The 257,082-nt window shown below is 47.4% G+C and overlaps 1 pseudogene; it reads right to left on the reverse strand.

The window, feature by feature from the left end:
* Positions 1-80,446: 80,446 nt before the first annotated feature.
* LOC138821882 (death domain-associated protein 6-like) lies at positions 80,447-241,278 on the reverse strand (annotated as a pseudogene).
* Between the last annotated feature and the right edge of the window lie 15,804 nt (positions 241,279-257,082).

The raw sequence follows: 257,082 nt of genomic DNA on the forward strand, positions 1-257,082 counted from the left end.
AGCGGGTGAGAGTCAGAATGTTTTTAGCCTGCTGCTTGGGAGGATGCGTGGTCTGCCTATGGTTGGTCTGTCGCCTTCGAGCCCAAACCAGAAGGGACAAGGTTGTTATCTTGCAAGCATTAGCCGCTTTGGAGAGTGGATCCTCACCCCAGATTTGGCTGTCGGCCCTAAGAGGCAGTTAAGCCTTACCATTCTGCATAGCCTTAGCACCCTGAGGGATCAGGGGATCCCATTGCACCGGGACAGGTATGCAACTTGCAATTTGGGACAGGGTGCAAGGCAAGTGCACTGCACTTGAGGAGATGGTTCTCATCTCCTCAAGAAGAGCATGCTGGGTTGCAAGTGGGTTGATGCCCAAGATCCCACCTCTGCAAAAAAGGCATGGGACGGGCCTGGTCATCACTGGGGAAGGCGCGCCCCTCAGGCGAAGGCCAGTGCAAGGTCCTAATGTTTTAGACAGAGGCCCAACCTCTACTCTTACCTGTTGCCATAAAACAAAGAAGGGGGAACTGTAGGGAGCCGAGGCAAGACTCCGCCCACTCCCTTGCAGCTTTGAGGTAACCACCCCAGACGGTGCTTGGCGGGACGCCTGGGCTGTGCGCGTGCGCGAGCCAGGTAGAGTCCCCAGCCAATCCCATGACACCTGGTGACGGTGAAAGGCAGGCGACCAACAATAGAAAGACCCGCGTTCCGATTCTCCTATATAAGCGGCTGTGTTTCGGGTGCACGCTCTCTCGCGCCCAAGCTCTCCTACAACTAAAAGGCTCTCCAATAAAGCGTGATCTGAGAAGACTCCTGGTGTGGTGGTCGTTTTTCCTCGCTGGTCGAGTAGACGGTTGCTACAGGATTCGGCTGAGGGTGAGGGTGTGGGTTAGGGTTAGGGTTAGTGTTAGGGTGAGTTTTCGTTTTTGGGTTAGGGTTAGATTTAGAGTTAGGGTGAGGGTGAGATTTAGGGTGAGAGTTAGGTTTAGTGTGAGGTTTAGGTTGAGGATTATGGTGAGGGTTAGTTTTAGGGTTAGGGTTAGGATGAGAGTTAGTGGGAGGGTTAGGGTTAGGGTTAGGGTTAGGCTGAGGGTGAGGGTGAGGGTGAGGGTTAGGGTTAGGTGGAGGGTTAGGGTTAGGCTTAGGGTGAGAGTTATGGTTCGGTTATGTTTAGGGTTAGTGTGAGGGTTAGGTTTAAGGTGAGCATGAGGTTTAGGTTTTGGTTGAGGGTTAGGGTTAGGGTTAGGGTTAGGGTGAGAGTTAAGGTTAGGGTTAGGGTGAGGGTAAGGATGAGGATTAGGGTTAGGGTTACGGTTAGGGTGAGGGCTAGGTTGAGGGTGAGGGTTAGGGTTAGTGTTAGATTAAGGTTTAGGTTTAGGGTTAGGGTTACGGTGAGGGTTAGATTGAGGGTTAGGGTTACAGTGAGGGTGAGTTGTAGCATTAGGGATAGGGTTAGGGATAGGTTTTGGGTTAGGATTAGTGTTATTGTTAGGGTTAGGGTTAGAGTTGTGGTGAGGGTGAGGGTGAGGGTGAGGGTTAGGGTTTGGGTGAGGTTTAGGGTTAGTGTTAGGTTTAGGGTTCGGGTGTGAGTGAGGTTTAGGGTTAGAGTTAGGGTTAGTTTGAGGGTTAGGTCGAGTGTTAAGGTTAGGGTTAGTTTTAAGGTTAACGTTAGGGTGAGGGATAGGTTGAGGTTTAGGGTTATTGTTAGGGTTAGGGTTAGGATTAGGTTGAGGGTGAGGGTTAGGGTGAGGGTTAGGTTTATGCTTAAGCTTAGGTTTAGAGTAAGGGTGAGGGTGGGGGTGAAGATTCGGTTTAGGGTGATGGTTAGGGTTAGGGCTAGGGTGAGGGTTTGGATGAGGGTTAGGATTAGGAGTAGAGTTATGGTGAGGGATAGGTTGAGGGTGAGGGTGAGGGTTAGGGTTAGTTTAGATTAAGGTTTAGGATTAGGGTTAGTGTTAGCATGAGGGTTAGGTTGAGGGTTAGTGTTACGTTGAGGGTGAGGATTAGGGTTAGGTTGAGGGTTAGGGATAGGATGAGGGTGAGCCTGAGGGTGTTAGGATTACTTTTAGGGTTAGGGTTAGGTTTAGGGTTAGGGTTAGGATTAGTGTTATTGTTAGGGTTAGGGTTAGACTTGTGGTGAGGGTGACGGTGAGGGTGAGGGTTAGGGTTAGGGTTAGGGTGAGGTTTTGGGTTAGGGTTAGGATTAGCGTTAGGGTGAGGTTGAAGTTAAGGGTTAGATTTAGGGTTAGGGTGAGGGTGAACGTGGGGGTGAAGCTTAGGTTTAGTGTGGTGGTTAAGGTTAGGGCTAGGGTGAGGGTTTGGATGAGGGTTAGGATTAGGAGTAGAGTTAGGGTGAGGTCTAGGGTGAGGGTGAGGGTTAGGGGAACGGTTAGGCTTAGGTTTAGGGTTAGGCTGAGTATGATGTTGAGGGTGAGCGTTAGGGTTAGGGTGGTGGTTAGGTTTACGGTTAGGGTGAGGGTTAGGATGAGGTTTAGGGTTAGGGTGAAGATTAGGGTGAGGATAATGGTAAGGGTAAAGGTGAGGTCTAGGCTGAGGGTGAGGGTTAAGGTAAGGGTGAGGGATAGGGTTAGGTTTAGGGTTAGGGTAAGGTTTAGGGTTAGGATGAGGGTTAGATTGAAGATTAGGGTTAGGGTTAGTATGAGGTTTAGGGTGAGGATGAGGGTTAGAATTAGGGTTAGGGTGAGGGGTAGGGTTAGAGTGAGGATTAGGGTTAGGGTTAGGTTTAGGGTGAGGTTTAGGAAGAGTGTGAGGGTTAGGGTTTGTGTGAGGGTTAGTTTTAGGGTTAGTGTTAGGGTGAGGTTAAGTGTTAGGGTGAGGGTTATGGTTAGGGTGAGGTTTAGGGTTAGGGTTAGGAGTCCATTAGGGTTAGTGTTAGGGTGAGTGTGGGGGTTAGGCTTATGGTTAGGGATAGGCTTAGGGTTAGGCTGAGGTTGAGGGTGAGGTTTAGGGTTAGGGTGAGGTTTAGGGTTAGGGTTAGGGTGAGTGTGAGGGTTAGGGTTAGGGTTAGGGTTAGGCTTAGTATTAGGCAGAGGGTGAGGGTGTGGGTTAGGGTTAGGGTTAGTGTTAGGGTGAGGTTTATGGTTTGGGTTAGGGTTAGATTTAGGTTTAGGATGAGGGTAAGGCTTAAGGTTAGATTTAGTGTTAGGGTGAGGTTTAGGTTGAGGGTTAGGGTAATGGTTAGTGTTTGGGTTAGGGTTAGGTTGAGAGTTAGAGGGAGTGTTAGGGATAGGGTTAGGGTTAGGGACAGGATTAAGGTTAGAGTGAGGGTGAGTGTGTGTGTTAGGTTTAGGTTTAGGTTTAGGGTCAGGCTGAGGGTGAGGTTGAGGGTAAGGGTTAGAGTTAAGGGGACGGTTAGGATGAGGGTTAGTGTTAGGATTAGGGTTAGGGTAAGTGCTACAGTGAGTTTGCCGGTGAGGTTTAAGGTTAGGGTTAGGGTTAGGGTTAGGGTGATGTTTAGGGTTAGAGTTAATGTAGGGTGAGGCTTAGGGTGAGGATGAGGGTTAGGGTTAGTGTTAGGTTTAGGGTTAGGTTTAGGGTGAGGGTTAGGGTGAGGGTGAGGTTTAGGATTATGGTTAGGATTAGGATTAGGGTTAGGGTTAGTGTGAGTGTGAGGGTTAGGTTTAGGGTTAGGGTTGGGCTTAGGGTTAGGCTGAGGGTGAAGGTGAGTGTGAGGATTAGGGTTAGGGTTAGGGTTAGAGTTAGGGATATGGGGAGGGTTATGATGGGGGTTAGGGTTAGAATTAGGGTTAGTGTGAAGGATAGGGAGAGGTTGAAATTTAGGGTTAGTGTTAGGGTGAGTTTTAGGGTTAGGGTTATGGTGAGTGTGAGGTATAGGGTTAGAGTTAGGGTTAAGGTGAGGCTGAGGGTGAGGCTTAGGGTTAGGGATAGGATTAGGAATAGGTTAAGTGTGAGGGTGAGTGTGTGGGTTAGGGTTAGGGTTCGCTTAGGGTTACACTGAGGGTGAGGGTGAGGGTGAGGTTTAGGGTTAGGATTTGGGTTTGGGTGAGGGTGACTGAGTGTGTTAGGGTGAGGTTTACGTTTAGGCTAAGGGTTAGGCTAAGGGTGAGGGATAGGGTTAGTGGGAGATTTAGTGTAAGGGTTATGGGGAGGGTTAGGATTAGGGTTAGGGTGAGACTGAGGGTGAAGGTTAGGTTTAGTGTTAGGGTGAGGGTTAGGATGTGTGTTAGGATTAGGGTTAGGCTTAGAGTTAGGATGAGGGTTAGGGTTAGGGTTTGGGATAGGGTGAGGGTGAGGCTGAAGATTAGGGTTAGGTTTAGGGTTAGGTTTAGGGTTAGGTTTATGGTGAGTGTTAGTGTTAGTGTTAGTGTTAGGGTTAGAGTGAGGGTTGGGGTTAGGGTTAGGGTTAGGTTTAGTCTTAGAGTTAGGGTGAGGGTTAGGATGAGGATTAGGTTTACGATTAGGTTTAGGGTGAGGACTAGGGTGAAGGTGAGGATTAGGGTTAGTGTTCGGGTAAGGTTTAGGGTTAGGGTTATGGTTAGGGTGAGGGTTAGGATGAGGGCTAGGGTTAGGGTGAGGTTTAGGGTTAGGATTAGTTTTAGGCTGAGGTTGAGTGTTAGCATTAGGGTTAGGGTTAGTGTTAGGCTTAGGTTTAGGGTTAGGATTACTGTTATTTTTAGGGTTAGGTTTAGAGTTATGGTGAGGGTGAGGGTGAGGGTGAATGTTAGGGTTATAGTTAGGGTAAGGGTGAGGCTGAGGTTGAGGTTTATATTTAGGTTTAGTGTTAGAGTTACGGTTAGCATGGGGTTTAGGGTGAGGGTGAGGATTACAGTTAAGGTTAGGATTAGGATTAGAGTCATGGTTAGGGTGAGTGTGAGGGTTAGGGTTAGGGTGAGGGTTAGGGTTAGGGTTAGGGTGAGAGTTAGGATTCGGTTAATTTTAGGGTTAGGGTGAGGGTTAGGGTTAGGGTAAGGATGAGGTTTAGGGTTAGGGTTAGCGTGACGGTTAGGATGAGGTTTAGGGTTATGATTAGGGTTAGGGTGAGGGCTAGGGTGAGGGTGAGAATTAGGGTTTGTGTTAGGGTAAGGTTTAGGTTTAGGGTTAGAATTAGGGTGAGGATTTGGATGAGGGTTAGGGTTACGGTGAGGGTGAGGGTTAGGTTTGGGGTGAGGGTTAGGGTTAGGATTAGTGTTAGGGTGAGGTTGAGTTTTAGCATTAGGGTTAGGGTTAGGGTTAGCTTTAGGTTTAGGAGTAGTGTTATTGTTAGGTTTAGGGTTAGAGTTATGGTGAGGGTGAGGTTTAGGGTGACAGTTAGGGTTAGTGTTAGGTTGAGGTTTAGGGTTAGGGTTAGGATTAGGGTTAAGCTGGGGTTGAGGTTTAGGGTTAGAGTTATGGTTAGGTTGAGGTTTAGGGTTAGGCTTATTGTTAGGTTTAGGGTGAGGGATAGGGTCAGGGTGAGGGTTAGTGTTAGGGTTAGGATTAGGATTAGTGTTAGGGTTAGGGTGAGTGTGAGGCTTAGGGTTGGGTTTAGGGTTAGGCTTAGGGTTAGGCTGAAGGTGAGGGTGAGTGTGAGGGTTAGGGTTAGTGTGAGAGTTAGGGTTAAGGTTATGGGGAGGGTTAGGATGAGGGTTAGGGTTAGGATTAGGGTTAGGGTGAGGGCTAGGGTGAGGTTGAGGTTTAGGGTTAGTGTTAGGGTGAGGTTTAGGGTTAGGGTTAGGTTTAGTGTTAGGGTGAGTGTGAGGTATAGGGTTAGAGTTAGGGTTAAGGTGAGGCTGAGGATGAGGCTTAGGGTTAAGGTTAGGATTAGGATTAGGGTAAAGGTTAGAGTGAGTGTGAGTGTTAGGGTTAGGGTTAGGCTTAGGTTTAGACTGAGGGTGAGCGTGAGGGTGAGTTTTAGGGTTAGGATGTAGGTTAGGGTGAGGGTGAGTGAGTGTGTAAGGGTTAGGTTTAGGTTTAGGCTAAGGGTTAGTCTAAGGGTGAGGTTGAGTTTGAGGTTTAGGTTTAGGGTGAGGTTTGGGGTAAGGATTAGGGGGAGGGTTAGAATGAGGGTTAGGGTTAGGATTAGGGTTAGGGTGAGAGTTAGGGTGAGGGTTAGGGTTAGTGTTAGGTTGAGGGTTAGGATGAGGGTTAGTGTTACAGTGAGGGTGAGGGTTAGGGTTAGGTTGAGGGTTATCATGAGGATTCGGGTTACGATTAGGATTAGGGTAGGGCTAGGGTGAGGGTGAGGATTAGGGTTAGTGTTTGGGTAAGGTTTAGGGTTAGGGTTAGATTTAGGGTTAGGGTTAGTGTTAGGTTTAGGGTTAGTGTTAGGGTTATGGTGAGGGTGAGGGTTAGGGTGAGGTTTAGGATGAGTGTTAGTGTTACAGTGAGGGTGAGAATTGGGGTTAGGGTGAGGGTTAGGTTTAGGATAAGGGTAAGGGTGAGGTTGAATGTTAGCATTAGGGTTAGGGTTAGGGTTAGGTTTAGTGTTAGGATTAGTGTTATTGATAGGTTTAGGGTTAGAGTTATGGTGAGGGTGAGGTTTAGGGTTAGGGTTAGGGTGAGGTTAAGGTTTAGGGTTAGGATTAGGGTTAGGGTGAGGGTGAGGTTTACGGTTAGGGTTAGGTTTAGTTGGAGGGTTAGGTTGAGGGTTAAGGTTAGGGTTAGTGTTAGGTTTAACGTTCAGGTCAGGGATAGGTTGAGGTTTAGGGTTAAGGTTAGGTTTAGGTTTAGGGTGAGGGTGAATGTGAGGTTTAGGGGTAGGGTTAGGCATAGGCTTAGGGTTATGCTGAGGGTGAGGGTGGGGGTGAGGATTAGGGTTAGGGTGATGGTTAGGGTTAGGGTTATGGTGAGGGTTAGTGTTAGGGTTAGGGTTAGATTTAGGGTTAAGGTGAGGGTAAGGTTTAGGGGTAGAGTTAGGGTTAGGGTGAGGGTTCGCCTTAGAGTGAGGGTTAGAGTGGAGTTGATGGTAAGGGTAAAGGTGAGGGTTAGGCTGAGGGTGAGGGTTACATTAAGGGTGAGAGTTAGGGCTAGGGTGAGGGTTAGGGTGAGGGTTAGGGTGAGGATGAGGGTTAAGTTGAGGATTAGTGTTAGGTTTAGTGTGAAGTTTAGGGTGAGGATGAGGGTTAGGGTTAGGGTGAGGGCTAGGGAGAGGGTGAGGTTTAGGGTTAGGGTTAGGGTGAGGTTTAGGGTTAGGGTGATGGTTAGGGTTAAGTGTTATGGTTAGTGTAAGTGTTAGGGTGAGGGTAAGTGTTAGGGTGAGGGTTAGGGTTATGGTGCGGGTAAGTTTTAAGGTGAGGGTTAGGGTTACGGTGAGGGTTATCTTTAGGGTGAGGGTGAGGGTTAGGGTTAGGGCTAGGATGAGGTTTAGGGATAGGGTTAGGTTTAGGGTTAGGGTCAGGGTGAGATTTAGTGTTAGAGTTAGGGTTAGGGTGAAGCTGAGGGTGAGGATTAGCGTTAAGATTAATGTTAGGGTTAGGCTTAAGGTGAGGGTTAGGTTGAGGGTGAGGGTTAGGGTTAGGTTTAGAAGTAGGATTAGGGTTAGTGTTATGGTGAGTGTGAGGGTTAGGGTTAGGGTAAGGGATAGGGTGAGTGTGAGGGTGAGTTTTAAGGTTAGGGTTAGGGTTAGGATTAGGATGAGGGTAAGGTTTAGGGTTAGAGTTAGTTTTAGGGTGAAGCTGAGTGTGAGGGTTAGGGTTAATGTTAGTGTTAGGTATAGGGTGAGGTTTAGGGTGAGGATTAGGGTGAGGTTGAGGCTTAGGTTTAGGGTTAGGATTAGGAATAGGTTTAGGGTTTGACGGTGGGGGTGAGGATTAAGGTTAGGGTGATGGTTTGGGTTAGGGTTAGTGTTATTATTAGGGTTCGGGTTTGAATTAGGGTGAGGGTGAGTGTGCGGGTGAGGGTTAGGGTTAGGGTTAGGGTGCGATTTAGGGTTAGGGTTAGGGCTAGTGTGAGGGTGAGGTTTAGGGATAGATATAGGGTTAGAGGGAGGGTTAGGGTGAGAGTTAGGCATAGGGTTAGTGTTAGGGTGTGGGTGAGGGTTAGGGTTAGGGTGAGGGTTATGGTTAGGGTGAGGGTTAGGGTTAGGATTAGGGTTATTGTTAGGGTTAGGGTTAGGGTTACAGTTAAGGTGAGGGTGAGTGTTAGGGTTAGGGTGAGGGTGAGGTTTATTGTTAGGTTTAGGGTTAGAGTTAGGGTTAGGGTGAGGGTGAGGTTTAGGGGTACATTTAGGGTTAGGGTGATGGTTAGGATTAAGGTGCGGGTTAGCGTGGGTGTGATGGTAAGGGTAAAGTTGCGGGTTAGGCTGAGGGTGAGGGTTACGGTAAGGGTGAGGGTTAGGGTTAGAGTGAGCGTTAGGGTTAGCATTGGGTGAGGAGGAGGGTTAGATTGAGGATTAGTGTTAGGGTTAGTGTGAGGTTTATGGTGAGGATGAGGGTTAGGGTTAGGGTGAAGGCTAGGGTGAGGGTGACGGTTAGGATTAGTGTTAGGGTGAAGTTTAGGTTTAGGGTGATGTTTAGGGTTAGTGTGAGGGTTAGTGTTAGTGTTAGGGTTTGTGTTAGGTTGAGGGTATGTGTTAGGGTTAGGCTGAAGGTTATGGTTAGGGTGAGGATTAGGGTTAGGATAAGTGTAAGGGTGAGGGCTAGGCTGAGGGTTAGGGTGAGGGTTAGGGTTAGGGATAGGGTTAGGTTTAGGATTAGGGTTAGGGTGAGGGTGAATGTGAGGGTTAGGATCAGGGTTAGGGTTAGGCTTAGAGTTAGGATGAGGTTTAGGTTTAGGGTTTGGGATAGGGTGAGGATGAGGCTGAGGATTAGGGTTAGGTTTAGCTTTAGTTTTATGGTTAGTTTTAGTGTTAGGGTTAGTGTTAGGTTTACAGTGAGTGTTGGGGTTAGGGTTAAGGTTAGGGTTAGGCTTAGAGTTAGGGTGAGGGTTAGGATGAGGATTAGGTTTACGATTAGGGTTAGGGTGAGGGCTAAGGTGAAGGTGAGGATTAGGGTTAATGTTTGGGTAAGGTTTAGGGTTAGGGTTAGGGTTAGGGTGAGGGTTAGGATGAGGGTTAGGTTTATGGTGAGGGTGAGGGTTAGGTTTAGGGTGAGGGTGAGGGTTAGGTTTAGGGTGAGGGTTAGGGTTAGGATTGGGGTGAGGGTGAGTGTGTGTGTTAGGGTTAGGGTGAGGATTAGGGTTAGGGCTAGGATTAGGGTTAGGGTTAGTGTGAGGTTTATGTTTAGATTTAGTTTTAGTTGGAGGGTTAGGTCGAGGGTTATGGTTAGGCTAAGTATTAGGGTTAAGGTTAGGTGGAGGGTTAGGTTGAGGTTTAGGGTTATGGTTATGGTTAGATTTAGGATTAGGGTTAGGGTGAGGGTCAGGATGAGGGTTAGTGTTATGGTGAGGGTGAGGGTTAGGGTTAGCATGAGTGTTAGGGTTAGGATTAGGGTTAGGATTAGGTTGACTGTTAGCACTATGGTTAGGGTTAGGGTTAGGTTTACGCTTAAGATTACTGTTATTGTTAGGGTTAGGGTTAGAGTTATGGTGAGGGTGAGGGTGAGGGTGAGTGTTAGGGTTAGGGTGAGGTTTAGGGTTAGGGTTAGTATTAGGGTTAGGGTGAGGGTGAAGTTTATGGTTAGATTTAGTTTTAGTTGGAGGGTTAGGTCGAGGGTTAGGGTGAGGCTAAGTGTTAGGGTTAAGGTTAGGTTGAGGGTTAGGTTGAGGTTTAGGGTTAGGGTTAGGGATATGTTTAGGATTAGGGGTAGGGTTAGGGTTAGGGTTTGGGTTAGGGTTAGGGTTAGGATTAGGATTAGGGTTAGGGTTAGTTTGAGTGTGAGGGTTAGTGTTAGGTTTAGGGTTAGGCTTAGGGTTAGGCTGAGGGTGAGGGTGAGGGTTAGGGTGAGTGTTAGGTTTAGGGATATGGGGAGGGTTAGGATGAGGATTAGGGTTAGGATTAGGGTTAGGGTGAGGGCGAGGGAGAGGTTGAGGTTTAAGGTTATTGTTAGGGTGAGGTTTAGGTTAGGTTTATGTTTAGGGTTAGGGTGAGTTTGAGGTATAGGGTTAGAATAAGGTTTAAGGTGAGGGTGAGGGTGATTGTTAGGGTCAGGATTTGGGTTAAGGTGAGGGTGAGTGACTATGCTAGGGTTAGGTTTATGTTTAGGCTAAGGGTTAGGCTAATGGTGAGTTTGAAGTTGAGGGTTAGGGTTAGTGTGATGTTTAGGGTCAGGGTTAGAGGGAGGGTTAGGATGAGGGTTAGGGTTAGGATTAGGGTTAGGGAGAGAGTGAGGGTGAGGGTTAGGGTTAGTGTTAGGGTGAGGGATAGGATGTGTGTTAGGATTAGTGTTAGTGTGAGGGCTAGGCTGAGGCTGAGGTTGAGGGTTAGGGTTAGGGTTAGTGTTAGATTTAGTGTTAGGGTGAGGGTTAGGGTGAGGGTGAGGGTTAGGGTTAGGTTTATGATTAAGTTTAGAGTGAGTGTTAGGGTGAGTGTGAGGCTTAGGGTTATGGTTAGGTTTAGGATTAGGGTAAGGCTGAGGATGAGGTTTAGTGTGAGGGTTAGGGTTAGGGTGAGGGTTAGAGTTAGGGTGAGAGTTAAGGTTCGGTTAAGTTTAGGGTTAGGGTGAGGGTTAGGGTTAGGGTGAGTTTTAGGGTTAAGGTTAGGTTGGGGTTTAGTCTTAGGGTAAGGATGAGGGTTAGGGTTAGTGTGAGGTTTACGATGAGGATTAGGGTTATGATTAAGGTTAGGGTGAGGGCTAGGATGAGGGTGAGTATTAGGGTTACTGTTAGGGTAAGGTTTAGTGTTAGGGTTATTTTTAGGGCGAGGGTTAGAATGAGGGTTAGGGTTACGGTGAAGGTAAGCTTTAGGGTTAGTTTTAGGGTTAAAGTGAGGTTGAGTTTTAGCATTAGGGTTAGTGTTAGGGTTACTTTTAGCGTTAGGATTAGTGTTATTGTTAGGGTTAGGGATAGAGTTATGGTGAAGGTTTGGTTTAGGGTGAAGGTTAGGATTAGGGTTAGGGGGAGGTTTATGGTTAGGGTTAGGATTAGGGTTAGGGTGAGGTTGAGGTTAAGGGTTAGAGTAAGGGTTAGGGTGATGCTGAGGGTGAGGATTAGGGTTAAGTTTAATATTAGGATTAGGGTTAGTTTTAGGGTGAGTGTGAGGGTTACGGGAGGTTTAATGATAGGCTTAGGGTTAGGCTGAGGGTGAGGGTGAGGGTGAGGGTTAGGGTTAGGGTGAGGGTTAGGATTAGGGTTAGGGTGATGTTGAGTGAGTGTGTTAGGTTTAGGTTTAGGTTTAGGCTAAGGGTTAGGCTAAGGGTGAGGTTGAGGGTGGGGGTTAGGGTTAGGGTGAGGTTTAGGGTAAAGGTTAGGGGGAGGGTTAGGATGAGGGTTAGGGTTAGGATGAGGGTTAGGGTGAGAGTGACTGTGAGTGTTAGGGTTAGTGTTAGGTTGAGGATTAGGATGAGGGTTAGAATTAGGGTTAGGGTGAGGGTTAGGATGAGGGTTAGGGTTACGGTGAGGGTGAGGGTTAGGGTTACAGTGAGGGTGAAGGTTAGGGTTAGGATGAGGGATAGTGTTAGAATTAGGGTTAGGATGAGGTTGAGTTTTAGCATTAGGATTAGTGTTAGGGTTAGCGTTAGGTTTAGGGTTAGGATTAGTGTTATTGTTAGGGTTAGGGTTAGAGTTATGGTGAGGGTGAGGGTTAGGGTTAGGGTTAGGATGAGTTTTAGGTTTAGGTTTAGGGTTAGGATTAGGGTTAGGGTGAGGGTGAGGTTTATTGTTAGATTTAGGTTTAGTTGGAGGGTTAGGTTTAGGGTTAGGTTTGGGGTTAGTGTTATGTTTAAGGTTCGGTTCAGGGATAGGTTGAGGTTTGGGTTAAGGTTAGGTTTAGGGTTAGGATTAGGGTTAGGGTGATGGTGAGTTTGAGTCTTAGGGTTATGGTTAGGCTTAGGCTTAGGGTTTGACTGAGGGTGAGGGTGGGGTTGGGGATTAGTGTTAGGGTGATGGTTAGGGTTAGGGTTATGGTGAGGGTTAGTGTTAGGGTTAGGGTTAGAGTTAGGGTTAGGGTGAGGGTGAGGTTTAGGGCTAGAGTTAGGGTTAGGGTGAGGGTTAGCCTTAGAGTGAGGGTTAGGGTGGGGGTGACGGTAAGGGTAAAGGTGAGGGTTAGGCTGAGGGTCAGGATTACGTTAAGGGTTAGGGTTAGGTTTAGGGTGAGGGTTAGGTTGAGGTTTAGGGTGAGGGTCAGGGTTTGATTGAGGATTAGTGTTATGGTTAGTGTGAAGTTTAGGGTGAGGATGAGGGTTAGGGTTAGGGTGAGGGCTAGGGAGAGTGTGAGGTTTAGGGTTAGGGTTAGGGTGAGGTTTAGGCTTAGTGTGATGGTTAGGGTTAGTGTTAGACTTAGGCTTAGCGTTAGGGTGAGGATAAGTGTTAGGTTGAGAGTTAGGGTTAAGGTGAGGGTAAGTGGTAGTGTGAGGTTTAGGGTTAGGGTTATGGTTAGTTTGAGGGTTAGGTTAAGGGTTAGGATTATTGTTAGCATTAGGGTTAGGGTTACAGTTATGGTGAGGGTTAAGGTTAGGGCTAGGATGAGGTTTAGGGATAGGGTTATGGTTAGGATTAGGGTCAGGGTGAGGTTTAGTGTTAGAGTTATGGTTAGGGTGAAGCTGAGGGTGAGGTTCAGGGTTAGGATTAATGTTATTGTTAGGCTTAAGGTGAGGGATAGGTTGAGGGTGAGGGTTAGGGTTACGGTTAGCAGTAGGATTAGGGTTAGTGTTAGGGTGAGTGTGAGGGTTAGGGTTAGGGTTATGGTTAGGGATAGGCTTAGGTTTAGGCTGAGGTAGAGGGTTAGAATTCGGGTTAGGGATAGGTTTAGCTTATGGTTAGGGTGAGTGTGAAGGGCAGGGTTAGTGTTAGGCTCAGGATTAGGCTGAGGGTGAGGGTGTGGGTTAGGGTTAAGGTGAATGTTAGGGTTACGGTGAAGGTGAGGGTTAGGGTGACAGTTAGGGTTAGGGTTAGGGTGAGGTTTTGGGTTAGGGTTAGGATTAGGGTTAGGGTGAGGGTGAGGTTTATGGTTAGATTTAGGTTTAGTTGTAGGGTTACTTCGAGGGTTAGGGTTAGGGTTAGTGTCAGGGTGAGGTTTAGGTTTTGGGTTAGGGTTAGAGTCAGGGTTAGGGTTAGGGTGAGGTTTAGGGTTAGATTTAGGGTTAGGGTGAGGTTTTGGTTGAAGGTTATGGTAAGGGTTAGTTGTAGGGTTAGGGTTACGGTGAGAGTTAGGGGGAGGTTTAGGGTTAGGTTTAGGGTTAGGGATAGGATCAGGGTTAGAGTGAGGGTGAGTGTGTGTGTTAGGTTTAGGTTAAGGTTTAAGCTATTGGTTAGACTGAGGGTGAGGTTGAGGGTGAGGGTTAGGGTTAGGGGTGGGTTAGGATGAGGGTTAGGGTTAGAATTAGGGTTAGGGTAAGGGCTAGGGTGAGTGTGAGCATTAGGGTGAGGATGATGGTAAGGGTAAAGATTAGGTTTAGGCTGAGGCTTACGGTTAAGATAAGGGTGAGGGTTAGGGTTAGGTTTAGGTTTAGGGTAAGGGTTAGGGTTAGGGTTATGATTAATGTGAGGGTTATATTGAGGATTAGGGTTAGGGTTAGTGTCAGGATTAGGGTGAGGATGAGGGTTAAGGTTAGGGTGAGGGTGAGGGTTGGAATTAGGGTTAGAGGGAGGGCTAGAGTGAGGGTAAGGATTAGGGTTAGGGTTAGGGTTAGGGTGAGGTTTAGGATTAGGGTGAGGGTTAGGGTTAGTGTGAGGTTTAGTGTTAGGGTTAGGGTTAGTTTTAGGCTGAGGGTAAGAGTTAGGGTGAGAGTTAGGTTTAGGGTTAGGGTAAGGGTTAGGGTGAGGGTGATGGTTAGGGTTAGGTTTAGGGTGAGGTTTAGTGTTAGTGTTAGGGTAAGGGTTAGTGTGAGGGTTACAGTTAGGGTGAGGATTCGTGTTAGGGTAAGAGTTAGGGTGAGGTTTAGGGTTAGGGTGAGGGTCATGGTTAGGGTGAGTTTGAGGTTTAGGGTTAGAGTTAGGGTTAGGGTGAAGCTGAGGGTGAGGGTTAGGGTTACAGATAGTTTTAGGTTTAAGGTTGGGGTAAGGGTGAGGGATATGGAGAGAGTGAGGGTTAGGGTTAGGTTTAGGGTTAGTGTTAGGGTGAGGGTAAGTGTTAGGGTGAGGGTAAGGGTTAGGTTGAGGGTTATGGTTAGGTTGAGGATAAGGGTTAGTGTTGGGATTATTGTTAGGTTTAGGATTAGGTTTACAGTTACGGTGAGGGTGAGGGTTAGGGTTAGGGTTAGGGTGAGGTTTAGTGTTAGGGTTAGAGTTAGTGTTAGGTTGAGGGTGAGGGTGAGGGTGAGGTTTAGGGTTAGGGTTAGGGTTAGGGTTAGGATTAGGGTGGGGGTTAGCGTAGGGGTGACGGTAAGGGTAAAGGTGAGGGTTAGGCTGGGGGTGAGGGTTAAGGTAACGTTGAGGGTTAGGGTTAGGGTGAGGGTTAGTGTTAGCGTTAGGGTGAGGTGGAGGGTTAGATTGAGGATTAGTGTTAGGGTTAGTGTGAGGTTTTTGGTGAGGATGAGGGTTAGGGTTAGGGTGAAGCCTAGGGTGAGGGTGAGGGTGATGGTTAGTGTTAGGGTGAGGTTTAGGTTTAGGGTGATGTTTAGGGTTAGTGTGAGAGTTAGTGTTAGGGTTAGGTTTAGTGTTAGGGTGAGGGTAAGTGTTAGGTTGAGGGTTAGGGTTAGGGTGACGGTTATGGTTAGGGTGAGGGTTAGGTTTAGGATAAGTGTAAGGGTGAGGGCTAGGCTGAGGTTTAGGTTGAGGGTCAGGGTTAGGGATAGGGTTAGGTTTAGGATCAGGGTTAGGGTGAGGGTGAATGTGAGGGTTAGGATCAGGGTTAGGGTTAGGCTTAGAGTTAGAATGAGGGTTAGGCTTAGGGTTTGGGTTGGGGTGAGGGTGAGGCTGAGGATTAGGGTTAGGTTTGGTTTAGGTTTACGGTTAGGTTTAGGGTTAGTGTTAGTGTTAGTGTTAGTGTTAGGGTTACAGTGAGGTTTGGGGTTAGGGTTAAGGTAAGGGTTAGGCTTAGATTTAGTGTGAGGGTTAGGATGAGGCATAGGTTTACGATTAGGGTTATGGTGAAGGTGATGATTAAGGTTAGTGTTAGGGTAAGGTTTAGGGTTAGATTTAGCGTTAGGGTGATGGTCAGGATGAGGGTTAGTGTTATGTTGAGGGTGAGGGATAGGGTTAGGTTGAGGGTTAGGGTTAGGATTAGGGTTAGGGTGATGTTGAGTGTTAGCATTAGGGTTAGGGTTAGGGTTAGGTTTACGGTTAGGATTACTGTTATTGTTAGGTTTAGAGTTAGAGTTATGGTTATGGTGAAGGTGAGTGTTAGGGTTAGGGTGAGGTTTAGGGTTAGGGTTAGGATTAGGGTTAGGGTGAGGGTGAGTGTGAGGTTTATGGTTAGATTTAGTTTTAGTCGGAGGGTTTGTTCAAGGGTAAGGGTTAGGATAAGTGTAAGGGTTAAGGTTAGGTTGAGGGTTAGGTTGAGGTTTAGGGTTAGGGTTAGGGTTAGGGTTAGGATTAGGGTTAGGGTGATTGTGAGTGTGAGGTTTAGGGTTAGGGTTAGGCTTAGGCTTAGGGTTAGGCTGAGGGTGAGTGTGGGGGTGAGGATTAGGTTTAGGGTGATGTTTAGGGTTAGGGTTAGGGTAAGGGTTAGTGTTAGAGTTAGGGTTAGAGTGAGGGTTAGGGTGAGGGTGAGGTTTAGTGGTAGAGTTAGGGTTAGGGTGAGGGTTGGGTTTAGAGTGAGGTTTAGGGTGGGGGTGATGGTAAGGGTAAATGTGAGGTTTAGGCTGATCGTGTGGGTTAAGGTAAGGGTGAGGGTTAGGGTTAGGGTGAGGGTTAGGTTTAGGTTTAGGGTGAGGTTGAGGGTTAGATTGAGGATTAGTATTAGGGTTAGTGTGAAGTTTAGAGTGAGGATTGAGGGTTAGGTTTAGGGCGAAGTCTAGGGAGAGTGTGAGGTTTATCGTTAGTGTTAGGGTGAGGTTAAGGGTTAGGATTAGGATGAGTGTGACTGTTAGGGTTAAGCTTAGGCTTAGGATTAGGCTGAGGGTGAGGGTGTGGGTTAAGGTTATGGTTAGTGTTAGGGTGAGGTTTAGGGTTTGGTTTAGGGTTAGAGTTAGGTTTAGGGTGAGGGTGAGGTTTAAGGTTAGATTTAGGGTTAGGGTGAGGTTTAGTTTGAGGGTTAGGGTAAGGGTTAATGTTTGGGTTAGGGTTAGAGGTTTAGGGTTAGGGTTAGGGACAGGATCAGGGTTAGATTGAGGGTGAGTGTGTGTGTTAGTTTTAGGTTTAGGGTTAGGGTTAGGGTTAGGCTTAGGGTGAGGTTGAGGGTGAGGGTTAGGTTTAGGGGGAGGGTTAGGATGAGGGTTAGGGTTAGGATTAGGGTTAATGTAAGGGCTAGGGTGAGTTTCAGGGTGAGGTTTAAGGTTAGGGTTAGGGTTAGGTTTAGGGTGAGGTTTAGGGTTAGAGTTAGGGTTATGGTGAGGATGAGGGTTAGGGTTAGGGTTAGGTTTAGTGTTAGGTTTAGGGTGCGTTTTAGGGTGAGTGTGAGGGTTAGGCTTAGGTTTGGGATTAGGATTAGGGTTAGGGTTAGGGTGAGTGTGAGGGTTAGGGTTAGGGTTAGGGTTAGGCTTAGGCTTAGGCTCAGGGTGAGTGTGTGGGTTAGGGTGAGTGTTAGGTTTAGGGATATGGGGAGGGTTAGGATGAGGGTTAGGGTTATGATTAGGATTAGGTTTAGGGCAAGGGAGAGGTTGAGGTTTAGGGTTAGTGTTAGGGTGAGTTTTAGGGTTAGGGTGAATGTGAGATATAGGTTTAAAGTTAGGGTTAAGTTGAGGCTGAGGGTGAGGCTTAGGGTTAGGGTTAGGATTAGGATTAGGTTATTTGTTAGGGTGAGTGTGAGGTTTTGGGTTAGGGTTCACTTAGGTTTATACTGAGGGTGAGGGTGAGGGTGAGGGTTAGGTTTAGGATTTGGGTTAGGGTGAGGGTGAGTGGATGTGTTAGGTTTAGGGGTAGGGTTAGGATGAGGGTTAGGGTTAGGATTAGGGTTAGGGTAAGGGCTAGGGTGAGTTTGAGGGTGAGGTTTAAGGTTAGGGTTAGGGTTAGGGTTAGGGTGAGCTTTAGGGTTAGGTTTAGGGTGAGGGTTAGGGTGAGGGTGAGGGTTAGGGTTAGGTTTAGTATTAGGATTACGGTTAGGGCTAGGGTGAGTGTGAGGTTTAGGGTTAGGTTTAGGGTTAGGCTTAGGTTTAGACTGAGGGTGAGTGTGAGGGTTAGGGTGAGTGTTAGCTTTAGGGATATGGGGAGGGTTAGGATGAGGATTAGGGTTATGATTAGGGTTAGGGTGAGGCCGAGGGAGAGGTTGAGGTTTAGGGTTAGTGTTAGGGTGATGTTTAGGGTTAGGGTTAGGGTTAGGTTTAGGGTGAGTGTGAGGTTTAGGGTCAGATTTAGGGTTAAGGTGAGGTTGAGTGTGAGGCTTTGGGTTAGGGTTAGGATTACGATTATGGAAAATGTTAGTGTGAGTGTGTGGGTTAGGGTTAGGGTTCGCTTAGGTTTACACTGAGGGTGAGGGTGAGGGTGTGGGTTAGGGTTAGGATTTGGGTTAGGGTGAGGGTGAGTGGGTGTGTTAGGGTTAGGTTTAGGTTTAGGCTAAGGTTTAGGCTAATGGTGAGGTTGAAGTTGAGGGTTAATGTTAGTGTGAGGTTTAGGGTAAGGGTTAGGGGGTGTGTTAGGATGAGGGTTAGGGTTAGGATTAGGGTTAGGATGAGAGTGAGGGTGAGGGTTAGGGATGGTGTTAGGGTGAGGTTTAGGATGTGGGTTAGGATTAGTGTTAGGGTGAGGGCTCGGGTGAGGGTGAGGTTTAGGGTTAGGGTTAGTGTTCATTTTAGGGTTAGGGTTAGGTTGAGGATGAGTTTTAGGGTTAGAGTTAGGGTAAGGGTGAGGCTGAGATTGAGGGTTAGGTTTAGGGTTAGTGTTAGAGTTAGTGTTACGGTGATTGTTAGGGTGAGCATGAGGATTAGCATTAGTGTTAGGATTAGGATTAGAGTCACGGTTAGAGTGAGTGTGAGGTTTAGGGAAAGGGTTAGGTTTAGGTTTAGGGTTAGGATGAGGATGAGGGTGAGTGTGAGGGTTAGGGTTAGGGTGAGGGTTAGGGTTAGGGTTAGGGTGAGAGTTAGGGTTCGGTTAAGTTTAGGGTTAGTGTGAGGGTTAGGGTTAGGGTTAGGGTGAGCTTTAGGGTTAGGGTTAGGTTGAGGTTTAGGCTTAGGGTAAGGATGAGGGTTAGGGTTAGGGTTACTGTGAGGGTTAGGATGAGGATTAGGGTTATGATTAGGGTTAGGGTGAGGGCTAGGATGAGGGTGAGGATAAGGGTTATTGTTAGGGTAAGGTTTAGGGTTAGGGTTAGGTTTAGGGTGAGGGTTAGGATGAGGGTTAGTGTTACGGTGAGGGTGAGGGTTGGGGTTGGCGTGAGTGTTAGGGTTAGGATTAGGGTTCATGTTAGGTTGAGGTTAAGGGTTAGAGTTAGGGTTAGGTGAGGCTTAGGGTGAGGGTTAGGGTTAGGGTTAGTGTTAGTGTTAGGTTTAGGGTTAGGTTTAGGGTGAGGGTTAGGGTGAGGCTGAGGATTGGGGTTAGGGATAGAATTAGGATTAGGGTTAGGGTTAGGGTGAGAGTGAGGGTTAGGGTTAGGTTTATGGTTAGGCTTAGGTTTAGGCTGAGGGTGAGGGTGAGGGTGAGTGTTAGTGTTAGGTTGCGGGTTAGGGTTAGGGTTATGTGGAGGGTTAGAATGAGGGTTAGGGTTAGGATTAGGGTTAGGCTGATGGTTAGGGTGAGTTTGAGGTTTAGGGTTAGTGTTAGGGTGAGGTTTAGGGTTAGGGTTTTGTTTAGGGTGAGTGTTAGGTATAGGGTTAGAGTTAGAGTTAACATGAGGCTGAGGGTGAGGCTTAGGGTTAGGGTTAGGATTAGGATTAGGGTAAGGGTTAGGGTGAGAGTGAGGGTTAGTGTTAGGGTTAGGCTTATGGTTACACTGAGGGTAAGGGTGAGGATTAGGTTTAGGATTAGGTTTAGGGTGACTGTGAGTGTGTGTGTTAGGGTTAGGTTTATGTTTAGGCTAAGAGTTAGGCTAAGGGTGAGTTTGAGGGTGAGGGTTAGGTTTAGGGTGAGGTTTAGGGTTAGGGTGATGTTTAGGGTTAGTGTGAGTGTTAGTATTAGGGTTAGGTTTATGATGAGGGTTATGGTTAGGGTGAGGTTTAGGGTTAGGATAATGTAAGGGTGAGGGCTAGGCTGAGGGTTAGGGTGAGGGTTAGGGTTAGGCTTAGAGTTAGGATGAGGGTTAGTGTTAGGGTTTGGGTTAGGGTGAGGGTGAGGTTGAGGATTAGGGTTATGTTTAGGTTTAGGTTTAGGGTTAGGTTTATGGTGAGTGTTAGTGTTAGGGTCAGTGTTAGGGTTACAATGAGGGTTGGGGTTAGGCTTAGGGTTAGGTTTAGGCTTAGCGTTAGGGTGAGGGTTAGGATGAGAATTACGTTTACGATTAGGGTTAGGGTGAGGGCTAGGGTGAAGGTGAGGATTAGGGTTAGTGTTAGGGTAAGGTTTAGGGTTAGGGATAGGGTTAGGTTTAGGGTGAGGTTTAGGGTTAGGATTAGGCTGAGTTTGAGTTTTAGCATTAGGGTTAGGGTTAGTGTTAGGCTTAGGTTTAGGATTAGGATTACTTTTATTGTTAGGGTTAGGGTTAGAATTATGGTGAGGGTGAGGGTGAGGGTGAGTGTTAGGGTTAGTGTGAAGTTTAGGTTTAGGGTTAGGATTAGTGTTAGGGTGAGAGTGAGCTTTATGATGAGATTTAGATTTAGTTGGAAGATTAGGTAGAGGGTTAGGTTTAGGGTAAGTGTTAGGGCTAAGTTTAGGTTGAGGGTTAGATTGAGGTTTAGGGTTAGGGTTAGGGTTAGGATTAGAGTTAGGGTGAGGGTGAGTGTGAGGTTTAGGGTTAGGATTAGGCTTAGGCTTACGGTTAGGCTAAGGGTGAGGGTGGTGTTGAGGATTAGGGTTAGGGTTATGGTTAGGTTTAGGGTTAGGGTGAGGGTTAGAATTAGGGTTAGGGTTAGAGTTAGGGTTAGGGTGAGGGTGACGTTTAGGGGTCGAGTTAGGGTTAGGGTGAGTGTTAGGTTTAGAGTGAGGGTTAGGGTGGGGTTGAGGTTAAGGGTAAATTTTAGGGTTAGGCTCAGCGTGAGGGTTACGGTAAGGGTGAGGGTTAAGGTAAGGTTGAGGGTTAGGGTTAGGGTGAGGGTTAGAGTAAGGTTTAGGGTGAGGGTGAGGGTTAGATTGAGGATTAGTGTTAGGTTTAGTGTGAAGTTTAGGGTGAGGATGACGGTTAGGGTTAGGGCGACGTCTAGGGAGAGGGTGAGGTTTAGGGTTAGTGTTAGGGTGCGGTGTAGGGTTAAGTAGATGGTTAGGGTTAGTGTGAGGTTTAGTGTTAAGGTTAGGGTTAGTGTTAGGGAAAGGGGAAGTGTTAGGGTGAGGGTTAGGGTTAGGTTGAGGGTTATGTTTAGGGTGAGGATGAGGGTTAGGGATACGGTTATTGTTAGCGTTAGGGTTAGGGTTAAGGTTATGGTGGGGTGAGTGTGAGGGATAGGTTTAGGGCTAGTATGAGGGTTAGGGATAGGGTTATGTTTAGGGTTAGGGTCAGGTTGAGGTTTAGTGTTAGAGTTAGGGTTAGGGTGATGCTGAGTGTGAGGGTTAGGGTTAGGATTAATGTTAGGGGTAGGCTTAAGATGATGGTTAGGTTGAGGGAGAGGGTTAGGGTTAGGTTTAGGCTTAGGGTTTGATTTAGGTTTAGATTTAGCGTTAGGGTGATGGTGAAGGTTAGGGTTAGTTAGGTTATGGTGAGGTTTAGGTTGAGGGTTAGGGTAAGGGTCAGTGTTAGGGTTATGGTTAGGGTGAGAGTTAGGGGGAGGGTTAGGCTTAGGGTTAGGGTTAGGGATAGGATTAGGGTTAGCGTGAGGGTGAGTGTGTTTGTTAGGTTTAGGTTTAGTGTTAGTCTTAGGTTTAGGCTCATGGTGAGGTTGAGGTTGAGGGTTTAGGTTACGGGGAGGGTTTCGATGAGGATTAGATTTAGGATTAGTGTTAGGGTAAGGGCTACGGTGAGTGTGAGGGTGAGGTTTAAGTTTAGGGTTAGGGTTAGGGTGAGGGTAAGGTTTAGGGTTAGAGTTTAGGGTGAGGGTTAGGGTGAGGGTGAGGGTTAGGGTTAGGTTTAGGATTAGGATTAGGGTTTTGGTTAGTGTGAGTGTGAGGGTTAGGTTTAGGTTTAGGGTTAAACTTAGGGTTCGGCTGAGGGTTAGGGTGAGGATTAGGGTTAGGATTAGGGTTAGGTTGAGATTGAGTGTTAGCATTAGGGTTAGTGTTAGGGTTAGGTTTACCGTTCGGATTACTGTTATTGTTAGGGTTAGGGTTAGAGTTATGGTGAGGGTGAGGGTGAGGGTGAGTGTTAGGGTTAGGGTGAGGTTTAGGTTTAGGGTTAGGATTGGGGTTAGGGTGAGGTTGAGTTTTATGGTTAGATTTAGTTTTAGTTGGAGTGTTAGGTCGAGGGTTAGAGTTAGGCTAAGTGTTAGGGTTAAGTTTAGGTTGAGGGTTAGGTTGAGATTTAGGGTTAGGGTTAGGGTTAGGGTTAGGATTAGGGATAGGGTGATTGTGAGTGTGAGGTTTAGGGTTAGAGTTAGGCTTAGGCTTAGGGTTAGGCTGAGGGTATGGTTGGGGGTGAGGATTAGGTTTAGAGTGATGGTTAGGGTTAGGGTTAGGGTAAGGGATTGTGTTAGGGTGAGGGTTAGGATGAGGGTTAGGATTAGGGTTAGGGTGAGGGCTAGGGTGAGGGTGAGGTTTAGGGTTAGGGTTAGGGTGAGCTTTAGGGTTGGGGTGATGGTTAGGGTTAGTGTGAGGGTTAGTGTTAGGGTTAGGGTTAGGTTAGGGTGAGGGTAAATGTTAGGGTGAGGGTTAGAGTTAGGGTGAGGGTTATGGATACGTTGAGGGTTAGGGTTAGGTTTAGGGTTATTGTTAGGGTTAGGGTTACGGTTACGGTGAGGGTGAGGGTGAGGTTTAGGGATAGGGTTAGGATGAGGTTTAGGGTTAGGGTTAGAGTTTGGGTTAGGGTGAGAGTGAGGTTTAAGTTTAGAGTTAGGGTTAGTGTTAGTGTTAGGGTTAGGGTGATGGTTAGGGTAAGGGTTAGGCTTAGGCTTAGGCTCAGGCTTAGGCTGAGCATGAGGGTGAGGGTTAGGGTTAGGGTTAGGATTAGGATTCGGTTAAGGGTTAGGGTGAGTGTGAGGGTTAGGGTTAGGGTTAGGGTTAGGCGTAGGGTTACACTGAGTTTGAGGGTGAAGGTGAGGGTTAGGGTTAGGATTAAGGTTAGGGTAAGGGTGAGTGTGTGTGTTAGGGATAGGTTTATGGATAGGTTTAGGGTTATGCTGAGGTTGAGGTTGAGAGTGAGGGTTAGGGTTAGGGTGAGGGTTAGGGTAAGGGTTAGGGGGAGGTTTAGGAAGAGGGTTAGGTTTAGGATTAGTGTTAGGACAAGGGCTCAGTTGAGGGTGAGGTTTAGGGTTAGGATTAGGGTGAGGGTTAGGGTTAGGTTTAGGGTGAGAGTTATGGTTTGGGTTAAGTTTAGGGTTAGGGTGTGTGTTAGGGTAAGGGTTATGGTGAGGGTGAGTGTTAGGGTTAGGTTGAGGGTTAGGTTTCGTATTGGGTTAGGGTTAGGGTGTGGGTTAGGGTTAGTAGTATATTGAGGGTTAGGATGAGGGTTATGATTAGTGTTAGGGTGAGGGCTAGGGTGAGGTGATGTTTACAGTTAGGTTTAGGGTGAGGTTTAGCTTTTGGGTTAGGGTTAGATTTAGGGTTAGAGTTAGGGTTAGTGTTAGCGTTAGGGTTAGGGTGAGGGTTAGGGTTAGGCTTAGGCTTAGGCTTAGGCTTAGGCTTAGGCCGAGCATGCCTGTGAGTGTTAGGGATAGTGTTAGGGTGAGGTTAGGCTTAGATGTAGGCTTAGGCTTATTCTTAGGCCGAACAAGCATGTGAGTGTTAGGGTTAGGGTTAGGGTGAGGGTTAGGAGGAGCTTTAGGGTTAGGATTAGTGTTAGTGTGAGGGCTAGGATGAGGGTTATGGTGAGGGGTAGGGTTAAGGATAGGGTGAGGTTTAGGATTAGGTTTAGGGTGAGGGTGAGTGTGAATTTTAGGGTTAGTGTTAGGCTTAGAGTTAGGGTGAGGGTTAGGGTTAGGGTTTGGGTTAATATAAGGGTGAGGCTGAGGTTTAGGGTTAGTTTTAGGGTTAGGTTTACGGTTAGTTTTAGTGTTAGGATTAGGGTTAGGTTTAGGGTGAGGGTTAGGGTGAGTGTGAGGTTTAGGGTTAAGCTTAGGCTTAGGCTTAGGGTTAGGCTAAAGGTTAGGGTGGGGGTGAGGATTAGGGCTAGGGTGGTGTTTTGGGTTAGGGTTAGGGTGAGGGTTAGTGTTAGGGTTAGGGTTAGGGTTAGGGTTAGTAAGGGTGAGGGTGAGGTTGAGGGTTAGGGTTATGGTTAGGCAGAGGATTAGGCTGAGATTTAGGGATAGGTTTAGTGTTAGGGTTAAGGTGAGGGTGAGGGTTAGGTTGAGGTTTAGGGATAGGGTTAGGTTTAGGATTATGGTTAGGGTGAGTGTGAGTATGAGGTTTAGTGTGAGGGTTAGGCTTAGGCTTAGGGTAAGGCTGAGGGTGAGCGTGGGTGTGAGGATTAGGCTTAGGGTAATGGTTCGAATTAGGTTTAGTGTTCTTGTTAGGGTTATGGTTAGAGTTACGGTGAGGGTGAGGGTGTGGGTGAGGGTCATGGTTATTGTTAGGGTGGGTTTCAGGGTTAGGGTTAGGGTTAGGGTGAGGGTGAGGGTGAGGTTTAGGGTTAGATATAGGGTTAGGGTTAGGGTTAGGGTTAGTGTTAGACTTAGGTTGAGGATGAGGGTGAGGCTGAGGGTGAGGGTTAGGGTTAGGGTTAGGGTTAGTGTTATTGTTAGGGTTACGGTTAGAGTAATGGTGAGGTTGAATGTGAGGGTTAGGTTTAGGGTGAGGTTTAGGTTGAGGTTTAGGGTAAGGGTTAGGGTTAGGGTGAGGGTGAGGTTTAGTGTTAGGTTTAGGGTTAGGCGGATGATTAGGCTGAGGTTTAGATATAGGTTTAGTGTTAGGGTTAGGGTGAGGGTGAGGGTTAGGTTGAGGTTTAGGGATAGGGTTAGGTTTAGGATTAGGGTTAGGGTGAGGGTGAGTATGAGAGTTAGTGTGAGGGTTAGGCATAGGCTTAAGTTTAGGCTGAGGGTGAGGGTGGGGGTGAGGATTAGGCTTAGGGTAATTGTTCGAGTTAGGTTTAGTGTTCTTGTTAGGCTTAGGGTTAGAGTTACAGTGAGGGTGAGGGTGCGGGTGAGGGTTATGGTTATGGTTAGGGTGGGGTTTAGGGTTAGGGTTAGGGTGAGGGTGAGGGTGAGGGTGAGGTTTAGGGTTCGATATAGAGTTAGGGGGAGGGGTAGGGTTTTGGTTAGGGTTAGTGTGAGGTTCAGTGTTAGGGTTAGGGTTAGAGTTAGGGTGAGGGTTATGGTTACTGTGAGGGTGAGGGTGAGGGTTAGTGTTAGGGTTAGGGATAGGGTGAGGTTTAGGGTTTGGGTTAGTGTCAAAGTTAGGGTTAGGCTGAGGGTGAGTTTTAGGTTTAGAGTTAGGGTTAGGGTGAGGGTTATGTTGAGGGTTATGGTAAGGGTTACTTTTAGGGGTAGGGATAGGGTGAGCATTAGGGGGAGGGTTAGGTTTAGAGATAGGATTAGGGGTAGAATGAGGGTGAGTGTGTGTCTTAGGTTTAGGTTTAGGGTTAGGCTTAGGGTTAGGCTGAGTTTGAGGTTAGGGTGAGGGTTAGGATTAGGGGGAGGGTTAGCATGAGGATTAGGTTTAGGTTTAGGGTGAGGTTTAATGTTGGGGTTAGGGTTAGGATTAGGGTGAGGGTGAGGTTTAGGGATAGATTTAGGGTTAGGGTGAGGCTGAGGATGAGGATTAGGGTTAGGGTTAGTGTTAGGCTTAGGTTTAGGGTTAGGATTAGGGTTAGGCTGAGGGTTTGGTTTAGGGGGAGGGTTAGAATGAGGGTTAGGATTAGGGTTAGGGTGAGGGTGAGTGTGTGTGTTAGGGTTAGGTTTAGGTTTATGTTAATTGTTAGGCTAAAGGTGAGGTTGAGGTGAAAGTTTGGTTTTGGGTGAGGGTTAAGGTAAGGGTTATGGTGAGGGCTAGGATGAGGGTTAGCGTTAGGATAAGGGTTCGGGTAAGAGTGAGGGTGAGGGTTAGGGTTAGTGTTAGGGTGAGGGTTAGGATGAGGGTTAGGATTAGTGTTAGGGTGAGGGCTAGGGTGAGGGTGAGGTTTAGGGTTAGGGTGATGGTTAGGGTTAGTGTGAGGGTTAGTGGTAGGGTTAGCTTTAGGTTAGGGTGAGGGTAAATGTTAGGGTGAGGGTTAGAGTTAGGGTGAGGGTTATGGTTAGGTTGAGGGTTAGGATTAGGTTTAGGGTTATTGTTAGGGTTAGGGTTAGGGTTACGGTTACGGTGAGGGTGAGGTTGAGGGTTAGGATTAGGGTTAGGATGATGTTTAGGGTTAGGGTTAGATTTAATGTTAGTGTGAGAATGAGGTTTTCGTTTAGCGTTAGGATTAGTGTTAGTGTTAGGGTTATGGTGATGGTTAGGTTTAGGCTTAGGCTTATGCTTAGGCTTAGGCTGAGCATGAGGGTGAGGGTTAGGGTTAGGGTTAGGGTGAGGGTATGGGTTAGCGTTAGGGTGAGGGTTAGAATGAGGTTTTGGGTTAGTATTAGGGTTAGGGTGAGGACTATGGTATGGGATAGGGTGTGGGTTAGGTTTAGGGAAAGCGTTAGGTTTAGTATTAGGGTTAGGGAGAGGGTGAGTGTGAGGGTTAGATTTGGGGTTAGGCTTAGGGTTAGGGTGAGGGTTAGAGTTAGGGTTTGGTTTAGGGTGAGGGTGAGGCTGAGGATTAGTGTTAGCTTTAGGTTTAATGTTAGGGTTAGATTTAGGGTTATGGTTAGGGTTACAGTGAGGGTTAGGGTTAGGCTTAGGGTTAGGTATAGGCTTAGGGTTAGGCTGAGGGTGAGGGTGGGGATGAGGATTGGGGTTAGGGTTAGGGTCAAATTTGCATTGAGGGTGTGGCTGAGAGTGACGGTTATTGTTAGGGTTGGGATTAGGGTTAGGGTTAGGGTTAGTGTTATTGTTAGGGTTAGGGTTAGAGTTACGCTGAGGTTGAGGGTAATGGTGAGGATTATGGTTAGGGTGAGGTTTACTGTGAGATTTAGGGTTAGATTTAGGTTTAGTGTGAGAGAGAGGTTTAGGGTTGGAGTTAGGGTTAGGGAGAGGTTGAGGGTTAGGGTTAGTGGTAAGGTTAGGGTGAGGGTGAGGGTTAGGTTGAGGTTTAGGGATAGGGTTATGTTTAGGATTAGGGTTAGGGTGAGGGTGAGTATGAAATTTAGGGTGAGGGTTAGGCTTAGGGTTAGGCTGAGGGTGACTGTGGGGGTGAGGATTAGGGTGAGGGTGATGGTTCGGTTTAGGGTTAGTGTTATTTTTAGGGTTAGGGTTAGATTTACGGTGAGGGTGAGGGTGCGGGTGAAGATTACGGTTACAGTTAGGGTGGGCTTTAGGGTTAGGGTTAGGGTTAGGTTGAGGGTGAGTTTTAGGGTTAGAAATAGGGTTAGGGTGAGGGTTAGGGATAGGGTTAGTGTTAGGGTTAGGGTGAGGGTAAGGGTTAAGTTGAGGTTTAGGTTTAGGGTTAGGGTAAGGGTTAGTGTGAGGGTTTGTGTTAGGGTTAGGGTTAGGGTTAGGTTGAGGGTAAGTGTTAGTGTGAGGGTTTGGTTTAGGGTGAGGGTTACGGTTAGGGTAAGGGTTAGGATTAGGGTTAGGTTTATTGATAGGGTTAGGTTTACGGTTACAGTTTTGGTGAGGGTGAGGGTGAGTGTTAGTGTTAGGTTTAGGTTTTGGGTTAGGTTGAGGGTTAGGTTTAGGGTTAGTGTAAGTGTTAGGGTTAGGTTGAGAGTTAGGCGGAGGGTTAGGGTTAGGGTTAGGTTTAAGGATAGGATTAGGGTTAGGTTGAGGGTGAGTGTGTGTGTTAGGGTTAGGTTTAGGGTTAGGCTTAGGGTTAGGCTGATGGTTTGGTTTAGGGGGAGGGTTAGAATGAGGGTTAGGATTAGGGTTCGGGTAAGGGCTAGGGTGAGGGTGAGGTTTAGGGTTAGGGTTAGGCTGAGGTTAAGGGTTAGGGTTAGGGTTATGGTGAGGGTGAGGTTTAGGGTTAGAGGTAAGGTTAGGGTGAAGCTGAGGGTGAGTGTTAGGGTAACAGTTAGTGTTGGGTTTAAGGTTGGGGTAAGGGTGAGGGTTAGGGTGAGGGTAAGGGTTTCGGTTAAGATTAGGATTAGAATTAGTGTTAGGGTTAGGGTGAGTGTGAGGGTTAGGGTTAGGATTACGCTTAGGGTTAGGCTGAGGTTGAGGGTGAAGTTGAGGGTTAGGGTTAGGGTGAGGGTTAGGCTTAGGGTTATGGGGAGTGTTAAGCTGACGGTTAGGGTTACGATTAGTGTTAGGGTGAGGGCTAGGGTGAGAGTGATGTTTAGCCTTAGGGTTAGGGTGAGGTTTAGGGTTAGGGTTAGGATGAGGGTGAGGTTTAGAGTTAGAGTTAGGGTTAAGGTGAGTCTGAGGGTGAGGGTTAGGGTTAGGGTTAGGATTAGGATTTGGGTAAGGGTTAGGGTGAGTGTGAGGGTTAGCTTTAGGGTTAGGGTTGAGTGTTAGGGTTAGGATTAAGGTTAGGGTAAGGGTGAGTGTGTGTGTTAGGGATAGGTTTAGGGTTAGTTTTAGGGTTATGCTGAGGGTGAGGTTGAAGGTGAGGGTTAGGGTGAGGGTGAGGGTTAGGGTAAGGGTTAGGGGGTGGTTTAGGAACAGGGTTAGGTTTAGGATTATGGTTAGGGAAAGGGCTCGTATGAGGGAGAGGTTTAGGGTTAGGATTAGGGTGAGGGCTAGGGTTAGGGTTAGGGTGAGAGTCAGTGTTTGGGTTAAGTTTAGGCTTAGGGTGAGTTTTAATATAAGGGTTATGGTGAGGGTGAGGGTTAGGGTTAGGTTGAGGGTTAGGTTTCGTATTAGGTTTAGGGTGAGGGTGAGGATGAGGGTTATGGTTATTGTTATGTTGAGGGTTAGGATGAGGGTTATGATTAGTGTTAGGGTGAGGGCTAGGGTGAGGTGAGGTTTAGGGTTAGGTTTAGGGTGAGGTTTAGCTTTAGGGTTAGGGTTAGGGTTAGCGTGAGATTTATGGTTAGAATTAGGGTTAGTGTTAACGTTAGGGTTAGGGTGAGGGTTAGGGTTAGGCTTAGGCTTAGGCTTAGGACGAGCATGCGTGTGAGGGTTAGGGTTAGGGTTAGGGTGAGGGTTAGGATGAGGTTTAGGGTTAGGATTAGTGTTAGGGTGAGGTCTAGGATGAGGGTTATGGTAAGGGGTAGGGTTAGGGATAGGGTAAGGTTTAGGATTAGGGTTAGGGTGAGGGTGAGTGTGAAGGTTAGGGATAGGGTTAGGCTTAGTGTTAGGTTGAGGGTTAGGGGTAGGGTTTGGGTTAAGGTGAGGGTGAGGCTGAGGATTAGGGTTAGGTTTAGTGTTAGGTTTAGGGTTAGTTTTAGTGTTAGGGTTAGGGTTAGTGTTAGAGTGAGGGTGATGGTGAATGTGAGATTTAGGGTTAGGGTTAGGCTTAGGCTTAGGGTTAGGCTAAGGGCGAGGTTGGGGGTGAGGATTAGGGTTTGGGTGGTGGTTAGGGTTAGCGTTAGGGTGACGGTTAGTGTTAGGGTTAGGGTTAGAGTTAGGGTGAGTTTTAGGGTTAGGTTTTCGGTTAGTGTGAAGTTGAGGCTGAGGATTAGGGTTAGGTTTACAGTTAGGTTTAGGTTTAGGGATAGTATTAGGATTAGGGTTAGCGTTAGGGTTATGGTGAGGTTTAGGGTTACTAACCGTAGGGTTAGGCTGAGGGTGAGCTTGGGGGTGAGGGTTAGAGTTAGGGTTAGGGTTAGGCTTAGGGTTATGGTTATTGTTCGTGTTTTGGTTAGTGTTAAGTTTGCGGTGAGGGTGAGGCTGAGGTTTAGGATTATGTTTAGGGTTAGGGTTAGGGTGAGGTTTAGGTTTAGGATTCTGGGGAGGAGGGTTAGGATGAGGTTTAGGGTTAGGAATAGGGTTAGAGTGATTTGTAGGGTGAGGGTGAGGTTTAGGATTAGGTTTATGGTTATTGTTTGTGTTAGTGTTAGGGTTAGGGTTAAGGTTATGCTGAGGGTTAGGGTTAGGGTTAGGCTTAGGGTTAGGCTGAGGGTGAGGGTGGGGGTGAGGATTAGAGTTAGGGTTAGGGTTCGGCTTAGGGTTAGGGTTGTTGTTAGTGTTATGGTTAGGATTAAGTTTGCTGTGAGGTTGAGGCTGAGGGTGAGGGTTATGGTTAGGGTTAAGGATAGGGTTAGTGTTATTGTTAGGGTAAGGTTTAGAGTAATGGTGAGGTTGAAGGTGAGGTTCAGGTTTAGGTTGAGGTTTAGGGTGAGGTTTAGGGTGAGGGTTAGAGTTAGGTTGAGGGTGAGGTTTAGGGTTAGGGTTAGGGTTAGGTGGAGGATTAGGCTGAGGTTTAGGGACAGGTTTAGTGTTAGGGTTAGGTTGAGGGTGATTGTTAGATTGAGGTTTAGGGATAGGGTTTGGTTTAGGATTAGGTTTAGGGTGAAGGTGAGTATGAGGGTTAGTGTGAGGGTTAGGCTTAGGCTTAGGGTTAGGCTGAGGGTGAGGGTGGTGGTGAGGATTAGGCTTAGGGTAATGGTTCGAGTTAGGTTTAGTGTTCTTGTTAGGCTTAGGGTTAGAGTTACGGTGAGGGTGAGGGTGCGGGTGAGGGTTATGGTTATGGTTAGCGTGGGGTTTAGGGTTAGGGTTAGGGTTAGGGTGAGGGTGAGGGTGAGGGTGAGGTTTAGGGTTAGATATAGAGTTAGGGGGAGGGTTAGGGTTAGGGTTAGGGATAGGATTAGGGTTAGAATGAGGGTGAGTGTGTGTGTCAGTTTTAGGTTTAGGGTTAGGCTTAGGGTTAGGCTGAGGGTGAGGTTGGGGGTGAGGATTAGGGTTAGGGTGATGGTTAGGGTTAGGGTAAGTGTAAGGGTTAGTGTTAGGATTAGGGTTAGAGTTAGTGTTAGGGTGGGGGTGACGTTAAGGGTAAATGTGAGGGTTAGGCTGAGCATGAGGGTTAAGGTAAGGGTGAGGGTTAGGGTTAGGGTGAGGTTTAGGGTTATGTTTAGGGTGAGGGTGAGGGTTAAATTGAGGATTAGTTTTATTGTTCATGTGAATTTTAGGGTGAGGATGAGGATTAGGTTTAGGGTGAGGTCTAGGGATAGGGTCAGGTTTAGGGTTAGTGTTAGGGTGAGGTTTAGGATTACATTGATGCTTAGGGTTAGTGTGAGGTTTAGTGTTAGGGTTAGGGTTAGTTTTAAGGTGAGGGTAAGTGTTAGGGTGAGGGTTAGGGTTAGGGTGAGGGTTATGTTTAGTGTGAGGGTTAGGGTTAGGGTTAGGGTTTTTGTTAGCATTAGGGTTAGGGTTAAGTTTATGGTGAGGGTGAGGGTGAGGTTTAGGGTTAGGTCTAGGATGAGGTTTAGGATAGGGTTGGGGTTAGGTTTAGGTTCAGGGTGAGGTTTAATGTTAGAGTTAGGGTTAGGGTGAGGCTGAGGGTGAGGGTTAGGGTTAGTATTAATGTTAGGGTTATAATTAAGTTGAGGGTTAGGTTGAGGGTGAGGGTTAGGGTTTGGGTTAGGAGTATATTAGGGTTATTGTTAGGGTAAGTGTGAGTGTTAGAGTTAAGGTTAGGGATACGCTTAGGGTTAGGCTGAAGTTGAGGGTGAGGGTTAGGTTTAGGGTTAGGCTGAGGGTGAGTGTGAGGGTTAGGTTTAGGGTTAGGCTTAGGATTAGGCTGAGGGTGAGTGTGTGGGTTAGGGTTAGGGCTAGTGTTATGGTGAGGTTTAGGGGTTGGGTTAGGGTTAGTTTTAGGGTGAGGGTGAGGGTGAGGTTTAGGGTTAGATTTAGGGTTATGGTGAGCTTTAGGTTGAGGGTTATGGTAATGAATAGGGTTTGGGTTATTGTTAGGGTGAGAGTTAGAGGGAGGGTTAGGGTTAGGGTTAGGGTTAGGGACAGGAGTAGGGTTGGAGTGAGGGTGAGTGTGTGTGTTAGGTTTAGGTTTAGGGTTAGGCTTAGGGTTAGGCTGAGAGTGAGCTTGAGGGTGAGGGTTAGGGTTAGGGGGAGGGTTAAGATGAGGGTTAGGGTTAGGGTTAGGGTTAGGGTAAGGGCTAGGCTGAGTTTGAGGGTGAGGTTTAAGGTTAGGGTTAGGGTTAGGGTTAGGGTGAGGTTTAGGGTTAGAGTTAGGTTTAGGGTGAGGCTGAGCGTGAAGGTTAGGGTTAGGGTTAGTGTTAGGTTTAGGGCTAGGTTTAGGGTGAGGTTTAGGGTTAGGGTGAGGGTTAGGGTTAGGTTTAGGATTAGGATTAGGGTTAGGGTTATGGTGAGGTGAGTGTGAGGGTTAGGTTTAGGTTTTGGGTTAGGCTTAGGTTTAGGCTGAGAGTGAGTGTGAGGGTTAGGGTGAGTGTTAGGTTTAGGGATATGGGGAGGGTTAGGATGAGGGTTAGGGTTAGGATTAGGGTTAGGGTGAGAGCAAGGGAGAGGTTGAGGTTTAGGTTTAGTGTTAGGGTGAGGTTTAGGGTTAGGTTTAGGGTTAGGTTGAGTGTGAGGTATAGGGTTACAGTTAGGGTTAAGGTGAGGGTGAGGATGAGGGTTAGGGTTAGGTTTTGGGTTATGGTGAGGGTGAGTGAGTGTGTTAGGGTGAGGTTTAGGTTTAGGCAAAGGGTTAGGCTAATGGTGAGGTTGAAGTTGAGGGTTAGGGTTAGTGTGAGGTTTACGGTAAGGGTTAGGGGGAGGGTTAGGATGAATATTAGGGTTAGGACTAGGGTTAGTTTGAGAGTGAGGGTGAGGGTTAGGGTTAGTCTTAGGGTGAGGGTTAGGATGAGGGTTAGGATTAGTGTTTGGGTGAAGGCTAAGGTGAGGGTGAGGTTTAGGGTTAGGATTAGGGTTAGGTTTAGGTTTAGGTTTAGGTTGAGGGTGAGTTTTAGGTTTAGAGTTAGGGTAAGGGTGAGGCTGAGGTTGAGGGTTAGGTTTAGGGTTAGTGTTAGATTTAGTGTTAGGGTGAGGGTTAGGGTGAGGTTGAGGATTAGGGTTAGGGTTAGGATTAGGATTAGAGTCAGGGTTAGGGTGAGTGTGAGGGTTAGGGTTAGGGTTAGGTTTAGCATTAGGGTTAGGCCGAGGATGAGGGTGAGTTTGGGGGTTAGGGTTAGGGTGAGGGTTAGGGTTAATGTTAGGGTGAGAGTTAGGGTTCGGTTAAGTTTAGGGTTAGGGTAAGGGTTAAGGTTAGGTTTAGGGTGAGCTTTAGGGTTAGGGTTAGGTTGAGGGTTAGCGTTAGGGTAAAGATGAAGGTTCTGGTTATTGTTAGTGTGAGGGTTAGGATGAGGATTAGGGTTATGATTAGGGTTAGGGTGAGGGCTAGGGTGAGGGTGAGGATTAGGGTTAGTGTTAGGGTAAGGTTTAGTTTTAGAGTTAGGGTTAGGGTGAGGGTTAGGATGAGGGATAGGGTTATGGTGAGGGTGACGGTTAGGGTTGGGATTAAGATTAGGGTGAGGTTGAGTTTTAGAATTAGGTTTAGGGTTCGGGTTAGGTTTAGGGTTAGGATTAGTGTTATTGTTAGGGTTATGGTTAGAGTTTTGGTGAAGGTGAGGTTTGGGGTGATGGTTAGGGTTAGGGTAGGGTGAGGTTTAGGGTTAGGGTTAGGATTAGGGTTTGGGTGAGTTTGTGGTTAAGTGTTAGAGTTAAAGTTAGGGTGAGGCTGAGTTTGAGGGTGAGGGTTAGGGTTAGGGTTAGGTTTAGGGTTATTGATAGTATTAGGGTTAGGGTTACAGTTATTGTGAGGGTGAGGGTGAGTTTTAGGGTTAGGGCTAGGATGAGGTTTAGGGATAGGGTTAGGGTTAGGGTTAGGGTCAGGGTGAGGTTTAGTGTTAGAGTTAGGGTTAGGGTGAAGCTGAGGGTGAGGGTTAGGGTTCCGATTAATGTTAGGTTTAGGCTTAAGGAGAGGGTCAGGTTGAGGTTAGGGTTAGGGGTAGGATTAGGGTTAGTATTAGTTTGAGTGTGAAGGTTTGGGTTAGGGTTAGGTTTAGGGATAGGCTTAGGGTTAGGCTGACTTTGAGGGTGATGGATAGGGTTAGGGTGAGTTTTAGGCCTAAGGTTAGGGTGAGTGTGAGGGTTAGGTTTAGGGTTAGGGTCCGGATTAGGTTGAGGGTGAGGGTGTGGGTAAGGGTTAGAGTGAGGGTTAGGGTTAGGGTGAAGGTGAGGGTTAGGGTGACAGGGTTAGGGTTAGGGTTAGGTTTAGGGTTAGGGTTATGATTAGTGTTAGGGTAAAAGTGATATTCATGGTTAGATTTAGGTTTATTTGGAGGGTAAATTCGGAGTTTAGGGTTAGGCTTAGTGTTAGGGTGAGTTTTAGAGTTTGGGTTAGTTCTAGAGTCAAGGTTAGGGTGACGGTGACTTTTAGGGTTAGAGTTAGGGTTAGGGTGAGGTTTAGGTTGAGAGTTATGGTAAGTGTTAGTTTTATGGTTAGGGTGAGAGTCAGGGGGAGGTTTAGGTTTAGGGTCAGGTTTAGGGATAGTATTAGGTTTAGAGTGAGGGTGTGTGTGTTAGGTTTAGGTTTAGGTTTAGGCTAATGGTTAGGCTGAGAATGAGGTTGAGGGTGATGGTTATTGTTAGGGGGAGGGTTCGGGTTAGGGTTAGGGTGAGAGTTAGATTTCGGTTAAGTTTAGGGTTAGGGTGAGGGTTAGGGATAGTGTTAGGGTGAGGGTTAGGTTTCTTGTTAGGTTGAGGATTAAGGTTAGGGTAAGGATGAGGGTTAGGGTTAGGGTTAGTGTGAGGGTTAGGATGAGGTTTAGGGTTATAAATAGGGTTAGGATGAGGGCTAGGGTGAGGGTAAGGATTAGGGTTAGTGTTAGGGTAAGGCTTAGGTTTAGGGTTAGGGTTAGGGTGAGTTTTAGGTTGAGGGTTATGGTAAGGGTTAGTTTTAGGGTTAGGGTCAGAGTTAGGGGAAGGTTTATTGTTAGGGTTAGGGTTAGGGATAGTATTAGGGTTAGAGTGAGGGTGAGTGTGTGTGTTAGGTTTAGGTTTAGGTTTAGGCTAATGGTTCGGCTGAGGGTGAGGTTGAGGGTGAGGGTTAGGTTTAGGGGTAGGGTTAGGATGAGGGTTAGGGTTAGGATTAGAGTTAGTTAAGGGCTAGGGTGAGTGTGAGGTTTAGGGTGAGGATGATGGTAAGGGTAAAGGTAAGGTTTAGGCTGAGGGTTAGGGTTAAGATAAGGGTGAGGGTTAGGGTTAGGTTTAGGGTTAGGGTAAGGGATAGGGTTAGGGTTAGGGTGAGGGTTAGATTGAGGATTAGAGTTAGGGTTAGTGTGAGGTTTAGGGTGAGGATGAGGGTTAGGGATAGGGTGAGGGTGAGGGTTAGATTAGGGTTAGAGTGAGGGCTAGGGTGAGGGTGAGGATTAGGGTTAGTGTTAGGGATAGGGTGAGGTTTAGGATTAGTGTGAGGGTTTGGGTTAGTGTGAGTGTTAGTGTTAATGTTAGGGTTAGTGTTGGGGTGAGGGTAAGCGTTAGGTTGTGGGTTAGGGTTAGTGTGAGGTTTATGGTTAGGGTGAGGGTGAGGGTTAGGGTTAGGGTGAGGTTTAGTGTTAGGGTTAGGCTTAGAGTTAGGGTTAGGGAGAGGGTGAGGTTTCGGGGTACATTTAGGGTTATCGTGAGGGTTAGGGTTAGTGTGCGGGTTAGCGTGGTTGTGATTGTAAGGGTAAAGGTGAGCTTTAGGCTGAGGGTGAGGTTTATGGTAAGGGTGAGTGTTAGGGTTATGGTGAGGGTTAGTTTTAGCGGTAGGGTGAAGTTGAGGGTTAGATTGAGGATTAGTGTTAGGGTTAGTGTGAGGTTTATGGTGAGGATGAGGGTTAGGGTTAGGGTGAAGGCTAAGGTGAGGGTGAGGGTTAGGGTTAGTGTTAGGGTGAGGTTTAGGGTTAGGGTGATGTTTAGGGTTAGTGTGAGGGTTAGTATTAGGGTTAGTGTTAGGGTGAGGGTAAGTTTTAGTGTGAGGGTTAGTTTTAGGGCGAGTGTTATGCTTAGGTTGAGGGTGAGGGTTAGGATAAGTGCAAGGGTGAGGGCTAGGCTGAGGGTTAGGATGAGGGTTAGGGTTAGGTATGGGGTTAGTTTTAGGATTAGGGTTAGGTTGAGGGTGAATATGAGGGTTAGGATTACGGTTCGGTTAGGCTTAGAGTTAGGATGAGGGTTAGGGTTAGGGTTTGGGTTAGGGTGAGGGTGAGGCTGAGGTTTAGGGTTAGGTTTATGGTTAGTGTTAGTGTTAGGGTCAGTGTTATGGTTACAGTGAGAGTTGGGTTTAGGGTTAAGTTTAGACTTAGAGTTAGGGTGAGGGTTAGGATAAGGATTAGGTTTGTGATTAGGGTTAGGGTGAGGGCTAGGGTGAAGGTGAGGTTTAGTGTTAGTGTTAGGGTAAGGTTTAGGGTTAGGGTTAGGGTTACTGTGATGGTTAGGATGAGGGTGAGGGTTACGGTGAGGGTGAGGGTTAGGGTTAGGGTTAGGGTGAGGGTTAGGGTTAGGGTTAGGGTTAGGGTGAGGTTGAGTTTTATCATTAGGGTTAGGGTAAGGTTTAGGGTTAGGATTATTCTTATTGTTGGTCTTAGAGTTAGAGTTATGGTGAGGGTGAGGGAGAGGGTGAGTGTTAGGGTTAGGGTGAGGTTTAGTGTTAGGGTTATCATTAGGGTTAGGGTGAGGGTGAGGTTTATGGTTAGATTTATGTTCAGTTGAAGTGTTAGGTCGAGGGTTAGGCTTAGGTTAAGTGTTAGGGTTAAGGTTAGGTTGAGGGTTAGGTTGAGTTTTAGGGTTAGAGTTAGGGTTACGGTTAGGATTAGGGTTAGGGTGAGGGTGAGTGTGAGGTTTAGGGTTAGGGTTAGGCTTAGGCTTAGTGTTAGGCTAAGGGTGAGGTTGGGGGCGAGGATTAGGGTTAGGGTGAGGGTTAGTGTTAGGGTTAGGGTGAGGGTGAGGGTTAGATTGAGGATTAGTGTTAGGGTTAGTGGGAAGTTTCTGGTGAGGATGAGGGTTAGGGTTACGGCGCGGTCTAGGGATAGGGTGAGGTTTACGGTTAGTGTTAGGGTGAGGTTTAGGGTAAAGGTGATGGTAAGGGTTAGTGTGATGTTTAGTGTCAGGGTTAGGGTTAGTGTTCGGGTAAGGGTAAGTGTTAGGGTGAGGGTTAGGGTTAGGGTGAGGGTTATGTTTAGGGTGAGATTCGGGTTGGGGTTAGGGTTATTGTTAGCGTTAGGGTTAGGGTTAAGTTTATGGTGAGGGTGAGGGTGAGGGTTCGTGTTAGGGCTACGATGAGGTTTAGGCATAGGTTTAGGGTTAGGGTTAGGTTCAGGGTGAGGTTTAGTGTTAGAGTTAGTGTTAGGGTGAGGCTGAGGGTGAGGGTTAGGGTTAGGATTAATATTAGGGTTAAGCTTAAGATGAGGGTTAGGTTGAGGGTGAGGGTTAGGGTTAGGGTTATGAGTAGGATTAGGTTGGTGTTAGGGTGAGTGTGAGGGTTAGGTTTAGGGTTAGGGATAGGCTTAGGGTTAGGCTGTGTTTGAGGGTTAGGGTTACGGTTAGGGTGAGGTTTAGGTTTAGGGTTAGGGTGAGTGTGAGCATTAGGGTTAGGGTTAGGCTTAGGATTCGGCTGAGGGTGAGGGTATGGGTTAGGGTTAGGGTTAGGGTTTGGGTTAGGGTTTGGGATAGGGTTAGATTTACGGTTAGGGTGAGGGTGAGGTTTAGGGTTAGATTTAGGGTTAGGGTGTGGTTTAGGTTGAGGGTTAGTTTAAGGGTTAGTGTTAGGGTTAGGGTTAGGGTGAGAGTTAGGGGGAGGGTTAGGATTAGGGTTAGGGTTAAGGATAGGATTAGGGTTAGAGTCTGGGTGAGTTTGTGTGTTAGGTTTAGGTTTAGGGTTAGGCTTAGTGTTAGGATGAGTGTGAGGTTGAGGTTAAGGGTTTGGGTTAGGGTTAGGGTTAGGATGAGTGTTAGGTATAGGATTAGGGTAAGAGTAAGGTCTAGGGTGAGTGTGAAGGTGAGCTTTAACGTTAGGGTTATGGTTAAGGTTATTGTGAGGGTGAGGTTTAGTGTTAGAGTTAGGGTTAGGGTGAGGCTGAGGGTGAGGTTTAGGGTTAGGGTTAGTGTTAGGTTTAGGGTTAGGTTTAGGGTGAGAGTTAGGGTGAGGGTGAGGGTTAGGGTTTGGATTAGGATTAGGGTAAGGTTTTGGGTGAGTGTGAGGGTTAGGGTTAGGTTTAGGGTTAGGCTTAGGGTTAGGGTGAGGTTGAGGGTGGGGGTGAGGATTAGGGTTAGGGTGATGGCTTGGGTTAGTGTTAGTGTTATTGTTAGGGTTAGGGTTTGAATTACTGTGAGGGTGATGGTTCGGGTGAGGGTTAGGGTTAGGGTTAGGGTTTAGGTTAGGTTGAGGGTTCGGTTTAGGTTTAGTGTAAGGGTTAGGGTTAGGGTGAGAGTTAGGGGGAGGGTTAGTATTAGGGTTAGGTTTAGGGATAGGATTAGGTTTAGGTTGAGGGTGAGTGTGTGTGTTAGGGTTAGGTTTATTGTTAGGCTTAGGTTTAGGCTGAGGATTCAGTTTAGGGGGAGGGTTTGAATGAAGTATAGGGTTAGGATTAGGGTTAGGGTAAGGGCTAGGGTGAGGGTTAGGTTTAGGGTTAGGGTTAGGGTGAGGTTTAAGTTAGGGTTAGGGTGAGGGTGAGGGTGAGGTTTAGGGTTAGATTTAAGGTAAGGGTGAAGCAGAGGGTGAGTGGTAGGGTTACAGTTAGTGATAGGTTTAGGGTTGGGGTAAGTGTGAGGGTTAGGGTGAGGGTGAGGGTTAGGGTTAGGATTAGGATAAGGATTAGGGTTAGGGTGAGTATGAGGGTTAGGGTTAGAGTTAGGGTTAGGCTTAGGTTTAGGCTGAGGGTGAGGGTGAGGATTAGGGTTTGGGTGAGGTTGAGGGTTAGGTTTAGGGTTATGGGGAGGTTTAGGATGAGGGTTAGGTTTACGCGTAGGGTTAGGGTGAGGTCTAGGGTGAGAGTGTTGTTTAGAGTTAGGGTTAGGGTGAGGTTTAGGGTTAGGGTTAGGGTGAGGGTGAGTTGTGAGGTTTAGGGTTAGAGTTAGGGTTAAGGTGAGGCTGAGGGTGAGGGTTAGGGTTAGGGTTAAGATTAGGATTAGGGTAAGGGTTAGGGTGAGTAGGAGGGTTAAGGTTAGGGTTAGACTTAGGCTTAGAGTTACACTGAGTGTGAGGGTGAGGGTGAGGTTAGGGTTAGGATTAGGGTTAGGGTAAGGGTGAGTGTGTGTGTTAAGGTTAGGTTTAGGGTTAGAATTAGGTATAGGCTGAGGGTGAGGTTGAGGGTGAGGGTTAGGGTGAGGGTTAGTTTAGGGTAAGGGTTACGAAGAGGTTTAGGAAGAGGGTAAGGGAAAGGATTAGGGTTAGGGCAAGGGCTAGGTTGAGGGTGAGGTTTAGGATTAGAATTAGGGTGAGGTTTAGGGTTAGGTTTAGGGTGAGTGTTAGGGTTCGGGTTAAGTTTAGGGTTAGGGTGAGTTGTAGGGTGAGGGTTATGGTTAATGTTATGGTGAGGGTTAGGAGGAGGGTTATGATTAGTGTTAGTGTGAGGGCTAGGGTGATGGTCAGGTTTAGGGTTAGATTTAGGTTTAGGGTGAGAGTTAGGCTTCGGGTTAATTTTAGGGTTAGGGTTAGGGTTAGCGTTAGGGTTAGGGTGAGGGTTAGGGTTAGGCTTAGGCTTAGGCTTAGGCTTAGGCCGAGCATGAGTGTGAGGGTTAGGGTTAGGGTTAGGATGAGGTTTAGGGTTAGGATTAGGGTTAGGGTGAGGGCTAGGATGAGGGTTATGGTGAGTGGTAGGGTTAAGGATAGGGTTAGGTTTGGGATTAGGGTTAGGGTGATGGTGAGTGTGAAGGTTAGGGTTAGGTTTAGGCTTAGAGTTAGGGTGAGGTTGTGGGTTAAGGTTTGGGTTAATGTGAGGGTGAGGCTGAAGTTTAGGGTTAGGTTTAGGGTCAAGTTTAGCGTTAGGGTTAGGGTTAGGGTTAGGGTTAGGTTTATTACAGTGTGGGTTAGGTTTAGGGTTAGGCTTAGGGTTAAGCTGAGGGTAAGGGTGAGTGTGAGGATTAGAGTTAGGTTTAGGGTTAGGGTTAGGGTTTCAGTTATTGTTAATGTTATGGTTAGGGTTAAGTTTGCGTTGAGGGTGAGGGTGAGGGTTAAGGTTAGGATTAGGGTGGGGTTTAGGGTTAGGTTTAGGGTTATAGGGAGGTTTAGGATGTGGGTTTGTGTTAGGATTAGGGTTAAGATGAGGGCTAGGGTGAGATTTAGGTTTAGGGTTAGGGTTAGGGTGAGGTTTAGGGTTAGGGTTAGGATTAGGGTGAGTGTGAGGTATAGGTTTAGATTTAGGTTTAATAAGAGGCTGCGGGTGAGGCTTACGGTTAGGGTTAGGATTAATATTAGGGTAAGGGTTAGTTTTAGGATGAGGGTTAGGGTGAGGGTTAGGGTTAGGCTTAGGGTTAAGGTTAGGGTGAGGGTGAGGTTTAGGGTTAGATTTAGTGTTAGGGTGAAGCTGAGGATCAGGGTTAGGGTTACAGCTAGTATTAGCTTTATGGTTAGGGTAAGGGTGAGGTTTAGGGTGAGGGTGAGGGTGAGGGTGAGGGTTAGGGATAGGGTTAGGGGGAGGGTTAAGATGAGGGATAGGGTTAGGATTAGAGTTAGGGTGAGAGCTAGGGTGAGGGTAAGGTTTCGGGTTAGGGTTAGGGTGAGGTTTAGGGTTATGGTTACTTTTAGGGTTAGGGTGAGGTTTAGGTTTAGGTTTAGAGTTAGGGTTAAGGTGAGGCTGAGGTTGAGGGGTAGGGTTAGGGTTAGGATTAGGATTAGTGTAAGGGTTAGGGTGAGTGTGAGGGTTAAGGTTAGGTTAGGCTTAAGGTTACACAGAGGGTGAGGGTGAGTGTGAGGGTTAGGGTTAGTCTTAGGGTTATGGTGAGGGTGAATGTGTGGGTTAGAGTTAGTTTTAGGGTTAGGCTTAGGGTTAGGCTTAGGGAGAGGTTGATGGTGAGGTTTAGGGTTAGAATGAGGCTTAGGGTAAGGGTCAGGGGGAGGGTTTGGATGAGGGATAGGGTTAGTATTAGGGTTAGGGTGAGGGCTAGGGTGAGGGTGAGGTTTAGGTTTAGGGTCAGGGTGAGGTTTAGTGTTAGAGTTAGGTTTAGGGTGAGGCTGAGGGTGAGGGTTATGTTTAGGATTAATGTTAGGCTTAGGCTTAAGGTGAGGGTTAGGATTAGGGTTAGGAGTAGGATTAGGGTTAGGGTGAGGGTGAGGGTTAGTGTTAGAGTTAGGAAAAGGGATAGGCTTAGGGTTAGGCTGAGGTTGAGGGTGAGGGTTAGGTTTAGGGTGATGTTTTGGGTTAGGGTAAAGGTGAGATTGGTGGTTAGGGTTAGGCTTAGGCTTAGGATTAGGCTGAGGGTGAGGGTGTGGGTTAGGGTTAGGGTGAGGTTTAGGGATATGGGGAGGGTTAGGATGAGGGTTAGGGTTAGGGTGAGGTTTAGGGTGAGGGTGAGTGTGTGTGTTAGGGTTAGTTTTATGGTTAGGCTTAGGGTTAGGCTGAGGGTGAGGTTGACGGTGAGGGTTAGGGTTAGGGTGAGGGTAGGGTAAGGGTTAGGGGGAGAGTTAAGAAGAGGGTAAGGATTAGGGTTAGGGTTGGGTATGCTAGGGTGAGGATGAGGTTTAGTGTTAGGGTTAGGTTGAGGGTAACGTTTAGGGTAAGGGTAAGAGTTAGGGTTCTGGTTTTGTTTAGGGGTAGGTTGTGGATTAGTGTAAGGGTTAGTGTGAGGGTGAGGGTTAGTGTTAGGGTCAGATTAAGGTTTAGGGTTAGGGTTAGGGTTAGGGTGAGGGTAAGGTTGCGGGTTAGGGTTACAGTGAGGGTGAGGATTAGGGTTAGGGCTAATTATAGATTTAGGATTAGGGTTAGCTTGAGGGTGAGTGTCAGGATTAGGGTTAGGGTTCAGGTTAGGTTTATTGTTAGAATTAATGTTATTGTTAGTGTTAGGGTTAGAGTTATGGTAAGGGTGATGGTGAGGGTTAGGGTTAGGGTTAGTGTGAGGTTTAGGGTTAGGATTAGGATTAGGGTTAGTGTGAGGGTGAGGATTAGGGTAAGATTTATGGTTAGTTGGAGGGTTAGGTCGAGAATTAGGTTTAGGGTAAGTTTTAGGGTTAAGGTTAGGGTGAGGGTTAGGTTGAGGTTTAGGGATAGGGTTAGGGTTAGGTTGAGGGCTAGGGTGAGGGTGAGGGTTAGGTTTAGGATGATGGTTACGTTTATGCTTAGGGCGAGGGTTAGGATGAGGTATAGGGTTAGGGTGAGGATGAAGGTAAGGGTAAAGGTGAGGTTTAGGCTGACGGTGAGGGTTAAGATAAGGGTGAGGGTTAGGGTTAGTTTTAGGGTGAGGGTTAAGGTTAGGGTACGTGTTATGTTTAGGGTGAGGGTTAGGGTTAGGGTTAGGGTTATTGTTAGGTTTAGGGTTAGGGTTACGTTTAAAGTGAGGGTAAGGGTTCGGTTTAGGGTTACAATGAGGTTTAGTGTTAGGGTTAGGGTTAGAGTTAGGGTTAGGGTGAGGGTGAGGTTTAGGGGTACATTTAGGGTTAGGGTGAGGGTTAGGGTTAGGGAGAGGTTGAGTGTTGGCTTTAGAGTTAGGGTTCAGGTTAGGTTTAGGGTTAGGATTAGTGTTATTGTTAGGGGTAGAGTTAGGGTTAGTGTGAGGGTTAGGTTTAGAGTGAGGTTTATGGTGAGGATGAGGGTTAGGTTTAGGGTGAAGGATAGGGTGAGGGTGAGGGTGAGTGTTAGGGTTAGGGTGAGGTTTAGGGTTAGATTTAGGTTTGGTTGGAGGATTAGGTCGAGGGTTTGGGTTAGGGTAAGTGTTAGGGTTAAGGTTCTGTTGAGGGTTAGGTTGAGGTTTAGGGTTATGGTTATGGTTAGGATTAGGGTTAAGTTGAGGGTGAGTGTGAGCATTAGGTTTAGGGTTAGGCTTAGGCTTAGGGTTCAGCTGAGGGTGAGGCTGGGGGTGAGGATTAGGGTTAAGGTGATGGTTAGGGTTAGGGTTAGTGTGAGTGTTAGTGTTAGGGTTAGGGTTAGAATTAGGGTTAGGGTTAGAAATAGGGTTAGGGTGAGGGTTAGGGTGGGGGTGACGGTAATGGTAAAGGTGAGAGTTAGGCTGAGGGTGAGGGTTACGTTAAGGGTGAGAGTTAGGGTTAGGGTTAGGGTGAGTCTGAGGGTTAGATTGAGGATTAGTGTTAGTGTTAGTGTGAAGTTTAGGGTGAGAATGAGGGTTAGGGTTAGGGCGAGGTCTAGGGTGAGGGTGAGGTTTAGGGTTATTGTTAGGGTGATGTTTAGGGTTAGGGTGATGTTTAGGGTTAGTGTGAGGTTTAGTGTTAGGGTTAGGGTTATTGTTAGAGTGAGGGTAAGTGTTAGGGTGAGGGTTACGGTTAGGGTGAGGGTTATGGTTAGGGTGAGGGTTAGGGTTAGGTTTAGGATTATTGTTAGCATTATGTTTAGGGTTACATTTATGGTGAGGGTGAGGGTGAGGATTATGCTTAGGGCTAGGATGTTGTTTAGGGATAGGGTTAGGGTTAGGGTTTGGGTCAGGGTGAGGTTTAGTGTTAGATTAGGGTTAGGGTGGTGCTGAGGGTGAAGGTTAGGTTTAGGATTAAAATTAGGTTTAGGCTTAAGGTGAGTGTTAGTTTGAGGGTGAGGGTTAGAGTTAGGGTTAGGAGTAGGATTAGGGTTTTTGTTAGGGTGAGTGTGAGGGTTAGGGTTAGGGTTAGGTATAGGCTTAGTGTTAGGCTGAGGTTGAGAGTGAGGGTTAAGGTTAGGGTGAGGTTTAGGTTTCGGGTTAGGGTTAGTGTTAGGCTTACGATTAGACTGATGTTGAAGGTTGTGGGTTATGGTTAGTGTGAGGGTTAGGGTTATGGAGAGGGTTAGGATGAGGGCTAGGGTTAGGATTAGGGTTAGGTTGAGGGTGAGTGTGTGTGTTAGTTTTAGGTTTAGGGTTAGGCTTAGGGTTAGGCTGAGAGTGAGGTTGAGGGTGAGGGCTAGGGTGAGGGTGAGGTTTATTATTAGGGTTAGGGTGAGGTTTATGGTTAGGGTAAGGGTGAGAGTTAGGGTTCAGTTTAAGTTTAGGGTTAGGTTGAGTGTTAGTGTAAGGGTTATGGTGAGGGTGAGTGTTAGGTTTAGGTTGAGGGTTAGGGTTCGGATTAGGGTTAGGATGAGGGTGAGTGTGAAGGTTAGGTTTAGTGTTAGGGTGAGGGTTAGGTGGAGGGTTAGGGTTAGGGTTAGGGTTAGTGTGAGGTTTAGGGTTAGGATGAGGGTGAGGGTGAAGTTTAGGGTTAGAGTTAGGGTTAGCGTGAGTCTTAGGTTGTTGGTTAGGGTTAGGGTTAGTGTTAGATTTAGGGTTAGGTTGACGGTGAGCTGTAGGCTTAGGGTTAGGATTAGTTTTAGGGTAAGGTTTAGGGTGATTGTGAGCATTAGGGTTAGTGTTAGGCTTAGGGTTAGGCTGAGAGTGAGAGTGAGGGTGAATGTTAGGGTTAGGGTGAGGGCTAGGGTTAGGTTAAGGTTGAGACTTAGTGTTAGGGTTTGGGTAAGGGTTAAGTTTAGGTTTAGGGTGATAGTAACGATGTGGATTAGGGTTATGATTAGGGTTAGGGTGAGGTCTAGGGTGAGGGTGAGGGTTAGGGTTAGTGTTACATTAAGGTTTAGGTTTTGGGTTAGGGTTAGGGTGAGGCTTAGGTTGAGGCTTAGGGTTACAGTGAGGGTGAGGATTAGGTTTAGGGTGAGGGTTAGTGTTAGGATTAGGGTTAGCATGAGGGTGAATGTTAGGATTAAGGTTAGGGTTAGGGTTATGGTTAGGTTTAGGGTTAGGATTAATGTTATTGTTAGGGTTGGGGTTAGAGTTATGATGAGGGTGAGGGTGAGGTGAGGGTTCGGGTTAGAGTTAGAGTTAGGTTGAGGTTTAGGCTTAGGGTTAGGGTGAGGGTGAGTTTTAAGGTTATATTTAGGGTTAGTTGGAGGGTTAGGTCGAGGGTTAGGGTTCGGGTTACTTTTAGGGTTAAGGATACGGTGAGGTTTAGGTTGAGGTTTAGGGTTATGGTTAGGGTTAGGGTTAGGATTAGAGTGAGGGTGAGTGTGAGCGTTTGGGTTAGGGTTAGTCTTAGGCTTAGGTTTAGGCTGAGGGTGGGGGTGGGGGTGAGGATTAGGTTTAGGGTGATGGTTAGGGATTGGGTTAGGGTGAGGGTTAGGATGAGGGTTAGGATTAGGATTAGTTTTAGGGTGAGGGTTAGGGTGAGGGTGAGTGTTAGGATTAGGGTGATGGTTAGTTTTACGGATAGTGTGAGGGTTAGGATGAGGTTTAGGGTTACGGTGAGGGTTAGGGTGGGGATTGTGGTAAGGGTAAAGTTGAGGTTTAGGCTGAGGCTGAGGGTTAAGATAAGGGTGAGTGTTAGGGTTAGGTTTAGGTTTAGGGTAAGGGTTAGGGTTAGGTTTAGAGTGAGGGTTAGATTGAGGATTAGTGTTAGGGTTAGTGTGAGGTTTAGGGTGAGGATGAGGGTTAGGGTTAGTGTTAAGGTGAGAGTAAGTGTTAAGGTGAGGGATAGGGTTCGAGTGAAGTTTTTGTTTAGGGTGAGGCTGAGGGTTAGTGTTAGGGTTATTGTTAGGGTTAAGGTTAGGTTTACCGTTACGGGGAGGGTTAGGGTTGGGGTTATGGTGAGGTTTAGGCTTAGAGTTAGGGTGAGGGTTAGGATGAGGTTTAGGGTTAGGGTTAGGGTGAGGTTTAGGGTTAAGGTTAGGATTAGGGTTAGGGTGAGTTTCACGTTTATGGTTAGATTTAGGTTTAGTTGGAGGGTTAGGTTGAGGTTTAGGGTTAGTTTTAGTGTTAGGGTGAGTTTTATGTTTTGGGTTAGGGTTAGAGTTAGGGTTAGGGTGAGGGTGAGGTTTAGGGTTAGAGTTAGTGTTAGGGTGAGGTTTAGGTTGAGGTTTATGGTAATGGTTAGGTTTAGGGTTACGATTAGGGTGAGAGTTAGGGGGAGGGTTAGGGTTAGGGTTAGGGATAGCATTAAGGTGAGAGTGAGGGTGAGTGTGTGTGTTAGGTTTATTTTTCTGGTTAGGCTTAGGGTTATGCTGAGGGTGAGGTTGAGGGTGAGAGTTAGGGTTGGGGGAGGGTTAGGATGAGGGTTAGGGTTAGGATTAGGGTTAGGGTAAGTGCTAGGGTGAGTGTGAGGGTGAGGTTTAAGGTTATGGTTATTGTTAGGGTTAGGTAGAGGGTGAGGTTTAGGGTTCGATTTAGGGTTAGTGTGAGGCTGAAGGTGAGGGTTAGGGTTAGGGTTAGGATTAGGATTAGGGTAAGGGTTAGGGTGAGTGTGAGGGTTATAGTTAGGCTAAGGGTTAGGCTGAGGGTGAGGGTGAGGGTGAGGGTTAGGGTTAGGTGGAGGGTTAGGGATAGGGTTAGGGTGAGAGTTAAGGTTCGGTTATGTTTAGGGTTAGGGTGAGGTTTAGGGTTATGGCGAGCGTGAGGTTTAGGGTTAGGTTGAGTTTTAGGGTTAACGTTAGCGTTAGGGTGAGGGTTAAGGTTAGGGTTACGGTGAGGGCTAGGTTGAGGGTGATTGTTAGGGTTAGTGTTAGATTAAGGTTTAGGGTTAGGGTTAGGGTTAAGGTGAAGGTTAGGTTGAGGGTTAGGGTTACAGTGAGGGTGAGGATTAGGGTTAGGATGAGGTTTAGGATTAGGATTAGGGTTAGGGTGAGGGTGAGTATTAGGATTACGGTTAGGGTTAAGGTTAGGTTTAGAGTTAGGATTAGTGTTATTGTTAGGGTTAGGGTTAGAGTTATAGTGAGGGTGAGGTTAAGGGTGAGGGTTAGGGTTTGGGTTAGGGTGAGGTTGAGGGTTAGGGTTAGGAATAGGGTTAGGGTGAGGTTGAGGTTGAGGTTTAGGGTTAGATTTAGGGTTAGTTGGAGGATTAGGTCAAGGGTTAGAGTTAGGGTTATTTTTAGGGTGAGGGTTATGTTGAGGTTTAGGGTTATTCTTAGGGTTAGGGTTAGGAGTAGTGTGAAGTTGAGGGTGAGTGTGAGGGTTCAGCTTAGGCTTAGGCTTAGGGTTAGGCTGAGGCGAGAGTGGGGGTGAAGATAAGGTTTAGGGTGATGGTTAGGGATAGGGCTAGGGTGAGTTTTAGGATGAGGGTTAGCATTAGGATTAGGGTTAGGGTGAGGGTTAGGGTGAGGGTAAGGGTTAGATTAAGGTTTAGGCTTAGGCTTAGGTTTAGGCTGAGTGTGAGGCTGAGGGAGAGGGTTAGAGTTAGTGTGATGGTTAGGTTTACAGTTACGGTGAGGGTTAGGAGGAGGTTTAGGATTACAGTGAGGGTTAGGGTGAGGATGATGTTAAGGGCAAAGGTGAGGTTTAGGCTGAGGGTGAGGGTTAAGGTAAGGGTGAGTGTTAGGGTTAGGTTTAGGTTTAGGGTAAGGGTTAGTGTTAGGTTTAGGGTTAGGGTGAGGGTTAGATTTAGGATTAGGGTTAGGGTTACTGTGAGGTTTAGGGTGAGGATGAGGGTTAGGGTTAGGGTGAAGGTGAGAGTTAGAATTAGGGTTAGGGTGAGGGCTAGGGTGAGGGTTAGGATTAGGGATAGGGTTAGGGTTAGGGAGAGGTTTAGGATTAGGGTGAGGGTTAGGGTTAGTGTGAGGGTTAGTGTTAGGTTTAGGGTTAGTGTTAGGGTGAGGGTAAGTGTTAGCGTGAGGGTTAGGGTTAGGCTGAGGGTTATGGTTAGGATGAGGGTGAGGTTTAGGGTTAGGGTTAGGGTGAGGTTTAGTGTTAGGGTTAGGGTTAGAGTTAGGGTTAGGGAGAAGGTGAGGTTTAGGGTTACATTAAGGGTTAGTGGGAGGCTTAGGGTTAGGGTCCGTGTTAGCGTGGGGGTGAAGGAAAGGGTAAAGGTGAGGGTTAGGCTGAGGGTGAGGTTTACGGTAAGGGTGAGGGTTAGGGTTAGGGTGAGGGTTAGTGTTAGTGTTAGGGTGAGGTGGAGTGTTAGATTGAGTATTATTGTTAGGGTTAGTGTGAGGTTTATGGTGAGGATGAGTTTTAGGGTTAGGATGAAGTCTAGGGTGAGGGTGAGGGTTAGGGTTAGTGTTAGTGTGAGGTTTGGGGTTAGGGTGATGTTTAGGGTTAGTGTGAGGGTTACTGTTATGGTTAGGGTTAGTGTTAGGGTGAGGGTAAATGTTAGGGTGAGGGTTACGGTTATGATGAGGGTTATGGTTAGTGTGAGGGTTAGAGTTAGGATAAGTGTAAGGGTGAGGGCTAGGCTGAGGGTTAGGGTGAGGGTTAGGGTTAGGGATAGGGTTAGTTTTAGGATTAGGGTTAGGGTGAGGGTGAATGTGAGGGATAGGATTAGGTTAGGTTTAAGCTTGGCTTTAGGATGAGGGTTAGGGTTAGGGTTTGGGTTAGGGTGAGGGTGAGGCTGAGGGTTAGGGTTAGGTTTATGTTTAGGTTTAGTGTTAGGTTTAGGGTTAGTGTTACGGTTAGTGTTAGGGTTACAGTGAGGGTTGGGGTTAGGTTTAGGGTTAGGTTTAGGCTTAGAGTTAGGGTGAGGGTTAGGATAAGGATTAGGTTTACGATTAGGGTTAGGGTGAGGGCTAGGGTGAATGTGAGGGTGACGGTTAGTGAGATGGTAATGTTTAGGTTTAGGGTTAGGGTTAGGGTGAGCATTAGGATGAGGGTTAATGTTATGATGAGGGTGCGGATTAGGCTTAGGGTGAGGCTTAGGTTTAGGATTAGGGTTAGGGTGAGGTTGAGAGTTAGCATTAGGGTTAGGGTTAGGGTTAGGGTTAGGTTTAGGGTTTGGATTACTGTTATTGTTACGGTTAGGATTAGAGTTATCGTAGGGTGAGGGTGAGAGTGAGTGTTAGGGTTAGGGTGAGGTTTAGGTTTAGGGGTAGGATAAGGGTTAGGGTGAGGGTTAGATTTAGGTTTAGTTGGAGGGTTAGGTCGAGGGTTATGGTTAGCTTAATTGTTAGGGTTAAGGTTAGGTTGAGAGTTAGGTTGAGGTTTAGGGTTAGGGTAAGGTTTAGGGTTAGGATTATGGTTAGGGTGAGGGTGACTGTGAAGTTTAGGGTTAGGGTTAGGCTTAGGCTTAGGTTTAGGCTGAGGGTAAGTGTGGGGGTGAGAATTAGGATTAGGGTGATGGTTAGGGTTAGGGTTAGTGTGAGGTTTAATGTTAGGGTTAGTGTTAGTGTTAGGGTGAGGGTAAGTGTTAGGGTGAGGGTTCAGGTTAGGGTGATGGTTATGTTTAGGGTGAGGTTTAGGGTTAGGGTTAGGGTTATTGTTATTGTTAGGGTTAGGGTTAAGGTTATGGTGAGGGTGAGGGTGAGGTATAGGGTTAGGGCTAGGATGAGGTTTAGGGATACGGTTAGGGTTAGTAACCCTAGTGTTAGATTTAGGGTTCGGGTGAGGCAGACGGTGAGGGTTAGGCTTAGGATTAATGTTAGGGTTAGGCTTAAGGTGAGGGTTAAGTTGAGGATGAGGGTTATGGTGAGGGTTAAGAGTAGAATTAGGGTTAGTGTTAGGGTGAGAGTGAGGGTTAGGTTTAGGATTAGGGTTAGGCTTATGCTTAGGCTGAGGTTGAGGGTGAGGTTTAGGGTTAGGGTGAGGTTTAGGGTTAGGGTTAGGTTGAGTGTGAGTGTTGGGGTTTGGGATAGGCTTAGGATTAGTCTGAGGGTGAGGATGTGGGTTAGGGTTAGGGTTAGTGTTAGGGTGAGATTTAGGGTTTGGGTTAGTGTTATAGTTAGGTTTAGGGTGAGGGTGAGGTTTAGTGTTAGTTTGCGTTAGGGTGAGGTTTAGGTTTAGGGTTAGGGTAAGGGTTAGTGTTAGGGTTAGGGTTAGGTTGAGAGTTAGGGGGAGTTTTAAGTTTAGGGTTAGGGTTAGGGATAGGATTAGGGTTAGAGTGAGGGTGAGTGTGTGTCTTAGGTTTAGGTTTAGGGTTTGGCTTAGGGTTAAGCTGAGGGTGAGTTTGTCAGTGAGGGTTAGGGTTAGGGGGAGGGTTAGGATGAGGGTTAGGTTTAGGATATGGGTTAGGGTAAGGGCTAAGGTGAGTGTGACGGTGAGGTTTAACGTTAGGGTTAGAGTTAGGGTTAGGGTTAGGGTGAGGGAGAGGTTTAGGTTTAGAGTTAGGTTTAGGGTGAGGCTGAGTGTGAGGGTTAGTGTTAGCATTAGTGTTAGGTTTAGGGTTAGGTTTAGGGGGAGGGTTAGTGTGAGGGTGAGGGTTAAGATTAGGATTAGGGTTAGGGTTAGGGTGAGTGTGAGGGTTAGGGTTAGGGTTAGGTTTAGGGTTAGGCTTAGGGTTAAGCTGAGGATGAGGGCGAGGGTCAGGTTTAGGGTTAGGGTGAGGGTTAGGGTTAGGGTTATGGGGAGGGTTAGGATGAGGGTTAGGGTTAGGTTTAGGGTTAGGGTGAGGGCTGGGGTGAGGTTGAGTTTTAGGGTTAGCGTTAGGGTGAGGTTTAGGGTTAGGGATAGGGTTAGGGTCAGGGTGAGTGTGAAGTACAGGTTTAGAGTTAAGGTTAAGGTGCTGTTGAGGATGAGATTTAGGATTAGGGTTAGTTGGAGGGTGAGTGTGAGGTTTAGGTTTAGGGTTAGGCTTAGGCTTAGGATTAGGCTGAAGGTGAGGATGGGGTGAGGATTAGGGTTAGGGTGAGGTTAGGGTTAGGGTTAGGAGTAGGATTAGGATTAGTGTTAGGGTGAATGTGAGGGTTAAGTTTAGGGTGAGGATTAGGGTTAGGATTAGGGTGAGTGTGAGGGTTAGGGTTAGGGTTAGGCTTAGAATTAGGCTGAGGGTGAAGGTGTGGGTTAGGGTTAAGGTTAGTGTTAGGGTGAAGTTTAAGGTTTGGGTTAGGGTTAGAGTTTGGGTTTGGGTGAGGGTGAGGTTTAGGGTTAGTGTTAGGGTTAGGGTGAGGCTGAGAATGAGGGTTAGGGTTAGGGTTAGTGTTATGTTTAGGGTTAAGTTTAGGGGGAGGGTTAGGGTGAGGGTGAGGGTTAAGATTAGGATTAGGGTTAAGGTTAGAGTGAGTGTGAGGGTTAGGGTTAGGTTTAGGGTAGGCTTAGGTTTAGGCTGAGGGTGAGGTTGAGGGTGAGGTTTAGGGTTAGGGTGAGGTTTAGGGTTAGGGTTATGGGGAGGGTTGGGATGAGTTTTAGGGTTAGGATTTGGGTTACGGTGAGGGCTAGGGTGAGGTTGAGGTTTAGGGTTAGTGTTAGGGTGAGGTTTCGGGTTAGGTTTAGGGTTAGGGTGAGTGTGAGGTACAGGGTTAGAGTGAAAGTTAAGCTGAGGCTGAGGGTGAGGCTTAGGTTTAAGGTTAGGATTAGGATTAGGTTAAGGGTTAGGGTGAGTGTGAGTGTTTGGGTTAGGTTTAGGCTTAGGGTTACACTGAGGATGAGGGTTAGGATGAGGGTTAGGGTTAGGATGAGAATTAGAGTGAGGGTTAGGATTAGTGTGAGGGTTTGTTTTAGGGTTAGGGTTAGTACTTGGATTGGTGTTAGGGTGAGGGTGAGGTTTATGGTTAGATTTAGGTTTAGCTGGAGGGTTACGTCGAGGGTTAGGGTTAGGGTTAATGTTAGGTTTAAGGTTAGGGTCAGGGTTAGGTTGAGGTTTTGGGTTTAGGTTAGGTTTAGGGTTAGGGTTAGGATTAGGCTGAGGGTGAGTGTGAGGTTTAGGGTTTGGGTTAGGCTTAGGTTCAGGATTAGGCTGAGGGTGAGTGTGGGGGTGAGGATTAGGGTTAGGGTGATGGTTATGGTTAGGGTTATGGTGAGGGTAGTGTTAGGGTTAGGGTTAGAGTTAGGGTTAGGGTGAGGGTGAGGTTTAGGGATAGAGTTATGGTTAGGGTGAGGGTTAGCGTTAGAGTGAGGGTTAGGGTGAGGGTGACGGTAAGGGTAAAGTTGAGGGTTAGGCTGAGGTTGAGGGTTACAGTAAGGGTAAGGGTTAGGGTTAGGGTGAGAGTTAGGGTGAGGGTGAGAGTTAGATTGAGTATTAGTGTTATGGTTAGTGTGAAGTTAGGGTGAGGATGAGGGTTAGGGTTAGGGTGAGTTCTAGGGAGAGGTTGAGGTTTAGGGTTAGGGTTAGGGTGAGGTTTAGGTATAGTTTGATGTTTAGGGTTAGTGTTAGGGTTAGGGTTAGTGTTAAGGTGAGGGTCAATGTTAGGGTGAGGGTTAGGGTTAGGGTTAGGGTAAATGTTAGGGTGAGGGTTAGGGTTAGGGTGATGGTTATTGTTAGGGTGAGGGTTTGGGTTAGGTTTAGGATTATTGTTAGCATTAGGGTTAGGGTTCCGGTTATTGTGAGGGTGAGGGTGAGGGTTAGGTTTAGGGCTAGGATGTGGTTTAGGGATAGGGTTAGGTTGAGTGTGAGGGTTAGGGTTAGGGTTAGGCTTACGATTAGGCTGAGGGTGAGGGTTAGGGTTAGGTTGAGGGTTAGGGTTATTGGGAGGGTAAGGATGAGTGTTAGGGTTAGGATTAGGTTTAGGGTGAGGGTGAGTGTGTGTGTTAGCGTTAGGTTTAGGTTTAGGGTTAGGGTTAGGCTGAGGGTGAGGTTGAGAGTGTGGGCTAGGGTGAGGGTGAAGTTTAGGGTTAGGGTTAGGGTGAGGGTTATGGTTAGGGTAAGGGTGAGAGTTATTGTAAGGGTGAGATTTAGGGTTTGGTTTAATTTTAGGGTTAGGTTGAGTGTTAGGGTAAGGGTTATGGTGAGGGTGATGGTTAGGGTGAGATTGAGGGTTAGGGTTCGGATTAGGGTTAGGGTGAGGGTGAGTTTGAGTTTAAGGTTTAGTGTTTGGGTGAGGGATAGGTTGAGGGTTAGGGTAAGGATTAGGGTGAGGGTGAGGGCTAGGGTGAGGGTGAGGTTTAGGGTTAGGTTTAGGGTTAGGCTTAGGCTTAGGGTTAGGCTGAGGGTGAGGGTGGGGGTGAGGATTATATTTAGGTTTGATCGTTATGGTTAGGGTTAAGGTGAGGGTTAGGATGAGGGTTAGGATTAGGATTAGGGTTAGGTTGAGGGCTAGGGTGAGGGGGAGGGTTAGGTTTAGGATGATGGTTAGGTTTATGCTTAGGGCGAGGGTTAGGATGAGGTATAGGGTTAGGGTGAGGATGAAGGTAAGGGTAAAGGTGAGGTTTAGGCTGACGGTGAGGGTTAAGATAAGGGTGAGGGTTAGGGTTAGTTTTAGGGTGAGGGTTAAGGTTAGGGTACGTGTTATGTTTAGGGTGAGGGTTAGGGTTAGGGTTAGGGTTATTGTTAGGTTTAGGGTTAGGGTTACGTTTAAAGTGAGGGTAAGGGTTCGGTTTAGGGTTACAATGAGGTTTAGTGTTAGGGTTAGGGTTAGAGTTAGGGTTAGGGTGAGGGTGAGGTTTAGGGGAACATTTAGGGTTAGGGTGAGGTTTAGGGTTAAGGAGAGGTTGAGTGTTGGCTTTAGGGTTAGGGTTCAGGTTAGGTTTAGGGTTAGGATTAGTGTTATTGTTAGGGGTAGAGTTAGGGTTAGTGTGAGGGTTAGGTTTAGAGTGAGGTTTATGGTGAGGATGAGGGTTAGGTTTAGGGTGAAGGATAGGGTGAGGGTGAGGGTTAGGGTTAGACTTAGGGTGAGTGTTAGTGTTAGGGTGATGTTTAGGGTTAGTGTGAGTGTTAGTGTTACGGTTAGGGTTAGTGTTAGGGTGAGGGTAAATCTTAGGGAGAGGGTTAGGGTTAGGGTGAGGGTTATGGTTAGGGTGAGGATTAGGGTTAGGATAAGTGTAAGGTTGAGGACTAGGCTGAGGGTTAGGGTGAGGGTTAGGGTTAGGGATAGGGTTAGGTTTAGGATTAGGGTTAGGGTGAGGGTGAGTGTGAGGGTTAGGATTAGGGTTAGGGTTAGGCTTAGAGTTAGGATGACGGTTAAGGTTAGGGTTTGGTTTAGGGTGTCGGTGAGGCTGAGGATTAGGGTTAGGTTTAGGGTTAGGTTTACGGTTAGGTTTAGGGTTAGTGTTAGTGGTAAGGTTAGTGTTAGGGTTAGAGTGAGTTTTGGGGTTACGGTTAGGGTTAGAGTTAGGCTAAGAGTTAGGGTGAGGGTTAGGATGAGGATTAGGTTTATGAGTAGGTTTAGGGTCAGGGCTAGGGTGAAGGTGAGGATTAGGGTTAGTTTTATGGTAATGTTTAGGGTTAGGGTTAGGGTGAGGGTAAGGATGAGGGTAAGGGTTACGGTGAGGGTGAGGGTAAGGTTTAGGGTGAGGGTTAGGGTTAGGATTGGGGTGAGGTGAGGGTGAGTGTTAGGGTTAGTGTGAGGTTTAGGTTTAGGCCTAGGATTAGTGTTATGGTGAGTATTAGGTTTATGGTTAGACTTATTTTTAGTTGGAGGGTTAGGTGGAGGGTTAGGTTTAGGGTAAGTGTTAGGGTTAAGGTTAGGTTGAGGGTTAGGTTGAGGTTTAGGATTAGGGTTAGGGTTAGGGTTAGGGTGAGGGTGAGTGTGAGGTGTAGGGTTAGGGTTAGGCTTAGGCTTATGGTTAGGCTTAGGGTGTGGGTGGTGGTGAGGATTAGGGTTAGGGTGATGGTTAGTGTTAGGGTTAGGGTGAGGGTTAGTGTTAGGTTTAGTGTTAGAGTTAGGGTTAGGGTGAGTGTGAGGTTTCAGGGTAGAGTTAGGGTTAGGGTGAGTGTTAGAGTTAGAGTGAGGGTTAGGGTGGGATTGACGATAAGTGTAAAGTTCAGGGTTAGGCTGAGGTTGAGGGTAATGGTAAGGTTGAGGGTTAGGGTGAGGGTGAGGTTTAGGGCTAGTGTTAGATTTAGGGTTAGGCTGAAGGTGAGGGTTAGGCTTAGGGTTAGGCTTAGGTTTAGGGTAAGGGTTAGGGTTAGTGTGAGCGTTAGGGTTAGGGTTAGGCTTAGGGTAAGGCTGAGGTTTAGGGTGAGGATGAGGGTTAGGGTTAGGGTTAGATTTAGGGTTAGGTTGAAGGTGAGGGTTAGGCTTAGGTTTAGGGTAAGGGTTAGGGTTAGTGTGAGCGTTAGGGTTAGGGTTAGGCTTAGGGTAAGCCTGAGGGTGAGGGTGAGGTTGAGGGTTAGGGTTAGGGTGAGGGTTAGGGTTAGGGTGAGGGTGAGAGTTAGGGATAGGTTGAGGGTGATGGTTAGATTGAGGATTAGTGTTTGGGTTAGTGTGCAGTTTAGAGTGAGAATTAGGGTTAGGGTTAGGGCGAGGTCTAGGGAGAGGGTGAGGTTTAGGGTTAGTGTTAGGGTGAGGTTTAGGGTTAGGGTGATGGTTAGGGTTAGTGTGAGGTTTAGTGTTAAGGTTAGGGTTAGTGTTAGGTTAGGTTAAGCGTTATGGTGAGGGTTAGGGTTAGGGTGAGGGTTATGTTTAGGGTGAGGTTTAGGGTTAGGGTTAGGGTTATTTTAGCTTTAGGGTTAGGGTTAAAGTTATGGTGAGGGTTAGTGTTAGGGTTAGGGCTAGGATGAGGTTTAGGGATAGGGTTAGGGTTAGGGTTAGGGTCAGGGTGAGGTTTAGTGTTAGATTTAGATTTAGGGTGAGGCTGAGGGTGAGGGTTAGGGTTAGGATTAATGTTAGGGTTAGGCTTAAGGTGAGGGTTAGTTTGAGGGTGAGGCTTGTGGTTAGGGTTAGGAGTAGGATTAGTGTTAGGCTGAGGTTGAGGGTGAGGGTGAGGGTTAGGTTGAGGTTTAGGGTTAGGTTTAGGGTGACTGTGAGGGATAGGGTTAGGGTTAGGCTTGAATTAGAATGAGGGTGAGAGTGTGTGTTAGTTTTAGGGTTAGTGTTAGGGTGAGGTTTAGGGTTTGGGTTAGGGTTAGAGTTAGTGTTAGAATGAGGGTGAGGTTTAGGGTTAGAGTTAGGGTTAGGGTGAGGTTTAGGTTGAGGGTTAGGGTAAGGTTTAGTTTTAGTGTTAGGTTTAGGGTGATAGTTAGGGGGAGGGTTAGGGTTAGGGTTATTGTTAGGGACAGGATCAGGGTTAGAGTGAGGGTGAGTGTGTGTGTTAGGTATAGGTTTAGGTTTAGGCTTAGGGTTAGGCTGAGGTTCAGGGTGAGTTTGAGGGTTAGGGTTAGGGTGAGGGTTAGGGTTAGGGTTATTGGGAGGGTTAGGATGAGGGTTAGGGTTAGGATTAGGGTTAGGGTTAGGGCTAGGCTGAGGTTGAGATTTAGGGTTAGTGTTAGGGTGAGGTTTAGGGTTAGGGTTAGGGTTATGGTTATGGTGAGTATGAGGTATAGAGTTAGAGTTAAGGTAAAGGTGAGGCTGAGGGTGAGGCTTAGGGTTAGGTTTAGGATTAGGATTAAAGTAATGGTTAGGTTGAGTGTGATGGTTAGGGTTAGGGTTAGACTTAGGTTTATACTGAGGGTGAGGTTGAGGGTGAATGTTAGGGTTAAGATTAGGGTTAAGTTGAGGGTGAGTGAGTGTGTTAGGTTTAGTTTTAGGTTTAGACTTAGGTTTAGGCTGAGGTTGAAGGTGAGTTTCAGGGTTAGGGTTAGGTTGAGGGTTAGGGTTAGGGTTATAGGGAGGGTTAGGATGAGGTTTAGGGTTAGGGTTAGGGTTAGGGTTAAGGTGAGTGTGAAATATAGGGTTAGAGTTAGGGTAAAGGTGAGGCTGAGGGTGAGGCTTAGGGTTAGGGTTAGGATTAGGATTTGGGTAAGGGTTAGGTTTGTGTTATGTTTAGGGTTAGGCTTAGGTTTACACTGACGGTGAGGGTGAGGGGGAAGGTTAGGGTTAGGATTAGGGTTAGGGTGAGGTTGAGTGTGTGTGTTAGGTTTAGTTTTAGGTTTAGGCTAATGTTTAGGCTAAGGGTGAGGTTGAGTTTGAGGGTTAGGGTTAGGGTGAGTTTTAGTGTAAGGGTTAGGGGGAGGATTAGGATGAGGGTTAGGATTAGGGTTAGGGTGAGAGTGAGGCTGAGGGTTAGGGTTAGTGTTAGGGTTAGGGTTAGGGTGAGAGTTACGGGGAGTGTAAGGGTTAGGGTTAGGGTTAGGATTAGGGTCAGGTTGAGGGTGCGTTTGTGTGTTAGGGTTAGGTTTAGGGTTAGGCTTAGGGTTAGGCTGAGGGTGAGGTTGAGGTTGAGGGTTATGGTTATGGTGAGGGTTACTTTTACTGTTAGGGTGAGGGTTAGGATGAGGTTTAGGGTTAGGGTGAGGGTTAAGGTGAGGATGATGGTAAGGGTAAAGGTGAGGTTTAGGCTAAGGTTGAGGGTTAAGATAAGGGTGAGGGTTAGGGTTAGTTTTAGGGTTAGGGTGAGGGTAGATTGAGGATAAGGGTTAGCGTTAGTGTGAGGTTTAGGGTGAGGGTGAGGGTTAGAGTTAGGGTTAGGTTGAGGTTTAGGGTTTGGGTTAGGGTTAGAGTTAGGTTTAAGATTAGGGTGAGGTTGAGGGTTAGGGTTAGGGTTAGTGTTAGGGTTAGGGTTAGGTTGAGAGTTACTGGTAGGGTTAGGGTTATGGTTACAGTTAGGATTAGTGTCAAGGTGATTGTGCGTGTATATGTTAGGGTTAGGTTTATGGTTAGGCTTAGGTTTAGGCTGAGGGTGTGTTTGAGGGTGAGGGTTAGGGTTACGGTGAGCGTTAGAGTAAGGGTTAGGGGGAGGATTAGGATGAGTGTTAGGGTTAGGATTAGGGTTAGGGTGAGAGCTAGGGTGAGGGTGAGGTTTAGGTTTAGGTTTAGGGTGAGGGTTATGGTTAGGGTGAGGGTTAAGATTAGGGTTAGAGTTATTGTTAGGGTTCGGTTTAAGGTTACGGTTATGGTGCGGGTTGAGGGTGAGTGTTAGGGTTAAGGTTAGGGTGAGGTTTAGATTGAGGGTGAGGTTTAGAGTTAGAGTTAGGGTTAGGGTGAGGGTTAGGTGGAGGGTTAGGGTTAGGGTTAGTGTTAGTGTTAGGGTTAGGGTGAGAGTTAGGGGGAGGTTTAGGGTTAGGGTTAGGGTGAGGATTAGGATTAGTGTTAGGGTGAGGGTGAAGTTTAGGGTAAGGGATAAGCTTAGGCTTAGGTTTAGGTTTAGGTTTGGGATAAGTGTCTGGGTTAGGGTTAGGTTTAGGGTTAGGCTTAGGGTTAGGCTGAGGGTGAGGTTTAGGGTGAGTGTTAGGGTTAGGGTGAGGGTTAGGTTTAGGGTTAGGAGGATGGTTAGGATGAGGGTTAGGTTTAGGCTTATGGTTAGGGTGAGTGCTAGGGTGAGGATGAAGTTTAGGGTTAGGGTTAGGGTGAGGGTTAGTGTTAGGTTTAGGGTGAGAATTAGGTTTCGGGTTAAGTTTAGGGTTACGGTGAGTGTCAGGAAAAGAGTTACTCTGAGGGTGAGGGTTATGATTAGGTTGAGGCTTAGGGTTAGGATGAGGGTTAGGGTGAGGTTGATGATGAGGGTTAGGATTAGGTTTAGAATGTGGGTTAGGATGAGGGTTAGGGTTTGGATTAGGGTTAGAGTGAGGGCTAGGATGAGGGTGACGATTATGGTAAGGTTTAGGCTTAGGCTTAGGGTTAGGATGAGGGTGAGGTTGCGGTTGAGGGTTAGCGTTAGGGTGATGGTTGGTTTTATGGCTAGGGTGAGGGTTACAATGAGGTTTAGGGTTAGGGGGAGGTTTAGGGTGAGGATGATAGTAAGGGTAAAGGTGAGGTTTAGGCTGAGGGTGAGGATTAAGATAATGGTGAGTGTTAGGGTTAGGTTTAGGGTTAGGGTTAGGGTTAGGATTAGGGTCAGGGTGAGAGTTAAATTGAGGTTTAGGGTTAGGGTTAGTGTGAGGTTTAGGGTTAGGATGAGGATTAGGGTTAGGGTTAGGGTTAGGGTTAGAGTTAGGGTGAGCATGAGGTTTTGGGGTGGAATTAGGCTTATGGTGAGGATTAGGGTGAGGGTTATGTTTAGGGTAAGTGTTAGCATGGGGGTGATGGTAAGGGTAAACTTGAGGTTTAGGCTGAGGGTGAGGGTTACAGTGGGGTGAGGGTTAGGGTTAGAGTGATGGTTAGGGTTAGGGGAAGGGTGTGGGTGAGGGTTAGCTTGAGGATTAGTGTTAGAGTTAGTGTGAGGTTTAGGGTGAGGATGAGGATTAGGGTTATTGTGAGGGCTAGGATGAAGGTGAGGGTTAGGTTTAGGTTTAGGGTGAGGATTAGAGTCAGGGTGATGGTTAGGGTTAGTGTGAGGGTTAGTGTTAGAGTTAGTGTTAGTGTTAGGGTGAGGATAAGTGTTAGGGTGAGGGTTAGGGTTAGGGTTAGGGTTAGGTTGAGGGGTAGGGTTAGGATTAGGGTTATTGGTAGTGTTAGGGTTTGGGTTACGGTTACAGTGAGGGTGAGGGTGAGGTTTAGGATTAGTGTTAGGATGAGATTTAGGATTAGGGTAAGGGTTAGAGTTAGGGTTAGTGTGAGAGTGAGGTTTAAGCTTAGAGTTAGGGTTAGCGTTATGTTGAATGTTTGGGTTAGATTTAGGCTTAGGCTTAGGCTTAGGCCAAGATTGAGGTTAAGGGTTAGGTTTAGGGTTAGGGTGAGGGTTAGGGTTAGGGTTAGGGTGAGTGTTAGGATGAGGTTTAGGGTTAGGATTAGTGTTAGGGTGAGGGTTAGGGTGAGGGTTAAGTTAAGGGATATGGTTAGGTTTAGGTTTAGGGTTAGGTTGAGGGTGAGTGTGAGGGTCAGGGTTATGGTTAGGCTTAGGGTTAGGGTGAAGGTTAGGGTTAGGGTGTTGGTTAGGGTGAGGGTGAGGCTGAGGATTAGGGTTAGGTTTATGGTTACAATTAGGGTTAGGGTTAGGTTTAGGCTTAGGATTAGGCTTAGGATTCGGCTGAGGGTGAGGGTGGGGTTGAGGATTAGTGTTAGGTTTAGGATTAAGGTTATTGTTAGTGTTATGGTTAGGGTTAAGTTGGAGCTGAGGGTGATTCTGAAGGTGAGGGTTATGGTTATGTTTATGGTTAGGGTTAGGGTTAGTGTTAGATTTAGGGTTAGATTTAGAGTTATGGTGAGATTGAGGGTGAGGGTGAGGGTGAGATTTAGGTTGAGGTTTAATGTTAGGGTTACGGGGAGGGTGAGGGTTAGGTTGAGGTTTAGGGATATGGTTAGATTTAGTATTAGGGGTAGGGTGAGGGTGAGTGTGACAGGGTGAGGTTGAGGCTTAGGCTTAGGGTTAGGCTGAGGGTGAGGGTGGAGGTGAGGATTAGGGTTAGGGTGATGGTTTGGGTTAGGGTTAGTTTTACTGTTAAGGTTAGGGTTAGAGTTACGGTGAGGGTGAGGGTGCGGGTGAGGGGTAGGGTTAGGGTTAGGGTATGGTTTAGGGTTAGGGTTAGGGTTAGTGTGAGGGTGAGGTTTAGGGTTAGATATAGGGTTAGGAGGAGGGTTAGGGATAGGGTTAGTGTTAGAGTTAGGCTGAGGGTGAGGGTTAGTTTGAGGTTTAGGGTTAGGGTTATGGTTGGGGTTAGAGTGAGGGTTAGTTTTAGGGTTAGGGTTAGTGTTAGGGTGAGGGTAAGTTTTAGGGTGAGTGTTTGGGTTAGGATGAGGGTTATGGTTAGGGGGAGGGTTAGGATTAGTGTTAGGGTTATTGATAGGTTTAGGTTTAGGGTTTTGGTTACGGTGAGGTGAGGGTGACTTTTAGGGTTAGGGTTAGGGTAAGGTTTAGTGTTTGTGTTAGGGTTAGAGTGATGGTTAGGATGATGGTGAGGTTTACAGTTAGTGTTAGAGTTAGGGGTAGGGTTAGGGCTAGGGTTAGGGATAAGTTTAGGGTTAGGTTTAGGGTTTCGGTTACGGTGAGGGTCAGTTTTAGGATTAGGGTTAGGGTCAGTGTGAGGTTTAGGGTTATAATTAGGGTTAGGGTGAGGCTGAGCGTGAGGGTTCGGGTTAGGTTTAGGGTTAGGATTAGGATTATGGTTCTGTTTAGCGTGAGTGTGAGTCTTATGGTTATGGTTAGGGTTAGCCTTAGGTTTAGGCTGAGGGTTTGCGTGAGGTTGAGGGTTAGGGTTATTCTGAGGGGTAGGGTTACAGTTAGGGTGAGGTTTAGTGTTAGGGTTAGGGTTAGAGTTATGGTTAGGGTGAGGGTGAGGTTTAGGGGTAGAGTTAGTTTTAGGGTGAGGGTTAGGGTGAGTGTGAGGGTTATGGTGAGGGTTAGGGTAGGGGTGAGGGTAAGGGCAAACATGAGGGTGAGGGTTACGGTAAGGTTGATGGTTAGGGTTAGGGTGAGTGTTAGGGTTAGGGTTAGGGTGAGAGTTAGGGTTTGAGTTAAGTTTAGGGTTAGAGTGAGGGTTAGGGTAATGGTTAAGGTGAGGGTGAGTGTTAGGTTTAGGTTTAGGGTGAGCGCTAGGGTGAGGGTTAGGGTGAGGGTTAGGGTCAGGGATTGGGTTAGGTTTAGGATTAGGGTTAGTTTGAGGGTGAGTGTGAGGGTTAGGGTTAGGGTTAGGCTTAGAGTTAGGGTGAGTGTTAGGTTTAGGGTTTGGGTTAGGTTGAGGCTGAGGCTGAGGATTAGGTTTAGGTTTAAGGTTAGGTTTAGGCTTAGTGTTAGGCTGAGGCTGAGGGTGGGGGTTAGGATTAGATTTAGAGTTAGGTTAGGCTTAGGGTTAGGGTAATTTTTAGTGTTATAATTAGGGTTAAGTTTGCAGTGAGGGTGAGGCTGAATGTGAGGGTTATGGTTAGAGTTAGGGTTAGGGTTAGGGTTAGTGTTATTGTTAGGGTTAGGGTTAGAGTTACGGTGAGTTTGAAGGTGAGGGTGAAGTTAGGATTAGGGTGAGGTTTAGGCTGAGGGTTTTGGTTAGGGTTAGGGTGAGGGTGATATTTAGGGTTAGAGTTAGGGTTAGGGGGAGGGTTAGGGTGAGGTTTAGAGTTAGGGTTAGTGTTAGGGTTAGGGTGAGGTTGAGGGTTAGTTTGAAGTTTAGGGACAGGGTTAGGTTTAGGATTAGGGTTAGGGTGAGGGGGAGTGTGAGGGTTTGGGTGAGGGTTTGGCTTAGGCTTATGGTTAGGCTTAGGGTGAGGGTGGGGGTGAGGATTAGGGTTAGGGTGACTGTTCGGGTTATTGTTAGGGGGAGGGTTCGGGTGAGGGTTAGGGTTAGGTTTAGTGTTAGGGTTTGGGATAGGGTTAGGGTTAGGGTAGGGGTGAGGTTTAGGGTTTAGGTAAGGGTTAGGGTTAGAGTTACGGTGAGGTTGAGGGTGCAGATGAGTGTGAGGTTTAGGGTTAGGTTTAGGGTTAGGCTTACGTTTAGGCATAGGGTTAGGCTAAGGGTGAGGTTGAGGTTTAGGGTTAGGGTGACTGTTAGAGTTAGGGTTATGTGGAGGGATAGGATGAGGGTTAATGTTTGGATTAGGGTTAGGGTGATGGCTAGTGTGAGGGTGAGGTTTAGGGTTAGGTTAGGGTGAGGTTTAGGGTTAGGGTTAGGGTTAGGATTAAGGTGAGGTTAAGGTTTAGGGTTAGAGTTAGGGTTAAGTTGAGGCTGAGGGTGAGGGTTAGGGTTAGGGTTAGGATTAGGATTAGGGTGTTAGGGTGAGTGTGAGTGTTAGGGTTAGGGTTAGGTTTAGGCTTAGGGATACACTGAGGGTGAGGGTGAGGGTGAGGTTTAGGTTTAGGATGAGAGTTAGGGTTCAGGTTAAGTTTAGGGTTAGGTTGAGGGTTAGGGTTAGGTTTACGTTGAGTGTGAGGGTTAGAGTTAGGTTGAGGGTTAGGGTTAGGGTGAGGGTTAGGATGAGGATTAGGATTAGAGTTAGGGTGAGGGTTAGGATGAGGGTAAGGGTTAAACTAAGGGTGAGGGTTAGGGTTAGGTTCAGGTTTAGGGTTATGTTTAGGGTTAGGGTGATGGTTATGGTCAAGGTTAGGGTGAGGGTTAGGATTAGGATTAGGGTTAGGATTAGGGTTAGGGTGAGGGCCAGTGTCAGGGTGAGGGTTAGGGTTAGTGTTAGGGTGAGGTTTAGGGTTAGGGTTACGTTTAGGTTGAAGGTTAGGATGAGGGTTAGGTTTACTGTAAGGGTGAGGGTTAGGGTTAGGGTGAGGGTTAGGGTTAGGTTTAGGGTTAGGGTGAGGGTTAGGGTTAGGTTTAGGGTTAGGGTGAGGGTGAGGGGTAGGATTAGGGTTAGGGTTAGGGTTATTTTTAGGGTTACAGTTACGGTGAGGGTGAGGGTGAGGGTTAGGTTTAGGGTTAGGTTGAGGTTTTTTGTGTTAGGTTTAGGGTTAGAGTTAGGGTTAGGGTGAGGGTAGGGTTAGTGTTACTGTGAGGGTTAGTTTTTGGGTTAGGATATGGGTTACGGTGAGTGCTGTGGTTAGGGTGAGGGTTAGGATAAGGGTTAGGGTTATTGTTAGGGTTAGGTTTTGGGTTAAGGTAACGTTGAGAGTAAGGGTGAGCATTAGGGTTTAGGGTTAGGGTCAGGTTTAGGTTTTGGGTTAGGGTTAGAGTTAGGGTTAGGGTGAGGGTGAGGTTTAGAGTTAGAGTTAGGGTTAGGGTGAGAGTTAGGTTGAGGGTGAGGTTTAGTTTTAGGGTTTTGGGAAGGTTTAGTGTGAGGGTTAGGGATAGGGTTTGGGTAAGGTTGAGGTTTAGGTTTAGAGTTAGGTTAAGGGTGAGGCTGAGGTTGAGGGTTAGGGTTAGTGTTAGAGTTAGGTTTAGGGTGAGGGTTAGGATTAGGGCGAGGGTGAGGGTGAGGGTTAGGCTTAGGTTTAGGATTCAGATTAGGGTAAGGGTTAGGGTCAGTGTGATTGTTAGGGTTAGGGTTAGGCTTAGGCTTAGGGTTAAGCTGAGAGTGAGGGTGAGGGTGATGGTTAGGTTTAGGGTGAAAGTTAGGGTTAGGTTTAGGGTGAGAGTTAGGGTTCGATTATGGTTAGGGTTAGGGTGAGTGTTAGGGTTAGGATTACGGTTAGAATGAGGCCTAGGGTGAGGGTGATGGTTAGGGTTAGTGTTAGGGTAAGGTTTAGGTTTAGGGTTAGGATTTGTGTTAGGGTTAGGATGAGGGTTAGGGTTACTGTGAGGGTGAGGGTTAGGGTTTGGTTGAGGGTTAGGGTTAAGATTATGTTTAGGGTGAGGGTGAGTGTTAGGTTTAGGGTTAGGGTTAGGGTTAGCTTTAGGGTTAGGATTAGTGTTATTGTTAGGGTTAGGGTTAGAGTTATGGTGAGGGTGAGGGTGAGGTTGAGGGTGAGGTTTAGGGTTAGAGTGATTTTTAGGGCTGGGGTTAGGATTAGGGTTATGATGAGGGGGCGGTTTAGGGTTAGATTTAGGGTTGGTTGTAGGGTTAGGTCGAGTGTTAATGTTAAGGTTAGTGTTAGGGTTAAGTTTAGGGTGAGGTTTCGGTTGAGGATTAGTGTGAGGGTTAGTGTGAGGTTTAGGGTTTAGGATGAGGTTTAGCGCTAGGGTAAGTGTTAGGATTAATGTTAGTGTTAGGCTTAAGTTGAGGGTTAGGGTGAGGGTGAGGTTTAGGGTTAGTGTTACGATTAGGATTAGGGTTAGGGTTAGGGTGAGGGATAGGATGAGGGTTAGGGTTAAGGATAGGCTTAGGCTTAGGTTTAGGCTGAGGGTGATGGTGAGGTTGAGGGTTAGGGTTAGGGTGACGTTAGGGTCAGGGTTAGGGTGAGAGTTAGAGCTCGGGTTATGTTTAGGGTTAGCGTGAGGGTTAGGGTAATGTTTACAGTGAGAGTGAGGGTTAGGGTTAGGTTGAGGGTTAGGGTTATGGTTAGTGTGAGGGTGAGGGTGAGAGTTAGGGTTAGGGTTAGTCTGAGGGTTAGGATGAGTATTAGGTTTAGGATTAGGTTTAGGGTGAGGGCTAGGTTGAAGGTGAGGTTTAGGGTTAAGGTTATGGGGAGGGTTAGGATGAGGGTTAGTGTTAGGATTAGGGTTAGGGTAATGGCTAGGGTGTGGGTGAGGTTTAGGGTTAGTTTAGGGTGAGGTTTAGGGTTAGGTTTAGGGTTAGGGTTAGGGTGAGGTTGAGGTTTAGGGTTAGAGTTAGGGTTAAGGTGAGGCTGAGGGTGAGGGTTAGGGTTAGGGTTAGGATTAGCATTAGGGTAAGGGTTAGGGTGAGTGTGAGTGTTAGGGTTAGGGTTACGGTTAGGCTTGGGGTTACACTGAGGGTGAGGGTGAGGGTTAGGGTTATGGTGAGAGTTAGGGTTCAGTTTAAGTTTAGGGTTAAGTTGAGGGTTAGGGTTAGGTTTACATTGAGTGTGAGGGTTAGACTTAGCTTGAGGGTTAGGGTTAGGGTTAGGCTTAGGGTGAGGTTTAGCTTTAGGGTTAGGGTGAGGGTTAGGATGAGGATTAGGGTTAGGATTAGGGTTAGGTTGAGGGCTAGGTTGAGGGTGAGGGTGTGGGTTAGTGTTAGGGTTAGGTTTAGGTTTATGGTAAGATATAGAGTGAGGGTTAGGGTGAGGGTAAGGGTTACGGTAAGGGTGAGGGTTAGTGTTAGGGTGAGGTTTAGGGTTAGGTTTAAGGTTAGGATGAGGGTGAGTGTTAGGATTAGGGTTAGGGTTAGGGTTATTGTTAGGGTTATGGTTATGGTGAGGGTGAGGGTGAGAATGAGGGTTAGGGTTACGTTGAGGTTTTTAATGTTAGCGTTAGGGTTAGAGTTAGGGTTAGGGTGAGGTTAGTGATAGGGTTAGTGTGAGGGTTAGTTTTGGGGATAGGTTATGTGTTACGGTGAGGGTTGTGGTTAGGGTGAGGGTTAGCATGAGGGTTAGGGTTACAGTAAGTGTGAGGGTTAGGTTAGGGTGAGGGTTTAGTTTCGGTTTAGGGTTAGGGTGACAGTGAGGGTTAGTTTTAGGTTTAGGGTTAGGGTTATTGTTAGGGTTACGGTTATGGTGAGGTTGAGGGTGAGGATTAGGGTTAGGGTTAGGTTGAGGTTTTTAGTGTTAGGGTTAAGGTTAGAGTTATGGTTAGGGTGAGGTTAGGGTTAGGGTTAGTGTGAGGGTTAGTGTTTGGGTTAGGGTATGGGTTACGGTGAGGGTTGTGGTTAGGGTGAGGGTTAGGATTAGGGTTATGGTTATTGTTAGGGTTAGGTTTAGGGTTACGGTTATAGTGAAGGTAAGGGTGAGGGTTAGCGTTTAGGGTTAAAGTGAGGTTTAGGGTTTGGGTAAGGGTTAGAGTTAGGGTTAGGGTGAGGGTGAGGTTTAGGGTTATAGTTAGGGTTAGGGTGATGGTTAGGTTGAGGGTTAGGATTACGGTTAGTGTTAGGGTTAGGGTTAGGGTTAGGGTGAGGGTGAGGGTTAGGTTGAGGGTAAGGGTTAGGTTTAGGGTTATGGGGAGTGTTAGGATGAGGGTTAGGGTTAGGATTAGGGTTAGGGTGAGGGCTAGGTTGAGGGTGAGGTTTATGGTTAGGGTTAGGGTGAGGTTTAGGTTTAGGGTTAGTGTTAGTGTTAGGGTTAGGGTTAGGTTTAGGCTGAGGGTGCGTGTGGGGTTGAGGATTAGGGTTAGGGTTAGGTTTAGCGTTAGGGTTAGTTTTATTGTTAGGGTTAGAGTTAGTGTTACGGTGAGGTTGAGGTTGAGGGTTTGGGTTAGGGTTAGGGTGAGGTTTAGTGTAAGGGTTAGGGTTAGGTTTATGGTGAGGTTGAGCTTTAGGGTTAGATTTAGGGTGAGCGGGAGGGTTAGGGTGAGGTTTAGGTTTAGGGTTAGTGTTAGTTTTAGGGTGAGGGTGAGGGTTAGGTTGAGGTTTAGGGATATGGATAGGTTTAGGATTAGGGTTAGGGTGAGCATGAGTGTGAGGGTTAGGGTAAAGGTTAGGCTTAGGCTTAGGGATAGGCTGAGGGTGAGGGTGGGGTGAGGATTAGGGTTCGGGTGATGGTTAGGGTTGGGGTAGTGTTATTTTTAGGGTTAGCATTAGTGTTAGGGTGAGGGTGAGGTTGCGGGTGAGGTTTAGGTTTATGGTTAGGGTGGGGTTTAGGGTTAGGGTTAGGGTTAGGATGAGGGTGAGGGTGAGGTTTAGGGTTAGATATAAGGTAGGGTGACGGTTAGGGTGAGGGTTAGGGTTAGGTTTAGTGTAAGGGTTAGGGTGAGGATGAGGGTTAGGGTTAGGGTTAGGTATAGGGTAAGGGTGTGGTTTAGGGTTAGGGTTAGTGTTTGGGTTCGAGTAACGGTGAGGGTTAGGGTGCAGAATGAGTGTGAGGGTTGTGGTTACTTTTAGGGTTATGCTTAGGGTTAGGCTTAGGTTTTGGCCAAGGGTGAGCTTGAGCTTTAGGGTTATTGTTTGGGTTAGGGTTAGGGTTATGGAGTGGGTTAGGATGAGGGTTAATGTTAGGATTAGGTTTAGGGTCATGGCTAGGGTTCGGGTGATGTTTAGGGTTAAGTTAAGGTGAGGTTTATGGTTAGGGTTAGGGTTAGGGTTAGGGTGAGTGTGAGGGTTATGGTTAGGGTTAGCGTTAGGCTTAGGGTTACATTGAGTGTGAGCGTGAGGGTGAGGATTAGGGTGGGAGTTAGGGTTCAGGATAAGTTTCGAGTTAGGGTGAGGGTTAGGGTTAGGTTTACGTTGAGTGTGAGGGTTAGAGTTAGGTTGAGGGTTAGAGGTAGGTTTACGGTTAGGGTGAGATTTAGGGTTAGGGTGAGGGTGAGTGTTCAGATGAGGGTTAGGGTTACATTAAGGGTGAGGGTTAGGGTTAGGGTGAGTGTTAGGTTTAGGGTGAGAGTGAGGGTTAGGATTAGGGTTAGGGTTAGGTTTTTTTTAGGGTTACGGTTATGTTGAAGTTGAGGGTGAGGGTTAGGGTTAGGGTTAGGTTGAGGTTTTTTGTGTTAGGCTTAGGGTTAGAGTTAAGAATAGGGTGAGGTTAGGGTTAGGGTTACTGTGAGGGTTAGTGTTTGGGTTAGGGTATGGGTTACGGTGAGGTTTTTGGTTAGGGTGAGGGTTAGGATTAGGGTTAGGGTTATTGTTAGGGTTAGGTTTTGGGTTAAGGTAACGTTGAGAGTAAGGGTGAGCGTTATTGTTTAGGATTAGGGTCAGGTTTCGGTTTTGGGTTAGGGTTAGAGTTAGGGTTAGGGTGAGCGTGAGGTTTAGAGTTAGGGTTAGGGTGAGGGTTATGTGGAGGGTTAGGGTTAGGGTTAGGGTTAGTGTTAGGGGTAGGGTGAAGTTTAGGGTGAGGGTTAGGATGAGGGTGAGGTTTAGGATTAGGGTTATGAGGAGGGTTAGGATGAGGGTTAGTGTTAGGATTAGGGTTAGAGTGACTGCTTGGTTGAGAGTGAGGTTTAGTGTTAGGGTTAGGGTCAAGTTTAGGGTTAGGTTTAGAGTTAGGGTGAGGGTGAGGTTTAGGTTTAGAGTTAGGGTAAGGGTGGGGACGAGTTTGAGGGTTAGGGTTAGGGTTAGTGTTTGAGTTAAAGTTAGGGTGAGGGTTAGGATTAGGGTGAGTTTGAGCATGAAGGTTAGGCTTAGGCTTAGTGTTAGGATTCGGATTAGGGTAAGGGTTAGGTTGAGTGTGATGTTTAGGGTTAGAGTTAGGCTTAGGCTTAGGGTTAGACTGAGAGTGAGGGTGAGGGTGAGGGTTAGGGTTACGGTGAAGGTTAGGGTTAGTGTTAGGGTGAGAGTTAAAATTTTATTATGTTTAGGGTTAGGATGAGGGTTAGGGTTTGGATTAGTGTTAGAGTGAGGGCCAGGGTGAGGTTGAGGGTTAGGGTTAGCGTTAGGGTAAGGTTTATCGTTAGGGTTAGGGTTTAGGTTAGGGTTAGGATAAGGGTTAGGGTTAAGGTGAGAGTGAGGTTTAGGGTTAGGTTGAGGGTTAGGGTTAAGATTATGGTTAGGTAGAGGGTGAGTGTTAGGATTAGGGTTAGGGTAAGTGTTAGGTTTAGGGTTAGGATTTGTGTTATTGTTAAGGTTAGGGTTAGAGTTATGGTGAGGGTGAGGGTGAGGGTGAGGTTTAGGGTTAGGGGGAGGTTTAGTGTTAAGTTTAGGATTAGGGTTAGTGTGAGGGGGAGGTTTAGGTTTACATTTAGGGTTAGTTGAAGGGTTAGGTCGAGCGTTAATGTTAGGGTTAGTGTTAGGGTTAATGTTAGGTTGAGGGTTAGGTTGAGGATTAGTGTGAGGGTTAGTGTGATTTTTAGGGTTTAGGCTGAGGTTTAGGGTTAGGGTTAGGGTTAGGATTAATGTTAGGATTAGGCTTAAGTTGAGGGTTAGGTGAGGGTGAGGTTTAGGGTTAGGGTTAGCATTAGGATTAGGGTTAGGGTTAGGGTGAGCGATACGATGAGGGTTAGGGTTAGAGATTGAGTTAGGCTTAGTGTTAGGCTGAGGGTGAGGGTGAGGGTTAGGGTGAGGATTAGGTTCAGGGTTAGGTTGAGAGTTAGGTTTCGGGTTAAGTTTTGGGTTAGGGTTAGGGTTAGGGTAACGGTTATAGTGAGGGTGAGGGTTAGGGTTAGGTTGAGGTTTAGTGTTAGGTTTAGGGTTAGTGTGAGTGTGAGGGTGAGGGTTAGGGTTAGGGTTAGTGTTAGTGTGAGGGTTAGGATAAGGGTTAGGGTTAGGATTAGGGTTAGGGTGATGGCTAGGGTGAGGATGAGGTTTAGGGTTAGGGTTAGGGTGAGGTTTAGGGTTAGGTTTTGGGTTAGGGTAAGGCTTAAGGTGAGGGTTAGATTGATGATTAGGTTTAGGGTTAGGGTTTGTGTGAGGTATAGGGTGAGGATGAGGGTTAGGGTTAGGATGAGACTGAGGGTTAGAATTAGGTTTAGGGTGAAGGCTAGGGTCAGGGTGAGGGTTAGAGTTAGGTTTAGCATTAGGGTGAGGTTTAGGATTAGGGTGAGGGTTAGGGTTAGTGGGAGATTTAGTGTTAGGGTTAGGGTTAGTGTTAGGTTGAGGGTAAGTGTTAGAGTGAGGGTTAATGTTAGGGTGAGGGCTATGGTTAGGGTGAGGGTTAGTATTAGGGTTAGGGTTACTGTTATGGTTAGGGTTAGGGTTACCGCTAGTGTGAGGGTGAGGTTTAGGGTTAGGGTTAGGGTGAGGTTTAGTGTTAGGGTTAGGGTTAGAGTTAGGGTTAGGGTGAGGTTGAGGTTTAGGGTTAGAGTTAGGGTAAGGGTGAGGCTGAGGTTGAGGGTTAAGTTTAGGGTTAGTGTTAGAGTTAGGGTTTGGGTGAGGGTTGGGGTGAGGGTGAGAGTGAGTGTGAGGATTAGGTTTAGGGTTAGGATTAGGTTTAGTGTAATGGTTCGGGTGAGTGTGAGGGTTAGTGTTACCCTTAGGCTTAGGGTTAGTCTGAGAGTGAGGGTGAGTGTGAGGGTTAGGGTTAAGGTGAGGGTTAGGTTTAGGGTTAGGTTGAGATTTAGGGTTCGGTAATGTTTATGGTTAGGGTGAGGTTTAGGGTTAGGATTAGGGTTAGGGTGAGAGCTAGGGTGATGGTGAGGATTAGAGTTAGTGTTAGGGTAAGGTTTAGGGTTAGGGTTAGGGTTTCGGTTAGGGTTAAGTTGAGGGATAGGGTAATAGTGAGGCTGAGGGTTAGGGTTAGGTTTAGGATTTGGGTTAGGGTGAGGGTGAGTTTTAGGGTTAGGTTTAGGGTTAGGGGGAGGGTTAGGTCGAGGGTTAGTGTTAGGTTCAGTGTTAGGTTTAAGGTTTTGGTGATGGTTAGGTTGAGGTTTAGGTTAGGCTTAGGCTTAGGGTTAGGCTGAGGGTGAGGTTGGTTGTGAGGATTAGGGTTAGGGTGATGGTTAGGATTAGGGTTAGGGTAAGGGTTAGGATGAGGAAAATGTTTAGGATTAGGTTTACGGTGAGGGCTATGGTGAGGTTGAGGGTTAGAGTAAGGGTTAGGCTTAGGCTTAGGTTTAGGTTGAGCGTGAGTGTGAGGGTTCGGGTTAGGATTAGGGTGAGGTTTAGTGTTAGGGTCACAGAGTTAGGGATAGGGTGAAAGTGAGGTTTAGGGTTAGAGTTAGGGTAAGGTTGAGGCTGAGGTTGAGGGTTAGGTTTAGGGTTAGTCTTAGAATTAGGGTTGGGGTGAGTGTTAGAGTGAGGGTGAGGGAGTGGGTGAGGTTTAGGCTTAGGTTTGGGATTAGGATTAGTGTAAGGGTTTGGGTGAGTGTGAGGGTTGCGTTAGGGTTAGGCTTAGGCTTAGGGTTAGGCTGAGAGTGAGGGTGAGGGTGAAGGTTAGTGTTAGGGTGAGAGTTAGGGTTAGGGTTAGGGTGAGAGTTAGGGTTCGGGTTAAGTTTAGGGTTACTGTGAGGGTTAGGGTAACGGTTACAGTGAGGGTGAGGGTTAGGGTTAGGTGGAGTGTTCGGGTTAGGTTTAGGGTTAGGGTGAGTGTGAGGATGAGTGTTATGGTTAGTGTTAGGGTGAGGGTTAGGATGAGGGTTAGGTTTAGCATTAGGTTTAGGGTGAGGGCTAGGGTGAGGGGGAGGTTTAGGGTTTGGGTTAGGTTGAGGTTTAGGGTTAGGTTTAGGGTTGGGGTTAGGATGAGGGTGAGGTTTAGGGTTAGAGGTAGGGTTAGGTTGAGGCTGAGGGTGAGGGTTAGTGTTAGGGTTAGTGTTAGAGTTAGGGTTACGGTGAGGGTTATTGTGAGGGTGAGGGTTACGCTTAGTGTTAGGATTAGGATTCGAGTAAGGATTAGGGTGAGTGTGAGGGTTAGGGTTAGGGGCAGGCTTAGGCTTAGGTTTATGCTGAGAAAGAGGTTGAGGGTGAGTTTTAGGGTTAGGGTGATGGTTAGGATTACGTTTAGGGTGAGGGTTAGGATGAGGTTTAGGGTTAGGGTGAGGGTTAGGGGGAGGATGTTGGTAAGGGTAAAGTTGAGGTTTAGGCTGAGGGTGAGGGTTAAGATAAGGGTGAGGGTTAGGGTTAGGTTTAGGGTTAGGTTTAGGGTTAGGGTGAGGGTTAGATTGAGGATTAGGGTTAGGGTTAGGGTTAGTGTGAGGTTTAGGGTGAGGATGAGGGTTAGGGTTACGGTGAGGGTGAGGGTTAGTGTTAGGTCAGTGTTACTGTAAGTTTTAAGGTGTGGGTAAGGGTTAGCCTTAGTGTTAGGATTAGGTTTAGGGTAAGGGTTAGGGTGAGTGTGAGGTTAGGTTTAGGTTTAGGCTTAGGATTTAGGTTAGGCTGAGTGTGAGGGTGAGTGTGAGTGTTAGTGTTAGGGTGAGAGTTTGGGGTAGGGTTAGGGTGAGAGTTAGGGTTCAGGTTATGTTTAAGGTTATGATGAGGGTTAGGGTTAGGGTTACGGTGAGCGTGAGGTTAGGGTTAGGTTGAGGGTTAGGGTTAGGCTTAAGATTAGGGTGAAAGTTAGGGTTAGGGTTAGGGTGGGGGTTAGGATGAGGATTAGGGTCAGAATTAGGGTTAGGGTGAGGGCTAGGGTGAGGGTGAGGGTTAGGCTTAGTGTTTGGGTGAGATTTAGGTTTAGGGTTAGGGTTAGGGTGAGGGTTAGGATAAGGGTTAGGTTTAGAGTGAGGGTGAGGGTTAGGGTGAGCGTAGGGTTAGGATTAGGGTTAAGGTGATGGTGAGTTTAGGATTAGATTTAGGGTTGGGGAGGGTTAGGTCAAGGGTTAGGGTTAGGATTAGTGTTAGGTTTAAGGTTAGGGTGAGGGTTAGGTTGATGTTTAGCGTTAGGGTTAAGGTTAGGATTAGGATTAGATTTATGGTGATGGTATGTGAGAATTAGGGTTTCAAGTTAGAGTTAGGGTTAGGGTTATGCTGAGGGTGAGGTTGGGGGTGAGGATTAGGGTTAGGTGATGGTTAGGGTTAGGGTTAGGGAAGGGTTAGTATGAGGGATCGGGTTAGGATTAGGGTTAGGGTGAGGGCTAGGGTGAGGATGAGGGTTAGAATGAGCGTTAGGCTTAGGCTTAGGGTTAGGCTGAGCATGAGGTTGACGGTGAGGGTTAGGGTTAGGGTGATGGTTAGGTTTAAGTTTAAGTTGAGGGTTAGGATGAGGTTTAGGGTTAGGGTGACGGTTAGGGTGAGGATGATGGTACGGGTAAAGGTGAGTTTTAGGCTGAGGTTGAGAGTTAAGAAAAGGGTGAGAGTGAGGGTTAGAATTAGGGTTAGGGTGAGGGCTAGGGTGAGGGTGAGGGTTAGAGTTAAGGTTAGGGTTATTGTTAAGGTTAGGTTACGGTTACTGTGATGGTGAGGGATAGGGTTAGGGTTAGGGTGAGTTTTAGTGTTAGGGTTAGTGTTAGAGTTAGGGTAAAGTTGAGGGTTACGTTTAGGGTTAGTGCTAGAGTTAGGGTTACGGTGAGGGTTAGGGTGAGGGTGAGCTTTAGAATAAGGGTTAGGATTAGGATTAGTGTAAGGGTTCGGATGAGTGTGAAGGTTAGGGTTAGGGTTAGGCTTAGGCTTAGGGTTAGGCTGAGGGTGAGGATGAGGGTGAGGGTTAGGGTTAGGGTGACGGTTAGGGTTAGGGTTAGGGTGAGATTTAAGTTTCGGTTAAGTATGGTGTTAGGGTGAGGGTGAGGGTTAGGGTTAGGGATAGGGTTACGTTTAGGATGAGGCTGAGATTTAGTGTTAGAATTAGGGTTAGGGTGAGGCTGAGGATGAGGGTTAGGTTTAGGGATAATCTTAGAGTTAGGGTTATGGTGAGGGTGAGGGTGAGGGTGAGGGTAAGGCTTAGTGTTAGGATTAGATATAGGGAACGGGTTAGGTTGAGTGTGAGGGTTAGAGTTAGGTTTAGGGTTCGGCTTAGGTTTAGGCTTACTGTGAGGGTGAGGGTGATCGTTAGGGTTAGGGTGAGAGGGGTAGGGTTAGGGTGAGATTTAGGGTTCGGGTAAGTTTAGGGTTAGGGTGATGGTTAGGGTTAGGGTTACAGTGTGGGTTAGGGTTAGGGTTAGGATGAGGGTTAGTATGAGGATTAGGGTTAGTATTAGGGTTACGGTGAGGGCTAGTGTGAGGGTGAGAGTTAGGGTTAGGGTTAGGGTGAGGGTTAGGGTTATGGTTAGGGTGTGGTTTAGGATGAGGGTTAGGGTTAAGGTGAGGGTGAGAATTAGGGTTAGGGTGAGGGTTAGGTTTAGGTTTAGGGTTAAAGTGAGGGTGAGGGTTATTGTTAGGGTTAGGGCTAGGGTTATGGTTATGGTGAGGGTGAGGGTTAGGGTTAAGTTTAGGGTGATGTTTAGTGTTAGGGTTGGGGTTAGAGTTAGGCTTAGGGTGAGTGTGAGGTTTAGGTTTAGAGTTAGGGTAAGGGTGAGGCTGAGGTTGAGGGTTGGGTTTAGGTTCAGTGTTAGAATTAGGGTTAGGGTGAGGATTAGGGTGAGGGTGAGGGTGAGGGTGAGGGTTAGGCTTAGGGTTAGGATTAGGATTAGGGTAAGGGTTAGGGTGAGTCTTAAGGTTAGGGTTAGGGTTAGGCTTAGGCTTAGGGTTAGGCTGAGAATGAGGGTGAGTTTGAGGTTAAGGGTTAAGTTGAGGGTTATGGTTAGGGTTAGGGTGAGAGTTAGGGTTCGTTTAAGTTCAGGGTTACAGTAAGGGTTTGGGTTAGAATTAGAGTTAGGGTGAGGGCTATGGTGAGGGTGAGGGTTAGGGTTAGTTTTACGTAAGGTTTAGGGTTAGGGTTAGGGTTTGGGTTAGGGTTAGGTTGAGGGTTATGTTTAAGATTATGGTTAGGGTGAGGGTGAGTGTTAGAATTAGGGTTAGGGTTAGGGTTACGTTTAGGGTTAGGATTAGTGTTATTAGGGTTAGGGTTAGAGTTATGGTGAGGGTGAGGGTGAGTGTGAGGGTGTGGGTTAGGGTTAGGGTTAGGATTAGGTTTAGGGTTAGGGTTAGGATTAGAGTTAGTGTGAGCGTGAGGTTTAGGGTTAGATTTAGGGTTAGTTGGAGGGTTAGGTCAAGCGTTAATGTTAGGTTTAGTGTTAGGGTTAAGGTTAAGATGAGGTTTAGGTTGATGTTCAGGATTAGGGTTAGGATTAGGGTTAGGATTAGGGTGAGGGTGAGGGTGAGTGTGAGGCTTAGGTTTAGGGTTTGGCTTAGGCTTAGGGTTAGGGTGAGGGTGAGGGTGGAGGTGAGGATTAGGGTTAGGTTGATGGTTAGGTTTAGGGTTAGGGTGAGGTTTAGGATGGGGATTAGCGTTAGGATTAGTTTTAGGGTGAGGGCTAGGGTGAGTGTGTGGATTAGAGTAAGGGTTAGGCTAGGCTTAGGGTTAGGCTGAGCATGAGGTTGAGGGTGAGGTTTAGGGTTAGGGATAGGGTGAGTTTTAGTGTTAGGGTTATGGTTAGGGATAGGATTAGGGTGAGGGTGAGGTTTAGGAGTAGGTTTAGGGTCAGGGTGAGGGGTAGGGTTAGGGTGAGTGTTAGGGTAGGGTTGAGTGTCAGGGTAAAGGTGAGGGTTATGCTGAGGGTGAGGGTTATGGTAAGGGTGAGAGTTAGGTTTAGGGTGAGGGTTAGGGTTAGGGTTAGGGTGAGAGTGAGGGTTAGATTGAGGATTAGTGTTAGGGTTAGTGTGAGTTTTAGGGTGAGGATGAGGGTTAGGGTTGGGGTGATTGCTAGGCTGAGGGTGAGGTTGAGGGTTAGATTGAGGATTTGTGTTAGGGTTAGTGTGAGTTTTAGGGTGAGGATGAGGTTTAGGGTTAGGGTTTGGGTTAAGTTTAGGGTTAGGGTTAGGTTTAGGATTAGGGTTACGGTGAGGGTTAGGGTTACTGTTAGGTTTAGGGTTTGGCTTTGGTTTTGGCTGAGGGTGAGGGTGGGGGTGAGGATTAGGGTTAGTGTTAGGGTTAGGGTTATTGTTAGTGTTATGGTTAGGGTTAAGTTTCGGGTGTGGGTGAGGCTGAGAGTGAGGTTTATGGTTAGGGTTAGGGTTAGATTTAGTGTTATTGTTAGGTTTAGAGTTAGAGTTACTTTGAGGTTTTGGGTGATGGTGAGGGTTAGGGTTAGGGTGAGGTTTAGGGTTAGGGTTAGGATTAGGGTGAGGGTGAGGTTTAGGGTGAGAGTTAGGGTTAGGGGGACAGTTAGGATGAGGTTCAGGGTTAGGGTTAGGGTTAGGTTTAGGGTGAGGGGGAGGTTTAGTTTGAGGTTTAGGGATAGGGTTAGCTTTAGGATTAGTGTTAGGGAGAGGTTGAGTGTGAGGGTTATGGTGAGGGTTAGGTTTAGGCTTAGGGTTAGGCTGAGGGTGAGGGAGATTTTGAGGGTTAGGGTTAGGGCTAGATTTAGGGTTATGGGGAGGGTTTGGATGAGTGTTAGGGTTAGGATTAGGGTTAGGGTGAGGGCTAGGGTGAGGGTGAGTTTTAGGGTTAAGGTTAGGGTGAGGTTTAGCGTTAGGTTTAGGGTTAGAGTTTTAGGGTTAGGGTTAGGGTGAGGTTTAGCGTTAGGTTTAGGGTTAGGGTTAGGTTGAGGTTGAGGTTTAGGGTTAGAGTTAGGGTTAGAGTGAAGCTGAGGGTGAGGGTTAGGGTTAGGGTTAGTTTTAGAGTTAGGGTTAGTGTGAGAGTTAGGGTGTGGGTGAGGGTTAGGCTTAGTGAAATTATTAGGATTAGGGTAAGGTTTAGCGTGTGTGTGAGGGTTAGGTTTAGGATGAGGTTTAGGTTCAGGGTTAGGGTTAGAGTTAGGTTTATTGTGAAGGTGAGGTTATGGGTTAGAGTTAGGTTTAAGGTTAGGGTTAGGGTGAAGGTGAGGGTTCGTGTTAGGGTTAGGCTTAGCTTTAGGCTTAGAAGTAGGCTTTGGCTGAGCATGAGGGTGAGGGTTATGGTTAGGGTTAGGGTGAGGGTTAGGGTTAGGGTTATTGTGAAGGTTATGATGAGGTTTAGGGTTAGAATTAGGGTTAGGGTGAGGGGTAGATTGAGGCTGAATGTGAGTGTTGGGGTTAGGGATAGGTTTAGGTTTATGATTAGGGTTAGGGTGAGGGTGAGTGTGAGGTTTAGGGTTAGGGTTAGGGTTTGGCTTAGGGTTAGGGTGAGGGTTAGGGTTAGGGTATGGGTTAGGGTGAGAGTGAGGCTGAGGATTAGGGTTAGGTTTAGTGTTAGGGTTAGGGTTAGGGTTAGAGTTACAGTGAGGGCTATGATTAGGGTAAGGTTAAGGTTAGGGTTAGGTTTAGGGTTAGGGTTAGGGTTAGGGTTAGAGTTACAATGAGGGTTATGATTATGGTTATGGTTAGTTTTAGGTTTAGGGTTAGGGTGGGGGTTAGGGTTAGGGTTTGGTTTAAGTTGAGGGTGAGGCTGAGGATTAGGGTTAGGTTTAGGGTTAGGGTTTGGGTTAGGTTTAGGGTTAGGGTTAGGTTTAGGGTTAGGGTTAGGGTGAGGGTTAGGTTTAGGATTAGGGGTAGGGAGGGGGTGAGTGTGAGGGTTAAGTTTAGGGTTAGGTTTAGGATTAGGTTTAGGGTGAGGGTTAGGGTTAGGTTTTGGGGTAGGGTGAGGGTGAGGCTGAGGATTAGGGTTAGGTTTATTGTTAGTGTTAGGGTTAGGGTTAGAGTTACAGTGACGGCTATGGTTAGGGTTAGGGTTAGGGTTAGGTTTAGGTTTAGGGTTAGGGTTAGGGTTAGAGTTACAATGAGGGTTATGATTATGGTTATGGTTAGGTTTAGGTTTAGGGTTAGGTGGGGGTTAGGGTTAGGGTTTGGTTTAAGTTGAGGGTGTGGCTGAGGATTAGGGTTAGGTTTAGGTTTAGGGTTTTGGTTAGGTTTAGGGTTAGGGTTAGGTTTAGGGTTAGGGTTAGGGTGAGGGTTAGGTTTAGGATTAGGGTTAGGGAGAGGGTGAGTGTAAGGGTTAGGTTTAGGGTTAGGTTTAGGATTAGGTTTAGGGTGAGGGTTAGGGTTAGGTTTTGGGGTAGGGTGAGGGTGAGGCTGAGGATTAGGGTTAGGTTTAGTGTTAGTGTTTGGGTTAGGGTTAGAGTTACAGTGAGGGTTATGGTTAGGTTTAGGGTTAGGTTTAGGGTTAGGCTGAGGGTGAGTTTGGGTGTGTGTATTAGGGTTAGTGTTAGGGTTAGGTTTATTGTTTGTGGTATGGTTAGCGTTAAGTTAGTGGTGAGGGTGAGGCTGAGGGTCAGGGTTATGGTTATGGTTAGGGTTAGGATTAGTGTTATTGTTAGGGTTAGGGTTAGAGTTACGGTGAGGTTGAGGATGGGGGTGAGGGTTACGGTTAGGGTGAGGTTTAGGGAGAGGCTTAGAGTTAGGGTTAGGGTTAGGATGAGGGTCAGTGTGACGTTTATGGTTAGAGTTATCATTAAGGGGAGAGTTAGGGTGAGGTTTAGGGTTAGGGTTAGTGTTAGGGTTAGGGTGAGGGTGAAGTTTAGCTTGAGGTTTCTGGATAGGGCTAGGTTTAGGATTAGGGTTAGGGTGAGGGTGAATGTGGGGGTGAGCATTAGGGTTAGGGTGATGGTTGGGGTTAGGGTTAGTGTTATTGTTAGGGTTAGGGTTAGAGTTATGGTGAGGGTGAGGGTGCGGGTGAGGTTTAAATTTAGGGTTAGTATGGGGTTTAGTGTTAGGGTTAGGGTTAGGATGAGGGTGAGGTTTAGGGTTAGATATATGGTTAGGGGGAGGGTAGGGGGAGGGTGAATGTGAGGGTTAGGGTTAGGGTTACGGTTAGGCTTAGGGTTAGGCTGAGGGTTAGGGTTAGTGTGAGGGTTAGGGTTAGGGTTAGGGTGAGAGTTAGGATTCGGGTTAAGTTTATGGTTAGGGTGAGGGATAGGGTTAGGGTTAGGGGGAGGGTGAGAGTTAGGCTTAGGGTTAGGGTTAGGGTTAGGATTAGGGTTATTGTTAGTGTTATGGTTATGGTTAAGTTTGTTGTGAGGGTGAGGATGATGGTGAGGTTTATGGTTTTAGAGTTAGAGTTACTTTGAGGTTGAGGGTGAGGGTGAGGTTTAGGGTTAGAGTTAGGTTTAGGGGGACAGTTAGGGTATGGTTAAGGGTTAGGGTTAGTGTTAGGTTTAGGGTGAGGGTGTGGTTTAGGTTGAGATTTAGGGATAGGGTTAGGTTTAGGATCAGGTTTACTGTTAGGGTGAATGTGAGGGTTAGGGCGAAGGTTAGTGTTAGGCTGAGGGTGAGATTGATGGTGAGGGTTAGGTTTAGGGTGAGGGCTAGGGTTAGGGTTATGTGGAGGGTTTGGATGAGCTTTAAGGTTAGGATTAGGGTTAGTGTGAGGGCTAGGATGAGGGTGAGTTCTAGGGTTAGGTTTAGGGTGAGGGTTAGGATGAGGGTTAGGGTTAGGATTAGGGTTAGGATTAGGGCTAGTGTGAGGGTTAGGGTGAGGGTTAGGGTTAGGGTTAGGGTGAGGGTTAGTGTGAGGCTTAGGGTGAGGATTAGGCTTAGGGTTAGGGTGAGGGTTAAGTTTAGGGATTGTGCTAGGGTGAGTGTGAGGATGAGGATTAGGGTTAGGTTTAGGGTTAGGGTTATGTTTAGGTTTAAGTTTAGGTTTAGGGTTAGGGTTAGGGTGAGAGTGAGTGTAAGGGTTAGGTTGAGGGTTAAGCTTAGGCTTATAGTTAGGCTGAGGGTGAGGGTGGGGGTGAGGATTAGTGGTAGGGTGATTGTTCTGGTTAGGGTTAGTGTTATTGTTATGGTTAGGTTTAGAGTTACAGTGAGGGTGCAGGTGCGGGTGAGGGTTAGTGTTAGGGTGAGGTTTAGGTTTGGGTTAGGGTTAGAGTTAGGTTTAGGGTGAGGGTGAGGTTCAGGGTTAGAATTACGGTTCGGGTGAGGGTTAGGTTGAGGTTTAGGGTTAGTGTTAGTGTTAAGGTTAGGTTTACGGTGAGAGTTAGGGGGAGGGTTAGGGTTAGGATTAGAGTTAGGGTGAGGGTGAGTGTGTGTGTTAGGGTTAGGTTTAGGGTTAGGCTTAGGTTTAGGCTGAGGGTGAGGTTGAGGGTGAGGGTTAGGATTAGGTTGAGGGTTAGGGTTTGGGTTAAGTTTAGGGTTAGGGTGAGGGTTACGGTAAGGGTTATGTTGAGGGTGAGGGTTAGGATTAGGTTGACATTTAGGATTAGGTTTAGGGTGAGGGTGAGGATGAGTGTTAGGCTTATGGTGAGGGTTAGGATGAGGGTTAGTTTTAGGATTAGGGTTAGGGTGAGGGTTATAGTGAGGTTGAGGTTTAGGGTTAGGGTTAGGGTTAGGGTTAGGATGAGTGTGAGGTTTAGGGTTAGAGTTAGGGTTAGGGTGAGGCTGAGGATGAGGGTTAGGTTTAGGGTTAGTGTTAGATTAAGGGTTAGGGTGAGGGTGAGGGTTAGACTAAGGGTTAGGATTAGGATTAGGGTAAGTGTTAGGGTGAGTCTGAGGGTTAGGGTTAGGCTTAGGTTTAGGCCGAGGGTGAGGGTGAGTGTGAAGGTTAGGGTTAGGTTGAGGTTTAGGGTTAGGGTTAGGGTGAGATTTAGGGTTCAGCTTAAGTTTAGGGTTAGGGTGAGGGTTACGGTTAGTCTTACAGTGAGCATGAGAGTTAGGGTTAGTTTGAGGGTTAGGATTAGGGTTAGGGTTAGGGTGAGGGTTAGGGTTAGAGTTAGGGTGAGGGTTAGGGTGAAGATTAGGGTTAGGATTAGTGTTAGGGTGAGGATTAGGATTAGGGTTAGGGTTAGGGTGAGGGTTAGGATGAGGGTTAGGTTAATGGTGACATGAGGGTTAGGGTTAGGGTTTAGGTTAGGGTTAGAATTAGTGTTAGGGTGAGGGTGAGTGTTAGGATTAAGGTTAGGGTTAGGGTTAGGTTTAGGTTTAGGGTTAGGATTAGTGTTAATTTTAGTGTTAGAGTTACAGTTAGGGTGAGGCTGAGGGTGAGGTTGAGGGTTAGGTTTGGGGTGACGTTTATGGTTATGGTTAGGATTATGGTTATGTTGAGGGTGAGGTTTAGGTTTAGATTTAGGGTTAGGGTGCGGGTTATGTGGAGGGTTAGGATTAGGGTTAGTGTGAGGGTTATGGTTAGGGTGAGGGTTAGGTTGAGTTTTAGGGTTAGGGTTAGGTTTAGGGTTTGGATTTGGGTTAGGGTGAGGGTGAGTGTGAGGGTTACGGTTAGGTTTAGGCTGAGGCTGAGGGTGAGGGTGGGGTGAAGGATTAGGTTTAGGGTGATGGTTAGGATTAGGGTTAGTGTTGGATAGGGTGAGGGTGAGGATTAGGGAAAGGCTTAGGATTAGGCTTAGTGTTAGACTGAGTGTGAGGTTTAGTGTGAGGGTTAGGGTTAGGGTGATGTTTAGGTTTACGGTTACGGTGAGGGTTAGGATGAGTTTTAGGGTTACAGTAAGTGTTAGGGTGAGGATGACAGTAAGGGTTAAGGTGAGGTTGAGACTGAGGGTGAGGGTTAAGATAAGGGTGAGGGTTAGTGTTAGGATTCGGGTGGGGTTTAGGGTTAGGGTTAAGGATAGGGTTAGGTGGAGGGGGAAGTTTAGGGTTAGATACAGGGTTAGGCGGAGGGTTAGTGGGAGGGTTAGGGTTTGTGTTAGGGTTAGGGTGAGGGTGAGGGTTAGTGTTAGGGTTAGGGTTAGGGTGAGGTTTAGGGTTAGGGTTAGGGTTTGGTTTAGAGTTATGGTGAGGGTGAGGGTGCGGTTGAGTGTGAGGGTTAATGTTAGGTTTCAGGTAAGGCTTGTGGTTAGGCTTAGGGTTAGGCTGAGTGTTAGGGTGGGTTTGAGGGTTAGGGTTAGGTTGAGGTTTTTTTTTTCCCTTCCTCAAATTTATTTGCTTTCCACCATCCTCCAAATGCTATCCAAATCATTCTGGAAGGCAGGGAGAGTGGGAGGGAACCAATCAGAGTCTGAGAACACGATGATTTCTTCTGGATCACACTGTGTGGCCACACTCATCTTATAAGAACTGGGTTGAAGAGCTTGTGATTGGGGAACTTGGGACATCTGGGCTGGAAAAGGGCTGCAGAGGGAGCTGGTCACCAGGCCATGGCTAGGAGAGTCCACCCTTGTAGAAGAATCAGCAACTGGAACCATAGAAGCCAAGGGGGAAGGTGGACTAGGCAGGGTACATACTGTCTTCTTCCCATTCTTCTCCTGTAATGCCTTTTGCTCTTCCACAAAGCTGTTTCTTAATGGTCCTATTCCTGTTGGCTTCTCCTTGCGAGATTTCTTGCAGGGAGGACTGGAATCTCCCCTAGCATGAGGAGAGACACCTCCATTGAAGGATGTGGAGGAGACCATGGCTGCCCCATTCTCCAAAACAGTACTGAGGACATCCTCTGATTGCTTTCTAGAAGAGGAAATATCCTTTTCCACAGGGGAGGGGGTGGTATCCACTGGTAAAGCTTCAATTTCTAACTCAAAGAGCTGAGACTTAGGACTCTCTTCCTCTAGGGGAAGCTTTTCATACTGTTCTCCACTGCTTTCAGCATCTATGCTGGAAGGATTCAGGGGTTCTTCCAACAGTGAAGCAGGTGACGCTGCGAGTTCTTTATTTTGCAGTTCTTCTGAAGACCTGTTGTTCTCTTTGCTGGGTTCCACGTTTTCAGTGGAGGTCTGTGATGGTGACATTGGGCTTTTGTCTCTACTATTACCTCCTCTTTCCTCCTCCTCCTCTTCTTCTTCCTCCTCTTCTTCTTCTTCCTCTTCCTCCTCCTCTTCATCTTCCTGACATTCCTGTATCTGTTCTAGATCATCCTCTTCTTCGGAATCTGTGGCTTCTTCCTCTTCCTCTTCTTCTTCCTCATCACTTTCTTCATCTTCCTCATCATCAGTGTCAGCCTTGGAGGTAGGAGGGCATTCTTGGGATGCCATTCCACTAGGGCCCTCACCAGAATCCAAGGAGGCTTTGGGGGAGTCTGGAGATTGGGAGGAAGTGCCTTGGGAAAGCCGAGCTCTTCGCTTCTGTCTCTCCCCCTCCTCACTTTTGTCTTGCATCACTGCATATTTGGAGATGACTTCATCCAGTCGGTTCATTGCTAAGTTTCGGTTTTCTCGAAGGCGCCTGGCCAAAGCAGGATCTGAAAGTGCTGGGTCAATACCTGGCCTATAGTCATCTGTGAGGTGACAACCAAAGTTGTAGATGAGATCAAGGTGGCGGCGCTCTTGTAACCCAACACCAACATCCCGGAAGGCATCCTGAGCCAAGAGCTGAAGCTGCTGTCAAGGAAGGCCAAGGCTGTGCCGAGCAGCTGCCTTCTCTACTGCTCGAAGCACATCTCTATAGTCAGGGAAAGTATCCAGCCCTGGCTTGTTGATGAGCCCTTCGATGCGCCTATTAACCTCTGGATAGCGGGTACCCCGGTAGGGTATTCGCTGCACAATGACACGGCCAGTCAGAGAAGAGCAGTCTTTCAGCTCACACAGGCGGCCAAAGAGGCGGATAAGCTTCCGCTTCAATCTGGCCTCTTGCAGGTATGTGGAAACTGGATCATCCAATTCTGACAGATCCAACTCCTTTTCCTGTAGCCGCTTGATCTCTGCCACATAGAGTGCCAGCAACTGCTCCAAGCGCTGGATCTGCCGTCGGGAACCACGGGACCTTGGGGCCTCAGAGGCAGAGGCTTCAGCATGTGTGAGGTTTGAGGAGTCTGTGGGAGGGTTATTCTCAAAGGGCTCACTGGAAGTGGTAGCAGGAGGGGCCAGATTCAGCTTCTTCTTGGCAGAATGGGCCTTAAGAACAGTGCAGAGTTCATTGATATACACATACAAATTAGCTGGCCGACTCCTGGCCCGGGAGAGGACCCGGGAGAGGATGTTGCAGAACTCTGCTGAGGGTTATAGGGAGGGTTAGGATGAGGGTTAGGGTTAGGATTAGGGTTAGGGTGAGGGCTAGCGTGAAGGTAAGTTTTAGGGTTAGGGTCAGGTTTAGGATTAGGGTTAGGCTAAGGGTTATGGTGAGGGTGAGGTTTAGGGTTTGAGTTAGGGTTAAGGTGAGGCTGAGGGTGAGGTTTAGGGTTAGGCTTAGTGTTAGGGTTAGGGTTAGGGTTAGGGTGAGGGTTAAGGTGAGATTGAGGGTTAAGGTTAGTGTTAGGGTTAGGCTTAGGATTAGGCTGAGTGTGAGGTTGAAGCTGAGTGTTAGGGTTAGGGTGAGGGTTAGGGTTAGGGTTATGGGGAGGGTTAGGATCAGGGTTAGGGTTAGGATTAGGGCTAGGGTGAGGGTGTGGTTTAGGGTTAGGTTTAGGTTGAGGTTTAGTGTTAGGGATAGAGTGAGGGTTAGGATGAGTGTTAGGTTTAGGATTAGGGTTAGCCTGAGGTCTAGGGTGAGGTTCATGGTTAGGGTAAGCGTTAGGCTTTGGCTTAGGTTTAGGCTGAGCATGTGGTTGAGGGTGAGGATTAGCTTTAGGGTTGGGTTGAGGTTTAGTGTTAGGGTTAGGGATAGAGTTCAGGTTAGGGTGAGGGTGAGGTTTAGGAGTAGAGTTAGGGTTACGATGAGGGATAGGTTTAGGGTGAAGGTTAGTGTGGGGGTCACGGTAAGGGTAAATGTGAAGTTTAGGCTGAGGGTGAGGGTTACGGTAAGGGTGAGGGTTAGGTTTAGGGTGAGGGTTAGGGTTAGGTTTAGGGTGAGGTTTAGGGTTAAGGTGATGGTTAGGGTTAGTGTTAGTGTGAGGTTTAGGGTTAGGGTTAGGGTTAGTATTAATGTTAGGGTTAGGCTTAAGGTGAGGCTTAGGGTGAGGGTGAGAGTCAGGGTTAGGGTTTGATTGGGATTTGGGATAGGATGAATGTGAGGGTTAGGGTTAGGGATAGGGATAGGCTTAGGTTTAGGCTGAGGGCGAGGGTGAGTGTGAGGATTAGAGTTAGGGTGAGGGATAGGGTTAGGGTGGAGTTAGGGTTTGGGTTAAGTTTAGTGTTAGGGTGAGTGTTAGAGTAGGGGTTACAGTGAGGGTGAGGGTTAGGTATAGGCTTAGGTTTAGGCTGAGGGTGAGGGTGAGTGTGAGGATTAGTGTTAGGGTGAGGGATAGGGTTAGGGTGAGAGTTAGGGTTTGGGTTAAGTTTAGGGTTAGGGTGAGTGTTAGAGTAGGGGTTACAGTGAGGGTGAGGGTTAGGTTTAGGTTGAGGTTTAGGGTTAGGGTTAGGGTTAGGGTGAGGGTGAGGGTTAGGTTTGGGGTTATTTTTAGGATGAGGGTTAGGTGAGTGTTAAGGTTAGGATTAGGGTTAGGGTGAGGGCTAGCTTGAGGGTGAGTTTTAGAGTTAAGGTTAGGGTGAGGTTTAGGGTTAGGATTAGGGTTAGGGTTAGGGTGAGGGTGAGGTTTAGGGTTAGAGGTAGGGTTAGGGTGAGGCTGAGAGTGAGGGTTGGGTTAGGGTTAGGGTTAGGTTGACGGTGAGTGTTAGGATTAGGATTAGGATTAGGGTTAGGTTTAGGGTTAGGATTACTGTTATTGTTAGGGTTAGAATTAAGGTGAGTTTGAGGGTGAGGGTGAGGGTGAGGGGTAGGTTTATTGTTAGGGTGAGTTTTAGGGTTAGGGTTAGTGTTAGGGTGAGGGTTAAGATGAGGGTTAGGGTTACGGTAAGTGTGAGGGTTAGGGTTAGAGTGAGGGTTAGGGTAAGGATTAGGGTTAATGTCAGGTTGAGGGTTAGGATTAGGGTTAGTGTTAGGGTTATTGTTAGGGTTAGGGTTACGGTTTCAATGAGGTTGAGGGTTAGAGTTAGAGTTAGGGTGAGGTTTTTAGTGTTAGGGTTAGGGTTAGAGACAGGGTTAGGGTGAGTGTGAGGTTTAGGGGTAGAGTTAGAGTTAGGGTGAAGATTAAGGTGAGGGTTAGGGTTAGGGTGAGGGTTAAGGTGAGCGTGACGGTAAGGGTAAAGTTGAGGGTTAGGCCTAGGGTGAGGGTTACAGTAGGGTGAGGGTTAGGTTTACGGTGAGGGTTAGGGTTAGGTTGAGGGTGAGGGTGACGGTTAGATTGAGGATTTGTGTTAGGGTTTGTGTGAGTTTGAGGGTGAGGATGAGGGTTAGGCTTAGGGTGAGGGCTAGGGTGAGGGTGAGGATTAGGTTTAGTGTTAGGGTGAGTTTAGGGTTAGGGTGAGGGTTATGGTTAGGGTTATTGCTAGGTTTAGGTGTAGGTTTAGTGTTAGGGTTAGGGTTTGGGTTAGGGTAGGGTTAGGGTAAGGGTTTTTGTTAGGGTTATTATTAGGGTTAGGGTTAGGATGAGGTTTAAGTTTAGGTTTCGCTTTAGAGTTAGGGTTAGTGTGAGGGTGAGGTTTAGGGTTAGAGTTAGGGTGAGTGTTAGGGTTAGAGTTAGGGTGAGCGTTAGGGTTAGGGTTAGGCTTAGGCTTTGGCTTAGACTTAGGCCCAGCATGTGTGTGAGTGTTAGGGTTAGGGTTAGGGTGAGGGTTAAGGTTAGGGTTAGGTTGAGGATTAGGATGAGGTTTAGGTTTAGGATTAGGGTTAGGCTGAGGGCTAGGGTGAGGTTTAGGGTGAGGGTTAGGCTTAGGGATAGGTTTAGGTTTAGGATTAGGTTTAGGGTGAGGGTGAATGTGAGGGTTAGAATTAGGGTTAGGTTTAGGCTTACAGTTAGGGTGAAGGTTAGGGTTAGGGTTTTGTTAGGGTGAGGATTAGGGTTAGGTTGAGGGTTAGGTTTAGGTTTAGGGTTAGTGTTAGTGTTAGGGTTAAGGTTTCAGTGATGGTTAGGGTTAGGGTTAGGGTTATTGTTAAGGTTAGGGTTAGGGTTACAGTTACAATGAGGGTGAGGGTGAGGATTAGCATTAGCATTATGGTTAGGTTTAGTGTTAGGGTTAGGTTTAGAGTTAGGGTTAGGGTGAGGGTGAGGTTTAGGGGTAGAGTCAGGGTTAGGGTGAGTGTTAGTTTGAGGGTTAGAGTTAGGGTGAGGGTTAGGGAGGGAGTGACGGTACGGGTAAACGTGAGGGTTAGGCTGAGGGTGTGGGTTATTTTAAGAGTGAGGGTTAGTGTTACCGTGAGAGTTAGGGTTGGAGGTAGTGTGAGGGTGAGGGTTAGATTGAGGATTATTGTTAGGGTTAATGTGAGGTTTAGGGTGAGGATGGGTGTTAGGGTTAGGGTGAGGGCTAGGGTGAGGGTGAGGGCTAGGGTTAGGTTTAGGGTGAGGTTTAGAGTTAGGGTGATTGTTAGATTTAGTGTGAGGGTTAGTGTTAGGGTTAGGGTGAGTGTTCGGTTGAGGGTAAATGTTAGGGTGAGGCTTAAGGTAAGAGTGAGGGTTAGGGTTAGGGTATTTTTAGGGTTAGGTTTAGGGTTATGGTTAAGTTGAGGGTGAGGGTGAAGTGTAGGTTTAGGGTTGAGGATGAGGTTTAGGTTTAGGGTTAGGTTTAGAGTTAGGGTTAGGGTGAGAGTGATGATTAGGGTTAGAGTTAGTGTTAGGGTTAGTGTTAGGGTCAGGGTGAGGGTTAGGGTTAGGGCTAGGCTTAGGCTTAGGCTTAGGCTTAGGCCAAGCATGAGGGTGAGGGTTAGGGTTAGGGTTAGAGTGAGGGTTAGGGTGAGGGTTAGGATGAGGTTTAGGGTTAGGATTAGGTTTAGGCTGAGGGCTAGGGTGAGGGTTAGGGTAAGGTATAGGGTTACATTTAGGATTAGGGTTAGGTTGAGGGTGAGGGTGAATGTGAGGGTTAGGGTTAGGGTTAGTGTTATTGTTAGGGTTAGGGTTAGCGCTATGGAGAGGGTGAGGGTGCTGGTGAGGGTTAGGTTTAGGTTTAGGGTGGGGTTTAGGGTTAGGGTTAGGGTTAGGGTTAGTGTGAGGGTGAGGTTTAGGGTTAGATATAGGGTTAGGGGGAGGGTTAGGGTGAGGGTTAGGGTGAGGCTTAGTGTTAGGGTTAGGGTGAGGGTGAGGGTTAGGTTAAGGTTTAGGGTTAGGGTTAGGGTTAGTGTGAGGGTTAGTGTTAAGGTTAGGGTTAGTGTTTGAGTGAGGTTAAATTTTAGGGTGAGAGGTTGGGTTAGGGTGAGGGTTATGCTTTTGGTGAGGTTTAGTGTTAGATTTAGGGTTAGGGTTACGGTGAGGCTGAGGCTTAGGGTTAAAGTTAGGGTTAGAGTGAGGATGAGGGTGAGGGTGAGGGTTAGGGTTAGGGTTATTGTTAGGGTTAAGGTTAAAGTGATGGTTAGGTTGACGGTTAGGTTTACTGTTAGGGTTAGGATTAGGATTAGGCTTAGGGTTAGAATGAGTGTGAGGACTTAAAGAGAAGCTTCTCTGAAGAAGAAAGAAGGATGGCCAATAGACACATGAAGAAATGTTCAACATCCCTAGCCATAAAAGAAATGCAAATCAAAACAACATTGAGATATCACCTCACTCCAGTTAGAACAGCAAAAATCAAGAACTCTAACAACAACAGATGCTGGAGGGGATGTGGACAGAAAGGAACCTTACTTCATTGTTGGTGGGAATGTAAACTTGTTCAACCACTTTGGAAAGCAGTATGGAGGGTTAGGGTAAGGGGTAGGGTTACGGTTAGGGTAAGGGTTAGGTTTATTGTGAGAGTTAGGTTTAGGGTTAGGGTTAGGATTAGTGTGAGGGTAAGAATTAGTTGACTGTTAGGGTGAGGGTGAGGTTTAGGGTTAGGAATAGTGATAGGATTAGTGTAAAGCTGAGGGTGATGGTGAGGTTTAGGGTTAGTGTTAGGGTGAGTGCTTGGGTGAGCGTTAGGTTAAGGTTGAGGGTTAGGGTGAGAGTGATGGTAAGGGTAAAGGTGAGGGTTAGGCTCAGGGTGAGGGTTAAGATAAGGGTGAGGGTTAGGGTTAAGGTGAGCATTAGGTTAAGTGTTCGGGATACGGTTAGAGTGAGGGTTAGATTGAGGATTAGGGTTAGGGGCAGTGTGAGGTTTAGGGTGAGGTTGAGGGTTAGGTTTAGGTTGAGGGTTAGGGTTAGAATTAGGGTTAGGGTGAGGGCTAGGGTGAGGGTGAGGTTTAGGTTAGGGTTAGGGTTAATGTTAGGGTGAGGTTTAGGTTTACTGTGAGAGTTGGGGTTAGTGTGAGGGTTAGTGTTAGGGTGAGGGGAAGTGTTAGGGTGGGGCTTTGGGTTAGGGTTAGGGTTATGTTTAGTTTGAGGGTTAGGTTTAGGGTTTGGGTGAGGGCTAGGGTGAAGGTGAGGTTTAGGGTTATGTTTAGGGTGAGGTATAGGTTTAGGGTTATGTTTAGGTTAGGGTTAAGGTGAGGGTGAGGTTTAGGTTTAGAGTTAGGGTTAGGGTGAGGGTTACGGTTAGGGTTAGTGTTATGTTTAGGGTTAGGGTGAGGGTTAGGGTTAGGGTGAGGGTTAGGGTTAGGGCTGGGATTAGGATAAGTGTTTTTGTGAGGGTGAGTGTGAGTTTGAGGGTTAGTGTTAGGGTTAGGTTTAGGGTTAGGCTTAGGTTTACGCTGAGGTTGAGGGTGAGGTTTAAGATGAGGGTGAGGGTGAGGTTTAGGGTTAGAGTTAGGGTTAGTGTGAGGGTTAGCGTTAGGGTTGGTGTTAATGTTAGTGTTAGGGTGAGGGTTAGGGTGAGCGTTATGTTTAGGGATAGGATTAGATTTAGGATTAAGGTAAGCGTGAGTGTGAGTGTTAGGGTTAGTGTTAGGGTTAGGTTTAGGGTTAGGCTTAGGGTTAGGCTGAGGGTTAGGGTGAGCGTGTAGGTTAGGGTGAGGGTTTGGTTTAGGGTTAAGGTGAGGGTTAGAATGAGGGTTAGGTTTAGGATTGGGGTTAGGGTGAGGGATAGAGTGAGGTTGAGGTTTAGTGTTAGGGTGTGTTTTTGGGTTAGGTTTAGGGTTAGGGTCAGGGTGAGTTTGAGGTTTAGGGTTAGAGATAGGTTTAGGAGGAGGGTTAGGGTGTGGGTTAGGTTTAGGGTTAGTGTTAGGGTTAGGGTTAGGGTTCACGTTAGGGTGAGGGTTAGGGTTAGGGATAGTGTTAGGTTTAGGATTATGGTTAGGTTGAGGGTGAGTGTGAGGGTTAGAATTAGGGTTTGGTTTAGGTTTAGGGTTAGGCTGAGGTAGAGTGTATGTGTGAGAGTTAGGGTGCGGTTCAGGGTTAGGGTTAGGTTTAGAGTTAGCCTTAAGGTGAGGTTTATTGTTATGGTTAGGGTTAGGGTGAGGGTTAGGTTTAGGGTTATGGTGAGGCTTAGGGTTAGGTTTAGGATTAGGCTTATGGTTAGGCTGAGGGTGGGGGTGGGGGTGAGGATTGGGGTTAAGGTTAGGGTTAGGGTTAGGGTTATTGGTATTTTTATGGTTAGGGTAAAGTTTGCAGTGAGGTTGAGGTTGAGGGTGAGTGTTAGGTTTAGGGTGAGGTTTAGGGTTAGGTTTATTGTTAGGTTGAGGTTGAGTTTGAGAGGGTTAGGCTTAGGGTTAGGATGACCTTTAATGTTAGTGTTTGGGTTAGGGTGAGGCTGAGGATTAAGGTGAGGTTTAGTGTTAGGTTTAGGTTTAGGGTTAGGGTTAGGGTTAGGCTGAGGGTGAGGGTGGGGGTGAGGATTAAGGTTAGGGTTTCGGTTAAAATTAGGGTTATTGTTAGTGTTATGGTTTCGGTTTAGTTTGCGGTGAGGATGAGCCTGAGTTTGAGGGTTATGGTTAGGGTTAGGCTGAGGGTGAGTATGGGGGTGAGGAATAGGTTTTGGGTGATGGTTAGGGTTAGGGTTAGGTTGAGGGTGAGGATGAGGCTTAGCGTTAGGATTAGGTTTAGGGTGAGGGCTAGGGTGAGGGTGAGGGTTAGGGTTAGGAATAGGCTTAGGCTTAGGCTTAAGGTTAGGCTTAGGGTGAGGGTGAGTTTGAGGGTTTGGGTTAGGATGATGGATAGGGTTATGGTTAGGGTGAGTGTTAGGATGAGGGTTAGGTTTAGGGTGAGGGTTAGCCTGAATGTGACGGTAAGAATAAAGGTGAGGGTTAGGCTGAGTGTGAGTGTTCCCCTAAGGGTGAGGGTTAGGATTAGGTTGAGGTTTAGGGTAAGGATTAGGATGAGGGTTAGGTTGAGGGTGAGGGTTAGATTGAGGATCAGTATTGGGGTTTGTGTGAGGTTTAGGTTGAGGATGAGGGTTAGGGTTAGGCTGAGGGTTAGGGTTAGAATTAAGGTTAGGGTGAGGGCTAGGGTGAGGCTGAGGGTTAGAGTTAGGGTTTAGGTGAGGTTTAGGGTTCGGGTGAGAGTTAGGGTTACTGTGAGGGTTAGTGTTAGAGTTAGGGTTAGTGTTAGGGTGAGGGTAAGTGTTAGGGTGAGGGTTAGGGTTAGGGTGAGGGTTATGGTTAGGGTGAGGGTTAGTGTTAGGTTTAGGGTGATTTTTAAGTTTAGAGTTAGGGTTACGTTGAGGGTGAGGGTGAGTGTTAGGGTTAGGGTGAGGTTTAGGTTTAGTGTTAGAGTTACGGTGAGGGTGTGGGTGAGGTTTAGGGTTACAGTTAGGGTTCAATTGAGGGTTAGGATGAGGGTTAGGGTTAGGGTTAGTTTTAGGTTTAGGGTTAGGGTGAGGTTTAGGGTTAGGATTATGGTTAGGATTAGGGTTATGGTGAGGGTTAGGGTTAGGTTTAGGGTTAGGATGAGGGTTAAGATGAGGGTTAGTTTTAGGATTATGGTTATGGTGAGGGCTAGGGTGAGGGTGAGGTTTAGGGGTAGGTTTAGGTTGAGGTTTAGGTTTAGGGTTAAATTTAGGGTCAGTGTGAGTTTGACGTTTAGTGTTAGAGATAGGGTTAGGGTGACGGTTAGGGTGAGGGTTAGGTTTAGGTTTAGTGTTACAGGTAGGGTGAGGGTTAGGGTGAGGGGTAGGGTGATGGTGTGTGTTAGGGTTAGGGTTAGGATTCGGATTAGGGTTAGGAAGAGGGTGAGTGTGAGGGTTAGAGTTAGGGTTAGGGTTAGGCTTTGGGTTAGGCTGAGGGTGAGGGTGAGGGTGAGTATTAGGGTTAGGGTGAGTGTTAGGGTTAGGGTGAGGTTTAGGGTTAGAGTTAGGGTGAGAATTAAGGTTCGGCTTTAGGGTTATGGTGAGGGTTAGGTTGAGGTTGTCTGTAAGGTTAAAGGTGAGGGTTAGGCTGAGGGTGAGGTTTTCGTTATGGGGGAGTGTTAGGGTTAGGGTGAGGTATAGATTAAGGGTAAGGTTTAGGGTTAGGGTGAGGGTGAGGGTAAGGGTAAGGGTTAGGGTTAGGGTGAGGGTGAGGATTAGATTGAGGATTAGGGTTAGGTTTAGTGTGAGGTTTAGGGCTTCGGTGAGGGGTAGGCTTAGTGTGAGGGTTAATGTTAGGGTGAGGGTAAGTGTTAGGTTGAGGTTGAGGGTTAGGGTGAGGGTTATGTTTATGGTGAGGCTTAGGATTATGGTTAGTGTTATTGTTAGGGTTAGGGTTATGGTTACGGTGAGGGTGAGGGTGAGGTTTAATGCTAGGGTTAGGGTGAGATTTAGGGTTAGGGTTAGGGTTAGAGTTAGGGTTAGGGTGAAGGTCAGTTTTAGGGTTAGTGTTAGGGTTAGGGTGAGGTTTAGGTTGAGGGTTAGGGTTAGGGTTAGTGTTAGGGTTAGGGTTAGGGTGAGTGTTAGGTTGAGGGTAAGTGTTAGGGCTTGGGTTAGGTTTAGGTTTATGGTTAGGGTGAGGGTGAGTGTGAGGGTTAGGCTTACAGTTAGGCTTAGGTTTAGGCTGAGGGTGAGGGTTTAGGTGAGGATTAGTGTTAGGGTGCCGGTTAGGGTTAGGGTTAGGGTTAGAATTAGCCTTAAGGTGAGGTTTAGGGTTAGGGTTAGGTTTATGGTTCTGGTGAGGGTGAGGGTTAGAGTTAGCTTGAGGGTCAGGATGAGGGGTATGTTTTGGGTTAGGATTAATGTGAGGTTTAGGGTTAGGGTTAGGGTTAGGGTTAGGTTGAGTTTTAGGTTGAGGGTTAGGTTTTTTGTTAGGGTTAAGGGGAGGGGGAGGTTTAGGGGGAGGTTTAGGTCAGGCTTAGTGTTAGGATTAGGGTGAGGTAAAGGGTTAGGGTGAGTGTTAAGGTTAGGTTAGGTTGAGGGTTAAGATGAGGGTTAGGGTTTCAGTGAGAGTCAGGGTTAAGGTTAGGGCGAGGGTTAGGGTTAGGATTATGGTTATGGTGAGGGTGATGGTTAGGATTAGGGTTTGGGTTATTGTAAATGTTATGGTTAGGGTTACATTTCCCATGAGGGTGAGGCTGAGAGTGAAGCTTTGGGTTAGAGTAAGGGTTAGTTTTAGGGTTATGATTATGGATAGGGTGTCGGTGAGGTTTAGGGTTAGACTTAGGTTGAGGGGGAGTTTTAGGGTGAGGGGTAGGGTTAGGTTTGTGTTACGGTTAGCTTTAGGTTTAGAGTGAGGTTAAGGTTGAGGTTTAGGGTTTAGGCTAGGTTTAGGGTTAGGATTAGGGTTAGGGTGAGGTAGAGTGTGAGGGTTAGGGTTAGGATTAGGCTTAGGCTTAGGGTTTGGCTGAGGGTGAGGGTGGGTGTGAGGATTAGGCTTAGGGTGATGGATAACCTTAGGGTTAGGTGAGGGTTAGGATGAGGGTTAGGGTTAGGATTAGGGTTAGGGTGAGGGCTATGGTGAGGGGAGGGTTAAGGTTAGGGTTAGGCTTAGGCATAGGTTTAAGCTGAGGGTGATGGTGAGGGTGAGGGTTAGGGTTATGTGGATGGATAGTGTTAGGGTTAGGGTGAGGGTTAGGATGAGGGTTCGGGTTAGGGTGAGGGTTACGATGAGCGTGATGGTAAGAGTAAAGTTGAGGGTAAGGCTAAGTGTGAGAGTTACGGTAAGGTTGAGGGTTAGGGTTAGGGTGAGGGTTAGGGTTAGGATTAGGGTTAGGGTTAGATTGGGGATTAGGGTTAGGGTTAGTGTGATTTTTAGGGTGAGGATGAGGGTTAGGGTGAGGGTTAGGGTTAGAATTAGGGTTAGGGTGAGGGCTAGCGTGAGGGTGAGGGTTAGGGTTAGCGTGAAGTTTATGGTGAGGTTTATGGTGAGGGGTAGGTTTAGGTTTAGGGTGAGGTTTAGGTTTAGTGTGAGGGTTACAGTAAGGGTGAGAGTGAGGGTGAGGGTAAGTGTTATGGTGAGGGTTAGGATGAGGGTGAGGGTTAGGGTTAGGATTAGGGATATGATTAGGGATATGCTGAGGTTGAGGGTGAGGGTGAGGGTGAGGTTTAGGGTTATGGTTATGGTTAGGGTGAGGTCTAGGGTGAGGGTGAGGGTTAGGGTGAAGGTGAGGGTGAAGGTGAGAGTCTTGGTTAGGTAATGGTTAGGGTTAGGGTGAGGATTAGTTGAGGGTTAGGGTAAGGGTGAGCTTGAGGTTTAGGGTGTGAGTGAGCGTTAGGATTATGGTGAGGGTTCGGGTGATGGTGAGGGTTAGGGTGAGGTAGAGGGTTAGTTTTAGGGTTAGGTGAGGGTTAGTGTTAGGGTTTGGATTAGGGTGAGGGTTAGGATTAGGTTTAGGTTTTGGGTGAGGTTTAGGGTGAGGGTGAGGGTGAGGGTTAAGGTTAGGGTTAGGTTTGTGGTGTGGATAAGTGATAGCATGAGGTTTAGGGTGAGTGTTAGACTTAGCATTAGGGTTAGGGTGAGGGTTAGGGTGAGGATTAGGGTGAGTTTTAGGGTTAGGGTGAGGGTTAGGTTTAGGCTTAGCGTGAGGGTGACGGTGAGGTTGACGGTTAGGTTTAGAGTTACGTTGAGTATTCGGTTAAGTGTGAGGTTTAGGGTGAGGATGAGGTTAAGTGTTAGGATGAGGGTTAGGGTGAGGGTGAGGGTTAGGGTTAAGGTTCGGGTTAGGGTGAGGTTTAGGGTGAGGGTTAGGGTTATGATTAGGGTGAGGGTTAGGGTGAGGGTGAGGGTTAGGGTTGTTATAAGGGTTAGGGTCAGAATTAGCGTGACGGTGAGGTTTTGGGTGAGGGTTAGGTTGAGGGTTAGAGTTAGGGTTAAGGTGAGGGTTAGGGTAAGGGGTAGGGTTACGGTTAGGGTGAGGGTTAGGTTTATTGTGAGAGTTAGGGTTAGGGTTAGGGTTAGGATTAGTTTGAGAGTAAGAATTAGCTGACTGTTAGGGTGAGGGTGAGGTTTAGGGTTAGGAATAGTGATAGGATTAGTGTAAATCTGAGGGTGAGGGTGAGGTTTAGGGTTACGGTTAGGGTGAGTTCATGGGTGAGCGTTAGGTTAAGGTTGAGGGTTAGGGTGAGAGTGATGGTAAGGGTAAAGGTGAGGGTTAGGCTGAGGGTGAGGGTTAAGATAAGGGTGAGGGTTAGGGTTAGGGTGAGTGTTAGGCTAAGGGTTTGGGTTACGGTTAGGGTGAGTGTTAGATTGAGGATTAGGGTTAGGGTTAGTGTGAGGTTTAGGGTGAGGTTGAGGGTTAGGGTTAGGGTTAGGGTTAGTGATAGAATTAGGGTTAGGGTGAGGACTAGGATGAGGGTGAGGTTTAGGTAAGGGTTAGGGTTAAGGTTAGGGTGAAGTTTATGGTTACTGTGAGGGTTAGGATTAGTATGAGGGTTAGGGTTAGAGTTAAGGTTAGTGTTAGGGTGAGGGTAAGTGTTAGGGTGAGGGTTTGGGTTAGGGTGAGGGTTATGTTTCGGTTGAGGGTTAGGTTTAGGGTTAGGGTTATTGTTAGGGCTAGGATTAGGATTAGGGTTAGGGTGAGGGTGAGTGTGTGGGTTAGGGTTAGGTTTAGGTTTAGGCTTAAGGTTAGGCTGAGGGTGAGGTTGAGGCTGAGGATTAGGGTTAGGGTGATGGTTAGGGTTTGGGTTAGGGTGAGGGTTAGGATAAGGGTTAGGGTTAGGATTAAGGTTTGGGTGAGGGCTAGGGTGAAGGTGAGGTTTAGGGTTATATTTAGCGTGAGGTTTAGGGTTAGAGTTAGGGTTAGGGTTAAGGTGAGGCTGAGGTTTAGGTTTAGAGTTAGGGTTAGGGTGAGGGTTAGGTTTAGGGTTAATGTTCGGTTTAGGTTTAGGGTGAGGGTTAGGGTTAGGGTGAGGGATAGGGTTAGGGCTGGGAGTAGGATTAGTGTTAGTGTGAGGGTGAGGGTGAGTGTAAGGGTTAGGGTTAGGGTTAGGGTGAGCCTTAGGTTTAGGCTGAGGTTGAGGGTGAGGCTTAAGGTGAGGGTGAGGGTGAGGTTAGAGTTAGGGTTAGTGTGAGGTTTAGTGTAAGGATTGCTGTTAGGATTAGGGTTAGGATGATGGTTAGGGTGAGGGTTATGTTTTGGGATCGGGTTAGATTTAGGATTAGGTTTAGCGTGAGTATGAGTGTGAGGATTAGGGTTAGGGTTGGGCTGAGGGTGAGGGTGAGGGTTAGGGTTAGGGTGAGGGTTAGGGTTAGGTTTAGGATGAGGGATAGGATGAGGTTTAGGGTTAGGATTATGGTTACGGTGAGGGCTAGGGTGAGGGTTGAGGTTAGGTTTAGGTTTAGGATTAGGATTAGTGTTCGGGTTAGGTTAGGGTTAGGATTAGGGTGCGGGCTAGGGTGAGGGTGAGGGTTAGGGTTAGGGTTAGTCTTAGACTTAGGGTTAGGCTGAGGGTGGGGTGAGGAATAGGGTTTGAGTGATGGTTAGGGTTAGGGTTATGGTGAGGTTTAGGATGAAGTTTCGGGTTAGGATTAGGTTTAGGGTGAGGGCTAGGGTGAATGTGAGGGTTATGGTTAGGCTTAGGCTTAGGGTTAGGCTGAGGATAAGGGTGGGGGTGAGGAATAGGTTTTGGGTGATGGTTAAGGTTAGGGTTAGGTGAGGGTTAGGATGAGGGTTGGGGTTAGGATAAGTTTTAGGGTGAGGGCTTGGGTGAGGGTGAGGTTTAGGGTTAGGGTTCGGCTTAGGCATAGGTTTAGGCTGAGGGTGAGGGTGAGTGTGATTGATAGGGTTAGGGTGATAGATAGGGTTAGGGTTAGGGTGAGGGTTAGGATGAGTGTAAGTTTTAGGGTGAGGGTTAGGGTGAGCATGATGGTAACAGTAAAGGTGAGGTTTAGGCTGAGGGTGAGTGTTCCATTAAGAGTGAGGGTAAGGATTAATGTGAGGGTTAGCATAAGGGATAGGGTGAGGGTTAGGGTGAGGGTGAGGGTTAGGGTGAGGGTGAGGGTTAGATTGAGGATTAGGGTTAGGGTTAGTGTGAGGTTTACGGTGAGGATGATGTTTAGGGTTAGGTTGAGGGTTATGGTTAAAATTAGGGTGAGAGTGAGGGCTAGGGTTTGGGTGAGGGTTAGGTTTAGGGTTAGGGTTAGGGTGAGGTTTAGGATTAGGGTGAGAGTTAGGGTTACTGTGAGGGTTAGTGTTAGAGTTAGGGTTAGGGTAAGGGTTAGGGTAAGTGTTAGGGTGAGGGTTAGGGTTAGGGTGAGTGCTATGTTTAGGGTGAGTTTTAGGGTTAGGTTTAGGGTTATTGTTAAGTTTAGGGTTAGGGTTACAGTGAGGATGAGGGTGAAGGTTAGGGTTAGGGTGAGGTTTAGTGTTAGGGTTAGGGGTTTAGTTAGGGTTAGGGTTAGGGTGAGTTTTAGGGTTAGAGTTAGGGTTAGGGTGAGGGTTAGGATGAGGATTAGGGTTATGATTAGGGTTAGGGTGAGGGCTAGGGTGACGGTGAGGTTTAGGGTTAGTGTTAGGGTGAGTTTTAGGGTTAGGGTTAGGGTTAGGGTGAGCTTTTGGATGAGGTTTAGGGTTACAGTGAGGGTGAGGGTTAGGGTTAGGTTGCGGGTTAGGGTTAGGATTAGGATTAGGGTGAGGGTGAGTGTTAGCACTAGCGTTAGGCTTAGGGTTAGGGTTAGTTTTAGGGTTAGGATTAGTGATAATATTATGGTTAGGGTTAGACTTACGGTTTGGGTGAGGGTGAGGGTGAGGGTGAGGGTTAGAGTTACGGTGAGGATTAGAGTTAGGGTTAGTATTAGGTATAAGGTGAGGGAGAGGTTTAGGGTTAGAGTTAGGTTGAGGGGGAGGGTAAGGGTGAGTGTTAGGGTTAGGGTTAGTGTTAGGGTTAGCATTAGGTTTAGGGTGAGGGTAAGGTTGATGTTTAGGGCTAGGGTTAGATTTTGGGTTAGGATTAGGGTTAGAGTGAGGGTGAGTGTGAGGGTTAGGGTTAGGATTAGGCTTAGGCTTAGGGATAGGCTGAGGGTGAGGGTGTGTGTGAGGATTAGGCTTAGGGTTATGGTTAACCTTAGGGTTAGGGTGAGGGTTAGGATGAGGGTTAGGGTTAGGATTAGGGTTAGGGTTAGGGTTAGGGTTAGGATTAGGGTTAGGTTTGTGCTGTGGATAAGTGATAGCGTGAGGGTTAGGGTGAGTGTTAGACTTAGCATTAGAGTTAGGGTAAGGTTTAGGGTGAGGATTAGGGTGGGTTTTAGGATTAGGGTGAGGGTTAGGGTTAGGCTTAGTATGGGGGTGACGGTGAGGGTGACTGTTAGGGTTAGAGTTACGGTGAGGATTCGGTTAAATGTGAGGTTTAGGGTGAGTATGAGGTTAAGTGTTAGGATGAGGGTAAGGGTGAGGGTGAGGGTTAGGGTTAAGGTTTGGGTTAGCGTGAGGGTTAGGGTGAGGGTTAGGGTTAGGGTTATGATTAGGGTTAGGATGAGGGTTAGGCTGATGGTTAGGGTTACGATTAGGGTGATGGTTAGGGTGAGGGTTCGGTTCAGGGTTACGGTTAGGGTTCGGGTGACGGTTAGGGTTGTTCTTAGGGTTAGGGTCAGATTTAGGGTGATGTTGAGGTTTTGGGTTAGGGTTAGGGTGAGGGTTAGAGTTAGGGTTAAGATGAGGTTTAGGGTAAGGTGTAGGGTTATGGTTAGGTTGAGGTTTAGGTTTAGTGTGAGAGTGATGGTAAGGGTAAAGGTGAGGGTTAGGCTGAGGGTGAGTGTTAAAATAAGGGTGAGGGTTAGGGTTAGGGTGAGGGTTAGATTGAGGATTAGGGTTAGGGTTAGTGTGAGGTTTAGGGTGAGGATGAGGGTTAGGGTTAGGGTTAGAATTAGGGTTAGGGTGAGGGCTATGATGAGGTTGAGGTTTAGGTTAGGGTTAGGGTTAAGGTTAGGATGAGGTTTAGGGTTACTGTGGGGATTAGGGTTAGTGTGAACGTTGGGGTGATGCTTAAGGCTAGTGTTCGGGTCCGGGTAAGTGTTAGAGTGAGGGTTTGGGTTAGGGTGAGGGTTATATTTAAGGTGAGGGTTAGCTTTAGGGTTAGGGTTCTTGTTAGGTTTAGGATTAGGATTAGGGTTAGGGTGAGGGTGAGTGTGTGGGTTAGGGTTAGGTTTAGGTTTAGGCTTAATGTTAGCCTGCGGCTGAGGGTAAGGTTAAGGCTGAGTGTTAGGGTTAGGGTGATGGTTAGGGTTAGGGTTAGGGTTAGGGTTCGGATGAGGGTTAGATTTAGGATTAGGGTTTGAGTGAGGGCTAGGGTGAAGGTGAGGTTTAGGGTTATGTTTAGGGTGAGGTTTAGGGTTAGGGTTAGGGTTAGGGTTAGGGTTAAGTTGAGGGTGAGGTTTAGGTTTAGATTTATGGTTAGGGTGAGCATTAGCGTTAGGGTTAGTTTTAGGTTTAGGGTTATTGTGAGGGTTAGCGTTAGGGTGACGGTTAGGGTTAGGGCTGAGATTAGGATTAGTGTTAGGGTGAGGGTGAGTGTGAGTGTGATGATTCAGGTTAGGGTCGGGCTTAGGTTTAGGCTGAGGTTGAGGGTCAGGATTAAGGTGAGGGTGAGGGTGAGGTTTAGGGTTAGAGTTAGGGTTAGTGTGAAGGTTAGTGTTAGGATTGGTGTTAGGGTTAAGGTTAGGGTGTGGGTTAGGTTGAGGGTTATGGTTAGGGATCGTGTTAGATTTAGGATTAGGGTTAGCTTGAGTGTGAGTGTGAGGGTTAGTGTTAAGGTTAGGTTTAGGGTTAGGCTGAGTGTGAGGGTGAGGTTTAGGGTTAGGTTGAGGTTTAGTGTTAGGGTTAGGGTGAGGGTTAGGATGAGGTATAGGGTTAGGATTAGGGTTAGGGTTAGGGTTAAGGTGAGGGTTAATGTTAGGGTTAGGGTGATGGTTAGGGTTATTGTTAGTGTTATGGTTAGGGTTAAGTTTGTGGTGAGGGTGAGGCTGAGGGTGGGTATTAGGGTTAGGATTAGGATTAGGGTTAGGATTAGTGTTATTGTTAAGGTTAGGGTTAGAGTTATGGTGAGGGTGAAGGTGAGGGGGAGAGTGAGGGTGAGGGTTAGGGTTAGGGCTAGGGTGAGGTTTAGGGTTAGAGTTAGGGTAGGGTGAGGGTTAGGGTTAGTGTGAGGTTTAGTGTTTGGGTTAGGGTTAGTGTTAGGGTAAGGTAAGTGTTAGGGTGTGGGTAAGGGTTAGGGTGAGGGTTAGGGTTAGAATGAGTGTTAGGGGTAGGGTTAGGGTTATTGTTAGCGTAAGGTGTTTGGGTGAGGATCAGGGTTAGGGTGAGGTTTAGGGTTAGAATGAGGTTTAGGGTTAGGGTTAGTGTTATTTTTAGGGTTAGGGTTAGGATTATGGTTAGGGTGAGGACTAGGGTGAGGGTGAGGTTTAGGGTTAGGGTTAGGCTTATGCTTAGGTTTAGACTGAGGCTGAGTGTGAGGTTGAGGGTTACGGTTAGCGTGATGGTTAGGGTTATGTTTAGGGTGAGGGTTAGAATGAGGGTTAGGGTTAGGGTGAGGGTTAGGGTGAGTGTGACAGTAAGGGTAAAGGTGAGGGTTAAGGTTAGGGTGAGAGTTAGGATGAGGATTAGGGTTAGGGTTAGGGTGAGGGTGAGGTTAAATTGAGTAACAGTGTTAGGGTCAGTGTGAGGTTTAGGGTGAGGATGAGGGTTATGGTTAGTGTGAGTGCTATGGTGAGGGTGAGGGTTAGGTTTAGGGTTATGTTGAAGTTTAGGGTTAAGGTGATGGTTAGGGTTAGTGTGACGGTTAGTGTTAGTATTAGGGTTAGTTTTAGGGTGAGGGTTAGCATTAGGGTGAGGTTTATGTTTAGGGTTAGTGTTAACGTTAGGGTTAGGGTTATTGTTAGGGTTAGGGTTACTGTTACGGTGAGGGTGAAGCTTAGGGTTAGGGTTAGGGTGAGGTTTAGGTTTAGGTTCAGTGTTAGAGTTAGGGTTAGGGTGAGGGTGAGGTTTAGGTTTAGGGTTAGGATTAGTGGGAGGGTTAGGTTGAGGATTAGGGTGAGTGTTAGTGTTTGGATTAGGGTTAAGGTGAGGGTGAGTGTGAGGGTTAGGATTAGGCTTAGGTTTAGGGTTAGGCTGAGGCTGAGTGTGAGCGAGAGTGTGAGTGTTAGGGTTAGCTTCAAGGTTAGGGTTAGGGTTAGGTTGAGGGTTAGGGTTATGGTTAGAATCAGGGTTAGGATGAGGTTTAGGTTTAGGATTAGGGTTAGTATGAGGGCAAGGGTGAGGGTGAGGGTTAGGGTTACCATTATGGCGAGGTTTAGGATTAGGGTTAGGTTTAGGGTTAGGGTGAGGGTAAGGTTAGGGTTACGGTGAGAGTGAGGGTTAGTGTTAGGGTGAGGCTGAGGGTTAGGATTAGTGTTATGGTTAGGGTTATTGTTAGTGTTATCATGAAGGTTAAGTTTACAGTGAGGTTGAGGCTGAGGGTTAGGATTAGGGTTAGGTTAGGGTAAATTTTAGGGTTAGGATTAGTGTTAGTGTTAGGGTGAGGGCTTGGTTTAGGTTGAGGTTTACTGTCAAGGTGAGGGTAAGGATTAGGGTTAAGGTTCGGGTTAGTGTTATTGTTAGGGGTAAGGTTAGAGTTACTGTGAGGATGAGGGTGAGGGTGAGTGTGAAAGTTAGGGTTAGGGTTAGCCTTAGTCGTAGGTTTAGTCCTAGCGTGAGGGTGAGGTTAAGGGTTAGGATTAGGGTGATTGTTAGGGTTTTAGGGTTAGGGTGAAGGTTAGGGTGAGGTTTAGGTTTAGGATTAGGGCTAAGGTGAGGGCTAGGGTGAGGGTGAGGGTTAGTGTTAGCATTAGGGTGACGTTTAGGGTTAGGATTAAGTTTAGGGTTAGGGTGAGTGTTAGTGTGAGGGTTACGGTGAGGGTGAGGGTTAGGGTTAGGGTGAAGGTTAGGGTTAGGGTGAGGGTGAGGGTGAGGGTTAGATTAGGGTTAGGGTTAGGGTTATTGTTAGTGTTATGGTTAGGTTTAAGTTTATCGTGAGGTTGAGGCTCAGGGTGAGGGTTAGGGTTAGGGTTAGGTGAGGTTTAGGTTAAGGTTAAGGTTAGGGTTAGGGTGAGGGTTTGGGTTAGGGTTAGGGTTACGTTGAGGGTGAGGGTGAGGGTTAGGGTTAGGTTTAGTGTCATTGTTAGGGTTATGGTTAGAGTTACAGTGAGGGTGAGGGTAAGGGTTAGGGTTAGGGTGAGGTTTAGGGTTAGGATTAGGGTTAGGGTGAAGTTGAGGGTGAGGTTTAGGGTTAGAATTAGGGTTGGGTTGAGTATTAGGGTTAGTGTTAGGGTTAGGGTTAGGCTGAGGGTTAGGATGAGTGTTAGGGTTAGGATTAGGATTAGGATTAGGGTAAATGTTAGGGTGAGTGATTATGTTAGGCTTAGGGATAGGGTTAGGCTTAGCCTTAACCTGAGGGTGAGGGTTAGGGTGAGGGTTAGAGTTAGGCTTACGGTGAGTGTGAGGGTTAGGCTTAGGGTGAGGATCAGTGTTAGGATTAGGGTTAGGGTTATTGTTAGTGTTATGGTTAAGGTTAAGTTTACGGTTAGGGTGAGGCTGACGTTGAGGTTTTGGGTTAGGCTTAGGGTGAGGTTTAGGGTTAGGGTTAGGGTTAGGGTGATGCTTAGGGTTAGTGTTATTGTGAGAGTTAGGGTTAGAGTTACGGTGAGGGTGAGGGTGAGTGTTAGATTTAGGTTTAGGGTGAGGGTTAGGGTGAGGGTGAAGTTTAGGGTTAGAGTTGGAGTTAGGGGGAGGGTTAGGGGGAGGGATAGGTTGAGGTTTAGGGTTAGTGTTACGGTTGGATTTAGGATTAGGGTTATGGTGAGGCTGAATGTGAGGGTTAGGATTAGGATTAGGCTTAGGCTTAGGCTTAGGCTGAGGGTGAGGGTGGGGTTGAGGATTAGGTTAAAGGTGATGGTTAGGGTTAGGGTTAGGTTTAGGGTTAGGATTAGGGTTAGGATGATGTCTAGGGTGAGGGTGAGGGTTAGGGTTAGGGTTAGGCTTAGGGTTACGGTCAGGGTGAGTGTTAGGATGAGGGTTAGGCTTAGGGTGAGGTTTAGGGTGAGGGTGCAGGTAAGGGTAAAAGTGAGAGGCTGAGAGTGAGGATTAAGTTAAGGGTGAGGGTTAGGTTTAGGGTGAGGGTTAGGGTTCGGGTTAAGGTGAGCGTGAGGTTTATATTGAGGATTAGTTTTAGGGTTAGTGTGAGGTTTAAGATGAGGATGAGGGTTAGGGTTAGGGTGAGGGCTAGGGTGAGGGTGAGGGTGAGGGTTAGTGTGAGTGCTACTGTTAGGGTTAGGTTTAGTGTTAGGGTGAATTTAAGTGTTAGGGTGAGGGTTAGGTTTAGAGTGAGTGTTATGTTTAGAATGAGGGTTAGGGTTAGGGTTAGGGTTAGGATTAGGTTTACTGTTAAGTTGAGTGTGAGGTTTAGGGTTAGGTTGAGGGTTAGGTTTATGTTTAGTGTTAGGGTTAGAGTTAGGGTTAGGGTGAGGGTGAGGTTTAGGGTTACAGTTAGCTTTTGTGTTAGGGTTAGGGTTAGGTTGAGTGTTAGTGTGAGGGTTAGGTTTAGGCTTAAGCTTAGGCTTAGGGTTAGGCTTAGGCCGAGCATGAGGGTGAGGGTTAGGGTTAGGGTTAGGGTGAGGGTTAGGGTTAGGGTTAGTGTGAGGGTTAGGATGAGATTTAGGCTTAGGATTAGGGTTAGGGTGAGGGCTAGTCTGAGGGTTACTGTGAGGGTTAGGGTTAGGTTTAGGATTAGGTGTAGGTTGAGGGTGAGTGTGAGGGTTAGGGTTAGGGTTAGGCTTAGGGTTAGGGTGAGGGTTAGGGTTAGGATTTGGTTTAGGGTGAGGGGGAGAATTTGGGTTAGTGTGAGTGCTAGTGTTAGGGTTAGGTTTAGTGTTAGGGTGAATTTAAGTGTTAGGGTGAGGGTTAGGTTTAGGGTGAGTATTATGGTTAGAATGAGGGTTAGGGTTAGGGTTACTGTTAGGGTTAGGTTTAGGTTTACTGTTAAGGTGAGTGTGAGGTTTAGGGTTAGGTTGAGGGTTAGGTTTATGTTTAGGGTTAGGGTTAGATTTAGGGTTAGGGTGAGGGTGAGGTTTAGGGTTAGAGTTAGCTTTTGTGTTAGGGTTAGGGTTAGGTTGAGGGTTAGTGTGAAGTTTAGGTTTAGGCTTAAGCTTATGCTTAGGGTTAGGCTTAGGCCGAGCATGAGGGTGTGGGTGAGGGTTAGGGTTAGGGTGAGGGTTAGGGTTAGGGTTATGGTGAGGGTTAAGATGAGATTTAGGGTTAGTATTAGGGTTAGGGTGAGCGCTAGTTTGAGGGTTACTGTGAGGGTTTGGGTTAGGTTTAGTATTAGGTGTAGGTTGAGGGTGAGTGTGAGGGTTAGGGTTAGGGTTAGGGTTAGTGTTAGGGTGAGTGTTCAGGTTAGGGTTTGGTTTAGGGTGAGGGGGAGGGTTAGGTTTAGGGTTAGGGTGAGGGTGAGGGAGAGGTTTAGATTTAAGGTTAGTGTGAGTGTTAGGGTTATGGTGAGGGTTATGGTTAGGGTGAGTGTTAGGGTTATGGTTAGGTTTAGGGTGAATACTAGGGTGAGGGTGAGGTTTAGGGTTAGGGTGAGGGTGAGGTTTAGGGTGAGGGTGAGGTTTAGGTTTAGTGTGAGGTTTATGGGTAGGGGTAGGGTGAGGGTTAGCGTTAGGGTGAGGGTTAGTGTTAGGGTGAGGGTTAGGTTTAGGGTTAGGTTTAGAGTGACGGTTAGGGTGAGCATTAGGGTTAGGATTAGTGTTAGGGTATGTGCCAGGGTGAGTGTTAGGGTTAGGGTTAGGTTGATGTTGAGGGTTAGTGTTAGGGTGGTTTAGGGTTGGGGTTAAGGTTAAGATTAGGGTTAAGGTGATGCTGAGTGTGAGGGTTAGAGTTAGTGTTAGCCTTAGGGTTAGGCTGAGTCTGAGGCTGAGGGTGAGGGTTAGATTAAGGGTGAGGGTTAGGTTTAGGGTTAGAGTGTGGGTTAGTATGAGTGATAGGTTTAAGATTTGGGTTAGGATATATGCTAGGGTGAGGGTTCGGTTTACGATTAGGGTGAGGTTTAGGGTTAGGGTTAGGGTCAGTGTTAGGGTTAGGGTGAAGGTTTGGGTTAGGGATAGAGTTACGGTGAGGGTGAGGTTTAAGGTTAGGTTTATGGTTAGTGTTATTCTTAGGTTTAGGGTTAGGGTTAAGGTTAAGGTAAGGGTGAGGGTGAGGGTGATGTTGAGGGTCAGGTTTAGGGTTAGGATGAAGTTTAGAGTTAGGGTTAGGGTTAGGGTGATGTGAGGGTTAGTGTTAGGGTTAGGGTGAGGTTTAGGATTAGGGTTAGGGGTAGCGTTAGGATGAGGGTGAGGGTTAGGGTTCAGGTTTGGGTGAGGGTGAGGGTTAGGGTTAGGGTTAGGGTTAGGTTGAGGTTTAGGGTTAGGGTGAGGCTTATGGTTAGTGTGAGGGTTAGGGTTTGGGTTAGGTTTATTGTTAGGTTTAGGGTTACGGTTACAGTGAAGGTGAGGGTGAGGTTTAGGGTTAGGGTTAGAGTTAGGATTAGGGTGAGGGTTAGGTTGAGGGTTAGGGTTAGGGTTAGTGTTAGGGTTAGGGTTAGTGTGAGAGTTAGGGGGACGTTCAGGGTTATAGGATTAGGGTTTGAATTAGAGTTAGGGTGAGGGTGAGTGTGTTTGTTAGGGTTTGGTTTTGGGTTAGGTTTAGGGTTAGGGTGAGGTTTTGGATGAAGGTTAGGGTTACAATGAGGGTGAGGGTGAGGTTTAGTGTGAGGGTTAGGGTTAGGTTTAGGGTTAGGGTGAGGGTGAGTGTTAGGATTAGGGTTAAGGATAGGTTTAGGGTTGGGATTAGTGTTATTGTTAGGGTTAGGGTTAGAGTTACGGAGAGCATGAGGATGAGGGTTACGTTTAGGGTTAGGGTAAGGTTTAGGTTTGGGGTTATGGTGAACGTGAGGGTTAGGGTAAGATTGAGGGCTATTGTTAAGGTTAGGGTGAGGGTTAGGGTTAGGTTATGGTGATGGTTAGGATGCGGATTAGGGTTAGGATTAAGATTAGGGTGAAGGCTACGGTGAGGGTGAGGGTTAGGGTTAGTGTTAGGGTGAGGTTTAGGGTTAGGGTTATGGTTAGGGTGAGGGTTAGGGTTACGGTAAGGGTGAGGGTTAGGGTTAGGGTAGGTTTGGGGTTAGGGTTAGGTTTAGGTTTAGGATTAGTGTTATTGTTAGGGTTAGGGTTAGATTTAAGGTGAGGGTCACGGTGAGGTTCAGGCTTAGGCTTATGCTTAGGGATAGGCTGAGTGTGAGGTTGAGGGTGAGGGTTAGGGTTAGGGTGATGGTTAGGTTTACGTTTAGGGTTAGCATTAGGATGAGGTTTACGGTAAGGGTAAATGTGAGGTTTAGTCTGTGGGTGAGGATTAAGATTAGGATGAGGGTAAGGGTTAGGTTTAGGTTTAGGGTAAGGATGAGGGTTAGGGTTAGGGTGAGGGTTAGATTGAGGATTAAGGTTAGGGTTAGTGTGAGGTTTAGGGTGAGTATGAGGGTTAGGGTTAGAGTGAGGGTGAGGTTTAGATTTAGTGTTAGTGTGAGGGCTAGGGTCAGGGTGAGGGTTAGGGTTAGTGTTAGGGTGAGGTTTAGGATTAGGGTGAGGGTTAGGGTTAGTGTGAGAGTTTGAGTTAGGTTTAGGGTTAGTGTTAGGGTGAGGGTAATTGTTAGGGTGAGGGTAATTGTTATGGTGAGGGTGAGGGTTTGTGTTAGGGTTATTGTTAGTGTTAGGGTTAGGGTTACGGTTACAGTGAATGTGAGGGTGAGGGTTAGGTTTAGGGTGAGAGTTAGGGTTAGGGTGAAGATTAGGTTGAGGTTAAGGGTTAGGATTAGTGTTAGGGTTAGGGTTAGTGTGAGAGTTATGGGGACGTTCAGGGGTAGGGTTAGGTCAGGATTAGAGTTAGGGTGAGGGTGAATGTGTGTGTTAGGGTTTGGTTTTGGGTTTGGGTTAGGTTTAGGATTAGGGTTACGATTAGGGTTATGGTGAGCGTCAGGTTCATGGTTAGACTTAGGTTTAGGGGGAGGGTTAGGTCGAGGGTTAGGGTTAGGGTTATTGTTAGGGTTATGGTTAGTTTGAGGGTTAGGTTGAGGTTTACCGTTAGGGTTAGGGTTAGGGTGAGGGTGGGTTTTAGGGTTAGAGTTAGGGTTAGGGTGATGCTGAGGGTGAGGGTTAGGGTTAGGCTTAGTGTTAGAGTTAGGGATAGGGTGAGGGTTAGGGTGAGGGTGATGGTTAAGCTTAGGGTTAGGATTAGGATTAGGATAAGGGTGAGTGTGAGGGTTAGGTTTAGGGATAGAGTTAGGCTTAGGGTTTTGCTGAAGGCGAGGGTGAGGGTGAAGATTTGGTTTAGGTTGAGTGATAGGATTAGGGATAGGGTGAGAGTTAGGGTTCGGGTTAAGTTTAGGGTTAGGCTGAGGGTTAGGTTTGGGGTTATGGTGAACGTATTGGTTAGGGTAAGGTTGAGGGCTATTCTTAAGGTTAGGGTGAGGGTTAGGGTTAGGTTTAGGGTGATGGTAAGGATGAGGATTAGGGTTAGGATTAAGATTAGGGTGAAGGCTACAGTGAGGGTGAGGGTTAGGGTTAGTGTTAGGGTGAGGTTTAGGGTTAGGGTTAGGGTTAGGGTGAGGGTTAGGATGAGGGTTAGGGTTATGGTAAGGGTGAGGGTTAGGGTAGGGTGAGGGTTAGGGTTAGGTTTAGGATTAGGTTTAGGGTGAGGGTGAGGTTTAGGATTAAGTTAGGTTTGGGGTTAGGGTTTGGTTTAGGTTTAGGATTAGTGTTATTGTTAGGATTAGGGTTAGATTTAAGGTGAGGGTGACGGTGAGGTTCAGGCATAGGCTTACGCTTAGGGATAGGTTGAGTGTGAGGTTGAGGGTGAGGGTTAGGGTTAGGGCGATGTTTAGGTTTATGTTTAGGGTTAGCATTAGGATGAGGTTTATGGTAAGGGTAAATGTGAGGTTTAGGCTGTGGGTGAGGATTAAGATTAGGATGAGGGTAAAGGTTAGGTTTAGGTTTAGGGTAAGGATGAGTGTTAGGTTTAGGGTGAGGGTTAGATTGAGGATTAGGGTTAGGGTTAGTGTGAGGTTTAGGGTGAGTATGAGGGTTAGGGTTAGGGTGAGGGTGAGGGTTAGAATTAGTGTTAGGGTGAGGGCTAGGGTCAGGGTTAGGGTTAGGGTTAGGGTTAGGGTGAGGTTTAGGATTAGGGTGAGGGTTAGGGTTAGTGTGAGGGTTAAAGATAGGGTTGGGGTTAGTGTTAGCGTGAGGGTAAATGTTAGGGTGAGGGTTAGGGTTAGGGTGAGGGTTAGGGTGGGGGTGACAGTTAGGGTAAACGTGAAGGTTAGACTGAGGGTGAGGTTTATGGTTAGGGTGAGGGTTAGGGTTAGGGTGAGGGTTAGGGTTAGTGGTGGGGTGAAGGTGAGGTTTAGATTGAGGATTTGTGTTAGGGTTAGTGTGAGTTTTAGGGTGAGGTTGAGGGTAAGGTTTAGGGTGAGGGCTAGGGTGAGGGTGAGGGTTAGGGTTAGGGTTAGGATGAGGTTTAGGTTTAGGTTTAGGGTTAGAGTTAGGGTTAGGGTTAGAGTGAGGCTTAGGGTTACTGTTAGAGTTAGTGTTAGGGTTAGTTTTAGGGTGAGGGATAGGTTTAGGCTTAGGCTTAGGCTGAGCATGAGAGTGAGGGTTAGGGTTAGGATTAGGGTGAGGGTTAGGTTTAGAATTAGGGTGAGGTTTAGGATGAGGTTTCGGGTCAGGTTTAGGGTTAAGTTGACGGCTAGGGTGAGGGTTAAGGTAAGGGTTAGGGTTAGTGATAGGGTTTGGTTTAGGATTAGGTTTAGGGTGAGGGTGAGTGTGAGGGTTAGGGTTAGTGTTAGGCCTAGGCTTAGGGTTAGGGTGAGGGTTAAGTTTAGGGTTTGGGTTAGGGTGAATGTGAGGCTGAGGATTAGGGTTAGGTTTAGGGTTAGTGTTAGGTTTAGGGTTAGGGTTAGGCTTAGGTTTAGTCTGAGGGTGACAGTGGGGTTGAGGATTAGGGTTAGGGTTAGCGTTCGGGATTGGGTTATTGTTAGTGTTATGGTTAGGGTTCAGTTTGCGGTGAGGGTGAGGCTAAGGGTGAGGGTTATGATTAGGGTTAGGGTTAGGCTTAGGCTTAGGGTTAGGCTAAGTGTGACAGTGGGGGTGAGGATTTGGATTAGGGTTAGGGTTAGGTTTATTGTTAGTGTTATGGTTAGGGTTATGTTTGTGGTGAGGGTTATGGTTATGGTTAGGGTTAGGGTTAGGTTTAGGGTTATTGTTAGGGTTAGGGTTAGAGTTACGGTGAGGTTGAGGGTGAGGGTGAGGGTAAGTGTTAGGGTGAGGTTTAGGGTGAGGTTTAGGGATAGGGTTAGGTTTAGGTTGAGGGGAGGTTTAGGGTTAGACTTAGGGTTAGGGCGAGGTTTAGCGTGAGGGTTAGGGTTAGGGTTATGGTGAGGGTTAGGTTGAGGGTTAGAGTAAGGCTTAGGCTTAGGCTTAGGCTTAGGCTGAGCGTGAGGTTGAGGGTGAGGGTTAGGTTTAGGGTGATGTTTAGGTTTACAGTTAGGGTGAGGTTTAGGATGAGGTTTAGGGTTAGGGTGATGTTTAGGGTGTGGATGATGTTAAGGGTAAAGGTGAGGTTTAGGCTGAGGATGAGGGTTAAGATAAGGGTGAGTGTTAGGGTTAGCTTTAGGGGTAGTGTAAGGGTTAGGGTTAGGTTAGGTTTAGGGTTAGTGTTTAGTGAGGGTTAGATTGAGGATTAGGTTTAGGGTTAATGTGATGCTTAGGGTTAAGATAAGGGTGAGCGTTAGGGTTAGCTTTAGGGTTAGGGTGAGGGTAAGGGTTAGAATTAGGGTTAGGGTGAGGGCTAGAGTGAGTGTGAGAGTTAGGGTTAGTGTTAGGGTTTAGGTGAGGTTTAGGATTAGGGTGAGGGTTAGGGTTAGTGTGAGGGTGAGTGTTAGGGTTAGGGTTAGTGTTAGGGTGAGTGTGTTATGGTGAGGGTTAGGGTTAGGGTGAGGTTTATGGTTAGGGTGAGGGTTAGGGTTAGTGTGAGTGTGAGGGTGAGGTTTATGGTTAGATATAGTGTTAGGGGGAGGGTTAGGGTGAGGGTTAGGTTTAGGGTCAATGTTATGTTTAGGGAGAGGGTGAGGTTTAGGTTTAGGTTTAGTGTTAGGATTATGGTTAGTGTTAGTGTGAGGGTTAGTGTTAGGTTTAGGTTTAGTGTTAGGGTGAGGGTAAGTGTGAGAGTGAGGGTTTGGGTTAGGGTGAGGGTTATGTTTAGGGTGAGGGTTGGGAATAGGTTTAAGTTTATTGTTAAGGTGAGGTTTAGGTTTACGGTGAGGGTGAGGGTGAGGGTTAGGGTTAGGGATAGGGTGAAGTTTAGGTTTTGGGTTAGGGTTAGAGTTAGGTTTAGGGTGAGGGTGAACTTTAGGGTTAGATTTAGTGTTAGGGTGAGGGTGAGGTTGAGGTTTAGGGTTAGGGTGAGTGTTAGGGTTAGTGTTAGGGTGAGAGTTAGGAGGAGTGTTAGGGTTGGGGATAGGGTTAGGATTAGGGTTAGGGTGAGGGTGAGTGTGTGTGTTAGCGTTAGCTTTAGGGTTAGGCTTAGGGTTAGGCTGCGGGTGAGGTTGAGGGTGAGGCTCAGGATTAGGGTGAGGGTAAAGGTTAGGGTTAGGGGAGGGTTAGTGTGAGGGTTAGGGTTAGGATTAAGGTTAGGGGGAGGGGCTAGGGTGATGGTTAGTTTTAGGGTTAGGGTTAGGGTTAGGTTTCGGTTTAGGGTTAGAGTTAGGGTAAGGGTGAGGGTGAGATTTAGGGTTAGAGTTCAGCTTAGGGTTAGGCTGAGGGTGTGTGTTAGGGTTAGGGTTAGTGATGGGGTTAGGTTGAAGGTGAGGGTTAGGGTGAGGGTGAATATTAGGGTTAGGTTTAGGATTAGGATTAGGGTTAGTGTTAGGGTGAGTGTGAGGGTTAGGATTAGGGTTAGGCTTAGGCTTAGGCTGAGGCTGAGGGTGAGGGTGGAGGTGAGGGTTAGGGTGAGGGTTAGGTTTAGTGTTAGGGTGAGAGTTGGGGTTCAGGTTAAGATTAGGTTTAGGGTGAGCATTAGGGTAAGGGGTACAGTGAGGATGAGGTTTAGGTTTAGGGTTAGATTTAGGGTTAGGGGAGGGTTAGTTCGTGAGTTAATGTTAGGGTTAGGGTTAGGGTTAAGGTTAGGTTGAGGGTTAGGTTGAGGTTAAGGGTTAGGGTCAGGGTTAGGGTTAGGATTAGGCTTAGGGTGAGGGTGATTGTGAGGGTAAGGGTTAGGGTTACGCTTAGGCTTAGGGTTAGGCTGAGTGTGAGGGTGGGTGTGAGAATTAGGGTTAGGGTTATGGTTAGGGTTTGGTTTAGGGTTTGGGGTAGGGTTAGAGTTAGGTTTAGGGTTAGGGTGAGGTTTAGGGTTAGAGTTAGGGTTAGGGTGAGGGTTAGGTTGAGGGTTAGGGTTAGGGTTAGGGTGCGATTTTGGGGGAGGTTTAGGGTTAGGGATAGGTTTAGCATTCGGTTAGGTTGAGTGTGAGTGTGTGGGTTTGGGTTAGGTTTAGGGTTAGGCTTAGGGTTAGGCTGAGGGTGAGGGTTAGGGTTAGGGTTAGGGTGAGGTATAGGGTTAAGTTTAGGGTTAGGGTGAGGGTTAGGGTGCGGATGAGGGTTAGGGTTAGCATGAGTGTTAGGGTTAGAATTAAAGTTAGGGTGTGGGTTCTGTTAAGTTTAGGGTTAGGGTGAAGTTTAGGGTTATGGTGAGGTTTGGGTTTAGTGTGAGGTTTAGTGTTAAGGTGAGGGTAATTGTTAGGGTGCAGTTTAGGGTTAGGGTGAGTGTTATCATTAGGGTGAGGTTTAGGGTTATGGTTAGGTTTATTGTTAGTGTTAGGGTTAAGGTTAAGGTTACTGTGAGGGTTAGGGTGATGATAAGGTTTAGGGTTAGGGTTAGTGTGAGATTTAAGGTTACGGTTAGGGTTAGATTTAGGGTTAGGTTGAAGTTGAGGTTTAGGGTTACAGTTAGGGTTAGGATGAGGGTTATGGTGAGGGTTAGGTTTAGTGTTAGGGTTAGGGTTAGGGTGAGGGTTAGGGGGAGGGTTAGGGTTAGTGATAGGGTTAGGATTAGGTTTAGGGTTTAGATGAGGGTGAGTGTGAGGGCTAGGGTTAGTGTTAGGTTTAGGCTTAGGTTTAGGCTGAGGGTGAGCCTGAAGGTGAGGGATAGGTTTAGGGTGCGGGTTACGGTTAGGGTTAGGGTTAGAGTTAGGCTTAAGGTGAGGTTTAGGGTTAGGGTTAGGGTTAAGTTTCTGGTAATGGTGAGGGTTAGAGTTAGCATTAGGGTAAGAGTGGGGGTAGGGTTAGGTTTAGGGTGAGTGTTAGCGTTAATGTGAGGTTTAGGGTTAGGGTTAGGGTTAGTTTGAGGGTTAGGTTGAGGGTTAGGGTTTGGGTTAGGGTTAGGGTGAGTATGAAGTTTAGGGTGAAGTTTAGGTTAGGCTTAGTGTTAGGATTAGGGTGAGGTTAAGGGTTAGGGTGAGGGTTAGTCTTAGGGTTAGGGTGAGGGTTATGATGAGCTTTAGGGTTTCAGTGAGGGTAAGGGTTAATGTTAGGGTGAGGGTTAGGTTTAGGATTATGGTTAGGGTGATGGTGATGTTTAAGATTAGGATTAGGGTTATTGTAAGTGTTATTTTTAGGGTTACATTTGCAGTGAGGCTGAAGGTTAGGGTTAGGTTTAGGGTTAGTTTTAGGGTTAGGATTAGTGTTAATGTTAGGGTTAGGTTTAGACTTATTGTTTGGGTGAGGGTGGGGGTGAGGATGAGGGTTAGCGTTAGGGATAGGGTGAGGTTTAGGGTTAGGGTTAGGATTAGGGATAGGGTCAGGGTGAGGTTTAGGGTTAGACTTAGGTTGAGGGGGAGGGTTAGGCTGAGGGTTAGGGTTAGGGTTAGGGATAGGATTTGGGTTAGGGTGAGGGTGTGTGTGAGGGTTAGGGTTATGATTAGGCTTAGGCTTAGGGTTAGGCTGAGGGTGAGGGTGGGTTTGAGTATTAGGCTTAGGGTGATGGTGAGCCTTAGGGTTAGGGTGAGGGTTACGATGAGGTTTATGGTTAAGATTAGTGTTAGGGTAAGGGCTAGGGTGAGGGTGAGGGTTAGGGTTATGGTTAGGTTTAGGCTGAGGGTGATGGTGAGGGTGAACTTTAGGGTTATGGTGATGGATAGGGTTAGTGTAAGGGTGAGGGTTAGGATGTGGGTTCGGGTTAGGGTGAGGGTTAGTAGGAGTGTGACGGTAAGAGTAAAAGTGAGGGTTACAATAAGGGTGAGGGTTAGGGTAAGGGTTAGGTTTAGGGTTAGATTGAGCATTAAGGTTAGGGGTAATGTGAAGTTTAGGGTGAGGATGAGGGTTGGGGTGAGGTTTAGGGTTAGAATTAGGGTTAGGGTTTGTTCTAGCGTTAGGGTGAGGGTTAGGGTTAAGGTTAAGTTTAGGGTGAGGTTTAAGGTGAGGGGTAGGGTTAGGTTTAGGGTGAGGGTTAGGTTTAGTTTGAGGGTTATGGTTCGGGTGAGTGTGAGGGTGAGGTTAAGGTTTATGGAGAGGGTTAGGGTGAGGGTGAGGGTTAGGGTGAGGTTTAGGGTGAGGGTGAGGGTTAAAGTTAGGGTTAGGTTTGTGGTGTGGGTAAGTGATAGCATGAGGGTTAGGGTTAGTGTTAGAGTTAGCATTAGGTTTAGGGTGAGGGTTAGGTTTAGGGTTAGGGTGAGGGTGCGGGTGAGAGTGAGGGTTAAGGTGAGGACTAGGATGAGTTTTAGGGTTAGGGTGAGAGTTAAGGTTACGTTAGCTTGAGGGTGAGGGTGAGGGTTAGGGTTAGGGTGAGGGTTAGGTTTACGATCAGAATTAGTTTTATGTTTAGGGTGAAATTTAGGGTTAGGGTGAGGGGTAGGGTTAGGGGTGGGATTAGGATTAGGGTTAGGTTGAGGGTGAGTGTGAGGGTTAGTTTTAGGGTTAGGGTTTGGCTTAGGTTTAGGCTTAGGGTGAGGTTGAGGGTTAGGGTTAGGGTGAGGTTAAGGTTTATGGTTTGGATCAGGGTTAGGGTGCAGGCTAGGGTGAGGGTGAGAGTTAGGATTAGGGTTAGGCTAAGGCTTCGGGTTAGGCTGAGGGTGAGGGTGGGTGTGAGAAATAGATTTTGGGTGATGGTTAGCGTTAAGGTTAGGGTGAGGGTTAGGATGAGGGTTAGGGTTAGGATTTGGTTTAGGTTTAGGGCTAGGGTGAGGGTGAGGGTTAGGGTTAAAGATAGGGTTAGATTTAGGATTAAGGGTAGGATGAGGGTGAGTGTGAGGGTTAGGGTTAGAGTTAGGCCTAGGCTTAGCTTTAGGCTGAGGGTGAGGGTGAGGTTTAGGGTTAAGGTGAGGGTTAGGGTTAGGGTTAGGGTGAGGGTTAGGATGTGGTATAGGGTTAGGATTCGGGTTAGGGTGAGGTCTAGGGTGAGGGTTATGTTTAGGGTTATGTTTAGGGTGAGGTTTAGGTTTCGGGTTAGGTTTTGGTTCAGAGTGAGTGTTAGGGTTAGGGTTACGGTGAGGGTGATGGTTAGGGTTAGGTTGAGGGTTAGGGTTAGCGTTAGGTTGATGTTTAGGGTTAGGTTTAGGATGAGGGGTAGGATGAGGCTTATGGTTTAGATTAGGTTTAGGGTGCGGGCTAGGGTGAGTATGAGTGTTAGGGTTAGGGTTAGGCTTAGGCTTAGGGTTAGGATGAGGGTGAGGGTGGAAGTGAGAAATAGGTTTTGGGTGGTGGTTAGGGTTAGGGTTAGGGTGAGGGTTAAGATGAGTGTTTGAGTTAGGATTAGTTTTAGGGTTAGGGCTAGGGTGAGGGTGAGGGTTAGGGTTAGGCTTAGGCTTAGGCTTAGGGTTAGGCTGATGGTTCGGTTAAGGGTGAGGGTTAATGTTTGGGTGATGGATAGGGTTAGGGTTAGTGTGAGTGTTAGGATGAGGTTTAGGGTTAGGGTGAGGGTTAGGGTGAGCGTGACGGTAAGAGTAAATGTGAGGGTTAGGCTGAGGGTGAGTGTTCCCCTAAGGGTGATGGTTAGGATTAGGGTGAAGGTTAGGATAAGGGTTAGGTTGAGGGGTAGGGTGAGTGTGAGGGTTAGGATGAGGTTTAGGGTTAGGATTAGGGTGAGTTTTAGGGTTATGGTGAGGGTTAGTGTTAGGGTGAGTGTTAGGGTGAGGGTTAGCGTTAGGGTTATCCTTAGGGTTAGGGTGAGGGTTAGGCTGAGGGTTAGGCTTAGGATTAGGGTGAGGGTTAGGGTGAGGGTTAGGGTGAGGGTGAAGGTTAGGGTTCTGGTGAGGGTTGGTGTTATTATTAGGGTTAGGGTCAGGTTTAGGGTGATGGTGAGGTTTAGAGTGAGGGTTGGGGTGAGGGTTAGGGTTAGGGTTAAGGTGAGGGTTAGGATAATGGGTAGAGTTAGGGTTAGGGTGAGGGTTAGATTGAGGATTAGGTTTAGGGTTAATATGAGGTTTAGGGTGAGGATGAGGTTTAGGGTTAGGTTGAGGATTAGGGTTAGAATTAGGGTTAGGGTGAGGGCTAGGGTGAGGTTTAGGGTTAGGGTTAAGGTTAGGGTAAGGTTTAAGGTTAGGGTGAGGGTGAGGTTAAGGTTTAGGGTGAGGGTTAGTGTGGGGGTGAGGGTTAGGGTTAGGGTTAGGGTTAGGGTGAGGGAAAGGTTGAGGGTTAAGGTGAGTGTTAGGGTGACGGTGAGGGTGAGGGTTAGGGTTAGAGTGAAGTTTAGGTTGAGGGGTAGTGTTAGGTTTAGGGTGAGGATTAGGAATAGTGTGAGGGTTAGGGTTTGAGTGAGGGTAAGGATCAGGTGAGGTTTAGGGTTAGGGTGAGGGTTAGCATTAGGGTTAGGGTCAGGTTTAATGTTAGGTTGGAAGTGAGTGTTAGGGTTAGTGTTAGGGTTAAGGTAAGTGATTGGGTTAGGGTTAGGGTGAGGGTTATGTTTAGGGTGATGTGTAGAATGAGACTGAGGGTTAGGGTGAGGGTGACAATGAAGGTTAAGGTATGGATGCGGGTTAGTGTTAGGTTAAGTGTTAATGTTACGGTGAGGGTTAGGGTGACGGTGAGGGTAAGGGTTAGGTATATGGTGAGGGTTAGGGTTAGAGTTAGGGTGAGGGGTAGGGTGAGGGGTAGGGTTAGAGTTAAGGTTACGGTTAGTGTGAGGGTTAGGGTTAGGGTGAGGATAAGGTAAGCATGAGGGTTGGAGTGAGGGTGAGGTTTACGGTTACTGTTAGGGTGAGGGTTAGGCTTAGGGTTATGTTTATTTTGAGGGTGAGTGTTTGAGTTAGGATGAGTGTTCTTGAGAGTGTGAGAGTTAGGGTTTGGGTGAGGGTTAGGGTTAGGGTGAGTGTTAGGGTGATGGTGAGGGTGAGGGTTAGGGTTGGGGCTAGGGTTAGAGTGAGAAGTAGGGTGAGGTGTAGGGTTAGGCTTAGGGTGAGAGTTAGGTTTACTGTGAGGGTTAGGGTTAGGGTGAGGTTTAGGGTTACTGTGAGTGTTCAAGTTAGGATTAGGCTTAGTGTTAGGGTGAGGGTAAGGGTTAGGTTGAGGGTTAGGGTTAGGGTTAATGTGAGGGTTGGGGTTAGGGTTAGGCTTAGGCATAGGTTTAGGCTGAGGGTGATGGTGAGGGTGAGGGTTAGTGTAATGGTGATAGATATGGTTAGGTTTAGGGTGAGGGTTAGGATGAGGGTTCGTGTTAGGGTGAGGGTTAGTATGAGCCTGAGGGTTACAGTAAGGGTGAGGGTTAGGTTTAGGTTGAGGGTTAGTGTAAGGGTTAGGGTTAGGGTTAGATTGAGGATTACGTTTAGGGGTAGTGTGAGGTTTAGTGTGACGATGAGGGTTAGGGTGAGGTTTAGGGTTAGAATTAGGGTTAGGGTGAGGGCTAGCATGAGGCTGAGGGTTAGGGTTAGGGTTAAGTTTAGTTTGAGGGTTAGGGTGAGGGGTAGGGTTAGGTTTAGGGTGAGGGTTAGGTTTAGGGTGAGGGTTACGGTTAGGGTGAGGGTGAGGGTGAGGGTAAGGGTTATTGTGAGGGTTAGGGTGAGGGTGAGGTTTAGGGTGAGGTTGAGCGTTAGGATTAGGTTTAGGGTTAGGGTGAAGTTTAGGGTGAGGTTGAGGGTTAAGTTTAGGATTAGGTTTATGGTGTCGGTAAGTGATAACCTGAGGGTTAGGGTGAGTGTTACAGTTAGCATTAGGGTTAGGGTGAGGGTTAGGTTTAGGTTTAGGGTGAGGTTGCAGGTGAGAGTGAGGCTTAAGGTCAGGATTAGGGTGTGGTTTAGGGTTAGGGTGAGGGTTAGGGTTAGGGTTAGTGTGAGGGTGGCGGTGAGGGTGACGATTAGGGTTAGAGTTACGGTGAGGGTTCGGTTAAGTTTGAGGTTTAGGGTGAGGATGAGGTTAAGGGTTAGGGTGAGGTGTTATTGCTAGGGTTAGGGTTAGGGTTACGGTTACTGTGAGGGTGAGTGTGGGGGTTAGGGCTAGGGTGACGTTTAGTGTTAGGGTTATGGTTAGAGTTAGGGTTAGTGTGAGGATGAGGTTTAGGGGTAGAGTTATGTTTAGGGTGGGAGTTAGTGTGAGGGTTAGGTTTAGGGTAAGGTTTAGGGTGGGGGTGACGGTAAGGATAAAGGTGAGAGTTAGGCCAAGGGTGAGGGTTACGGTAAGGGTGAGGGTTAGGGTTATGGTGAGGGTTAGGGAAAATGTTATGGTGAGGGTGAGGGTTAGATTGAGTATTAGTGTTAGGGTTAGTGTTAGGTTTTAGGTTCAGGATGAGGGTTAGGGTTAGGGTGAGGGCGAGGTTGAGGGTGAGGGTTAGGGTTAGTGTTAGTGTGTAGTTTAGGGTTAGGGTGATGGTTAGAGTTAGTGTGAGGTTTAGTGTTAGGGTTAGGGTTAGTGTTAGGTTGGAATTTAGGGTGAGGGTTAGGGTGAGTGTTAGGGTTAAGGTAAGTGATAGGTTTAGAGATGGGGTGAGGGTTATGTTTAGGTTGATGTGTAGAATGAGGGTGAGGCTTAGGGTGAGGGTGACAGTGAAGGTTAAGGTATTGATGAGGGTTAGTGTTAGGGTGAGGGTTAATGCTACGGTGAGTGTTAGGGTGAGGGTGAGGGTAAGGGTTAGGTTTATGGTGAGGGTGAGGGTTAGAGGTATGGTGAGGGGTAGGGAAAGAGTTAAGGTTAGGGTTAGTGTGAGGGTTAGGGTTAGGGTGAGGAGAAGGTAAGCGTGAGGGTTGGAGTGAGGGTGAGGTTTAGGGTTACTGTTAGTGTGATGGTTAGGGATACGGTTATGGTGAGGGTTAGGCTTAGGGTTATGTTTATTTTGAGGGTGAGTGTTTGAGTTAGGATGAGTGTTCTTGAGAGTGTGAGAGTTAGGGTTTGGGTGAGGGTTAGGGTTAGGTTGAGTGTTAGGGTGACGGTGAGGGTGAGGGTTAGGGTTGGGGTTAGTGTCAGAGTGAGGGGTAGGGTGAGGTGTAGGGTTAGGTTTAGGGTGAGTGTTACGTTTACTGTGAGGGTTAGGGTTAGGGTGAGGTTTAGGGTTACTGTGAGGGTTCCAGTTAGGATTAGGCTTAGTGTTAGGGTGAGGGTAAGGGTTAGGTTGAGGGTTAGGGTTAGAGTGAGGGTTAGGGTTAATGTGAGGGTAAGTGTTAGGGTGAGGGTTAGGGTTAGGGTGATGTTTAGGGTGAGGTTGAGGGTTAGTGTGAGTGTGAGTGTGAAGGTTCGGATGAGTGTTTGGGTTAGGTTTAGGTTGAGGTTGAGGGTGAGGGTGAGGCTTAGGGTTAGTTTTAGGGTAAGGCTGAGTGTGAGGGTTAGGGATAGGCTTAGGCTTAGGCTGAGGGTGAGGGTGAGGGTTAGGGTTAGTGTTAGGTTTAGGGTTAGTGTTAGGGTTATGTTGAGGCTTAGGGTTAGGTTAGAGGTTACGGTTAGGGTGAGGGTTAGGGTTAGGGATAGGTTTAGGTTGAGGATGAGCGTGACGGTTAGGGTTAGGATTAGGGTTAGGGTGAGCCTGAGGGTGAGGGTGAGGGTGAGGTTTAGGGTTAGGGTGAGGGTTAGGCTAAGGGTTAAGGTGAGCGTTAGGTTTAGGGTGATGTTTAGTTTGAGGGTGAGGGTTAGGGTGAGGTTGACGGTGAAGTTTCGGTTGAGGGTTTGGGTTAGGGTTAAGGTGAGGGTGAAGGTGAGGGTGAGGGTGAGGTTTAGGGTTAGGGTTAAGCTTAGGGTGAGGGTGATTGTGAGGTTTAGGGTTAGGGTTATGGTTAGGCTTAGGTTTAAGCTGAGGTTAAGTTGAGTTTGAGGGTTAGGGTTAGGGTGACTGTGAGCATTAGGGTTAAGGTTAGGGATAGGATGAGGGTTAGATGAGGGTGAGGGTTAGGGTTAGGGTGAGTGTTAGGCTTAGGGTTAGGGTGAGGGTGAGGGTGGGATTGAGTATTAGGCTTAGAGTGATGGTTAGCATTAGGGTTAGGGTGAGGGTTAGGATGAGGGTTAGCGGTAGGATTAGGGTTTGGGTGAGGGCTAAGGTGACAGTGAGTGTTAGGGTTAGGGTTAGGCTTAGGCATAGGTTTAGGCTGAGGGTGATGGTGAGGGTGAGGGTTAGTGTTATGGTGATGGATATGGTTAGGTTTAGGGTGAGGGTTAGGATGAGGGTTCGTGTTAGGGTGAGGGTTAGTATGAGCCTGAGGGTTACAGTAAGGGTAATGGTTAGGTTTAGATTGAGGGTTAGTGTAAGGGTTAGGGTTAGGGTTAGATTGAGGATTAGGGTTAGGGTTAGGGTGAGGGTTAGTGTTAGAATTAGGGTTAGGGTTAGGGTTAGGGTGATGTTTATGTTTATGGTGAGGGTTAGGTTTAGTGTGAGGGTTAGTGTTAGGGTGAGGGTAAATGTTAGGGTGAGGTTTAGCGTTAGGGTGAGGGTTATGGTTAGGGTGAGGTTTACGGTTACGGTTGGGGTTATTGTTAGGGTTAGGGTTAGGTTTATATTTATGGTGAGTTTGAAGGTGAGGGTGAGGTTTAGGGTTAGGGTTAGGGTGAGATTTAGGGTTAGGTTTAGGGTTAGATTTAGGGTTAGGGTGAAGTTGAGGTTTCGGGTTAGAGTTAGGGTTAGGGTGAGGGTTAGGGTGAGTGTTAGGGTTAGGGTTAGTGTTAGGTTTAGGCTTAGGGTGAGGGTTAGGATGAGGGTTAGGTGCACGGATAGGGTAAGTTTAGGATTAGGGTTAAGGTGAGGGTGAGTGTGAGGGTTAGGGTTAGTGTTAAGGTTAGGCTTAGGATTAAGCTGAGGGTGAGGGTGAATGTGAGGGTTAGGGTTAGGGTATGGGTTAGGGTTAGGTTTAGGGTTAGAGTTAGCCTTAAGGTGAGGTTTATGGTTAGGTTTAGGGTTCTGGTAATGGTGAGGGTTAGAGTTAGCATCAGGGTTAGGGTGAGGGTTTGGGTTATGGTTAGGGTGAGTGTTAGGGTTAATGTGAGGTTTAGGGTTAGGGTTAGGGTTAGGGTGAGGGTTAGGTTGAGGGTTGGGGTTTGGGTTAGGATTAGGCTGAGGGTGAGGATTAGGGTGAGATTTAGGTTAGGCTTTGTGTTAGGATTAAGGTGAGGTTAAGGGTTAGGGTGAGGGTTAGGCTTAGGGTTAGGTTGAGAGTTAAGATGAGGGTTAGGGTTTCAGTGAGGGTGAGGGTTAATGTTAGCGTGATGGTTAGGGTTAGCATTAGGGTTAGGGAGTGGGTGATGGTTAGGATTACGGTTAGGGTTGTTGTAAGTGTTATGGTTACTGTTACATTTCCAGTGAGGATGAGGCTGAGGGTGAATGTTAGGGTTAGGGTTAGGGTTAGTTTTAGGGTTAGGATTAGTGTTAATGTTAGGGTTAGGGTTTGACTTTCGGTTTGGGTGAGGGTGAGGGTGAGGGTGATGGTTAATTTTAGGGTTAGGGTTAGGGTTAGGATTAGGGATAGGGTCAGGGTGAGGTTTAGGGTTAGAGTTAGGTTGAGCGGGAGGGTTAGGGTGAGGGTCAGGGTTAGGGTTAGTGTTAGGGTTAGCATTAGGTATAAGGTGAGGGTTAGGTTGAGGTTTAGGGTTAGGTTTGGGATTAGGTTAGGGTGAGGGTGAGTGTGAGGTTTAGGGTTAGGATTAGGCTTAGGCTTAGGGTTAGGCTGAGGGTGAGGGTGGATATGAGTATTAGGCTTTTTGTGATGTTTATCCTTAGGGTTAGTGTGAGGGTTAGCATGAGGGTTAGGGATAGGATTAGGATTAGGGTGAGGGCTAGGGTGAGGGTGAGGGTTAGGGTTAGGGTTAGGTTTAGGCATAGGTTTAGGCTGAGGGTGATGGTGAGTTTGAGGGTTAGGGTTATGGTGATGGATATTGTTATTGTTAGGGGGAGGTTTAGGATGAGGGTTCGGGTTAGGGTGAGGGTTAGTATGAGCGTGATGGTAAGAGTAAAGTTGAGGTTTAGGCTGAACGTGAGGGTTACAGTAAGGGTGAGGGTTAGGGTTAGGGTGAGGGTTAGGGTAAGTGTTAAGGTTAGGGTTAGATTGAGGATTAGGGTTAGGGTTAGTGTGAGGTTTAGGGTGAGGATGAGGGTTAGGGTTAGAATTAGGGTTAGGGTGAGGGTTAGCATGAGGGTGAGGGTTAGGTTAAGGGCTAAGTTTAGGGTGAGGGTTAGGGTGAGGTGTAGGGTTAGATTTAGGGTGAGGGTTAGGTTTAGTGTGAGGGTTATGGTTAGGGTGAGGGTGAGGGTGAGGGCAAGGGTTATGGTGAGGGTTAGGTTGAGGGTGGGGGTTAAGGTTATGATTAGTTTTAGGGTTAGGGTGAGGTATAGGGTGAGGGTGAGGGTTCAGGTTAGGGTTAGGTTTGTGGTGTGGGTGATAGCATGAGTGTTAGGGTGAGTGTTAGAGTTAGCATTAGGGTTATGGTGAGGATTAAGTTTAGGGTTTGGGTGAGGGTGAGGGTGAGTGTTTGGTTTAAGGTGAGGATTAGGGTGAGTTTTAGGGTTAGGGTGAGGGTTAGGGTGAGGGTTAGCGTGCGGGTGACGGTGAGGGTGACGGTTAGGGTTAGAGTTATGGTGAGGGTTCGATTAAGTGTGAGGTTTAGGGTGAGGATGAGGTTAAGGGTTAGTGTGAGGGTTAGGCTGCGTGTGAGGGTTAGGGTTAGGGTTTGGTTTAGGGTGAGGGTTAGTGTGAGGGTTAGGGTTAGGGTTATGCTTAGGGTTAGTTTCAGTGTTAGGCTGAGGGTTAGGATTAGGATTAGGGTGAGGGTTAGGTTAAGGGTTAGGGTGAGGGTGAGGGTTAGTATTAGGGTGAGGGTTACGGTTATTATTAGGGTTAGGGTTAGGTTTAGGGTGACCGTGAGGTTTAGGGTGAGGGTTAGAGTTAGGGTTAATGTGAGGGTTAGGATAAGGGGTAGGGTTATGGATAGGTTTAAGGTTAGGATTAATGTGAGGTTAAGAATTAGGGTGAGGGTGAGGTTTAGTGTTAGGAATAGTGATAGGGTTAATGTTACACTGAGGGTGAGGGTGAGGGTGAGAGTTGGGTTTAGGGTTGGGTGAGGGCTATGGTGAGGGTTAGGGTATGGGTGAGGGTTAGTGTGAGGGTGATTGTAAGGATCAAAGTGAGGGTTAGGCTGAGGGTGAGAGTTAACATAAGGGTGAGGGATAGGGTTAGGGTGAGGGTTAGGTTAAGGGTTAGGGATAGGGTGAGGGTTAGATTGAGGATTAGGTTAGGGTTAGTGTGAGGTTTGGGGTGAGGATGAGGGTTATGATTAGGTTGAGGGTTAGGTTTAGAATTAAGGTTACAGTGAGGGCTAGGGTGAGGGTGAAGTTTAGCTTTAGGGTTAGGGTGAGGTTTAGGGTTAAGGTGAGAGTTAGGGTTATTGTGAGGGTTAGTGTTAGAGTTAGGGTTAGTGTTAGGGTGAGGGGAAGTGTTAGGGTGAGGGTTAGTGTTAGGGATAGGTTATGCTTAGGGTTAAGGTTAGGGTGAGGGTGATTGTGTGGGTTAGGGTTAGGTTTAGGTTTAGGTTTAGGGTTAGGGTTATGCTGAGGGTGAGGTTGAGCTTGAGGATTAGGGTTAGGGTGATGGTTAGGATTAGGTTTAGGGTGAGGGTTAGGATGAGGGTTAGAATGAAGGTGAGGTTTAGGGTTAGGTTTAGGGTGAGGTTTAGGGTAGGGTTAGGGTTAGGTTGAGGGTGAGGTTTAGGTTTAGAGTTAGGGTTAGGGTGATGGTTAGTGTTAGGGTTAGTGTTAGGTTTAGAGTTAGGGTGAGTGTTAGGGTTAGAGTTAGGGTTAGGGTTATGGTGAGGGTGAGGTATAGGGTTATGGTGAGGCTTAAAGTTAGTATGAGGTTTAGTGTTAGGGTGAGGGTAAGTATTAGGGTGAGGGTTAGGATTAGGTTTAGGGTTAGGGTGAGGTTTAGGGTGAGGGTGAGTTTTAAGGTTAGGGATAGGTTTGTGGTGTGGGTAAGTGATAGCATGAGGGTAAGGGTGAGGGTTAGAGTTAGCATTAGGGCTAGGGTGAGGGTGAGGATGCAAGTGAGAGTGAGGGTTAGGGTGAGGATTAGGGTGAGGTTTAGGGTTAGGGTGAGGGTTCGGGTTAGGGTGAGTGTTAGGATTAGGGTTATCCTTAGGGTTAGGGTGAGGGTTAGGCTGAGGTTTAGGCTGAGGGTTAGGCTTAGGATTAGGGTGAGGGTTAGGGTGAGGGTGAAGGTTAGAGTTCTGGTGAGGTTTAGGATTATTATTAGGGTTAGAGTCAGCTTTAGGGTGATGGGGAGGTTTAGGCTGAGGGTTGGGGTGAGGTTTAGGGTTAGGGTTAAGGTGAGTGTTAGGATAAGGGGTAGGGTTAAGTTTATGGTGAGGGTTAGGTTTAGTGTGAGAGTTAGATTTAGGGTTAGGGTTAGGATTAGTGTGAGGGTAAGAATTAGGGTGATGGTTAGGGTGAGGGTGAGGTTTAGTTTTAGGAATAGTGATAGGGTTATTGTTAGGCTGAGGGTGAGGGTGAAGGTGAGGGTGAGGGTTAGGGTTAGGTTTAGGTTGAGGGCTAGGGTGAGGGTTAGGGATATGGTGAGTGTTAGGGTGAGGGTGATGGTAAGGGTAAAGGTGAGGGTTAAGCTGAGGGTGAGGTTTAATATAAGCGTGAGTTTTAGTGTTAGGGTGAGGGTTAGGGTAAGGGTTCGGGTTAGGGTTAGACTGATTATTAGGGTTAGGGTTAATGTGAGGATGAGGGTTAGGGTTAGGGTGAGGGTGAGGGTTACTATTAGGGTTAGGGTGAGGGCTAGGGTTAGGGTGAGGGTTAGAGATAGGGTAAGGGTTAGGGCTAGGTTTAGGATTAGGGTGAGGTTTAGGGTTAGAATTAGGGTTAGGGTGAGGGCTAGGTTGAGGTTTAGGGTTAGGTTTAGGGTTAGGGTGAGGTTTAGGTTTAGGATGAGGGTGAGGTTAAGGTTTAGGGTGAGGGTTAGGCTTAGGGTTAGGGTTAGGGTGAGGATAAGTTTGAGGATTAGGCTGAGTGTTAGGGTGACGGTGAGGGTTGGGGTTAGGGTTAGAGTGAGTGTTAGGGTGAGGGGTAGATTTAGGGTTAGGGTGTGGATTAGGGTTACTGTGAGGGATAGGTTTAGAGTGAGGATAAAGGTTAGGGTGAGGGTTAGGGATAGGGTGAGGGTTAGCGTTAGGGTTAGGGTGAGGGTTAATTTTAGGTTGGAGGTTAGGGTTAGGTTGAGGGTTAGGGTGAGTGTCAGGTTTCGTGTGAGTGATAGGGTTAGGGTTAGAGTGAGGGTTATGGTTAGGGTGATGTGTAGAATGAGGGTTACGGTTAGGGTGAGATTTAAGTTAAGGGTAAGGTTTAGGGTGAGGGTGAGGGTAAGGGTTAGGATTAGGGTGAGGGTTAGTGTTAGGGTTACGGTTAGAGTTAGGGAGAGGGGTAGGGTGAGGAGTAGGGTTAAAGTTAAGTTTAGGGTTAGTGTGAGGGTTAGGGTTAGGGTGAGGATTAGGTAAGGGTGAGGGTTGGGGTGAGGGTGAGTGTTAGAGTGAGGATGAGGGTTCTGGAGAGTGTGAGGGTTAGGGTTTGGGTGATGGTTAGGGTTAGTGTGAGTGTTAGGGTGACGGTGAGGGTGAGTGTTAGGGTTGGGATTAGAGTTACAATGAGGGGTAGGGTGAGGGGTAGGGTTAGGTTTAGGGTGAGGGTTAGGGTTACTGTGAGGTTTAGGGTTAGGTTTAGGGTTAGGGTTAGGGTGAGGGTTAGGTTGATCGTTAGGTTTTGGGTTACAGTTAGGTTGAGGGTGAGGGTTAGGGTGAGTTTTTCTTTAGGCTTAGTGTTAGGATTAGGGTGAGTTCAAGGGTTAGGGTTAGGGTGAGGGTGAGGCTTAAGATGATGGTGAGGGTTACAGTTAGGGTCAGGGTTAGGGTTAGGGTCTGGGTTAGGGTGAGGATTAGGGTTAGGGTGAGGGTGATGGTTAGGATTAGGGTTAGGATCATTGTAAGTGTTATGGTTAGGTTACATTTGCAATTAGGGTGAGGCTGAGGGTGAAGTTTAGCGTTAGGTTTAGGGTTAGTTTTAGGGTTAGGATTAGTGTTAATGTTAGGGTTAGGGTTAGAGTTACGGTTTGGGTGAGGGTGAGGGTGAGATTTAGGGTTAGGGTTAGTGTGAGGTTTAAGGATAAGGTTAGGATTAGGGATAGGGTGAGGGTGAGGTTTAGAGTTAGAGTTAGGTTGAGGCTGAGGGATATGGTGACTGTTAGGGTTAGTGCTAGTGTTAGGGTTAGCGTTAGGTTTAGGGTGAGGGTTAGGTTGAGGTTTAGGGTTAGGGTTAGGATTAGGTTTAGGGTGAGGGTGAGTGTGAGGGTTAGGATTAGTATTAGGCTTAGGCTTAAGGTAAGGTTGAGGGTGATGGTTGGGGAGAGGATTAGGCTTAGGGTGATGTTTAGCCTTAGGGTTAGGGTGAGAGTTAGGGTTAGGGTTAGGGTTAGGATTAGGGTTAGGGTGAGGGCTTGGGTGAGGGTGAGGGAAAGGGTTAGTGTTAGGCTTAGGCATAGGGTTACGAAGAGGGTGATGGTGAGGGTGGGGGTTAGGGTTATAGTGATGGATTAGGTTAGGTTTAGGGTGAGGGTTAGGACGAGCGTGATGGTAAGAGTAACGGTGAGGGTTAGCCTGAAGTTGAGGGTTAGGATAAGGGTTAGGGTTAAGGTTAGACTGAGGACTTGGGTTAGGGCTAGTGTGAGGTTTAGGGTGAGGATAAGGGTTAGGGTTAGAATTAGGGTTAGGGTGAGGGCTAGCGTGAGGGTGAGCTTTAGGGTTAGGGTTATGTTTAGGGTGAGGGGTAGGGTTAAGTTTAGGATGAGGGTTAGGTTTAGTGTGAGGTTTACGTTTAGGTTGAGGGTGAGGGTGGGGGTAAAGGTTATGGTGAGGCTTAGATTGAGGGTGAGGGTTAGGGTTAGGATTAAGGATAGGGTTAGGTTTAGGCTGAGGGTGAGCCTGAGGGTGAGAGTAAGGTTTAGGGTTAGGGTTATGTTTATGGTTAGGGTGAGGTCTAGGGTGAGGGTGAGGGTTAGGGTGAAGTTGAGGGTTAGGCTGAGGGTCTTGGTTAGGTAATGGTTAGGGTTAGGGTGACGATTAGTTGAGGTTTAGGGTGAGGGTGAGCTTGAGAGTTAGGGTGTGGGTGAGTGTTAGGGTTAGAGTTCGGGTTCGGGTAATGGTGAGGGTTAGGGTGACGTTGAAGGTTAGGGTTAGGGTTATGTGAGGGTTAGGGTTAGGATTAGGGATAGGGTGAGGGTGACGGTTAGGATTAGGTTTAGGGTTAGGGTGAGGTTTAGTGTGAGGGTGAGGTTTAAGGTTATGCTTAGGTTTGGGGTGTGGGTAAGTGATAGCATGAGGGTTAGGGTGAGTGTTAGAGTTAGCATTAGGGTTAGGGTGAGGGTTATGGTGAGGGTTAGGGTGAGGGTGAGTGTGAGAGTGAGGGTTAGGGTGAGGATTAGGGTGAGTTTTAGGGTTAGAGAGAGGGTTAGGTTTAGGGTGAGTGTTAGGGTGAGGGTTAGGTTTATGGTTATGCTTAGGGTTAGGGTGAGGTTTAGGGTTAGGATTAGGGTGAGGGTTAGTGTGACGATTAGTTGAGGTTTAGGGTGAGGGTGAGCTTGAGCGTTAGGGTGTGGGTGAGGGTTAGGGTTAGGGTGAGGGTTCGGGTAATGGTGAGGGTTAGGGTGACGTTGAAGGTTAGGGTTAGGGTTACGTGAGGGTTAGGGTTAGGGTTAGTGATAGGGTGAGGGTGAGGGTTAGAAAAAGGTTTAGGTTGAGGGTGAGGGTGAGGGTTAGGGTTAGGGTTAGGATTAGGGTTAGGGTGAGCCTGAGGGTGAGGGTGAGTGTGAGGGTTAAGGTTAGATTGAGGGTTAAGCTAAAGGTTAGTTTGAGGGTTAGGTTTAGGATGATGTTTAGGTTGAGGGTGAGGGTTCGGTTGAGGGTTTGGGTTAGGGTTAGTGAGGGTGAGTTTGAGTGTTAGGTTTAGGGTTAGGCTTAGGCTTAGGATGAGGGTGATTGTGAGGGTTATGTTTAGGGTTATTGTTAGGCTTAGGTTTAAGCTGAGGGTGAAGGTGAGTTTGAGGGTTAGGCTTAGGGTTAGGGTGAGGGTTAGGTATAGGTTGATGTTTAGGGTGAGATTGAGGGTTAGGGTGAGGGTGACGGTGAGCGTGACTCTTAGGGTGCAGGTGAGGTTTAGGATTAGGTTTAGGGTCAGGGTGAGGGTTTAGAGTTAGGGTTAGGAAGATGGTTAGGATGAGAGGCAGGGTTAGGGTTAGGGTGAAGTTCAGGGTTAGTTTAAGGGTTATGGTTAGTGTTTGGGTTAGGGTGAGGTTTAGGGTTAGGTTTAGAGTTAGGGTGAGGGTTAGGGTGAAGATAGGTTTTAGGGTGAGGGTTAGGGTGAGTGTGAGGTTAGGGTTAGGGTGAGGGTTAGTGTTATTGTTTGGGTTAGGTTTAGGGTTACGGTTACGGTGAGGTTGCGGGTGAGGTGAGGTTTAGCGTCAGGGTTACTGTTAGGGTGAGGGTAAGTGTTTGGGTGAGGGTTAGGCTTAGGGTGAGGTTTAGAGTGAGAGTGAGGGTTAGTTTTAGGGTTAGGTTTAGGGTGAGGTTAAGGGTTAGGGTTAGGGTGAGTGTTAGGGTTAGCATTAGCTTTAGGTTGAGGGCTAGGGTGAGGGTTCAGGTTAGGTTAGGTTGAGGGTTAGGGTTAGGGTGAGGGTTAGGGTGAGAGGAAGAATAAGGGTAAGGGCGAGTGTTAGGGTGAGATTGAGGGTTACGGTAAGAGTGAAGGTTATGGTGATGGTGAGGGTTAGGGTGAGGGTTAGGGTTAGAGTGAGGGTGAGGTTGAGTTTTGGGTGAGTGTTAGGGTTAGGTTTAGGGTGAGGTTTAGGATTAGGGTAAGGGTGAGGTTTAGGGTGAGGGTTAGGTTTAGGGTTAGTGTTAGGGTGTGGGATAGGCTGAGGGATAGTGTTAGGATTAGGATGAGGTTTAGGGTGAGGGTTAGGGTCAGAGTGAGGGTTAGGTTTAGGGTGAGGGTTAGCATTAGGATTAGGTTTAGGGTCAGGTTTAGGCTGACTGTGAGGTTTAGGGTGAGGATTAGCTTTAGGGTTAAGGTGAGGGTTAGGGTAAGGGGTAGGGTTACAGTTAGGGTGAGGGTTAGGTTTAGTGTGAGAGTTATGGTTAGGGTTTGGGTTAGGATTAGTGTGAGGGTAAGAATTAGGGTGATGTTTAGGGTGAGGGTGAGGTTTAGGTTTAGGAATATGGATAGGATTAGAGTTACGCTGAGGGTGAGGATGAGGGTGAGGGTGAGAGTTAGGTTTAGGGTTAGGGTTAGGGTGAGGGTTAGGGTTAGGTTTAGTTTGGGGCTGGTGTAAGGGTGAGGTTTAGGGTGACGCTTGTGGTTAGGGTGAGGGCTAGGTTGAGGGTGAACTTTAGGGTTATGATGAGGGTTAGGGTTATGTTTAGGGTGAGGGTTAGGGTGAGGGTTAACTTTAGTGTAAAGTTTACGGTTAAGGTTAGGGTGAGTGTTAGGGTAAGTGTTATGGTGAGGGTTAGGGTGAGGGTGAGTGTTAGGGTTATGATTAGAGATAGGGTTATGTTTAGGCTGAGGGTGAGGGTGAGGGTGCAGGTGAGGTTTAGTGTTAGGGTTAGGGTTAGGATGAGCGCAAGTGTAAGGGTGAGGTTTAGGTTGAAGGTGAGGTTGAAGGTGAGGCTGAGGGTTAGGGTGAGGGTGAGGGTTTGGGTTAGGGTTAGTGTTAGGGTGAGGGTGAGGGTTAAGATTAGGGTTAGGGTTAGAGTTATTGTTAGGGTTAGAGTGAGGGTTACAGTTCAGTTTAGGGTGAGGGTGAAGGTGAGGGATATGGTTACGGTTAGGGTGAGGTTTAGGGCTAGGGTTAGGTTAGTGTTAGGAGGAAGTTTAAGGTGAGGGGTAGGGTTAGGGATAGGGTGAGGTTTAGGGTTTTGGTTAGGGTTAAGGTGAGGGTTCAGCTTAGGGTGAGGTTTAGGGTTAAGGTTAGTGTTAGGGTGAGGGTTAGGTTTAGCAATAGGATTAGTGTGAGGGCTAAGGTGAGGGTGAGGGTTAGGGTTAGGGTTAGGTTTAGGGTGAGGTTTAGGCTTAGGCTGAGGGTTAGGTTTAGTGGGAGGGTTGGTGTTAGGGTTAAGCTTAGTGTTAGGTTGAGGATAAGGGTTAGAGTGAGGGTTAGGTTTCAGGTGAGGGTTAGGGTTAGGGTGAGGGTCAGGGTTAGGGTTATGGTTAGGCTGAGGGTTAGGTGAGAGTTAGGGTTAGGGTTAGGGTAAGGGTTAGCGTTAGGGTGAGGGTTAGGTTTAGGATTAGTGTAAGAGTTATGGTTAGGGTTAGGGTGAGGCTTTTGGGTTAGGGTTAGGGTTAGGGTTAGGTTGAAGCTTAAGGTGAGGGTGACGGTTAGGGTTAGTTTTAGGTTTATCGTGTGGGTAAGTGATAGTGTGAGGGTTAGGGCGAGTGTTAGAGTTAGCTTTAGGGTTAGAGTGAAGTTTAGGGTGAGGGATATGGTTAGGGTTAAGGTGAGCTTGAGGGTGAGGGTTAGGGTTAGGGTTAGGGTTGGTTTTAGGGTTAGGGTGAGGGTTAGGGTTAGTGTTAGCATGAGGGTAAGGGTAAGGGTGAGGGTGACGGTTAGGGTTAGAGTTAGGCTGAGGGTTTGGTTTAGTATGAGGTTTAGGTTGAGGATGAGGTTAAGGCTTATTTTGAGGTTTAGGGTAAGGGTGAGGGTTAGGGTTAGTGTTAGGGTGAGGGTTAGGGATAGGGTTAGGGGTAGGGATAGGGATAGGGTTACGGTTATGGTGAGGGTTAGGGTAATGGGTATGGTTATGGTTAGGGTGAGGGTTAGGTTTAGTGTAAGTATTAGGGTTATGGTTAGGGTTAGGATTAGTGTGAAGGTAAGAATTAGAGTGACGTTTAGGGTGAGGGTGAGGTTTAGGGTTAGTGTAAGAGTTATGGTCAGGGTTAGGGTGAGGCTTTTGGGTTAGGGTTAGGGTTAGGGTTAGGTTGAAGGTTAAGGTGAGGGTGACGGTTAGGGTTAGTTTTAGGTTTATCGTGTGGGTAAGTGATAGTGTGAGGGTTAGGGCGAGTGTTAGAGTTAGCTTTAGGGTTAGAGTGAAGTTTAGGGTGAGGGATATGGTTAGGGTTAAGGTGAGCTTGAGGGTGAGGGTTAGGGTTAGGGTTAGGGTTGGTTTTAGGGTTAGGGTGAGGGTTAGGGTTAGTGTTAGCATGAGGGTAAGGGTAAGGGTGAGGGTGACAGTTAGGGTTAGAGTTAGGCTGAGGGTTAGGTTTAGTATGAGGTTTAGGTTGAGGATGAGGTTAAGGCTTATTTTGAGGTTTAGGGTAAGGGTGAGGGTTAGGGTTAGTGTTAGGGTGAGGGTTAGGGATAGGGTTAGGGGTAGGGATAGGGATAGGGTTACGGTTATGGTGAGGGTTAGGGTAATGGGTATGGTTATGGTTAGGGTGAGGGTTAGGTTTAGTGTAAGTATTAGGGTTATGGTTAGGGTTAGGATTAGTGTGAAGGTAAGAATTAGGGTGACGTTTAGGGTGAGGGTGAGGTTTAGGGTTAGGTTAGGGTTATGGTTAGTGTTACGCTGAGGGTGATGGTGAGGGTGAGGGTGAGTGTGAGTTTTAGGGTTAGGGTTAGGTTGAGGGTTAGGGTGAGGATTAGGGTTAGGGTGAGATTTAGGGTTAGGGTGAGGTTTAGGGTTAGGGTTAATTTGAGGGTGGTATGAGGGTGAGGTTTAGGGTGAGTGAAAGAGTTAGAGTGAGGGCCTGGGTGAGTGTGAGGGTTAGGGTTAGGGTGAGGGTTTGAGTTAGGTTTAGTGTAAGAGTTATGATGAGGGGTAGGGTTAGGTTTAGGGTGAGGTTAGGTTTAGTGTGAGGGTTACTGTTAGGGTTAGGGTGAGGGTGAGGTTCGGGGTTATGGTGAGGGTTAGGGTGAGGGCGATGGTTAGGGATAGGATTAGGGATAGTGTTAGGGTTAGGCTGAGGGTGCGGGTGAATTTTTTGGTTAGGGTTACGGTTAGGGTGAGGGCTAGAGTGAGAGTGAGGGTTAGGCTGAAGGTGAATGGGAGGGTGAGGGTCTTGGTTAGGTAATGTTAGGGTTAGGGTGAGGATTAGGTGAGGGTTAGGGTGAGGGTGCAGGTTCAGGTGAGGGTGAGGGTTAGGATGAGGTTGAGGGTTATTAACCATAACCGGGTTAGGTGAGGGTTAGGGTTAGGGTTAGGGTTAGGAGAGTGTTAGGGTTAGGCTAAAAGTTAGGGTGAGGGTTAGGGTTAGGGGTAGGGTTATGGTTAGGGTGAGTATTAGGGTTAATGTGAGGGTTAGGGTTAGGGTGAGGATAAAGTAAGGTTGAGAGTTAGGGTGAGGGTGAGGTTTAGGGTTACTATTAGAGTGAGGGTGAGGGTTAGGTTTAGTGTTAAGGGGAGGGTTAGGGTGACGGTTAGGGTTAGGCTTAGGGTTAAGGAGAGGGTGAGTGTGAGCGTGAGGCTTAGGGTTAGGGTTAGGGTTAGGGTGAACTTTAGGGTTGGGGTAGAGGTTAGTATTAGAGTTAGGGTTCGGGTTAGGGTGAGGGTTTGGATTAGGCTTAGGGTTACGGAGAGGGTAAGGGTGAGCGTGAGGGTTGGGTTTCGGGTTAGGGTTAGGGTGAACGTGAGGGTTAAGGTGGAGGTTAGTATTAGGGTTAGTGTGAGGTATATGGTGAGGGTTAGGGTTATTGTTAGGGTGTGGGTTAGGCTGAGGGTTAGGGTTAGGAGTAGAGTGAGGTGTAGGGTGAGGTTTAGGGTGAGGGTTAAGGTTATGGTTAGGGTTAGCATTAGGGTTAGGGTCAGGTTTAGGGTGACTGTGAGGTTTAGGGTGAGGTTTAGGGTGAGGTTTAGGGTTAGGGTTAAGGTGACAGTTAGGGTAACGGGTAGGGTTACAGTTAGGATGAGGGTTAAGTTTAGTGTGATAGTTAGGGTTAGGGTTAGGGTTAGGATTAGTGTGTGGGTAAGAATTATCTTGGTGGTTAGGGTGAGGGTGAGGTTTAGATTTAGGAATATGGATAGGATTACTGTTACGCTGAGGGTGAGGATGAGGGTGAGGGTGAGGGTTATTTAGGGTTAGGGTGAAGGCTAGGTTGAGGGTTAGGGTTAGGGTGAGGGTTAGGGTTAGGGTGAGGGTTAGGGTTAGGTTTAGTTTGAGGCTGGTTAGGTTTAGTTTGAGGGTGAGTTTTAGGGTGAGGCTTGGGGTTAGGGTTAGGGTGAGGGCTAGGTTGAGGGTGAACTTTAGGGTTATTTTGAGGGTTAGGGTTATGTTTAGGGTGGGGGTTAGGGTGAGGGTTAGCTTTAATTTGAGTTTTATGGCTAAGGTTAGGGTGAGGGTGAGGGTAAGGGTTAGGGTGAGGGTTAGGGTGAGGGTGAGGGTGAGGATTATGATTAGAGATAGGATTAGGTTTAGACTGAGGGTTAGGGTGATGATGCGGGTGAGGTTTAGAGTTAGGGTTAGGGTTAGGGTGAGGGCTAGGGTGAGGGTGAGGGTTAAGGTGAAGGTGAGGTTGAGGGTGAGGCTGAGACTTAGGGTGAGGGTGAGGATTTGGGTTAGGGTTAGTGTTAGGGTGAGGGTGAGGGTTAAGATTAGGGTTAGGGTTAGGGTTATTGTTAGGGTTACAGTTCAGTTTAGGGTGAGGGTGAAGGTGAGGGATATGGTTACGGTTAGGGTGAGGTTTAGGGTTAGGTTAAGGGTTAGTGTTAGGAGGAAGTTTAAGGTGAGGGGTAGGGTTAGGGGTAGGGTGAGGGATAGGGTTAGTGTGAGGGTTAGGGTGAGGGTTAGGGTTAGGGTTAGGTTGAGGGTTAGGGTTTTGGTTAGGGTGAGGGTTAGGGTTAGGGTGGAGTTTAGGATTAGTGTTAGGGTTATGGTTAGGTTGAGGCTTAGTGTTAGGGTTAGGGTTAGTGTTAGGAGGAAGTTTAGGGTGAGGGTTAGTGTTAGGGTGAGGGTTAGTGTTAGCAATAGGGTTAGTGTGAGGGCTAAGGTGAGGGTGAGGTTTAGGGGTAGGGTTAGGTCTAGGGTGAAGCTTAGGTTTAGGCTGAGGGTAGGGTTATTGGGAGGGTTGTTGTTAGGGTTAGGCTTAATGTTAGGGTGAGGGTAAGGCTTAGGGTGAGGGTTAGGGTTGGGTGAAGGTTAGGGTTAGGGTGAGGGTCAGTGTTAGATTTAGGGGTAGGCTGAGGGTTAGGTGAGGGTTAGGGTTAGGGTTAGGGTAAGGGTTTGCGTTAGGGTTAGGGTTAGGGTTAGGATTAGTGTTAGAGTTAGGGTGAGGGTTAGGGTGAGGGTTTCGGGTTAGGGTTAGGGTTAGGTTGAGGGTTACGGTGAGGGTGAGGGTTAGGATTAGGTTTAGGTTTATCGTGTTGGTAAGTGATAGTGTGAGTGTTAGGGTGAGTGTTAGATTTAGCATTAGGGTTAGAGTGAAGTTTAGGGTGAGGGTTAGGGTGAGGGTAACTGTTAGGGTTAGAGTAAGGGTGAGGGTTTGGTTTTGTGTGAGGTTTAGGATGAGGATGAGGTTAAGGCTTAGGGTGAGCTTTAGGGTATGGTTGAGTGTTAGGGTTAGGGTTAGCGTGAGGGTGAGGGTTAGGGTGAAGGTTAGGGTTAGGGATAGGGTTAGGTTTAGGGTGAGGGTTAGGGTAAGGGGTAGGGTTATGATTAGGGTGAGGGTTAGGTTTAGTGTGAGTGTTAGGGTTAGGGTTAGGGTTAGGTTCAGTGTGAAGGTAAGAATTAGGGTGACTTTTAGGGTGAGGGTGAGGTTTAGGGTTAGGATTAGGGTTATGGTTAGTGTTATGCTGAGGGTGATGGTGAGTGTGAGGGTGAGTGTGAGTTTTAGGGTTAGGGTTAGGGTGAGGGTTAGGCTGAGGATTAGGTTTAGGGTGAGGGAGAGGGTTAGGCTGAGGGGTAAGTGTAGGGTTAGGTGAGGGTTAGGGTTAGTGTGAGGGTTAGTGTGAGGGTTAGGTTTAGGGTAAGGATTAGTGTGAGGGTTAGGGTGAGGGTGCGTGTTAGGGTTAGGCGGACGGTAAGTCTTAGGGTGAGGGTTAGATTGATGGTGAGGTTTATGGTTAGCATTAGTGTTAGGGTTATGGTGAGGGTTAGGTTTGGGGTTGGGTCAGGTCTAGGGTGAGGGTGAGGGTTACGGTTAGGGTTAGGGATAGGGTGAGTATTAGAGTTAGGATTAGGGTTAGGGTGAGCATTAGGCTGAGGGGTAGGGTTAGGGTTAGTCTTAGTCTTAGGGTTAGGCTTAGGGTGAGGGTGGGGTTGAGGATTATGGTTAGGGTGATGGTTAGGGTTAGGGTTAGTGTGAGGGTTAAGATGAGGGTTAGGGAGAGGGAAAGTGTTAAGGTGAGGGTTAGGGTGAGGGTGAGGGTTATGGTTACCATTAGGGTTAGGGTTAGAGTTAGCGTGAGGGTTAGGTTTAGGTTTAGGGTTAGGGTGAGTGTGAGGGTGAGGGTTAGGTTTAGGGTTTGGGTGAGAGTTAGGTTTAGCGTTAGGGTTAGGGTGTGGGTTAGGGTTAGGGTTCGTGTGAGGGTGAGTGTGAGGTTTAGGGTGTGGGTGAGGGTGAGGTTTAGGGTTAGGAATAGGGTGGGGGTGAGTGTGAGTGTGAGGGTTAGGGTGAGGAATAGGGATAGGGTGAAGGTGAGTGTTAGGGTGAGGTTTAGGGGTAGGTTAAGGTGAGGGTTAGAGTTAGGGTGATGGTTTGTATGAGGGTTAGTTTAAGGTTAAGGGTGAGGGTTAGGGTGAAATTAGGGTTAGGATTAGGTTAGGGTGAGGGTTAGGGTGAGCGTTAGGGTTAGCGTTAGGGTTAGGGATAGGTTTAGGTTTAGTGTGAGGTTTAGGATGAGGTTTAGGATTAGGGTTAGGGTTAGGGTTAGGGTGAGGGGTAGGGTCAGGGTGAGATTTACGGTGAGCGTAATGGTTAACATGAGGTTTAGGGTGAGTGTGAGGTTTAGAGTTAGCATTAGGGTTAGGGTGAGGTTTAGGGTGAGTGTTAGGGTTAGGTTTATGTTTAGGGTGAGATGAGGGTTAGGGTCATTGTGAGGTTTATGGTTAGGGTGAGAGATAGGTTTAGGGTGAGGGTTAGGCTTTGGTTTAGGGTGTGGGTGAGCCTGAGGGTGACAGTGAGGCTTAGGGTGAGGGTGAGGGTGATTGTGAGGGTTAGGCTTAGAGTTAGCTTTAGGCTTAGGGTTAGTGTGAGGGTGAAGGTGAGGGTTAGGGTTAAGAGTAGGGTTAGGTTTAAATTTAGGCTGAGGGTGAGCATGAGGAAGAGGGTAAAGTTTAGTCTTAGGGTTAGGGTTGTTGTGAGGATTAGGGTGAGGGTAAGGTTAAAGGTTAGGGTGAGGGTGAGGGTTAGGGTTAGTGTTAGGGTGAGGGTTAGGGTTAGGGTGAGGTTAGAGTTAGGGTGAGGTTTATTGTTAGTGTGAGGCTTAGTGTTAGTGTTAGGTTGAGGGTAAAGGTTTGGTTGAGGGTTAGGGATAGGGATAGGTTTAGGGTGAGGTTTCAGGTTATGGTGAGGTTTAGGGTCAGGGTGAGAGTTAGGGTTAGCATTATGGTTATTGTGAGGGTTAGCGTAAGGTTAGTGTGAGGGTTAGGGTTAGGGTGAGGGTTAGGTTGAGGGTGAGAGTAATGTTAAGTGTGAGGGTTAGGATTATGGTAAGCTTGTGGGTTAGGGTGAGGGTTAGGTTTAGGTTTACAGTAAGGGTGAGGGTTAGGGTGAGTGTTTGGTTTGGGGTTAGGGTTAGGGTGAGGGTGAGATTGAGGGTTGGGAATAGGGTTAGGTTGAGGGTTAGGGTTAGGCTGAGGATTAGGGTTAGTGTAATGGCTAGTTTTAGGTTTAGGGTTAGTGTTAGGGTGAGACTAAGTTTTAGGGTTAGGTTTAGGGTTATGGTGAGGTTGATGGTTAGGTTAAGGGTGAGGGTTAGGGTTAGGGTGAGGGTGAAGGTGAGGGTTAGGATAAGGGTGAAGGTTAGGGTTAGGATAAGGGTTAGGATTAGGGTTATTTTTAGGTTTAGGGTTAGGTTTATGGTTACGTTGAGGGTGAGGGTGAGGGTGAGGGTTAGTGTGAGGTTTAGGGTTAGGGTTAGGTTTAGGGTTAGGGTTAGGATGAGGTTTAGGGTGAGGGGTAGGGTTAAGGTTAGGGTGAGGGTTAGGGTTAGTGTGAAGGTTAGGGATAGGGTTAGGATGAGGGTTAGGTTGAGGGTTAGGGTTTAGATTAGGGTTAGGGTGAGAGTGAGGGTTAGGGTGACATTAAGGGTTAGCTTAGGTTTACGGTTAGGGTGAGGGTAAGGGTTAGGGTTAGGGTTAGGCTTAGGGTGAGGTTTAGGGTGAGGTTGAGGGTTAGGGTTAGTGTTAGGTTGAGGTGAAGGTTTAGGTTGAGGTTTAGGGTGAGGGTGAGTGTTAGGGTTAGCATTAGGGTTAGGGTGAGGTTTAGTGTGAGTGTTTTGGTTAGTTTAGGGTGAGGTTTTGGGTTAGTGTGACGGTTAGGGTGAGGGCAAGGTAAGGGTAAGGGTGAGGTTTTTGGTGAGGGTGAGGGTTACGGAACGGGAGAGGGTTAGTGTTAGTGCGAGGGTTAGAGTTAGGGTTAGGAAAAGGGTTAGGGTGAGGGCTAAGGTGAGGGTGAGGATTAGGGTTAGGGTTAGGTTTAGGTTTAGGCTGAGGGTTAGGATTAGTGTGAGTGTTGGTGTTAGGTTTAGGCTTAGTATTAGTGTGAGGGTAAGGTTTAGGGTGAGGGTTACGGTTAGGGTGAGGGTTAGGGTTAGGGTGAGGGTGAGGGTTAGGGTTAGGGTGAGGGTAAGGGTTAAGGTTAGGTCTAGGTTTAAGGTAATTGTGGGTTTTGTTGAGGTTTAGGTTTAGGGTTAGTGTACGGGTTAGGGTTAGGGTTAGTGTGAGGATTAGGTTGACGGTTGGCTTGACCGTTAGGGTTAGTGTGAGGGTTAGGGTTAGGCTGAGGGTGAGGGTGAAGTTGAGAGTAAGGGTTAGGATTAGGGTTAGGGAGAGGTTTTGGGTTTGGTTTACGGTTAGGATGAGGGTTAGGGTGAGGGGAAAGTTTAGGTTTAGAATGAGGTTAGTTTTATTGTGAGGGTTAGCGTTAGGGTTAGGGTCAGGGTGAGGGTGAGGATATGGTTTAGTTTGAGGTTTGAGGTGAGGGGTAGGGTTAGGTTTAGGGTGAGGTTTAGGTTTAGTGAGAGCGTAAGAGTTAGGCATAGGGTGAGGGTGGGGGTAAGTGTTATGGTGAGGGTTATGATGGGTTGATGGTTAGGGTTAGGATTAGGGGTAGGGTTAAGGGTAAGGCTGAGCATGAAGGTGAGAGTGCGGGTGAGGTTTACGGGTAGGATTACGTTTAGGGTGAGTGGTTTAGGGTGCGGGTTAGAGTGAGGGTTAGGGTTAGGGATAGGGTTAGGTTTAGGGTGACTGTTAGCTTGAGGGTTTGGTTTAGGTTTAGGGTTAAGGTTTCTGGTGAGGGTTCGGGTTCAGTTTAGGGTTAGGTTAAGAGTTTTGTGTTTGGGTTACTGTTAGGGTTAAGGTGAGGTTTATGGTGAGGGTGAGGGTTAGGGTTAGGTTTAGGTTTATGGTGTGTTTAAGTGATAGCGTGAGGGTTAGGGTGAGTGTTAGAGTTATTAGTAGGGTTTGGGTGAGGGTGAGGGCGAGGGTTAGGGTTAGGTTTAGCGTGAGGGTGAGGGTGAGGGTGACGGTTAGGGTTATAGTTAGGGTGTGGGTTAGGTTTAGTGTGAGGTTTAGGGTGAGGATGAGGTTAAGGGTTAGGGTGAGGGTTAAGGTAAAGGTGAGGGTTAGGGTTAGGGTTAGTGTTAGGGTGAGGGTTAGGGTGAGGGTTAGGGTTAGGTTTAGGGTTAGGGTGATGGGGAGGTTTAGGGTTAGGGTTAGGGTGAGGGCTAGGGTGCGGGTTAGGGTTAGGGTGAGGGTTAGGTTATGGTGAGGGTTAGGGTTAGGGTTAGTTTGTGGGTGGTGTGAGAGTGAGGTTTAGGATGATGGTTAGGATTAGGGTGAGGGTTAAGGTGAGGGTTAGGGTTAGCATTAGGGTGAGGGTCAGGGTTAGGTTTAGGTTGAGGTTTGAGGTGAGGGGTAGGGTTAGGTTTAGGGTGAAGTTTAGGTTTAGTGAGAGCGTAACAGTTAGGCATAGGGTGAGGGTGGGGGTAAGGGTTATGGTGAGGGTTATGATGGGTTGATGGTTAGGGTTAGGATTAGGGGTAGGGTTAAGGGTAAGGCTGAGCATGAAGGTGAGAGTGTGGGTGAGGTTTACGGGTAGGGTTACGTTTAGGGTGAGTACTAGGGTGAGGGTGAGGGTTAGGGTGAAGGTGAGTGTGAGGGCCTTTGTAGATAATGGTTAGGGTTAGGGTGAGGATTAAGTGAGGGTGAGGGTGAGGGTGAGCTTTAGGGTTAGGGTGTGGGTGAGTGTTAGGTTTAGGGTGAGGGCTCAGGTGATGGTGAGTGTTAGGGTAAGGTTGAGATTTAGGGTTAGGTGAGGGTTAGGTTTAGGGTTAGGGTTAGAGTTAGGATGAGGGTTTGGGTGAGGGGTACTATTAAGGTTAGGGTGAGAATTAGGGTTAATGTGAGGGTTATGGATAGGGTGAGGATAATGGTAGGGTGACAGTTAGGGTGAGAGTGAGGGTTAGGGTTACTGTTAGGGTGAGGGTTAGGGTTAGCTTTAGTGTTAAGTTGAGGGTGAGGGTGAGGGTTAGGGTTTGGCTTAAGATTAAGGTGAGGGTGAGGGTGAGGATGAGGGTTAGCTTGAGGTTTAGGGTTAAGGTGAGGGTTAGGTTTACGATTAGGGTTATTGTTAGGATTAGGTTTAGGGTGAAGGTGAGGATGAGGGTTAGGGTGAGGGTGTGGGATAGGGTTAGGGTTAGGTTTAGGGTGAGCATGAGGGATATGGTTAGGGTGAGGGGTAGGGTTAAGTTTAGGGTGAGGGTTAGGGTTAGTGTGAAGGTTAAGGTTAGGGTTAGGGTGAGGTTTAGGCTGAGGGTTAGGGTGCGGATTAGGGATAGGATGAGGGTGAGGGTTAGGGTGAGGTTTATGGTTAGCTTAGGGTTAGGTTTAGGGTGAGGGTTAGGGTGAGGGTAAGGGTTAGGGTGAGGTTTAGGGTGAGGTTGTGGGTTTGGCGTTAGGGTTAGAGTGAGTTTCAGGTTTAGGGTGAGGGTTAGGGTGAGGGTGAGTGTTAGGGTTAGCATTAGGGTTAGGGTGAGGTTTAGTGTGAGTGTTTTTATTAGGTTAGGTTGAGGTTTTGGGTAAGTGTGAGGGTTAGGGTGAGGTTAAGGTAAGGGTAAGGGTCAGGTTTTTGGTGAGGGTGAGAGTTCCGGAAAGGGTGAGGGTTAGGGTTAGGGTTAGGGTTAGGGATAGAAAAAGGGTTAGTGTGAGGGATAAGTTGAGGGTGAGGATTTGGGTTAGGGTTAGGTTTAGGTTGAGGGTTAGGTTTAGGCTGAGGGTTAGGGTTAGTGTGAGGGTTTGTGTTAGGGTTAGGCTTAGTGTTAGGGTGAAGGTTAGGGTTGGGTGAGTGTGACGGTTAGGGTGAAGGTAAGGGTTAGGGTTAGGACTAGGTTTAGGGTTATTGAGGATTTTGGTGATGTTTAGGGTTAGGGTTAGTGTAAGGGTTAGGGTGAGGGTAAGGGTTAGGGTTAGGACCAGGTTTAGGGTTATTGAGGATTTTGGTGATGTTTAGGGTTAGGGTAAGTGTAAGGGTTAGGGTTAGGGTTAGTGTTGAGGATTAGGTTGAGGGTTAGCGTGATGGTTAGGGTTAGTGTGAGGGTCAGGGTGAGGCTGAGGGTGAGCGTGAGGGTGAGAGTTAGTGTTAGGGTTAGGGTTAGTTATGATGAGGCTGAGGGTTAGGGTTAGGATTAGGGTTAGGGATAGGTTTTGGGTAGGTTTAGGGTTAGGATGAGGGTTAGGGTGAGGGGTAAGAGGTTTAGGGTGAGGGTTAGAGTTATTGTAAGCGTCAGCATTAGGGTTAGGGTTAGGGTGAGGGTGAGTATAAGGTTTAGGGTGAGGGTTAGGGTGAGGGTTAGGGTTTGGAATAGGGTTAGGGATAGGGTGACACTTAGCTTGAGGGTTAGGTTTAGGGTTAGGGTTAAGGTTTCGGGTGAGGGTTAGGGTTCAGGTTAGGGTTAGGGTTTCATATTTCGGTTAGGGTTAAGTTTAGGGTGAGATTTAGGGTGAGGGTGAGGGTGAGGGTTATGTTTAGGTTTATGGTGTGGGTAAGTGATAGCGTGATGGTTAGGGTGAGTGTTAGAGGTAGCAGTCGGTTTTGGTGAGGGTGAGGGTTAGGCTTAGGGTTAGGGTGAGTTTTAGGGTTAGGGTGAGGGTTAGGGTTAGGATTAGCATGAGGGTGAGGGTGAGGGTGACGGTTAGGGTTAGAGTTTGGGTGAGGTTTAGGTTTAGTGTGAGGTTAAGGGTGAGGATGAGGTTAAGGGTTAGGGTGAGGGTTAAGGTAAGGGTGAGGGTTAGGGTTAGGGTTAGTGTTAGGGTGAGGGTTAGGTTTAGGGTTAAGGTTAGGGTTAGGGTGAGGGGTAGGGTTAGGATTAGGTTTAAGGTGAGGGCTAGTGTGCGGGTTAGGGTTAGGGTTAGGGAGAGGGTTAGGGTTAGGGTTAGTTTGAGGGTGGTGTGAGGGTGAAGTTTAAGATGAGGGTTAGGATTAGGGTGAGGGCTAGGGTGAGGGTGAGGGTTAGCTTTAGGGTGAGGGTTAGGGTTAGGTTTAGGTTGAGGTTTCGGGTGAGGGGTAGGGTTAGGTTTAGGGTGAGGGTTAGGTTTAGTGTGAGGTTTAAGGTTAGGGATATTGTGAGGGTGAGGGTAAGGGTTATGGTGAGTGTTATGATCAGGTTGAGGGTTAAGATTAGGATTAGGGGTAGGGTTAGTGTAAGGATGAGCATGAGGGTGAGGATGCGGGTGAGGTTTAGAGTTAGGGTTACATTTAGGGTGAGGGATAGGGTGAGGGTGAGGCTTAGGGTGAAGGTTAGGGAGAGGGTGAGGGTGAGGGTCTTTGTTTGATAATGGTTAATGTTAAGGTGAGGATTAGGTGAGGGTTAGGGTTAGGGTGAGCTTGAGGGTTAGGGTGTGGGTGAGTGTTAGGGTTAGGGTGAGATTTCGGGTGATGGTGAGGGTTAGGGTAACATTGACAATTAGGGTTAAGTTTAGATGAGGGTTAGGTTTAGGGTTAGGATTAGAGTTAGGGTGAGGGTTCGCGTGAGGTGTACTGTTAAGGTTAGGGTGAGCATTAGGATTAATTTGACGGTTAGGGATAGGGTTAGGATAAAGTTCGGGTGACGGTTAATGTTAGGGTGAGGGTTAGGGTTACTGTTAGGGTGAGGTTTAGAGTTAGCTTTAGTGTTAAGGTGAGGGTGAGGGTGAGGGTTAGTGTTAGGCTTAGGGTTATGGTTAGGGTGATGGTGAGGATGAGGTTTAGAGTGAGGGTTAGGGTTAGGGTTATTGTTAGGGTCAGATTTAGGGTGAGGGTGAGGATGAGGGTGTGGGTTAGGGTTAGGGTTAGGTTTCGGGTGAGGGTGAGGGTTAGGGTTAGGGTTAATGTTAGGCTTAGGGTGATTGTTAGGGTTAGTGTGAGGCTTAGTGTTAGGGTTAGGGTTACTGTTAGGGTGATTGTAATTTTAGGGTGAGGGTTAGGGTTAGGGTGAGGGTTAGGTTTAGGTTGAGGGTTAGGATTAGGGTTCTGGTTAGGGTGAGAGTGAGGGTGATGCTTAGGGTTAGGGTTAGGTTGAGGGATAGGGTGAGGGTTAATTTTAGGGTAAGGGTTAGGGTTAGGGTGAGAGTTAGCCTTAGTGTTAATTTGAGGGTGGGGTGAGGGTCAGGTCTAGGGTGTGGGTGAGGGTTAGGGTGATGGCTAGATTAGGATGATGATTAGGGTTAGGGTGAGGGTTAGAGTTAGGTTTAGGGTGAGGGATACGGTGAGGGTTAGGTTTAAGGTGAGGGTTAGGTTTAGTGTGAGGGTTACAGTTAGGGTTAGGGTGAGGGTGAGGGTAAGGGTTTAGGGTGAGGGTTAATGTTATGCTGAGGGTTATGTTTAGGATTAGCTTTAGAGTTAGGGTTAGGCTGAGGGTGAGGGTGAGAGTGAGATTGAGGTTTAGGATTAGGGGTAGGGGTAGGGTGAGGGGTAGTGTGAGGGTGAGTGTTAGGTTAAAGATGAGGGCAAGGTTGAGGGTGAGGGTCTCGGTTAGGTAGAGGTTAGGGTTAGGGTGAGGATTAGGTGAGAGTTAGGGTGAGGGTGAGGGTTAGGGTTAGGGTTAGAGTGAGGGTTAGGTTAGTGGTTAAGGTTAGAATTAGGGTGAGGGTTAGGGTGAAGGGTAGGGTTAGGGTTAGGGTGAGCATAAAGATTAATGTGAGGGTTAGGTTTAGGGTGAGGATAAAGAAAGGGTGAGGGTTAGGGTTACTGTTAGGGTGAGGTTTAGCATTACGACTAGTGTTAAGGTGAGTGTAAGGATGAGGGTTAGGGTTAGGCTTAGGTTTAAGATGAGGGTGAGGGTGAGGGTGAGGGTTAGCGTGAGGTTTATGGTTAGGTTGAGGGTTAGGTTCAGGGTTAGGGTTAGGGTTATTGTTAGGGTTAAAGTTAGGGTGAGGGTGAGGATAACGTTGAGTGTGAGGGTTAGGATTAGGATTGGGGTTAGGGTGAGCCTGAGGGTGAGGGTGAGGTTTAGGGTGAGGGTTAGGCTAAGGCTTACGGTGAGGCTTAGGTTTAGTGTGATGTTTAGGGTGAGGGTGATGTTTAGGGTGAGAGTGAGGGTGAGGTTTTGGTTGAGGGTTTGGGTTAGGTTCAGGGTAGGTTTAGGCTGAGGGTGAGTGTGAGAGTTAGGGTTAGGGTGAGTGTGAGTTTTAGGTTTAGAGTTAGGGTGAGGGTTAAGGTTAGGGTTAGGGTTAGGATTACGGTTCGGGTTAGGCTGAGGGTGAGGGTGAGGGTGAGGGTTAGGGTTACTGTGAGGCTTAGGCTTAGGGTGAGGGTGACCGTTAGGGATAGGTTGATGGTTAGGGTGAGGGTGAGTGTTAGGGTCTGGGTTAGGGTGAGTGTTATGGTGCGGGTGAAGTTAAGGGTTAGGTTTAGGGTTAGGATTAGGTTTAGGGTGAGGGTGAGTGTAACGGTTAGGATTAGCTTTATTGTTAGGCTTAGGTTTAAGCTGAGGGTGAGGGTGAGTATGAGGCTTAGCATTATGTTGAGTGTGAGCATTAGGGTTAGAGTGATTGTTAGGGTAAGTGTTACGGTGAGGGGTAGAGTTAGGGTTAGGATTAGGGTTAGGTTTAGGCTGAGGGTGAGGGTGAGGGTGAGGGTTATGATTAGTGTGAGTGTTAATCTTAGGGTTAGGGTGAGGGTTAGGGATAGGGTAATGGTTAGGGTGGGTGTGAGGGTGAGGCTTAGGGCGAGTGTGAGGGTGAGTGTTAGGGTGCGGGTAAGTTTTAGGGTTAGATTTAGGGTTAGGGTGAGGGTTAGGACGATGGTTACGATGAGGGGCAGGGTTAGGGTTATGGTGAGGTTCAGGGTTAGTTTGAGGGTTAAAGTTAAGGTTGGGTTTAGGGTGAAGGTTAAGGTGAGGGTTAGAGTTAGGTTTAGGGTTAGGCTGAGGGTTAGGGTGAGGGTAAGTTTTAGGGTGAGGGTTAGGGTGAGTGTGAGGGTTAGGTTTAGGGAGAGGTTTAGGGTTATGGAGAGGATTAGGGTTCGGTTTAGGGTGAAAGTGAGGGTGATGGTGTGGGTTAGGGTAAGGATTAGGTTTAGGGTTAGGGTTAGGGTTATTGTTAGGGTTAGGGTTAGGTTTACGGTTAAGGTGAGGTTGCGGGTGAGGTGAGGTTTAGCGTTATGGTTAGCGTTAGAGTGAGGGTTTTGGTGAAGGTAAGTGTTGGGGTGAGGGTTAGGGTTAGGGTAAGATTGAGGGTGAGGTTGAGAGTTAGTGTTAGGGTTAGGGTTAATGTGAGGTTTAGGGTGAGGTTGAGGGTTAGTGTTAGGGTTAGGTTTAGGGTGCGATTAAGGGATAGGTTGAAGGTTAGGGTGAGTGTTAGGGTTATGTTAGGGTGAGGATTAGGGTTAGGGTGAGGATAAGAGTTAGTGAGGGTTAGTGTTAGGGTTAGGCTTAGTGTTAGGTTGAGGGTAATGTTTAGATTGAGGTTTAGGTTTAGGGTGAGGGTTAGGGTTAGGGTGATGGTTATTGTAAGGGTGAGGATTAGGGTGAGGTTTAGGGTTAGGGTGATGTTTAGGGTGAGGGTTAGGGTGAGGTTGAGGGTGAGAGTTGGTTTGAGGGTATGGGTTAGAGTTAGGGTGAGGTTGAGGGTGAGGGTGAGAATTAGGCTTAGGTTTAGTGTGAGGGTGAGTGTGAGGGTTAGGGTTAGGGTTAGACTTAGGCTTTGGGTTAGGCTGAGGGTGGGGGTGAGTGTGAGGGTTAGGGTTAGGGTGAGGGTTAGGGTTAGGGTTAGGGATAGGGTGATGTTTAGGGTGAGGGTTATTGTCAGAGTTAGTGTTAGGGTTTCGCTTAGTGTTAGGGTGAGTGTAAGGTTTAGGTTGAGGGTTAGCATTAGGGTGAGGGTTAGGGTTAGTGTGAGGGTTAGGGTTTTGGTAAGGGTGAGGTTGAGGGTGATGGTGAGGGTGTGGGTGAGGATTAGAGTTAGGGTGAGTGTTAGGGTTAAGTTTAGCGTGAGAGTTTGGGTTAGGCTTAAGTTTAGGATGAGGGTTAGGTTGAGCGGTACGGTTACGGTTAGTGTGAGCGTTAGGGTTAGCGTTAGGTTTAGGGATAGGTTTAGGGTTAGGGTGAGGTTTAGGATGAGGTTTAGGGTTACGGTAAGGGTTAGTGTTAGGGTTAGGATGAGGGTTAGGGAGAAGGTTAGGATGAGGGTTAGGGTGAGGGTTCGGTTTAGGGTTTGGGTTAGGGTTATGGTGAGGGTGGGGGTAAGGGTGAGAGTGAAGGTTAGGGTTAGAGTTAGGATGCGGTGAGGATTAAGTTTAGGGTTAGGGTTAGGGTTAGGTTTAGGCTGAGGATGTGGCTGAGGGTGTGGGTGAGGATTAGGGTTAGGTTGAGTGTTAGGGTTAGTGTTAACGTAAGGGTTTGGGTTAGGTTTAAGTTTAGGATGAGAGTTAGTTTGAGGGGTACGGTTACAGTTAGATTGAGCATTAGGGTTAGCTTTAGGGTTAGGGATAGAGTTAGGGTTAGGGTGAGGTTTAGGATGAGGTTTAGTGTTAGGGTGAGGGTTAGGGTGAGGGTTAGGGTGAAGGTTATGGTTATGGTTAGGGTTAGGGTAAGGGATAGGGTTAGTGCGACGGTTAGGGGTAGGGTTAGGTTTATGCTGAGAGTAAGTGTTAGCGTGAGGTTTAGTGTGAGAGGGTTAGAGTTACATAAGTGTTAGGGTAGGCTTAGGGTGAGCGTTAGGGTTAGGTTTAGGGTTAGGGTGAGGTGAGAGTGAGGGTGATTGTGAGGTTTATTGTTAGGGTGAGGGATAGGTTTTAGGTGAGGGTTAGGTTTAGGGTGAAGGTGAGCGTAACGGTGACAGTGAGGCTTAGGGTGAGGGAGAGGGTGAGTGTGAGGGTTAGGATTAGGGTTTGGATTAGGTTTAGGGTGAATGCTAGGTTGTCAGTGAGGGTTAGGGTTAGGGTTAGTGTGAGGGTAAAGGTGAAGGTTAGTGTTAGGAGTAGGATTATGTTTAAAGTTAGGCTGAGGGTGAGCGTGAGGGTGATGGTTAGGGTTAGGGTTAGGTTGACGGTTAGAGTTAGTGTGAGGGTTAGGGTGAGGGTAAGGTTAAAGGTTAGGGTGAGGGTTAGGGTTAGGGTTACGGTGAGGATTAGGGGTAGGGTTATGGTTAGGGTTAGGGTGAGGGTAAGGGTGAGTGTTAGGGTGAGGGTTAGGGTTTGGATTAGGTTTAGGGTGAATGCTAGGTTGTCAGTGAGGGTTAGGGTTAGGGTGAAGGTGAGGGTTAGGTTTAGGGTTAAGTTGAGGGTTTGGGTGAGGTATAGGTTTAGAGTTAGGCTGAGTGTGAGGGTGAGGGTGAGCGTGACTGATAGGGTTAGGGTTAGGGTGAGGTTTAGGGTGAGGATGAGGGTAACTGTTAGAGTGAGGCTGAGGGTTCGGGAGAGTATGAGGGTTAGGGTTTGGGTGAGGGTTAGGGTTGGGTAAGTGTTAGGATGATGGTGAGGTTGAGGGTTAGGGTTGGGTTTAGGGTCAGAGTGAGGGTTAGGGTGAGGGGTAGTGTTAGGTTTAGGGTGAGGGTTAGGGTTAAGGTGAAGTTTACTGTTACTGTGAGGTTTCATGTTAGGTTTAGGCTTAGTGTTAGGGTAAGAGTAAGGGTTAGGTTGAGGGTTAGGTTTATGGTGAGGTTTAGAGGTAGTATGTGGGTTAGGGCTAGGGTGAGGGCAATGGTGAGGGTTAGGGTTAGGGTGATGTTTAGGGTGAGAGTGAGTATTAGGGTGAGGGTGAAGGTAAGGGTTCTGTTGTGGGTTTGGGTTAGGGTTAGGGTGAGTTTGAGGGTGAAGGTGAGACTTAGGGTCAGGTTTAGTGTGACGGTGAATGTGAGGATTAGGGATAGGTTTAGGCTTAGGTTTAGGGTTAGGCTCAGGGTGACTGTGAGCGTGAGGGTTAGGTTTAGGGTGAAGGTTAGAGTTAGGGTGAGGGTTAGGTTGAGGGTGAGGTTTAGGGTTAGGATTACGTTGACGGTGAGCCTGTGGGTGAGGGTGAGGGTGAGGGTTAGTGTTAGGGTGAGGGTTAGGCTAAGGTTTAGGGTGAGGGTTAGGTTTAGGGTGAAGTTTAGGTTGAGGGTTTTGGTTAGGGTTAGGGTGAGATTGAGACTTAGGGTTAGGTTTAGGGTGAGGGTGACTGTGAGGTTTAGGGATAGGGTTAGGCTTAGGTTTAGGGTTAAGCTGAGGGTGACTATGAGCCTGAGGTTTAGGGTTATGGTGAGCATTAGGGTTGGGGTTAGGGTGAGGGTAAGTGTTCGGGTGAGTGTTAGGGTTTGGGTGAGTGTTAGCGTTAGGTTTAGGGTTAGGGTTAGGTTGGAGGTTAGGGTTAGGGTGAGGGTTAGCATTAGGATAAACTTTAGGTTGAGCGTGAGGGTGAGGGTTAGGATTAGGTTTAAGGTGAGCCTGAGGGTGAGGGTGAGGGTGAGGGTTAGGGTGAGGGTGAGGGTTAAGCTAAGGGTTAGGTTGAGGGTTAGGTTTAGGGTGATGTTTAGGTTGAGGGTTTGGGTTAGGGTTAGGGTGAGTGTGAGGGTGAGTGAGAGGGTTAGGATTAGTGTCAGGGTTAGGTTTAGGGTGAGGGTGAGTGTGAGGGTTAGGTTTTGGGTTATTGTTAGGCTTAGGTTTAAGCTGAGGGTGAGGGTGAGTGTGAGGGTTAGGGTGAGGGTTAGGGTTTGGGTTAGGGTGAGGGTTAGATGAGGGTGAGGGTTAGGGTTAGGGTGAGGGTTAGGGTTAGGGTGAGGGTGAGGATTAGCGTTATGGTGAGGGTTAGGTTTCTGGTGCGGATTAGGGTGAGGGTTAGGGTGAGGGTGATGTTTAGGGTAAGCGTGAGGTTGGTTTGAGGGTTTGCATTAGGTTTAGGGTGAGGTTGAGGGTGAGGGTGAGGCTTAGAGTTAAGGTTAGGGTGAGGGTGACTGTGAGGGTTAGGGTTAGGGTTAGGCTTTAGGCTGAGGGTTAGGCTGAGGGTGAGGGTGAGGGTGATGTTTAGAGTTAGGGTGAGGGTTAGGGTTAGGGAAAGGGTTAGGGATAGTGTGAGGGTTAGGTTTAGGGTGAGGTTTAGGGTTACTGTGAGGGTTCATGTTAGGTTTAGACTTAGTGTAAGGGTGAGGGTAAGGGTTAGGTTGAAGGTCAGGTTTCGGGTGAAGTTTAGGGTTAGTATGAGGTTTAGGACTAAGGTGAGGTAAGGGTGAGGGTTAGGTTTAGGGTGATGCTTAGGGTGAGGGTGAGGCTTAGGGTGAGGGTGAGGGTGAGGGTTCAGTTGAGGGTTTGGGTTAGTGTTAGGGTGAGGTTGAGTGTGAGGTTTAGGGATAGGTTTAGGCTTAGTTTTCGGGTTAGGCTGAGGGTGACTGTGAGCTTGAGGGTTAGTATTATGGTGAGCATTAGGGTTGGGGTTAGGGTGAGGTAAGTGTTGGGGTGAGTGTTAGGGTTTGGGTGAGGGTTAGCGTTAGGTTTAGGGTGAGGGTGTGTTTGAGGGTTAGGGTTTGGGTTAGGGTGAAGGTTAGATGAGGGTGAGGGTTAGGGTTAGGGTGACGGTTAGGGTTAGGGTGACGGTGAGGGTTAGCGTTAGGGTGAGGGTTAGGGTTATGGTGCAGATTATGGTGAGTTTTAGGGTTACCCTGATGTTTATGGTGAGGGTGAGGGTTGGTTTGAGGGTTTGCATTAGTTTTAGGTTGAGGTTGGGGGTGAGGGTGAGGCTTAGGGTTAGGGTTAGGGTGAGGGTGACTCTGAGGGTTAAGGTTAGGGTTAGGCTTAAGCTGTTGGTTAGGTTGAGGGTGAAGGTGAGGGTTAGTTTTAGGATTAGGGTTAATGATAGGGTGATATTTAGGGTGAGGATTAGTGTGAGAGTTAGTGTTAGGGTTAGGCTTAGTGTTAGAGTGAGTGTAAGGGTTAGGTTGAGGGTTAGGGTTAGGGATTGGGTGAGGGTTTTGATGACGGTTAGGGTGAGGGTAAGGTTTAGGGTGAGGGTTATGGTGAGTGTGAGGGTTAGGGTTAGGGTTAGGGTGAGGGTGAGGGTGAGGGTGAGGATTCAGTTGAGGGTTTGTGTTAGGGTTAGGGTGAGGTTGAGGGTGAGGGTGAGACTCAGGGTTAGGTTTAGGGTGATGGTGAGTGTGAGGATTAGGGATAGGGTTAGGCTTAGGTTTAGAGTTAGGCTGAAGGTGACTGTGAGCGTGAGGGTTAGGGTTAGGATGAGGGTTAGGGTTAGGTTGAGGGTTAGCGTTAGGGTTAGGGTTAGGGTTAGGTTGGAGGTTAGGTTTAGGGTGAGGGTTAGCGTTAGGGGTAGGGGTAGGTTGAGGGGGAGAGGGAGGGCTAGCGTTAGGATTAGGTTTAGGGTGAGCCTGTGGGTAAGGGTTAGGGTGAGGGTTAGGTTTAGGGTGAGGGTAAGGCTAAGGGTTAGGGTGAAGTTTAGGTTGAGGGTGATGTTTAGGTTGAGAGTTTGGGTTAGGGTTAGGGTGAGTGTGAGGGTGAGTGAGAGGGTTAGGATTAGGGTCAGGGTTAGGTTTAGGGTGAGGGTGAGTGTGAGGGTTAGGTTTTGGGTTATTGTTAGGCTTAGGTTTAAGCTGAGGGTGAGGGTGAGAGTGAGGGTTAGGGTTATGTTGAGTGTGAGCATTAGGTTTAGGTTTAGGGTGAGGGTGAGGTTGAGGGTTAGTTTGAGGGTTAGTGTTAGGGTGAAATTGACGGTTAGCGTTAGGGTGAGGGTTAGGTTTATGGTGCGGATTAGGGTGAGTGTTAGGGTTACGGTGATGTTTATGTTGAGGGTGAGGGTTGGTTTGAGGGTTTGCGTTAGGTTTAGGGTGAGGTTGAGGGTGAGGGTGAGGCTTAGGGTTAGGGTCAGGGTGAGGGTGAATCTGAGGGTCAGGGTTAGGGATAGGCTTTAGGCTGAGGGTTAGGCTGAGGGTGAGGGTGAGGGTTAGGGATAGGGTTAGGGTTAATGATAAGTTGATATTTAGGGTGAGGTTTAGTGTGAGAGTTAGTGTTAGGGTTAGGATTAGTGTTAGAGTGAGTGTAAGTGTTAGGTTGAGGGTTAGGATTAGGGATAGGGTGAGGGTTGGGATGAGGGTTAGGGTGAGGGTAAGGTTAAAGTTGAGGGTTATGGTGAGTGTGAGAGTTAGGGTTAGGGTGAGTGTTAGGGTGAGGGTGAGGGTTCAGTTGAGGGATTGGGTAGGGTTAGGGTTAGGGTGAGGTTGAGGGTGAGGGTGAGACTTAGGGTTAGGTTTGGGGTGATGGTGAGTGTGAGGATTAGGGATAGGGTTAGGCTTAGCTTTAGGGTTAGGCTGAGGGTGACTGTGAGGTTGAGGGTTAGGGTTAGGATGAGGTTTAGGTTTAGGGTGAGGCTTAGTGGTAGGGTTAGGGTTAGGGTTAGGTTCGAGTTTAGGTTTAGGGTGAGGTTGGCATTAGGGGTAGGGTTAGGTTGAGGGTGAGGGTGAGGGCTAGGGTTAGGATTAGGTTTAGGGTGAGGGTTACGGTCAGATAGATGGTTAGGGTTAGGTTTAGATTTACGGTGAGAGTAAGGGTTAGCGTGAGGTTTAGGGTGAGTGTGAGGGTTAGAGTTAGCATTAGGGTTAGGGTGACGTTTAGGGTGAGGGTTAGGTTTAGGTTTAGGGTGAGGGTGAGGTGAGGGTGAGGGTGATTGTGAGGTTTATGGATAGGGTGAGAGATAGGCTTAGCGTGACGGTTAGGGTTAGGGTTAGGGTGAGGGTGAGCGTGAGGGTGACAGTGAGGCTTAGGTTGTGGGTGAGGGTGAGTGTGAGGGTTAGGGTTAGGGTTAGTGTGAGGGTGAAGTTGAGGGTTAGTGTTAGGAGTAGCGTTAGGTTTAAAGTTAGGCTGAGGGTGAGCGTGAGGATGAGGGTGACGGTTAGGGTTAGGGTTAGGGTGAGGGTTAGGTTTAGTGTGAGGGTTAGCGTGAGGTGAAGGCTAAAGGTTAGGGAGAGGGTGAGGGTTAGGTTTAGGGTTAGGGTGAGGTTCAGGGTTAGGTTTATGGTTAGCGTTAAGATGAGGGTGAGGGTTAGGGTGAGGTTGAGCGTGAAGGTTAGTGTGAGGGTTAGGGTTAGTGTGAGGGTTATTGTTAGGTTTAGTGTTAGGGTTACGGTTAAAGTGAGGTTGCGAGTGAAGTGAGGTTTAGCGTTAGGGTTAGCGTTAGGATGAGAGTTAGGGTGAGGGTAAGTGTTGGGGTGAGGGTTAGGGTTTGGCTGAGGTTTAGGGTGAGGTTGAGGGTTAGTGTTAGGGTTAGGGTTACTGTGAGTTTAAGGGTTAGTTTGAAGGGTTAGTGTGAGGGTGAGGGTTAGGGTTAGCATTAGGGCTAGTGTGAGGGTTAGGGTGAGTGTTAGGGTTAGGTTAGGGTGAGGGTTAGGGTTAGGGTGAGGGTTAGGATGAGGGTTAGTGTAGGGTTAGGGTGAGGGTTAGATGAGTGTGAGGGTTAGGGTTAGGTTTAGGGTGAGGGTTATGGTTAGGATTAGGGTTAGCATTAGGGTTAGTGTGAGGGTTAGGGTGAGTGTTAGGGTTTGTTTAGTGTGAGGGTTAGGGTTAAGGTGAGGGTTAGGGTGAGGGTTAGGTTTGGGTTAGGGTGAGGGTTAGATGAGGGTGAGGGTTAGGGTTAGGTTGAGGGTTAGGTTTAGGGTGAGGGTTAGGGATAGGATTAGGGTTAGGGTGAGGTCTATGGTGAGAGTGAGGGTTAGGGTGAGGGTTAGGGTTAGGGTGAGGGTTAGGGTTAGTGTGAGGGTAAGGTTAAAGGTTAGATTGAGGGTGAGTGTTAGGGTTAGGTTTAGGGTGAGGTTTAGGGTTAGAGTTATGGTTATGGTTAGGGTGAGGGTGAGTGTGAGTGTGACAGTGAGGCTTAGGGTCAGGGTGACGGTGAGGGTGAGTGTGAGTCTTAGACTTAGTGTGAGGGTGAAGGTGAATGTTAGTGTTAGGAGTAGGGTTAGGTTTACAGTTAGGCTGAGGGTGAGCGTGAGGGTGAGGGTGACGGTTAGAGTTAGGGTTAGGTTGAGGGTTAGGGTTTGTGTGAGGGTTAGGCTGAGGGTAATGTTAAAGGTTAGCGTGATGGTGAGGGTTAGGAATAGGGTTAGGGTGAGGATTAGGGTGAGGTTTAGGGTTAGGGTTACGGTTAGTGTTAGGTTGAGGGTGAGGGTTAGGTTGAGGGTAAGGGTGAGGTTAGGGTGAGGGTTAGGGTTAGGGTGAGGTTTAGGTTGAGGATGAGTGTGAGTGATAGTGTGAGGCTTAGGGTTCGGGAGAGTATGAGGGTTAGGGTTTGGTTGAGTGTTAGGGTTGGGTGAGTGTTAGGGTGACGGTGAGTGTGAGGGTTAGGGTTGGGTTTAGGGTTAGAGTGAGGGGTAGGGTTAAGGGTAGGTTTAGTGTTAGTGTTAGGGTTAGGGTTAGGGTTAGTGTGAGGGTTAGGGTTAGGTTGAGGTTTAGGTTTAGGGTGAGGTTTAGGGTTAGTATGAGGGTTAGGGCTAGGGTGAGGGAAAGGGTGAGTATTAGGGTTAGGGTGATGTTCAGGGTGAGGGTGAGGGTTAGGGTTAGGGTGAGGGTGAGAGTTAAGTTGAGGGTTTGGGTTAGCGTTAGGGTGAGGTTGAGGGTGAGGGTGAGTCGTAGTGTTAGGTTTAGTGTGAGGGTGTGTGTGAGGGTTTGGGATGGCGTTAGGCTTAAGTTTAGGGTTAGGCTGAGGGTGACTGTGAGCGTGAGAGTTAGGGTTAGGGTGAGGTTTAAGGTTAGGGTGAAGGTAAGGGTTGGGTTGAGTGTTAAGGTTAGGGTGAGGGTTCACGTTAGGGTTAGGGTGAGCGTTAGGGTTAGGTTGGAGGTTAGGGTTAGGATGAGTGTTAGCGTTAGGGTTAGGGATCGGATTAGGTTGGAGATTAGGGTTAGGATGTGTGTTAGCGTTAGGGGTAGGGTTAGGTTGAGGGTTAGGGTGAGGGTTAGGGTTAGGTTGAGGGTGAGGGTGAGGGTTCGGTTGAGGGTTTCGGTTAGGGTTAGAGTGAGGGTGAGGGTGAGTGTGAGGGTTAAGTTTATGGTTAGGTTTAGGTTTAGGGTGAGGGTGAGTGTGAGGTTTAGGGTTAGGGTTATTTTTAGGCTTATGTTTAAGCTGAGGGTGAGTGTGAGTGTGGCCGTTATGCTTATGTTGAGTGTGAGAATTAGGGTTAGGTTTAGGGTGAGGGTGAGGTTGAGGGTTAGGGTGAGGTTTATTTTGAGGGTTAGTGTTAGAGTTAGGTTTAGGGTTAGTGTTAGGGTTAGGGCTGGGTTTAGGGATACGCTTAGTGTTAGGCAGAAGGTGAAGTTGAGGGTGAGGGTTAGGGTTTGGGTGAGGATGAGGTTTAGGGTTAGAGTTAGCATTAGGGTGAGGGTTAGTGTTAGGGTTAGTGTTACAATTAGGTTTACGATGAGGGTGAGTGTGAGGGTTAGGGTTAGGATTAGACTTAGGGTGAGGGTGAGAGTGAGGGTAAGGGTGAGGGTTAGGTTTAGGCTTAGGGTTCGAGTATGGGCTAAGGTGAGGGTGAGGGTTAGTGTTAGGTTTGGGGTGAGGGTTAGGGTGAGTGTGAGGGTTACGGTTAGTCTTAGTCTTAGGCTTAGGCTTAGGCCGAGTATGAGTGTGAGGGGGAGAGTGTTAGGGTTAGGATGAGGGTTAGGGTTTTAGGGTTAGGGTGAGGGTTAGGATGAGGTTTAGGGTTAGGATTAGGGTTAAGTGAGGGCTACAGTGAGGGTGAGGGTTAGGGTTAGCGTTAGGATGAGGTTTAGGGTTAGGGTTACTTTGAGGGTGAGGGTTAGGGTTATGGTGAGCGTTAGGTTTAGGGTTAGGGTGAGGGTGAGGTTTAGGATTAGGTTTAGGGTTAGGGTTAGGTTTAGGATTAGCGTTACAGTGAGGGTGAGTGTGTGGATTAGGGTTAGGGTTAGGCTTAGGCTTAGGATTAGGCTGAGGGTGATAATGGGGATGAGAATTCGCTTTTGAGTGATGGTTAGGTTTATGGTTAGGTTGAGGGTTAGGATGAGGGTTAGGGTTAGGATTAGGGTTAGGGTGAGGGCTAGGATGAGGGTGATGTTTAGGGTTAGGGTTAGGCTTAGGCTTAGGGATAGGCTGAGGCTGAAGTTGAGGGTGAGGGTTACGGTTAGGGTGATGGTTAGGGTTACAGTTAGGGTGAGTGTTAGAATGATGATTACGGTTAGGGTGAGGGTTAGGGTGAGGGTGACAGCAAGGGTAAAGGTGAGGGTTAGTCTGAGGGTGAGTGTTATGGTAATGGTGAAGGTTAAGTGTTAGGGTGAGGGTTAGGTGAGGGTTAGGAATAGGGTTAGTGTTAGTGTTAGGCTGAGGTTTAGTGTGAGGGTTACGGTTAGGGTTATGGTTACGATTAGGGTTAGGGTGAGGGTGAGTGTGAGGGTTCGGGTTAGTCTTAGGCTTATGCTTAGGCTTAGGCCCAGCTTGAGGTTGAGGGTGGGGGTTACGGTTAGGGTGAGTGATAGGGTTAGGGTAATGGTTAGGGTTAGGGCAAGGTTGAAGTTTAGGGTTAGGGTTAGATTGAGTTTTAAGTTTAGGGTGATGGTTAGGGTTAGTGTGAGGGTTAGTGTTCGGGTTAAGGTGAGTTTTAGTGTGAAGGTAAGTGTTAGGGTGAGGTTTAGGGTTAAGGTGAGGTTTAGGGTTAGAGTTAGTGTAGGGTGAGGGTTAGGGTTATGGTTTGTGTTAGGGTTAGGGTTAGCGTGAGGTTTAGGGTGGGGGTGAGTGTTAGGGTTAGGGTTAGGATTAGGATTAGGGTTAAGGAGAGGGTGAGTGTGAGGGTTAGGGTTAGGGTTAAGGTTAGGATTAGAGTTATGGTGAGGGTGAGGTGAGGGTTAGGTTTAGGGTGAGGGTTGGGGTTAGGGTTAGAGTGAGGTTTAAAGTGAGGGTTAGGTTTAGGCTTAGGGTTAGGGTATGGGCTAAGGTGAGGGTGAGGGTTAGGTTTAGGGTTAGTTTTAGGGTTAGGGTTGGGGTTAGGGATAGTCTTAGTGTTAGGCGGATGGTGAGGGTGAGGGTGAGGGTTAGGGTTGGGGTTTGGGTGAGGTTTATGGTTAGTGTTAGTGTTACGGTGAGAGTTAGTGTGAGGGTGACTGTTACTTTTAGGGTTAGGGTGAGGGTCAGTGTGAGTGTAAGGGTTAGTTTTAGCCTTAGGTTTAGGCTTAGTCCGAGCCTAAGGGTGAGGGTGAGGGTTAGGGTTAGGGTCAGGGTTAGGGTTAGGATGAGGGTTATGGACAGGGTGAGGGTTAGGGTCAGGGTTAGGGTTAGAGTGAGGGTTAGGGTGAGGGATAGGGTTAGGGTTAGGGTGAGGGTTAGGGTTAATGTGAGGTTTAGGGTTAGGGTGTGTTTTAGGGATAGTGTGAGGGTTCATGTTAGGTTTAGGCTCAGTGTTAGGGTGAGGGTAAATGTTAGGTTGAGTCTTAGGTTTAGGGTGAGGTTTAGGGATAGTATGAGGGTTAGGGCTAGGGTGAGGGTATGGGTGAGGGTTAGGGTTAGGGTGATGTTAGGGTGAGGGTGAGGGTTAGGGTGAGTGTGAGGGTGAGGGTTAAGTTGAGGGTTTGGGTTAGGGTTAGGGTGAGGTTGAGGGTGAGGGTGAGACTTAGGGTTGGGTTCAGGGTGAGGGTGAGTGTGAGGATTAGGGATAGGGTTAGGCTTAGGTTTAGTGTTAGGCGGAGGGTGACTGTGAGCATGAGGTTTAGGGTTAGGGTGAGGTTTAGGGTTAGGTTGAGGGTAAGGTTAAGGGTGAGGTTTTGGGTGAGGTTGGAGGTTAGGTTTAAAGTGAGGGTTAGCATTAGGGGTAGGGTTAGGTTGAGGATGAGAGTGAGTTTTAGGGTTAGGAATAGGTTTAGTGTGAGCCTGTTGGTGAGGGTGAGGGTGAGGGTTAGGGTTAGGGTGAGGGTTTGGCTAAGGGTTAGGGTGAGGGTTAGGTTTAGGGTGATGTTTAGGTTGAGGGTTTGGGTTTGGGTTAGGGTGAGTCTGAGGGTGAGTGAGAGGGTTAGGATTAGGGTTAGGGTTAGGTTTAGGGTGTGGGTGAGTGTGAGCGTTAGGGTTAGGGTTATTGTTGGGCTTAGGTTTAAGCTTAGGGTTAGGGTGAGTGTGAGGGTTAGAGTTATGTTGAGTGTGAGCATTACGGTTAGTTTTATGGTGAGGTTGAGGTTGAGGGTTAGGGAGAGGTTTAGGGTTTGGGTTAGGGTGAGGGTTAGATGACGGTGAGGGTTAGGATTAGGGAGAGGGTTAGGGTTAGGGTGAGGGTGAGGGTTATCGTTAGGGTGAGGGTTAGGGTTTTGGTGCCGATTAGGGTGAGTTTTAGGTTTACGGTGATGTTTATGGTGAGGGTGAGGGTTGGTTTGAGCGTTTGCGTTAGGTTTAGGGTGAGGTTGAGAGTGAGGGTGACGCTTAGGGTTAGGGTTAGGGTGAGGGTGATTGTGAGGGTTAGGGTTAGGCTTTAGGCAGAGGGTTAGGGTGAGAGTGAGGGTGAGGGTGATGATTAGGGTTAGGGTGAGGGTTAGGTTAGGGTTAGGATGAGGGTTAGGCATAGTGTGATGTTTAAGGTTAGGGTGAGGTTTAGGGTTACTGTAAGGGCTCATGTTAGGTTTAAGCTTAGTGTTAGGGTGAGGGTAAGTGTTAGGTTGAGGTTTACTTTAGGGTGAGGTTTAGGGTTAGTATGAGCGTTAGGGCTAGGGTGAGGGTAAGGTTGAGGGTTAGGGTTAGGGTGATGTTTACGGTGAGGGTGAGGATTAGGGTGAGGGAGAAGGTGAGGGTGAGGGTTCAGTTGAATATTTGGGTTAGGGTTAGGGTGAGGTTGAGGCTTAGGGTTAGGTTGAGGGTGAGGGTGAGGGTTAGGGTTAGGGTTAGGGTTAGTATTATCGTTAGGGTTAGGGTTAGAATAACGTTGAGGGTGAGGATTAGGGTTAGGGTTAGGGTGAGGTTTAGGCTTAATGTTAGTGATTGTGTTAGGGTTAGGGTTAGGGTGAGAGTTAGGAGGAGGGTTAGGGTTAGGGTTAGGATTAGGTTTAGGGTGATGGTGAGTGTGAGGTTTAGGGATAGGGTTAGGCTTAGGTTTGGGGTTATGCTGAGGGTGACTGTGAGCTTGAGTGTTAGGGTTATGGTGAGCATTAGGTTTGGGATTAGGGTGAGGGTAAGGGTTGGTGTGAGTGTTAGGGTTTGGGTGAGGGTTAGCGTTAGGTTTAGGGTTAGGGTTAGTTTGGAGGTTAGTGTTAGGGTGAGGGTTAGCGTTAGGGGTAGATTTAAGTTGAGGTGAGGGTGAAGGTTAGGATTAGGATTAGGTTGAAGGTGAGCCTGAGGGTGAGGGTGAGGGTGAGGGTTAGGGTTAGGGTGAGGGTTAGGCTAAGGTTTAGGGTGAGTGTTAGGTTTAGGGTGATGTTTAGGTTGAGCGTGAGGGTTAGGGTTAGGGTTAGGGTGAAGTTTCAGTTGGTGGTTTGGGTTAGGGTTAGGTTGCGGGTGAGGGTGAGTGAGTGGGTTAGGTTTAGGGTTAGGATTCGGTTTAGGGTGAGGTTGAGTGTGAGTGTTAGGGTTGGTTTATTGTTAGGCTTAGGTTTAAGCTGAGGGTGAGGGTGAGTGTGAGGTTTAGGGTTATGTTGAGTGTGAGAACTAGGGTTAGGATTATGGTGAGGGTGTGGTTGAGGATAAGGGTGAGGGTAGGGTTTGGGTTAGGGTGAGGGTTAGATGAGGGTGAGGGTTAGGGTTAGGTTAAGGGTTAGGGTTAGGGTAAGGGTGAGGGTTAGCGTTAGGGTGAGGGTTCGGGTTATGGTGCGGATTAGGGTGAGTGTTAGGGTTACCGTGATGTTTATGGTGAGGGTGAGGGTTGGTTTGAGGGTTTGCGTTAGGTTTAGGGTGAGGTTGAGGGTGAGGGTGGGGCTTAGGGTTAGGGTTAGGGTGAGGATGACTCTGAGGGTTAGGGTTAGGGTTAGGCTTTAGGCTGAGGGTTAGGCTGAGGGTGAGGGTGAGGGTTAGGTTTAGGGTGAGTTTTAGGGTTCGGGTTAATGATAGGATGATATTTAGGGTGAGGGTTGGTGTGAGAGTTATTGTTAGGGTTAGGCTTAGTGTTAGAGTGAGTGTAAGGGTTAGCTTGAGGGTTAGGGTTAGGGATTGTGTGAGGGTTGCGATGAGGGTTAGGGTGAGCGTAAGGTTTAGGGTGAGGATTATGGTGAGTGTGAGGGTTAGGGTTAGGGTTAGGGTGAGGGTGAGGTTTAGGGTCATGTAAGGGCTAAGGTTAGGGTTAGGATGAGGGTTAGGGAGAGGGTTAGGATGAGAGTTAGGGTTCGGGTTCGGGTTTGGGTTCAGTTTAGGGTTATGGTTAGGTTTAGGGTGAGGGTGAGGGTGAGGTTTAGGGTTATGGTAAGGGCTAGGGTTAGGGTTAGGATGAGGTTTAGGGAGAGGGTTAGGATGAGGGTTAGGTTGAGGGTTCGGTTTAGGGTTCGGGTTAGGGTTAGGGTGAGGGTGGGAGTGAGGGTGAGAGTGAAGGTTAGGGTTAGAGTTAGGATGAGGGTGAAGTTTAGGGTTAGGATTAGGGTTAGGGTTAGGTTTAGGCTGAGGATGAGGCTGAGGGTGTGGGTGAGGATTAGGGTTAGGTTGAAAGTTAGGGTTAGGGTTAGGGTGAGGGTTTGGGTTAGGGTTAAGTTTAGGATGAGAGTTAGTTTGAGCGGTATGTTTATGGTTAAGATGAGCGTTAGGGTTAGCGTTAGGGTTATGGTTAGGGTTAGGGTTAGGGTGAGGGTTAGGGTAAGTGTGAGGGTTGGGGTTAGTGTTAGCTTTATGGTGAGAGTAAGGGTTAGCGTGAGGATCAGGGTGAGTGTGAGGGTAAGAGTTAGCATTAGGCTTAGGATGAGGTTTAGGGTGAGGGTTAGGGTGAGGTTTAGGGTTAGGATCAGGTGAAGGTGAGGGTGATTGTTAGGTTTATGGTTAGGGTGAGAGATAGGTTTAGTGTGAGGGTTAGGGTTAGGGTTACAGTGAGAGTGAGCATGAGGGTGACAGTGAGGCTTAGGGTGTGGGTGAGGGTGAGTGTGAGGGTTAGGGTTAGGGTTAGGGTTAGGGTTAGGGTTAGGGTTAGTTTGAGGGTGAACTTCAGGGTTAGTTTTAGGAGTAGCGTTAGGTTTAAATTTAGGCTGAGGTTTGGCGTGAGGGTGAGGGTGACGGTTAGGGTTAGGGTTCGGGCTAGGTTGAGGGTTAGGGTTAGTGTGAGGGTTATGGTGAGGGTAAGGCTAAAGGTTAAGGTTAGGGTTACAGTGAGGGTTAGGGTTAGGGTTAGGGTTATTGTTAGTGTTAGGTTAGTGTTACATTTGCGGTGAGGGTGAGGCTGAGGGTGAAGTTTATGGTTAGGTTTAGGGTTAGGGTTATTTTTAGGGTTAAGGTTATGGTGAGGTTTAAGGTGAGGGTTAGGGTTAGGGTTAAGGTTAGTGTTATGGTGCGGGTGAGGGTGAGGGTTAAGTTTAGGGTGAGTGTTGGGGTTAGGGTTAGAGTTAGCGTTAGGGTGAGGGTTAGGATTAGGCTTAGGGTTAGGGTATGGGCTAGGGTGAGGGTGAGGGTTAGGGTGAGGGTTAGGTTTAGGGTTAGTGTTAGGTTTAGGGTTGGTGTGAGGGATAGGCTTAGTGTTAAGCGGTGCGTGAGGTTGAAGGTGAGGGTTAGGGTTAGGGTGCGGGTGAGGTTTAGGGTTAGTGTTAGCATTAGGGTGAGGGTTAGTGTAAGGGTTAGGGTTAGGGTGAGTGTTACTGTTAGGGTTAGGGTGAGGGTGAGTGTAAGGGTAAGGGTTTGTCTTAGGCTTAAGCTTAGGTTTAGCTGAGCCTAAGAGTGAGGGTGAGGGTTAGGGTTAGGGTGAGGGTTATGGACAAGGTGAGGGTTAGCGTTAGGGTTAGGGTTATTGGTAGGATTAGGTTTAGGTTTAAAGTTACTGTGACGGTGAGGGTTAGGGATAGGGATAGTGTGAGGATTAGGTTTAGGGATAGGGTTAGAGTTAGGTTTAGGGTAAGGGTGAGGTTTGGGGTTAGATTTAGGGTTAGTGTTAGGGTTAGGGTTAGGGTGAGGGTTAGTGTGAGTTTTAGGGTTAGGCTTAGGCTTAGGCTTAGGCTTAGGCTTAGGCTTAGGCCTAGCATGAGGGAGAGTTTTAGGGTTAGGGTTAGTGTGAGGGTTATGGTTAGGGTGAAATTGAGTGTGAGGGTTATGGTTAGTCTTAGGCTTAGGCTTAGGCTGAGCGTATGGGTGAGGGTGAGGGTTAGGGTTAGGGTCAGGGTTAGGGTGAGGTTTAGTGTGAGGTTTAGGTTTAAGTTTAGTGTTAGGGTTATGGTTGGGGTTAGGGATAGTCTTAGTGTTAAGCGGAGGGTGAGGGTGAGGGTGAGAGTTAGGGTTAGGGTTAGGGTTTGGGTGTTAGGATTTGGGTGAGGGTTAGGTTGAGGTTCAGGGTTAGGATTAGGGTTCAGGTGAGGGCTAGTGTGAGGATGAGGATTAGGGTTAGCATTAGGGTGAAGTTAGGGTTAGGGTTAGGGTTACATTGAGGATGAGTTTTAGGGTTAGGGTGAGGATTAGGGTTAGGGTTAGGGTGATGGTGAGGGTTAGAATTAGGTATATGGTTAGGGTTATTGTTAGTGTTATGGTTAGGGTTAAGCTTATGTTGAGGGTGAGGCTGAGGGTGAGCGTTAGGGTTAGGGTTAGGGTGACATTTAGGCTTAGGGTTAGGGTTAGGGTTAGGAGAAGTGTTTGGTTTAAGGTGAGGGTGAGGATTAGGGTTAGGGTTAGGGTTAGGGTTAGTGTTATCATTAGGGTTAGGGTTAGAATAACAGTAAGGGTGAGGATTAGGGTTAGGTTTAGGATGAGGTTAAGGGTTAGTGTTAGTGTTAGGGTTAGGGTTAGGGTTTGGGTGAGAGTTAGGAGGAGGGTTAGGGTTAGGATTAGGGTTAGGGTGAGGGTGAGGGTGTGGTTTAGGGTTAGGATTGAGGTTAGGCTTAGGGTTAGGCTGAGGGTGAGGTTGAGGGTGACGTTTAGGGTTAGGATGAGGCTAGGGGTGAGGGTTAGGGTTAGGCTTAGTGTTAGAGTTAGAGTTAGGGTGAGGGTGAGGGTTAAGATTAGGGTTAGGATTAGGGTTAGGGTGAGTTGAGGTTTAGGGTTAGTGTTAGGGTTAGGCTTAAGTTTAGGCTGAGGGTGAGGGTTAGGGTGAGGGTTAGGATTAGGTTTAGGTTTAAGGTATGGGCTAGGGTGAGGGTGAGGGTTAGGGTCAGGTTTAGGGTGAGGGTTAGTGTGAGGCTTAGGTTTAGGGTTAGTGTTAGGGTTAGGGTTGGGATTAGGGATAGTCTTAGTGTTAGGCAGAGGGTGAGGTTGAGGGTGAGGGTTAGGGTTAGGGTGAGGTTTAGGGTTAATGTGAGGGTTCATGTTAGGTTTAGGCTTAGAGTTAGGGTGAGAGTAAGGGTTAGGTTGAGGGTTAGGTTAGGGTGAGGATTAGGGTTAGTATGAGGGTTAGGGCTACGTTGAGGGTAAGGGTGAGGGTTATGGTTATGGTGATGTTTAGGGTGAGGGTGAGGGTTAGGGTGACGGTGAGGGTGAGGGTTCAGTTCAGGGTTTGGGTTAGGGTTAGGGTGAGCTTGAGACTTAGTGTTAGGTTTAGGGTGAGGTTGAGGTTTAGGGTTAGGGTTCGGGTGAGTGTTCAGTTGTGGGTTTGGGTTAGGGTTAGGGTGAGGTTGAGACTTAGCATTAGGTTTAGGGTGAGGGTGAGGGTTAGGGTAAAGGTTAGGGTTAGTGTTATCGTTATTGTTAGGGTTAGAATAACGTTGAGGGTTAGGATTAGGGTTAGGGTTAGGGTGAGGTTTACGGTTAAGGTTCGTGATAGTGTTAGGGTTAGGGTTAAGGTGAGAGTTAGGAGGAGGGTTAGGGTTAGGGTTAGGGTTACGATTAGGGTTAGGGTGAAGTGAGTGTGAGGTTTAGGGATAGGGTTATGATTAGGTTTAGGGTTAGGCTGAGGGTGACTGTGAGCTTGAGTGTTAGGGTTATGGTGAGCATTAAGTTTGGGGTTAGGGTGAGGGTAAGGGTTGGGGTGAGTGTTAGGGTTTGGGTGAGGGTTAGCGTTAGGTTTAGGGTTAGGTTTAGGTAGGAGGTTAGTGTTAGGGTGAGGGTTAGCGTTAGGGGTATGGTTAGGTTGAGGGTGAGGTTGAGGGTTAGGGTTAGGATTAGGTTTAAGGTGAGCCTGAGGGTGAGGGTGAGGGTGAGGATTAGGATTAGGGGGTGGGTTAGGCTAAGGGTTAGGGTTAGTGTTAGGTATAGGGTGATGTTTAGGTTGAGGGTGAGGGTTAGGGTTAGGGTGAGGGAGAAGGTTCGGTTGAGGGTTTGGGTTAGGTTTAGGTTGAGGGTGTGGGTGAGTGAGAGGGTTAGGTTTAGGGTTAGGACTCGGTTTAGGGTGAGGTTGAGTGTGAGTGTTAGGGTTAGGTTTATTGTTAGGCTTAGGTTTAAGCTGAGGGTGAGGGTGAGTGTGAGGTTTAGGGTTATGTTGAGTGTGAGCATTAGGGTTAGGTTTAGGGTGAGGGTGTGGTTGAGGGTTAGGGTGAGGGTTAGGGTGAGGGTTAGGGTGAGGGTTAGATGAGGGTGAGAGCTAGGGTCAGGGTGAGTGTTAGGTTTAGGGTTAGGGTGAGGGTTAGGGAGAGTGTGAGGGTTAGGGTTAGGCTGAGGTTTAGGGTTAGTGTGAGGGTTTATGTTATGTTTAGCCTTAGTGTTAGGGTGAGGGTAAGTGTTAGGTTGAGGATTAGGTTAGGGTGAGGTTTAGGGTTAGTATGAGGGTTAGGGCTAGGGTGAGTGTAAGGGTGAGGGTTAGGGTGATGTTTAGTGTGAGGGTGAGCGTTAGGGTGACGGTGAGTGTGAGGGTTCAGTTGAGGGTTTGGGTTAAGGTTAGGGTGAGCTTGAGACTTAGGGATAGGTTTAGGGTGAGGGTGAGGTTTAGGGTTAGGGTGAGGGTTAGTGTTATCGTTAGGGTTAGAGTTAGAATCAGGGTGAGCGTGAGAATTAGGTTAGGGTTAGGGTGAGTTTTAGGATAATGTTAGTGATATTATTAGGGTTAGAGTTAGGGTGAGAGTTAGGAGGAGGGTTAGGGTTAGGGATAGGTTTACGATTAGGGTTAGGCTGAGGGTGACTGTGAGGTTTAGGGATAGGGTTAGGCTTAGGTTTAGGGTTAGGCTGAGGGTGACTGTGAGCTTGAGGGTTAGGGTTATGGTGAGAATTAGGTTTGGGGTAAGGGTGAGCGTAAGGGTTGGTGTGAGTGTTAGGGTTTGGGTCAGGATTAGGTTTCGGTTTAGGGTTAGGGTTAGTTTGGAGGTTAGTGTTAGGGTGAGGGTTAGCATTACGGGTAGGGTTAGGTTGAGGGTGAGGGTGAGGCTTAGGGTTAGGATTAGGATTAAGGTGAGCCTGAGAGTGAGGGTGAGGGTGAGGGTTAGGTTTAGGGTGAGGGTTAAGCTAAGGGTTAGGGTGAGTGTTAGGTTTAGGGTGATGTTTAGGTTGAGGGTGAGGGTTAGGGTTAGGGTGAGGGTGAAGTTTCGGTTGAGGGTTTGGGTTAGGGTTAGGTTGAGGGTGAGGGTGAGTGAGAGTGTTAGGTTTAGGGTTAGTATTAGGTTTAGGGTGAGGGTGACTGTGAGGGTTAGGGTTAGGTTTATTGTTAGGCTCAGATTTAAGCTGAGGGTGGGGGTGAGTGTGAGGTTTAGGGTTATGTTGAGTGTGAGCATTAGGGTTAGGTTTAGGTTGAGGGTGTGGTTGACGGTTAGGGTGAGGGTTAGGGTTTGGTTTAGGGTGAGGGTTAGATGAGGGTTAGGGTTAGGGTTTGGGTGAGGGTGACTCCGAGTGTTAGGGTTAGGGTTATGCTTTAGCCTGAGTTTTAGGCTGAGAGTGAGGGTGAGGATTAGGGTTAGGGTGAGTGTTAGAATTAGGCTTAATGATAGGGTGATATTTAAGTTGAGGGTTAGTGTGAGAGTTAGTGGTAGGGTTAGGCTTAGTGTTAGAGTGAGTGTAAGTGTTAGGTTGAGGGTTAGGGTTAGGGATATGTTGAGGGTTGGGATGAGGGTTAGGGTGAGGGTAAGTTTTAGGATGAGGGTTATGGTGAGTGTGAGAGTTAGGGTTAGGGTTAGGTTTAGGGTGAGGGTGAGGTTTAGGGTTATGGTAAGGGTTAGGTTTAGGGTAAGGATGAGGGTTTGGGAGAGGGTTAGGATGAGGGTTAGGGTGAGGGTTCAGGTTAGGGTTCGGGTTAGGGTTCGGTTGAGGGTGGGAGTGAGGTTGAGAGTGAAGGTTAGGGTTAGAGTTAGGATGAGGATTAGTTTCAGATTAGGGTTAGGGTTAAGTTAAGGCTGAGGATGAGTCTGAGGATTTGGGTGAGGATTAGGGTTAGGTTGAGTTTTATGGGTAGGGTTAGGGTGAGGGTTTTTGTTAGGGTTAACTTTAGGATGAGTGTTAGTTTGAGGGGTACGGTATGGTTAAGATGAGCGTTAGGGTTAACGTTAGGGATAGGGATAGGGTTAGGGTTAGGGTGAGGTTTAGGATGAGGGATAGGGTTAGGGTTATAGTTAGCGTCAGGGTTCGGGTGAAGGTTATGGTTAGGGTTACGGTTAGGGTGAGGTTTAGGGTCAGGGTGAGGGTTAGGGTTAGTGTTAGATTTATGGTGAGAGTAAGGTTTAACATGAGGTTTAAGATGAGTGTGAGGTTTACAGTTAGCATTAGGGTTAGGGTGAGGTTTAGGGTGAGGGTTAGGGTTAGGTTTATGGTTAGGGTGAGGTGAGGGTGAGGGTGATTGTGAGGTTTTTGGTTAGGGTGAGAGATAGGTTTAAGGTGAAGGTGAGGGTTAGGGTTAGAGTGAGGGTGAGCATGAGGGTGACAGTGAGGCTTAGGGTGTGGGTGAGGGTGAGTGTGAGGGTTAGGGTTAGGGTTAGGTTTAGGGTTAGTGTGAGGGTGAAGTTGAGGGTTAGTGTTTGGAGTAGCGTTAGGTTTAAATTTAGACTGAGGGTGAGCATGAGGGTGAGGGTGACGGTTAGCGTTAGGGTTTGGTTGAGGGTTAGGGTTATTGTGAGGGTTATGGTGAGGGTAAGTTTAAAGGTTAAGGTTAGGGTTACAGTGAGGGTTAGGTTTAGGGTTAGGGTTATTGTTAGTGTTAGGTTAGTGTTAATTTTACGGTGAGGGTGAGGCTGAGGGTGAGGTTTATGGTTAGGTTTAGGGTTAGGGTTAGGGTTAGGATTAGGCTTAGGGTTAAGTTATGGGCTAGGGTGAAGGTGAGGGTTAGGGTGAGGGTTAGGTTTCGGGTTAGTGTTAAGTTTAGGGTTGGGGTTAGGGATAGGCTTAGTGTTAGGCGGAGGGTGAAGGTGAGGGTGAGGGTTAGGGTTAGGGAGAGTGTTACTGTTAGGGTTAGGGTGAGGGTGAGTGTGAGGGTAAGGTTTAGTCTTTGGCTTAGGCTTAGGTTTAGGCTGAGCCTAAGGGTGAGGGTGAGGGTTAGGGTTAGGGTGAGGGTTATGGACAGTGTGAGGGTTAGCGTTAGGGTTAGGGTTATTGGTAGGATTAGGGTTAGGTTGAAATTTACTGTGAGGGTGAGGGTTAGGGTTAGGGTTAGGGTGAAGTTTAGGTTTAGGGATAGGGTTAGAGTTAGGGTTAGGGTAAGGGTGAGGTTTAGGGTTAGAGTTAGGTTTAGTGTTAGGGTTAGGGTTAGGGTGAGGATGAGTGTGAGGGTGACAGTGAGGCTTAGGGTGTGGGTGAGGGTGAGTGTGAGGGTTAGGCTTAGGTTTAGGGTTACGGTTAGTGTGAGGGTGAAGTTGAGGGTTAGTGTTAGGAGTAGCGTTAGGTTTAAAGTTAGGCTGAGGGTGAGCATGAGGGTGAGAGTTACGGTTAGGGTTAGGGTTAGGTTGAGGGTTAGGGTTATTGTGAGGGTTATGGTGAGGGTAAGACTAAAGGTTAAGGTTAGGGTTACAGTGAGGGTTAGGGTTCGGGTTAAGGTTATTGTTAGTGTTAGGTTAGTGTTAAGTTTACAGTGAGGGTGAGGCTGAGGGTGAGGTTTATGGTTAGGTTTAGGGTTAGATTTAGTGTTAGGGTTATGGTTAGGGTTAGGATTAGGCTTAGGGTTAGGGTATGGGCTAGGGTGAGGTTGAGGGTTAGGATGAGGGTTAGGTTTCGGGTTAGTGTTAAGTTTAGGGTTGGGGTTAGGGATAAGATCAGTGTTAGGCGGAAGGTGAGGGTGAGGGTTCGGGTGAGGGTGAGGGTGCGGGTGAGGGTTATTGTTAGGTTGCGGGTGAGGTTTAGGGTTAGTGTTAGCATTAGGGTGAGGGTTAGTGTGAGGGTTAGGGTTAGGGTGAGTGTTACTCTTAGGATTAGGGTAAGGGTGAGTGTGAGGGTAAGGGTTAGTCTTAGGCTTAGGCTTAGGTTTAGGCTGAGCCTAAGTGTGAGGTTTAGGGTTAGGATTAGGTTTAGGGTTATGGACAGGGTGAAGATTAGCGTTAGGGTTAGGGTTAAGGATTAGTGTTAGGTTGAATGTTACTGTGAGGGTGAGCATTAGGGTTAGGGATAGGGTAAGGCTTAGCTTTAGGAATAGGGTTAGAGTAAAGGTGAGGTTTAGGGTTAGAGTTATGGTTAGTGTTAGGGTTAGGGTGAGGGTTAGGGTGAGGGTTAGGGTTAGACTTAGTCTTAGGCTTAGGCTTAGGCCGAGCATGAGGGTGAGTTTTACGGTTAGGGTTAGTGTGAGGGTTAGGGTTAGGGTTAGTGTTATGGTTAGGGTTAGGGTGAAGGTGAGTGTGAGGGTTAGGGTTAGTCTTAGGCTTAGGCTTTGCCTTAGGCCGAGCTTAAGGTTGAGGGTATGGGTTAGGGTAAGGGTGAGGGTTAGGGTGTTAGGGTTTGGGTGAGGGTTAGGATGAGGTTTATGGTTAGGATTAGGGTTACGGTGAGGGCTACAGTGAGGGTGAGGGTTAGGGTTAGCATTAGGGTAAAGTTAGGTTTAGGGTTAGGGTTACATTGAGGGTGAGGTTTAGGGTTAGGTTGAGGGTTAGGGTTAGGGTTAGGGTGATGGTGAGGGTTAGGATTAAGGATATGGTTACGGTTATTGTTAGTGTTATGTTTAGCGTTAATCTTATTTTGAGGGTGAGGCTGAGGGTGAGGGTTAGGCTTATTGTTAGGGTGACGTTTAGGGTTAGGGTTAGTGTTAGGTTTAGGAGGAGGGTTTGGGTTACGGTGAAGGTGAGGGTTAGGGTTAGGGTTAGGGTTAGTGTTATGGTTAGGGTTAGGGTTAGAATAACCGTGAGGGTGAGGATTAGGGTTAGGGTTAGGGTTAGGGTTAGGGTTAGGGTTAGGGTTAGGGTTATGGTGAGAGTTAGGAGGAGGGTTAGGGTTAGGGTTAGGGTTAGGATTAGGGTTAGGGTGAGTGTGAGGGTGTGGTTTAGGGTTAGGGTTGAGGTTAGGCTTAGGGTTAGGCTGAGGGTGGGGTTGAGGGTGAGGGTTAGGGTTAGGGTGAAGCTGAGGTTGAGGGTTAGTGTTAGTGTTATCATTAGGGTTAGGGTTAGAATAACGGTGAGGGTGAGGAGTATCGTTAGGTTTAGTATGAGGTTAAGGGTTAGTGTTCCTATTAGTGTTAGGGTTAGGGTTATGGTGAGAGTTAGGAGGAGGGTTAGGGTTAGGGTTAGGGTTAGGGTTAGGGTTAGTGTGTGGGTGAGGGTGTGGTTTAGGGTAAGATTTGGAGTTAGGCTTAGAGTTAGGCTGAGGGTGAGGTTGAGGGTGAGGGTTAGGGTTAGGGTGAGGCTGAGGGTGAGGGTTAGGGTTAGGCTTAGTGTTAGAGATAGGGTTAGGGTGAGGGTGAGTGTTAAGTTTAGGGTTAGGATTAGGGTTAGGGTGAGTGTGATGTTTAGGGTTAGGGTTAGGGTTAGGCTTAGGTTAAGGTTGAGGGTGAGGGTCAGGGTGAGGGTTAGGGTTAGGGTGAGGGTTGGGGTTAGGGTTAGAGAGGGTCAGGGTGAGGGTTAGGATTAGGCTTAGGGTTGAGTTATGGGCTAGGGTGAGGGTGAGGTTTAGGGTCATGGTTAGGGTGAGGGTTAGTGTGAGGGTTAGGTTTAGGGTTAGTGTTAGGGTTAGGTTTGGGTTTAGGGATAGTCTTAGTGTTAGGTGGAGGGTGAGGGTGAGGGTGAGGGTTAGGGTTAGGGTGAGGATGAGGTTTAGGGTTAGAGTTAGCATTAGGGTGATGGTTAGTTTTAGGGTTAGGGTTAGTGTTACAGTTAAGGTTAGGGTGAGGGTGAGTGTGAGGGTTAGGGTTATGTTTAGACTTAGGGTGAGGCTGAGGGTTAGGGTGAGGGTTAGGCTTAGACTTAGGGTTAGATGATAGGCTAGGGTGAGCGTGAGGGTTAGTGTTAGGGTTAGGGTGAGGGTTAAGGTGAGTGTGAGGTTTACGGTTAGACTTAGTCTTAGGCTTACGCTTACGCCGAGCATGAGTGTGAGGGAGAGGGTTAGGGTTAGGATGAGGATTAGGGCTTTAGGGTTAGGGTGTGGGTTAGGATGAGGGTGAGTGTTAGGGTTAGCGTTAGGTTGAGGTTTAGGGTTAGGGTTAGGGTTACTTTGATGGTGAGGGTTACGATTAGTGTGAGGGTTAGTTTTAGGGTTAGGGTGAGGGTGAGGGTTAGGATTAGGTTTAGGGTTAGGGTTATTGTTAGTTTTATGGTTAGGGTTAAGTTTACAGTGAGGATGAGGCTGAGGGTGAGGGTTAGGATTAGGGTTAGGTTTAGGGTGTGAGTTAGGCTGAGTGTTAGCGTTAGGCTGAGGGTGAGTTTGGGGATGAGGATTAGCTTTTGAGTGATGGTTAGGGTTATGGTTAGGTTTAGGGTTAGGATGAGGGTTAGGGTTGGGATTAGGGTTAGGGTGAGGGCTAGGATGAGGGTGAGTGTTAGGGTTAGGGTGAGGGTTAGGGTTAGGGTTAGGGTGAGGGTTAGGGATAGTGTGAGTGTTAGGGTTAGGGTGATGTTTAGGGTGAGGTTGAGTGTTATGGTGAGTGTGAGGGTGAGGGTTCAGATGAGGGATTGGGTTAGGGTTAGGATGACGGTGAGGGAAAGGGATAGGGTGAGGACTAGGGTTAATGTTAGGGTTATGGTAAGGTTTAGGTTTAGGGTGAGGGTGAGAGTGAGAGTTAGGTTTAAGATTAAGCTTAGATGTAGGGTTCAGCTTAGGGTGAGGGTGAGGGTGAGTGTCAGAGTTAGGTTTAGGGTGAGGGTTAAGGTTAGTGTTAGGGTTACGGTGAGGGTGAGAGTTAGGGTTAGGGTGACGGTGAGGGTAAAGGTCAGGGTGAGGGCTAGGTTAAGGTTTAGGGTTAGGTTCATGTTTAGGTTTAGGGTGAGTGTGAGTTTGAGGGTTTGGTTTAGGATGAGGCTTAGGTGTAGGGTTCGGCTTAGGGTGAGGGTGAGGGTGAGTGTGAGAGGTAGGTTTAGGGTGAGGGTTAGGGTTATGGTTATTTTTAGGGTGAGGGTGAAGGTGAGGGTTAGTGTTTGGGTGAGGGTTAGGGTTAGGGTTAAATTTAGGGTGAGAGTTTGGGTTAGTGTTAGTGTTAGGATGAGGATTAGGCTGAGGGTTAGGTTTAGGTTTAGGTTGAGGGTAAGTGTTAGGGTGAGGGTGAGGATTAGGTTTAGGATTAGGGATAGGTTTAGGGTGAGGGTTAGGGATAGGGTTAGGATTAGGGTGAAGGTTTTGTTTAGGGTTAGGTTTAGAGTTAGGGTGAAGGTGAGGGTGAGGGTTAGCGTTTGGATTAGGGTTAGGGTTAGGCTGAGGTTGATGTTGAGCTTGAGGGTTAGGGTTAATGTGAGGGTTAGAGTTAGGGTTATCTTTAAGGTTAGGGTGAGGTTTAGGGTTAGGGTTAGGATGAGGGTAAGGGTTAGGGTAAGGGTTAGGGTGAGGGTGAGGGTTAGGGTTAGGCTTAGGGTTAGGGTGAGGTTTAGGGTGAGGGTTAGTGTTAGGGTTAGGGTTAGGGTTAGGGTGAGGGATAGGGTGAGGGTAAGGGTTAGGGTGAAGTTTTGGGTGAGGGTGAGGGATAGGTTAAGGTCAGGGGAAGGATTAGGGTCGAGGATTCGGGTGAGGTTGAGGGTTAATGTTAGCATTAGGGTTATGGTGAGTGTGAGGGTTAGGGTGAGAGTTAGGGTTATGGTTAGGGATATGGTGAGGATTAGGGTTAGTGTTAGGTTTCCGGTGAGTGGTAGGTTGAGGGGTAGGGTTAGGGTTACAGTTAGGGTGAGGGTTAGGGTGAGGGTGACAGTAAGGGTGAAGGAAAGGGTTAGGATGAGGATTAGGTTTAGGGTTAAGGTGAGGGTGAGGATTAGATTGAGGATTAGTGTTAAGTTTAGAGTGAGGTTTAGGGTGAGGATGAGGGTTAGAGTTAGGGTGAGGGCTAGGGTGAGGGTGAGGGTTAGGGATAGGGTTAGGTTGAGGTTTAGGGTTAAGGGGAAGGTTAGGGTTAGTGTGAGGGTTAGTGTTAGGACTAGGTTTACTTTTAAGGTGAGTGTAAATGTTAGGGTGAGGGTTAGCGTTAGGGTGAGGTTTATATATAGGGTTAGTGTTAGTGTTAGGTTCAGGGTTATTGTTAGTGTTAGGGTTAGGGTTACAGTTACGGTGAGAGTGAGGGTGAGGGTTAGGGTTTATGTGAGGGTTAGTGTTAGGGTGAGGTCTAAGGTTAGGTTTAGGGTTAGGGTGAGGTTTAGATTTAGTGTGAGGGTGAGGCTGAGGGTCAGAGTGAGTTTAGGGTGAGGGTTAGGTTTATGGATAGGGTTAGGGTGAGAATGAGGGTTAGGGTGAGGGTGATGGTGAGGGTGAGGGTGAGGGTTAGGTTTAGGGTGAGGGATAGGGTTATGGTTACAGTTAGGGTGAGTGTGAGGGTGTGGGTTATGGTGAGCGTGATGTTGAAGTTGAGGGTGAGGGTGAGGGTTAGGATTTGGGTGAAGGTTAAGTTTAGGGTTTGGGTCAATGTTAGGTTGAGGGTTAGGGTTAGGGTTAGGATGAGGGTTATCCTGAGGGTTAGGTTTGGGGTTAGGGTGCGGGTAAGGGTTAGGGTGAGGGTGAGGGTTAGGATTAGGATTAGGGTTAGTTTTAGGGTGAGGGTTAGGGAGAGGGTTTTGGTTAGGGTTAGGTTTAGAGTTAAGGTGAGGTTGAAAATTAGGGTTTGGTTTTGGATTAGGTTTAGGGTTAGGCTGAGTGTGAGGTTGAGGGTGAGGGTGACGGTTAGGGTGAATGTTAGGGTTAGGGTTAGTGTTAGGATGAGGGTTAGGCTGAGGGTTAGGTTAGGTTTCGGGTAAGGCTAAGGGTTCAGGTGAGAGTGAGGGTTAGGGCTAGGTTTAGGGTTAGGGTGACGTTTAGGGTGAGGTTTAGTTTTAGGGTTAGATTGAGCGTGAGGGTGTGGGTAAGGGTAAGGGTGAGGTTTAGGATGATGGAGAGGGATAGGGTTAAGGTGAGGGTAAGGGTTACGGCGAGGCATAGAGTGAGGCTGAGTGTTAATGTAGCATTAGGGGTACGGTGAGGGTGAGGGTTCGGGTGAAGGTTAGGGTTAGGGTTAGGGATAGGGTGAGGATTAGGGTTAGGGTTAGGTTTAGGATTACGGTGAGGCTTAGGGGTTAGGGTTAGGGTGAGGTTGAGGGTGTGGGTAAGGGTTAGGGTGAGGGTTATGGTGAGGTTGAGGTTTAGTGTTAGCATTAGGGTTAGGGTCAGGGTTTGGGTTAGGGTTAGGATTAGGGTTAGGGTGAGGTTGAGGGTTAGGATGAGGGTGAGTTTTAGGGTGTATGTGACGGTTAGTGTTAGGGTGAGGGTTAAGGTTATGGTGAGGGTTAGGTTGAGGGTGAGGGTTAGGGTTAGGGTGAGGGTTAAGGTTAGGGTGATGTTTAGGGTGAGGGTGAGGTTTAGGGTGAGGATTAGTGTAAGGGGGAGGATTAGGGTTAGGGTTAGGGTTAGGTTTATGTTTAGGGTGAGGGTGAGGGTTAGGATGAGGGTGAGGGTGAGGGTGAGGGTGAGGGTGAGGGTGGAGGTTTAGGTGAGGATTAGGGTTAGGGTTAATGTTAGGGTGAGGGTGAGGGTTAGAGTTAGGGTTAGGGACAGGGTTAGGGTTAGGGTGAGGTTTAGGGTTAGGGTTAGTGTTAGGGTGAGGGTGAGGGTTACGGTTACGGTGAGCTTTAGTGTTATGGTTAGGGTGAGTTTATGTGTGAGGATTAGTGTTAAGGTTAGGGTTATGTTGAGGGTAAGGGTTAGGGTGAGGTTTAGGGTGAGAGTGAGGGTTAGGGTTAGCGTTAGGGTTAGGGTGAGGGTTAGAGTTAGGGTTAGGCTGAGGGTTAGAGTTAGGTTGATGTTTAGGCTGACGATGAGGTTTCGGCTGAGGATTAGGGTTAGGGTGAGTATTACGGTTAGGGTGAGTGTGAGGGTTAGGATTAGGGTTATGTTTAGTGTGAGGGTAAGGGTTAGGGTGAGGGTTATGGTGAGGTTGAGGTTTAAGGTTAGCATTAGGATTAGGTTTAAGATTAGGGTTAGGTTTATTATTAGGGTTAGGGTGAGGGTGAGGGCTAGTGTTAGCATTAGGGTTAGGGTTACGGTTAGGGTGAGGGTGAGGGATTTGTTTAGGAAAGGATTAGGTTTAGGGTTAGGGTGAGGATTAGGGTGAGGGTGAGGTTTAAGTTGAGGATTAGGGTTAGGGTGAGGATTAGGGTTAACTTTTGTGTTCGGGTTAGGGTTAGGGTGATGTTTAGGGTGAGGGTGATGGTTAGGGTGGGGGTGAGGCTGAGAGTGAGGGTGAGGGTGTAGGTGAGTGTTAGGGTGGTGCTGATGGTTGGGGTGACGGTGAGGGTTAGGGTAAAGGTGAGGGTGAGGGTTCGATTAGGGTTAGGGTGAGGGTTAGGGTTAGGGTTAGGGTTACTGTGAGGATAGGGGTTAGGGTGAGGATTAGGGTGAGAGTGAGGATTAGGGTTAGCATTAGGGTTAGGGGTAGGTTTAGGATGAGGGTTAAGGTGAGGTTTAGGGTTAATATGAGGGTGAGGGTTAGAGTTAGGTTTAGGGTGAGGGTTAGGGTTAGGGTTAGGGTTAGAGTGAAGGTTAGTGTGAGGGTTAGTGTGAGCATGAGGGTAAGGTTGAGGGTGAGGGTGAGGGTTAGGTTTTAGGAGAGGGTCACGTTTACGGTTAGGGTTAATGTTAGGGTGACGGTTAGGGTTAGGGTTAGGGTTAGGATGTGGGTTAGACTGAGGGTTAAGTTTAGGTTTAGTGTGAGGGTAAGGTTTAGAGTGAGGGTAAGGGTTACAGTGAGGGTGCGGGTTATTTTTTGGATTAGGGTTAGGGTTAGGTTGAGGGTTTAGGGTTAGTGTTTGGATTAGGGTTAGGGTTAGGCTTAGGCTTAGGGTGAGGTGGTTGAGGGTGAGTTTGAGGGTTAGGGTTAATGTGAGGGTTAGGGTTAGGATTAGCGTTAAGGTTATTGTGAGGGTTAGGTTTAGGATTAGGGTTAGGATGAGGGTTAGGCTGAGGGTTAGGTTTAGGGTTCGGGTGAGGGTAAGGGTTAGGTTGAGGTTTAGGGTGAGGGGGAGGGTTAGGTTAAGGCTTAGGGTTAGGGTGAGGGTTAGGGTTAGGGTTAGAATGAGAGTGAGGTTTAGGGTTAGGGTGAGGGTGAGTGTTAGTGATAGGGTTGGGGTGAGGGTCAGTGTCAAGGTTAGGGTTAGCGTTAGAGTTAGGGTGACGATGAGTGTGAGAGTTAGGGTTAGGTTTAGGTTTAGGGTTAGGATTAGGCTGAGGGTGAGGGTGAGGGTGAGGGTGAGTTTTAGGTTTAGGATGAGGGTTAGAGTTAGGGTTAGGGTTAAGGTTGGGTTGAGGGTTAGGGTTAGGGTTAGGAAGTGGGTTTGGCTGAGAGTTAGGTTTATGGTTAGGGTGAGGTTTAGGGTTAGTGTGAGGGTTAGGATGATGGTTAGGCTGATTGTAAGGGTTAGTGTAAGGGTGAGGGTAAGGGTTTGGGTGAGGGTGAGGGTTAGGTTTAGGGTTAGGTTTAGGGTTAGGGTGAGGGTTAGGGATAGGGTTAGGATTAGGGTGAGGGTTACGGTGAGGGTTAGGGTTAGGGTTAGCGTTAGGGTGAGGTGTATTTGAGGGTTAGGCTTAGGGTGAGGTTTAGGTTGACGGTGATGGTAAGGGTTAGGGTGAAGTTTAGGGTTTGGGATAGGGTTACTGTCAGAGTTAGGCTTAGGGTTAGGGTTAGTGTGAAATTTAAGTTGAGGGGTAGGGTTATGGTTAGGGTGAGATATAATGTTAATGTGAGGATTAGGGTTAGGGTTAGGGTTAGTGTGAGGGTAAGGATAAGAGTGAGGGTTAGGGTGAGAGTGAGGTTTAGGGTTAGCATTAGGGTTAGGGTGAGGGTTAGTGTGAAGGTTAAGGTGAGGGTTTGGGTTAGTATGAGGGTGAGGGTTAGAGTTAGGTTTAGATTGAGGGTTAGGGTTTGGGTGAGGTTTAGGGTCGGGTTAGGGTGAGGGTTCGGGTTCGGGTGAGTTTTAGAGTGTGGGTGACGGTTTAGGTTAGGGTGAGGGTTAGGGTTACGGTGATGATTAGGGTTAGTGTTAGGGTTATAGTGAGTGTAAGGGTTAGGATGAGTTTTAGGGTGAGGGTGAGGTTTAGGGATAGCATTAGAGTTAGGGTGAGGTTTAGGGTTAGGGTTAGGGTTAGGGTGAGGGATAGGGTGAGGTGTAGGGTTAGGGTTAGTGTGAGGGTTAGGGTTAATGTGAGGATTAGGGTTAGGGTTAGGGTTAGTGTCAGGATAAGGATAAGTGTGAGGGTTAGGATGAGATTGAGGTTTAGTGTTAGCATTAGGGTTACGGTGAGATTTAGGGTGAGGGTTAAGGCAAGGTTTAGTGTTAGTATGAGGGTGAGGGTTATAGTTATGTTTACAGTGAGGGTTAGGTTTAGGGTGAGGTTTAGGGTCGGGTTAGGTTTCTGGTTCGGGTTCGGGTGAGTTTTAGGGTGTGGGTGAGTGTTAGGGTTAGTGTGAGGGTTAGGGTACTGGTGAGGATTAGGGTTAGGGTTAGGGTTATAGTCAGGGTAAGGGTTAGGGTGAGGTTTAGGGTGAGGGTGAGGTTTAGGGTTAGCGTTAGAGTTAGGTTGAGGTTTAGGGTAAGGGTTAGGATCCAGGTTAGGTTAGGTGAGGGTGAGGGTTATCGTTAGGTTTAGGGTTAGGTTTAGGGTGAGGGTAAGGTTTAAGGTGATCGTTAGGGTGAGGATGAGGGTTAGGGTTAAGTTGCGTGTTAGGGTGAGCGTTAGGGTGAGGGTTCAGTTGAGGGTTTGGGTTAGGGTTAGGGTGAGGTTGAGGGAGAGGGTGAGACTTAGGGTTAGGTTTAGGGTTAGGATGGGGTTTAGGTTTAGTGTTAGGGTGAGGGTTAGGGTGAAGGATAGGGTGAGGGTAAGGGTTAGAGGGAGGTTTAGGGGAAGGGTGAGGGTTAGGGATAGCATTAAGGTTAAGGATAGGTTTAGCGTGAGGTTTAGGGTTAGTGTTAGGGTTACAGTGAGGGTGAGGGTTAGGGTTAGGGTTAGGGTTATGGTGAGGGTTAGGTTTAGGGTTAGGGTGACGGTGAGGGTAAAGGTTAGGGTGAGTACTAGGGTTAGGGTTAGGGTTAGGGTAAGGTTTAGGTTTAGGATGAGGGTGAGAGTGAGAGTTACGTTTAGGATTAGGCATAGGTGTAGGGTTAGGCTTAGGGTGAAGGTGAGGGTGTGTGTCAGAGTTAGGTTTAGTGTGAGGGTTAGGGTTATGGTTATTTTTAGGGTGAGGGTGAGGGTGAGGGTTAGGGTGAGTGTGAGGTTGAGGTTGAGGTGAGGTGGAGGGTTAAGGTTTGTGTGAGGGATAGGGTTAGTTAAGGTTAGGGTGAGGGTTAAGGTTATGGTTAGTGTTAGGATGAGGGTTAGGTTTAGGGTTAGTGTGAAGGTAAGGTTTACGGTGAGCGTAGGTTAGGGTTAGGGTTAGGATTAGGGTTTGGGTTAGGGTGAAGGTCAGGGATAGGGCTTGGATTAAAGTGAGGGTTTTGTTTAGGGTTAGGTTTAGAGTTAGGGTGAGGGTGAGGGTGAGGGTTAGCGTTTGGATTAGGGTTAGGGTTAGGGTGAAGCTGATGTTGATGTTGAGGATGAGGGTTAAGGTTAATTTGAGGTTTAGCGTTAAGGTTAGGGTGAGGGTTAGGTTTAGGTTTAGGATGAGGATAAGGGTTAGGGTGAGGGCTAGGGTGAGGGTGAGAGTTAGGGATAGGGTTAGGTTGAGGTTTAGTGTTAAGGTGATGGTAAGGGTTAGTGTGAGGGTTAGTGTTAGGACTAGGGTTAGTTTTAGGGTGAGGGTTAGTGTTAGGGTGAGTTAGAGCGTTAGGGTGAGGGTTATGGTTAGGGTTAGAGTTAGTGTTAGCTTTAGGGTTATTGTTTGGGTTAGGGTTAAGCTTACGTTGATGGTGAGGGTGAGGGTAAATGTTAGGGTGAGGGTTACCGTTAGGGTGAGGGTTATGGTTAGGGTAAGGGTTAGTGTTAGGTTTAGGTTTATTGTTAGGGTTAGGGTTAGGGTTAATGTTACGGTGAGGGTGAGGTTGAGGGTAAGGTTTAGGGTTAGGTTGAGGTTTAGGTTTAGGGTTAGGGTTAGAGTTAGGGTTAGGGTGAGGGTGAGGTTTAGGTTTAGAGTTAGTGTTAGGGGGAGGGTTAGGGTGAGGGTGAGGGTTAGGTTTAGGGTTAGGGTTAGTGTTAGGATTAGGGTTAGGGTGAGGTTGAGTGTGAGGGTTAAGGTTAGGGTTAGTCTGAAGGTGAGGGTGAGGGTTAGGTTTAGGATTAGGGTGAGGTGTAGGATGAGGTTAAGGTTAGAATTAGGGTTAGGATGAGGGCAATTGTGAGGGTGAGTGTTAGGGTTAGCATTATGGTGAGGTTTAGGATTACTGTTAGGTTTATGATTAGGGTGAGGGTTAGGGTTAGGGTTACAGTGAGGGTAGGTTTAGGGTTAGGGTGAGGGTTAGTGTTAGGGTTAGGGTGAGGGTGAGGTTTAGGGTTAGAGTGAGGTTTAGTGTTAGGGTTAGGGTTAGGGTGAGGGTTAGAGTTCGGGTTAGGCTTAGGCTTAGGCCGATTGTGGTGGTGAGGGTTAGGGTTAGGGTTAGGATGAGGGTTAGGGTTAGGTTTACGGAGAGGGTTAGGATGAGGTTTGTCGTTCTGGTTCTGGTTAGGGTTAGTTTTAGGGTTACGATTAGGGTTAGGTTTAGGGTTAGGGTTAGGTTGAGGGTTTGGGTTAGGGTTAGGGTTAAGTTTAGGATTAGGGTTAGGGTTATTGTTAGTGTTATGGTTAGTGTTAAGTTTGCAGTGAGGGTGAGGCTCAGGGTGAGGGTTATGGTTAGTGTTAGGGTTTGGTTTAGGGTTAGTATTATTGTTAGGGTTAGGGTTAGAGTTACGGTCATGGTGAGAGTGAGGGTGAGGGTTAGGGTGAGGTTTAGGTTCCGGTTTAGGGTTAGGGTTAGGGTTAGGTTTAGGGTGCTGGTGAGGTTTAGGGTTAGAGTTAGGGTGAGGGGGAGGGTTAGGGTGAGGGTTAGGGTTAGGTTTAGTGTTACCATTAGGGTGAGGGTAAGGTTTAGGTTGAGGTTTAGGGATAAGGTTAGGGTTAGGATTAGGATTAGGGTGAGGGTGAGGGTGAGGGTTAGGCTTAGGATTAAGGTTAGGCTGAGGGTGAGGCTGGGGGTGAGGATTAGGGTTAGGGTGATGGTTAGGGTTAGGGTTAGTGTTATTGTTAGGGTTAGCGTTAGAGTTAACCTGAAGGTGAGGTTGCGGGTAGTGTTTGGGTTAGGGTTAAGCTGAGGTTTAGGGTTAGGTTTAGAGATATGGTTAGGGTGAGGGTGAGGTTTAGGTTTAAAGTTAGGGTTAATGTTAAGGTAAGGCTTAGGGTTAGAATGAGGCTGAGCTTGGGCATGATTATTAGGGTTAGGGTTAGGGTTAGGGTTAGAGTTAGGGTTAGTGTTAGGGTTAAGGTTAGGCTAAGTGTTAATAGTGTTATGGTTAGTGTTAGGTTTAAGTTTGCAGTGAGGGTGAGGCTGAGGGTGAGGTTTATGGTTAGGGTTATGGTTATGGTTAGTGTTGTTAGGTTTAAGGTTAGAGTTACGGTTAGGGTGAGGGTGAGGGTTAGGGTTAGGTGAGATTTAGGGTGAGGTTTAGGGTTGGGGTTAGGTTGAGGGTGAGGATTATGTTTAGAGTTAGGGTTAGTGGGAGGGTTAGGGTGAAGGTTAGGGTTAGGTTGATTTTTAGGGATAGGGTTAGGGTTAGGATTAGGGTTAGGGTGAGGGTGAGTGTGAGTGTTAGGGTTAGGGTTAGGCTTAGGTTTAGGGTTAGGCTGAGGGTGAGGGTGAGAGTGAGCATTTGAGTTACAGTGAGCGTGAGGATTAGAGTTAGGGTGAGGGTTAGGATGAGGGTTAGAGTTACAGTGAGGGTGAAGGTTAGGGTTAGGGTGAGGGTTAGGGTTAGGATTAGGTTTAGGGTGAAGGTGAGGGTTAGGATTAGGGTTAGAGTTAAGTTTATTGTTAGTGTTATGGTTAAGGTTACTTTTGGAGTGAGGGTGATGCTGAGGGTGAGGGTTAGGGTTAGGATTAGGGTTAGGGTTAGGATTAGGGTTAGGGTGAGGGTGAGTTTGTGGGTGAAGGTTAGGGTTAGGGTGATGTTTAGTGTTACGGTTAGCTTGAATTTAGGATGAGGGTTAGGGATAGATTGAGTGTTAGGGTGAGGGTGAAGGTAAGGGTAAATTGAGGGTTAGGCTGTGGGTGAGGGTTAAGATAAGGGTGAGTGTTAAGGTTAGGGTGAGGTTTAGGGTAAGTGTGAGGGTTAGGGTTTAGGGTGAGGGTGAGGGTTAGATTGAGGATTAGCGTTAGGGTTAGTGTGATGTTTAGGGTGAGGATAAGGGTTTAGGTTTAGGTGAGGATAAGAGTTAGAATTAGGGTTAGGGTGAGGGCTAGGGTGAGGCTGGGGGTTAGGGTTAGGGTTAGGGTTAGGGAGCGGTTTAGGGTTAGGATGAATATTAGGGTTAGTGTGAGGGTTAGTGTTAGGGTTATGGTTAGTGTTAGGGTGGGGGTAAGTGTCAGGGTGATGGATAAGGTTAGGGTGAGGGTTACAGTTAGGTTGAGGGTTAGGGTTCGTGTTAGGGTTATTTTTAATTTTAGGTTTAAGGTTACGTTGAGGGTGAGGGTGAGGGTGAGGGTTAGGGTTATTGTGAGGTTTAGGGTTAGGATTTGGGTTAGAGTTAGGGTTAGGGTTAGAGTGAGGTTTAGGGTTAGAGTTAGGCTTAGGGTGAGGGTTACGTTGACGGTTCAGGTTAGGGTTAGTTTTAGTTTAGGGTTAGGGTGAGGGTTAGTTTGAGGGTTAGGGTTAGAGTTAGGGTTAGGTTTAGGATTTGGGTTAGGGTGAGGGTGAGTGTGTGGGTTAGGGTTAGGTTTAGGGTAAGGCTTAGGGTTAGGGTGAGGGTGAGTTTGAAGGTGAGGGTTAGGTTTAGGGTGAGTGTTAGGATTACGGATAGAGTGAGGGTAAGGGTGAGGGTTAGGGTTAGGGTTAGGGTTAGGCTGAGGGCTAGGGTGAGGGTGAGGTTTAGGTTTATGGTTAGGGGGAGGTTTAAGGTTAGGGTTAGGTTGAGGATGAGGTTTAATTTTAGAGTTAGTGTTAGGGTGAGTGTGAGTGTTAGGGTTAGTGTTAGGGTTAATGTTAGGGTTATTGTTAGGGTTAGGTTGAGGGTTAGTGTTATGGTTAGGATTAGGATTAGGGTTACTGTGAGGGTGAGTGTGAGGGTTAGGGTGAGGGTTAGGTTGGGCTTAGGGTTAGGCTGAGGGTGATGGTGAGGGTTAGGTTTAGGGTTAGGGTGAGGGTGAGGTTTAAGGTTAGAGTTAGTGTTAGTGTGAGGGTTAGTGTGAGAGTGAGTGTTAGGGTTAGGTTGTGGGTGAGGGTTAGGATTAGGTTGATGCCAAGGGTTATGGTCAGGGTGAGGGTTAGGATGAGGGTTAGGGTTAGTGTGAAGGTTAGGGTGAGGGTGACAGTAAGGGTTAGGGTGAGGGTTATGGTGAGGTTGAGGTTTAGTGTTAGCATTAGGGTTAGGGTCAGGGTTTGGGTTAGGGTTAGGATTAGGGTTAGGGTGAGGTTGAGGGTTAGGATGAGGGTGAGTTTTAGGGTGTATGTGACGGTTAGTGTTAGGGTGAGGGTTAAGGTTATGGTGAGGGTTAGGTTGAGGGTGAGGTTTAGGGTTAGGGTGAGGGTTAAGGTTAGGGTGATGTTTAGGGTGAGGGTGAGGTTTAGGGTGAGGATTAGTGTAAGGGGGAGGATTAGGGTTAGGGTTAGGGTTAGGTTTATGTTTAGGGTGAGGGTGAGGGTTAGGATGAGGGTGAGGGTGAGGGTGAGGGTGAGGGTGAGGGTGGAGGTTTAGGTGAGGATTAGGGTTAGGGTTAATGTTAGGGTGAGGGTGAGGGTTAGAGTTAGGGTTAGGGACAGGGTTAGGGTTAGGGTGAGGTTTAGGGTTAGGGTTAGTGTTAGGGTGAGGGTGAGGGTTACGGTTACGGTGAGCTTTAGTGTTATGGTTAGGGTGAGTTTATGTGTGAGGATTAGTGTTAAGGTTAGGGTTATGTTGAGGGTAAGGGTTAGGGTGAGGTTTAGGGTGAGAGTGAGGGTTAGGGTTAGCGTTAGGGTTAGGGTGAGGGTTAGAGTTAGGGTTAGGCTGAGGGTTAGAGTTAGGTTGATGTTTAGGCTGACGATGAGGTTTCGGCTGAGGATTAGGGTTAGGGTGAGTATTACGGTTAGGGTGAGTGTGAGGGTTAGGATTAGGGTTATGTTTAGTGTGAGGGTAAGGGTTAGGGTGAGGGTTATGGTGAGGTTGAGGTTTAAGGTTAGCATTAGGATTAGGTTTAAGATTAGGGTTAGGTTTATTATTAGGGTTAGGGTGAGGGTGAGGGCTAGTGTTAGCATTAGGGTTAGGGTTACGGTTAGGGTGAGGGTGAGGGATTTGTTTAGGAAAGGATTAGGGTTAGGGTTAGGGTGAGGATTAGGGTGAGGGTGAGGTTTAAGTTGAGGATTAGGGTTAGGGTGAGGATTAGGGTTAACTTTTGTGTTCGGGTTAGGGTTAGGGTGATGTTTAGGGTGAGGGTGATGGTTAGGGTGGGGGTGAGGCTGAGAGTGAGGGTGAGGGTGTAGGTGAGTGTTAGGGTGGTGCTGATGGTTGGGGTGACGGTGAGGGTTAGGGTAAAGGTGAGGGTGAGGGTTCGATTAGGGTTAGGGTGAGGGTTAGGGTTAGGGTTAGGGTTACTGTGAGGATAGGGGTTAGGGTGAGGATTAGGGTGAGAGTGAGGATTAGGGTTAGCATTAGGGTTAGGGGTAGGTTTAGGATGAGGGTTAAGGTGAGGTTTAGGGTTAATATGAGGGTGAGGGTTAGAGTTAGGTTTAGGGTGAGGGTTAGGGTTAGGGTTAGGGTTAGAGTGAAGGTTAGTGTGAGGGTTAGTGTGAGCATGAGGGTAAGGTTGAGGGTGAGGGTGAGGGTTAGGTTTTAGGAGAGGGTCACGTTTACGGTTAGGGTTAATGTTAGGGTGACGGTTAGGGTTAGGGTTAGGGTTAGGATGTGGGTTAGACTGAGGGTTAAGTTTAGGTTTAGTGTGAGGGTAAGGTTTAGAGTGAGGGTAAGGGTTACAGTGAGGGTGCGGGTTATTTTTTGGATTAGGGTTAGGGTTAGGTTGAGGGTTTAGGGTTAGTGTTTGGATTAGGGTTAGGGTTAGGCTTAGGCTTAGGGTGAGGTGGTTGAGGGTGAGTTTGAGGGTTAGGGTTAATGTGAGGGTTAGGGTTAGGATTAGCGTTAAGGTTATTGTGAGGGTTAGGTTTAGGATTAGGGTTAGGATGAGGGTTAGGCTGAGGGTTAGGTTTAGGGTTCGGGTGAGGGTAAGGGTTAGGTTGAGGTTTAGGGTGAGGGGGAGGGTTAGGTTAAGGCTTAGGGTTAGGGTGAGGGTTAGGGTTAGGGTTAGAATGAGAGTGAGGTTTAGGGTTAGGGTGAGGGTGAGTGTTAGTGATAGGGTTGGGGTGAGGGTCAGTGTCAAGGTTAGGGTTAGCGTTAGAGTTAGGGTGACGATGAGTGTGAGAGTTAGGGTTAGGTTTAGGTTTAGGGTTAGGATTAGGCTGAGGGTGAGGGTGAGGGTGAGGGTGAGTTTTAGGTTTAGGATGAGGGTTAGAGTTAGGGTTAGGGTTAAGGTTGGGTTGAGGGTTAGGGTTAGGGTTAGGAAGTGGGTTTGGCTGAGAGTTAGGTTTATGGTTAGGGTGAGGTTTAGGGTTAGTGTGAGGGTTAGGATGATGGTTAGGCTGATTGTAAGGGTTAGTGTAAGGGTGAGGGTAAGGGTTTGGGTGAGGGTGAGGGTTAGGTTTAGGGTTAGGTTTAGGGTTAGGGTGAGGGTTAGGGATAGGGTTAGGATTAGGGTGAGGGTTACGGTGAGGGTTAGGGTTAGGGTTAGCGTTAGGGTGAGGTGTATTTGAGGGTTAGGCTTAGGGTGAGGTTTAGGTTGACGGTGATGGTAAGGGTTAGGGTGAAGTTTAGGGTTTGGGATAGGGTTACTGTCAGAGTTAGGCTTAGGGTTAGGGTTAGTGTGAAATTTAAGTTGAGGGGTAGGGTTATGGTTAGGGTGAGATATAATGTTAATGTGAGGATTAGGGTTAGGGTTAGGGTTAGTGTGAGGGTAAGGATAAGAGTGAGGGTTAGGGTGAGAGTGAGGTTTAGGGTTAGCATTAGGGTTAGGGTGAGGGTTAGTGTGAAGGTTAAGGTGAGGGTTTGGGTTAGTATGAGGGTGAGGGTTAGAGTTAGGTTTAGATTGAGGGTTAGGGTTTGGGTGAGGTTTAGGGTCGGGTTAGGGTGAGGGTTCGGGTTCGGGTGAGTTTTAGAGTGTGGGTGACGGTTAAGGTTAGGGTGAGGGTTAGGGTTACGGTGATGATTAGGGTTAGTGTTAGGGTTATAGTGAGTGTAAGGGTTAGGATGAGTTTTAGGGTGAGGGTGAGGTTTAGGGATAGCATTAGAGTTAGGGTGAGGTTTAGGGTTAGGGTTAGGGTTAGGGTGAGGGATAGGGTGAGGTGTAGGGTTAGGGTTAGTGTGAGGGTTAGGGTTAATGTGAGGATTAGGGTTAGGGTTAGGGTTAGTGTCAGGATAAGGATAAGTGTGAGGGTTAGGATGAGATTGAGGTTTAGTGTTAGCATTAGGGTTACGGTGAGATTTAGGGTGAGGGTTAAGGCAAGGTTTAGTGTTAGTATGAGGGTGAGGGTTATAGTTATGTTTACAGTGAGGGTTAGGTTTAGGGTGAGGTTTAGGGTCGGGTTAGGTTTCTGGTTCGGGTTCGGGTGAGTTTTAGGGTGTGGGTGAGTGTTAGGGTTAGTGTGAGGGTTAGGGTACTGGTGAGGATTAGGGTTAGGGTTAGGGTTATAGTCAGGGTAAGGGTTAGGGTGAGGTTTAGGGTGAGGGTGAGGTTTAGGGTTAGCGTTAGAGTTAGGTTGAGGTTTAGGGTAAGGGTTAGGATCCAGGTTAGGTTAGGTGAGGGTGAGGGTTATCGTTAGGTTTAGGGTTAGGTTTAGGGTGAGGGTAAGGTTTAAGGTGATCGTTAGGGTGAGGATGAGGGTTAGGGTTAAGTTGCGTGTTAGGGTGAGCGTTAGGGTGAGGGTTCAGTTGAGGGTTTGGGTTAGGGTTAGGGTGAGGTTGAGGGAGAGGGTGAGACTTAGGGTTAGGTTTAGGGTTAGGATGGGGTTTAGGTTTAGTGTTAGGGTGAGGGTTAGGGTGAAGGATAGGGTGAGGGTAAGGGTTAGAGGGAGGTTTAGGGGAAGGGTGAGGGTTAGGGATAGCATTAAGGTTAAGGATAGGTTTAGCGTGAGGTTTAGGGTTAGTGTTAGGGTTACAGTGAGGGTGAGGGTTAGGGTTAGGGTTAGGGTTATGGTGAGGGTTAGGTTTAGGGTTAGGGTGACGGTGAGGGTAAAGGTTAGGGTGAGTACTAGGGTTAGGGTTAGGGTTAGGGTAAGGTTTAGGTTTAGGATGAGGGTGAGAGTGAGAGTTACGTTTAGGATTAGGCATAGGTGTAGGGTTAGGCTTAGGGTGAAGGTGAGGGTGTGTGTCAGAGTTAGGTTTAGTGTGAGGGTTAGGGTTATGGTTATTTTTAGGGTGAGGGTGAGGGTGAGGGTTAGGGTGAGTGTGAGGTTGAGGTTGAGGTGAGGTGGAGGGTTAAGGTTTGTGTGAGGGATAGGGTTAGTTAAGGTTAGGGTGAGGGTTAAGGTTATGGTTAGTGTTAGGATGAGGGTTAGGTTTAGGGTTAGTGTGAAGGTAAGGTTTACGGTGAGCGTAGGTTAGGGTTAGGGTTAGGATTAGGGTTTGGGTTAGGGTGAAGGTCAGGGATAGGGCTTGGATTAAAGTGAGGGTTTTGTTTAGGGTTAGGTTTAGAGTTAGGGTGAGGGTGAGGGTGAGGGTTAGCGTTTGGATTAGGGTTAGGGTTAGGGTGAAGCTGATGTTGATGTTGAGGATGAGGGTTAAGGTTAATTTGAGGTTTAGCGTTAAGGTTAGGGTGAGGGTTAGGTTTAGGTTTAGGATGAGGATAAGGGTTAGGGTGAGGGCTAGGGTGAGGGTGAGAGTTAGGGATAGGGTTAGGTTGAGGTTTAGTGTTAAGGTGATGGTAAGGGTTAGTGTGAGGGTTAGTGTTAGGACTAGGGTTAGTTTTAGGGTGAGGGTTAGTGTTAGGGTGAGTTAGAGCGTTAGGGTGAGGGTTATGGTTAGGGTTAGAGTTAGTGTTAGCTTTAGGGTTATTGTTTGGGTTAGGGTTAAGCTTACGTTGATGGTGAGGGTGAGGGTAAATGTTAGGGTGAGGGTTACCGTTAGGGTGAGGGTTATGGTTAGGGTAAGGGTTAGTGTTAGGTTTAGGTTTATTGTTAGGGTTAGGGTTAGGGTTAATGTTACGGTGAGGGTGAGGTTGAGGGTAAGGTTTAGGGTTAGGTTGAGGTTTAGGTTTAGGGTTAGGGTTAGAGTTAGGGTTAGGGTGAGGGTGAGGTTTAGGTTTAGAGTTAGTGTTAGGGGGAGGGTTAGGGTGAGGGTGAGGGTTAGGTTTAGGGTTAGGGTTAGTGTTAGGATTAGGGTTAGGGTGAGGTTGAGTGTGAGGGTTAAGGTTAGGGTTAGTCTGAAGGTGAGGGTGAGGGTTAGGTTTAGGATTAGGGTGAGGTGTAGGATGAGGTTAAGGTTAGAATTAGGGTTAGGATGAGGGCAATTGTGAGGGTGAGTGTTAGGGTTAGCATTATGGTGAGGTTTAGGATTACTGTTAGGTTTATGATTAGGGTGAGGGTTAGGGTTAGGGTTACAGTGAGGGTAGGTTTAGGGTTAGGGTGAGGGTTAGTGTTAGGGTTAGGGTGAGGGTGAGGTTTAGGGTTAGAGTGAGGTTTAGTGTTAGGGTTAGGGTTAGGGTGAGGGTTAGAGTTCGGGTTAGGCTTAGGCTTAGGCCGATTGTGGTGGTGAGGGTTAGGGTTAGGGTTAGGATGAGGGTTAGGGTTAGGTTTACGGAGAGGGTTAGGATGAGGTTTGTCGTTCTGGTTCTGGTTAGGGTTAGTTTTAGGGTTACGATTAGGGTTAGGTTTAGGGTTAGGGTTAGGTTGAGGGTTTGGGTTAGGGTTAGGGTTAAGTTTAGGATTAGGGTTAGGGTTATTGTTAGTGTTATGGTTAGTGTTAAGTTTGCAGTGAGGGTGAGGCTCAGGGTGAGGGTTATGGTTAGTGTTAGGGTTTGGTTTAGGGTTAGTATTATTGTTAGGGTTAGGGTTAGAGTTACGGTCATGGTGAGAGTGAGGGTGAGGGTTAGGGTGAGGTTTAGGTTCCGGTTTAGGGTTAGGGTTAGGGTTAGGTTTAGGGTGCTGGTGAGGTTTAGGGTTAGAGTTAGGGTGAGGGGGAGGGTTAGGGTGAGGGTTAGGGTTAGGTTTAGTGTTACCATTAGGGTGAGGGTAAGGTTTAGGTTGAGGTTTAGGGATAAGGTTAGGGTTAGGATTAGGATTAGGGTGAGGGTGAGGGTGAGGGTTAGGCTTAGGATTAAGGTTAGGCTGAGGGTGAGGCTGGGGGTGAGGATTAGGGTTAGGGTGATGGTTAGGGTTAGGGTTAGTGTTATTGTTAGGGTTAGCGTTAGAGTTAACCTGAAGGTGAGGTTGCGGGTAGTGTTTGGGTTAGGGTTAAGCTGAGGTTTAGGGTTAGGTTTAGAGATATGGTTAGGGTGAGGGTGAGGTTTAGGTTTAAAGTTAGGGTTAATGTTAAGGTAAGGCTTAGGGTTAGAATGAGGCTGAGCTTGGGCATGATTATTAGGGTTAGGGTTAGGGTTAGGGTTAGAGTTAGGGTTAGTGTTAGGGTTAAGGTTAGGCTAAGTGTTAATAGTGTTATGGTTAGTGTTAGGTTTAAGTTTGCAGTGAGGGTGAGGCTGAGGGTGAGGTTTATGGTTAGGGTTATGGTTATGGTTAGTGTTGTTGTTAGGTTTAAGGTTAGAGTTACGGTTAGGGTGAGGGTGAGGGTTAGGGTTAGGTGAGATTTAGGGTGAGGTTTAGGGTTGGGGTTAGGTTGAGGGTGAGGATTATGTTTAGAGTTAGGGTTAGTGGGAGGGTTAGGGTGAAGGTTAGGGTTAGGTTGATTTTTAGGGATAGGGTTAGGGTTAGGATTAGGGTTAGGGTGAGGGTGAGTGTGAGTGTTAGGGTTAGGGTTAGGCTTAGGTTTAGGGTTAGGCTGAGGGTGAGGGTGAGAGTGAGCATTTGAGTTACAGTGAGCGTGAGGATTAGAGTTAGGGTGAGGGTTAGGATGAGGGTTAGAGTTACAGTGAGGGTGAAGGTTAGGGTTAGGGTGAGGGTTAGGGTTAGGATTAGGTTTAGGGTGAAGGTGAGGGTTAGGATTAGGGTTAGAGTTAAGTTTATTGTTAGTGTTATGGTTAAGGTTACTTTTGGAGTGAGGGTGATGCTGAGGGTGAGGGTTAGGGTTAGGATTAGGGTTAGGGTTAGGATTAGGGTTAGGGTGAGGGTGAGTTTGTGGGTGAAGGTTAGGGTTAGGGTGATGTTTAGTGTTACGGTTAGCTTGAATTTAGGATGAGGGTTAGGGATAGATTGAGTGTTAGGGTGAGGGTGAAGGTAAGGGTAAATTGAGGGTTAGGCTGTGGGTGAGGGTTAAGATAAGGGTGAGTGTTAAGGTTAGGGTGAGGTTTAGGGTAAGTGTGAGGGTTAGGGTTTAGGGTGAGGGTGAGGGTTAGATTGAGGATTAGCGTTAGGGTTAGTGTGATGTTTAGGGTGAGGATAAGGGTTTAGGTTTAGGTGAGGATAAGAGTTAGAATTAGGGTTAGGGTGAGGGCTAGGGTGAGGCTGGGGGTTAGGGTTAGGGTTAGGGTTAGGGAGCGGTTTAGGGTTAGGATGAATATTAGGGTTAGTGTGAGGGTTAGTGTTAGGGTTATGGTTAGTGTTAGGGTGGGGGTAAGTGTCAGGGTGATGGTTAAGGTTAGGGTGAGGGTTACAGTTAGGTTGAGGGTTAGGGTTCGTGTTAGGGTTATTTTTAATTTTAGGTTTAAGGTTACGTTGAGGGTGAGGGTGAGGGTGAGGGTTAGGGTTATTGTGAGGTTTAGGGTTAGGATTTGGGTTAGAGTTAGGGTTAGGGTTAGAGTGAGGTTTAGGGTTAGAGTTAGGCTTAGGGTGAGGGTTACGTTGACGGTTCAGGTTAGGGTTAGTTTTAGTTTAGGGTTAGGGTGAGGGTTAGTTTGAGGGTTAGGGTTAGAGTTAGGGTTAGGTTTAGGATTTGGGTTAGGGTGAGGGTGAGTGTGTGGGTTAGGGTTAGGTTTAGGGTAAGGCTTAGGGTTAGGGTGAGGGTGAGTTTGAAGGTGAGGGTTAGGTTTAGGGTGAGTGTTAGGATTACGGATAGAGTGAGGGTAAGGGTGAGGGTTAGGGTTAGGGTTAGGGTTAGGCTGAGGGCTAGGGTGAGGGTGAGGTTTAGGTTTATGGTTAGGGGGAGGTTTAAGGTTAGGGTTAGGTTGAGGATGAGGTTTAATTTTAGAGTTAGTGTTAGGGTGAGTGTGAGTGTTAGGGTTAGTGTTAGGGTTAATGTTAGGGTTATTGTTAGGGTTAGGTTGAGGGTTAGTGTTATGGTTAGGATTAGGATTAGGGTTACTGTGAGGGTGAGTGTGAGGGTTAGGGTGAGGGTTAGGTTGGGCTTAGGGTTAGGCTGAGGGTGATGGTGAGGGTTAGGTTTAGGGTTAGGGTGAGGGTGAGGTTTAAGGTTAGAGTTAGTGTTAGTGTGAGGGTTAGTGTGAGAGTGAGTGTTAGGGTTAGGTTGTGGGTGAGGGTTAGGATTAGGTTGATGCCAAGGGTTATGGTCAGGGTGAGGGTTAGGATGAGGGTTAGGGTTAGTGTGAAGGTTAGGGTGAGGGTGACAGTAAGGGTAAAGGTGAGGGTTAGGCTGAGAGTGAGGGTTACTGTAAGGGTGAGGGTTAGGGCTAGGGTGAGGGTTAGGTTTAGGGTTAGGGTTAGGGTGTGGTTTAGATTGAGGATTCGTTTTTGGGGTTAGTGTGAGATTTAGGGTGAGGATGAGGGTTAGGGTTGGGTTGAGCGCTAGGGTGAGGATGAGGGTTAGGGTTAGGGTGAGTGTTAGGTTTTGGGTGATCTTTAGGGTTAATGTGAGGGTTAGTGTTAGGGTTAGGGTTGGTGTTGGGGTGAGGGTAAGTGTTAGGGTGAGGTTTAGGGTTAGGGTGAGATTTATGGTTAGAATGAGGGTTAGGGTTAAGTTTAGGGTTATTTTTAGGGTTATTGTTAGGGTTAGGATGAGGGTCAGGTTTAGGATTAGGGTTAGGGTGAGGGCTAGGGTGAGGGTGAGAATTAGGGTTAGGGTTAGGTAGAGGTTTAGGGTTAAGGTGATGGTTAGAGGGTTGGTGTGAGGGTTAGTGTTAGGACTAGGGTTAGTTTTAGGGTGAGGGTTAGTGTTAGGGTGAGTTATAGCGTTAGGGTAAGGGTTATGGTTATGGTTAGGGTTAGTGTTAGCTTTAGGGTTATTGTTTGGGTTAGGGTTAAGCTTACGTTGAGGGCGAGGGTGAGGGTAAGTATTAGGGTGAGGGTTACCGTTAGGGTGAGGGTTATGGTTAGGGTTAGGGTTAAGTGTTAGGGTTAGGGTTATTTTTAGGGTTAGGGTTAGGGTAAAGGTTACGGTGAGGGTGAGGGTGAAGGTAAGGTTTAGGTTTAGGTTGAGGTTTAGGTTTAGGGTTAGGGTTAGAGTTTCGGTTAGGGTGAGGGTGAGGTTTAGGTTTAGAGTTAGTGTTAGGGGGAGGGTTAGGGTGAGGGTTAGGGTTAGGGTTAGGGTTAGGGTTAGGGTTAGGATTAGGGTTTGGGTGAGGTTGAGTGTGAGGGTTAGGGTTAGGGTTAGTCTGAGGGTGAGGGTAAGGGTTAGGTTTAGGACTCGGGTGAGGTTTAGGATGAGGTTAAGGTTAGGATTAGGGTTAGGATGAGGGCAAGTGTGAGGGTGACGGTTAGGGTTAGCATTATGGTGAGGTTTAGGATTAGGGTTAGGTTTATGGTTAGGTTTAGGTTTACAGTGAGGGTGAGGTTTAGGGTTAGGGTGAGGGTTAGTGTTAGGGTTAGGGTGAGGGTGAGATTTAGGGTTAGAGTTAAGGTTAGTGTTAGGGTTAGGTTTAGGGTGAGTGTTAGGGTGAGGGTTAGGGTGAGGTTTAGAGTTCGGGTTAGGCTTAGGCTTAGGCTTAGGCCGAGTGTGGGAGTGATGGTTAGGGATAGGGTTAGAGTGAGGGTTAGGGTTCGGTTTAGGGTGACTGTTAGGATGAGGTTTGTTGTTATGGTTAGGGTTAGGGTTAGTTTTAGGGTTATGATTAGGGTTAGGTTTAGGGTTAGGGTTAGGGTTAGGGTTAGGGTTAGTTTTAGGGTTATGATTAGGGTTAGGTTTAGGGTTAGGGTTAGGGTTAGGGTTTGGGTTAGGGTTAGGGTTAAGTTTAGGAGTAGGGTTAGGGTTAGGGTTATTGTTAGTGTTATGTTTAGTGTTAAGTATGCGGTGAGGGTGAGGCTCAGGGTAAGGGTTATGGTTAGTGTTAGGGTTTGGGTTAGGGTTAGTTTTATTGTTAGGGTTAGGGTTAGAGTTACAGTCATGGTGAGAGTGAGGGTGAGGTTTAGTGTGAGGTTTAGGGTGAGGTTTAGGGTTAGGGTTAGTGTTAGGGTTAGGGTGCTGCTGAGGTTTAGGGTTAGAGTTAGGGTGAGTGGGAGGGTTAGGGTGAGGTTTAGGGTTAGGTTTAGTGTTACCATTAGGGTGAGGGTGAGGGTTAGGTTGAGGTTTAGGGATAGGGTTAGGGTTAGGATTAGGGTGAGGGTGAAGGTGAGGGTTAGGATTAGGCTTAGGCTTAGGGTTAGGCTGAGGGTGAGGCTGGGGGTGAGTATTAGTGTTAATGTGATGGTTACGGTTAGGGTTAGCGTTATTGTTAGGGTTAGGGTTACAGTTAAGGTGAGGGTGAGGGTGCACGTAGGGTTAGGGTTAGGGTTAAGCTGAGGTTTAGGGTTAGGTTTAGAGATAGGGTTAGTGTGAGTGTGAGGTTTAGGGTTAAAGTTAGGGTTAATGTTAGGGTTAGGCTTAGGGTTAGAATGAGGCTGAGCTTGGGCGTGAGGTTTAGGTTTAGGGTTAGGGTTAGGGTTAGAGTTAGGGTTAGGTTTAGGGTTAGAGTTAGGCTAAGGGTTAATGTTAGCGTTATGGTTAGTGTTAGGTTTAAGTTTGCAGTGAGGGTGAGGCTGAGGGTGAGGTTTATGGTTAGGGTTAGGGTTATGGTTAGTGTTATTGTTAGGGTTAGGGTTAGAGTTAAGGTGAGGGTGAGGGTGAGGGTGAAGGTAAGGCTTAGGTGAGATGGCTGAGGTTTAGGGTTAGGGTTAGGTTGAGGGTGAGGTTTATGTTTAGAGTTAGGTTTATTGGGAGGGTTAGGGTGAAGGTTACGTTTAGGTTGATTTTTAGGGATAGGGTTAGGGTTAGGATTAGGGTTAGGGTGAGGGTGAGGGTTAAGGTTAGGATTAGGGTTAGAGTTAGGGTTAGGGTTAGGGTGAGGTTTAGGGTTAGAGTTAGGCTTAGGGTGAGGGTTAGTGTGAGGGTTAGGGTTAGGGTTAGTGTTAGGTTAGGGTTAGGGTGAGGGTTAGTGTGAGGTTAGGGTTAGGTTTTGGTTGAGGTATAGGTATAGGGTTAGGGTTACAGTTAGATTTAGGTTGATCGTGAGGTTTAGGGTTAGAGTTAGGGTTAGTGTTAGGGTTAGGTTTAACGTGAGGGTTAGTGTGAGAGTTAGAGTTCGGGTTAGGCTTAGGCGGATTTTGAGGGTGAGGGTTAGGGTTAGGGTGAGGGTTAGCGTTAGGTTTAGGGGGAGGGTTTGGATGAGGTTTTTGGTTATGGTTAGGGTTAGTGTTACTTTTAGGGTTAGGGTTAGGGTTAGGTTTATGGTTAGGGTTAAGATGAGGGTTAGGTTTAGGGTTAGGCTTAGGGTTAATGTTAGGGTTATTGTTAGTGTTATGGTTAGTGTTAAGTTTGCAGTGAGGGTGAGGCTAAGGTTGACGGTGATGGTTAGTGTTAGGGTAAGGGTTAGGGTTAAGGTTAGTGTTATTGTTAGGGTTAGGGTTAGAGTTACAGTCACGGTGAGAGTGAGGGTGAGGGTGAGGGTTAGGGTGAGGTTTAGGGTTAGGTTTAGGTTTAAGGGTAGGGTTAGGGTGCTGGTGAGGTTTAGGTTTAGAGTTAGGGTTAAGGGGAGGGTTAGGGTGAGGGTTAGGTTTAGGTTTAGTGTTAGCATTAGGGTGAGGGTGAGGGTTAGGTTGAGGTTCAGGGATAGGGTTAGGGTTAGGTTTAGGTTAGGGTCAGTGTGAGGGTGAGGGTTAGGGTTAGGCTTAGGCTTAGGCTTAGGCTAAGGGTGAGGATGGGAGTGATTATTAGGCTTAGGGTGATGGTTAGGCTTAGGTTAGTGTTATTGTTAGGGTTAGGGTTAGAGTTACGGTGAGGGTGAGGGTGCGGGTGAGGTTTAGGGTTAGGGTTAAGGTAAGGTTTAGGGTTAGGTTAAGAGATAGAGTTAGGGTGAGGGTGAGGTTTAGGGTTAGAGTTAGTGTTAGTGTTAGGGTTAGGCTTAGGGCTAGGCTGAGCCTGAGGGTGGGGGTTAGGATTAGGGTTAGGGTTAGGGTTAGATTTAGGGTTAGGGTTAGGGTTAGGTTTTGGGTTATTTTTAGAGTTATGGTTAGGGTTAAGTTTGCAGTGAGAGTGAGGCTGAGGGTGAGGTTTATGGTTCGGGTTAGGGTTAGGATTAGGGTTAGGGTAAGGGTGAGTGTGAGGGTTAGGGTTAGGCTTAGGCTTAGGGTTAGGCTGAGGGTGAGGGTGGGGGTGAGGGTTAGTGTTATGTTGAGGGTGAGGATTAGGGTTTGGGTGTTGGTTAGGATGAGGGTTAGTGTTATGGTGAGGGTAAGGTTTAGAGTTAGGGTGAGGGTTTGAGTCAGGATTAGGGTGAGGGTGAGGGTGATAGTTAGGGTTAGGGTTAGGGTTAGGGTTATTGTTAGTGTTATGGTTAAGGTTACCTTTGCAGTGAGGGTGAGGCTGAGGGTGAGGTTTAGGGTGAGGATTAGGGTTAGGGTGAGGTTGAGGGTTAGGGTTAGGGTTAGGGTGAGGTTTAGGGTTAGGGTGGGGGTTAGGGTTAGTGTGAGCGTTAGTGTTAGGGTTATGGTTATGGTTAGGGTCAGGGTTAGTGTTAGGGTTAGGGTTAGGGTGAGGGTTAGTTTGAGGTTTAGGGTTAGGCTTAGGTTTAGGATTAGGTTCGGGTGAGGGTGAGTGTGAGGGTTATGGTTACGCTTTGGCTTAGGCTGAGGGTGAGGGTGGGGTGAGGATTAGTGTTTGGTGATAGTTAGGTTTAGAATTAGAGTGACGGTTAGGATGAGGTTTAGGGTTACGATTAGGGTGATGGCTAGGGTGAGGGTGAGGGTTAGTGTTAGGGTTAGGGTTAGGCTGAGGTTTAGGCTGAGGGTGAGATTTAGGGTGAGGGTTAGGATTAGGTTTATGGTTAGGGTTACGGTTAGCTTGAAGGTTAGAATGGGGTTTAGGGATAGGGTGAGTGTTAGGGTGTGGGTGATGGTAAGGGGAAAGTTGAGGGTTAGGCTGTGTGTGAGGGTTAAGATAAGGGTGAGGGTTAGGGTTAGGGTGAGGGTTAGGGTAAGTGTGAGGGTTAGGGGATAGGGTGAGGATGAAGGTTAGGTTTAATGTGAGGTTTAGGGTGAGCATGAGGGTTAGGTTTAAGTGAGGGTAAGGGTTAGAATTAGAATTAGGGTGTGGGCTAGGTTTAGGGTGAGGATTAGGTTAGGGTTAGGGTTAGGGTGAGGTTTAGGATTAGGGTGAGTTTTATGGTTAGTGTGAGGGTTAGTGTTAGGGTTAGGGTTAGTGTTAGGGTGAGGGTAAGTGTTAGGATGATGGTTAGGGTTAGGGTGAGGGTTACAGTTCGGGTAAGGTTTAGGTTTAGTGTTAAGGTTATTTTTAATTTTAGGTTTAGGGTTACATATAGGGTGAGTGTCAGGGTGTGGGTTAGGGTTAGGTTTAGGGTGAGCTTTAGGGTTAGGATTAGTGTTAGAGTTAGGGTTAGGATTAGGGTGAGGTTTAGGTTTAGAGTTAGGCTTAGGGTGAGGGTTAGTGTGAGGTTTAGGGTTAGGGTTAGTGTTATGTTACGGTTAGAGTGAGGGTTAGTGTGAGGGTTAAGTTTAGAGTTAGGGTTACGGTTAGGATTAGGGTTAGGGTGAGGGTGAGTGTGTGGGTTAGAGTTAGGTTTAAGGTTAGTCTTAGGGTTAGGCTGATGGTGATGTTGAGGGTGAGGGTTAGGTTTAGGGTGAGGGTTAGGATTAGGGTTAGGGTGAGGGTTAGGATGAGGGTTAGGGATAGGATGAGGGTTAGGGTGATTGCTGGGGTGAGGGTAATGTTTTGGGTTAGGGTTAGGGTGAGGTGTAGGGTTAGGTTGAGGGTGAGGTTTAATTTTAGAGTTTTAGGTTTAATTTGAGAGTGAGGATTACAGTAAGGGTGAGGGTTAGGGTTTCGGTGAGGGATAGGTTTAGGGTTAGGGTGAGGGTGTGGTTTAAATTGAGGATTAGTGTTAGGGTTAATGTGAGGTTTAGGGTGAGCAAGAGGATTTGGGTTTGGTTGAGGGCCAGAGTGAGGGTGAGGTTTAGGATTAGGGTTAGCGTGAGTGTTAGCCTTAGGGTGATCATTAGGGTTAGTGTGAGTGTTAGTGTTAGGGTTAAAGTTAGTGTTAGGGTGAGGGTAAGTGTTAGGTTGAGGTTTAGGGTTAGGGTGAGGTTTATGTTTAGAATGAGTGTTAGGGTTATGTTTAGGATAATTTTTAGGGTTAGGGTTAGGGTTAGGATGAGGGTCAGGGTTAGGTTTAGGGTTAGGCTGAGGCTGAGGGTGAGGTTGAGGGTTAGGTTTAGCATGATGGTTAGGGTTATGGTTAGGGTAAGGGTTAGGATGAGGTTTAGGGTTAGGGTGAGGGTTAGGATGAGGTTTAGGGTAAGGATTAGGGTTAGGATGAGGGCAAGGGTGAGCTTGAGGTTTTGGGTTGGCATTATGGCAAGGTTTAGGATTAGGGTTAGTTTTAGGGTTAGGGTGAGTGTTTGGGTTAGTGTTACCGTGAGGTTGAGGTTTGCGGTTAGGGTGAGAGTTAGGGTTAGGGTTAGGGTTAGGGTGAGGGCTTGGGTTAGGTTTAGGGTTACAGTGAGGATGAGGGTTAGGGTTAGTGTTAGGGTTAGGTTTATTTTTAGGGTTAGGGTTAGAGTTATGGTGAGGGTGAGGGTGAGGGTGAGGTTTAGGGTTAGGGTGATGGTGAGGTTTCGGGTTAGAGTTAGCATTAGGGGAAGAGTTAGGGTGAGGGTAAGGGTTAGGTTTAGTGTTAGGGTTAGGGTTAATGTTAGGAGTAGGGTTAGAGTTATGGTGAAGGTAAGGGTTAGGCTTAGGCTTAGGGATTGGGTATAGGCTAGTTTTACAGTGAGGATTAGGGTTAGGGTTAGTGTGACAGGTAGGGTGAGGGTTAAGTTTAGTTTTAGGGTTAGGGTTGGGAATAGGGTGAGTTTTAGTGTGAGGTTGAGGGTTAGTGTTAGAGTTTGGATTAGGGTTAGGGTTAAGGTGAGGGTGAGTGTGAGGTTTAGGATTAGGGTTAGGGTTAGGTTTAGAGTTAGGGTGAGGGTGAGTGTGAGTGTTACGGTTATGGTGAGTGTTGGGGTTAGGGTTAGAGTGAGGATTAGGGTGAGGGTTAGTCTTAGGCATAGGGTTTGGGTATAGGCTAGGTTGAGGGTGAGGGTTAGGGTTAGGGTTAGGGTGAGAGGTAGGGTGAGGGTTAGGGTTAGTGTTAGGGTTGGGGTTGGGGATAGGGTGATATATAGTGTGGGGTTGAGGGTTAGTGTTAGGGTTAGGATTAGGGTTAGGGATAAGGTGAGGGTGAGTGTGAGATTTAGGGTTAGGGTAATGATTAGAGTTAGGGTGAGGGTGAGGGTGAGGGTTACAGTTAGGGTGAGTGTTGGGGTTAGGTTTAGAGTGAGGGTTAGGGTGAGTGTTCGGCTTAGGCTTAGGGTTTGGGTATGGGCTAGGGTGAGGGTGAGGGTTAGGGTTAGGTTTAGGGTGAGCGGTAGGGTTAGTGTTAGGGTTAGGGTTGCAGTTAGGGTTAGGCTTAATGTTAGGCGGAGGCTGAGGGTGAGGGTGAGGTTTAGGGTTAGGATGAGGGTGAGGATTAGGGTAAGAATAAGGGTTAGGGGGAGGGTTAGTGTGAAGGTTAGGGTTAGGTTTAGTGTTACGGTTAGGGTTAGGGTGATGTTGAGTGTATGGGTCAGGATTAGTCTTAGGCTGAGGCGGAGGCTTAGGCAGAGCGTGAGGGTGAGGGTGAGTGTTAGGGTTAGGGTTTTAGGGTTAGGGTGAGTGTTAGGATGAGGTTTAGGGTTAGCATTAGGGTTAGGGGGAGGGCTAGAGTTAGGGTGAGGGTTAGGGTTAGCGTTAGGGTAGGGTTTAGGGTTAGGGTTAGGGTTATGGTGAGGGTGAAAGTTAGGGTTAGGGTTAGGGTTAGGGTGAGGCTGAGGGTTAGGATTAGGATTAGGGTGAGGGTTTGTTTTAGGGTTAGAGTTACCGTGAGGGTAAGGGTTTGGGTTAGGTTTAAGATTAGTGTTATAAGTTAAGTTTATGCTTAGAATTACATTAAGTGTGAGGGTGAGGGTGAGGGTTAGGATCAGGGTTAGGGTGAGGTTTAGTGTTAGGATTATGGTTAGAGTGAGGTTGAGGTTTAGGGTTAGAGTTAGAATTAGGGGGAGGGTTAGGTTGATTGTTAGGGTTAGGGTTAGTGTTAGGGTTAGGGTGAGGGTTAGGATAAGTGTTAGTGTTAGGATTAGGGTTAGGGTGAGGGCTAGGGTGAGGGTGAGGGTTAGGGTTAGGGTTAGGCTTAGGCTTAAGTTTAGGCTGAGGATGAGGCTGAGGGTGAGGGTTAGGGTTAGGTTGATGGTTGAGGTTGCCGTTAGGGTGAGGGTTAGGATGAGGATTTATGTTATGGTGAGGGTTAGGGTGAGGGTGAGCGTTACGGTAAGGTGAGGGCTAGGATTAGGGTGAGGTTGAGATTTAGATTCAGGATTAGTGTTAAGGTTAGTGTGAGGTTAAGGGTGAGGATGAGGTTTAGGGTTAGGTTGAGGGCTAGGTTGAGGGTGAGAGTTAGGGTTAGGGTGAGGTTTAGGGTTAGGGTGATGGTTAGGGTTAGTGTGACGGTTAGTGTTATGGTTAGGGTTAGTGTTAGGGTGAGGGAAAGTGTTAGGGTGATGGTTAGGGTTAGGGTGAAGGTTATGGTTAGGATGAGGGTTAGGGTTAGGGTTAGGTTTATTGTTAGGTTTAGGGTTAGGGTTAGGGTTATGTTGAGAGTGAGTGTGAGAGTGAGGGTTAGGGTTAAGATGAGGTTTAGGTTTCAGATTAGGGTTAGAGTTAGGGTTAGGGTGAGGGTGAGGTTTAGGGTTAGAGTAAGGGTTAGTGTTAGTGTTACGATTAGGGTGAGGGTAAGTTTGAGGGTTAAGGTTAGGGTTAGGTTTAGGCTTAGGGTTAGGCTCAGGGTGAGGGTGGGGATGAGGAATAGGTTTAACGTGATGGTTAGGGTTAGTTTTAGGGTTAGGGTTAGGTTTAGGGTTAGGATTAGGGTTACGGTTAGGGTTAGGGTTAGGTTGAGGGTGAGGGTTAGATTGAGGGTTAGGGTTATGTTGAGCGTTATGGTTAGGGTGAGGGTTAGGTTTAGTGTTAGGGTTATTGTTAGGGTTAGGGTTAGGGTTACAGTGAAGTTGAGGGTGAGGGTTAGGTTTAGAGTTAGGGTGAGGTTTAGTTTTAGGGTTAGGGTTAGAGTTAGGTTTAGGGTGATGGTGAGGTTTAGGGTTAGTGTTTGGGTTAGGGTTAGGGTTAGGGTTAAGGTGAGGGTTAGGGTGAGGGTTAGGGTGAGGGTAAGGGTTAGGTTTAGGGTGAGTGTTAGGATGAGGTTTAGGTTTAGGGTTAGTGTTAAGTTTAGTGTTAGGGTTAGGATTAGGTTTAGGGTTAGGGTTAGGGTTTTCGTGAGTGTTACGGTTAGGGTTAGGGTTAGGCTTAGGCTTAAGGTTAGGTTTAGGATTATTGTTAATGTTATGGTTAGTGTTAATTTTGCGGTGAGGGTGAGGCACAGGGTGAGGTTTATGGTTATTGTTAGGGTTAGGGTTAGGGTTACTGTTATTGTTAGGGTTAGGGTTAGAGTTACGGTCACTGTGAGAGTGAGGTTGAGGGTGAGGGTTAGGGTGAGGTTTACGGTGAGGTTTAGGGTTAGGGTTAGTTTTAGGGTGCTGGTGAAGTTTAGGGTTAAAGTTCAGGTTAGGGGGATGGTTTAGGGTGAGGGTTAGGTTTAGGTTTAGTGTTAGCATTACGGTGAGGGTGAGGGTTAGTTTGAGGTTTAGGGATAGGTTTAGGCTTAGGATTAGGGTTAGGGTGAGAGTGAGGGTGAGGGTTAGTGTTAGGGTTAGGCTTAGGCTAAGGGTTAGGCTGAGGGTGAGGGTGGGGGTGAGGATTAGTGTTAGGGTGATCGTTAGGTTTAGGGTTAGTGTCATTGTTAGGGTTAGGGTTAGAGTTATGGTGAGGCTGAGAGTGCGGTTGAGGGTCAGTGTTAGGGTTAATGTGAGTGTTAGGATGAGGATTAGGGTTAGGACTAGTGTTAGGGTGAGGGCTAGGATGACTGTGAGTGTTAGGGTTAGGGTTAGGCTGAGGTTTAGGGTTAGGGTGAGGGTGAGGATGACGTTTAATTTTAGAGTTAGGGTTAGGGTGAGGGTTAGGGTTAGGGTTAGTGTTTGGGTTAGGGTTAGGGTTAAGGTTAGGGTTAGGTTGAGGGTTAGGGTTAGGGTTAGGATTAGATTTAGGGTGAGGGTGAGGGTGAGTGTGAGGGTTAGGTTTAGGGTTAGACTTAGTGTTAGGCTGAGGGTGAGGGTGATGGTGAGGCTTAGGGTGAGGGTGAGGTTTAGGGTTAGAGTTAGTGTTAGTGTGAGGGTTAATGTTAGGGTTAGGTTGAGGGTGAGGGTTAGGATTAGGGTGATGCTTAGGGTTACGGTCAGGGTCAGGTTAGGATGAGGGTTAGGGTTAGTATGAGGGTTAGGGTGAGGTTGACAGGACAGTAAGCGTAAAGTTGAGGGTTATCTGAGAATGAGGATTACGGTAACGGTGAGAGTTAGTGTTAGGGTGAGTGTTGGGTATAGGTTTAGGGTGAGGGTGTGGTTTAGATTGAGGATTAGTCTTAGGGTTAGTGTGAGGTTTAGGGTGAGGATGAGGGTTAGGGTTAGGTTGAGGGCTAGGTTGAGGGTGAAGGTTAGGCTTAGGGTTAGCGTGAGTGTTAACCTTAGGGTGATCATTAGGGTTAGTGTGAGTGTTAGTGTTAGGTTTAGGGTTAGTGTTATGGTGAGGGTTAGGTATAGGGTTAGGGTTAGGGTTAGGTTTAGGGTTGTTTTTAGGGTTAGGGTTAGGGTTAGGATGAGGGTCAGGGTTAGGATTAGGGTTAGGGTGAGGGCTAGGTTGAGGGTGAGGATTAGGGTTAGGGTTAGGCTTAGGCTTAGGTTTAGACTGAGGCTTAGGGTGAGGTTGAGGGTTAGGGTTAGCATGATGGTTAGGGTCATGGTTAGGGTGAGGGTTAGGATAAGGGTTAGGGTTAGGGTGAGGTTTATGGTGAGGGTGACAGTAAGTGTCATGGTGAGGGTTAGGGTGAGGATTAGGTTAAGGGTTAGGGTGAGGGTGAGGTTAAGATTGAGGATTAGTGTGAAGGTTAGAGTGAGTTTTAGGGTGATAATGAGGGTTAGGGTTAGTGTGAGAGCTAGGGTGAGGGTGAGGGTTAGGGATAGGGATAGGTTGAGTTTTAGGGTTAATGTGATGGTTAGGGTTAGTTTGAGGGTTAGTGTTAAGACTAGGGTTAGTTTTAGGGTGAGGGTTAGTGTTAGGGTGAGTTATAGCGTTAGGGTGAGGTTTATGTTTAGGGTTAGGGTTAGTGTTAGGTTTAGGGTAATTGTTAGCTTTAGGGTTAGCGTTAAGGTTACGGTGAAGGTGAGGGTGAGGGTAAGGGTTAGGGTTAGGGTGAGGCTTAGGTTTAGGGTTAGGGTTAGAGTTAGGGTTAGGTTTAGGTTTAGAGTTAGGGTTAGGGTGAGGGTTAGGGTGATTGTAAGGGTTAGGGTTAGGGTTAGGTTTAGTGTTAGGATTAGGGTTAGGGTGAGTTTGAGTGTGAGGGTTAGCGTTAGGGTTAGGCTGAGTTTGAGGTTGAGTGTTAGGGTTAGGGTGAGGGATTGGGTTATGGTTAGGATTAAGGTGAGGGTTAGGATGAGGTTTAGTGTAAGGATTAGGGTTAGGATGAGGGCAAGGGTTAGGGGGAGGGTTAGGGTTAGAATTATGGCGAGATTTAGGATTAGGGTTAGGTTTAGGATTAGGGTGAGTGTTAGGGTTGAGGTTAGTGTTAGGGTGAGGGTGAGGGTTAGGATTAGGTTTAGGGTTAGGGTTATTGTTAGTGTTATGATTAATGTTAAATTTAAGGTGAGGCTGAGGCTGAGGGTGAGGTTTAGGTTTAGGGTTATGGTGAGGTTTAGGGTTAGTGTTAAGGTTAGGTTTAGGGTGAGGGCTTGGGTTAGGGTTAGGGTTAGGGTGAGGGTGAGGGTTAGGGTTAGGGTTTGGGTTAGGGTTATTCTAGGGTTTGGGTAACGGTTAAGCTGAGGGTGAGGGTGAGGGTGAGGGTTAGGTTAGGGTTAGGGTGAGGTTTAGATTTAGGGTTAGGTTTAGAGTCAGGTTCAGGGTGATGGTGAGGTTTAGGGTTAGAGTTAGGGTTAGTATTAGGGTTAAGGTTAGTGTGAGGGTTAGGGTGAGGGTTAGAGTTAAGGTTAGGGTTAGGTTTAGGAGGAGGGTTAGGGCTATGTTTAGGGTGAGGTTTAGGATGAGGTTTAGGGTTAGGTTGAGGGTTAGGGTTAGTTTTACGGTTAGGATTAGGGTTAGGGTTAGGGTGAGGGTTAGGGTTAGGGTAAGGGTTAGGGTTTGGCTTAGGGTTAGGGTTAGGGTTATTGTTAATGTTATGGTTAGTGTTAAGTTTGCGGCGAGGGTGAGGCTAAGGGTTAGGGTTATGGTTAGTGTTAGTGTTTGGGTTAGGTTTAATATTATTTTTAGGGTTAGGGTTAGAGTTTCGGTCATGGTGAGTGTGAGGGTGAAGGTTAGGGTGAGGTTTAGGGTGAGGTTTAGGGTTAGGGTTAGGGTTAGGTTTAGGGTACTGGTGAGGTTTAGGTTTAGAGTTAGGGTGAGGGAAGGGTTAGGGTGAGGGTTAAGGTTAGGTTTAGTGTTAGTATTAGGGTGAGGGTGAGGGTTAGGTTGTGGTTTAGGGATAGGGTTAGAGTTAGGATTAGGGTTAGGGTGAGGGTGAGGGTGAGGGTTATAGTTAGGCTTAGGCTTATGTTGAAGCTGAGGGTGAGGCTGGGGGTGAGGATTAGGGTTAGGGTGATTGTTAGGGTTAGGGTTAGTGTTATTTTTAAGGTTAGGATTAGAGTTACTGTGACGGTGAGGGTGCGGGTACGGTTAGGGTTAGGGTTAGGCTGAGGTTTAGGGTTAGGTTTAGAGATAGTGTTAGGGTGAGGGTGAGGTTTAGGGTTAAAGTTAGGGTTAATGTTAGGGTTAGGCTTAGGGTTAGGATGAGGGTGAGGGTGGGTGTGAGGACTAGGGTTAGGTTTAGGGTTAGAGTTAGGGTTAGGGTTAGGGTAAGGGTTAATGTTAGTGTTACGGTTAGGTTTAAGTTTGCAGTGAGAGTGAGGCTTAGGGTAAGGTTTATGGTTAGGGTTAGCGTTATGGTTAGTGTCATTGTTAAGGTTAGGTTTAGAGTTTCGGTGAGGTTGAGGGTGAGGGTTAGGGTTACGGTGAGATTTAGGGTAAGGTTTAGTGTTAGTGTTAGGTTGAGGGTATGGATTAGGTTTAGAGTTAGGGTTATTGGGAGGGTTAAGGTTAGGGTTAGGGTTAGGTTGATTTTTAGGGATAGGGTTAGGTTTAGGATTAGGGTTAGGGTGAGGGTGTGTGTGAGGGTTATGGTTAGGGTTAGGCTTAGGGTTAGGGTTAGGCTGAGGGTGATGTTGGGGGTGAGGGTTAGTTTTACAGTGAGGGTGAGGACTAGGGTTAGGGTGAGGGGTAGGATGAGGGTTAGGGTTACAGTGAGGGTGAGGATTAGGGTTAGGGTGAGTGTTAGGGTTAGGATTAGGGTTATGGTGAGGTTGAGGATTAGGATTGCGGTTAGGGTTAGGTTTATTGTTTGTGTTATGGTTAAGGTTACTTTTGGAGTGAGGGTGAGGCTGAGGGTGAGGGTTAGGGTTAGGATTAGGGTTAGGGTGAGGTGGAGGGTTAGGATTGGGGTTAGGGTTAGGTTTATTGTTAGTGTTATGGTTAAGGTTACTTTTGGAGTGAGTGTGAGGCTGAGGGTGAGGGTTAGAGTTAGGATTAGGGTTAGGGTGAGGTGGAGGGTTAGGATTGGGGTTAGGGTTAGGTTTATTGTTAGTGTTATGGTTAAGGTTACTTTTGGAGTGAGCATGAGGCTGAGGGTGAGGGTTAGGGTTAGGATTAGGGTTAGGGTTAGGATTAGGGTTAGGGTGAGGGTGAGATTGAGTGTGAGGGTTAGGGTTAGGGTGATGGTTAGTGTTTTGGTTAGCTTGAAGTTTAGGATGAGGTTTAGGGATAGACTGAGTGTTAAGGTGAGAGTGAAGGTAAGGGTAAATTTGAGGGTTAGGCTGTATGTGAGGGTTAAGATAAGGGTGAGGGTTAGGGTTAGAGTGAGGGTTAGGGTAAGTGTGACGGTTAGGGGTTAGGGGGAGGGGGAGGGTTAGATTGAGGATTAGGGTTAGGGTTAGTGTGAAGTTAAGGGTAAGGATAAGGGTTGAGGGTTAGGTAATGGTAAGAGTTAGAATTAGGGTTAGGGTGAGGGCTAGGGTGAGGTTGATGGTTAGTGTTAGGGTTAGGATTAGGGTGAGGTTTAGGGTTAGTGTGAGGGTTAGTGTTAGGGTTACCGTTAGTGTTAGGGTGATGGTTAGAGTTAGGGTGAGGTTTACAGTTAGGTTGAGGGTTAGGGTTCGTGTAAGAGTTATTTTTAATTTTAGATTTAGGGTTACCTTGAGGATGAGGGTGAGGGTGAGGGTTAGGGTTAGGGTTAGGGTGAGGTTTAGGGTTAGGTTTTGAGTTAGAGTTAGGGTTAGGGGTAGGGTGAGGTTTAGGGTTCGATAGGCTTAGTGTGAGGGTTAGGTTGACGGTTAGGGTTAGGGTTAGTGTTAGGGTAGGATTAGGATGAGGGTTAGTGTGAGGGTTAGGGTTAGGTTTAGGATTAGGGTTAGGGTGAGGGTGAGTGTGTGGGTTAGGGTTAGGTTAAAGGTTAGGCTTAGGGTTAGGCTGAGGGTGAGGTTGAGTGTGAGGGTTAGGTTTAGGGTGAGTGTTAGGATTAGGGTTAGGGTGAAGGTTAGGTTGAGGGTTAGTGTTAGGATTAGGGTTAGCCTGAGGGCTAGGGTGAGGGTGAGGTTTAGGGTTAGGTTTAGGGTGAGGTTTATGGTTAGGGTTAGTTTGAGGGTGAGGTTTAATTTTAGAGTTAGGGTTAGGGTGAGTGTTAGGGTTAGGGTTAGTGTTAGGGTTAATGTTAGGGTTAGTGTTAGGGTTAGGGTGAGGGTTAGGGTTATGTTTAGGATTAGGATTAGGGTTACTGTGAGGTTGAGTGTGAGGGTTAGGGTGAGGGTTAGGGTTAGGCTTAGGGTTAGGCTGAGGTTGAGGGTGAGGTTGAGGGTTAGGGTTAGGGTGAGGGTGAGGTTTAGGGATAGAGTTAGTGTTAGTGTGAGGGTTAGTGTGAGAGTGAGTGTTAGGGTTAGGTTGTGGGTGAGGGTTAGGATTAGGGTGATGCTTGCTTAAGGTTATGGTCATGGTGAGGGTTAGGATGAGGGTTCGGGTTAGTGTGCGGGTTAGGGTGAGCGTGACAGTAAAGGTAATGTTGAGGGTTAGTCTGAGAATTAGGATTACAGTAAGTGTGAGGGTTAGGGTTAGGGTGAAGTTTAGGGTTAGGGTTAGGGTGTGGTTTAGATTGAGGATTAGTTTTTGGGGTTAGTGTGAGGTTTAGAGTGAGGATGAGGATTAGGATTAGGTTGAGGTGTAGGGTGAGGATAAGGGTTAGGTTTAGGGTTAGGGTGAGTGTTAGGGTTATGGTGATCGTTAGGGTTAGTGTGAGGGTTAGTTTTAGGCTTAGGGTTAGTGTCAGGGTGAGGGTAATTGTTAGGGTGAGGTTTAATGTTAGGGTGAGTGTTATGGTGAGAATGAGGGTTAGGGTTAAGTTTAGGGTTATTTTTAGGGTTAGGGTTAGGGTTAGGATGAGGGTCAGTGTTAGGATTAGAGTTAGGGTGAGGTCTAGGGTGAGGGTGAGGACTAGGGTAGAGTTAGGCATAGGCTTAGGGTTAGGCTGAGGCTGAGGGTGAGGTTGAGGGTTAGGGTTAGCATGATGGTTAGGGTCATGGTTAGGGTGAGGGTTAGGATGAGGATTAGTGTTAGGGTGAGGGTTATCGTAAGGGTGACAGTAAGGGTCAAGTTGAGGGTTAAGGTGAGTATTAGGTTTAGGGTTAGGGTGAGGGTGAGAATTAGATTGAGGATAAGTGTTAAGGTTAGTGTGAGGTTTAGTGTTAGGACTAGGGTTAGTTTTATGGTGAGGGTTAGCGTTAGGGTGAGGGTTATGGTTATGGTTAAGGTTAGTGTTAGGTTTACGGTTTTTGTTAGGTTTAGGGTTAGGGTTAATGTTGCGGTGAGGGTGAGGGTAAGGGTAAGGTTTAGGGTTAGGGTGAGGTTTAGGTTTAGGGTTAGGGTTAGGGTTATTGTTAGTGTTATGATTAGTGTTAAGTTTGCGGTGAGGGTGACGCTCTGGGTGAGGTTTATGGTTAGTATTACGGTTAGGGTTAGGGTTAGGGTTAGTATTATTGTTAGGGTTAGGGTTAGAGTTATGGTCATGTTGAGAGTGAGGGTGAGGGTTAGGGTGAGTTTTAGGGTGAGGTTTAGTGTTAGGGTTAGGGTTAGGGTTAGGGTGCTGGTGAGGTTTAGGGTTAGAATTCGGGGGAGGGGGAGAGGGAGGGGGAGGGTTAGGGATAGATTTAGGGTTACGATTAGGGTTAGGGTGAGGGTGAGGGTGAGGGTTAGGGTTAGGCTTAGGCTTACAGTTAGGCTGAGGTTGAGGCTGGGGGTGAGGATTAGGTTTATGGTTAGGGTTAGGGTTAGTGTTATGGTTAGGGTTAGGTTTAGAGTTACCATGAGGGTGAGTGTGTGGGTAGGGTTAGGGTTAGGGTTAGGCTGAGGTTTAGGGTTAGGTTTAGAGATAGGGTTAGGGTGAGGGTGAGGTTTAGGGTTAAAGTTAGGGTTAGGGTTAGGCTTAGGGCTAGGCTGAGGGTGAGGGTGGGGTGAGGATTAGGGATAGGGTTAGGTTTAGAGTTAGGGTTAGGGTCAGGGTAAGGGTTAATATTAGTGTTATGGATAGGTTTAAGTTTGCAGTGAGGGTGAGGCTGAGGGTGAGATTTATGGTTAGCGTTAGGGTTATGGTTAGTGTTATTGTGAGGGTTAGGTTTAGAGTTACGGTGAGGGTGAGGGTGAGGGTGCGGGTTAGGCTTACGGTGAAATTTAGGGTGAGGTTTAGGTTTAGGGTTAGGTTGAGGGTGAGGATTAGGTTTAGAGTTAGGGTTAGTAGGTGGGTTAGGGTGAGGGCTAGGGTGAGGGTTAGGATTAGGCTTAGGTTTAGGCTGAGGGTGAGGGTGATGGTGAGGGTTAGGGTTAGGGTGAGGGTGAGGTTTAGGTTTAGAGTTAGGGTTGGGGGTGGGTTAGGTTGAGGGTTAGTGTTAGGGTTAGTGTTAGTGTTAGGATTAGGATTAGGGTTAGGATGAGGTTGAGTGTGAGGGTTAGGGTTCGGGTTAGGCTTAGGCTTAGGGTTAGGCTGAGGATGAGGGTGAGGGTTAGGGTTAGGGTCAGGTTTAGGGTTAGGATTAGGGTGAGGGATTGGATAAGGTTTAGGGTTAGGATTAGGGTTAGGATGAGGGCAAGGTTGAGTGTGAGTGTTAGGGTTAACATTATGGCAAGGTTTAGGATTAGGGTTAGGTTTAGGGTTAGGGTGAGTGTTAGGGTTAGGGTTATGGTGAGGTTGAGGTTTAGGATTAGGGTGAAGGTTAGGGTTAGGTTTAGGGTGAGGGTGATGGTTAGGATTAGGGTTAGGATTAGGGTTATTAGTGTTATGTTTAAGTTTTCGGTGACTGTGAGGCTGAGGGTGAGCGTTAGGGTTAGGGTTAGGGTTACGGTGAGGGCTTGGGTTAGGTTTAGGGTTACGGTGAGGATGAGCGTTAAGGTTAGTGTTAGGGTTAGGGTTATTGTTAGGGTTAGGGTTAGAGTTATGGTGAGGGTGAGGGTGAGGCTGAGGTTTATGGTGAGGGTGAGGGTGAGGTTTAGGGTTAGAGTAAGGGTTAGGGAGATAGTTAGGGTGAGGGTTAGGGTTAGGTTTAGTGTTAGGGTTAGGGTTAGGGTGAGGGTTGGGTTGAGGTTTAGGGTTAGGGTTAGGGTTAGGTTTAGGATTAGGGTTATGGTGAGGGTGAGTGTGAGGGTTAGGGTTAGGGTTAGGCTTAGACTTAGGGTTAGGCTGTGGGTGAGAGTGGGGATGAGAATTAGGTTTTGTGTGATGGTTAGGGTTAGTGTTAGGTTTAGGGTTATGATTAAGGTTAGGGTTAGGATTAGGGTTAGGGTGAGGGCTAGGGTGCGGGTGAGGGTTAGTGTCAGGGTTTGGCTTAGGCTTTAGGGTTAGGCTGATGGTGAGGTTGAGGGTCAGGGTTAGGGTTAGGGTGATGCTTAGCATTATGGTCAGGGTGAAGGTTAGGAAGAGGTTTATGGTTAGGGTGAGAGATTTGGGTGAGGGTGATGGTAAGGGAAAATCTGAGGGTTAGGCTGAGAGTGAGGATTAAGGTAAGGTCTAGGGTTAGGGTTAGGGTTAGGGTGAGGGTGAGGTTAAGATTGATGATTAGGTTTAGGGTTAGTGTGAGGTTTAGAGTGACGATGAGGGTTAGGGTTAGGGTGAGGGCTAGGTTGAGGGTGAGCGTTAGGGTTAGGCTTAGGGTGAGGTTTAATGTTAGGGTGATGGTTAGGGTTAGTGTGAGTGTTAGGGTTAGGGTTAGGGTTAGTGTTAGGGTGAGGGTAAGTGTTACTTTGAGGGTTAGTTTTAGGGTGAGGGTTATGGTTAGAATGAGGGTTAGGGTTAGGGTTAGGGTTATTGTTAGCTTAGGGTTAGTGTTACATTTACGGTGAGGGTGAGAGTTCGGGTTAGGTTTAGGATGTGGTTTATGTTTAGGGTTAGGGTTAGAGTTAGGTTTAGGGTGTGGGTGAAGTTTAGGGTTAGAGTTAGCATTAGTGATAGTGTTAGGGTTAGGGTAAGTGTCAGTGTGAGGGTTAGGGTTATGCTTAAGCTTAGGGTTAGGCTTAGGCTTAGACTGAGCGTGAGTGTGAGGGTTAGGGTTAGGGTTAGGGTGAGGTTTAGGTTTAGGGTTACGGTGAGGGTTAGGGTTAGGGTTAGTGTTAGTGTTAGGGGTAGGGTTAGGGTGAGGGTGACAGTAAGGGTAAAGGTGAGGGTTAGGTTTAGGATCAGGTTTAGATTGAAGGTGAGTGTGAGGGTTACGGTTAGGGGTAGGGTTAGGCTTAGGGATAGGGTGAGAGTTAGGGTTAGAGTTAGGGTTAGTGTTGCTGTTAGGGGTAGGGTTAGGGTGAGGGTTAGGTTGAAGTTGAAGTTTAGGGTTAGGATTAGGATTAGGATTAAATTGAGGGTGAGTGTGAGGGTTAGTGTTAGGGTTAGGGTTAGGGTGAGCTTTGGGGTTAGGGTTAGGGTTAGGGTGAGGGTTGGGGTTAGGGTTAGTGTTAGTGTTAGGGTTAGGGTGAGGGTTAGGGTTAGTGTTAGGGTTGGAGTTAGGGTGAGGGTTAGGGTTAGGGTTAGTGTTAGGCTTGGGGTTAGGGTGAGGGTTAGGATGAGGGTGAGGGTTAGGGTTAGGGTTAGGTTTAGTGTTAGGGTTAGGGTGAGGGTTAGTGTTAGGGTTAGGGTTAGTGTTAGGGTTGGGGTTAGGGTGAGGGTTAGGGTTAGGGTTAGTGTTAGGCTTGGGGTTAGGGTGAGGGTTAGGATGAGGGTGAGGGTTAGGGTTAGGTTTAGGATTACGATTAGGGGTAGTGTTAGGGTGAGTGCTTGGGTTAGGCTTAGTGTTAGGATTAGTCTTAGCATTAAGCTGAGAGTGAGGTTGAGGTTTAGGGTTAGGGTTCAGGTTAGGGTTAACAGTTGGGTGATAGTTATGGTTCGGGTTATGTTTAGGGCTAGTGTGAATGTTTTGAGTTAGGTTTTCAGTTAAGGATTAGGGGGAGAGTTAGGATGAGGATTAGGTTTAGGATTAGTGTTAGGGCGAGGGCTAGGGTGTGGGTGAAGGTTAGGGTTATTTTTAGGGTGAGGTTAAGTGTTAGTGTTAGGGTAAGTGTGAGGGTTAGGATGAGGGTTAGGGTTATGGTGAGGGAGAGGGTTAGGGTTAGGGTTAGAGTTAGGTTGAGGATGAGGCTTAGGGTGAGGGTGAGGGTTAGGATTAGGGTTGGTTAGGGTTAGGATTATTGTTAGTGTTATGGTTCTGGTTACCTTGGCAGTGATGGTGAGGCTGAGGGTGAGGGTTTGGGATAGGATTAGGGTTAGGTTAAGTTTCTAGTTATGATTAGTGTTATTGTTAGGGTATAGGGTTAGAGTTAAGGTGAAGGTAAGGGTGAGGGTAAGCGTTAGGGTTAGGGTTAGGGTTAGGGTGAGGTTTAGTGTCAGGGTTAGGATTAGGGTTAGGGTGAAGGTGAGTATGAGGGTTAGGGTTAGGGTTAGGATTAGGCTTCGGTTTAGGCTGAGGGCGATTGTGAGTGTGAGGGTTGGTGTTAGTTTGAGGTTTAGGGTTAGTATTACATTGAGTGTCAGGGTTAGCATTAGTTTGAGGGTTACTATTAGGTTTAGGATTAGGGTGAGGTTTAGGGATAGGGTTAGGGTTTGGGTTAGAATGAGGTTTAGGGTTACAATTAGGGTTACGGTGAGGGCTAGGGTGAGGGTGAGATTTAGTGTTAGGGTTAGGGTGAGGTTTAGGTTTAGGCGTAGGGTTAGGGGGAGGGTTAAGTTTCGGGTCACATTGAGGGTGAGGGTTAGGTTTGAGGTGAGGGTTATGTTGAGGACTAAAGTGAGGGTGAGAGTTAGGGTTAGTGTTAGGGTGAGGGTTAGGTTGAGGTTGAGGGTGAGTGTGAGGGTTACTGTTTGTTTAAGCTTAGGCTTAGGGTTAGGCTGAGTGTGATGGTGGGGATGAGGATTAGGTTTATATTGATGGTTCCGGTAATGGTTAGGTTGAGAGTTAGGATGAGGGTTAGGGTTAGGCTTAGGCTTAGGGTTAGGCTGAGGCTGAAGGCGAGGGTGATGGTTAGGGTTAGGGTGATGGTTAGGGTTACGGTTAGTGTGAGGGTTAGGATGAGGGTTAGCTTTGGGGTGAGGGTTAGGATGAGAGTGACAGAGTAAAGGTGAGGGTTAGGCTGAGGGTGTGGGTTATTGTAAGGGTGAGGGTTCTGCTTAGGGTTAGGGTGAGGGTGAGGGTTAGATTGAGGATTAGTGTTAGGGTTAGTGTGAGGTTTAGGGTGAGGATACGTGTTAGGTTTAGGGTGAGGGCTAGGGTGAAGTTGAGGGTTAGCGTTTGAGTTAGGGTGAGGTTTAGGTTTAGGGTGATTGTTAGCGTTAGTGTGAGTGTTAGTGTTAAGGTTAGTGTAAGTGTTAGGGTGAGGGTAAGTGTTAGGGTAAAGTTTAGGTTTAGGGTGAGGTTTAGGATTAGGGTTAGGGTTAGGTTTAGGGTGAGGGTGAGGTTTAGGGTTAGAGTTAGGGTTGGGGTGAGGCTGAGGTTTAAGGTTAGGGTTAGGGTTAGTGTTAGGGTTAGAGTTAGGGTGAGGTTTAGTGTGGGTGTGAGGGTTAGTGTTAGGGTTAGTATTAGGGTTAGGGTTAAAGTGAGGATGAGAGTGAGGGTTAGGGTTAAGGTTAGGGTTACGTTTAGAATTAGGGTGAGTGTGAGGGTGAGGGTTACGGTTAAGGTGAGTGTTGGGGTTAGGGTTAGAATGAGGGTTAGGCTTAGGCTTAGGGTTTGGGTATGGGCTAGGTTGAGGGTGAGGGTTAGGCTTAAGTTTAGTGTGAGGGGTACTGTGAGGGTTAGGGTTAGTGTTAGGGTTAGGGTTGGGGATAGGGTGAGTTTTAGTGTGGGGTTGAGGGTTAGTGTTAGATTGGATTAGGGTTAGGGTTAAGGTGAGGGTGAGTGTGAGGGTTAGGGTTAGGGTAAAGGTTAGGTTTAGAGTTAGGGTGACGGTGAGGGTGAGGGTTAAGGTTAGGGTGAGTGTTGGGGTTAGGGTTAGAGTGACTGTTAGGATGAGGGTTAGGCTTAGGCTTAGGGTTTGGGTATGGGCTAGGGTGAGGGTGAGGGTTAGGGTTGGGGTGAGGGGTAGGTTGAGGGGTAGGGTTGGTGTTAGGGTTAGGGTTGGGGTTAGGGTTAGGCTTAATGTTAGGCAGATGGGGAGGGTGTGGGTGAGGTTTAGGGTTAGGGTGAGTGTGAGGTTTAGTGTTAGAGTTAGCATTAGGGTAAGGGTTAGTGTGAGGTTTAGGGTTAGGGTTAGTGTTACTGTTAGGGTTAGGATGAGGGTGAGTGTGAGGGTCACGGTTAGTCTTAGACTGAGGCGGAGGCTTAGGCAGAGCGTGAGGGTGAGGGTGAGGGTTAGGGTTAGGGTTTTAGAGTTACGGTGAGTGTTAGGATGAGGTTTAGGTTTAGCATTAGAGTTAGGGTGAGGGCTAGATTTAGGGTGAGGGTTAGGTTTAGCGTTAGGGTGAGATTTAGGGTTAGGGTTAGGGTAAGGGTTAAGGTGAGGCTGAGGGTTAGTATTAGGGTTAGAGATATGATGAGGGTCAGGGTTTGGGTTAGGGTTAGCGTTAGGGTAAGAGTTAGGGTTCGGGTTTAGTTTAGGGTTGGATGAGGTTTAGGGTTCAGGTTACAGTGAGGGTGAGGGTTAGGGTTAGGTTGAGGGTATGGGTTTGGATTAGGGTTAGGGTGAGGTTTAAGGTTAGGGTTAGGGTGAGGATTAGGATGAGGATTAGGGTTAGGATTAGGTTTAGGGTGAGGGCTAGGGTTAGGGTGAGGGTTAGGGTTATTGTTAGGGTGAGGTTTAGGTTTAGGGTTAGGGTTAGGGTTAGGGTTAGGATGAGTGTGAGGGTTATGGTGAGGGTGAGGGTTAGGGTTAGGGTAAGGGTTAGGGTGAGGATGAGGGTTAGCGTGAAGGCTAGGGTGAGGGTTAGGGTTAATGTTAGGATGAGGGTTAGGATGAGGGTTAGGGTTACGGTGAGGTTAGGGTTAGGGTTAGAGTGAGGATTAGGTTTAGGATTAGGGTTAGGGTGAGGGTGATTGTTAGGATTAGGGTTAGGGTTAGGAGTATTAGTGTTATACTTCTGGTGACTTTTGCAGTGATGGTGAGGCTGAGGTTGATGGTTATGGATAGGATTAGGGTTAGGTTCAGGTTTCGAGTTAAGATTAGTGTTATTGTTAAGGTTAGGGTTAGAGTTAAGGAGAGGGTGAGGGTGAGTGTAAGGGTGCGGGTTAGGGTTATGGTTAGGGTGAGATTTAGTGTCAGGTTTAGGATTAGGTTTAGGGTGAGTGTGAGGTTTAGGGTTAGAGTTAGGGTTAGGGGGAGGGTTAGTGTGAAGGTTAGGGTTAGGGTTAGTGTTATGGTTAGGGTTAGGGTGAGGGTGTGTGAGGGACAGGGTTAGTCTTATGCTGAGGCGGAGGCTTAGGCGGAGCATGAGGGTGAGGGTGAGTGTTAGTGTTAGGGTTTTAGAGTTAGGGTGAGTGTTAGGATGATGTTTAGGGTTAGCATTAGGATTAGGGGGAGGGCTAGAGTTAGGGTGAGGGTTAGGGTTAGCGTTAGTGTGATGTTTAGGGTTAAGGTTAGGGTTATGGTGAGGGTGAATGTTAGGGTTAGGGTGAGGGTTAGGGTTTAAGGTGAGGCTGAGGGTTAGGATTAGGATTAGGGTGAGGGTTTGTGTTAGGGTTAATGTTACGATGAGGTTCAGGGTTTGGGTTAGGTTTAGGGTTAGTGTTATATTTAAGGTTAGGGTTAGAGTTACAGTAAGGGTGAGGGTGAGGGTGAGGGTTAGGATCAGGGTTAGGGTGAGGTTTAGTTTTAGGATTATGATTATGGTGAGGGTGAGGTTTAGGGTTAGAGTTAGGTTTAGGGGGAGGGTTAGGTTGAGTGTTAGGGTTAGTGTTAGGGTTAGGGTGAGGGTTAGGTTGAGGTTTAATGTTAGGGTTAGGGTTAGGTTTAGGATTAGGTTGACGGTAGAGTGAGTGTGAGGGTTAGGGTTAGGGTTTGGCTTAGGCTTAAGGTTAGGCTGAGGGTTTGGGTGTGTATGAGGATTAGGTTTAGAATGATGGTTAGGGTTATGGTAGGTTAAGGGTTAGGATGAGGGTTAGGGTTAGGATTAGGGTGAGGGTAGGGTTAGGGTTAGGGTTAGGCTTAGGCTTAGGATTAGGGTTAGGCTGAGGCTGAGGGTGAGGGAGAGGGTTAGTGTTAGGGTGACTGTAAGTGTAAAGGTGAGGGTTAGGCTGAGGGTGAGGGTTATGGTAAGGTGAGGGTTAGGGTTAGGGTGAGGTTGAGGGTTAGATTCAGGATTAGTGTTATGGTTAGTGTGAGGTTAAGGGTGAGGATGAGGGTTATGGTTAGGTTGAGGGATAGGTTGAGGGTGAGAGTTAGGGTTAGGGTGAGGTTTAGGGTTAGGGTGATGATTAGGGTTAGTGTGAGGTTTAGTGTAATGGTTAGGGTTAGTGTTAGGGTGAGGGTAAGTGTTAGATTGAGGGTTAGGGTTAGGGTGAAGGCTATGGTTATGATGAGGGTTAGGGTTAGGTTTAGGGTTATTGTTAGGGTTAGGGTTAGGGTTATGTTGAGGGTGAGGGTGAGCGTTAGGATTAGGAAGAGGTTTAGGTTTCAGGTTAGGGTTAGAGTTAGGGTTAGGGTGAGGGTGAGGTTTAGGGTTAGAGTTAGGGTTAGTGTTAGTGTTAGGGTTAGGTTTAGGTTTAGAATTAGGTTTAGGGTTAGGATTAGGGTTAGGGTTACGGTGAGGGTTACGGTGAGGGTTAGGGTTACGTTTAGGGTTAGGGTGTGGGGGAGGGTTAGGGTTAGGATTAGGGTGATGGTGAGGGTTAGATTGAGGGTTAGGTTTATGTTGAGGGTTATGGTTAGGCTGAGGGTTAGGTTTAGTGTTAGGGTTATTGTTAGGGTTAGGGTTAGGGTTACAGTGAGGTTGAGGATGAGGGTTAGGTTTAGGTTTAGGGTGAGGTTTAGTTTTAGTGTTAGGGTTAGAGTTAGGGTTAGGGTGATGGTGAGGTTTAGGTTTAGAGTTAGGGTTAGTGTTAGGGTTAGGTAAAGGTGATGGTTAGGGTGAGGTTTAGAGTTCGGGTTAGGCTTAAGCTTAGGCTTAGGCTTAGGCCCAGAGTGAGGGTTAGGGTTAGGGTTAGGTTTAGGATGAGTCCTAGGATGAGGTTTATGGTTAGGGTTAAGGTTAGATTTAGGTTTAGTTTTAGGGTTAGGGTTAGGGATAGGGTGTGGGTTAGGGTTAGGGTTAGGTTTAGGGTGAGGGTTAGGGTTAGGGTTAGGGTTAGGCTTAGGCTTAGGCTTAGTGTTATGTTTAGGGTTATTGTTAGTGTTATGGTTAGTGTTACGTTTGTGGTGAGGGTGAGGCACAGGGTGAGGTTTATGGTTATTGTTAGTGTTAGGGTTAGGTTTACTGTTATTGTTAGGGTTAGGGTTAGAGTTACGGTCACTGTGAGAGTGAGGGTGAGGGTGAGGATTAGGGTGAGGTTTCTGGTGAGGTTTAGGGTTAGGGTTAGGGTTAGGGTGAGAATGAGGGTGAGGGTTAGTGTTAGGGTTAGGCTTAGGCTGAGGGTGAGGGTGGGGGTGAGGGTTAGGGTTAGGGTGATCCTTAAGTTTAGGGTTAGTGTTATTGTTAGGGTTAGAGTTAGAGTTACAGTGAGGTGGAGGGTGGGGGTGAGGGTTAGGATTAGGGTCAGGGTGTGATTTAGGATTAGGTTTAAAGATAGGGTTAGGGTGAGGGTGAGGTTTAGGGTTAGAGTTAGGGTTAATGTTAGGGATAGGCGTAAGGTTAGGCTGAGGATGAGGGTGGGGTTGAGGATTAGGGTTAGGGTTAGGGTTCGGGTTAGGGTTAGAGTTAGGGTTAGGGTAAGGTTTAGTGTTAGGATTAGGATTAAGGTTGAGTGTGAGTGTGAGGGTTAGAGTTAGGGTTAGGGTTAGGATTAGGGTTAGGGTATGTGCTAGCATGAGGGTTAGGGTTAGGTTTAGGGTTAGGGTGACGTTTAGCGTTAGTTTTAGTGTCAGAGTTAGGGTTAGGGTGAGGGTTTGGGTTATGGTTAGAGTTACGGTGAGGGTGAGGTTTAGGGTTAGGTTTAGGGTTAGGGTTATTCTTAGGGTTAGGGTTAGGGTTAAGGTTAAGGTAAGGGTGAGGTTTAGGGTGATGTTGAGGGTTAGGGTTAGGGTTAGGATGAGATTTTCAGTTAGGGTTAGGGTTAGGGTTAGGGTCAGGGTGAGGTTTAGGGTAAGAGTTAGGCTTAGGGTTAGGGTTAGTGTGAGTGTTAGGGTTAGGGTTAGTGTTACAGTTAGGGTTATGCTGAGGGCTAGTGTGTGGGTGCGGGTTAAGGTTAGCGTTAGGCTTTGGCTTTGGGTTAAGATGAGGGTGAGGGTGAGGGTGAGGGATAGGGTGAGGGTGAGGGTGAGATTTAGGGTTAGAGTTAGTGTTAGGGTGAGAGTTAGGGTTAGGGTTAGGGTGAGGGTCATGGTTATGGTAAGGGTGAGGCTTAGGTTTAGGGTGAGGGTTATGGTTAGGATGAAGGTTAGGGTGAGGATGAGGGTTAGGATTAGGTTTAGAGTTAGGATTATTGTAAGTGTTATTGTTCTGGCTACCTTTGCAGAGACGGTGAGACTGAGGGTGAGGGTTAGGTATGGGATTAGGGTTAGGGTTTGGTTTAGGGTTAGGATTAGTGTTATTGTGAGGTTTAAGGTTAGAGTTACGGTGAGGGTGAGGGTGAGGGTAAGAGTTAGGGTTAGGATTAGGGTTAGGGAGAGGTTTAGGTTCAGGGTTAGGATTTGGGTTAGGGTGAGTGTGAGGTTTAGGGTTAGAGTTATGGTTAGGGGGAGGGTTGGCGTGAGGGTTAGGGTTAGGGTTAGTTTTAGGGTAAGGGTTAGGGTGAGGGTTAGGGCTAGGATTAGGGTTAGGGTGAGGGTGAGTGTGAGGGTTAGGGTTAGGGTTTGGGTTAGGCTTAGTGTTAGGCTGAGGGTGAGATTGAGGTGAGGGTTATGGTTAGGGTGAGGATCGGGGTTAGGGTTAGGGTGAGGGTGAGGTTTAGGTTGAGGATTAGTGTTTGGGTTAGTGTGAGGTTTAGGTGAGGATGAGTGTTAGGGTTAGCTTGAGGGCTAGGGTGAAGGTGAGGGTTAGCTTTAGGGATAGGGTGAAGTTTAGGTTTAGGGTGATTGTTAGAGTTAGTGTGAGGGTTAGTGTTAGGGTTAGTGTTAATGTTAGGGTGAGGGTAAGTGTTAGGGTAAGGTTTAGGTTTATGGTGAGGTTTAGGATTAGGGTTAGGGTTAGGGTTAGGGTGATTGTGATGGTTAGGATAAGGATTAGGGTTAGGGTTAGAGTTAGGGTGAGGTTGAGGGTGAGGGTTACGGTTAGGGTGAGTTTTGGTGTTAGGGTTAGAATGAGGGTTATTGTGATGGTTAGGCTTATGCTTAGGGTTTGTGTATGGGCTAGGGTGAGTGTGAGGGTTAGGGTTAGGTTTGGGGTGAGGTTTAGGGTGAGGATTAGGTTTAGTGTTTGTGTTAGAGTTGGGGTTAGGGTTAGGCTTAATGTTAGGCAGAGGGTGAGGGTCAGGGTGAGATTTAGTGTTAGGGTGAGGGTGAGGTTTAGGGTTATAGTTAGGGTGAGGGTTAGTGTGAGGGTTAGGGTTAGGGTTAGTGTTAGGGTTAGGGTTAGGGTGAGGGTGAGTGTGAGGGTCAGGGTTAGTCTTAGGCTGAGGCGGAGGCTTAGCAGAGCATGAGGGTGAGGGTGAGTGTTAGTGTTAGTGTTTTAGGGTTAGGGTGAGTGTTAGGATGAGGTTTAGGTTAGCATTAGGGTTAGGGGGAGGACTAGAGTTAGGGTGAGTGTTAGGGTTAGGTTTAGGGTGAGGTTAGTGTTAAGGTTAAGGTGAGGCTGACGGTTAGGATTAGGATTAGGGTGAGGGTTTATGTTAGGTTTAGAGTTAGGGTGAGGTTCAGGGTTTGGGTTAGGTTTAGGGTTAGAATTATAGTTAAGGTTAGGGTTAGAGTTACAGTAAGAGTGAGGGTGAGGGTGAGGGTTAGGATCAGGGTTAGGGTAAGGTTTAAGGTTAGGATTATGGTTAGGGTGAGGGTGAGGTTTAGGTTTAAAGTTAAGGTGAGGGGGAGGGTTAGGTTGAGTGTTATGGTTAGGGTTAGTGTTAGGGTTAGGGTGAGGGTTAGGTTGAGGTTTAATGTTAGGGTTAGGTTTAGGATTACGTTGAAGGTGAGGGTGAATGTGAGGATCAGGGTTAGGGTTTGGCTTAGGCTTACGGTTAGGCTGAGGGTATGGGTGGGGATGAGGATTAGGTTTAGTATGATGGTTAGGGCTATGGTTAGGTGAAGGCTTAGGATGAGGATTAGGGTTAGGATCAGGGTTAGGGTGAGGGCAAGGTTGAGGGTGAGGGTTAGGTTTAGGGTTAGGATTAGGCTTAGCGTTAGGCTTAGGCTGAGGGTGAGGGTGAGGGTTAGGGTTAGGGTGGTGGTTGGGGTTGCCGTTAGGGTGAGGGTTAGGATGAGGATTTATGCTATGGTGAGGGTTAGGGTGAGGGTGACCGTAAGGGTAAAGGTGAGGTTTAGGCTGAGGGTGAGGGTTAGGGTACTGGTGAGGGTTAGGATTAAGGTGAGGGTGAGGGTTAGATTCAGGATTAGAGGGTTAGGGTTAGGTTGAGGGCTAGGGTGAGGGTGAGAGTTAGGGTTAGGGTTTGGTTTAGGGTTAGGGTGATTGTTAGGGTGAGTGTGAGGTTTAGTGTTATGGTTAGCGTTAGTGTTAGGGTGAGGGTTAGGGTTAGGGTGAAGGTTATGTTTAGGATGAGGGTTAAGGTTAGGGTTAGGGTTAGGGTTAGGGTTAGGGTTAGGGTTATGTTGAGGGTGAGGGTGAGGGTGAGGGTTAGGGTTAGGTTGAGGTTTAGGTTTCAGTTTAGGGTTAGAGTTAGGGTTAGGGTGAGGGTGAGGTTTAGGGTTAGATTTAGGGTTAGGGTTAGGATGAGATTTAGGTTAAGGGTGAGGGTTAGGGTTAGTGTGAGTGTTAGTGTTAGGGTTAGGGTTAGTGTTAGGGTGAGGGTAAGTGTTAGGTTGAGGGTTAGGATTAGCATGATGTTTATGGTTATGCTGAGGGTTAGGGTTAGGGTTATGGTTATTGTTAGGTTTAGGGTTAGGGTTACGGTTACCGTGAGGTTGAGGGTGAGGGTTAGGGTTAGTTTAGGGTGTGGTTTAGTGTTAGGGGTAGAGTTAGAATTAGGGTTAGAGTGAGGGTGAGGTTTAGGGGTAGAATTAGGGTTAGGGTGAGGTTTAGGGTGATTTTTAGGGTTAGAAGGAGCGGTAGTGTTAGCGTTAGGGTTAGTGTTAGGGTGAGGGTAAATATTAGGCTGAGGGATAGGGTTAGGTTGAGGGTTAGGGTTAGGGTTTGGGTTATTGTTAGGGTTAGGTTTATACGGGTACGGTAAGGGTGAGTGTGTGGGTTAGGTTTAGGGTTAGGATGAGGTTTAGGTTTGGGTTCATGTTAGAGTTAGGCTTAGGATGCGGGTGAGGTTTAGGGGTAGAGTTAAGGTTAGAGATAGGGTTAGGGATAGGGTGAGGGTTAGGGTTAGGCTTAGGCTTAGGCTTAGGCTTAGGCCGAGCATGAGGGTGAGGGTTATGGTTCCCGTTAGGGTGAGGTTTAGGTTTATGTTTAGTGTCATGTTTAGGATGAGGTTTAGGGTTAGGGTTATGGTTAGGTTGAGGGCTAGGGTGAGGGTTAGGGTTAGCGTTAGGGATAGGGTTAGGTTTAGGATTAGGGTTAGGGTGAAGCTGAATGTGAGGCTTGGGTTAGGTTTAGGTTTAGGCTTAGAGTTAAGGTAAGGTTTAGCGTTAGGGTTTGGTTAGGGTGCAGGTGAGGCTGAGGATTAGGGTTAGGTTTAGGGTTAGATTTAGGGTTAGGTTTAGGGTTAGGGTTAGTGTTATGGTTAGGGTTAGGGTTAGGGTTATGGTGAGGGTTAGGTTTAGGTTTAGGGTTAAGCTGAGGGTGACTGTGTGGGTGAGGATTAGAATTAGGTTTAGGGTTAGGCTTCGGGTTAGGGTTATTGTTAGTGTTATGGTTACGGTTAAGTTTGCTGTAAGGGTGAGGCTGAGGGTGAGGGTTAGGGTTAGGGTTAGGGTTAGGGTTATTGTTAGGTTTAGAGCTACAATTGCGGTGAGGTTGAGGGTGAGGGTGAAGGTTAGGGTTAGGGTGAATTTTAGGGTTATGGTTAGGGTTAGGATGAGGGTTAGGGTTAGGGTTAGGGTTAGGGTTAGGATTAGGGTTAGGGTGAGGGTGAGGGTGTGTTTTAGGGTTAGGTTTAGGGTTAGGCTTAGAGTTAGGCTGAGGGTGAGGTTGAAGGTGAGGGTTAGGGTTAGGGTGAGGGCTAGGGTCAGGGTTAGGGGGAGCATTAGGATGAGTGTTAGGATTAGAATTAGTTTTAGGGTGAGGGCTAGGCTAAGGGTGAGCTTTAGTTTTAGGTTTAGGGTGAGGGTTAGGGTTAGGGTTAGGGTGAGAGTTAGGGTTCGGGTTAAGTTTAGTGTTAGGTTGAGGGTTAGGGTAAGGGTTATGTTGAGGGTGAGGGTCAGGTTTAGGTTGAGGGTTAGGGTTAGGATTAGGTTTAGGGTGATGGTGAGGGTGAGATTTAGGTTTAGAGTTAGGGTGAGGATTAGGATGAGAATTAGGATTAGGATTAGGGTTAGGGTGAGGGCTAGGGTGGGGTTGAGGTTTAGGGTTAGAGTTAGGGTTAGGATTAGGGTTATGGTTAGGGTTAGGTTGAGTGTGAGGGTTAGGGTTAGGGTTAGGATTAGGCTTAGGGTTAGGGTTAGGGTAATGGACAGTGTTAGGATTAGGGTAAGGGATAGTGTGTGGGTTAGGATGAGGGTTAGTTTTAGGATTAGGGTAAGGGAGAAGGCTCTGGTGAGGGTTAGGGTAAGGGTTAGGCTCAGCATGAGGTTGAGGGTGAGGGTTAGGTTTAGAGTGATTGTTAGGTTTATGGTTAGGGTGAGGGTTAGGATGAGGTTTAGGGTTAGGGTGAGGATGATGGTAAGGGTAAATTTGAGATTTACGCTGATGGTGAGGTTTAAGATAAAGGTGAGGGTTAGGATGAGGGTTAGGTTTAGGATTAGGGTAAGGGTGAGGTCTCTGGTGAGGGTTAGGGTAAGGGTCAGGGTCAGCATGAGGTTTAGGGTAAGGGTTAGGGTTAGAGTGAGGGCTAGATTGAGGATTAGGGTTAGGGATAGGGTTAGTGTGAGGTTTAGGGTGAGGATGAGGGTTAGGGTGAGGTTGAGGGTAGTACTTAGGTTTAGGGTGAGGGCTAGTGTGAGGTTTAGGGTTAGAGTTAGAGTTAGTGTTAGGTTTAGGTTTAGGATTAGGGTGAGGGTTAGGGTTAGTGTGAGGGTTAGTCTTAGGGTTAGCGTTAGTGTTTGGGGGAGGATAAGTGTTAGGGTGAGGGTTAGGGTTAGGGTAAGGGTTATGGTTAGGCTGAGGGTTAGAGTTAGATTTATGGTTATTGTTAGGTTTAGGGTTAGGTTTACAGTTATGGTGAGGTTGAGGGTGAGGGTTAGGTTTAGGGTTAGGGTGAGGTTTAGTGTTAGGGTTAGAGTTAGAGTTAGTGTTAGGGTTAGGGTAAGGTTTAGGGGTAGAATTAGGGTTAGGTGAGGGTTAGGGTGAGTGTTAGGGTTAGGGTGAGGGTTATGGTGGGTGTGACAGTAAGAGTAAAGATGAGGGTTAGGATGAGGGTGAGCATTACGATAAAGATGAGGGTAAGCGTTAAGTTTAGTGTTAGGGTGAGGATGAGGATTAGATTGAGGATTAGTGTTAGGGTTAGTGTGAGGTTTAGGGTGAGGATGATAGTTAAGGTTAGTGTGAGCGGTAGTGTTAGCGTTAGGGTTAGTGTTAGGGTGATGGTAAATATTAGGCTTAGGGTTAGGGTTAGGCTGAGGTTTAGGGTTAGGGTTAGGGTTATTGTTAGGGTTAGGTTTATATGGGTACGGTGAGGGTGAGGGTGTGAGTTAGGTTTATGGTTAGGATGAGGTTTAGGTTTCGGGTTCGTGTTAGAGTTAGGCTTAGGGTGAGGGTGAGGTTTAGGGTTAGAGTTAGGGTTAGTGTTAGGGTTAGTGATAGGGTGAGGATTAGGGTTAGGCTTTGGCTTAGGCTTAGTCTTAGGCCGAGCATGAGGGGGAGGGTTAGGGTTTGGGTTAGGGTGAGGTTTAGGGTTAGGATTAGCGTGAGTGTTAGGATGAGTTTTAGGGTTAGGTTTAAGTTTAGGGTGAGGGCTAGGGTGAGGGTTAGGGTGAGGGTTAGGTTTAGGACAGGGTTAGGTATAGGATTTGGGTTAGGGTGAGGGTGAGTGTGAGGGTTAGGGTTGGGTTAGGCTTATTGTTAGGGTGAGGGTTAGGGTTATGTTTTGGGTTAGGGTGAGGGTGAAGGTGAGGATTAGGTTTAGGTTTAGGTTTTGGTATAGGGTTAGGGTTTGTGTTAGGGTTAGGGTTAGGGTTAGGGTTAAGTTACAGTTAGGCTGAGGGTGAGGGTGCGGGTGAGGATTAGGGTTATGGTTAGGGTTAGGGTTAGGGTTATTGTTAGTGATATGGTTAGGATTAAGTTTGCAGTGAGGGTGAAGCTGAGGGTGAGGGTTATGGTTAGGGTGAGGGTTAGGGTTAGGTTTACTGTTATTGTTAGGGTTAGGGTTAGAGTTACAATGAGGTTGAGGGTAAGGGTTTGGGTTAGGGTTAAGGTTAGTATTAGGATTAAGGTTAGGGTTAGGGTTAGGGTGAGGGTGAGGTTTAGGGTTAGAGTTAGTGTTTGGGGGAGGGTTAGGGTGAGGTTTAGGGTTAGGGTTAGTGTTAGGGTTAGGGTGAGGGTGAGGGTTAGGTTGAGGTTTAGGGATAGGGTTACCTTTAGAACTAGGATTAGGGTGAGGGTGAGTGTGAGGGTTAGGTTGAGGGTTAGGCTGAGGCTTAGGGTTAGGTTCAGGGTGAGGGTGGGGGTGAGTATTAGGGTTAGGGTGATGGTTAGGGTTAGGGTTAGGGTTATTGTTAGGGTTAGGGTTACAGTTATGGTGAAGGTGAGGGTGTGGGTGAGGGTTAGGGTTAGGGTTAGGGTGGGGTTTAGGGTTAGGATTAGGGTGAGTGTGAGGGTGAGGTTCAGTGTTAGATATAGGTTTAGGGGGAGGGTTAGGGTGAGGGTTAGGTTTAGGGTTATTGTTAGGGTAAGGGTGAGGTTGAGGGTTAGGTTTAGGCTTAGGGTTAGGGTTAAAGTGAGGTTTATGGTTAGGGTTTGAGTGAGGGTTAGAGTTACTGTGAGGGTGGGGTTGCAGGTGAGTGTGAGGGTTAGATTGAGGATTAGTTTTAGGGTTAGAGTGAGGTTTATTATGAGAACGAGGGTTAGGGTAAGGGTGAGTGCTAGGGTGAGGGTGAGGGTTAGGGATAGGGTTAGGTTGAGGTTTAGGGTTAAGGTGGTGGTTAGGGTTAGTGTGAGGGTTGCTGTTAGTATTAGGGTTAGTTTTAGGGTGAGGTTAAGGGTTAGAGTTAGGGTTCGGGTGAGAGTGAGTTTTAGCTTTAGAGTTAGGGTTGGGGGAGGGTTAGGGTGAGGGTTAGGGTTAGGATTAGTGTTAGTGTTAGGGTTAGGGTTAGGGTGAGGTTGAGTGTGAAGGTTAGTGTTAGGGTTAGGCTTAGGCTTAGGGTTAGGCTGAGGGTGAGGGTGAGGATTAGGGTTAGGGTGAGGTTTAGGGTTAGGATTAGGGTCAGGGATAGGATGAGGTTTAGGGTTAGGATTAGGGTTAGGATGAGGGGTTTAGGATTAGGGTTAGGTTTAGTGTTAGGGTAAGTGTTAGGGTTAGGGTTACAGTGAGGTTGAGGTTTTGGGTTAGGGTGAGGATTAGGTTAGGGTTAGGGTGAGGGTGAGGGTGAGGGTGAGGGTTAGGATTAGGGTTAGGGTTAGGGTTATTGTTAAAGTTATGGTTAAGTTAAGTTTTTGGTGAGGGCGAGGCTGAGGGTGAGGGTTACGGTTAGGGTTAGGGTTAGGGTGAGGGCTTGGGTTAAGTTTAGGGTTATGGTGAGGGTGAGGGTTAGGTTTAGGGTTAGGGATAGGCTTATTGTTAGGGTTAGGGTTAGAGTTATGGTGATTGTGAGGGTGAGGGTGAGGTTTAGGGTTAGGGTGAGGGTGAGGTTTAGGGTTAGAAAAAGGGTTAGGGGGAGAGTTAGGGTTAGGTTTAGTGTTAGGGTTAGGGTTATTGTTAGGGTTAGTGTTAGAGTTATTGTGAGGGTGAGGGTGAGGGTGAGGTTTAGGGTTAGGGTAATGGTGAGATTTAGGGTTAGAGTTAGTGTTAGGGAGACAGTTAGGGTGAGGGTTATCTTAGGTTTAGTGTTAGGGTTTGGGTTAGGGTTAGGGTTAGTTTGAGGTTTAGGGTTAGGTTTAGGTTTAGGTTTAGGATTAGAGTTATGGTGAGAGTGAGTGTGAGGGTTAGGGATAGGTTTAGGCTAAGGCTTAGGGTTAGGCTCTGGGTGAGAGTGGGGTAAGGATTAGATTTTGGCTGATGGTTAGGGTTAGTGTTAGGTTTAGGGTTATGATTAAGGTTAGGGTTAGGATTAAGGTTAGGGTGAGGGCTATGGTAAGGGTGAGGGTTAGTGTGAGGGTTTGGCTTAGGCTTTAGGGTTAGGCTGATGGTGAGATTGAGGGTGAGGGTTAGGGTTAGGGTGATGCTCAGGATTATGGTCAGGGTTAAGGTTAGGATGAGGGTTAGGGTTAGGGTGAGGGTTAGTGTCAGGGTGACGGTAAGGGTAAAGCTGAGAGTTAGGCTGAGAGTGAGGATTAATGTAAGGTCTAGGGTTAGGGTTAGGGTTAGGGTTAGGGTGAGGGTGAGGTTAAGATTGATGCTTAGATTTAGGGTTAGTGTGAGGTTTAGAGTGACGATGAGGGTTAGGGTTAGGGTGAGGGCTAGGTTCAGGGTGAGGGTTAGGGTTAGGCTTAGGGTGAGGTTTAATGTTAGGGTGATGGTTAGGGTTAGTGTGAGTGTTAGTGTTAGGGTTAGGGTTAGTGTTAGGGTGAGGGTAAGTGTTAGTTTGAGGGTTAGGTTTAGGGTGAGGGTTATGGTTAGAATGAATGTTAGGGTTAGGGTTAGGGTTATTGTTAGGGTAGGGTTAGGGTTACATTTATGGTGAGGGTGAGAGTTAGGGTTAGGGTGTGGTTTATGTTTAGGGTTAGGGTTAGAGTTAGGGTTAGGGTGAGGGTGAAGTTTAGGGTTAGATTTAGCGTTAGTGATAGGGTTAGGGTTACGGTGAGGGTCAGTGTGAGGGTGAGGGTTAGGCTTAAGATTAGGGTTAGGCTTAGGCTTACACCAGGCGTGAGTGTGAGGGTTAGCGTTAGGGTTAGGGTGAGGGTTAGGTTTAGGGTTACGGTGAGGGTTAGGGTTAGGGTTAGGGTGAGGGTTAGGATCAGGGTGAGAGTTAGGGTTAGGGTTAGCATTACGATTAGGGGTAGTGTTAGGGTGAGTTCTTGGGTTAGGGTTAGGGTTAGTGTTAGTGATAGTGTTAGGGGTAGGGTTAGGGTGAGGGTGACAGTAAGGGTAAAGGTGAGGGTTAGGGTTAGGTTCAGGTTTAGATTGAAGTTGAGTGTGAGGGTTATGTTTAGGGGTAGGGTTACACTTAGGGTTAGGGTGAGAGTTAGTGTTAGGGTTAGGGGTAGGGTTAGGGTGAAGGTGAGCATTAGGGTTAGGATTAGGATTAGGTTTAAGTTGAGGGTAAGTGTGAGGGTTAGTGTTAGGGTTAGGGTTAGGGTGAGTGTGCGGGTTAGGGTTAGGGTTAGGGTGAGGTTTAGGGTTAGGGTTAGTGTTAGGGGTAGGGTTAGGGTGAGGGTTAGGATGATGGTGAGGGTTAGGGTTAGGGTTAGCATTACGATTAGGGGTAGTGTTAGGGTGAGTGCTTGGGTTAGGCTTTGGTTTAGGATTAGGCTTAGCATTAAGCTGAGGGTGAGGGTGAGGGTTTGGGTTAGGGTGAGAGTTAGGGTGAGGGTGAGGGTTAGGCTTAGGGTTAGGATTAAGATTAGGGTAAGGGTTAGGGTGAGTGTGAGGTTTAGGGTTAGGGTTAAGGTGACAGTATGTATTAGGGTGAGGGTTAGATTTAGTGTGAAGGATATGGTTAGGATGAGGGTTAGGGTTAGGGTTATTTTTAGGGTTAGGATTAGGGTTATGGTTACGGTGAGGGTGAGGGTGAAGTTTAGGTTGAGGTTTAGGTTTAGGGTTAGGGTTAGAGTTAGGGTTAGGGTTAGGGTTAGTGTTAGGTTTATGGTTAGGTTGTGATTTAGGGTGAGGTTGAGGGTTAGGGTTAAGGTTAGGATTAGGACTAGGGTTTAGGTGAGGGTGAGTGTGAGGGTTAGGGTTAGCGTTTGGGTTAGCATTAGAGTTAGGGTGAGGGTGAGGATGAGGGTTAGGGTTAGGGTGAGGGTTGGAGTTAGGGTTAGAGTAACGGTTAGGGTGAGGGTTAGGCTTAGGCTTAGGGTTAGGGTGTTGGTTAGGGTGAGGTTGAGGGTTAGGGTGAGGGTTAGGCTGAGGGTTAGGATTAGGGTTAGTGTTAGGGTTAGAGTTGGGGTTAGGCTTAGGCTTAGTGTTAGGCGGAGGGTGACGGTGAGGGTGAGGTATAGGGTTAGGTGAGGGTGAGGTTTAGGGTTAGATTTAGCATTAGATTGAGAGCTAGTTTGAGGGTTGGGGTTAGGGTTCTTGTTAGGTTTAGGGTGACGGTGTGTGTGAGGGTTATGGTGAGTCTTAGGCTTAGGCTTAAGGCCAAGCGTGAGGTTGAGTGTGAGGTTTAGGGCAAGTGTCAGGGTTAGGGTTCTAGGGTTAGGGTGAGGGTTATGATGAGGTTTAGGGTTAGGATGAGGGTTAGGCTGAGGGCTAGAGTGAGGTGAGGCTTATGGTTAGCGTTAGGGTGAGGTTTAGGGTTTGGGTTATTGTTAGTGTTAGGGTTAGAGTTAAGTTCAGTGTTAGGGTGAGGGTGATGATTAGGTTTAGGGTTAGGGTGAGGTTTAGGGTTAGGGTTAGGGTTAGGGTGAGGGTTAGGGTTAGGATTAGGGTGAGTTTTAGGATGAGGTTTACGGTTAGGATTAGGGTTAGGGTGAGGCTGAGAGTGAGGGTTAGGTCTAGGGTTAGGCTTAGGCTTAGGGTAAGTCTGAGGGTAAGTGTGGGGTTGAGAATTAGGATTAAGGTGATAGTTAGGTTTACGGTTAGTGTTATTGGTTGGGGTAGGGTTAGAGTTACTGTGTGGGTGAGGGTGCGGGTGAGGTTTAGGATTAGAGTTGGGATTAGGGGGAGAGTTAGGGTGAGGTTTACTGTTAGGGTTAGTGTTAGGGTTTGGGTGAGGCTTAGGATTAGTGTTAGGGCTATTATTAGGGTAAGGTTTATGTTTATGGTTATGGTTAGGTTGAGGGTTAGAGTTAGTTTTAGGGTGAGGTTTAGGGTTTGGGTTAGGGTTAGAGTTAGGGTGAGGGTGAGGGTGAGGTTTAGGGTTAGAGTCAGGGTTAGGATCAGCGTTAGGTTGAGGGTTAGGTTTAGGGTTAGGATTAGGGTTAGGGTGAATGTGAGTGTGTGGGTTAGGGTTAGGTTTAGATTTTGGCTTAGGGTTAGGCTGAGGGTGAGGGTCAGGGTTAGGGTTAGTGTTAGGTGTAGGGTTAGGGTTAGGGGTAGGTTAGGGTTAGGGTTAGTGTGAGGGTTAGTGTTAGGGTTAGGGTTAGGGCTAGAATGAGGGTAAGTGTGAGGGTGAGGTTTATGGTTAGGGTGAGTACTATGTTTAGGGTGAGGGTTAGGGTTATTGTTAGGGTTAGGGTTAGGGTTAAAGTTAGGGTTAGGGTGAGGGTGAGATTTAGGGTTAGAGTTAGGGTTAGTGTTACGGTTAAGATGAGGTTTAGGGTTAGGGTTAGAGTTAGGGTGAGGGGTAGGTTTAGGTTTAGGATTAGGTTTAGGGTGAGGGTGAGGGTGGGGCTTAGGTTTAGGGTTAGGGTTAGGCTGAGAGTTAGGGTGAAGGTTAGGGTTAGGGTTTAGGATAGGGTGCAGGTGAGGCTGAGGATTAGGGTAGGTTTAGAGTTAGATTTAGGGTTAGGTTTAGGGTTAGGGTTAGTGTTATGGTTAGGGTTAGGTTTAGGGTTATGGTGAGGGTGAGGGTTAGGGTTAGGCTTAGAGATAGGCTGAGGGTGACTGTGGGGGTGAGGATTAGAGTTAGGGTTAGGCTTAGGGTTAGGGTTATTGTTAGTGTTATGGTTAGGGTTAACTTTGCGGTGAGGGTGAGGCTGCGGATTAGGGTTAGGGTTAGTGTTAGGGTTAGTGTTATTTTTAGGGTTAGGGCTAAAGTTAAGGTGAGGTTGAGAGTGAGGGTGAAAGTTAGCGTTAGGATGAGTTTTAGGGTTAGGCTTAGGGTTAGGGTGAGGGTGAGGTTTAGGGTTAGATTTAGGGTTAGTGTTAGGGTTAGGGTGAGGTTTCGGGTCAGGGTTAGGTTTGGGGTTATGGTGAGGGTGAGGTTTAGAGTTAGAGTTAGGGTTAGGGTGAGGCTGAGGGTGAGGGTTAGGGTTAGGGTTAGTGTTAGGTTTACGGTTAGGATTAGGGTGAGGCTTAGGATGAGGGTGAGGGTTAGGGTGAATTTTAGGTTTAGGATTAGGGTTAGGGTTAGGGTTAGAATTAGCGTTAGGCTTAGGATTAGGCTAAAGGTGAGGTTTAGGGCTAGAGTTAGGGTTACGGACAAGGTTAGTTTTAAGGTTAGGGTTAGGGTTAGGGTTAGGGTGAGAGTTAGGTGGTGTGTTAGGGTTAGGGTTAAGTATAGGATTAGGGTTAGAGTGAGGGGGAGTGTGTGTGTTAGGGTTAGGTTTAGGGTTAGGCTTAGGGTTAGGGTGAGGGTGAGGTTGAGCGTGAGGTTTAGCGTTAGGAGAAGGGTTAAGATGAGGTGTAGGGTTAGGATGAGGGTTAGGGTAAGGGCTAGGGTGAGGGTGAGGTTTAGGTTTATTGTTAGGGTGAAGTTTAGGGTTAGGGTTAGGGTGAGGGTGAGGTTTAGGTTTATAGTTAGGGATAGGGTGAGGCTGATGTTGAGGGTCAGAGTTAGGGTTAGTGTTAGGTGTAGGGTTAGGGTTAGGGTGAGGGTTAGTCTGAGTTTGAGGATGAGGGTTAGGTTTAGGATTAGGATTAGCATTAGTGTTAGAGTGAGTGTGAGTTTTGGGGTTAGGGCTAGGGTTAGGGTTAGGGTTAGGCTGAGGGTTAGAGTAAGGGTGAGGGTTAGGGTTAGGGTGAGCATTAGGGTTAGGGTTATGGGGAGGGTTAGGATGAGGGTTAGGGTTAGGATTCGTGTTATGGTGAGGTCTAGGGTTAGGGTGAGTGTGAGGGTTAGGGTTAGGGATAGGCTTATGCTTAGGGTTAGGTTGAGGGTGAGGGGGGTCAGGATTAGGGTTAGGGTGATGGTTAGATTTAGGGTTACAGGGAGGTTTAGGATGAGGGTTTGGGTTAGGACTAGGGTTAGGGTGAGGTTGAGGTTTAGGGTTAGTGTTAGGGTGAGAGTTATTGTTAGGGTTAGGGTGAGAGTAGGATTCGGGTTAAGTTTAGAGTTAGGGTGAGGCTTATGGTCAGAGTTACGGTGAGGTTGAGGGTTAGGGTTAGGTTGAGGTTTAGGGTTAAAATTAGGGTTAGGGTGAGGGTGACGGTTAGGGTTAGGCTAAGGGTTACGGTGAGGGTGAGGGTTAGGGTTAGGTTGAGGTTTAGGGTTACGATTTGTGTTAGGGTGAAGGCTAGGGTGAGGGTGAGGGTTAGGGTTAGGGTTAGTGTGAGGTTTAGTGTTAGGGTTAGGGTTAGAGTTAGGATTAGTTTGAGGGTGAGGTTTAGGGGTAAAGTTAGTGTTAGGGTCAGGGTTAGGCTTAGGGTGAGGGTTAGTGTGGGGGTGACAGTAAGGGAAAGGTGAGGTTTAGGCTGAGGTGAGGGTTACGGTAAGGGTGAGGGTTAGGGTTAGGGTGAGTGTTAGGGTTAGGTTTAGGGTGAGGGTGTGGGTTAGATTGAGGATTATTGTTAGGATTAGGGTTAGGGCTAGGGTTAGGTTGAGGTTTAGGGTTAGTGTTAGGGTGAGGTTTAGGTTTAGGGTGATGGTTATGGTTAGTGTGAGTATTAGTGTTCGGGTTACGGTTAGTGTTAAGTTGAGGGTAAGTGTTAGGGTGAGGGTTAGGTTTCGGGTGAGGGTAATTTTTAGGGTGAGGGTTAGGGTTAGGGTGTTTTTTAGGGTTAGGGTTAGGGTTACAGTGAGGGTGAGGGTTAGGTTTAGGGTTAGGATCAGGATTAGGGTTAGGGCTAGGGTGCGGGTAAGTGTTAGTGTGAGAGTTAGGGTGAGGGTGAGGGTTATGGTTAGGGTGAGGGTGAGGGTTAGGTTTAGAGTTACCTTGAGCGTGAGTGTTAGGTTTAGGTTGAGGGTTAGGTTTAGGGTTAGGTTTAGGGTTAGTGTGAGGGTTAGTGTTACGGTTAGGGTTAGTGGTAGGGTGAGGATAAGTGTTAGGGTGAGGTTTAGGGTTAGGGTGAGGATTATGTTTAGGGTGAGGGTTAGGGTTATTGTTAGGGTTAGTGTTAGGTTTAGAGTTAGTGTAAGGGTGAGGGTGAGATTTAGTGTTAGAATTAGGGTTAGTGTTAGGGTTAGGGTTAGGGTGCGGGTTTGGCTTAGGCTTAGGCTTAGGCTTAGGCTTAGGCCGAGCTTGAGGGTGAGGGTTAGGATTCACGTTAGGGTGAGTGTTAGGGTTATGTTTAGTGTCAGGTTTAGGATGAGGTTTAGGGTTAGGGTTAGGGTTATGGTGAGGGCTAGGGTGAGGGTTAGGGTGAGGGTTAGGGTTAGGGATAGGGTTAGGTTTAGGATTAGGGTTAGGGTGAAGGTGAGTGTGAGGCTTAGGGTTAGGATTAGGGTTAGGCTTAGAGTTAGGGTGAGGGTTAGGTTTCAGGTTTGAGTTTGGGTGCAGGTGAGGCTGAGGATTAGGGTTAGGTTTAGGGTTAGATTTAGGGGTAGGTTTAGGCTTAGGGTTATTTTTAGTGTTAGGGTTGTGGTGAGGGTTAGGTTTAGGTTTAGTGTTAGGCTGAGGGTGACTGTGGGGGTGAGGATTAGAGTTTGGGTTAGGGTTAGGCTTAGTTTTAGCTTTATGTTTAGTGTTATGGTTAGGGTTAAGTTTGCGGTGAGGGTGAGGCTGAGGTTGAGGGTTAGGGTTAGGGTTAGAGTTAGTGTTATTGTTAGGGTTAGGGCTAGAATTACGGTGAGGTTGAGGGTGAGGATGAAGGTTAGGGTTAGGTTGAATTTTAGGGTCAGGGTTAGGGTCAGGGTGCGGGTGAGGTTTAGGGTTAGAGTTAGGGTTAGTGTTAGGGTTAGGGTGAGGTTGCAGGTTAGGGTTAGGGATGGTGTTATGTGAGGGTGAGGTTTAGTGTTAGAGTTAGGGTTAGGGTGAGGCTAAGGGTAAGCCTTAGGGTTAGGGTTAGTGTTAGGTTTAGGTTTAGGGTTAGGTTGAGGGTTAGGGTTAGAGTTAGGTTTAAGGTTAGGCTTAGGGTTAGGCTGATTGTGAGTGTGAGTGTGAGGGTTAGGGTTAGGATGATGGTTAGGGTTAGGGTTATGGGGAGTGTTAGGATGAATGTTAGGGTTAGGATTAGGGTTAGGGTGAGTTTAGGGTTAGGGTTATGGGGAGTGTTAGGATGAATGTTAGGGTTAGGATTAGGGTTAGGGTGAGGGCTAGGGTGAGGTTGAGTTTTAGGGTTAGGGTTAGGGTTAGGATTAGGGTGAATGTGAGGTTTAGGGTTAGAGTTAGGCTTAAGGTGAGGCTGAGGGTGAGGGTGAGGGTTGGGGTTAGGATTAGGATTAGGGTAAGCGTTAGGATGAGTGTGAGGGGATAAGGCTTAGGGTTACACTGAGGGTGAGGTTGAGGTTGAGAGTAAGGGTTAGGATTAGCGTTAGGGTGAGGGTGAGTGTGTGGTAGGATTAGGCTTAGGGTTAGGGTGAGGGTGAGGTTGAGGGTGAGGGTTAGGGTTCGGGTGATTGTTTGGGTAAGGGTTAGGGGGAGGGTTAGGATGAGGGTTAGGGTCAGGCTTAGGCTTAGGGTTCGGTTGAGGGAGAGGGTCAGGGTGAGGATTAGCTTTAGGTTGAGGGTTAGGTTTATGGTTAGCTTGAGAGTTAGGATTCAGGTTAAGTTTCGGATTAGGGTGAGGGTTAGGGCTAGGTTTAGGGTGAGGGTTAGATTTAGGGTGAGGGTGAGGGTTAGGATGAGGATTAGGGTTAAGATTAGGGTTAGGTTGAGGGATAGGGTGAGGGTGAGGATTAGGGTTAGCGTTAGGGTAAGGTTTAAGGTTAGGGTTAGGTTTAGGGTGAGGGTTAGGTTGACGGTTAGGGTTACGGTGAGGGTAAGTGTTAAGGTTAGGGTGAGGGTGAGTGTTAGCATTAGGGTTAGGGTTAAGATTAGGTTTAGGGTTAGGATTAGTATTATTGTTAGGGTTAGGGTTAGAGTTATGGTGAGTTTGAGGGTGAGGGTGAGGGTTAGGTTTAGGGTTAGGGTGAGGTTTAGGTTTAGGTGTAGGATTAGGGTTAGCGTGATTGTAAGGTTTAGGGTTAGTTGGAGGGTTAGGTCGAGGGTTAGATTTAGGGTTAGTTTTAGGGTTAAGGTTAGGGTGAGCGTTAGGTTGAGGGTTAGGTTGAGGGTTAGTGTTAGAGTTAGGGCTAGGATTGGGGTTAGGGTTAGGGTTAAGATGAGGATTAGGGTGAGTGTTAGGGTTAGGGTAAAGGTGAGGTTTAGGGTGAGGTTTTCGATTAGGGTTAGGGTTAGCGTTAGATTGAGGTTTAGGGTTAGGGTTTGGGTTAGGCTTAGAGTTACTGTGAGGGTGACGGTCCAGGTGAGTGTGAGGGTTAGGGTTAGGTTTAGGGTTAGGCTTAGGGTTAGGCTTAGGATTAGGCTTAGGGTGAGGGTGCGGATGAGGGTTAGGGTTAGGGTGAGGGTTAGTTTTAGGGTTATGGGGAGGGTTAGGATGAGGGTTAGGGTTAGGATTAGGGTTAGGGTGAGGGCTAGGTTGAGGGTGAGTTTTAGGGTTACGGTTAGGGTGAGGTTTAGGGTTAGGTTTTGGGATAGGGTTAGAGTTACTGTGAGGGTGAGGGTGCGGGTGAGTGTGAGGGTGAGGGTAGGTTTAGGGTTAGTGTTAGGGTGAGAGTTAGGGTTCAGGCTAAGTTTAGAGTTAGGTTGAGGGTTAGGGTTAGGCTTAAGTTGAGCGTGAGGGTTAGGGTTAGTTTGAGGGTTAGGGTTAGGTTTAGGGTTAGGGTGAGTTTCAGAGTTAGGGTTAGGGTGAGGGTTAGGATGAGCTTTAGAGTTAGGATTAGGGTTAGGTTGAGGGTTAGGGTTTGGATTAGGGTTAGGGTGAGTGTGAGGTTTAGAGTTAGAGTTAGTGATAGGGGGAGGTTTAGGTTGAGGTTTAGGGTTAGGGTTATTGTTAGGTTAGGGTTAGGGTGAGGGTTAGGGTTAGGATTAGAGTCAGGGTGAGGGTGAGGGTTAGGTTTAGTGTTAGAGTTAGGGTTAGGGTTAGGGATAGGATTAGGGTTACGTTGAGGGTCAGTGTGCATGTTAGGGTTAGGTTTAGGCTTAAGCTAAGGGTTAGGCTGAGGGTGAGTTTGAGAGTGAGGGTTAGGGTTAGGGTGAGGGTTAGGGTTAGGTTTAGGGGGAGTATGAGGATGAGGGTCAGGGTTAGGTTTAGTTTTAGGGTAAGGGCTAGGGTGAGGGTGAGGTTTAGGGTTGGGGTTAGGGTGAGATTTAGGTTTAGGGTTTGTGTTAGGGTTAGGTTTAGTTTGAGGTTTAGGGTTAGAGTTAGGGTTAGGGTATGGTTGAGGGTGCGGTTTAGTGTTAGGGTTAGTGTTAAGGTTAGGTTGAGGGTTAGGGTGAGGGTGAGGTTTAGGGTAAGGATTAGGATTAGGATTAGGGTTAGGGTTAGGGTGAGTGTGAGGGTTAGGGTTAGGTTTAGGGTTAGGCTTAGGGTGAGGGTGAGGGTGAGCGTGAGTGTTAGGGTTAGGTTGATTGTTAGTTTTGGGTTTAGTGTGAGAGTTAGCATTCGGTTGTTTAGGGTTAGGGTGAGGATTAGGGTTAGCGTGAGTGCTAGGGTGAGGGTGAGGGTTAGGGTTAGTGTAAGGGTAAGGTTTATGATTAGGGTTAGGATTCGGGTCAGGGTTAGGGTTAGACTTATGGTTAGGGTGAGGGTGAGTGTTAGGATTAGGTTTAGGATTAGGGTTAGGGTTAGGTTTAGGGTTAGGATTATTGTTAGGGTTAGGGTTAGGTTTATACGGTTACTCTGAGGGTGAGGGTGTGGGTTAGGGTTAGGTTTAGGATGAAGTTTATTTTTGGGGTCAGGGTTAGAGATAGGGGTAGGGTGAGGGTGAGGTTTAGCGTTAGAGTTAGCGTTAGTGTTAGGGTTAGGAATAGGGTGAGGGTTAGGGTAAGGCTTAGGCTTAGGCTTAGGCCTAGGCCAAGCATGAGGTGGAGGGTTAGGGTTCGGGTTATGTTGAGGTTTAGGGTGAGGGTTCGGATGAGGTTTAGGGTTAGGATTAAGTTTACGGTGAGGGCTAAGGTGAGGGTTAGGGTAAGGGTTAGGGTTAGAATAGGGTTAGGTTTAGGATTTGGTTTAGGGTGTGGGTGAGTGTGAGGGTTAGGTTTGGGTTAGGCTTAGGGTTAGGGTGAGGGTTAGGGTTATGTTTTGGGTTAGGGTGAGGGTGAGGCTGAGGATTAAGTTTAGGTTTAGGGTTTGGTTTAGGGTTAGGGTATGTGTTAGGGTTAAGGTTAGGGTTACGGTTAATGTGAGGGTTTGGGTTAGGGTTAGGGTTAGAATTAAGTTAGGGTTAGGCGGAGGGTGAGGGTGGGGGTGAGGATTAGGGTTATGGTTATGGTTAGGGTTTGGGTTAGGGTTATTGTTAATGTTATGGTTAGGGTTAAGTTTGCAGTGAGGGGGAGGCTGAGGTTGAGGGTTATGTTTATGGTTAGGGTTTGGGTTAGGGTTACTGATATGGTTAGGGTTAGGGTTAGAGTTACAGTGAGGTTAAGGGTGAGGGTGAGGGTTAGGGACAGTGTTAGGTTTAGGATTAGGGTTAGGGTTAGGGTTAGGATTAGTGTGAGGTTTAGGGTTAGACTTAGGGTTTGGGGGATGGTTAGCGTGAGGTTTAGGTTAGGGTTAGACTTAGGGTTAGTTTGAGGGTGAGGGTTAGGTTGAGGTTTAGGGATAGTGTGAGGGTTAGGGTTAGGGTAAGGCTTAGGGTTAGGCTGAGAGTGAGGGTGAGGGTGAGGTTTAGGGTTAGTGTGAGGGTTAGGGTTTTGTTGCGGATTACAGTGAGGGTTAGGTTTAGGCTGAGGGTTAGACTGGGGGTGAGGATTAGGGTTAGGGTTATGTTTAGGGTTGGAGTTAGGGTTATTGTTAGGGTTAGGTTGAGGCTGAGGTTTAGTGTTAGGTTTAGGGTTAGGGTTAGAGTGAGGTTTAGTGTTAGGGTTTGGGTTAGGGTTAGAATGAGGGTGAAGTTATGGTTAGGGTGAGTGTTAGGCTTAGGGTGAGGGTTAGGGTGGGGTTGATGATAAGGGTAAAGGTGAGAGTTAGGCTGAGGGTGATGGTTACCGTAAGGGTTATGGTTAGGGTTAGGGAGAGGGATAAAGTTAGGGTTAGGGGAGGGTGAGGGGTAGTTTGAGGATTAGTGTTAGGGTTAGTGTGAGATTTAGCGTGAGGATGAGGTTTAGGGTTAGGGAGAAGCCTAGGGTGAGGGTGAGGGTTAGGGATAGTGTTCGGGTGAGGTTTATGGTTAGGGTGATGGTTAGGGTTAGTGTTAGGTTGAGGTATAGTGTTAGGTTTAGGGTTAGGATTAATGTTAAGATTAGGCTTAAGGTGAGAGTTAGGGTGAGTGTGAGGATTAGGGTTAGGGTTAGGGATAGGCTTAGGGTTAGGCTGAGGGTGAGAGTTATTGTTAGGATGAAGGTTAGGGTTAGGGTTAGGGTGAAAGTTAGGATTCAGGTTAAGTTTAGGGTTAGAGTGAGGATTAGGGTAAGGGTTACAGGGACCATGAGGATTAGGGTTAGTTTGAGGGTTACGGTAAGGGTTAGGGTTAGGGTGAGGGTGAGGGTGAGGGTTAGGTTTAGTGTTAGAGTGAGGGTTAGGATGAAGGTTTGGGTTAGGATTAAGGTTAGGGTGAGGGTTAGGGTGAGGGTGAGGTTTAGGGTTAGGATTAGGGTGCGGTTTAGGGTTAGGTTTAGGGTTAGGGATAGGGTGAGGCTGAGAGTTAGGGTTAGGGTGAGGCTGAGGGTTAGGTTTAGGGTTAGTGTTAGTGTTAGAGTTAGGGTTACTGTGAGGGGGAAGGAGAGGTTGAGGATTAGGTTTAGTGTTAGGATTAGGGTAAGTTATAGAGTTAGGGTTACAGTGACCGTGAGTGTTAGGGTTAGGTTGAAGGTTAGGGTTAGGCTAATGATTAGGGTGAGGGTGAGGGTGACGGTTAGGGTTAGGGTAAGTCTTAGGGATAGGGTTAGGTTGAGAGTTAGGGTTCGAGTTAAGTTTAGTGTTAGGGTGATTGTTAATTTTAGGATTACGGTGAGCATGAGGGTTAGGGTTAGGTTGAGGGTTAGGGCTGGCTTAGGATTAGGGTGAGGATTAGGGTTAGGGTAAGGGTGAGGTTTAGGATGAGGTTTTCGATTAGGGTTAGGGTTAGGGTTAGAATGAGGTTTAGGGTTAGGGTTTGGGTTAGGCTTAGAGTTACTGTGAGGGTGTGGTTGCAGGTGAGTGTGAGGGTTAGGGTTAGGCTTAGGATTAGGCTGAGGGTGAGGGTGCGGATGAGGGTTAGGGTTAGGGTGAGGGTTAGTTTTAGGGTTATGGGGAGGGTTAGGATGAGGGTTAGCGTTAGGATTAGGGTTAGGGTGAGGGCTAGGTTGAGGGTGAGTTTTAGGGTTAGGGTTAGGGTGAGGTTTAGGGTTAGGGTTTGGGATAGGGTTAGAGTTACTGTGAGGGTGAGGGTGCGGGTGAGTGTGAGGTTGAGGGTGAGGTTTAGGGTTAGTGTTAGGGTGAGAGTTAGGGTTCAGGTTAAGTTTAGGGTTAGGTTGAGAGTTAGGGTTAGGCTTACGTTGAGTGTGAGGGTTAGGGTTAGGTTGAGGGTTAGGGTTAGGTTTAGGGTTAGGGTGAGTTTCAGAGTTAGGGTTAGGGTGAGGGTTAGGATGAGGTTTAGAGTTAGGATTAGGGTTAGGTTGAGGGCTAGGGTGAGGGTGAGTGTTAGAGTTAGTGTTAGGGTGAGGTTTAGGGTTAGGGTTAGGGTTAGGGTTAGGTTGAGGTTTAGGGTTAGAGTTAGGGTTGGGGGAGGGTTAGGTTGAGGGTTAGTGTTAGGTTTAGTGTTAGGTTAGGGTTAGGGTGAGGGTTAGGGTTAGGATTAGGGTCAGGGTGAGGGTGAGGGTTAGGGATAGGTTTAGAGTTAGGGTTAGGGTTAGGGATAGGATTAGGGTCAGGTTGAGGGCCAGTGTGTGTGTTATGGTTAGGTTTAGGCTTAAGCTTAAGGTTAGGCTGAGGGTGAGTTTGAGAGTGAGGGTTAGGATTAGGGTGAGGGTTAAGGTTAGGTTTAGGGGGAGTGTGAGGTTGACAGTCAGGTTTAGGTTTAGTGTTAGTGTAAGGGCTAGGGTGAGGGTGAGGTTTAGGGTTGGGGTTAGGGTGAGGTTTAGGTTTAGGGTTTGTGTTAGGGTTAGGTTTAGTGTGGGGTTTACGATTAGAATTAGGGTTAGGGTATGCCTGAGCGTGAGGGTTAGGGTTAGGGTTTTTGTTAGGGTTAGGGTGAGGGTGAGGTTTAGGGTTAGGGTTAGGATTACTATTAGGGTTAGGGTAAGGGTGAGTGTGAGGGTTAGGGTTAGGGTTAGGGTTAGGCTTAGGGTGAGGGTGAGGGTGAGGGTTAGGGTTAGGTTGAGGGTTAGGTTTAGGTTTAGTGTGAGAGTTAGCATTTGGTTAAGTTTAGGTTTATGGTTAGGATTAGGGTTAGGATTAGGGTTAGGGTGAGTGCTAGGGTTCAGGTGAGGGTTAGGGTTAGTGTTAGGGTAAGGTTTATGGTTAGGGTTAGGGTTTGGGTGAGGGTTAGGGTTAGGTTTAGGGTTAGGATGAGGTTGAGTGTTAATATTAAGTTTAGGATTAGGGTTAGGGTCAGGTTTAGGGTTAGGATTAGAGTTATTGTTAGAGTTAGGGTTAGAGTTATGGTAAGGTGAGGGTGAGGGTTAGTAATAGGATTAGTGTTAGGGTTAGGGTGAGTGTGAGGTTTAGGGTTAGAGCTAGGGTTAGGCTAAGTTTTAGGCTGAGGGTGAGGGTGAGGGTGTGGATTATTGTTAGGGTGAGGGTTAGGGTTTTTGTTACGGTGAGGGTTAGGATGAGGGTTTGGTTTAGGATTAGGTTTAGGGTGAGGGCTATGTTGAGGATGAGGTTTAGGTTTAGGATTAGGGTGAGGTTTAGAGTTAGGGTTAGGGTTAGGGTGAGGCTGAGAGTTAGGGTTAGGTTGAGGCTGAAGTTTAGGTTTAGGGTTAGTGTTAGTGTTAGAGTTAGGGTTATGATGAGGCTGAGGGAGAGGGTGAGGGTTAGGCTTAGTGTTAGGATTAAGATTAGGGTAAGGTATTGGGTGAGTGTGAGGGTTAGGGTTACGTTGACCGTGAGTGTTAGGGTTAGGTTGAGGGTTAGGGTTAGGCTTATGATTAGGGTGAGGTTGAGTGTGAAGGTTAGGGTTAGGGTAAGTCTTAGGGATAGGGTTAGTTTGAGAGTTAGGGTTCGAGTTAAGTTTAGTGTTAGGGTGATTGTTAGTGTTAGGATTACGGTGAGCATGAGGGTTAGGGTTAGGTTGAGGGTTAGGGTTAGGCTTAGGATTAGGGTGAGCGTTAGGGTTAGGGTAAAGTTGAGGTTTAGGGTGAGGTTTTCGATTAGGGTTAGGGTTAGGGTTAGAGTGAGGTTTAGGGTTAGGGTTTGGGTTAGGCTTAGAGTTACTGTGAGGGTGAGGGTGCAGGTGAGTGTGAAGGTTAGGGTTAGGTTTAGGGTTAGGCTTAGGGTTAGGCTTAGGATTAGGCCGAGGGTGAGGGTGGGGATGAGGGTTAGGGTTAGGGTGAGGGTTAGTTTTAGGGTTATGGGGAGGGTTAGGATGAGGGTTAGGGTTAGGATTAGGGTTAGGGTGAGGGCTAGGTTGAGGGTGAGTTTTAGGGTTAGGGTGAGGGTGAGGTTTAGGGTTAGGGTTTGGGATAGGGTTAGAGTTACTGTGAGAGTGAGGGTGCGGGTGAGTGTGAGAGTGAGGGTGAGGTTTAGGGTTAATGTTAGGGTGAGAGTTAGGGTTCAGGTTAAGTTTAGGGTTAGGTTGAGTGTTAGTGTAGGCTTAAGTTGAGCATGAGGGTCAGGGTTAAGTTGAGGGTTAGGGTTAGGTTTAGGGTTAGGGTGAGTTTCAGAGTTAGGGTTAGGGTGAGGGTTGGGATGAGGTTTAGAGTTAGGATTAGGTTTAGGTTGAGGGCTAGGGTGAGGGTGAGAGTTAGGTTTAGTGTTAGGGTGAGGTTTAGGTTTAGGGTTAGGTTAGGGTTAGGTTGAGGGTTAGAGTTTCGATTAGGGTTAGGGTGAGTGTGATGTTTAGGGTTAGAATTAGGGTTAGGGGGAGGGTTAGGTTGAGGGTTAGGGTTAGGGTTAGTGTTAGGTTAGGGTTAGGGTGAGGGTTAGGGTTAGGATTATGGTCAGGGTGAGGGTGAGGGTTAGGTTTGGGGTCAGAGTTAGGGTTAGGATTAGGGATAGGATTAGGGTTAGGGTGAGTGTCAGTGTGTTTGTTAGGGTTAGGTTTAGGCTTAAGCTTAGGGTTAGGCTGAGGGTGAGTTTGAGAGTGAGGGTTAGGGTTAGGTTGAGGGTTAGTGTTAGGTTTAGGGGGAGTGTGAGGATGAGGGTCAGGGTTAGGTTTAGTGTTAGTGTGAGGGCTAGGGTGAGGGTGAGGTTTAGGGTTTAGGGTTTGTGTTAGGGTTAGGTTTAGTGTGAGGTTTAGTGTTAGAGTTAGGGTTAGGATAAGGCTGAGGGTGAGGGTTAGGGTTACGGTTCGTGTTAGGGTTAGGTTGAGGGTTAGGGTGAGGGTGAGTTTTAGGGTTAGGGTTAGGATTAGGATTAGGGTTAGGGTTAGGGTGAGTGTGAGGGTTAGGGTTAGGGTTAGCGTTAGGCTTAGGGTGAGGGTGAGGGTGAGGGTGAGAGTTAGGTTTAGGTTGAGGGTTAGGTTTAGGTTTAGTGTGAGAGTTAACTTTAGGTTTAGTTTAGGTTTAGGGTGAGGATTAGGGTTAGGATTAGCGTTAGGGTGAGTGCTAGCTTGAGGGTGAGGGTTAGGGTTAGTTTTAGGGTAAGGTTTATGGTTAGGGTTAGGGTTCGGGTGAGGGTTAGTGTTAGGATTAGGGTTAGGTTGAGGGTGAGTGTTAGGATTAGGTTTAGGATTAGTGTTAGGGTTTGGTTTAGGGTTGGGATTAGTGTTATTGTTAGAGTTAGGGTTAGAGTTATGGTGAGGGTGAGGGTGAGGGTTAGGAATAGGATTAGTGTTAGGGTTAGGGTGAGTGTGAGGTTTAAGGTTAGGGTTAGGGTTAGGCTAAGTTTTAGGCTGAGGGTGATGGTGAGGGTGCGGATTATTGTTAGTGTGAGGGTTAGGGTTATTGTTAGGGTGAGGGTGAGGATGAGGTTTAGAATTAGTATTAGGGTTAGGTTGAGGGGTAGGGTGAGGGTGAGAGTTAGGGTTAGTGTTAGGGTGAGGTTTAGGGTTAGGGTTAGGGTTAGGTTGAGGGTTAGTGTTTGGATTAGGGTTAGGGTGAGTGTGAGGTTTAGGGTTAGAGTTAGGTTTAGGGGGAGGGTTAGGTTGAGGGTTAGAGTTAGGGTTAGTGTTAGTGTTAGGGTTAGGGTTATTGTTAGTGTTATGGTTAGGGTTAAATTTGCAGTGAGGTTGAGGCTAAGGTTGAGGGTTATGATTAGGGTTAGGGTGAGTGTTAGGGTTACTCTTATTTTTCGGTTTAGGGTTAGAATTACAGTGAAGTTGAGGGTGAGGGTGAGGGTTAGGGTTAGAATGAGGTTTAGTATTAGGGATAGGGTTAGGGTGAGGGTGAGGTTTAGGGTTAGAGTTAGGGTTTGGGGGAGGGATAGGGTGAGGTTTAGGGTTAGGGTTAGTGTTAGGGTTAGGGTGAGTGTGAGGGTTAGTTTGAGATTTTGGGATAGGGTTACGTTTAGGTTTAGGTTTAGGGTGAGCGTGAGTGTGTGGGTTAGGTTGAGGGTTAGACTTAGGCTTAGGTTTAGGGTAAGGGTCAGGGTGGTGGTGAGGATTAGGGTTAGGGAGATGGTTAGGGTTAGGGTTAGTGTTATTGTTAGGGTAAGGGTTAGAGTTATGATGAGGGTGAGGGTGCTGGTGAGAGTTAGGGTTAGGGTTAGTGTGGGATTTAGGGTTAGGGTGTGAGTTAGGGTTAGAGTTACTGTGAGGGTGAGGGTGCGGTTGAGTGTGAGGGTTAGGGTTAGTTTTAGGGTTAGGATTAGGCTAAGGGCTAGGGAGACGTTTAGGGTTAGGTTTGTAGTGAGATTTAGGGGTAGGGTTAGATTTAGGGTTAGGGTGATGTGAGGTTTAGGGTTAGATTTAGGGTTAGGGTGAGGCTGAGGGTGAGGGTTAGGGTTAGGATTAGTGTTAGGGTTAGGTTAGGGTTAGGGTGAGGTTAGGGGGAGGGGGAGGTTTAGGGTTAGGGTTAGGATTAGTGTTAGGGTTTGGGTGAGTGTGAGGGATAGGGTTAGGGTTATTGTTAGGGTGAGGGTTAGGGTTAGGGTTAGGGTGAGAGTTAGGGCTCTGATAAGTTTAGGGTTAGGGTGAGGATTAGGGTTAGGATTAGGTTTAGGTTTGGGGCTAGGGTGATGGTGAGGGTGAGGGTTAGTTTTAGGGTAAGGTTTACGGATAGGGTTAGGGTTTGGGTGAGGGTTAGGATGAGGGTTAGCGTTACGGTGAGGGTGAGGGTTATGGGTAGGTTGAGGGTTAGGTTTAGGATTAGGGTTAGGGTGAGTGTGAGTGTTAGGATTATTGTTAGGTTTAGGATTTGGATTAGGGTTAGGGTGAGTGTGAGGTTTAGGGTTAGGGTTAGGGTTAGGCTTAGGTTTAGTCTGAGGGTGATGGTGAAGGTGAGGGTTATTGTTAGGGTGAGGGTTAGGGTTAGGGTTAGGGTGAGAGTTAGGGTTCGGGTTAAGTTTAGGGTTAGAGTGAGGTTTAGGGTAAGGGTTACAGTGTGGGTTAGGGTTAATGTTAGTGTGAGTTGTAGGATGAGGGTTAGGGTTAGGATTAGTCTTAGAATGAGGGCTAGGGTGAGGGTGAGGTTTAGGGTTAGGGTTAGGGTGACGTTTAGGTTTAGGTTTAGGGTTAGGGTAAGGATGAGGGTAAGGTTTAATGTTAGAGATAGGGTTAGGGTGAGGCTGAGGGTGAAGGTTAGGGTTAGTGTTAGTGTTAGATTTAGGGTTTTGGTGAGTGTTAGCCTTGGTGTTAGGAATAGGATTAGAGTAAGGGTTAGGGTGAGTGTAAGGGTTAGTGTCACGGTGAGCTTGAGTGTTAGGGTTAGGTTGAGGGTTAGGGTTAGGCTTACGATTAGGGTGAGGGTGAGAGTGAGGATTAGGGTTAGGGTAAGGGTTAGGGGTAGGGTTAGAGTGAGAGTTAGGGTTCGAGTTTAGGGTTAGGGTGTGATTTAGGGTTAGGATTACGTTGAGTTTGAAGGTTAGGCTTAGTTTGAGGGTTAGGGTTAGGCTTAGGATTAGGGTGAGGGTTAGGGTTAGGGTTAGGCTGAGGTTTAGGGTGAGGTTTTGGATTACGGTTAGGGTTAGTGTTAGGGTGAGGGTGAGGTTTTGGGTTAGAGTTAGGTTTAGGGGCAGGGTTAGGGAGAGTTTTTGGGTTAGAGTTAGTGTTATGGTTAGGGTGAGGGTTAGGGTTTGGGTTAGGGTTATTGTTAGTGTTATGGTTAGGGTTAAGTTTGTGGTGAGGGCGAGGCTGAGGGTGGGAGTTATGTTTATTGTTAGGTTTAGAGTGAGGTTTAGGGTTAGGGTTAGGGTAAGGGTTAGGGTGAGTGTGATTTTTAGGGTTAGATTTAGGGTTTGGGTTAGGACTAGGGTTAGGGTGGGGGTTAGGGTGAAGGCTAGGGTGTCGTTGAGTGTTATGGTAAGTGTTAGGGTTAAGGTTAGGGTGAGGGTTAGGTTGAGGTTAAGGGTTAGGGTTAGGGTTAGTGTTAGGGTGAGGGTTAGTGTGAGGGTTAGGCTTAGGATTAGGCTTAGGCTTAGGGTAAGGCTGAGAGTGAGTGTGGGGGTGTGGATTAGGGTTAGGGTGATTGTTAGGTTTAGGCTTAGGGTGAGGGTTAGGATGAGAGTTAGGGTTAGGATTAGGATTAAGGTGAGGGCTTCGGTGAGGGTGAGGGTTAGGGTAAGTGTTAGGCTTAGGCTTAGGGTTAGGCTGAGAATGAGGTTGAGGGTGAGGGTTAGGGTTAAGGTGAGATTTAGTGTTAGGGTTACGGTTAGAGTTAGGATTCGGGTGAGGGTGAGGTTCAGGGGTAGAGTTAGGGTTAGGTTGAGTGTTAGGCTTAGGGTGACGGTTAAGGTGGGAATGATGGTAAGGTAAAGGTGAGGGTTAGGCTGAGTGTGAGGGTTATTGAATGGGTTAGCGTTAGTGTTATGGGGAGGGATAGGATTAGGCTGAGTGTGAGGGTGAGGGTTAAATTGAGGATTAGTGTTAGGGTTCGTGTGAGGTTTAGGTTGAGGATGAGGGTTAGGGTTAGGATAAGGCCTAAGGTGAGGATGAGGGTTACGGTTAGTGTTAGGGTGAAGTTTAGGGTTAGGGTTAGGGTTTGGATTAATGTTAAAGATAGGCTTAATGTGAGGGTTAGGGTGAGGGTGAGGTTTAGGGTTAGGGTTAAGATTAGGATTAGGTTTAGGGTTAGGATAAGTGTGACTTTTAGGGTTAGGGGTAGGGTTAGGCTTAGGGTTAGGATTAGGGTGATGGTGAGGGTGAGGGTTATTGTTAGGGTGAGGGTTAGGCTTAGGCTTAGGGTGAGAGATAGTGTTCCGGTTATGTTTAGGTTTAGAATGAGTATTGGGTAAGGGTTACAGTGAGGGTGAGGGTTAGTGTTAGGTTGAGGTTTCGGGTTAGGGTTTGGTTTAGGGTGAGGGTGAGGGTGAGGGTAAGGGTTAGGGTTAGTGTTAGGGTAAGGGTTAGGATGAGGGTTAGGGTTAGGATTAGGGTTAGGTTTAGGGTTAGATTTAAGGTTAAGTTGAGGGTGAGGGTGAGGTTTAGGGTTAGGGTGGGGGTTAGGGTTAAAGTTATTGTTAGGGTTAGGGTTAGAGTTAAGGTTAGGGTGAGTGTGAGGGTGAGGGTTAGGTTTAGGGTGAGCTGTACGGTGAGGTTTAGGGTTAGGGTTAGGGTTAGAGTTAGCGTGAGGGTGAGGTTTAGGGGTAGAGTTAGGGTTAGGGGGAGGGTTAGAGTCAGGTTTAGGTTTAGGGTTTGGGTGAGGATGAGGGTTAGCTTGAGTTTTAGGGATATGGTTAGGTTTAGGATTAGGTATCATGTGAGGGTGAGTGTGAGGGTTAGGGTGATGGTTAGGCTTAGGGTGAGGGTTAGGCTGAGGGTGAGGGTGGGGGTGACGATTAGGGCTAGGGGCATAGTAAGGGTTAGGGTTAGTGTTATTGTTAGGGTTAGAATTGGAGTTACTGTGAGGGTGAGGTTGGCGGTGAGGGTTAGGGTTAGGGTTAGGGTGGGGTTTAGGTTTAGGGTTAGTGTTAGGTTAGTGTGAGGTTGAGGGTTAGGTTGAGGTTTAGGGTTAGGGTTAGGGTTATTGTGAGGGTAGGGTTAGGGTTAGAGTTAGTGTTAGGGTTACGGTAAGTGTTAGGGTGAGGGTTTGGGTTAGGGTGAGGGTTCTGTTTAGGGTGAGTGTTAGAGTTAGGTTTATTGTTAGGGTTAGGGTTAGGGTTAAGTTTACGTTGAGGGTGAGGATTAGGGTTGGGGTTAGGATGAGGTTTAGGTTTAGGGTTAGTGTTACAATTAGGGTTAGGGTGAGAGTGAGGTTTAAGGTTAGAGTTAGGGTTAGTGTTAGGGTTAGAGTGAGGGCTAGGGTGAGGATTGGGGTAAGGGTGAGGGTGAGGGTTAGGATGAGGTTTAGGGTTAGGATTAGCGTTAGGGTTAGGGCTAGGGTAAGGGTTAGGGTTAGGGTTTGGGTTAGGGTGAGGTTGAGGCTGAGGATTAGGGTTTGGTTAAGTGTTAGGTTTAGGGTTAGTTTTAGCGTTAGGTTTTGGCTGAGGTTGAGGGTGGTGGTGAGGATTAGGGTTAGGTTTACGGTTCTGGTTATTGTTAGTGTTATGGTTAGGGTTAATTTTGCAGTGAGGTTGAGTTTGAGGTTGAGTGTTATGGTTAGACATTGGGTTATGGTTAGGGTTATTGTTATGGTTAGGGTTAGGTTTACAGTTACGGTGAGCTTGAGGGTGAGGGTGAGAGTTAGGGTTAGGATGAGGTTTAGGGTGAGATTTGGGGTTAGGTTTAGGGTGAGTGTGAGGTTTAGGGTTAGAGTTAGTTTTAGGGGGCGGGTTAGGGTGAAGTTTAGGGTTAGGGTTAGTGTTAGGGTTAGGGAGAGCGGCAGGGTTAGGATGTGGTTTAGGGATAGGTTTAGGGTTAGGATTAGGGTTAGGGTGTGGGTGAGTGTAAGGGTTAGGGTGTAAGGGTTAGGCTTAGGCTTAGGGTTAGGCTGAGAGTGAGGATGAGGGTGAGATTTAGGGTTAAAATTAGGGTGGGTTTTAGGGTTAGGGTTAGGGTTTGGGTGAGGGTGAGGTTTCAGTTTAGATATAGGGTTAGGTGGGTGGTTAGGGTGAGGGTTATGGTTAGGGTTAGTTTTAGGGTTAGGGTGAGGGTGAGGGTTAGGTTTAGGGTTAGGATTAGGTTTAGGGTGAGGGTGAACGTGTGTGTTAGGGTTAGGTTTAGGGTTAGGCTTAGGATTAGGCTGAGGGTGAATTTGAGGTTGAGGGTTATGGTTAGGGTGAGGGTTAGTGTTCGGGTTAAGTTTAGGGTTAGGGTGAGGGTTGGGGTAAGGGTTATGGTGAGGGCGAGGGTTAGCGTTAGGTTGAGTGTTAGGGTTAGGGTTAGGGTGCGTGTGAGGGTGAGGGTTAGGGTTAGGGTGAGGTTTAGGATGAGTGTTAGGGTTAGAGTTAGATTTAGGTTGAGTCTGAGGGTGAGGGTTAGGGTGAGGGTTAGTGTTAGATTTAGGGTTAGGGTGAGGGTGAAGGTGAGGGTGAGGGTTAGGGTTAGGGTTAGGGCGAGGTTTAGGGTTAGTGTTATGATTAGGGTTAGGATGAGGGTGAGGTTTAGGGGTAGAGTTAGGGTTAGGGTGAGGGTTAGGGTGAGGGTTAGGGTTAGGGTGAGGGTTAGGGAGGGGGTGATGTTGAGAGTAAATGTGAGGTTTAGGCTGAGTGTGAGTTTTACCATAAGGGTGATGGTTAGTGTGAGGATGAGGGTTAAGGTTAGCGTGAGTGTTAGGGTGAGGGTGAAGGTTAGGGTTAGGGTGAGGGTTAGGGTTAGGTTTAGGGAGAAAGATAGGGTTTGGGTTAAATTTAGGGTTAGGGTTAGGGTTCGGGTGAGGGCTAGGGTTAGTATGAGGGTTAGGATGAGGATTAGGGTTATGATTAATGTTAGGATGTGGGCTAGGGTGATGGTGATTTTTAGGGTTAGTGTTTGGGTGAGGTTTAGTGTTAGGGTTAGGGTTAGGGTGAATGTTAGGATGAGAGTTAGTGTTAGGATTAGGGTTATGGTGAGGGTGAGGGTTAGAATTAGGTGTAGGGTGAGGGTGAGTGTTAGGATTAGGGTTAGTGTTAATTTAGGTTTAGGATTAGTGTTATTGTTAGGGTTAGGGTTAGACTTACAGTGAGGGTGAGGGTGAGGGTGAGGGTTAGGGTTAGGGTGAGGGTTAGGATTGGGGTTATGGGGAGGGTTATGATGAGGGTTAGGTTTAGGATTAGGTTTAGGGTGAGGGTTATGCTTACGGAAGTGTGAGGGTTAGGGTTAGGGTTAGGATTAGGGTTAGGGTTAGGGTGATTGTTAGGGTTAGGGTTAGGGTTATGGTTACGGTGAGGGTGAGGGTTAGGGTTAAGTTTAGGGTGAGGTTTTTAGTGTTAGGGTTAGGGTTGGAGTTAGGGTTAGGGTGAGGGTGATGTTTAGGGGTAGAGTTAGGTTTTCGGTGAGGGTCAACATGAGGGTTAGGGTTACGGTGAGGGTTAAGGTGGGGGTGATGGTAAGGGTAAAGATGAGGATTAGGGGTAGATTTAGGTTTACGGTGAGGGTCAACATGAGGGTTAGGGTTACGGTGAGGGTTAAGGTGAGGGTTATGGTAAGGGTGAGGGTTACGGTTAGGGTGAGGATGAGAGTTAGGGTTAGGGTGAGTGCTAGGGTGAGGGTGAGGACTAGGTTTAGTGTTAGGGTGAGGTTAGGGTTAGTGAGGGGTATGGTTAGGTTAAGGATAGGGTTAGGTTCAGGTTTAGTGTTAGGGTTAGGTTTAGGGTTAGGGTAGGGTTAAGGTTAGGGTTAGGGTTATTGTTAGGGTTAGGGTTAGGATGAGGTTTAGGTTTAGGGTCCGGGTTAGAGTTAGGCTTAGGATAAGGGTGAGGTTTAGGGTTAGAGTTAGGGTTAGTGTTAGGGTTAGGGTTAGCATGAGGGTTCGGTTTAGGGTTAGGCTTAGGCTTTGGTTTAGTCTTAGGCCCAGCATGTGGGTGAGGGTTAGGGTTAGGGTTACGGTGAGGGTAATCGATACGGAAGGGTGAGGGTTTGGGTTAGGGTGAGGGTTAGGGTTAGAATTAGGATTAGGTTGAGGGTGAGGTTAGGATTAAGGTTAGGTTTAGGGTTATTGTTAGGGTTATGGTTAGGGTTACGGTGAGGGTGACGGTTAGGGTTAAGTTTATGGTGAGGTTTTTAGTGTTAGTTTTAGTGTTAGGGTTAGGGTTAGGGTGAGGTTTCGGGGTAGAGTTAGGGTTAGGGTTATGGTTACGGTGAGGGTTAGGGTTAGGGTGAGGGTTAAGGTGGGGTGACAGTAAGGGTAAAGATGAGGGTTAGGCCTAGGGTGAGGGTTATGGTAAGGGTGAAGGTTAGGGTTAGGGTTAGGATTAGGGTGAGAGTCAGTGTTCAGGTTAAGTTTAGGGTTAGGGTGAGGTTTAGGGTGAGGATGAGGGTTAGGGTTAGGGTGAGGACTAGGGTGAGAGGGAGGATTAGGATTAGTGTTAGGGTGAGGTTAGGGTTAGGGTGAGGGTTATGGTTATGGTTATGGTTAGGGTTAGGGTTAGGTTTAGTGATAGGGTTAGGGGTAGGATTAGGGTAGTGTTAAGGTTAGGGTTAGGGTTATTGTTAGGGTTAGGGTTAGGATGAGGTTTAGGTTTAGAGTTAGGTTCAGTGTTAGGGTTAGGGTAATGGTGAGGTTTAGGGTTAGAGTTAGGTTTAGTGTTAGGGTTAGGGTTAGGGTGAGGTTTAGGGTCAGGGTTAGGCTTCGGCTTTGGTTTAGGCTTAGGCCCAGCATGTGTGTGAGGGTTAGGGTGAGGTTTAGGGTGAGGGTTAATGTTAGGGTTCGGGTGAGGTTTAGGATGATTTTTAGGGTTAGGATTAGAGTTACGGTGAGGGCAAGGGATAGGGTTAGGATGATTATTCGGGTTAGGGATAAGGTTAGATTTAGGATTAGGGTTAGTGTGAGGGTTAGTGTGAGGGTTAGGGTTAGCATTAGGGTTAGGCTTAGGGTTAAGGTGAGGGTTAGGGTTAGGGTTTGGTTAGGGTGAGGGTGAGGCTGAGGAGTAGGGTTAGGTTGAGGTTTAGGTTTAGGGTTAGGTTTAGGGTTAGTTTTAGTGTTATGTTTAGTGTTAAGGTCAAGTTTAGGGTTAGGATTAGTGTTATTGTTAGGGTTAGGGTTACAGTTAAGGTGAGGTTGAGGGTGAGGGTGAGGTTTAGGTTTAGGGTGAAGTTTAGGTTTAGAGTAATGGTTAGGGTTAGGGTGAGGTTTAGGGTTAGAGTTAGATTGAGGGGGAAGGGTTAGGGTGAAATTGAGGGCTAGGTTTAGTGTTAGGGTTAGGGTGAGGGTGAGGTATAATTTGAGGTTTAAAGATAGAGGTAGGTTTAGGATTAGTGTTAGGGGGATGCTGAGTGTGAGGGTTAGGGTGAGGGTTAGGCTTAGGCTCAGGTTTAGGCTGAGGGTGAGGGTGGGGGTAAGTATTAAAGTTAGGGTGATGATTAGGGTTAGGGTTAGTGCTGTTCTTAGGTTTAGGGTTAGAGTTACAGTGAGGTTGAGGTAGGGGTTGAGGGTTAGCGTTAGGGTTAGGGTGGGGTTTAGGGTTAGGCTTAGTGTTATGGTTAGGGTGAGGTTTAAGGTTAGATATAGGGTTAGGGGGAGGGTTATGGTGATGGTTAGGGTTAGGGTTAGTGTTAGGATTAGGGTGAGGGTAAGGGTTAGGTTTAGGTTTAGGGTTAGGCTTAGGGTTAGGCTGAGGGTGATGGTGAGGGTGAGGGTTAGGGTTAGGGTGAGGGTTAGGGTAAGGGTTATGGGGAGGGTTATGATGAGGGTTAGGGTTAGGATTAGGGTTAGGTTGAGGGTTAGGATTATGGAAGGGGGAGGGTTAGGTTTAGGGTGAGGGTTAGGGTTAAGCTTAGGGTGAGGTTTATAGTGTTAGGGTTTGAGTTAGAGTTAGGGTTAGGGCGAGGGTGAGGATTAGGGGTAGAGTTAGGGTTAGGGTGAGTGTTAGGATGAGGTTTAGGTTTAGGGTGAGGGTTAAGGTGGGGGTGACTGTAAGGGTCAAGATGAGGGTTAGGCCTAGGTTGAGCGTTATGGTAAGGGAGAGGGTTAGGGTTAGGGTGAGGGTTAGGGTTAGGGTTAGGGTGAGAGTTATTGTTCAGGTTAAGTTTAGGGTTAGGATGAGGTTTAGGGTGAGGGTGAGAGTTAGGGTTAGGGTTAGGGCCAGTGTGAGTGTGAGGATTGGGGTTAGTGTTAGGGTGAAGTTAGGGCTAGGGTGAGGATTATGGTTATGTTTATGGTTAGCGTTAGGGTTCGGTTTAGTGTTAGGGTTAGGGGTAGGGTTAGGGTAGGGTTAAGGTTAGGGTTAGCGTTATTGTTAGGGTTAGGGTTAGGATGACGTTTAGGTTTAGGGTTAGGTTTAGAGTTAGGGTTAGGGTAAGGGTGAGGTTTAGGGTTAGAGTTAGGGTTAGTGTTAGGGTTAGGGTTAGGGTGAGGGTTAGGGTTAGGTTTAGGCTTAGGCTTTGGTTTAGGCTTAGGCCCAGTATGTGGGTGAGGGTAAGGTTTAGGTTTAGGGTGAGGGTTAGGGTTAGGTCGAGTGTTAGTGTTGTTGGTAGGTTTAGTTTTAGATTTGCGGTGAGGTTGAGGCTGAGGTTTAGGGTTAAGGTTAGGGTGAGGTTTTTAGTGTTAGGGTTAGTGTTAGAGTTAAGGTTAGGGTGAGGGTGAGGTTTAGGGGTAGAGTTAGGGTTAGGGTGAGGTTTAGTGTGAGGGTTAGGGTTAGGGTGAATGATAGGGTTAGGGGTAGGGTGAGAGTGAAGGATAGATTGAGGATTAGTGTTCGGTTAGTGTGAGGTTTAGGGTGAGGATGAGGGTCAGGGTTAGGGTGAGGATTAGGTTTAGGATTAGGGTGAGGTTTAGGGTTAGGGTGATGGTTAGTGTTAGTGTGAGTGTTTGTGTTAGGATTAGGGTTAGTGTTAGGGTGAGTGTAAGTGTTAGGGTGAGGGTTTGTGTGAGGATGAGGGTTATGATAAGGGTGAGGGTTAGGATTAGTGTTAGGGTTACTGTTAGGGTTAGGGTTAGAATTTGGGTTGCATTGAGGTTGAGGGTGAGGGGTAGGGTTAGTGTTACTGTGAGGTTTAGGGCTTGGGTTAGGGTAGAGTTAGGTTTAGGGTGAGGGTGAAGTTTAGGGTTAGACTTAGGTTAGGATGAGGGTTAGGTTTAGGGTTAGTTTTAATGTTTGGTTAGTGTTAGGCTTGGGCTTAGGACGAGCATGTGGGTGAGGGTTAGGGTTAGGGTTAGGGTGAAGGTTAGGTTTAGGGTTATGGTGAGTGTTTGGATGATGTTTATCGTTAGGATTATGTTTAGGGTGAAGGCTAGTGTGAGGCTTTGGGTGAGGGTTAGTGTTAGGTATAGTATTAGGTTTAGGATTAGGGTTAGGGTGAGTGTGAGTGTGAGGGTTAGGGTTAGGGTTTGGCTTAGGTTTAGGGTTACCGTTATGGTTATGGTTAGGGTTAGGGTGAGGGTAAGGCTGAGGATTAGGGTTAGGTTTAGGGTTACGGTTAGGGTTAGTGATATTGTTAGGGTTAAGGTTAGAGTTACGGTGAGGGGGAGGGTGAGGGTTAGGATTAGGATTAGATTGGGGTTTAGGGTTAGTGTTAGGGTTAGTGTTAGTGTGAGGGTGAGGTTTAGGGTTAGATATAGGGTTAGGAGGAGGGTTAGCGTGAGGGTTATGGTGAGGGTCAGTGTTAGGGTTTGGGTTAGGGGGAGGGGGAGGCTGAGGATTAGTGTTAGGTTTAGGGTTTGGTTTAGGGTTACAGTTTGTGTTAGGTTTAGGTTTAGGGTTAGGGTTACGGTGAGGGTTAGGGTTTGGGTTAGGGTTAAGTTAGGGTCAGGCTGAGGGTGAAGGTGGGGGTGAGGATAAGGTTTATGGTTATGGTTAGGGTTAGGGTTATTGTTAGTGTTATGTTTAGGGTTAAGTTTGCAGTGATGGTGAGGTTGAGGGTGAGGGTTTTGTTAGGGTTAGGGTGAGGGTTAGGGTTACTGTTATTTTTAGGGTTACGGTTAGAATTACAGTGTGGTTAAGTTTGAGGGTGAGGGTTAGGGTTAGGGTTAGAATGAGGTTTAGGATTAGGTTTAGGGTTAGGGTGAGGGTGAGGGTGAGGTTTAGGGTTAGATTTAGGGTTTGGGGTAGGGTTACGGTGAGGTTTAGCGTTAGGGTTAGAGTTAGGGTGAGGGTGAGGTTTAGGTTGAGGTTTAGCGATAGGGCTACATTTAGGTTTAGGCTTTGGGTGAGCGTGAGTGTGTGGGTTAGGTGGAGAGTTAGGCTTAGTCTTAGGGTTAGGCTGAGTGTCAGGATGGGGTTGAGGATTAGGGATAGGGTGATGTTTAGGGTTAGGGTTAGTGTTATTGTTAGGGTAAGGGTTAGAGTTACAGTGAGGGTGAGGGTGCTGGTGAGAGTTAGGGTTAGGGTGGGGTTTAGGGTTAGGGTTAGAGTTAAGGTGAGGGTGAGGGTTAGGGTTAGTACTAGCGTTAGGTTTAGAGTAAGTTGTAGGCTTAGGTTTTGAGTTAGGGTTAGAGTTACTGTGAGGGTGAGGGTGCGGTTGAGTGTGAGGGTTAGGGTTAGGTTTAGATTTATGGTTAGGGTTAGGGTGAGGGCTAGGGAGAGGTTTAGGGTTAGAGTTAGGGTGAGGTTTCGGGGTAGGGTTAGATTTAGGGTTAGGGTGAGTGTGAGGTTTAGGGTTAGATTTAGTGTTAGGGTGAGGATGAGGGTGAGGTTTAGGGTTAGGGTTAGTGTGAGGCTGTGGTTTAGGATTAGGATTAGGGTGAGGTTTAGGGTGAGGGTGAGGTTTAGGGTTAGGGTTAGGCTTACGTTTAGGGTTAAGGTTAGTGGAGGGATATGTTTAAGGTTAGGGTTAGGGTTAGTGTTAGGGTTAGGGTTAGGATTAGGGTTAGGTTTAGGGTGAGTGTGAGGGTTAGGGATAGGGTTAGGGTGAGGGTTAGGGTTAGGGTTATGGTGAGAGTTATGGTTCAGTTAAGTTTAGGTTTATGGTGAGGATTAGGGTTAGGATTAGGTTTAGGGTGGGGGCTAGGGGGATGGTGAGGGTTATGGTTAGTTTTAGGGTAAGGTTTACGGTTAGGATTAGGGTTCCAGTGAGGGTTATGATGAGGGTTAGAGTTAAGGTGAGGGTGAGGGTTAGGCTTAGGTTGAGGTTTAGGGTAAGGCTTAGGCTTAGGATCAAGCTGAGCATGAGGTTGAGAGTGAGGGTTAGTTTTAGGGTGCTGTGTAGGTTTTAGGTTAGGGTGATTGTAAGGATGAGATTTAGGGTTAGGGTGAGGTTTAGGGTAATTATGATGGTAAGAGTAATGGTGAGGTTTAGGCTGAGGTTGAGGTTTAAGAGAAGGGTGAGGGTTAGGGTAAAGTTTAGGGCTAGGTTAAGGTTTAGGGTTAGGGTTAGGGTGAGGGTTAGATTGAGGATTCGGTTTAGGGTTAGTTTGAGGTTTAGGGTGAGGATGAGGGTTAGGGTTAGGGTGAGGGTGAGCATTAGAATTAAGTTTAGGGTGAGGGCTAGGGTGAGGTTGAGGTTTAGGGTTAGGGTTAGGCTGAGGGTTAGGGTGATTGTTAGGGTGAGTTTTAGGGTTAGTGGTAGGGTTAGGTTTAGGGTTAGGGTTAGGGATAGGGTCAGGGTTACGGTGAGGCTTAGTGTTAGGGATAGGGTTAGGCTTAGGGTTAGGCTGAAGGTGAGGGTGGGGGTGAGGATTAGGGTTAGGGTTAGTTTTAGGGTTATCGTTAGTGCTATGGTTAGGGTTAAGTTTGCCGTGAGGTTGAGGCTGAGGGTGAGAGTTATGGTTAGGGTTAGGGTTAGGTTTTAATGTTATTGTTAGGGTTAGGGTTAGAGTTATGTTTAGGTTGAGGGTGATGGTGAGGGTTAGGGTTAAGTTGAGGTTTAGGGTTAGGGTTAGGTTTAGGGTGAGGGTAAGGGTAAGGGTTAGGGTATGGATGTGGTTTAGGTTTGAGTTAGGATTAGGGGGAGTGTTAGGGTGAGGTTTAAGTTTTGGGGTAGTGTTAAGGTTAGGGTGAGGGTGAGGGTGAGGGTTAGGTTGAGGTTTAGGGTTAGGGTTAGGTTTAGTGTTAGGGTTAGGGTGAGGGTTAGGGTGAGGGTTAGGCTTAGACTTTGGGTTAGGCTGAGGGTGAGGGTTGGGGTGAGGATAGGGGTTAGGTTGATGGTTAGGGTTAGTGTTAGTGTTATTATTAGGGTTAGGGTTAGGGTTATGGTGAAGGTGAGGGTGCAGGTGAGGTTTCGGGTTAGGGTTAATGTGGGATTTAATGTTAGTGTTAGGGTGAGGGTGAGGGTTAGATTGAGGATTAGTGTTAGGGTTAGTTTGAGTTTTACCGTGAGGATTAGTGTTGGGGTTAGGGTTAGTGCTAAGGTTAGGTTGAGGTTTAGGGTTAGTGTTAGTGTGAGGCTTAAGGTTCGGGTTACGGTTAGTGTTAAGGTGAGGGTAAGTGTTAGGGTGAGGGTTAGGTTTAGGGTGAGGGTAATGGTTAGATGAGGGTTAGGTTTAGGGTGAGGGTAATGGTTAGGGTGAGGGTTAGGTTTAGGGTTTTTGTTAGGATTATGGTTAGGGTTACGGTTACTGTGAGGGTGAGTGTTAGGGATAGGGTTAGGATTAGTATTAGGGTTAGTGTTAGGGTAAGGGTAAGTGTTAGGGTGAGGGTTAGGGTTAGGGTGAGGTTTATGATTAGGGTGAGGGTCAGGGTTAGGGTTAGGGTTACATTGAGCGTTAAGGTTAGGGTTAGGTTGAGGGTTAGTGTTAGGGTTAGGGTTAGGGTGAGTTTAGGGTTAGGGTTATTGTGAGGGTTAGTGTTAGGGTTAAGATTAGGGGTAGGGTGAGGGTAAGTGTTAGGGTGAGGTTTAGGGTTAGGGTGAGGATTATGGTTAGGGTGAGAGTTAGGGTTATTGTTAGGGGTAGGTTTATCGTTAGAGTTAGGGTTAGGGTGAGGGTGATATTAAGGATTAGAGTTAGGGTGAGTGTTAGGATTAGGGTGAGGTTTAGGGTTAGGGTTAGGCTTAGGCTTAGGCCGAGCATGAGGGTGAGTTTTAGGGTGTGGGTTAGGGTTAGGGTTAGGCTTATGGTTAGTGTCAGGTTTGGATGTGGTTTAGGGTTAGGGTTAGGGTTAGGGTGAGGGCTAGGGTGAGGGTTAGGGTGAGGGTTAAGGTTAGGGATAGGGTAGGTTTAGGATTAGGGTTAGGGTGAGGGTGATTGTGAGGCATAAGTTTAGGGTTAGGATTAGGCTTAGAGTTAGGGTGAGGGTTAGGGTTAGAGTTTGGGTTAGGGTGCAGGTGAGACTGAGGATTAGGTTTAGGTTTAGGGTTAGATTTAGGGTTAGGTTTATGGTTAGTGTTAGTGTTAGGTTTAGGGTTACAGTGAGGGTTAGGATAAGGGTTAAGTTTAGGCTTAGGGTTAGGCTGAGGGTGTCTGTGGGGGAGAGAATTAGAGCTAGGGTTAGGGTTAGGCTTAGGGTTAGGTTTATTGTTAGTGCTATGGTTAGGTTTAAGTTTGCAGTGAGGGTGAGGCTGAGGGAAAGGGTGAGGGTTAGGGTTAGAGTTAGGGTTAGTGTTATTGTTAGGGTTAGGGCTAGAATTACGTTGAGGTTGAGGGTGAGGGTGAATGTTAGGGTTAGGGTGAGTTTTAGGGTTACGGTTAGGGTTAGGGCAAGGGTGAGTTTTAGGGTGAGGGTGAGTTTTGATGTTAGGGTTAGGGTGAGAGTTAGGGTAGGGTTAGGGTGAGAGAAGGATTCAAGTTAAGTTTAAGGTTAGAGTGTGGGTTAGGGTAAGGGTTACGGTGAGGTTGAGGGTTAGGGTCAGTTTGAGATTTAGGGTTAAGATTAGATTTAGTGTTAGGGTGAGGGTTAGGGTAAGGTTTACGGTGAGGGTGAGGGTTAGGGTTAGGGTTAGAGTTAGGATTTATGTTAGGGTGAGGGCTAGGGTGAGGCTGAGGGTTAGGGTAAAGGTTTGGCTTAGGCTTAGGTTTAAGCTGAGCGTGAGGTTGAGGGTGATGGTTAGGGTTAGGGTTAGTGTGAGGTTTAGTGTTAGGGTTAGGGTTAGAGTTAGCATTAGGGTGAGGTTTAGGGGTAGAGTTAGTGTTAGGGTGAGGTTAGGCTTAGGGTGAGGGTTGGGTTGTGGGTGACTGTAAGGGTAAGGTGAGGGTTAGGCTGAGGGTGAGGGTCACGGTAATGGTGAGAGTTAGGGTTAGGGTTAGGGTTAGGGTGAGGGTGAGGTTTAGATTGATGATTAGTGTTAGCTTTAGTGTGAGGTTTACCGTGAGGATGAGATTTAGTGTGAGGCTTAGTGTTCGGGTTAAGGTTAGTGTTAAGGTGAGAGTAAGTGTTAGTGTGAGGGTTAGGTTTAGGGTGAGGGTAATGATTAGGGTGAGGTTTAGGGTTAGGGTTAGGGTTTTTGTTAGGTTTAGGGTTAGGGTTGTTGTTAGTGTTAGGGTTAGGGTTCCGGTTAAGTTGAGGGTGAGGTTTAGGGTTAGGGTTAGGATTAGGGTTAGTGTTAGGGTGAGGGTAAGTGTTAGGGTGAGTGATAGGGTTAGAGTGAGGATTATGGTAAGGGTGAGGGTCAAGGTTAGGTTTAGGGTTACTTTGAGCATGAGGGTTAGGGTTATGTTGAGGTTTAGGGTTAGGGTAAAGGTTAGGGTGAGTTTAGGGTTAGGGTTTTTGTGAGGGTTAGTGTTAGGGTTAAGATTAGGGGTAGGGTGAGGGTAAGTGTTAGGGTGAGGTTTAGGGTTAGGGTGAGGATTATGGTTAGGGTGAGGGTTAGGGTTATTGTTAGGGTTAGGGTTAGGTTTAGATTTATGGTTAGGGTGAGGGTGAGATTTAGGGTTAGAGTGAGGTTTAGTTGTAGGGTTATTGTTAGGGTGAGGGTTAGGGTTAGGTTTAGGCTTAGGCTTAGGCTTAGGCCGAGCATGAGGGTGAGGGTTAGGGTTCGGGTTAGGGTTCGGGTTAGGGTTATGGTTAGTGTCAGGTTTAGGATGAGGTTTAGGGTTAAGGTTAGGGTTAGGGTGAGGGCTAGGCTGAGGGTTAGGGTTAAGGATTGGGTTAGGTTTAGGGTTACAGTTAGGGTGAGGGTGAGTGTGAGGCTTAGGGTTAGGGTTAGGTTTAGGCTTAGAGTTAGGGAGAGGGTTTTGGTTAGGGTTTGGGTTAGGGTTAGGGTTAGGCTTACGGTGAGGGTCAGGGTTAGGTTAGGGTTAGTCTTAGGATTAGGCATATTGTTAGTGTTATGGTTAGGTTTAAGTTTGCAGTGAGGGTGAGGCTGAGGGTGAGGGTGAGGTTTAGGGTTAGGGTTAGGTTTAGTGTTATTGTTAGGGTTAGGGCTAGAGTTACGGTGAGGTTGTGGGTGAGGTTGAAGGTTAGGGTTAGGGTGAGTTTTAGGGTTAGGGTTAGTGTTAGGGTGAGGGTGAGGTTTAGGGTTAGATTTAGGCTTAGGGTTAGGGTTAGGGTTAGGGTGAGGTTTCAGGTTAGGGTTAGGTTTGGGGTTATGGTAAAGGTGAGGTTTATGGTTAGAATTAGGGTTAGGGTGAGGCTGAGGGTGAGGGTTAGGGTTAGGGTTAGTGTTAGCTTTAGGGTTAGGGTTAGGGTGAGATTTAGGGTGAGGGTGAGGGTTAGAGTTAAGGTTAGGATTAGGATTAGTGTCAGGGTTAGGGTGAGTGTGAGGTCTAGGGTTAGTGTTAGGATTAGGGTTAGGCTTAGTTTTAGTCTGAGGGTGAGGTTGAGTGTGAGGGTTAAGGTTAGGGTGAGGGTGAGGGTTAGGATTATGGGGAGGGTTAGGATGACTGTTAGGGTTAGTATTAGGGTTAGGATGAGGGGTAGGGTGAGGGTGAGGTTTAGGGATAGGGTTAGGGTTAAGTTAAGGGTGAGGGTGAGGTTTAGGGTTAGAGTTAGGCTTGAGTTAAGCCTGAGGGTGAGGGTGAGGGTTAGGGTGAGGATTAGGATTAGGGTAAGGGTTAGGGTGAGTGTGAGTGTTAGGGTTAGGGTAGGATTAGGTTTATGGTTACACTGAGGTTGAGGGTGAGGGTGAGGGTAAGGGTTAGGATTAGGGTTAGGTTGTGCGTGACTGTGTGTGTTTGGGTTAGTTTTAGGGTTAGGCTTAGGGTTAGGGTGACGGTGAGGTTCAGGGTGAGGGTTAGGGTTAGGTTGAGTTTTAGGCTAAGGGTTATTGGTAGGGTTAGAATGAGGGTTAGGGTTAGGATTAGAGTTAGAGTGAGGGCTAGGGTGAGTTTGAGGGTTAGGGTGAGGGTTAGGGTTAGGGTTAGGGTGATAGTTAGGATTTGGGATAAGTTTATGTTTAGGGTGATGGTTAGGATAAGGGTTACGGTGAGGTTGAGTGTTAGGGTTAGGATTAGGGTTAGGGTGAGGGTGAGGGTTAGGGTTAGTGTTAGGGTGCGGGTTAAGTTGAGGTTTAGGATTAGGGTTAGTGTGAGGGTAGGCTGAGGTTGAGGTTTAGGATTAGGGATTTTTGAGGTTTAGGGTTATGGTTATGGTTAGGGGTAGGGTGAGGGTGAGGTTTAGGGTTAGAGTTAGGGTAAATGTGAGGCTGAGGTTGAGGGTTAGGTTTAGGGTTAGTGTTAGAGTAACGGTTAGGTTGAGGATTAAGGTGAGGGTGAGGGTTAGGCTTAGGGTTATAATTAGGATTAGGGTAATGGTTAGGGTGAGTGTGAGGGTTAGGGTTAGGCTTAGGCTTAGGGTTAGGCTGAGGGAGAGGGCGAGTGTGAGGGTTAGCTTTAGGTTGAGGGTTAGGGTTAGGGTTAGCTTGAGAGTTAGGGTTCAAGTTATGTTTAGGGTTAGGGTTAGGGTTACAGTGAGGGTTATGTTTAGGGTTAGGTTGAGGGTTAGGGTTAGGGTTAGGGTGAGGGTTAGGATTAGAGTTAGGGTGAGGGTTAGGATTAGGATTACGGTTACAATTAGGGTTAGGATGAGGGCTAGGGTGAGGGTGAGGATTAGGGTTAGTGTTAGGATAAGTTTTAAGGTTAAGTTGAGGTTTAAAGTGAGGGTTAGTATTAGGGTTAAGGTTACGGTGAGGGTGAAGTTTAGGGTTAGGGTGAGGGTTAGGGTTAGGATTAGGGTTATGGTGAGGGTGAGTTTTAGCATTAGGGTTAGGGTTAGGGTTAGGTTTAGGGTTAGGATTAGTGTTATTGTTAGGGTTAGGGTTAGAGTTAAGGTGAGGTTGAGGGTGGGGGTGAGGGTGAGGGTTAGTTTCAGGGTTAGGGTGAGGTTTCAGTTTAGGGTTTGGATTAGGGTTAGGGTGAGTGTGAGGTTTAGGGTTAGGTTTCGGGTTAGTTGGAGCGTTAGGTAGAGGGTTAGGGTTAGTTTTAGGGTTAAAGTTAGGGTGAGGCTTAGGTTGAGTTTTAGGGTTAATTTTAGATTTACGGTTAAGATTAGGGTTAGGCTGAGGGTGAGTGTTAGTGTTAGGGTTCGGCTTAGGCTTAGGCTTAGGGTTAGGCTGAGGGTGAGGGTGGGTTGAGGATTAGAGTTAGGGTGATGGTTAGGGCTAGGGTTAGGGTGAGGGTTAGGATTAGGGTTAGGGTGAGGGCTAGGGTGGGGGTGTGGGTAGGCTAAGTGTTAGGCTTAGGCTTAAGCTTAGGGTTAGGCTGAGGGTGAGGGTGGGGGTGAGGATTAGAGTTAGGCTGATTGTTAGGGTTAGAGTTTGCGTGAGGGTTAGGATTTTGGTTAGGGTTAGGATTAGGGTTAGGGTGAGGGTTAGGGTGAGGGTGTGGGTAGGGTTAGTTTTAGGCTTAGGCTTAGGGTTAGGCTTAGCTTTTGGTTGAGGTTAAGGGATGGGGTTAGGGATAGGGTGTGTTTTAATTTTAGGGTTAGGGTTAGAGTTAGGGTTAGGGTGATGGTGAGGTTTAGGGGTAGAGTTAGTCTTAGGGTGAGTGTTAGGGTTAGGGTGAGGGTTAGTTTGTGGTTGACGGTAAGGGTAAAGGAGAGCGTTAGGTGAGGTTGAGGTTGACGGTGATGGTAAGGGTGAGGGTGAGGGTTAGGGTGAGGGTTAGAGTTAGGGTTAGGGTTAGAGTCAGGGTGAGGGTTAGATTGAGGATAAGTGTTCGGGTTAGTGTGAGGTTTAGGGTGAGGATGAGGGTTAGGGTTAGGTTGAGGGCTAAGGTGAGGGTGAGGATTAGGATTAGTGTTAGGGTGAGATTTAAGGTTAGGTGATGTTTAGGTTTAGTGTGAGTGTTAGTGTTAGGGTTAGGGTTAGTGTTAGGGTGAGGGAAAGTGCTAGGGTGAGCTTAGGTTTAGGGTGAGGACTATGGTTAGGATGAGGGTTAGGGTTAGGTTTAGCGTTATTGTTAGTGTTAGGGTTAGGGTTTCGGTTATGGTGAGGGTGAGGGTGAGGGTTAGGGTTAGTGTTAAGATTAGGATTAGGGTTAGTGTTAGGGTGAAGGTAAGTGTTAGGATGAGGGTTAGGGAAAGGGTGAGGATTATGGTTAGGGTTAGGGTTACGTTGAGCGTAAGGGTTACTGTTTGGTTGAGGGTTAGGGTTAGGGTTAGGGTTAGGGTTAGGGTGAGGTTAGGGTTAGGTTTAGTGTGAGGTTTCGTGTTTGGGTTAGGGTTAGTGTTAATGTGATGGTAAGTGTTAGGTTCAGGATTTGGGTTAGGGTGAGGGTTATGGTTACATTGAGGTTAAGGATTAGGTTTAGGGTTATTGTTAGGGTTATGTTTA

The sequence above is a fragment of the Dipodomys merriami genome, unplaced genomic scaffold, assembly GCF_024711535.1.
Source record: "Dipodomys merriami isolate MVZ:Mamm:240054 unplaced genomic scaffold, mDipMer1.0.p SCAF_95, whole genome shotgun sequence".
Classification (NCBI taxonomy): Eukaryota; Metazoa; Chordata; class Mammalia; order Rodentia; family Heteromyidae; genus Dipodomys; species Dipodomys merriami.